General features: G+C 41.8%; 8 protein-coding genes and 1 long non-coding RNA gene across 31 annotated transcripts; 3 read left to right on the forward strand and 6 right to left on the reverse strand.

The window, feature by feature from the left end:
* Positions 1-3,738: 3,738 nt before the first annotated feature.
* On the reverse strand, positions 3,739-53,583 carry chd1l (chromodomain helicase DNA binding protein 1 like). Of its 5 annotated transcripts, XM_008103849.3 has the most exons (23): positions 53,406-53,583; positions 49,848-49,960; positions 48,269-48,372; positions 47,190-47,304; positions 46,727-46,758; positions 45,579-45,660; positions 43,992-44,154; positions 41,974-42,129; positions 36,916-37,008; positions 35,016-35,112; positions 31,617-31,690; positions 26,761-26,871; positions 25,098-25,212; positions 15,835-15,988; positions 14,866-15,031; positions 13,188-13,333; positions 12,151-12,311; positions 11,373-11,584; positions 9,713-9,811; positions 9,495-9,565; positions 8,960-9,074; positions 7,692-7,800; positions 5,807-6,854 (listed from the first exon to the last, which is right to left on the reverse strand). In XM_008103849.3, the coding sequence occupies exons 1-23, from the start codon at positions 53,500-53,502 to the stop codon at positions 6,785-6,787; spliced, it is 2,655 nt and encodes an 884-aa protein (XP_008102056.1). In that variant the 5' UTR covers positions 53,503-53,583; the 3' UTR covers positions 5,807-6,784. The 5 variants fall into 5 exon arrangements, with proteins under 5 accessions (XP_062827426.1, XP_008102056.1, XP_062827429.1 ...); XM_062971356.1 differs by lacking the exons at positions 5,807-6,854; positions 7,692-7,800 and adding an exon at positions 3,739-4,286; XM_062971359.1 differs by lacking the exons at positions 45,579-45,660; positions 48,269-48,372; positions 49,848-49,960; positions 53,406-53,583 and adding an exon at positions 45,347-45,527 and having other exon boundaries at positions 47,190-47,293.
* A 6,011-nt stretch (positions 53,584-59,594) lies between these two features.
* On the forward strand, positions 59,595-144,191 carry LOC103277749 (uncharacterized). 3 transcript variants are annotated; one of them, XM_062971368.1, is made up of 20 exons: positions 59,600-59,987; positions 71,102-71,158; positions 75,616-75,653; positions 79,022-79,162; positions 85,976-86,038; positions 103,123-103,243; positions 103,489-103,581; positions 103,778-103,938; positions 104,374-104,459; positions 104,630-104,713; positions 104,848-104,910; positions 105,598-105,675; positions 105,784-105,872; positions 106,134-106,170; positions 109,447-109,595; positions 121,771-121,833; positions 125,087-125,162; positions 138,382-138,466; positions 139,621-139,708; positions 143,127-144,191. In XM_062971368.1, the coding sequence occupies exons 1-20, from the start codon at positions 59,808-59,810 to the stop codon at positions 143,235-143,237; spliced, it is 1,863 nt and encodes a 620-aa protein (XP_062827438.1). In that variant the 5' UTR covers positions 59,600-59,807; the 3' UTR covers positions 143,238-144,191. The 3 variants fall into 3 exon arrangements, 2 of the variants coding, with proteins under 2 accessions (XP_062827438.1, XP_062827439.1); XM_062971369.1 differs by lacking the exon at positions 59,600-59,987 and adding an exon at positions 72,337-72,448; XR_010003157.1 differs by lacking the exons at positions 139,621-139,708; positions 143,127-144,191 and adding an exon at positions 110,452-110,497 and having other exon boundaries at positions 59,595-59,987; positions 138,382-138,443.
* Positions 113,825-119,144, reverse strand: LOC134296423 (uncharacterized). Its single transcript, XM_062971371.1, has 2 exons — positions 117,376-119,144; positions 113,825-114,147 (listed from the first exon to the last, which is right to left on the reverse strand). The coding sequence occupies exons 1-2, from the start codon at positions 118,921-118,923 to the stop codon at positions 114,106-114,108; spliced, it is 1,590 nt and encodes a 529-aa protein (XP_062827441.1). The 5' UTR covers positions 118,924-119,144; the 3' UTR covers positions 113,825-114,105.
* Positions 131,803-137,441, reverse strand: LOC134296422 (uncharacterized). The gene is made up of 2 exons (XM_062971370.1): positions 135,390-137,441; positions 131,803-132,174 (listed from the first exon to the last, which is right to left on the reverse strand). The coding sequence occupies exons 1-2, from the start codon at positions 137,016-137,018 to the stop codon at positions 132,067-132,069; spliced, it is 1,737 nt and encodes a 578-aa protein (XP_062827440.1). The 5' UTR covers positions 137,019-137,441; the 3' UTR covers positions 131,803-132,066.
* A 2,106-nt stretch (positions 144,192-146,297) lies between the features above and the next one.
* tmem39a (transmembrane protein 39A) lies at positions 146,298-190,560 on the reverse strand. Of its 2 annotated transcripts, none has more exons than XM_008103847.3 (9): positions 190,107-190,560; positions 166,073-166,266; positions 164,146-164,368; positions 162,772-162,855; positions 161,247-161,401; positions 159,721-160,069; positions 158,784-158,971; positions 150,225-150,345; positions 146,298-146,751 (listed from the first exon to the last, which is right to left on the reverse strand). In XM_008103847.3, exons 2-9 carry the CDS (start codon positions 166,183-166,185, stop codon positions 146,518-146,520), a joined length of 1,467 nt encoding a protein of 488 aa, XP_008102054.1. In that variant the 5' UTR covers positions 166,186-166,266; positions 190,107-190,560; the 3' UTR covers positions 146,298-146,517. The 2 variants fall into 2 exon arrangements, with proteins under 2 accessions (XP_008102054.1, XP_003216848.1); XM_003216800.4 differs by lacking the exon at positions 190,107-190,560 and adding an exon at positions 189,701-189,718.
* On the forward strand, positions 156,422-161,306 carry LOC134296424 (uncharacterized). 2 transcript variants are annotated; one of them, XR_010003159.1, is made up of 2 exons: positions 156,422-156,699; positions 161,225-161,306. It is a non-coding gene; the product is annotated as an uncharacterized LOC134296424 (long non-coding RNA). The 2 variants fall into 2 exon arrangements; XR_010003158.1 differs by lacking the exon at positions 156,422-156,699 and adding an exon at positions 158,966-159,306.
* Positions 190,561-195,823: 5,263 nt separating the features above from the next.
* Positions 195,824-215,374, reverse strand: alg5 (ALG5 dolichyl-phosphate beta-glucosyltransferase). 2 transcript variants are annotated; one of them, XM_003216852.4, is made up of 10 exons: positions 215,155-215,374; positions 213,956-214,127; positions 213,500-213,546; positions 213,135-213,203; positions 207,946-208,038; positions 204,749-204,862; positions 203,966-204,025; positions 202,349-202,500; positions 199,656-199,741; positions 195,824-196,783 (listed from the first exon to the last, which is right to left on the reverse strand). In XM_003216852.4, exons 1-10 carry the CDS (start codon positions 215,212-215,214, stop codon positions 196,671-196,673), a joined length of 966 nt encoding a protein of 321 aa, XP_003216900.1. In that variant the 5' UTR covers positions 215,215-215,374; the 3' UTR covers positions 195,824-196,670. The 2 variants fall into 2 exon arrangements, with proteins under 2 accessions (XP_003216900.1, XP_008102052.1); XM_008103845.3 differs by lacking the exon at positions 213,135-213,203.
* Positions 215,375-215,430: 56 nt separating this feature from the next.
* On the forward strand, positions 215,431-233,290 carry exosc8 (exosome component 8). Its single transcript, XM_003216799.4, has 11 exons — positions 215,431-215,591; positions 219,713-219,749; positions 222,391-222,454; positions 223,924-223,997; positions 225,596-225,641; positions 226,960-227,065; positions 227,147-227,192; positions 228,921-229,017; positions 230,884-231,001; positions 231,846-231,952; positions 232,593-233,290. Exons 1-11 carry the CDS (start codon positions 215,569-215,571, stop codon positions 232,706-232,708), a joined length of 834 nt encoding a protein of 277 aa, XP_003216847.1. The 5' UTR covers positions 215,431-215,568; the 3' UTR covers positions 232,709-233,290.
* supt20h (SPT20 homolog, SAGA complex component) lies at positions 232,971-285,324 on the reverse strand. 14 transcript variants are annotated; one of them, XM_016991177.2, is made up of 24 exons: positions 285,177-285,323; positions 274,505-274,590; positions 270,371-270,455; positions 269,380-269,415; positions 266,980-267,038; positions 266,774-266,840; positions 266,140-266,266; positions 265,502-265,605; positions 259,354-259,470; positions 259,195-259,248; positions 258,738-258,877; positions 258,338-258,494; positions 258,197-258,253; positions 256,321-256,392; positions 251,129-251,286; positions 250,301-250,333; positions 249,305-249,422; positions 246,168-246,273; positions 244,947-245,108; positions 242,085-242,400; positions 240,226-240,384; positions 239,033-239,091; positions 238,207-238,311; positions 232,971-233,171 (listed from the first exon to the last, which is right to left on the reverse strand). In XM_016991177.2, exons 3-24 carry the CDS (start codon positions 270,371-270,373, stop codon positions 233,074-233,076), a joined length of 2,307 nt encoding a protein of 768 aa, XP_016846666.2. In that variant the 5' UTR covers positions 270,374-270,455; positions 274,505-274,590; positions 285,177-285,323; the 3' UTR covers positions 232,971-233,073. The 14 variants fall into 14 exon arrangements, with proteins under 14 accessions (XP_016846666.2, XP_062827433.1, XP_016846668.2 ...); XM_062971363.1 differs by having other exon boundaries at positions 266,140-266,269; XM_016991179.2 differs by having other exon boundaries at positions 240,230-240,384; positions 285,177-285,322.
* Between the last annotated feature and the right edge of the window lie 3,034 nt (positions 285,325-288,358).

Below are 288,358 nucleotides of genomic sequence, written 5' to 3' on the forward strand. Positions count from 1 at the left end.
GCCCTGTCTCGGGCTCTTGGAAAGAGGCCCTGCCCCCACCCCACCCCCGCTCTTTAGTCCTAAAAGGCCTCTCAGGAGAAATATAGAGGCTCAGCCCTGTCTCATTTCCTTGCTTCGCCCTGTGTCCCAACAAGAGCCTCAGGCAAGGTATAGAAGATTCTCAGCCCTATCTTGGGCTCTTTTTATTTTAGTAAGAATGATACCCTGTGTTTTCAACACACAGAGAACTACATCTTATCTATAGGTAAAGGTTTTCCCCTGACGTTAAGTCCAGTCGTGACCGACTCTGGGGGTTGGTGCTCATCTCCATTTCTAAGCCGAACTTTAACGCACTGTGCCACCAGGCGCAGGATATAAATGTATTAAATATATAAAGAAATAATGGGTAATTGTGCAAAATGCATGAGGTTGTGAGTGAACTACAACTATCTATACCTGAACTTTAATAAGAAATGTACTTGTATGGTGAATTAATACAAGATGTTTATGAGTAAACAAGATACATTATTTTTCAAACAAGACTTTTTTTTAATCTCTGACTGCATATTTTAAACTAAGAAGTTTCAAGGGAGTGTGTATCTTTCAGGCAAGTGCAATTTCAACTTCAACAAACCAACCATCCTCTGCTAATCAAATCCTTGGCAGTTTAAAGACATCATTCTTCAGTTTAGCAGCTGAGATAACTGTCTGCCATTACATTAAATCTTGTGAATATCACTTATTCAAAGAGTTAACTTCTAAGAAAGTCAAATGGATGTGACATTTTTACCTTTACTCCCCTGGTGGTCTAGGGGATAAAAGCCTTGTGACTTGAAGGTTGGATTGCTGACCTGAAGGCTGCCAGGTTCGAATCCCACCCAGGGAGAGCGCGGATGAGCTCCCTCTATCAGCTCCAGCTCCATGCGGGGACATGAGAGAAGCCTCCCACAAGGATGTCCCCTGGGCAGCGTCCTTGCAGACGGCTAATTCTCTCACACCAGAAGTGACTTAGGTTGCTCCTGACACGAAAAAAAGGCTTTTCAATAAAGTTACAATTACCAAAGGGATATTTGCCCAGAGACTGGGTGCAGTAATTTACAACAGGTTATGGTATTTCCAATACGATTATAATCCCATCACTGGGGACCCTTCCTTTGTCTCCTGACATAGGGCGATGTCTGGGACAACAACTCCCATTGTGGACAGAGGCATCTACATAATCCTGTAAAATGGGCTCCCTTTGTCCATCACAGCCACTGGAGCTCCATCTCCCCCCGCCCCCCCCAACGCCTCTCCAAGACCATTGGGAACCTGGGGGCTTCCTTGTCCAGCAGGAGGGGGTCCCTGGCCGTGTCACCGGTGCTCCCAGCCAATCAGAGAAGTCAGATTGGTCCTGCCTCCCTGCCAATCCGAGACCAAGGGAGCATCTACCGGCTTAACAAAGCTGGCCAATCAGGGAAGAGGGAGGGAAATTTTGAAATTAGCCCATAGTAGTGAATGGAAATCTATAAAATGTCTGTACTTTGTACTTTGGAACATCCATGCTATACAAGTGTCCTTTTTGAGCAAATCAAATAAAGCCTCTGTCATTTGCCTTCTTCCTGGTGAGTCTCTCCATTCCTGATTTGCTCTCATCCAGTTAGCGAAGCTTGCCAGGCATCCCTCGCTTTCTACGAGTCACAGAAATCCTCTATATTTTGGTATCACCACTATCACCATTGTACAGGCTCCAATGCCACATAAGGTGAAGCCATGGAGTTCAATATACCCTGTTTCCCTGAAAATAAGACATCCCCGAAAAATAAGACCTAGCAGAAGTTTTGCTGAATTGCTAAATATAAGGCCTCCCCCGAAAGTAAGACCTAGCAAAGTTTTTGTTTGGAAGCATGCCCAGCGCCTGCCAAACAGAACACCAGAGCATGCAGGATTGGTAAATGTACATGGCAGTTGTACATGGAAATAATGGTAGTAACAAGAAATTCTTGATAGGATTCAGTTTGTCTGGTTATGCTGGTTTGTGATGACAACTACTGTACAGTATATAATAAATGTTAATTTTTTTGTTCAACAATAAATGTGAATTCTTCTTCATGGAAAAATAAGTCATCCCCTGAAAATAAGACCTAGCACAACTTTGGGAGCAAAAATTAATATAAGACACTGTCTTATTTTCGGGGAAACACGGTAGTTACAGCTCTAAGATAAAAGTGGTCTTTTAGTCTGTTTGTCCTTGCCTTTGTTACCCTGTACTGTCTACTAGATGGTAATTCAAAAAAAAGAATATCCAGGGTGAGATGGATCCCCAAGAATGCTCTGAGCTTTCATAACACTACGGAACCTAGAAAGTTCTGTCATGGTTTTCAAAGACACTGCTGTATGTGTTAACTGGAAAATGAAGTGCATGAAGCCGATTGGCTGAGCCTGCAAAGACCTGGGGATTTATTTGATACTGTTTCTGTTCTGCTGCTGAAGAACCAGTTTGGACACTTTTTTTCAGTACTGACTGAGTACTCCTGGTGAAGAGAGCAGTGTACTCAGAAAGGCCTTACTATTTTGAGGCCCGTTTGCTGCTGAGAAAAGAGGATTGACTGAGAAAGGACTGTTTATGATTGTGGACTTCTGTAAGCGATCAGAGGGACCACTGTAAATACAGTAGAGTCTCGGTTATCCGGGATAATGGGGAGGGCCCAATCTCGGATAACCAAACTCCTCGGATTGCCAGGCAGCCCTATTATCCCTTCCGGCAATCCGGTTTAGGGAAGCGCCCTAACAACACTCACGGGCGCTTCCCAAGAGGAAAGTGGTCGCCGAGGGACGGAGCTCCATCCCTACAAGCACTCAGCCCAGGGAAGCGCCCGTGAGCGCTGCTGCCTAGCAATGCTCAAGGGCGCTTCCCAAGCGGCGAGGGCTCGCCGTGGGACGTCTCCCTGTATCGCCCTTGGCCAGGCCCTTGCTGGAGGAAAGAGTCCTGGCCATGGAAAACCCGTGGCACGCTCCTCGTCTCTCAGAGGGACAGGCCTTTGCTGGAGCAAGGGCCTGTCCCTCCAAGAAAAGCTCAGGATCTCCTTCAGCCAGGCCCTTGCTGGAGGAAACTTTTTCCTCCAGCAAGGGCCTGGCCGAGGGAAATCCAGAAAGACGTCCCTACGATCGCATGGCGCTTCCTCCTCCCTCTCCTTCTCTCGAGCTCCCTTCACTCGAGAGAGGGAAGGGCGCCCCCAGCTGCGCCTCAGATGATATGGACACTCGGTTAACCGGGGCTCGGTTAACCGAGACTCTACTGTACTACTGGTTTTTTTAATCTCTTGGAATTAGTAATTTCTGTATTTTTGTTCTGCAAACTTGAGTGGCATATTATTGTTCTGTGGGTGACTCTGGATGGCGGGCACACGTAAGAACTTCCATTTATCATCAATCCGTACTAAGTTCTTCCAAAGAGGGAAGAGGGGAGAGGGCAGCCAATGATTCTATGCAGAAGTGGTGACCCTTTGGAGCGACTTCCTGTCTGCCACTGTGCAGTTACCAAACCACGCACAGGTGCAATAGGTTACGACACTACAGCACAGCAGTAGAAAATCACCAGCAGTTTTTCATTCAGGGTTGTTGTATGTTTTTCGGGTTGTATAGCCATGTTCCAGAAGTATTCTCTCCTGACGTTTCACCCACATGTATGGCAGGCATTCTCAGAGGTTGTGAGGTATGGAGAAAACTAAGCAAAGAGGTTAATATATCTGGAAATCTAGGGTGAGAGAGGTCAGTGTGAATGTTGTAGTTAATCACTTTAATTAGCATTGAAGAGCTTATCTGCTGTCTTCTTCTTGCCTCTGGGGCATCCTTTGATTAGAGTCATTAACTGCCCTTGGTTGATTCATGTCTGGAAATCCTGTTTTCAGAGTGTTGCTTTTTATTTACTGTTCTGATTTTTGAGCTTTTTAATACTGATAACCAGATTTTGTTCATTTTCATGGTTTCCTCCTTTCTGTTGAAGTTGTCCACATGCTTGTGAATTTCAATGGCTTCTCTATGTAGTTTGACATGATAGTTGTTGGACTGGTCAAGCATTTCTGTATTCTCAAATAATATACTGTGTCCAGGTTGGTTCATCAAGTGCTCTGCTATGGCTGATTTATCTGGCTGAGTACGCAGTGCCTTTCATGTTCTTTGACTCGTGTTTGGGCGCTGCGTTTGGGGGTCCCTATGTAGACTTGTCCACACCTGCATGGTATACGGTAGACTCCTGCAGAGAGAGGATGCCTTTTGTCTTTCGCTGACAGTAGCATTTGTTCGATTTTCCTTGTGGTTGTTGGTTCCTTAGAAGTATATATATAGAGATAAATGGATGGATAAACTCACACTTAAAAAAGTACCTGCTCCAACTTACATACAAACTAAACTCAGAAACTATCTTGTTTGTAACTTGGGAACTCCTGGTATATAAAATAGATATAAAACTCAAACCCTTACTGATAATAAATCAGTGTTTGCAAAGCTTCATAAACAAGCAGATTTTCCTTTTTTATGAAGTATAGCTGAAGCGCTTTCTGAAGAGTCCACTGCAAACACTGCATGCTAGTAATGGATTTATGTAATTGTCTAGGCAGCGTTCAGGGCTGAAGTCCCAAAAATAAACAAAAAGGTATGTCAGTGTGGAGCATTCAGATATAACCAGCAGAGGGCAGCATATAGATGCAAAGGCTCCCTCAGAAGGGGGGGGGGCTGTGCCCTCTACACCAGAGATTCTTAATTTTTCCCCACTTGCAATCCCTTTCCTCCTGAGAAATTTTTAAATAAGCTCAGATATATAGGTATAGCAAATAGGTATAGAAAGCAAACATTTACTGATAATAAATAAACATTTGCAAGGCTTGCTAAACAGGCTGGTTTTCCTTTTTATGAACTACAGCTGAAGCATCTTCTGCAGAGTCCATTGTGAACACTGAGCATTCTACAGTAGTGGGCTGCAGCCGCTACTGGAGTGCTTGCAGCATGAAGACAGGAAGACAGGCTACTCCCCGGAGCGGCGGAGTAGCCGCGGCAATGATGACAGGCCGGCCTATGATGCCTGCCTCTGGATCAGCAGGAGACTGAGCCCAAGGGATTGGAAGAACAAAGTCAGCAACACGGTGGATTCCTGCAGCAATAACGGCTGATTTAGGATCTCAGGCAGCTAGACATAGGTAAGAATGGTGCTGAAAGAGCCAGCTTTGCTGGTATTATGCATTGCTGGTTAATGGCGACATCCTTGCTCAGACTTGCAAGTTCCAACCCCTTTTCACAGCACTGTTCTACACTTTCTGTCTCTGAAGGATCCTTCACCCCTCCAGAGAATGGATAGTGCAAAAACCCGCTGGAGAGGGGGCTATAGAGCGGAGGATTACCTCAGATTTTAAGTTGACTCTCTCCAAGGTTAGCAGAGCCCTTCTTGTCTCTGCACCATCTTATTAGACCAACCCCTTATCTTTTACAAGAGCTTGGTTTTAATTTCTGGTTTGCCAGTAAAACCGAATTACTGTGTTGTAAAATGAATCATGTCTAAAAAGTGTGTCACTAACATGAAATGTTTGGAAAGCTCTGCTGGCTTGCTGGATTGTGAGAAAAGACAGGCCAGGCACTTCCTCTGATAAGTCTTTCCTCCGAACTACCAGGAATATAAATGGAGATTAGGGAAACAGGAAGAAATATTCGGGGATATGCCTTTCCTCAAGACAAGAATGTTAGTAAATTACTAGTTAAAACATTTCTAAGAAAAATAACTCTGATAAAGAGTAGACTTTGGCCATGAGGGGGTTATGGGGGAAATGTAAAGGAAGAACACCCAAAGACAGAAGGGTTTAATAATTCCTTAATAAGTAGATTTATTTTACTCAAAAGATGGATGCATCACTTGTAATATCTAAACGTGGTCTCTAGAAACATTGTGGACATAGAGGAGGACTGTATTGACATGGGATTAACATCATGGCCATTTGGTGTTTCTGGACTCGTTGTGGCCAGGCTGGTTCTTTGTACAGACAAACGGATGGGTTCAACCTTAAAGGTTACAAGTTACTAGTAATACAGTTTTGCCTGACTCCCTGAAGAATTTACACTCAACATGACAGTTAATGCTGAGACTCTTCACCAGGTCAATCAATAAGCCATTCTTCATCTCCTATGACATTCTGACTGGTCCTTAGGATAGTACTTTCAGCTAGGAAACACTGACAATCTTGTCTATCATAAACCCCATTCCAGATCTTTATTTTTGTAAAAGATGAGTTCTTGAAGCAAAATATCTTTATATAGATTTGATTCTATCGCTTTGAAAAGCAAGATCTGTCATTTTAGCATTCACACTACATTTCAACAAGAATGTAAAAATCCCATGTACCAGGACAAAATTAAATCAAGAAATAAAAAAAATCAATAGTTCTACAGGGTGAAGGAATAAAACCAGGAGATGAAGAACCAAGACACAGGTCTATCATGTTGCTCTTAATCTGCTTCTTTTTGGCTTCTTGACTTGAACTGTTCTCAGAGGCCAGCAGGTCATGTTCAGCACAACACTAAAGCCACTCATGGAAGGTTTGTGTATCACTGCCATATAATCCAGTTCGAAGCAGATAATCTGGATGTTATATGGCAGTGTAGATGGGCCTGTGAGCATGACCAAACACTTGATCCAGTCCTGATAAAGCACAGTCCTCCCCCTCATATAGAAACAGATTTACATGCATACAACAATATCTCAAACAATTGAAAAAGCGACATGAATGCTGACTGTCTGCAGATGAGTTGAAGGAAAGATCAGTGTGCACTGCAAACAGCTTTAAGACTGTGTAGTTGATGCTGATGTTGTGGAAACTTGCGACGGTACTTTAGCTCTAGGAAAGTAGTATCTAACAAGAATGGTTAAGAAGCTATCATGAACTTAAATCAGAAGTTAAAAAAAACCAGAGCTTGTAAAAGTTATTTTTAGACTACCCCAAGACAGATGCTCACAGATTGTGAAAGTAGTCAAAACGTTTTTCAGAGCTGTGGGTAAAATTAAATTTCCCACAGATAACAACATAGATTAAAATTGCTCCTTTACACAGTGTTTATTGGAAAGCTGCTTAAACAGGACTCAGATCTAATCTGGTACATAATTGGGAATAAATCCATGCTGAAATAACCAGTTTGCCTGGTTAAATATTAAAGAAGAGCAATACCCCCTTCCTCATCGTTACTACAGCTTTGGTCCTGAACAAAAATGACTCTTCAAGTTTTCAGCAGTGGGCCAAACCGGCCTTACTGATCACATAATACTTTTCCAGAGATAAGAGCAATAAACTAGTGACCCCTGATAGATTGTAATTGTATGAGTGTCCTTCCCCAACCTGAACTTCAGTTTCTCCACTTTTGAGTTCTCCTTCCTCTTCATAGAAATTAGGAATGTGCATGTGCTTTAAAAAAAAACCTGAAGAGGTATTTCGACAAGAAATAAAACACATGAAAGGGTATGTGTTAAGATATGAGAAAGAGCAGGAGAGGGGAAATTGTACTGTGCCACCTACAGGCATGGCCACCTAAATTGCTGAAAAAGTGGTTCAATGAAAAGAAAGTCAAAGCCCATTACTCAGCATGGAACTTATATGGAGGTTGAAAAATCCTGAGTCGCTGTGCCAAACAAATGCAACACATTCCCAATCTCTAATTTCTGACTTTTACAGATGTAAAGTCCTTCACAAGGATACAGAAATGTGGGAATTCCTCTTGTTGCCAGGTACTTGCGGATGAGACGCTCTGTTCCGTACCAATTAAAGCCCTTGGTTGAATGTCCAATACGAGGTAGGTGGACACTTGCTGAGGGGCCAAGGAAAAGGGGAAAAGTTGCCTGAATAAAAATTCAGATACTAAAAACAAGAGAGAAACATCCTGTACATAACTTCCTAGCTGTAGAAATTATATTCTAATCTAAAGGGACTTTCAAATCTACAAATTTTAGGGCAGGGGCCCTCACGTTCTTCAAATAGAGGGCCAGTTGGTGGGGGCTGGATTACAGTTTGAAAAAACATGAACAGTGCATATGTTTTTTGTAGTGCAAAAAAACTTATGAAAGAACAATACAATATTTTAAATTAAAAATCATTTTAACCAATATAAACTTATCAGTATTTCAATGGGAAGTGTGGGCCTGCTTTTTGGCTAATGAGATAGTCAAGTTAATTAGGATTGTTGTTGTTGCTGTGTGCCTTTGTTTCAGATTGAGGGTGACCATAAGCCTAAAGTTTGGACCACGGGATGGGTAAAGGACCTTGGCCCGCAGGCCATAGTTTGGGGACCCCTGCTTTAGGGTAAGGAAGACCAGGGAGAATTAAGCCCAAGGGCACTTTCCTTCACTAGCTGTTCATTCCAGTGTACAACCTGTTAGCAACCTTCTATTGCAGGCATGGGCAAACTTCGGACCTACAGATGTTTTGGACTTCAACCCCTAGAAACCCCAGTCAGCTTACTGGCTATTAGGAATTGTGGGAGTTCAAGTCCAAAACACCTGGAGGGCTGAAGTTTACCCATGCCTGTCTATCCCCTATTTTGACCTCAATAAAATATCAGCAGATTCAATTGGACAGTTCTTTCCTTTTTTAGTTTGATATGTGGCAAACCAAGATAGAGGCAAATTATGTTTTAGTAGTTTCCAGTATGCTCTTTCAGAATGAAGGGCAGCTCACAATTTTTAAGGTAACTCAACTCAGGTAGCAATACTTGTTAAAAACTCTGAACATAGAACCAGATTTTTGTCTGAGGAGAGGAAGCACAACAAAAGGTGCAGGAGGCATCCCTCTGAAATGTCTCCTTCAAAGCTGGGGCAGCTGCTGATACAGGAGTCTTCTCCACAATGTCAGAGACTCTAGGAGGAGGCTGGAATACCTCCACTGTGCCTCTCAACTTGCTTCAACAGGACCTTCAGAACTCTATATGTGAATTGAGGGGCATATTCTATTTCTCAAACAGGAATACTTACCATTCCTTTTCTTGGCTGCCAGATAGATTTTCTTTAATCCTTTTTCCAAAGCAGGGAGCTTAATTCCAGACAAGTTGTTGGAGCAGTCTCGGTGCTGCGCAACAATAAGGGCAAGCTGGGAAAGCGCGATAAATGCTTAGAGTAAATCAAGGAACAAGAGAAGTAATGGCAAGGCTTATTGTCAAGAAACATCTTCCTCACCAGGATGCAAGGACTATTGTGCCTCTGGATTAAGTCTAAAAGCATTCTGATAATTCCTCATTTCATTTTTATCAGTCTAAATAAGCATTTGAAAATTAAAACATATCTCAAAGTTTGTTCTTTTTTTTTTTTTAAAAAAAAGACTGACTACCTTGTGGAGATGTCTGATGCCAAAACACCTTCATGGATGTTTCTTAGTGAAATTCAAATTATATTTCCACTTAAGTGTTTTGTTGTTTTTTTCACCTACAGCTGCCTATTTTATATAGCTCCTCGATTAAGATTTTAAATGCTTCAATTAAAAGAAGGGGAAAGTATCTCCATGCATAGTTACCAAGTCCTGTCCTTTGTTTCTGGATTCCTTATCATCAATCGGGAATAAGAGAGTTCCTCCCAATTTCAGATCTACAAGAATAAAGCAAAGCAGCACTGAGACCTTATGATTGGGATAACACTTTAATGACTTGTTAATATCAGATGTTGGGAAGTCTTATCTAAAACAGTACAGTTAAAAGGGGAATAATTTCCATTTCCCCCCCATATCTGACTTACCTTTCATCTTTCCTGCCTGTTCATATATCTTCTTTGGCTGGTCAGAACGGTTCCCCAAAGCTGTAAATAAGCCTCCTCTCCCCCAGCGGCCTGAATCATCTGAACCAGAGAGTAACATGTAAGACTTTTACAGAGAAAGTTCGGGAAAATCAAGGAAGGATGTGTGGGTGTGTTTTTTTAAATGGAGCTTTCAAGGGCTGAAAGATAAACTCTTTCCTCATATCGTTCTCATGGAAAGTGCATCCACAGATAGAAAAGCCTTTGTCCTGTTGAGATCCACAAAGATTAAAAAACAAACAGCTATCTGCTGTACTGACAATGTGAATATTTTAGTGTGGCAGGATAGAGAAGAGGCCAAATCTCAAATGTAGATAGCAGTTATGCTTCAGGCAAATCCTGACCAAGCAGCTTCTGTGAGACACAGGTCACTAGCAGAAGAGAAGGTTGAGAGGAGACATGATAGACATGTACAAATATGTGAGGGGAAGTCATAGGGATGAGGGAGCAAGCTTGTTTTCTGGCTTCAAACTACAGGAAAGGAGATTCCACCTGAACATCAGGAAGAACTTCCTCACTGTGAGAGCTGTTTGACAGTGGAACTCTCTCCCCCGGATTTGTGGTGGAGGCTCCTTCTTTGGAGGCTTTTAAGCAGAGGCTGGATGGCCATCTGTCGGGGGTGCTTTGAATGCGATTTCCTGCTTCTTAGAGGGGGGTTGGACTGGATTGCCCATGAGGTCTCTTCCAACTCTACTATTCTATGATTCTATGCAGGGACACAATTTGATACCCTTGGCTTCTCGGTTCTTCCCATCACTCAAATTATTTCTGGGACTTTTCATTATGTAGTCTGATGATAACGGGAATCTTGAATGCCATCCAACATGCACACTAAACCGACAGAACATTTAAATATAAAAATACTTCTTCCAAAATGGCATAACAAGATATACAAATTCTATGCTGGAATCAGAGGCATCATATTCCACAGGTATTCATTTTAAATGATTTCAGATATTTTGTATGTAGTACAAAAAAAATCCACAACTGATTGGCAATTGGACAACTAAGGCTGAAATATTAGTAAGAGTTGGACTTTACAAAGACAGGATGGGTGCAGAAAGGTTTTGTGAAGCAAGATTACAAAAAGCTGGGCACGCTTCTTAATTTTTGTGAGACTGCGCAAAGCACTGATATCACTACTTAAACATGCAGTTTGCATTAGGATTTTAATAATCTGTTGAGATGTATTTATACAATTATTTTATTGTTGCTTGCAGCAATTGATTGTATTTTCCTGCATGGGAGAGGGTTGGACTGGATGGCCCTTGTGGTCTCTTCCACCTTTATGATTCTATGCAGAGCTAATCTATGAGTAAGTTACAGATACCAAGGAGGAAAATGACCTATTACACAGATTTCTGGAGTCAGTAATATTACTCTCTCGGTATATACAATTCACAGAATCAAGTCAATGAAGAAATTCTCATGGCTTCCCAGTTAACTAGAACCTGCTTATCATTAGAAAGGAAAAACACATTTCATCACAACCACATTTTCCTATTGAAAACCATGAACAGAAAGAAGTTCCACCCAAGCAAGACTTTGGGGAGGTTACAAGTTCACAAAACCTATGCCTGGTCTGGCAGTGTTTTTCACTTACCTACACAGTGCACAATGATGACATCCTCTTCCCCAGCTGAGGGATGAGTGACATCACCCATAATATAGTGGATGGAGGTCTGGTTTGTATCAGTGTAATCCAAATGGACATTCAACATGCCGCCTTCCTCCTCCTCCTCTTCCTCCTCCTCACTGCTCTCTTCTGACTCAAGGCAACAAGACCTGTAGTGATTAGCTTCCCACCAGGCCATCCTAGATTTAAAAAAAAAACCAGATAGTTTTCTCTCTTAAACAAGCACACTATCTACTGTAATAACAGCAACACAAATGTTGAGTGAATTAAAGCCTTTTGATTTGAGGTACAGCCTGTTATGATGCAAGGCCAGCCACCTTGCACTTCTGAGGATGGGGAAAGGCTAAAGAGCATGTTAAAGTCAGACATCATATCCACAAGCTTGTATCTAAATTCAAATCCTGTTCTCATTGTTAAACAGAACAAACTGCAGCCATCCAGATGTTGCTGTATTACAACTCCCATCAACTTTAATAATGATGTCTAATGATGAGGAATACAGGAGTTGTAGTTCAGCATTTGGAGGACCATATAAAATGACATGGTATACTGGATTTTGTCTGCAGGCCTTGAGTTTGACACATGCGTTCTACGGAGATTTCAGAAAGGATTATGAAGAAAACATGCAACCACTGTTTGTAAGAGGTAGTGCCAAATATACAGCCTTAACCTAGCAGCAGGAAGAATTATGAAGGGCTTTGTTTGCTTGTGCCGCTTTGAGTGCAGTGCCTGCAGGTAACCTTACTTTTTCTGGTCTTCGGCTTCTGCCTTTTTTTGTCTTTGTTCTTCCTTGATCCTGGCCCTTCTGGCTGCTGCTTCTTGTACCTTCCTACGCCTGGCTTCCAGCTCTTCAGGACTTAATTTCTGCCGTTTCTTACTGGGACCCATCTCGATGCTCACAAGGACCTGGAGGGAAAAAAAAGTGTTTATGAGTTACATTTCCCCACAGAAAGTTGCTTCCAGGTCATTCTTCATCCAGAGTAGCATAGCTCCCTCTGGTCTGCTTTTTAGCTGCTCTTTGAAATGCTGTGGGCTGGTTGACAAGCTCTCAAGGAACCGAAGTTTGGTCTTACTTATCCCCTCTGCAAGTCAGTGACTGCATGTTCCTGTGCAAAGCCTCTTCATATACACTACTGCATTCAGCCGAAACCCATCTCTTTGAATTCTACAGTGATCATGGACATCTTAACTTATTTTAAACTAATTGTGGTGGAGCCCCTGGTGGCGTAGTGGATTAAAGCCTTGTAACTTGAAGGTTGGGCTGCTGACCTGAAGGCTGCCAGGTTCGAATCCCACCCGGGGAGAGCACGGATGAGCTCCCTCTGTCAGCTCCAGCTCCATGCGGGGACATGAGAGAAGCCTCCCACAAGGATGGTTAAAACATCAAAACATCCAGGCATCCCCTGGGCAACATTCTTGCAGACGGCCAATTCTCTCACACCAGAAGCGACTTGCAGTTTCTCAAGTCGCTCCGGGCACGGAAAAAAAAAACCCTAATTGTGGTGAAAATCCAACTGCCAAAGCTAGTGGATCTTCAATTCTTAGTTTTATAATGGTGTTCAGGTTCATGATGGTACACAGAACATATTTTTGTGACCAAGTGTTTCTTTTCTATACCAGAAATCATGCAATTTCCTTATTCTATATAAAATATTCTGACTGGAGAAGATGCCCGACCTGACCTTTTTTTTTCAAATTGCAGAATGCAAACAAGCTAGTTATAAACTTTTACACTAAGCTACCACACAACGTGTCAAAATGCCACACTTTATTTTTACTCACATTTGCTTTATTTCGGAGAGCTCTTCCTTCTTGACTGACATCTTCAAGGAGAACTTTCTGAAGATCAAGCAGCTGATCAAAGGCTTTCTGGTCTTCTCTGGTAACTTCTTTGGAGTAGTCTTTGCCTTCATACAGGTACATGTGGCCTTAAAAACAAACAACCATCTCAAAATGAACAACCAATCATGCTTAAGAATTTGATTTAAAAGTAAGTCCAGTTCTATTTGGAGCAATAGGAAAAAATATGGATGAAAACTCTGTTCACAGTGTGATATGACCTGAAAGGAGAAAAAAATGTTAAATGATATATAAGTGCTATCTGACTCCAAAAAGACGTCCTAAGATGTATAAAAATACAGCTGGTAAATGCTGGAAATATGATTAGAAATTAAGGACATTTTATCATATGTGGTGGACATGGTCGATGATAAATCATATTGAACTGAGATGCATCTGATGATAGAGGACATTTTTTTAAAAAGTACAGTAGACTCTCACTTATCCAACATAAACGGGTCAGAAGAACAGCGAATATGTTGGATAATAAGGAGAGATTAAGAAAAAGCCTATTAAACATCAAAATAGGTTATTTTACAAATTATGCACCAAAACATCATGTTATACAACAAATTTGACAGAAAAAGTAGTTCATTACACCTTAATGCTATGTAGTAATTACGTATTTACAAATTTAGCACCAAAATATCACAATGCACTGAAAACATTGACTACAAAAATGCGTTGGATAATCCAGAACCTTGGATAAGTGAGTGTTGGATAAGTGAGACTCTACTGTATTACTAAAAGGACCAGAATTGTATTTGTTAGGAATGATGGAAGTACAAATGGGGAAAAATATGGAAAAACTCTTACAGTACTATGTCAGTAAGACAAGTGATTGGTAAAAATGTATGAACTACTTGAAACGGACAAATTGACAATATTCATCAAAGAGATGTCTTTGGTTAATTTTCAGAAGAAGGGAGATATGTCTTTTGTGAAGATAAGATGGAGGGCATATCACAACTTTGGCTTTTGATAGCCATGAGATGCAGTTATTAGAGCATTATAAAGATAATATATAATATAAATTTATATATATATATATATATATATATATATATATATATATTACCATAGTTGTAATATGTGATTGAGAGGAAATCATATTATCCCTCCTTGTAGTGTTCCACATAGTTTGTTTAGCGTACAGTGTTGCTTGTACTGTATAATATGTAAATCTTATGAATGTAAAATTCCCTTAAAGTTGTTTTATATAATTTTATTTGTCTTAATAAAAGTATTATTATATATATAAAAAGGAACCATCACAAGAACTACCCTCTATGACATTTCTCCCCAGAGAGCCATTTTAATCAGATGGAGTATTAGACTTACTACATTCAGATACTTCTGACACCAAACTATGTTCTGAACCATGAGCAAATCTCTGAGGGGTGCTTGTTTAATTCTGGTAGGAAAATAGCCTAGATTTTTGAAAAACAAGGATTGCATGAAATCTGCAAACAGAAGAAATATCTTTGCAAGGAGAGGCTGATTACAAGCAGATTAGACAGGTATCACAATTATACGAATGAGCAGCGTTAGAGTTCAGAAATTTATCTTAGCTTCAAACTGAGGTTAATTCTAATCCCAGTCTCATTTTAACTCAACATACTTTCTAGATTTTGCTCTTCGTTTCCATCTGTGGTGGATAGCACAGGATCCATCACCCATATTCCTTCTCTGGTCTCTCCGAGAATATTTCCCAAATCCACATCACAGATAGTACTCCCATCCAATGATAGCAATTTGTCCAAACCAAACTTCAGGATTTCACTCAGCTTTTTAAAAAACAAAAATGACAAAGGTTAAAAGTCTTCATAGTTGTTCATAGTCTTCATAGTCTTCTTGCAATGTTTCCAGATCACTGTTACTACAGATTCATTAAAAACCTAGTAATTTGTAGAGAAGCAAACACAAATGTTTATGTACTGCCCGCCTGTGAGGCAACACATTTAGTTATCAAAACTCAACTTGACAGTGTTAAAACAATTGCAGAAACTAGAACCGGAAGCATGGCTACTGTTATAAAACTGTAACAGTAGCTATCATTCTTATTTTATTATAGACAGCCCTGAGATCTTTAGATATATCTAACAAACTAGTAAAAAAAGGAGAGGGTGACAAATTGGGTTGAGACTAAGCAATGAATCATGGTCCATCACTTGCCTTTGTTCTGAGTTCAAAATCAAATTAGAGCAAAGTGCTTCCGGTATTATTTTCTAACCCTTTTAAAGAAAAAGGAATTAAAGCAGGCATAAAATTAAGGACATTTACAGTGGTTATATCACTTCCGGGAATATTACTTCTGAAAAAACAGGCTTTTTGTGGTTCAACAATAAGTTCAGCAAAATCTAAAACTTTTAACTGGTTGGTCTCAAAACTAGAGAAAATTTGTGATCTGATATAGTGGCTTTCGCAATCAAGCTGCTAATAGCCTGACAAGCTTATAGAAACCTTGTTGAAAATCCCAAAATCACTCAAATTCCCCAGTCCAGTGGAAATACAGCAAGATCTTATTGTCGCTTTCCACATATTTTTAATGAAAATGGATCTGGCTTTGAACATTTGCTTTCTCTTTTACCTGAATATTATCAGTTTCCTGTGATTTCTGGGTTCCAAGTGCAAACTGACCTCCTTCAATAATGGTATTAGTTAGCTGGAGCTTTGATGCTGCTCGTCGATAGATTATCTCTTCTATTGTGTCTCTCCCAATCAAACGAATAATTTTTACAGGCCTTAAAGAGCACAATAAAAACACATTTTAATTTAAAAGAGCTGCACTAGTCTAGAAGAGACTGGAGTCTATATAAATCTTACAGAGAATAAAAAAGCAAATGGCGTTTAGAGCAAAGATGGTTCACACTTCACTCACCCCAACCTATCAGCTTCCTAGAGAAAACTTGTCATTCAATCCTGTGTCAGACAAAACACTTTCACAAAGTAGCCCCACATCCAAAAATAGTTGGCCTGCATTTCTACCTGTCAGTCAGCAGTCCTGCTGGCACAAGGGTTTAACTCATTGTGCCACCGGGGGCTCCTCTGGAGCAAATGACAGGCCTACTCAAAAATATAGGATGAAAATATATTTTACCAGTCCAGAGGTTTTCTAAGCTTTCCACCACATGTTCCTCTTGATAAGTAAACCAAGCAATCAGATCAGCTATGGTCTATGTAGAGAAGCCTCTCCCTAAACAGAATCCTTTGGATGCTGTCCTGTCAGTTGAGGCTGATGGAAGTAGTACTAGGTCACTGGGTTGAAGAAAGCTTCTGTGGAGAGGATGCCTGCAGAATTAAGGGGTTGAAATGGAGTACCAGGGCATCCACTATGCCCGTTCCTCATCCAAATCACACTTAGGGAATGTGATTTCTTGAGAAACAGTTCTGCCATGCAAAATCCCAGAATGCATAAAGGAATTTCTGAAGATCAGATTACACTATGTAACACAGTTTTTGTTCCTGAGTTATAAATGTCATTTCCTAATTGGTTCTATTATAAAAACGTGGGAAACATTTATGAAACTGCAAAACTTTGTTTTTGCAAGACATCTGCAGCACATTTTGCTATAATTTTTCAATGAATATTTCATAGAACCTCAATCAATTCAACATAGTTTGTGGCAGCCACAAAAACAAAGTTTCACAATTATTTTCAAAGTAAGTACCACACAATTAAATTGGAAATAACACTTTCAAAACAGGAACATTTTTTTCAAACTTTGTTACATAGTATTACTACAATATACACCCCATCTTTTGGATAATGCCACTGAATGTGGCAAAGTATTAAACAAAAAGACAATAAAAATAATACAAATAGTGCACGAAAGAACATATATAAAACAAACTCGAAGACATTTTAAAACACATACACATCTAATGGTTTAAGCTAGGCCTGGGCTGTGGTGCAGGCTGGTGAGCAGCCAGCTGCAACAAATCACTCTGACCAAGAGGTCATGAGTTCGAGGCCAGCTCGGAGCCTGCGTTTGTCTCTGCCTTTGTTCTAATTTAAGGCATTGAATGTTTGCCTTATATGTGTAATGTCCCCTTCGGGGTGAGAAGGGGGGAATATAAATACTGTAAATAAATAAATAGGAGACAATTAAGATCTGAACAATTAAAATTTCATCAAAGCAAATGGGCCAGTTAGGTTGCCGGACCAAAAATTATTCAATATAAAAATGCATTTACTTTTGTTGTCTTATGAGTAAGAACATTTTTGATTTAATATAAAAATGTCTGGTCAACAATAATCAAACACCTATATGCCAACAGAAGGTCTTTTCAGTCATCACCATCAAGTTGGTTCTTAGTAGGGTTGTGCCCGAATCCATTAAAAACCCCCCGATCTTCTGCTTATTCGGATGCCTGTAATGGCAAGGGCTCTGCCGCCATTTTTTTTGTCCAAAATAGATTACTCGGCTGCCGATCAAGGCTACTTTCTGTTTCTATTCGGGAACACGCAGAGCATGGAGAGGCTGCCACATGCTCGCACAGGGTTTCCCTGTGAGCCGTGCCTGTTGAGCCAATCAGGCAAAAGAAAGCCGTGATGTGTCTTACCCAATATAAACGGGGTGAGTGCCTCCATTTCTCAGTTGCATCCTGGCTTTAGAGAGAGGTACCTCAATCCCATTGCCACTCGCAGCTTTAGCTTTTGGCTTGGCATCCAGTATTGAATCTAATTTTATGTTTTAATTTTCCTTTATTTTCTTTATTTTATTTAGTGGGACTGGGAGTTGGAAAGTGCAGATGGATGGGTGTGCATTTGGGGACTTGGGAGAAAGGGCATCTCTTGGGTGGGTAGGTATGCTTTTCTTTAAAATTATTAGGGTGGCGCTGAGCCTTGACTCACCCTCTTTAGCTTTTTCTTTCATATCCTTTTCTCCTTCCTCCCCTCTTTCAGAAGAGTTTTAAAAGGGGCTTACATGTCTGTACACTAATGCACAGAGCATGGGAAATAAGCAAGACGAACTCCCAACTTTTAGCACAACACCACATTTACAATGTCATAGGCATTGCTGAAACCTGGTGGGATGACTCCCATCACTGGAATGTAGCCATCGAGAACTATAACCTCTTTCACAGAAACAGAACAAAGGGGAGAGGAGTAGATTTATATGTCGAAAACAGTTACATTGCAGAAGAAATGCAAGACTGCAATCTGGGTAACCAGCTTGAAAGCATCTGGATAAGAATCAAGGGAACCGGGACTCAAAAAGATCTCATTATGGGTGTCTACTACAGACCTCCGAGACAGGATGAAGAACTCGACAAAGCCTTCTGTCAGCAGTTGACCAAACAGGCACAAGGAAGAGATACAGTAGTCATGGGCGATTTCAACTATCCTGATATCTGCTGGAAAACAAACTCGGCCAAGAGTACAAAGTCCAACAAATTCCTCGCTTGCCTTATAGACAATTTTATGGTCCAGAAGGTAGAAGAGGCAAGAAGGGGATCGGCTACTCTCGATCTCATCTTAACAAATGTGGAAGATCTGATCAATGCAGTTGAAGTGGTCGGATCCTTAGGGGCAAGGGACCATGTGCTCCTGCAGTTCGCCATACAAAGGATGGCTGAAACTAAGACTTTAAACTCTGGACTTTAAGAGAACTGATTTCCAAAAAATGAAGGAAATACTGAGCAGCATTCCATGGATGCCAATATTAAAAGGCAAGGGAGTTAAGGATGGATGAGAACTTTTTTAAAGTGAAATACTCAAGGCACAAATGCAAACAGTGCCAACAAAGAAAAAAAAATAAGGCAAATGCGAAGAAGCCAGAATGGATGTCCAAAGAACTTCTAACTGGGCTAAGACTCAAAAGAGACATGCACAAAAAGTGGAAAAGGGAGAAATCACCAAAGAAGAATTCAAACAAATAGCCTACTCCTGTAGGGAAAAGGTTCGCAAGGCTAAAGCGCAAAATGAGCTCAGGCTTGTCAGGGACATTAAAAACTACAAAAAAGGCTTCTTTGTTTACGTTGGTAACAAAAGGAAGAACAAGGAGGCGATAGGGCCTGTGCAAGGAAAAGATGGGGTGATGGTGACAGGGAATAGGGAAAAGGCAGAACTACTTATTGCCTTCTTTGCCTCAGTCTTCTCACAAAAAGAAAGCCATCCTCAACCTCAGAAACATGGAAGGGACGAAGGATTAGGGGAAATCCAACCCCAAATAGGGAAACAAGTCATTTCAGCAATACCTGGCCGCTCTAAACAAATTTATGTCCCCAGGCCCAGATCAACTACATCCAAGAGCATTGAAGGAACCATTGGCAATCATCTTTCAGAGTTCTTGGAGAATGGGAGAAGTCCCAGCAGATTGGGGGAGGGCAAATGGGTCCCTGTCTTCAAGAAGGGAAAAAGTGATGACCCAAACAATTACAGCCTCACGTCGATACCAGGCAAGATTCTGGAAAAGATCATTAAGGAAGTGGTCTACAAACACTTTGAAACTAATGTGCTCATTGCTAATAGTCAACACGGATTTATCAAAAACAAGTCATGCCAGACTAATCTGATCTTTTTTTTTTGATAGAGTTACAAGCTGGGTCTATGCAGTAAGGCCTTCAACAAGGTCTCCCTTGATATTTTAGCAAACTAATTAGTAAAATGTGGGCTAGGCAAAACTACAGTTAGGTGGATCTGTAATTGGCTAAGTGAACAAACCCAAAGGGTGCTCACCAATGCATCTTCTTCATCTTGGAAAGAAGTGACAAGTGGAGTGCCACAGGGTTCCATCCTGGGCCAGGTTCTGTTCAACATTAACGACTTAGACGAAGGTTTAGAAAGCATGATCATCAAGTTTGCAGACGATACCAAACTGGGAGGGATAGCTAACATTCCAGAAGACAAGAACAGAATTCAGAACGACCTTAACAGACTAGAGAGATGGGCTGAAACTAACAAAATGAAGTTCAACAGGGACAAATGCAAGATACTCCACTAAGGCAGAAAGAATTGAATGCAAATATACAGAACGGGGGATGCCTGGCTCAACAGCAGTACGTGTGAAAAAGGCCTTGGAGTCCTTGTGGACAAGTTAAACATGAACTAACAATATGATGTGGCAGCAAAAAAAAAAAAAAAAAAAAGCCAACAGGATGTTGGCCTGCATAAGTGTCTAGATCCAGGGAAGTCATGCTACCCCTCTCTTCTGCCTTGGTCAAACCACACCTAGAATACTGTGTCCAATTTTGGGCACCACAATTTAAAGGAGATGTTGACAAGCTGGAAAGTGTCCAGAGGAGGGCAACTAAAAATGATCAAGACGCTGGAGAACAAGCCTATGAGGAGCGGCTTAAAGAGCTGAGCATGTTTACCTTGCAGAAGAGAAGGCTGAGAGGAGACATGACAGCCATGTATAAATATGTGAGGGAAAATCATAGGGATGAGGGAGCAAGCTTGTTTTCTGCTGCCCTGGAGACTAGGACGTGGAACAATGGCTTTAAACTACAGGAAAGGAGATTTCACCTGAACATCAGGAAGAACTTCCTCACTGTGAGAGCTATTGGGCAGTGGAACTCTCTCCCCGGACTGTGGTGGAGGCTCCTTCTTTGGAGGCTTTTAAGCAGAGTCTGGATGGTTATCTTTCGGGAGTACTTTGAATGAGATTTCTTGTTTCTTGGCAGGGGGTTGGACTGGATGGTCCATGAGGTCTCTTCCATCTCTATTATTTTATATTATTGTTAAGAAAAATTGCAGCAAAAAGCAAAGCTTCAGTCTCAGAAAAACCACTTATTGCCAGTACCTATTTATCTACTAAGTACCCACCTACCAATACCAATATCTAATATCTAATATCTAATTTCTATTGTTTAATTTAATCAAAATATTTATCTTTGCTCTTCATTTCTTCTACATGCCATTTAATTTGGCTGGTACTTAAAAATAATATACATTAGGCTTGGCTTTTGTTGAAGCTTTGCACTTTAATTGTTATGGCAGATAAGCCGGCTTATCCACAAGTTCAACTGCATTTTAGGAATTTTAAACTCTTACAGTTTTATTAGTGGGATTTTTATGTGCTGTTGATAGTACTTGTCATTGTATTTATGTATTGTTGTTTATATGTGGCACTTGGAGATCTTATGTGAGCCGCCCCGAGTCCCTTCGGGAGATGATAGTGGGGTACAAATAAAGATTTATTATATTATACTAGCTGTGCCCGGCCACACATTGTTGTGGCATAGTCTGCTGGCTTTGAAAAAAGATGATGAGGAAGTGATGGTATTTAATATACGTTATATGATTTTATATATGTACAGTATGCATAATGTTGTGTGCGAACTGCAACTTGCATCATGCCTGGTTAATGCCCACAAACTACATCAGTACTTAAAATCTATTATGTTGGGCAAATTTGGTCTAGATGGAGTACTGCTGGGGTTCAGTGTGGTCTCTGGCTGTAGGGTAAACTTGAACTCCTACTATTTATTTCTATTTATTTATTTCCAGCATTTATATCCCGCCTTTCTCACCTAGAGGGACTCAGGGCGGCTTACACAATTAGCAACAATTTGATGCCAACAACAGTTAAAATCCTAACAATATATAAAATCCATTAAGAACAATTAAATACAATATAGAATATATTTATGGTGACTCAGTCATCTCAATCGCCTCCAGTAGCGTATTCCCCTGTTTTCAAAGTGTTGTTCTTTATTTACTGTCCTGATTTTAGAGTTTTTTAATGCTGGAAGCCAGGTTTTGTTCATTTGCAATGGATTTCCCTAGGTAGGAAGCAGCCAGGCGTGTGGTTTATATATCTGTGGAATGTCCAGGGTGGGAGAAAGAACTCTTGTCTGTGGGAGGCAAGACTGAATGCTGCAATTAGTCACCTTGATTAGCATTTAATGGTCTTTTAGCTTCAAAGTCTGGCTGATTCCTCCCTGGGGGAATCCTTTGTTGGGAGTGTTAGCTGGCCCTGATTGTTTCCTGTCTGGAATTCCTGTTTTCTGAGTGTTGTTCTTTATTCACTGCCCTGATTTTAGAGATTATATTGTTTTGTATTATTATACCACAGAAATTATTATGTATTTATAATCTTATATTATCTGCTTAGTACTGGATTATATGAGGCCCCTTCTACACAGCTGTATAAAATCCACACTGAACTGAATTATATAGCAGCGTTGACTCAAGATAATCCAGTTCAAAGCAGATACTGTGGATTATCTGCCTTGGCATTCTGGAAGGGCCTTGAGTCTACACTGCCATATAATCCAGTTCAAAACAGATAATCTGTATTTTATAGGCAATGTGGAAGAGGCCTATGTGAACCCTTCCCCCAGGTGCCATTGTGGTTGAAGGGGTTGCTATGACATGAAAGGTGTGGGACCTACTCTTCTGACTGGCAGTCAGGAGAAGAATGGCTCTTCCTCATCCTCCCTCCTCTCTTCCTCCCCCTGTGTGTTCCTGTGTGTGCAAGGAGGGAGGAAATCCCTCCAAGAACAGCACTGGCAGGTGGTTCTCTCTCTACCTGCTATTCTCCACTGCTGGGCTCACCTTGTCAGCTGTAAAAACAGTTGCCCCCCTCAAGGCAAGTGCGGACTGTTTTTTTTCTGTTAAGTTTCTTTTTAATAAAAATTATTGCAAATTATATACAAAGTCTATTTTTTTTCAATAATGGCTATATTTCGCACAATACATTTTTAATTTTTTTTCTCCAGCAGATCATATTGGAGTGTTTTTCTAGTAAGGGAACATGCTGCTTGCTTGCTTACAGATGGAGGCTGGCCTCTTCCAGTATGTTGTGAGAACAAGACATGCAAAAGCTTTGGAAGAAGTTTCTGTTGTTTTTTTATTAGTAAAGAAAGTGTAATAGTGGGCTGTGTTATGTGGAACGCTGCATCCTTGACAGTTTGGCATTTGGCATGAAGGAATGGTGCCATGCTGCTCCTTCTGGAGAAGTTACAGGGCAGGGCCAAAGAGGATACCGTTTTGGGTATTTTTTTAAAGATTTTATTTCTAGAAAGTTAAGAATTTCCTAAAAATCAGGGTATGATTCAAAGATGTATCCTCCAAGTATGGCTATTTTCATCCTGATAGCCTTAAAAATGATAAGAGGAGCCTTGGAAGCCCCCCATTGCCACCAATGGGCCGCATTTTCCCACATTTTTCGGTTGCAGACTCAAAAAGTTTTTGGCTGCTGGCTGTTTTTAGGAGGCTTGTGAAAACAGATCTGCGGGTCCACCAAAATTCAGATACCGAAAACAGATCACAGTTCAGCTGAATTGCACAACCCTAATTCTTAGGGTGAGAAGACTTTGAGAAATTTCATGTTACCAACTCTGCCAAGGTCAGTTTGCTTCCAGTTTTGTCTCATCTGCAAATCTGTGAAGGATTCCCTCCAACCTCTCATTTAATCTATATATATAATAAAAGTGAAATCGGAGTATGTATCAGCGTTTTGATTGGCCTGGCGGAATATGTGCTCGCGTTTTGATTGGCCGCCACTATCCCAGACCACTGAGACCAACAGGAATGACGGATCTGCACCAAACTTGGCACACTTCATCCCCACGATGCACTTTATGACCTGCTGCCATTTGGGGGAGGATGGACCACAGATGATGGGATTTGCAGTACTTTTAAACACTTCCCACAGACTACTGCAATGCCCACCAATGATAGAAATGGACCAAACTTGGCACACAGAACTCCTGTCGACCCCTTTACATCCTGATGTATATTGGGGCAGGATGGACCAAGGATGATGGAATTTGCAGTACCTTCCCTCACTTCTTGAGACCACAGCAACTGCCACAAATCACACAACTGAACCAAACCAGGCACACATATCCCAAATGACACACTTCACATGCTGCAGCAGTTTGACGGAGGGTGGACCAAGGATTATGGGATTTGCAGTACATTCATCCAATTCACCTCCCACAAACCACTGTGATGCCCATGAATGACAAAACTGTATCAAACTTGACACGCAGGTGCAGGGTAGCCCACTTTACATCCTGGTGCAGTTTGGGGGAAGAGGGACCGTGGATGAGGGGACTTACAATATCTTCATCTCTACATCTTGGTGAGATTTGAAAGAGCTTGGACCTTGGATGATGGGACTTGCAGTATATTCATTCACTTCCTGAGACCACTGTCACCCCCATCAATGTCTCATCAAGACCAAACTTCAAACAGAAAACACCCATGACTACACCCAGGTGCAGTTTGGAGGATGATGGACCATGCACGATGGGACTTCCAATACCCTCACTCACTTCCTGAGAGCACCACGACCCACACAAATGACTGATCAAGACCAAACATGGTACATGGAGCCCTCATGACCTATTCTACATACTGGCTCTGTTTGGAGGGGGATGGACACTGGACGATGGGACTTGCATATGGGGGTTGGAGCTCACCCGCACCCACTGAACCCAGCTGACATTGGATATAGGCTACACTTGGAACACAGGCAAACAATGCCTTTCTCAAATGACCCGGGCATCGCCGGGTCTCCAAGCTAGTATTTTATAAAAACGCTCAGCTGGAACTCTCTTTCCTGGTTGATCCTGTCATTAATAAGGCTCCATCTACCTGGCTTTCTGAGGAATCTAAATGCTACTGGGCAAGAAAAGAAAGCATTCTCAACTGGCTTCTGCAAGAGCTGGTTCAAGGCCCACCATAGCATATTCCAGATGATGCAGTGGGGTGGAGTAATCACAAGAACCATCTTAAAATCTGCAGTTTTTTATCAGTTGTGGCAAGTTGCATAACTGCTGTGCTTCATAATGTCTTGGATCCAAGATCTGAACATAAAGTACCAGATCTTGGCTAGAGAGAAAGAAAGCCATGTATTCATATACATATACACACACAATGTATATTCTCACTTATTCTGGCCAATCCGGTGAGCTCTTGCTATTGCTTGCAGGTCATTTTGTGGATTAAAATCATTGTCAACAAAAACAACTGTGTCTGCTGAAGTTAAATTCATCCCAACTCCACCTGGGAAATAAAGGAAGCTGCCATTAAAGTTCTCACAGTAAAAAAACCAAACTCACTCAGATGTTGTAACCCATTTGCAACCCTGGAACAAATAACATAAAATGTCCAGGCAATTGCATGAAAAGCACTGCATGGAATGATAGTTTACATCTTGTAGAAGCATGCCAAACCTAAGACCTGGGACTGGCAGAATTGTAAACCAATAAATATATTACATAAGATAATATTATATCATATTTTTAAAAAACCGAATGACCTTTTTAAATACCTCTCCCACCTCTCTGCAGGTAACTTACCCTGTTTGAAACTGTAGGGATCTCATTAACATATGCAACAGAAGTTCGCTCTAGCATTCCCAGGTGTAACTTGGAAACTTCCAGTTTTCGAAGACAGATTTCAAAAGGCATGCTGCAGCATACATGGAAAATACTTTGCTCCTGACATGACTAAAAATCCATTTCACTGGCATGTTCATTTAAAATTTTCCAAAGAGTGGTGGATAGCTTTTGTTCTAACCTACAAACTGCCTCCTACTTCAAACAGGTTTGGAATCATCCTGCAGCTGAGTTAGGATTTGAAACCATTTTCTGGTCTTAGTTCAGCACTCTTTCTGCTTCGCTACATAAGCTCCCACAATATTTATCATATGTCTCATCTTGCTAGTTTGGCTGAGATGCCTCATAGCCTTGAGTCATGCCTAGAAACTGATTGTGGGTTTAAAAAAAATGTTACTGTGTACCCTCAAGTCATTTCTGACCTATGCTAACTCTACCATACGCCAGAATTTGTTCAGAGGACAGAATTTGTTTCCCCTTGTCTTCTTCTGGGGCTGAGAGAAAGTGACTACCTCAAGGTCTCTTGTAAGTTTTCATACTTGTAGAAGGATTTGAGCTCTGTTCTCCCAGTATGTAGTTCCAACACTCCCACCATACCAAACTGGCTCACCTGTGAATAAATATCTAAATACTAAGGAAGCAAGGCCTCCTATGAAGAGATGCTCTGATTACAGGAGGGCATGGTAGAACATAGATTGTCCTTTTTTTTGGCAGAGAAAGCAATTGATAGGTTTTCTGCACTGCCATACAAGAACAAGATAGAGCATGAAGAGGACAGAAGCATCATTTGACTCAGGCTTTGGGTACACGTGGGATTTCTTTGCAAGGACAACATTTTTGGGATTTGTCTGTGTGTCATGATCACTCATGCCATGCAACTATCACCCCCCCCCCCCACCCCGTACTGTCAAGAGATAAAAGTGGATAATAGTGATAACAGCCAAGCCCCAAGGAATTAGAATGTTCAGCTATCTTTGTCTATTGGCTGCATCTGTTTGCATATACACCTATGTATACATACAGCATAAGTGTTCCACCACTTTTCAGATGTCAAAGAAAATTCTGGAAACAGTAATGTGGTTTATCTGAACTTGTGTTTAATACAAGTCTATTCAATGACTTCTAGACCAGGTGGATCATTCTGTGTGTACTACTCACAATGACAACAAAAAGACAGCCCAGGTCCCCTCCCCTCCTGTAAGCTTTGTCTCACCTGCTCTGGTGCTCAGGAGGAAGACAAAAATGGGCTGCTGACCAAAGTTTTTAATGGCAAGGTGTCTTTCTTCACCTCTGACAGATCCATCCAAGCGCTCATAGCTGTAACCTTTTCAAAATAAGAAAAGAGTGAATGGAATGATGCAAACCACTAGTGAAAAGACCAGTTCAAGCATATAAAACTACAGTCCTTCCAAAACATTTGCTGTTTGCCAACTCTGTGCACCTTTGCACAGAGTAATTATTGTTAGTTTTTCCTTTCTACATCACTCTCCTCAAAGCATTCTGCATCTTGCCTACATCAAGGCTTCTCAATAAAAAGGCCCTCAAACTTTGGTGCACTTCTCTTCCAGCCCTTGCCCAGCCCCATCTATGATATAACATTTTATGTGTGTTAATTGTGTACATAAACTACATAATTGCATGCAAAAAATGGGGAAGCTCCATTCTCTCTGCAAAAATAAAACCAGGAGCAGATTGTGCAACAGTCCATGAACTATAAAGAGTAACGCTCAAGAACACTAAACCAACTAGCATGCTGACATACAACATCAAAAACATCTCTGAAGAATTTAAACACATCAAAATAGATTTGCATTATTAAGCTTAATTGATCAAGGACCAGGTGAACTCTGGGCTGAAAGAAGGGATGTCATCAGGAAGGAATGCAGGGATAAACTATCTGCAGCCAAAAGGAAAGAGAAACTCAAATGGACGAGAGATAAAAATGCACTGACAGTCAAGGACAGAAGAGAAACAAAAATGAAAGTTGACAAAAATAGAACCAGAACTCAGAATGCAACTGTTCAATGACTTGTGCACAGAGATAATGAAAAAAGAAACTAAAGCTCATTATAGAAGGGTGTTGCAAACATACAATGGATAATGGAGTACAACAAAGAATTTTGAAGGAAAATGAGTCTGTGCTTTATAGACTGTAGCATACAGATCACATTAGCCTATAGATCACTGGGTTGTTGTATGTCTTTCGGGCTGTGTGGCCATGTTCCAGAAGCATTCTCTCCTGACGTTTCACCCACATCTATGGCAGGCATCCTCAGAGGTTGTGAGGTATGGAGAAAACTAAGCAAAGAGGTTAATATATATCTGTGGAAAGTCTAGGGTGAGAGAGGTCAGTATGAATGTAGTGTAGTTAATCACTTAAATTAGCATTGAAAAGCTTATCTGCTGTCTTCTTCCTGCCTCTGGGGCATCCTTTGTTTAGAGTCGTTAACTGCCCTTGGTTGATTCATGTCTGGAAACCCTCTGTTTTCAGAGTATTGCTTTTTATTTACTGTTCTGATTTTTGAGTTTTGTAATACTGGTAGCCAGATTTTGTTCATTTTCATGGTTTCTTCCTTTCTGTTGAAGTTGTCCACATGCTTGTGGATTTCAATGGCTTCTCTGTGTAGTCTGACATGATAGTTGTTAGAATGGTCCAGCATTTTTGTGTTCTCAAATAGTATTCTGTGTCCAGGCTGGTTCATCAAATGCTCTGCTATGGCTGATTTCTCTGGTTGAATTAGTCTGCAGTGCCTTTCATGTTCTTTGACTCTTGTTTGGGCGCTGCGTTTGGTGGTCCCTATGTAGACTTGTCCACAGCTGCATGGTATCCGGTAGCCATTTCTAGATGTTCTGGTCATCCGCAAACCCAATCAACAATTGGGCCACACAGTTTACAGAAAACCTACACACACAGATAGATACCTTCATAAAAACTCCAACCATCACCCAAGTCAAAAAAGGAGCACAATCAAAGCCCTGACAGACCGTGCACAAAGAATCTGCGAACCTCACCTCCTCCAAGGTGAACTCAACCACCTAAACTGGGCTCTACAGGCCAATGGATACTCCACCACAGACATCAGAAGAGCTGCAAGGCCAAGAACAAGCCATGAGAGTCAAGACAAAGATCCACCCAGAGGAAAGGTGTCCTTACCATACATCAAGGGAACTACTGACCGCATAGGGAAGCTGATGAAGAAGCACAACCTACAAACTATCTACAGACCCACAAAGAAAATCCAACAAATGCTACGGTCAGCGAAGGACAAGAGGGATCCTCTCTCTTCTGCAGGAGTCTACCGGATACCATGCAGCTGTGGACAAGTCTACATAGGGACCACCAAACGCAGCGCCCAAACAAGAGTCAAAGAACATGAAAGGCACTGCAGACTAATTCAACCAGAGAAATCAGCCATAGCAGAGCATTTGATGAACCAGCCTGGACACAGAATACTATTTGAGAACACAAAAATGCTGGACCATTCTAACAACTATCATGTCAGACTACACAGAGAAGCCATTGAAATCCACAAGCATGTGGACAACTTCAACAGAAAGGAAGAAACCATGAAAATGAACAAAATCTGGCTACCAGTATTACAAAACTCAAAAATCAGAACAGTAAATAAAAAGCAATACTCTGAAAACAGAGGGTTTCCAGACATGAATCAACCAAGGGCAGTTAACGACTCTAAACAAAGGATGCCCCAGAGGCAGGAAGAAGACAGCAGATAAGCTTTTCAATGCTAATTTAAGTGATTAACTACACTACATTCATACTGACCTCTCTCACCCTAGACTTTCCACAGATATATATTAACCTCTTTGCTTAGTTTTCTCCATACCTCACAACCTCTGAGGATGCCTGCCATAGATGTGGGCGAAACGTCAGGAGAGAATGCTTCTGGAACATGGCCACACAGCCCGAAAGACATACAACAACCCTGTGATCCCGGCCATGAAAGCCTTCGACAACACTATAGATCACTTTTAAAGATACCAGAGTGCCACAATATCTGACTGTTCTGTTTCATAACCTGTACTTGGGGGAAGAGGCAGAATATAAAGAAATGGAATAGTTTCCAATTGGCAAGGAGAACAGACAAAGCTGCATTTTATCACCCCATCTGTTCAACTTGTATGCCAAAAATATTGTATGTAAAGTGGGATTAGATTCAGAGGAAGGAGGCATGAAATTAGAAGAAGGAACATCAACCTTGTAAGATAAACAGATGACACCATATTAAAGCAGAAAACAACAGAAGACAAAAACAATTACACTGGCCAACACACCTTTTGGTGCCTTAATTGTTAGACTTGTTTCTGGGTATATTTGATCTGCTGATTCCCCAAAATGACACCAGTTTTCCACTATCAGCTCATTTTTGAGAAACAGAACATATGTCCTTTACCAGTTGCCCTGCTCACCCATAGACAACTATGATAGCTATGTCGAAACGAGGCCTATCCAATTTTCTGAATCAGCACTCAAATAATCCCAGTAACAGGCCTAAAAACCAAGACAGCAAGAATTTATTTTGGTTGGGCTGTTATTGAAGAAAGTCTACAGAGTAAATACAACAGCAAATTTACAGCTGAATATAAAAAAGTAAAATAGAAGTTACAGAAAAATTACATAATTTTAAGGACACTGAAATAGTTCCAGATTTTCTATATTTGGTTTAATCATTTATTGGAGTGGAGACTACAATAAAAAAATCAAATGATTACAGCTTGGAAGGGCAGCTATGAAGGAATTGAATTGATCCTGAAGTGTTAAGCGATAACACTAAATACTAACGTTAGACTGATCCATATCATCGAAATTCCTGTTTCTATATGTAGTTGTAAAACTAAACATTGAAGAAAGCTAGTAGGAAGAAAACCCACTCATCTGAGAGATGTAGTGCTGGAGAAGAATTCTTCAGATACAATGGACTGATAGGTTGTGACTTTGATGTGACTTTGCTTCAACATACATGGCAGTATCAACAAGTTTTGATGTACTCGTATATGGTGGGAATACCTAAAACTCTGAAGCTACTCTGGAGACTAGAGTTGAGGGCAGGAAAAAAACCCTAAAACTTAATATAGAAGAGTGTTCCAGTACAATTTCAGTATTGTCTTGTGCCGAGCAGTACTGGTCACAGCTTCCATGTCATGCGCTCCTTGTGAAAAGGGACTGAAAGGATTCTTTATCTAAATGTATATTCTAGTGGACTTATGTAATGGGTTTAGTTCTGTTTCTGCCATAGGGAGCCATCAAAGCAAGGCTTGACAATGAATCCAAACATATCAGAGTGATCACAGCTAACAAGCTCTAGAAGCCCTTTCATTGGACTTGCAGCCGTGTGCCCCAAACATTTAAACTGTATCAGCAATGGATCAGGCTTCGGAAAACCCCAAAATGCAGCACCATGATTCATATTCATATCAGTCTGCAATGTGATTTAGGAACAAACTTGGACCTTGACACACAGCGTTTTTAACCCTAGAAAGAGAATCATCTAGGCCTTTCTTTTACAGGGGCATCCAGTGTATGGTTTTGACTCATTATAACGTTTCAAAACACATCTCATCGACAAGGGTTGATCTTTGCTTTGTGATCAAGTGTTTTCCTTCTCAATAAGGAGAAAAATCTGCATATCTGTACAGGCAGAGCTGTTTCACTCTGTTCTTAAATGTCTGGATACATCTTCATATTTAATTTTCTGGATCAGTACCTCAAATAAACCCAGGAACAGGCATAAAAACCAAGATACTAAGATTTTTTCTTTCATTGAGCTGTTTAATTAATCTATCTACTAATGCACAGAATCAGCTACTTTTTATTTCTCTTTCATTATATATTCAGTACCATTATTCACTTGTATCCTGTTTAAAAGTCAAAACCAAAACCAGAATACAGATTGTGGACTGAAGCCCAGGGCTCAAAAGTAAGTATGAGAAGACAGAGGATGGTGGTAATCAAGATATGTGGTACAGGGCTCTTCTCTATAGAAAGGCTTAAATGTCTAAAAATTCTGCAGTCGAAACAGGACTCTTGGCAATAAAACCAGCTGCATTTACCTCTGTAATCCATATAGTCCTGCAGAATATCCAGCATGTTGGTCATCTGGGAAAACAGCAATACACGGTGACCACTAGAATGAAAAATAAATTAGAGCTCTTGATTTCAGTGTAAAATACAGCAAAGTCCATGCAACATCTGAATTAGGCTTTAACCGCATGCATTAATTTGAAGAAAATCCCATTGAACTTTGCAGTCATGGAATATGGTTGTTAAATACACACATTTAACAACCAATTCTCATTAAGCTCAATTACTCAGTATATAAACAGAGAAGTATCCATAAGAATAGGTTTTGAAACATGTAAAATAAATTAGAACTCTGATTAGAAGGGGAAAAAATCATTGCCTAGAAGTATTTTTTTTGTAAAAGCCAAACAAAAACACAAAAGAGAGTAAATATACTGTAGGTTTTAGTAATTATTAGATTGCTTGAATAACTAGAGCAGGAGACATTTACAAATTAGACCTGTATTTGAAAAAGTTTTCTATTATCATCACTAGAAAAGTTGGAAAGTCAAATGGATATATTTTCTTTTTATTCTCTTGGTGTTTATAATTTTTAATTAATTGTTTTTCTTTTTTGTAGTTTTAGTTAAGTATTTATATCTTTTTTGTTGTATATAATTTTTTCTTTAAATTCTTGTATGAAGACAGCCAGAATATTTGAGAAAAATGGTGGTGCCTAAGCATGAGGAGACAAGTTGTCTTTCTTGCTCCAGGCTCACCTCTATTGCTTTATCACAGTGGTTCTCAACCTGGGGGTCGTGACCCCTAGAGAGATCTATCAGCCGTCTGAGAGGAGGGGTTGTTCCGGTGTCTCCTCGTAATGGCTGCCGGCAAGCCAAACAGCTAGTCAGCACCCCTGCCCACATCGCTTCACCTCCTGGCTGGCTCCACGGAGTCGTAGGTACTGGGATTTACTGGGAGTTCACCTGCAATGAATGAGCACTCCAAACCCCACCGATGATGGACCAGGACCAAACTTGGCACACAGAGCCCCCATAACCAACAGAAGATATTGGACAAGTTTGGGGGAAAGGGAATTATAGTTCACTTGCATCCAGAGAAACAGTGACCCCCACCGACAATGGACTAAGACCAAACTTTTCACAGAGAAGCCTCATGACCAACTGAACATGCTGCAGGGGTTTGTGGGAATGAGCTGTGATTTTGGGACTTGTAGTTCACCTGCATCCAAAGAGCACTGAACCCAGCCAACGGCGGATCTGTACCAAACTGGCGGATCTGGCACACAGACTCAACATTCCCTGCCAGGACCGGCCCGAGGAAATTCGAAGGGGTACGCAAATTTTTTTTGCGCCCCCTCCCCTGCGCCGCAGGAGGCGTGGCCAGGACTAACCCCGCCTCCAACGCGGGCAGCCACGCCTCCCGTGGCGTGGGCGGCATGAGAGGCGGGGCCAGGGTGCGCGGCGCGGGAGGCGGGGCCAAATATGGCCCTGCCTCCTGCGGGGCGCGCCCTGGCGCAGCCAAGCTGCGGCAGGAGTTCTTCCAGGCCGCAGCCTGAAAGGACTCCTGCTGCAGTGGGCGCGCGCCGTGGGAGGCGTGGCTGGTCCTGCCTCCCGCGGGGTGCGCCCTGGCGCAGCCAAGCTGCAGCAGGATTTCTTCCAGGCCGCAGCCTGAAAGGACTCCCGCTGCAGCGGGCGCGCGCCATGGGAGGCGTGGCCGGTTCCGCCTCCCGCGGGGTGCGCCCTGGCCTGGCTGCGCCATGGCGCGCCCCGTGGGAGGCGGGGCCAGAGCTGGCCACGCCTCCACGTCACATGGCCCCGCCTCCGCCAGGTGTGGCCCCGCCTCCCAGGGGTTCAATAGTGCCCCTGGGAAGGTGGCGCCCAACGCGGGGGCGTGGCCAGCGTGCCGTGTTGGGCCGGGCCTGTTCCCTGCTGTGGATACTGACAGATGTTTTGAGACAATTGCCCCGGGAATCTGGGAGTTGTAGTAGTTCACCCCCATCCAGAGAGCACTGCAGCCAAGCGATGACCAATCAACGACAGATCTGGACCACACTTGGTACACAGATCCAAAATGGCCAACTTTGAATACTGGCAGGGTTTGGGGAGGATTGACCCACAATTCTGGGAACTGTAGTTCACCCACTCCAAACTGAGAATACCCAATAATCAAAGACAAATAATGCCTTTTTCAAATAACCCGCACCGCCATGTCCCCAAGCTAGTTCTTAATTAAAATCTTTTTAAAGTACTACTTTGATGAAAGAGAGGAGGGAGAAGAGATAAGAGAAGAAGCCGAAGGCTTTATTAGAGGCTAAAGGGTGACTCAAAACTCAGAGACACCCTAAAAGAAAAGCACACCCACAAACACCGTGTATCCACCCACATTTTCCAACTCCCAGTCCCACTAAACAAAGAATCCAGAAAGTAAAGGAAAATAAAGGAAAATCAAAAAGATTCAATGCTAGAGAAAGGCCAAGTCAACCCAAAAGCTAAAGCTGAGAGTGAGTGGCAGCAAGGAAATAGGACTGAAGCACCTCTCTCTAGAGCTAGGATACAACTGAGCAATGGGGGAGCTCGAACCATTAAATAGACACAGCTTGCGTAAGACATGTCACAGCTGTTTCTTCTACTCTAACTGGCCCAACAGGCAGGGCTCACAGGGAAACCCAGTGCGAGCATGCGGTAGTCTCTCTGCATGCCACGTGATCCCAAATCACGTGAGGAGGAATAGCAACCAGCAGCCATGTGGTCCGGCTCTGTTGAAAGCAACATGGCGGCAGAGCCCTTGCTATTATGGGCATCTGAAGAAGCCAAAGAACAACAGCCAAAACAAATCCATGCACAAGTCTAGCTGCTGTATCTCCAACTAGGGAAACATGCACAAACAATATGAGAACCATTAGGTAATTTCTCAACAGGGCAGGTAACAGCTGAGGGGTGGGATTTAGATTAGGAAAACACAATTGAAGATAAAGGTTGTAAGTCTCCAAGAGCACTGTAGTTGCAAACTATCTGTCTAATGAAGGCCAATCACTTCATGTCTCATGACTATCTTTCTTCAATCTGATGCCTGAATTCTACTACAGTCATTTGTAATTTGTGGAAACAGCTGGAAGGACTAAGTCTTACCAGGTTTATTACAGCTATTACAGGCACCATCCAGCTATAGAGAAAGCATTTCTTCAGCAAACTCACTTTCCAACGAAGATCTAGAAATGCTTAATGTCCTGCTGGATTTTTTTTTAAAAAAAATCTTCAGAAATCTCTCCCTGTCCTCCATACTATTTTTGTAGGACTGTTTCTACTGAAATGCTAGACCAAGCTTTTACTTCTACAAAGATATTCAAATTTTAAGGAAAGTAGGGATGTGTTGATTATTCACATTTTCTTCCTCAAGAATATAAAACCCAATAAGGCAAAACATACCCAGCGTACAGGAAAGCGAGAAGGTTATCCAACAAGTTCAGCTTTCCGCTGACTTCGATGAGGTGGTCTCCGATGACAAAGGGTTCTGGTTCAACACCTGGGATGGACAAAGGTTTTTACTAAGGCCTCTTCTACACTGCTATATAAAATCCAGATTATCTGCTTTAAATTTGAATTCTGTAGGGGATGCTTTGAATGCAATTTTCCTGTTTCTTGGCAGGGGGTTGGATGGATAGCCCATGATGCCTCTTCCAACTCTATGATTCTATATGGTAGTGTTGACTCATATAGTCCAGTTAGAAGCAGATCATGTGGATTTTCTGCTTTGATAACCTGGATTATATGGCAGTGTAGAAGGGGCCACTTGCCAATTGTAAGTACAAAGGCACTGCATCTTTGGTAAAAAGAGTTGTAGAGGCCATGAAGATGTTATAAGTTATAAGTATACAGATTAGAGATCAAATTCTGCTGTTCAAGCCTCCTTGTTTCTAGCCAAGACCGCTACACAAAGTTTTTCTCCTTTTCATTTCATTAGTACTTTCTCTGCCCAAGGATTTTTCCATGCTCCTCTTTCCCAGCAAAAGCTGAGATTATGCTAGTGGTATCCAGTTACTATTAAAATGGGTTGTAGCCCCCTTTCCACTGCCAGCTTACTTCTTCCCTCCAGAAAATTTATGTGAAAATGATTCCTTTCCCTCAATAGATATGAAAGCTTTGCTCTAGAACAGGGCTTCTTAAAGTATTCCATCCTGAATCCCTTTTGGCCCAAGATTTTTCTTTTGCGACCCTGGATATAAAGTTATATAAAATTTGTATAACAAAAAAATCATTTACTGATAACAAATTACCATTTTCAAGGCTTGCTAAACAGGCTGATTTTCCTTTTTATGAAGTACAGCTGAAGCATCTTCGACAGATCTTGCTGTAAACACTACACAAACAATTTGTGTAAATGTCTAAAACAGCCACTGGGTGACATTCAGAAATCTTTTATTGTTGCCAATATTTTCATGACCTCAACATTGAGTGAAGGGGACCCCACTGAGTGTCGGGACCCACAGTTTAAGAAGTCCTGATAAGCTGTATTCCAGTTACGTTCCTAAGAAAAGTCACCAATTGATTAAGAACCAGAAAGACTTTTCTTCCCAAACAACTGAAGTACATTGCTGAAGAAAATGCTTAAGTTAGTCTTACTATCTCTTCAGGCAGGCCTACCCAGAGAGTTTTAATGGTGAATTTTTAAATTTCTACTCTATGTCTAGCTTTTGTTTTGTATATTTTAATATGTATTTTATTGAAATAATTTTTAATATGTGTATTTTACAGAGTGTTTTTAAATTATTATGTTTATTTATTTATTTGCGATATTTATATATCACGCTTCTCAACCCCAAAGGGGGCTCAGGGCGGTTGGCAACAATTGGCAACAATTCAATGCTCTCAATAAAAAACAGTATAAAACATCAAAGTTGACTCTCCCCTAATAAAACATTAAACCATCACCGAGGAGGCTCTGTCCCTTGTCCCCACCAGCTGCACCTGTGAGGCCAGAGGGGCCAAGAGCAGGACTTCCCCGGAAGATCTTAATCCACAAATTGGTTCATGGAGGGAGATATATTCGGACAGGTAAGTTGGACCAGAGCCGTTAAGCCTTTATAGGCTAAAGCCAGAGCTTTGAATTGTGCTCGGTAGCTGTTTTGACTATGTGTTTTAGCAATACTGTAACCCGCCTCGAGCCTGAGGAGATAAAGTTCAAGAAACTGTAGTGTCCATCATCTCAATGCCTTCAAGATTATGCCATGTCAAGACCTGGATTGGTGCCATGGCATTTGTGCACCCAAACATAATACTGCTATGCTACAAGAGCCTTAACAATATTCCTGCCATTAATCATTCTTACCGTTGAACAAATATGGATGAGCAACACATTTCCGGAGTTGAATTAAAACATTTTGAAGTCTAGCTTTCTTCCCTGTTTCATTTTCAAAGGCATCTGAAAAGCAAATGAAAAAGAATATGGAGGAGAGGTGTGATCATACTCTACACCCAGTCATGAAGGTTTAATTGGGAAAATAGCTGGTGCAGAAATTACTGTTTACCGGTAATTAAAACCAGCAGTGTCAACTACAGGTTCAAAGTCAATGCAGTAATTACTAAGTTAACCAAGCCTCTGATAAAGATATTTCTTTCTACAGTCTTTTTTGCCCAACTGGACACCTGCATCCTCTGTCCAGCTGGAAAGTTTTGGCAGCACTGGAAGGATGGTGAAGGAGTGTTGGAGAGATAGACTTTCAGTGTCAGTTCACAGCATTACGTCTACAGTAAACAATTCAATAATACTAAATCTGGAAAAGACTAGGATTCTACTCTTTCTAGTCCTATTGTACAACATAAAAGATAAGCAGCACCTCCCCTCCAGAACCTATTACTATGCATATATAAATGGCAAAACAGAGAAAACAGGAAAGCACAAACATTATCCTGCCTTATCTGCTACTGCCAGCATGTTAAAAAAAAAAACATAGATGTATAAGTTTGGCCACAAAAATGAGGTTTTGTGAAACAAAAAATAGGCTCTAGATCAGGCCTGGGCCAATTTCGTCCCTCCAGATGTTTCGGTTTCAACTCCTACAATTCCTAACAGCTAGTAAGCTGGTTGGGATTTCTGCGAGTTGAAGTCCAAAACACCTGAAGGGCTGAGGTTTGCCCAGGCCTGCTTTAGGGGGTGTAGGTGACAATTTTTCCACGTTTAAACCCAGAGGAAACCTTTTTACAACTAGGACAGAAAATGGGAGCGATGTCAGGTTTATTTCGTACTTCAAAGAAAGATTTTTCTGAACTTAAAACAGCTGGGTGAGAGAATTTGGTGAAAACCTTCCCAAATCTTTAGATGGTGCAAGGCAACAATCTGTGCTTTTATAAAAATAGTTAAAAATAAAATGAAAGTGCAAGGCAGAAGGGGGAAGTATAAAGTCGCTGTTCCCCCAGTTGTCGCCTTCTCCTGCCTTGGACATTAAAATATATCTTTTAAAATGTAACTGCCATAAGACTACAATATGCCATGGAAGTTACCAACAATCTAAAAAAACTCTGGCACATTCAAGCCAGAATTCAGCCCCCTGCAGACCTTTTCCCCTACTTGGGTGCTGGATTGGCTTTAACTGTTTATTTTAATACTGTTAATATTTAATTCTATTTCAATGTTTGTATATTTTTAGGTTTCAAATTGTAGTGTATTGGTTTTACTGTAAGTACTTTTGAGAGTACCTTCTTAGAGAGAAAACGAGGGCATAAATAATAGTAACCACAACAACAACCAGACAGGCCCAGGGTGAGGAGTGTTCTGATCTTGCCTAAAATGGAATTGGACCCCTGGACCAAAAAGAAAAGTTCCCTATATGCTCTCAAGATATCCAAGTGATAACCTCAGCACAAAACAAGGATCAGAAAGCCATAGTGAATGTTTGGCAAGGTATTTGGATAGGCAGGCAGATGCCCAAGGTATTGTACATGTTTTGTATGTTAACCCCAGAGGACTTCCGGGTTATGATGATTTAGATCAGGGGTCCCCAAACTAAGGCCTGGGGGCCACAATGCGGCCCATCGAAGCCATTTATCCGGCCCCCACAGTGGTGGCTCCCTCCTCCTCCACATGCCTTTCCCACCTCCTCCCTCGCCTGGTGCGTGCCTTCCAAAACTTTGCTTGTTTATAATAGTATTTTAATTATTATTTAATTAATTATTAATTATTAAGGGGTGCTTTGCTAGTTCTTTTGGTGCAGAAAGGCAGAAGGGGGTTGGACTAAATGGCCCAAGGAGTCTCTTCCAACCCTCTTTATTATTATTATTATTATTATTATTATTATTATTATTGACAGAAGGACACAGTATAACACAGCAAATGAGATCTATATGCTGGATTTCGTATCACAAAATCACAAGTCAAACACTTCCCAAGCATTTAGGCCTGTGTGATTTATTATTATTATTATTATTATTGACACAACGACATAGTCTGACACAACAAACAAGATAGATATGCTGGATTTCGTATCACAAAATCACAAGTCGAACACTTCCCAAACGTTTAGGACTATGTGATGTATTTTCGGATGATAAACACTTGGGAAGTTATTACTACTACTACTACTACTACTACTACTACTACTATTATTAACAACATTGAGGATGGGTGGCCATCTGTCAGGGATGCTTTGCTTGTGCTCTTGATACACAAAGGTAGAAGGGGGTTGGACTAAATGGCCCAAGGGGTCTCTTCCAACTCTATTATTTTTATTATGATTATGATTAACATTGAGACTGTTTTTGTTCCCGTTTTGTTTTTTTACTTCAAAATAAGATATGTGCAGTGTGCATGGGAATTTGTTCATAGTTTTTAAAAAACTATAGTCCGGCTCTCCAACAGTCTGAGGGACCGTGAACTGGCCCTCTGTTTAAAAAGTTTGGGGACCCCTGATTTAGATAGTGTGCTGCATGCTAAATGGAAACATATAGAATGTATTCGAAAGTTGATAGGATCCGGGTATGGTTTTCTCTCTGGGAAGCAACTCCCTAGAAAGGGCCACAAAGAGCATATTGGGTGATAGCTTTGTTTTTTAGTTATAACGCAGAGCAAGGATGACAAATACCGTATATACTTGAGTATAAGCCGACCCGAATATAAACCGAGGCACCTAATTTTACCACAAAAAACTGAAAACTTATTGACTCAAGTATACGCCAAAGGTGGGAAATACAGCAGCTACTGATAATTTCAAAATAAAAATAAATACCAATAAAATTACATTAATTGAGGCATCAGACAGTTAAATGTTTTGGAATATTTACCATATTTCAAAGAAAAACAGTAAACTAGATCTGTAAGTGGAAATGTAGAATAAACAAAAACAAGATGGTATCAACAATAACTTTGTAATAATTACAATAATAATAATAAATAGAACTTCATTTGTACCCCCCCCATCTCCCCATGGCAACTCAGGCCGGCTTCCAACATAGTAACAGGCAAACATTCAATGCCTATATAAACAATGCAGAGATATAGATCTATAATCTATGGTGGATTGCGATTTCCCATGAAGGTGGGCTGTTGGCACTGTCTTTCCTGAGGGAATGATGGGCTATAACGTCTGCGGTAGTATTGAAATTGGTAACCCCAACACTGACGTTGTTGGTATGAGTAGGGATGGTAGGGCTGCTGACCATATTTGTTGATGGTCTGTTTCATTTTATGGGAGTGCTCGAGTTGCGAGTCCATCTCCGAGTTAAATAGGCTTCATCCATTGGTAGATCTTCAATAAGGAGTGGGCTGACAGGGATAGTGTGGCAGCCCTTAGCCAAGCGTGTCTACGTAAAGCAACAGCTCCTGCCAGGAACTTTCTGGAAGCATCGGAAGTGTTTTTAGCCAGGTCCTTTTGGAGGCTCGCGAGCAAAAGTGCTTCTTGTTTGAATGCCTTGGCCAGAGTTTGTTCATTGGGGGAAAGAGAGTCAAGGAAGGGCCCAATTTTGTTCCAAAGGTAGTTCTGGTAGACTACATATAAATACCGTAGTGGGCCATCCTAGCGAATAGACAAGCGGAGAAATAAAACTTTTTGGCCATAGCATCAAGTGTCTTCCCTTCCCTATCAGAGGCAGTAAGTTGTGCCTTCTGGGCTGGTTTTGGTTGCGCGTCCTTTACAACTGAGTTGGCGTTAGGCATCTTAGCGAGCCAGGAAGCCGTGGATGGATCAACTTTGTAAAGGTTTTCGGCCCTCTTGGGAGTAGCTGGAACCAGGGATGGTGCCATGCTGACTGTTTTGATGTAGCAGGTAGGGTAAGGTTGAGAATGCTGCAGACATCGCCGTTTGTTGCTCTGAGAAAGAAAAAACATGGATCTTCCACCACGTTAGTGGGTTTTGGTGTCTGTAGATTAAGGGCCCTTGAAAGCCTGATGAGGAGAGCAGCAAAATGAGCTCTTTGCACGGTGCGAGGCCGCTGCTCAGTACTGCAGCCTTGACACTCCCTCCTGCCGCTTGTAGAGAACAGCCTTGAGGCAGGCCTCTGTTGCGGCGTGCCTAGGGGGTAAAGTCCTGGCAAATTGGGCAAGTTTGGGGGACATGGCCCTCCCCTAGGCACAAAAGACACATGTTGTGCCCACCGGAATCAGGCAGTTTCACCCCACATGCCCCACATTTTTAAAATATAAAGTGGACATGGTCTGGCTTGAGTCATTGGAGCCAGTCAGGATTAGAGAGTGGTCAGTGAAGTCCAGGTCAACAAGGTTGATATCCAATAGAAGCCAAAACATAGTCAGAGACAGTCTGTGGTCAAAAGCCGTTAGGAATAGGTTAAACAGAGACACTAGAAAGTTCCTACTAAGAACTGAGGCGTAGCCCTGCCCACAGGCATATATATACTACATGGGGAGAGTGTGCAGGACTTCCACCAAAATGTTTCATTTAAAAGCTTCTAGAAGGGTCCAATGTCTGTGCAGGCACACTGGGAAACCCATATGTGTGCATTTCACAGACAATACGTAAAAGAAGCAATATTATTTTGGGCAAAATCACCGACTTCTAAGTTCCTGATTCCAAGACACATGTACATTTACGAAAATTGAGTGACTTAGGAATATGTATAATTTATTTTACCAATAACCTCAGTGGCCTGAGGTTAGGGAATTTTTAATTGTATTTGTTAATTTGCTGTATATTGTGTGTTCAAACTGGGTTATTTCATTAAATTGTCTTATGGTGTTTTAGTTGATTATGTATTTTATGTATTGATGTATATGTATTTGTGTTTTTTAAATCTTTGTAAGCCACTTTGAATGCCATTCATGGGAAAAAGCGGGATAAAAATGAATAAATAATAATTTAGAACTGTATAACAAGAAACCAATCAGTTTCAGTTCATGGTAAATTAAATTGCTTACTTTAAAAATAATCACTCTGCTTACCTAGGTCTTTCGTCAAAATAGCCTTATAAAATTTCCTTTGCAATGCTGACATTCCATGGTAGAGAATGATCTCCATCTTCTTTGGGAGCTCACTTGCAACTTCTGATTTCACTCTCCTGAGCAAGAAGGGCTTCAACAGACTGTGCAGTTCTTGTGCTGATTAAGGGGAGAGAAATTCTATTAAAGCCACTCTAAATCACAGTGCATGAAATACAGCATCTTTCAGACGTACCCGTTCATGCTGAAAAAGGACAATTAAAGTGAATGAGGCTTCAAAGATCCAAGAAATTGTAGCAGCAAGCATTATAGGCCCCTTCTACACTGCCATATAAAATCTGTATTATCTGATTTGAACTGGAATGTATGGCAGTGTAGACTCATATGTGGATTATCTGCTTTGATTATCTGGATTACTGTATATACTCGAAGATAAGCCGAGATTTTCAGCCCTTTTTATGAGCTGAAAAAGCCTCCCTTGGCTTATAATTGGGTCAAAGTCAAGCCAGGCAGCGGAGCCTGGAGGCTACTGCTTGCAATAGATGATATATTTCTCTCCTCCCTTATCAGTGTGTTTGTTTTTCCAAAGCCTCCCTCACTCTTAACCAAGGGAATGTTTCGAAAAGGAAAATAAGCCCTTGCAAGTCAGGAAGAAGAGATAGATAGATAGATAGATAGATAGATAGATAGATAGATAGATAGATAGATAGATAGATATAATATCCAACATATTCTGCCGGCCCGTTTATGTTGGATAAGTGAGACTCTACTGTGTGTGTGTGTGTGTATATAGAGTCTCACTTATCCAACATAAACGGGCCGGCAGAACGTTGGATAAGCGAATATGTTGGATAATAAGGAGAGATGAAGGAGAAGCCTATTAAACATCAAATTAGGTTAAGATTTTACAAATTAAGCACCAAAACATCATGTTATACAACAAATTTGACAGAAAAAGTAGTTCGATATGCAGTAATGCTACGTAGTAATTACTGTATTTATGAATTTAGCACCCAAAAATCCCGATATATTGAAAACATTGACTACAAAAATGCATTGGATAATCCAGAACGTTGGATAAGCGAATGTTGGATAAGTGAGACTCTACTGTGTGTGTATATATATATATATCCATTAATCTTATGAAAGCATTTTTCCCTGAAATATTTGTTAATCTCTGCTACAGATATGTAGGCACTTCCCCTTGCAAGCTTTTGCAATCCCTATGTACCTAAATATTTGTATCTCTCTCTATATATTAATTTTATATATGAATTTCCCCTCATATGTTTGCAAGTCTTTGCAAATCCTATATACATATAGATATCTAGAGATTTCCATATACCTGTATATCTGTATCCATGTGTATACATTATTTTTAAATATGAATTTTTGCTCACATGTTTGCAAGTCTTTGCAAATCCTATGCAGATATAATAATCTCTATATATAGAGATGTCTAGCTAGATATATATGAATACTGATATACAGGACTTGGAAATACTACAGGGGAAATGCACACACACACACACACACACACACACACATTTTAGATAGATGCAGGAGGGAAATGCACATATATAGAGGATTTGCAAATGTTTCAGGGAGAAATGCATATGTGAAATTAGTATATATAATTATGGATCTATATCTGCACTGTTTATATTGGCATTAAATGTTGCCTGTTACTATGTTGGAAGCTGTATATGGCCATGTAGAAATTTTTAAATTCTACAGGCTCCATTATTCCTGTCTTTTCTGTCTATCTGCAAAGATACCATGGAGGCCAAAAAAATTGCCTCCTTGCCCTTCTCCAAACATTATTAATTCCAGAATGAGTTGGAAGCCATGCTGCTTTTAAATGGTAAGGAAAAGTGCTTTCGACAGAATCCCTTGACCATTTGGGTAATAATACTTCTCCTTCACATGTGGTGTTAGACAAGACATTTTCCTTTAGAGAAACTTGGCAAGTTTTTTACTCCCACAAAAACTCTTAGGCCCGTCACAATATTTTTACTTGCCTGTTTTGCTTTCCTTTTTAACTTCATGGTAATAGTGAACAAATTTTTCCGCTAGGTCCTTGGGGAATATAACTGGTTCAATAAAAGTAAGCAGGGCATATAGCTCTTTGAGGCTATTCTGAATCGGAGTGCCAGTCAGCAGAAGGCAGAAATCTGTGGAAAACTGGAAAAGATGCAGAGGTTGAGCTACTGTTGAACTAGTCATTGCTGTGAATGTGGGAAAAAACATATGAGGCAGTATTATTTTGCATATATGAACCAGTCATAAATGTTATGTTGTGTATTGATTACCTTGTAAGATAGTCACATGGCTCTGAATAAATTATCTGGGCACAACAGACAAAGGAGATGTACTTCACATACTTGTAATTGAGAACTAATCCTCTCCTTCCCCTGAACACCAAACAAAGAGAAACAGGGGAAGAATTCTGACTGCTTGGCTTCTCCGTTATAGAAAGCTTTGAGAGTGAGGACTTTTTTTCTCTGGTTCTTTGTGCAATTTATAACCCCTTCCTGCCGCATGATCACATCTTGGCCTCCTCCAGGATTTGGAGTACATTACAGTAAGCATTTCAAGGGCATGTTCTCTAGGCACGGGAGTACTCCACAATAGATAGTGCTGAGCACTCTTTGCTATGAAACAACTTGTTGCAATTTACCAATACAAACCTTTTTATCAGTTTGCTAATTTTTATCCGTTTACATTTCTAGACAGGTCTGAGTGGATCCAGGCCCTTTCTACACTGCCATGTAATCCAGATTATGAGATCAGATAATCCACATTATCTGCTTGGAACTGGATCATATGAGTCTACACTGCAATTTAATCCAGTTCAAAGCTGAACCACTCTAGCAATCACCATGTCAAACTACATAGGGAAGCCATTGAAATCCACAAGCAAGTGGACAATTTCAACAGTAGGAGAAAACCATGAAAATGAACACAATCTGGATGCCAATATTTAAAAAACTCTAAAATCAGGACAGTAAATAAAGAACAACATTTAGAAAACAGGGGAATCCCAGACAGGAACGAACCAGGGCCAGCTAACACCTCCCAACAAAGGATTCCCCCAGGAAGGAAGCAGCCAGGCTTTGAAGCTGCAAGGCTATTCAATGCTAATCAAGCTGGCCAACTGCAACATTCACACTTGCCTCAAACAGACAAAAGTTCTTTCTCCTATACTGGGCATTCCACAGATATATAAAGCCTGCGTGCCTAGTTTCTAACAGACCTCACAACCATTAACGTGGGCGAATGCTTCTGGAACATGGCCAGACAGCCTGGAAAACTCATAGCAACCCAGATATACCTGGGACCGAAGACTGGAGACCTCGGTACACTCCTTCTATACCTGGGACGTCGTCCTCTTCCACCGAGCACGCAGCTTCGGGAGGGACGCACATGGAGTGGTGAGGGAGGAAGGGGACACCCGCCTAGCCAGCCAGATCAGCCGAATCAACCCTGGCGATCAATGGGGTGACAGATGTCGCAGCCAGATCGCCCTCACATCCAACCCAGATATATATTTGTTCCTATCATGAAGAAATTGAGAAAAGAAAAAAAATACTGCACTACACTTTTACCTCTGAGAGTGTTTTATGAAGTAATGAATCCTCATTCTTGAGCCTATGAGCTTCATCCACAACAAGGCATGCCCAGTTAAAACTAAACACAAAACACAAATAAAAAAAAATTAGGTGAAGTCCTGGGGTTCTTCTTCTTTCTACATAAATGAATGCAGCAGACCTTTGATGTTTGCTGGGGTTTGGTTCCAGGACAGCAAAACCCATGGATGCTCAAGTCTCATTGTATACATTGTATAGTAAAAAATTTTTTTATATAAAATGGGGAAATCAAGGTTTGCTTTTGGATATATATATATATAGATATATATATTACAGAATCCATGGATGTGAAGGCCAACTACACTATTACTAATCTTTGACATTTCTCTCCTTCGCGCTGAACTGTTGTTCTCACCATACCTCCAATGCTCTTCTTCCAGTTCAGGGCAAACTGCTATCTGATTTCCCTCTCTCAATTACTGATCTGGACAGATAATAATTCAACAAGTGGTACCCTTTTGAAGCACTAGTCTGAGACTACTTCATTTTATATTTCAGAATTAAATTAAACTGCCAAGTTGTACAATATGGATCCATAGGTTCTTCAATCAGATCATATTATTGTTGATTTGGAAAGAAAATATTTAATAGAGCACGATAATATTATCAGGATAACCCTGGTTAGCCCTACTTCTAGGTATGGTATATTTGCCATCCTGATTCCAAAAATCGCACCAGTTTTCCCCTACCCGCTCTAATTTTTGAGATACAGAACATTTGCCATTATGTGATTCTTCACTCTGTTTGCTCATTAAAAATCAGGATAATTTAATATTGTGTTAAATTAAGCATGAAGAAACATATTAAAAGTTAAAAGAAAAGTGTACTACATGAAAATCTACTTATCTACCAAAAGCAGAGATTTAGGATGCAAAATCATTCAATACGCTATAGCTAAGAAACTAGAGCTGATGCAGTCTATCCAAAGCAATCAGTGTCTTTCTGAATCATTGTTTGCCAAATAACCCCAGGAACAGACCTAAAAACCAAGACACCAATAAAAGCATTGTTGGGCTGTGTAATCAATGTTTTCTTTGAAAGAGGCACAGATAACCAACCTAAACATATATGTTACAAAAATTTAGGTGCAAATCTGATGTTCTCACCGTTTCAAAAATGAAGCATCTTTAAGGCATATCTGCAAAGCAAGTGGAAGAAAACTGTTATTCACATACTTCTGCATAAAAAAGTGGTCAGGGCTATTTTCCTTTCTGTTAAAAGGATCAGATAAAAAAAACTTAAAATCTGTTTGTGTATTTTTCAGTTTCAGAAACCAGATCCTTTGGTGCCATTCCCATCCTTTAAAGTAATTCCCACAAAGAACATGTATTGTCTTGAAATTTTTTTGAACATGACTGATTCTTCCAAAATGGTAGAGATAGCATCCCATCCAATTTTGTAGGTTTTGTTGTTGTGTCTTAATGCAACAAACTTCATTTAATAAAGTCAGACTTATCAATTGGTCTTTGGCAAATCAAGAATTGCACCACCACTGTTGAGAAGATATAAAACTAAGGGCAAGCATCTCACATATCCCAGTACATTACTACTGTTGACAAAGTCAAGTACCTCATATGTAGTTAGCAGAATGTGGAAATTATTATTTGAGAATATATCCTGTTGTAGCTCAGTCCTTTCTTCCTTGTCTCCCCAATATGTTATGAAGGAAAGCCGTGGAGCAAATCTATTTTTAAAATTAAATAACATTTAGCAGTACATTTGGTACATGAATATGATCAGAATGCATACTTTTCTTGTACTGGGTCAGATCATTAATTCACCTTGCCCACTACTACCTATTTTGATTTAGAATTGTTTTCACTGTTATGCAAGAGGCAGAACCTGGGATCTTTTGTAGATAATATATGAGCTCATGCTAGTGGCTTTTATCATACTCTACACAATATCTGAAAATGACATAAGTTGTAGACTTTGTAGAAGCACAATGAAAGGCAGAGGAGCCCAATGGTTGTTTAGGAGGGGAGAATCATTCTTCTTTTAATGTCTGTTACAGTTACGCTATGTTACTTCTCTGTTACTCTATTACTTCTCCATTACCCTATTACAGTAGAGTCTCACTTATCCAACATAAATGGGCCGGCAGAACGTTGGATAAGCAAATATGTTAGATAATAAGGAGAGATTAAGAAAAAGCCTATTAAACATCAAAATAGGTTATGATTTTACAAATTAAGCACCAATACATTATGATATACAACAAATTTGACAGAAAAAAATAGTTCATTATACATTAATGCTATATAGTAATTACTGTATTTACGAATTTAGCACCAAAATATCATGATATATTGAAAACATTGACTACAAAAATGCGTTGGATAATCCAGAACGTTGGATAATCCAGAACGTTGGATAAGTGAGTGTTGGATAAGTGAGACTCTACTGTACTTCTCAATTTGTGGGTGTTTGTCATTCTTTTTTATTATAGCAAGTTACTCTTAGACAAGGGCAAAGCCCCTCGAAACAAAACCTGGCAGGAAATTCTTGTGATAAATTTACTTTAGGGTTTCCATATGTCAAAATAACTAGATTTTTTAATATTAATATTGCTAGACAGTTTGAATGTTAAGACATATTTAAACTCTATAACATTTCTATATTGTATGCCTTTATGTTCATAGGGTTACCTGTTAAGTTCCTCCTTCCAGTTGTTTAACACAGACAGAGGGCAAAGGACCAAAAAAGGCCTTTTATTAAGCTTTCCACTTAGAACAAGAAGTAGAGAAATGGTCTGAAATATATGAAAAAATGCAGACATTTTGTGTCATAAAATGCAAAGTAATGTTGCTAGATCCAAATCAAGACTTTCAGCTATTACTGAAGCACAACACCAAATGTGGAACTTGTTTCCAAAAGGTACAAATCCCCCTATGTTGAAGAATGAGTTATATGTGGCAGCATATCACTTCCAACCACAGGGCTTGGGAAAACTGCCTTTTTATAGCAAGTTAATGCATATCCTTAGCATGTTTTTTTCCCATTTTTGTAAAAATTGTTCAGATGGGTTTGGTATCTCTTGGAAACAAACTCCACAAATGACAATCCTTAAGAGAAGGTATATAGTATTCAAAACCAGGAAAGTTATTATGCTAAACAAAGCATGACATCCCACCACCACCCCTATTCCCAGACAGTAGAAATACTTTCACAGCTGAGCTAATAATAATACAGTGTTCCCTCACTTATCGCGGGACCACCTGCAATAAGTGATAATCCGTGAAGTAGGGACGCTATATTTATTTTAATATTTATACATTATTTTAGTAGTTATACACTATTTTAAGTCTTTATCGACCAATCGTGTGTTAATAAATCGCCTTCTTCTCCTCCCGTTGCAGCTTGGGTTCCTTTTCTCTCCCTTTGGCTTCTCCTTCCTCCCTTCCTTAGGCTGCAAATTGTAATTTTTTATGATTTATAATAGTCTTTTAGAGATTATTGAAAAAGAGCAAAACAGCGAATCCGCAAAAAGTGAACTGCGAAGTAGTGAGGGAACACTGTATACAGTACTGCTTTTTTTGGCATCTAAAATCTGATGCTTGGATAACTGTCTCATTCTGCTTAAAGGCAAACCCAGCTCTACATGTATTCATGACAAAATATTACCCCTATCCAGCACAGCTAATAGCAAGAAACGTTGGGGCAGCAATCCAACAGTACCTAGGGCAACAATTCCCAAATCATTTAATTCTTCAGAAGACATTTATTTTATGCAGAAACCTAACTCGATCAGCAATTTGTTTAATCAAAGTATACCACATATCATGTTATGCTAATCAAAATACTTATCTCAATTTCCTATGTCTAGTTTTGAAGAAAATTTTACTCTTTGATATTTTATGAATAACATTCCAATATTCTATACGTCTTTCATCTCAAAAACTGTACCTGAAAGAAAAATTCAGAAAAGATATGTGGAATCAATGTGAAAAATCAGTTGCATGCGCATCACTCTTGTTTAAATGCGCACTACACTACAGGTAACAATAGCTGGAGCACAAAAAAAGCTATTACAGAGACTCTAAATTAAATAGTTAGCCTTGTGTGGTTTTATTTTAAAACCATTTTATATTTTAAAGATTTTTCACTGAACCCATACAATGCTTTTACGGAGCCTTTGGGTTTCATGGAACATGCTGATCTAGGGGATTGATCGACGACAATGAAAAAATACTAGGTTTTTCTACAGAAGGAGAGAGAGAGATACACCTGGCAAGTCTTCCCAAGGCCCATTTCGTCACCCAGGATGCAGCCATGCCATGTTCCATAGCAATGTGTCAACCAGTTCACACCTTCCAGCTGATACGGATGGAGATTGATGCCTTGAGTAAAGAAGAGAGAAAAAGAACCATATACATGGATAAGATGACCTGAAGGTTGGGTTGCTGACCTGAAGGTTGCATGTTTGAATGTGCGAAACAGAGTAAGCTCCCGTCTGTCAGCTCTAGCTTGCGGAGACATGAGAGAAGTCTCACAGCAGGATAGTAACATATCCAGGCATCCCCTGGGCAATGTTTCTGTTGAAGCAGAGGCTGAATGACCATCTGTCAGGGATACTTCAATTGTGCTTTTCCTGCATGGCAGGGGGTTGGACTAGATGGCCCCTGGGGTCTCTTCAGACTCGGTGATTCTATGATTCTAAGGGCCCTTCCACACAACCATATAACCCAGACTATCAAGGCAGAAAATCCCACAACATCTGCTTTGAACTGGGTTATCTGTGTCCACACTGCCATATAACCCAGTTCAAAGCAGAAAATGTGGGATTTTATTCAGCTGTGTGGAAGGGGCTTCGGTGTCCCTTATCTTTTCTCACATTTGGAGGCCTCAGGACGCCAAAAAAACTAGGATTAATGTATAAAAGCAGAGACAATAGATGTTGGCACTGTAGGGAACGAGTAGGATCATATTATCATATGTGGTGGAATTGTAAGATAATAAAAAAGTATTGGAAAACAATCCACAAAGAATGTAAAAAGATACTAAAACTGGAATTTGAGTGTAAACCGGAATATTATTTATTAGGTTTGTATAACTTTAAAGAGAGGGAGACAACAATTACAGAACAAGAGAAGAAGAACAAGGAGAGACTATTTACCTATATGGTAACGGCCGCCAGACTGGTGATAGCAAGAAACTGGAAGGAGGGGAAAAACCTCTCAAAAGATTTGTGGCTGGAGAAACTAATGGAAATTAAAAGCATGGACAGACTAACCTTTCTGATCAAAAAAACTACAGGAAGACCAATGAGAGAAACGAACTGGTCACCTCTGGAAGAATATCTTCAATGAATGATTAAATGAAGAAATTATATGCGTTCGAAGATGGAAGCTAGCTGATTGGAAGTCACATACCCAACCCTCCCCCCTATCCTACCCCCTAGGTTAGGGTCCTCCCCCCCTCCCATATTTACCCTTCACCTCCCCCTCTCCCCATCCACCTAGCCCCCCTCTCATATCCCCTTCCCATCCCCTCTGCCTCCCCCTCTCATCCCCGTATGCCCTCCCCCACTTACGTGAGTCTTACCCTTTCCCCCACATTCCCCTCCCCACAATTCACTGTAAAATACCAATAAAAAGTATTATAAAAAAAAGGATGCTCTGGGTAAATAAGACATATTAAAATTAGAGACAGGAAAGTTTGTAGCTGTCCCACATTCCCAAAATGCAGGAAAGAAGGCCATGCATAGCAAGGATGGGTGATCAGTCTCTGCAAATTCCCAAACTCAACTTCAGTAACATTCAGTTGGTTTTAGGATTTGTGCATCAGTAGATTTAAGGGGCTTTTAGGCAACCTGAGGGAAACGGATGTATCTTGCTTTTTAGCAGGTAATTTTAGGCAAGGGGCTTTTAGAATAGATAAGTCTTTAGGTAAAAGCATATAGGAACACAATAGGCAGGAAGGTGTTTGTCCTTTTGCTTCTAGAGTTAAGGGATGTGTGGACCATTACTCCAAATGTGCATCTACACCTTCAGGTCAGAAACCTGACCTTCAACTTATCAGTCCTGCCAGCACAAGGGTTTAACCTTTTAATAATCCAGATTATCAAAGCATAAAATCCAGATTATCTGCCTTGAACTGGATTATGAGTCTGCACTGCGATATAATCCAGATTATTTGTTTTGAATTGGGTTATATGGGTCTACACTGCTATATAATCTTGTTCAAAGCAGATAATCTGGATTTTATATAGCACTAGCTTGGAGACCCGGCGATGCCCGGGTCATTTGAGAAAGGCATTGTTTGCCTGTGTTCCAAGTGTAGCCTATATCCAATGTCAGCTGGGTTCAGTGGGTGCGGGTGAGCTCCAACTCCCATATGCAAGTCCCATCGTCCAGTGTCCATCCCCCTCCAAACAGAGCCAGTATGTAGAATAGGTCATGAGGGCTCCATGTACCATGTTTGGTCTTGATCAGTCATTTGTGTGGGTCGCGGTGCTCTCAGGAAGTGAGTGAAGGTATTGGAAGTCCCATCGTGCATGGTCCATCATCCTCCAAACTGCACCTGGGTGTAGAGTGAGTCATGGGTGTTTTCTGTTTGAAGTTTGGTCTTGATGAGACATTGATGGGGGTGACAGTGGTCTCAGGAAGTGAATGAATATACTGCAAGTCCCATCATCCAAGGTCCAAGCTCTTTCAAATCTCACCAAGATGTAGAGTGGGCCATGGTGGCTCTATGTGCCAAGTTTGGTCTTGATCAGTCATTGGTGAGGGTCACAGTAGTCCCAGGAAGTGACTGAAGATATTGTAAGTCCCCTCATCCACGGTCCCTCTTCCCCCAAACTGCACCAGGATGTAAAGTGGGCTACCCTGCACCTGCGTGTCAAGTTTGATACAGTTTTGTCATTCATGGGCATCACAGTGGTTTGTGGGAGGTGAATTGGATGAATGTACTGCAAATCCCATAATCCTTGGTCCACCCTCCGTCAAACTGCTGCAGCATGTGAAGTGTGTCATTTGGGATATGTGTGCCTGGTTTGGTTCAGTTATGTGATTTGTGGCAGTTGCTGTGGTCTCAAGAAGTGAGGGAAGGTACTGCAAATTCCATCATCCTTGGTCCATCCTGCCCCAATATACATCAGGATGTAAAGGGGTTGACAGGAGTTCTGTGTGCCAAGTTTGGTCCATTTCTATCATTGGTGGGCATTGCAGTAGTCTGTGGGAAGTGTTTGAAAGTACTGCAAATCCCATCATCTGTGGTCCATCCTCCCCCAAATGGCAGCAGGTCATAAAGTGCATCGTGGGGATGAAGTGTGCCAAGTTTGGTGCAGATCCGTCATTCCTGTTGGTCTCAGTGGCCTGGGATAGTGGCGGTCAATCAAAACGCGAGCACATATTCCACCAGGCCAATCAAAACGCTGATACATACTCCGATTTCACTTTTATGATATATATAGATAGATTGTAAATGGGGCCTGAGTCTACACTGTCCCATAATCCAGTTTAAAGCAAATAATATGGATTTTATATAGCAGTATAGAATGGGCCTTAGAATTAAGGCAATTTGACTCCACTTCAAGTGTCATGGCTGAATTCTATGCAACCATGTGAGTTATAGTTTGACAGGGTCTTTAGCTTCTCTGCCAATAAATGCTAGGGCTTCATCAAACTACAAATCCCAGGATTCCATAACATTCAGCCATGACATTGGAAATGGCATCAAATTCTACAACGTAGATGCAGCCATGGTCTATAAAATACCCGGCCTGATTTACTGGTGTAGTTGTTTATTTGCGTAATATCTGTTTTGAGACCCAGCCTCACTTACCGGTCAGACCCCATCGGTTTAAATGGGCTTCCTCAACCCCTGCTCCTGCCTCCCTGGATTTGCTTTTATCGGACACGGCCCGGAAGAAGAGGGACATCCCTTCCTGTGCATCGAGCGACCCTTAAGGCGACACCAGATCCAGCCCCGCTCGCTTCTACAAGGTCCCTCGATTCTCTAAAGCGGCTTCCGGGAGGAAAGAAATAGGGTCGCGCCCATTGGCTGATGGGCAGAAGCGCCTCTTTGTGATTGGCCAGGATTGCGACGGCCAGTTCCTGCCGCCGCGCTTTTCCCGCGTCTTTTCCTTTTGGGAATTGGGAGTTCGTAGGATTCCAGAGTATGGCGCTTCAGCAGCTGAAGGGCTCCGTGGTTTTCAGCCTTTGATCATTTTATGTCAGTATTCCTCTTAAATTGTGGTGTCCTGTGGACCAGGTAAAATGACATAGTGGGCTGGATTCATAGAGTTGGAAGAGACCATTTGGGCCATCCAGTCCCAACCACCAGCCATGCTGGAAAAGCACAATCAGTGTACTGACAGATGGCCATCCAGCCTGTTTTAAAGACTCCAAATAAGGATATGTTTCACATATACCTTATACCAGGGGTTCTCAATTTTCTTCAGCTGTGAAACCCTTTTTATATATTATACATTATATATCATGTAAATATATCAGGCACGGGCCAGGCGTGGCAGATCGATGGAGAGTGTTTGTGTGAACTAATTCACACTGGAAAAAAAGTAAAGAAAGAAAGAACAATACAATATTTAGAATTAAGAACAATTTTAACCAACATAAACTTAACTAACCTTCAGGGCCATTCAGTCCAAGTCCCTTCTGCCATGCAGGAAAAACACAACCAAAGCCCCTCAACAGATGGCCGCCCAGCTTTTGTAATAATAATAGCAGAAACCCCTGGGGCCATCCAGTCCTTACTTACTTACTTAGGCGATCTCTTGTAGTTCGGGGACAATTATCTTCCATTTCTGTTATCTTGGGGATGTCCGTAGGTGGCTGAAGAGACCTATTCTTGATCCGCATGTTCTACCACAGTGAGGACATCGGTTTCCAGGTGGAAGGCGGTCCCGGTCAGGGTTGGTATGACGGGCCTTCCTCTTGGCACGTTTCTTCCTTAAACCCTACATTCGTGTCTCTTCGAACTCCGCAGCACTGCTGGTCACAGCTGACCTCCAATTAGAGCGCTCAAGGGCCAGGGCTTCCCAGTTCTCAGTGTCTATGCCACAGTTTTTAAGGTTGGCTTTAAGCCCATCTTTAAATCTCTTTTCCTGCCCACCAACATTACGTTTCCCATTCTTGAGTTGGGAGTAGAGTCACTGCTTTGGGAGACAGTGATTGGGTATTCAGACAACGTGGCCAGTCCAGCGGAGTTGATGGCGTAGGAGCATCGCTTCAGTGCTGGTGGTCTTTGCTTCTTCCAGCACGCTGACATTTGTCCGCCTGTCTTCCCAAGAGATTTGCAGGATTTTTCTAAGGCAACGCTGATGGAAACGCTCTAGGAGTTGAGTATGACGTCTGTAGACCGTCCATGTTTCGCAGGCGTAGAGCAGGGTTGGGAGGACAATGGCTTTATAAACAAGCACCTTGGTATCTCTACGGATGTCCCGATCATCAAACACTCTCTGCTTCATTCAGGCAGTGTTGTATTTCAATGTGGATGTTGACTTTTGTGGAGAGGTGGCTGCTAAGGTAGTGCTAATGATCAACGTTTTCTAATGTTACACCATTAAGTTTATTCCTGGCTTTGCAGAGGGATTAGCTGGGGCCTGTTGGAAGAGCACTTTGGTTTTCTCAATGTTCAATGAGAGGCTTCTCGTATGCTTCTGCGAAGGTGTTTAGATTGGCTTGTAGGTCTTCTTCTGAGTGCGCACAGACTACGTTGTCATCGGCATATTGGAGTTCTATAACAGATGTTGTGGTGACCTTGGTTTTGGCTCTCAGTCGGCTGAGGTTAAATAGCTTGCCATCTGTCCGATACATGATTTCCACACCGGTGGGAAGCTTCCCATCAACAAGGTGAAGTATCATAGCGATGAAGATGGAAAATGAGGTAGGGGCAATAACACATCCTTGCTTGACACCTGATTTCACCTTAAATGGGTCACTTTGGGAGCCGTTGCTGTCCAAGGCTGTTGCCATCATGTCATCATGGAGGAGCCGCAGGATGTTCACAAATTTGTCAGGGCACCCGATTTTTTGGAGGATGGTTCAGAGAGCGCTGCAATTCACTGTGTCGAAGCCTTTGCAAGGTCAATGAATGCCATGTACAGAGGTTGGTTTTGTTCCCTGCATTTTTCTTGGAGCTGTCGTGCAGTGAAGATCATGTCCACTGTTCCTCTGGAGGGACTGAAGCCGTTCTGGGAGGGTGTCTTCTGAAACAGGGAGAAGGCGGTTTGCAAGGATTCTTGCGAGAATTTTCCCAGCGGTTAGAAGGGAGATATCGCGATAGTTCCCGCAGTCTGTAATGCCTCATGGGCCTTGTAGTCCTGCTCCCAGTGCCACCGTGGCTGATGAAGATGAAAACATGGGGGTTTCGCCGGCTCAGCAAGAGTCGGAATTTTTCCAGATGCCTGATGTTGATGTTTTTGCCCAAGAACCCATCAAAACAGACCTTGAGCAGCTCGCACCCCCTTTTGCTAGGAGACAGTCCTATGCTGCGGGCAGGGGGGAGAAGGAGCAGGTTCGGAGGAGTTTGAGACTTGCAGCTAAACAAGACACTAATTAGCCATGTTCCCCTGGGAAAATCTAGGGAGTCTCACATCTGGAGAGAGCTGTGTTTCGTTTCCTGTTTTCTAGGGAAAGAGAACGCTGGACACCTGCCTTGCAGGAAAACGAGACCCAGTTAAATGTGCCTGGCACGGTAGGTTCCGTGCGGAGTCAACAGAGCAGCTTCAGGAGTGATTTCGTGTTTCCAGCCTAGTGTGGACTTCGCAAAGTCCGCAACTCCAGTTCCTTGCCTTGCCTTGTCTAGCCAAGTATTCAAGAAAAATCTTGCCCTGTTTCCAGCCTTGGACCCTGCATCTAGCATCAAGCTTTGTTTCTACCCTTGCTGTGAACTTACTTTGAACCTTGAAAAGAATTTGGATGTTTCCCCACTCTATTGCTTGCAAATAGAGTGTATTTCGGTTTGGATCTACAACTTTGGACTCTAATATAAAATATTGGACAATATAATTTTGGACTATTTCTGAACTTTCCTGAAAGGTCTTTTATTGGACTATATTTCCTACTTGTTTTTATTATTCTTACATATTTCCTTAATAAAGATATTAGATAGTTATTGGCCTCTGTGTTCGGTTCTTAGTGCTCCGTTGCCCAGGGCGTGACACAGTCTGCTCTATCCCCTTTCTTGAAAAGGGTGATGATGGTGGCATCCTTGAAGTCTGCTGGGATTTTCTCAGTCACCCACACTTTTTCAATGAACTGGTGGAGTTGTTGTATCAGCTCAGGTCCACCCTCTTTGAAGATTTCAGCAGGAATCCCATCAAGTCCGCTGGCTTTCTTGTTTTTTTGTTGGCTGATGGCATTGCTGACTTCTTCCAAACTAGGCAGTGCTGCAAGCTCATCCCTGGTTTGTTGTTACAGGATTTGTGAGAGGGCCTCTTCGGCCACATTGGAGCTACGATTCAGCAGGTTCTGGTAGTGCTCTTTCCAACGTAGTGCAATTGATGTTTTGTCCTTCAGAAGTTTGGTTCCATCTGATGATGGCTGTAGGCCATGGTTTCTTGGTCCGTAGATTATCTTTGTGGCTTTGAAAAATCCCTGAGCATCATGGGTGTCTGCAAAGTGTTGGATTTCTTCAGCCTTCTTTGTCCACCAGATGTTCTTGAGTTCTCTGGTCCTTCGTTGGACCTCAGCGTTTGCACTGGCATAGAACTTTTTCTTGGCAGCACAGCTGGTGTCTCTCTGCCATGTTTGGAAGGCTTTCCTTTTGTTATCAATTAGCTGTTGGATCTCTTTGTCGTTATCGTCAAACCAGTCTTCATGTTTCTTAGTTTGGTATCCAATGGTTTCTTCGCAGGCTATGATGATGGAGGTCTTCAGTTTGTTCCAATGCTCCTCAACATTTTTGGGGTGTTCTGTGGGTAGATGATCCTTGAGTGTTGTTTGGAGAAGGGCTCGTTCGGAGGGCTCCTGAAGGGCTTGGGTGTTCATTTTGCGCCTTGTTTTTCTTCCTTGGAGTCTGCATTTGGGGACAATCTTGATAGCCATCATGGATCGGATTAACCTGTGGTCTGTCCAGCAGTCATCGGCATCTGTCATGGCTCTTGTGAGAAGCACACGTCTCTGGCACATGTAATAACATAGTCCAAGAGGTGCCAATGCTTTGACCGGGGGTGCTTCCATGATGTCTTGAGCTTGTTTTTCTGGTGGAAAAGTGTGTTGGTGATGACAAGGTTGTGCTCTCCACATTTGGTGAGAAGCAAGATGCCATTCGAGTTGCTGTTTCCAACCCCGTCTTTTCCTATGTTCACTGGCCACAGGTCGGAGTCCCGTCTGACTCTTGCATTAAAGTCCCCCAGGAGGATGATTTTGTCCTTCTTAGGTATCTCCGATAGGATGGTGTCCAGCTGACAATAAGAATTTTTCTTGATGTCTTTGTCAGCATCTAGAGTTGGTGCATAGGCACATATGATGGTTGCCTGTTGGTTTTTGGCAAGGTTAATTCGGAGGGTTGAGTCTCGTTCATTGATGCCAGTGGGTGCCTCAGTCAGGTGCTTCACCAGGTCATTTCTGATAGCAAAGCCAACTCCGTGTATTCTTCGCTCTTCTTCAGGCAGTTCCTTCCAGAAGAAGGTGCAGCCTCCTTTTTCTTCCTTCAGCTGTCCCTCTCCTGCTCTGCTATGTCGATGTTAAAGCGTCCCAGCTCCCTTGCAATGATAGCAGTCCTGCGTTTGGGGCGTTCGCTGTCAGTGTTATCCAACAGTGTCCGTATATTCCATGTTCCAAAGTTCATTTCTCTTTTTTGGCTGCAGAGTGGTGACCCCTCTGGATGTGGCAGTCCAGTCAGGGTAAGAGAGGCAGACTATGTTTAGGGCACCTTTTCTAGCCCCTTCCCCATGTGGGGTGATCAGAGCGGATCCTAAAAAGGGCTGCTCAGTCATGGATACAGCTGCCGGACTACTCAACTGCCTTGGTCCTTGAGGTACAGCGGCTGAGTCCATATTCACTGTCCAGGTGCCAGTCTGTGACTAGGGGCTTCCAGATTTCACAGTCCTGCCCCCGTTGCCACACACTGATCGCCATGGGACTTTTTTGATTTGTTTTTATTTTTCATGCCTGTGTGTGATTTTTTTTTTAATGTGTGGAGGTCGGTGCACGGCTGGTCAACACACAGTTTTCACAGAATGAGGTCCCAGCAGTGGTGTGGTTAACACAACGAGAGTGGCTTCTCAATCTGTTGCAGCCTTCTTCCGCCTTCACAGCCGTTGTAACATGTATCATGTTATCATCCGCCTGCTCCGCCATTGAGGTCTTTGGGTCTTTGGATTTTGCTTGGTCTGGAACCTCCCCTACGGCCACCTCTGGGAGTGCATGACTCCAGTGGTTGCGCCCACAGGTTCATCGGAACACGCAAGCCCCCTCACCACGGCAAGGTGACAATCCATCGAGGGGGATCCATCTGCATATTGAACTACCTTTTTTATATAATATGATGTTTTGGTGCTTAATTTGTAAAATCATAACCTAAATTGATGTTTAATAGGCTTTTCCTTAATCCCTCCTTATTATCCAAGCTATTCGCTTATCCAAGGTTCTGCCGGCCCATTTAGCTTGGGTAAGTGAGGCTCTACTGTATTTATTCGTTGGAGTAGGGCAGGCACGGGCAAACTTGGGTCCTCCAGGTGTTTTGGACTTCAACTCCCACAATTCCTAACAGGAGATAGAAGTCCAAAGCACCTGGAGGGACGAAGTTTGCCCATGCCTAGGTTAGGGGCATACAACCCCTGTGGAAAACGATATGTGTGTATGTGTGGGGGGCTGGCTGCACGCGCCCTCCCACACTGCCCCGTCTATAGAGAGGTGCCTGAGCGTTTTCATCAGCACCACAAAAGAAGGTTCCTTTAATTGGGAAGAAGGAGCGGGTAAGGAGGGGCCGGCTGGCTGCGCACCTGTAGCACGCGCGCGCTCTTCGGCACGCGCCGCCCCCGAGCGCCTCAGCGGCAGCCCCCCCCCCCCCCCCGCGCCTCATTGTGCGCCAGGGGGACAAACCAACGTAACGTCTCTTCCCCTCAGGAGCTGCCACCACTTCCTCCTCCTCCTCGCCTCGGCCGCTGTGAGGTCAGGCCAGAGCAGGCCCCGCCTCTGGAGGGCTAACACACGGCGAAGCGGGAGGCGCTAAGAGAGGCCCGGAGGCGCGCTTGGCGGTGTCCACTGCTCTGAGGCCATGATGGAAGCGGAGGAGGGGGGCTGCTGCCTGCTGCTCTGGACGGCGTGGGGAACGGCACTGGCGCTGGCCTTTTTCCTGGGCTTCGTGCGGAGGTCCACGGGGGCGTCGGGCAAAACTTTCCACCGGCGGGAGCCCGGCCAGACCCAGGCTGCCCAGAAGGGGCCGCCCGCCGACGCGGTAAAGAGGGGCCGGACGGGGACGGGGACGGGGACGGGGGCGGGCGGGCGGGCATTCGAGGCGCGCCTCAACTGAGCCGCGGATGTTGGGGGTGCAAGGGAGACGGGGCATTTCCAGGTTCCGTTTTAGTCAATTTCAATTTCGCTTTCACAGCGGAATGGTGGGCTGTGTCCTGTGGCTTGTTACGCTTGGTTTGAGGCGACCGAAACCAAAACGTATCTCCTTTATCTCAAAGCATTTGAGAATTATTGTGAATACTGTCGCCTCATTTTGTCTCCAGTCAAAAAAGTGCCCATTTGGCTATTACCTTGCAAACACAAAAGTTGAATCTGCACTCCAATATAATCTAGTTTCAGAATGCAGATTAACCGCAGTGAACTGGATATACTAGCTTGGGTACCCGGAGATGCCTGGGTTATTTGAAAAAGGCCTTGTTTGTTTTTGGATGTGAGGTAATTTATGTTATGCTATTTCTTAATAAAAAACGCAGTCTCTGCTTTTGTTTTTTTATAAATTAGGAAATGCATAAGGATGTGGGTGAATTACAATTCCCAAAAATCTTGACTCAACCCTCCCAAAACTCCACTAGTAGTCACAGTTGGCCATGTTGGGTCTGTGTGCCAAATTTGGTCCAGATCCGTCATTTGTTGGGTGCAGTATTCTCTGAATATGGGTGAACTATTAACTCCCAGATGCCAAGGTCAATCACCCCCAGACCCCATCAGTATGCAAATTTGGCCATGTTGGGTCTGTGGGCCAAGTTAGTTCCAGATCCACTGTTAATGGGGTTCAGAGTGCGCTAAGATTGTAGTGAACTATACATCCCAGTCCCTACAACTCCCATAAATCATGGTGAATTCTCCCCAAATCTCTCTAGAATGTTCAGTTGCTGATCAATTCCTCTGTTTGTTGTGTGCCATAGGAAAGAGTAGGAAAGGGTTAAGGGAGAGGTAGTGGGCGGGGTCATGCAAATGTAAAGAGAAAGGAACACTGGGATGTGCTCGCTGTAACCTGCTGTGTCCTGGGAGAGAGTGACTTGGTGGCTCCTCAGTACTGGGAACTATAGCCAGTTTGTGGAGGCCGGAACCCATGCCACATACAGACATACATATTTTCACTTTTATTATGTGTATTTTATTATTATTATTATTATTATTATTATTGTATGACACAGCAAACAAGATAGATATGCTGGATTTCGTATCATAAAATGACAAGTCGAACACTTCCCAATTGTTTAGGACTGTGTGATGTATTTTCGGATGATGTACGCAGATCCCAGAAGGGTGGCCTTTCGCAGTTGGCAGATCGTGATTTTGTTAATGTCTGTTGTTTCCAAATGCCAGCTGAGATCTTTTGGAACGCCGCTAATGTGCCAATCACCACCGGGACCACCTGCACTGGTTTCTGCCAGAGTCTTTGCAGTTCAATCTTGAGGTCCTGATAGCGGCTGAGTTTTTCCTGTTGTTTTTCCTCAATGCAACTGTCACCTGGGATGGCAACATCAATGATCCAAACCTTTTTCTTTTCCACAACTGTGATGTCTTGTGTGTTGTGTTCCAGAACTTTGTCAGTCTGGATTCCGAAGTCCCACAGTATCTTTGCATGCTCATTTTCCAATACTTTTTCAGGTTTGTGATCCCACCAGATCTTTGCTGCTGGGAGGTGGTACTTGAGGCATAAGTTCCAATGAATCATTTGGGCCACATAGTTGTGCCTCTGTTTGTAATCTGCCTGTGCGATTTTCTTACAGCAGCTGAGGATATGGTCAATGGTTTCCTTGGTTTCCTTGCACAGTCTGCATTTTGGGTCATCAGCTGATTTTTCAATCTTGGCTTTAATTGCATTTGTTCTGATGGCTTGCTCCTGGGCTGCAAGGATCAGGCCTTCTGTCTCCTTCTTCAGGGTCCCATTTGTGAGCCATAGCCAGGTCTTCTCCTTATTAGCTTTTCCTTCAATTTTGTCAAGGAACTTTCTATGCAATGTTTTGTTGTGCCAGCTGTCAGCTCTATTAATAATAATAATAATAATAATAATAATAATAATAATAATTGGTACTGTTCCATTATCCGGGCAGAGGCCACAAGGGGGCCTAGACAGAGAAGAAGAGACCATTTTATTGGGTGGGGGTGTGTGTTGAAGGAGTTAAACCCTTTCCCCCTGTGTTCCTGTTAATCCCCCCACCCCACCCATGTTGCTATCATCGAAACATTTATGACATAAGAAATGGGAAGGATAACCAGCAAAAACAGGGGAAATGGTTTTCCTCCTTCAACTTCCCCCCATGAACTATCCTTCTCTGTCTAGGCCCCCGTTTGGAGTCCACTCGGATTATGGAACAGTACCAGGAGACTCAAAGGCGGCTAACATTAAAAGCATTACAATACAATTTAAAATATCCAAATATACAAATATTAAAACAGTATATGATGCAGTTCATCTGCATTTTGAAAATGGATTATATGGTACTGCAGACCCTGCCTAAGAAGTAAATACCAGTTGCTGCTAGTTTGGCAAAGTGAGGTGGCCACCTGAGCGTTTGTAAGATCTAAGAGGGTTTGTTGCTAATTTGCTATATATTACACTATAATAAATAAATAAATAAATAACTTTATTTATATCCCGCCACCATCTCCCAAAGGGACTCGGGCCGGCATACAAAACAGCACATATTATTACTATAATACAAAATGCAAGTCAAATATATCAACACTATGTAACATGATTTTTGTTCCCGGGTTCTAAATGTCATTTCCTAATTGGCTCTATCCTAAAAACAAGGGGTACTGTTCCATGGTTGAGGCGCCAAACAGAGATGGATAGTCCATTTTATTGGGGGGATGAGGGGTTTGAAGGAGTAAATCCATTTTCCCTTTCTTTCCTGTTATTCCCCCAACCCATGTCACCATCGTGGACACAACCCTCGTTTATGAAATGGGAAGTTGGGAGGGGGAAGAACCGGCAAAAACGGGGAATATGGTTTTCCTCCTTTAACTTCCCCCAACTAATAAAATGGACTATCCTTCTCTGTCTCGGTTCCCTTTTGGAGTCTGCCCTGATAATGGAACAGTACCAAACAGTGAAGAAGTTGATTAAACTGTAAATACTTCATTTTTGTGGTACATCCTGCAGCACATTTTGTTATAGTTTTTCAATGAATATCTCATCGAGTTTCAACCAATTCAACATAGTTTGTGGCAGCCACAAAAACTAAGTTTCTGCAGTATAACAACTAATTTCAAAGTAATTATCAAACAATTAAACAGGAAATAACACTTTCAAACCAGGAACAGAAAATCTTTCAACTTTGTTACATATGGCAATGTTGTTGTTTATTCATTCAAGGTCAAGCTAGTCACTTCAAGGATAACATGGCAGTGTAGATCCAGCTTAAGAAATAAATGATGGTTGCTGCTGGTTTGGCAAAGGTGATCACTATATCATTTGTAAGATCAAAGAGGATTTATTCCTAATTTGCTATACATTAACAATGTAATTTGCATTGGTTTGAAGTGAAGATATTTCTCCAGAAATAGGTTTGCTGATGGCAGAGATGTGAAATTTTGGAAGAATGGCTTCAATTGCAAGCTGTTGAGGAACTAAATAAAAGTAGACAATTCAGAGGCAGAAGTTGATCCTTTGGTTTTGTAATAGAAAGGCAGGGGGAATAGTAAAACAAATAACTCCGCTTGTCAAAGGTATTTTGCCTGGACAAAGGCCATCTGTTTGTGCTATTATGAAGCTTGCTTTGTGATACTGAGCTTATATTGTCAGGAGTGCACAGAACAGGCTATGGTTGTGAGCTTAACAAAGTGATGATCACTTACCAGAGAAAGAAGCTGATAGAAAGGGCAATTTTAAATGCTGGGAAATTGGAATTTTTCCAGAAAGTTAATCCTTTTTGAGGGGAAAAAATAAAGCTGAAACTGTTAGGAACTAGACTTCTATTGAGCAAAGTCGGTGTGGGCTGAAGCTGACTCAAAAGCAAACAAAGCAGGCAGTTTCCAGTTATAAACTTTAAAAAGTTTACTAAGGGCCAGGCATGTAGGGGGGGGGGGGGCTTGAGGGGCTTCAGCCTCCCTCCCCCCAAATTCTGAAGGTGGTCCGCGAGAAGGCCTTACTGCTATTATTTAAACTGTTAAAGTAAAGGTAAAGGTTTCCCCTGACGTTAAGTCCAGTCATGTCTGACTCTGGGGGTTGGTGCTCATCTCCATTTCTAAGCCGGAGAGCCGGTGATGTCCGTAGACACCTCCAAGGTCATGTGGCTGGCATGACTGCATGGAGCGCTGTTACCTTTCCACCGGAGCGGTACCTATTGATCTACTCACATTGGCATGTTTTCGAACTGCTAGGTTGGCAGGAGCTGGAGCTAACAGTGGCCGCTCACGCCGCTCCCAGGGTTTGAACCTGGGAACTTTCGGTCTCCAGCTCAGTGCTTTAACACAGTTCGCCACCGGGGCTCCTTATTTAAACTGTTATGTTTATTCATATCATGATCTGATCACCATGCTCAATATATCCCATATGCATGGGGGTATTGGGATAATGATACAAAAGGTTTGCTAGGGTAGATCCTTTCTCACTCAGACTCAGCCCCCCCCCCCCCCCCCAATAAAAATCCTGGCTACAGGCCTGCTAAGGGCTGTATACACACACACACACACACACACACATATAGCGAGCTTGCATCCTGACTAATTAAGGAAAAGATTAGGTGAAAGGTAAGCACTTCAAGTCTACTATCTTTCAGTGGAGCACGAGGATGAGAGAGAAAAAGAATAGATCCAAAAACCGAGATAAGAGTCCTATCACAACAGCACTCACTCATTAGTGAAGGGGAAATCTTTACAGGACCAAGGGTCCTAGGAAGTTTTCTTTGTTCACATGGTCAGGAGAATGTAATTATGGGCATGCATTCCAGGAGATGGGAAGACCAATTTGGAAAGATTTAAATGAGGGGGGGGGGATGCAGATGAAAATCCTAACTAAAAGCTAAAACAGTGGTGGGAGCTGAAGCCCAAAACACCTGGAGCACCACTGTGTTAGGGCAATTGAGGTTTTAGTTAGGGTTGCCATCTGCCTTTACCCCCTCATTTAAATCTTTCCAAATTGATCTTCCTAACAGGGGTAAGCAGACAGGGTTTTCTGAAGTTACTGTTAGAGTTTAACAGCAAGGGGAAGGGGATGTCAGAATTTTCTAGGTCTACAACCTGACCCAAACATGAGATCTTGCACAACTGCTGTAGTTAACTGCAAAAGAAAGATAACAATCTAATTGTGCTGCTTTTATTATGACACCTTGTGTGCTGTTGTAATATGCGGCACCTTGAAGTATAAATAAGAAACGTTGCTTGCAGTTTGAAGTCTGCCTTGAGAAAAAGAGTTGCTCACCGCTTGGGTATCAGGTGCCTGCAGATGTCTTGCCCTGTATTGTAGGATGCATAACATGAAACTGCATCTGTGTGTTGGTATCTCAGCTGCCACTCAAATGAATCAGTTCAGAGGAATGCCTGAACCCTTCCCCTTCATCTCAGTTACTACATATCATTTTTAGATGGTAAATTGGTGCTAAGACACTGCTTTTCCTGCAACAACCAGGAAATAGGCTGGCTAACTGAACGGGAAAGTACAGTGTATTCAGGTGTGTTTTCATGTACACAGTACTGATGGGCTCAGGGCAGTGATAGAGCTTTTCTTTGGCAATGAAATAATGCACATGTTTGCTCCCCCCCCCCCCCCCAAAACTTAAACTGACTGTCCACCGGTATTCTGTATTCACTTTCACATATGGTTAGCTTTGAGTCATTCAGCGTCATAGCAAAGTAGGGATTTAAATTCAGTTTCTGTTTGCGTTCCAATATTTAAAGGCGGAGAAATGCATGCTTTTGCAAGCTGTTCTCATGCAAGTTAGTAAGTTAAAGTAAAACTTTATTTATATACTGCCCTATCTCCCTAAGAGAACTCAGGGCACTTTCCAACATAAGGCAAAACATTCAATTGGCAAAAAGGAGAACTATACAGCAAAATTGACCATCATTTTGGCGCAGCGGGTTAAACCACTGAGCTGAACTTGCTGACTGAAAGGTTGTCAGTTCAAATCCGGGGAGTGGGGTGAGCTCCCACTGTTAGCCCCAATTTCTGCCAAGCTAACATTTTGAAAACATGCAAATTTGAGTAGATCAATAGCAGGAAGGTAATGGCGCTCCGTGCAGTCATGCCGGCCACATGACCTTGGAGGTGTCTATGGATAACGCCGGCTCTTTGGCTTAGAAATCGAGATTAGCACCAACCCCCAGAGTTGGACTCGACTGAACTTAATGTCAGGGAAAACCTTTACCTTAACCTAAAATAAAAACATACAATCCTACTAAAATAACTACAAAGTTAAAATTCAGTTCAATTTACTCCATCAGACAGGCTCAAAATACCAATGACAACTTCTTATGTCTACCTTACTACTTGCGGGGACATGAGAGAAGTCTCCCACAAGGTTGGTAAAAACATCAAAACATCCGGGCTTCCCCTGGGCAACGTCCTTGCAGACGGCCAATTCTCGCACTCCAGAAGCGACTCAAGTTGCTCCTGACAAAAAAAAAAAAAACAAACAAACTTGGTAGCATATTTACTTATTTAGATTTATATAATTCTCCATATTGTAGGATCTCAGTTTAATAAAAAAAACAAACTAGGCTTTGACTAGGTCACTGGAAAGAAACCAAAGGCAGTGCCCTGGTCTCTCAGGGTAGGACATTTATCAAATGGTGCTACAGCAAAGGTCTTTTATTCTTCAGTATTTTGCTTCCACATCTGGGAGATAGGGAAGGACCTCTCAAGCAGAATTCTACCCGAAGGCAGAGATTAATATATTTTAACTGCTGAAGTGAGGATAATACTAGGTGAAATGTAGATTGGAGCATTTATTTCTGGGTTTGGGAGAACAATGCATCTCTAGCAATGGGATTTCTTTCAAAGGAAATATTAATTTACCCAGTGACTATCCTTAGAGTGTGGAAGGAGGGCAGACTTACATTTCTTGGATGTTAACATAATAAAATTTATGTAGGCTAGTATAATCCTCTCCCCAAAGTGTTTGTGATATTATATCAGTAATCTTTGCCAAAGCAATTAAAATTCTCCTCAATTGCAGCATGAGAGTTAAGCTTGAGGCCAAGCTTGTCTGTGACCTGCTCCTACAGTAACTGAACCATAAATTGTTTTAGGGGCTATCACTTCAGAAGTCATATCTTGTACTTCATCTCTACTTTTCTTCTTCTTCTATGCAATAGGGGCATTTAAGAAATCCCTGAAATTACAAGAGATAGACATATTAATCTGAATCAACTATGTCGGTCTGAGGGCAAAGTTTGTGGCAATTGAACTTATAGTGGTGTATATGTTCCCAAATAAGACAGAAGGCTCATGAAATACATGTACAGTGAATATTATTACTGTAGAATCATAGAATCATAGAGTTAGAAGAGACCTTGTGGGCCATCCAGTCTAACCCCCTGCCAAGAAGCAGGAAAATCACATTCAAAGCATCCCTAATAGATGGTCATCCAGCCTGTTTAAAAGCCTCCAAAGAAGGCGCCTCCACCATACTCTGGGGAAGAGAGTTCGACTGCTGAATAGCGGAAGACCTGATCAATGCAGGTCGGATCCTTAGGGGCAAGTGATCATGTGCTCCTGCAGTTTGCAATACAAAGGAAGGCCAAAACTAAGACAAGTCAAACCTGCATTTTGGACTTTAGGAGAGTTGATTTCCAAAAAAATGAAGGATATATTGAGTGGCATTCCATGGATGCCAATACTAAAAGACAAGGGAGTTAAGGATGGATGGGAGTTTTTCAAAAGTGAAATATTCAAGGCACAAATGCAAACAGTGACAACAAAGAAAAAAAAAAGACAACTGCTGCAAAGAAGCCAGAATAGATGTCCAAAGAATTTCTAACTGGGCTAAGACTCAAAAGAGACATGCACAAGAAGTGGAAAAGGGAGAAATCACCAAAGAAGAATTCAAACCAAGAACCAACTCCTGTAGGCAAAAGGTTCACAAGGCTAAAGCGCAAAATGAGCTCAGGCTTGCCAGAGACATTAAAAATAATAAAAAGGGCTTCTTTGCTTATGTCGGTAAGAAAAGGAAGAACAAGAAGGCGATAGGGCTTTTGCAAGGAGAAGATGGAGTGATGGTGACAGAGGATAGGGAAAAGGCAGAACTACTTAATGCCTTCTTTGCCCCAGTCTTCTCACAAAAAGAAAGCCAGCCTCAAACTCAGCAACATGGAGTGTGTGAAGGATTAGGGGAAATCCAGCCCCAAGTTGTCCATGAAAACCTGGCCGCTCTAAACAAATTCAAGTTCCCAGGGCCAGATCAACTACATCCAAGACTTATTGTCCAAGAGTATTGAAGGAACTAACGGAAGTTATTTCGGAACCACTGGCAATCATCTTTGAGAGTTCCTGGAGAACAGGAGAAGTCCCAGCAGATTGGAGGAGGACAAATGTGGTCCATATCTTTAAGATGCAGATGCAGACTGCAGCCAGGAAATCAGAAGGCCTCTACTTCTTGGGAGGAGAGCAATGGCCAACCTCGATAAAATAGTAAAAAGCAGAGACATTGCACTGTCAACGAAGGCCCGCATAGTTAAAGCAATGGTATTCCCTATAGTAATCTATGGTTGCGAGAGCTGGACTGTAAGGAAGGCTGAGCGAAGGAAGATAGATGCTTTTGAACTTTGATGCTGGAGGAAAATCCTGAGAGTGCCTTGTGCCGCGAGAAGATCCAGCCAGTCCATCCTCCAGGAAATAATGTCCGGCTGCTCACTGGAGGGAAGGATATTAGAGACAAAGATGAAGTATTTTGGCCACATCATGAGAATACAGGAAAGCTTGGAAAAGATCATGATGCTGGGGGAAATGGAAGGAAAAAGGAAGAGAGGTCGACCAAGGGCGGGATGGATGGACGATATCCTTGAAGTGACTGGCTTGACCTTGAAGGAACTGGGGGCGGCGTCGGCCGACAGGGAGCTCTGGTGTGGACTGGTCCATGAGGTCATGAAGAGTCGGAAACGACTGAGTTGAATGAAGAAGAAGATCTTCAAGAAGGGAAAAAAGGAAGACCCTAACAATTACTGTCTGGTCAGCCTCACATCAATATCAGGCAAGATTCATTAAGGAAGTGGTCTGCAAACACTTAGAAAGAAATGCTGTCATTGCTAATAGTCACCACAAATTTATTAAAAACAAATCATGCCAGACAAATTGGATCTCTTTTTTCAATAGAGTTACGAGTTAGGTAGATGCGGGGAACGCCATCGATGTAGTGTATCTGGATTTCAGTAAGGCCTTCGAGAAGGTCCCTCATGACCTTCTGGCAAATAAACTACAGTAGAGTCTCACTTATCCAACATTCACTTATCCAACGTTCTGGATTATCCAACACATTCTGCCTTTTAGTAGTCAATGTTTTTGTAGTCAATGTTTTCAATACATTGTGATGTTTTGGTGCTAAATTCATAAATACAGTAGTTACTACATAGCATTATTGCCTATTGGACTACTTTTTCTGTCAAATTTGTTGTAAAACATGATGTTTTAGTGCATAATTTGTAAAATCATAATCTAATTTGATGTTTAATAGGCTTTTCCTTAATTCCTCCATATTATCCAACATATTCGCTTATCCAACATTCTGCCGGCCTGTTTATATTGGATAAGTGAGAGTCTACTGTAGTAAAATGTGAGCTAGGCATAACTACGGTTAGGTGGATCTGTAATTGGCTAAGTGAATGAACCCAAGGAATGCTCACCAATGCGTCTTCTTCATCTTGGAAAGAAGTCACGAGTGGAGTGCCGCAGGGTTCTGTCCTGTGCTCAGTTCTGTTTAACATCTTTATTAATGACTTAGATGAAGGGCTAGAAGGCATGATCATCAAGTTTGCAGATGACACCAAACTGGGAGGGATAGCTAACACTCAAGAAGACAGGAGCAGAATCCAAAATGATCTTAACAGATTAGAGAGATGGGCTGAAACTAACAAAATGAAGTTCAACAGGGACAAATGCAAGATACTCCACTTAGGAAGAAAAAACAAAATGCAAAGATACAGAATGGGGGATGCCTGGCTCGACAGCAGTATGTGTGAAAAAGATCTTGGAGTCCTCATGGACAACAAGTTAAAGATGAGCCTACAATGTGATGCGGCGGCAAAAAAGCCAATGGGATTTTGGCCTGCATCAATAGGAGTACAGTGTCAAGATCCAGGGAAGTCATGCTACCGCTCTATTCTGCCTTGGTCAGACCACATCTGGAATACTGTGTCCAATTCTGGGCACCGAAAGGGAGTTGTTGACAAGCTGGAAATTGTCCAGAGGAGGGCGACTAAAATGATCAGGGGTCTGGAGAACAAGCCCTATGAGGAGTGGCTTAAAGAGCTGGGCATGCTTAGCCTGCAGAAGAGAAGGCTGAGAGGAAACATGATAGCTATGTATAAATATTTGAGGGGAAGTCATGAGGAGGAGGGAGAAAGCTTGTTTTCTGCTGCCCTGGAGACTAGGACGCGGAACAATGACTTCAAACTATAGGAGAGGAGATTCCACCTGAACATTAGGAAGAACTTCCTAACTGTGAGAGCTGTTCGGCATTGGAACTCTCTGCCCCAGACTTTGGTTGAGGCTCCTTCTTTGGAGGCTTTTAAGCAGAGGCTGGATGGCCATCTGTCAGGAGTGCTTTGAATGCGATTTCCTGCTTCTTGGCAGGCGGTTGGACTGGATGGCCCCGCGAGGTCTCTTCCAACTCTATGATTCTATGACTCTATGATTCTATGGTTCTTACAGTTAAGAAGGTCTTTCTAATGTTCAGGTAGAATTTTTCCTGAAATTTAAAGCCATTGTTCCACACCCAAAAATCCCACAATATCTGCTTTGAACTGGGTTATTAAAATCCATACTGTCATATATTGCAGTTAATGTGAGATTTTATTCAGCTGTGTGGAAGGGGTCTTGGTCCCCTCAAATGTTGTAATATTGTTCTCAGTTTTAATGTCATGGGAGTTCATTTGCAACTTTGTCCTCACACATTGGCTCACAAACACTTGTTTTCTCTTTATCTCCAGTGGAATCCACGACTCTCTGGCTTCACACTGCGACTTGCCGCGCACCTGGCCAACACTGTGAGTTTAATTTATTTAAATATTGTAGTCATAAAAGCACTTTTGTATGTTTATAATCCATCATTTTGTCCTCAGTGAAGTAATTTCCCTTTAGATAACCAACATGTTGTTTTTTGCACTTGAATAGTTTGAACATTAATATTTTAGAACCTGAGGATTTGAACTCGAGGATTTGGTTTCTTGGGAGTTTGTTAAATAATATTTATTACAGGAAGTGAAAGGAAACCAAGATCTGGTGATCCAACATAGAAGAAATGTCTTGTAGTTGTCATTCTAACAAAATAATCCATATTAAAACTACCTCAGAGTTAGAACAATGGGCAACCTTCTTTAGTTTGTACTCTAGTGTGAAAAACTGCATTGGAAAAACAATCCAGCAAAACACAGTTATAATTAAATTCTGCTGAAAATAACAGAATGAACAATAACATGTACCACTATGTCAGTCGAAAAGATTTTGACTACAAATCTACCCAAAAAAATCTAGGTCAGCTTATACATTTGTCCATGGAAGTACTCTCATTGCTGTAGTGCAGCTTCCAGCCTTTTTGAATTCCTTGGCACATCAGTATTACCGTTGTACCAAAATCCCTGTGCTGCACCAGAATCTGGACTGGTGAGAGTGGAGGTTTACAAATGAGTACTTAAGTGGAAGATCATTCCACTCCACACCTTTGCCCAGGCTGACTCTTGCTTTGTCTATTGCTGCTGTAGCTGCTACCACCATCCCCTGCTTGGCTGTTGATGCCTTGTATTTGTCCTCCTCTTCTGGCTTTGGAAGTGGTGGTGGTAGAGCTCTCCTCCACTTCCTGGGCTGTGAGTGATTCTGGAGGACTATTCTGGAGTGTTACCACTGTCACAAGACATGTTCCCACCAGCTTGCAGAGCCTCCTGTTGCCATCCTGCTGTCCAAGAGCTGAAGAAGAGGATTAAAACTATCACTAGAACTAAGGAAGGAGCCAGAACAGGAGTCAGAACTCAAGGGCGTTTCATGGAAACAGGAGGATATGGCGTTGCTGGGGTGCCTTGAGTGGGAGACTGTCTTCCCTCTCCTGTTTGCTGCTACTCCACTGAGTAACTTTGCTGCTGTTACTCTTCCCTTTTTGGAACGCTTGTTGCTGACTCATGGAGGGGGTCTGTTGTTATTTACTGTTTTGTATGCTGTGCCTCCTGCACAGGACTCACTGGCTGGCTGGAAATGGTAAAAGGCATTGGGTGACTGAAAAAAGATAGACATTCTCCTGCTACCAACGGAGGGGCTCCTTAGTTAGCACCATCAGACGATTTCCAGTAGGTGAATTTTAAGTGCTGTGTTTTCTCCTGTCCACTGTTTCCTACATGTCTCCTTAACAGGGCTTACCATCTACCTTTCCACATGCCTCAGTGCACCCTGCTTTCATTTTGCTGCCCCTCCTCAAATCCTGGCAATTTTCATAAAACACTCCAGAATCCAGGAAATAAGTTGTGGCTCATTTACCTCTAAGGGTCTTCTTTCTTTTTGTTTCATTTTTGCATCTCATTCCCCCTTCTCTTCTCTCACTCACTCCCTGCACTCTTCTCTATCTTTCCCTTTTCCATGTGCCGGATGCAGCACATATGATTGCTGCAAGTTGGAAACAACCTCAACTTTTTTTCCCTGCAATATATCTTTCTATCTAAACATATATATATATGAGAGTGAGTGAGTGTGTGTATTGTGTGCATGCATATGCGTCTTGTGTGGGTTTCTGTGGGAGAAAGAGTGTGTGTAGCGAAAAATCCTTAAGGTTGGAAAAAGAGAGATGGCAGTCTTGGGAGAGGGGCGGTATTTGCTGGTGTGGGTGACCCTTTGCTGGTGCTTTCCCATTTCAGTGGAAAAATCAACTTATCTGCAACTCATATCAAAATATGCTGTCAACTTATACATGAGGTCAACTTACACATTGTGTATATGGCACTGATTGCTACCCGACATCAGTTTCTGCTAGTTTAAATTAGTCTACACTAATAACAGGAAAAAAATGAAATGACTGGTTTTATGCTGTTCTCGATCATATCATGTGAAGTGAAACTATGATTCTCTGGTATATCTGGTTCTCTATAAACCAGGCATCCTTAAACTGCGGCATTCCAGCTGTTCGGGCCTCCAACTCCCAGAATTCCTGATCATTGAACAAGCTGGTGAGGCCTTCTTGGTGTTGGAGGCCAAAACAGCGAGAGGGCCACAGTTTGAGGGTTCCTGCCATAAATCATCTATGTTCACATCAAGCCTAGGCTTGGAGGAAGCTTACCATTGCTGAGGTGCCTTTTGGCTTTTCTGCACTTCACCTAAATATGTGAAAATATTATCTGAACATTTATTTGGATCTAAGGCACCAAATATAAACAAATGCTGTGGAAGTGGCTCTGAAGTGGTAGCAAATTTAGAAAATTTGGAGGTAATTTTCTTAAGAGTGTCTGATGAAACTCCTATCTCTGAAACTAGCAGGTCAGAACTGGGCAGTGCCTGGATGGGAGACCTCTTTGGAAATGGAGAGCTGGTGGAAAAGTTGAATTCAACAATAATGCCTAACTTTTTAGGCTGCCTCATCTAGAGCTGTGGTCTATAAAAGCTTATACTGTATATTCTTGAAGATAAGCCAAGTTTTTAAATATCTTTTTGGGGCCTGAAAAAGCCTCCCTCGGTTTATATTGGGGTCAAGGTCAAGCCAGGCAATGAAGCCTGGAGGTTACAGTATGTTTTCTTTTCCAAAACCTCCCTTCTCCGCTTCTCCTCCCAGCCAGGAGTTATCTTATTTTTTAAGAGAGAGAGGGACAAGGAGGGAATGTTTTTTAAAAGTGAAAGGAGAGTGAGTGACAGAACCTCTTACAAGCCAGGAAGAAGAAAAAGATTGCATAGTGGAAGGGGAAGAAAAAGAGGGATTCTTGCAAATTTGCAGGATTTAATATTATTACTATTACTATTACTGCAAGAAGGTTTGAGTCAAAAGGGAGGGAAGGAGGGAAAGGAGCAACAGAAGGTGTGTATTTCTTTTTATTCCTAAGGAAACAAAAAGGGCTGTTTTTGGGAGGGGGAGGGAAGTTTTAAAAAGCCTTTTCTGACTACTTTTAGAGTTTGAGAAAGGGAGAAATAAAAGAGGCAAGAAAGGGGAGGAGAAAAGAGGCCAAAGTTGTTTTTAGGGGGCTTTGCTTGCATTTCTTCTTGGGCAAATGCATGCCCCAAAGCTGGTAAACAATATATAGATTTCCCCTCTAAAAATACATTAATTTAATATATGAATTTTCCCCTTGTATGTTTGCAGGTCTTTGCAAATCCTATATACATATACATATCTAGAGATTTCAGTGTACCTATATGCATACATTAATTATATATATGAATTTTCCCCTCACATGTTTGCAAGTACAGTAGAGTCTCACTTATCCAACACTTGCTTATCCAACGTTCTGGATTATCCAACACATTTTTGTAGTCAATGTTTTCAGTACATCATGATATTTTGGTGCTAAATTCGTAAATACAGTAATTACTACATAGCATTACTGCGTATTGAACTACTTTTTCTGTCAAATTTGTTGTATAACATGATGTTTTGATGCTTAATTTGTAAAATCATAATTTGATGTTTAATAGGCTTTTCCTTAATCCCTCCTTATTATCCAAGATATTTGCTTATCCAACGTTCTGCCGGCCCATTTATGTTGGATAAGTGAGACTCTACTGTATCTACAAGTCCTATATAGATATAATTATATATAAATAGATAGATGTCTAGATAGATATATATTAATAGAGATATATAGGACTCGCAAATATGCACACACACACAGTGGAATACAATCTATGGCCCTCTATGTATTTGGACCTCAACACTCAGAAGCTTTGGCCAGTTTATCTAATTACAAGCAATTATAGTAGTTCAAAATTCCTGGAGGGGCAGTTTTTATGCCACTGCACTAATCAAAGATATAATGGGTTGACTGGAAAGGTATGTGTCAATAGCTGATTGGCTGAGCCAGCCAGGAGCCAGAATTCCAATTGGCTACTGTCTCTAGCTTGCTGCTGAGACAAACGGTTTTAACTGCCACTTTCACCTAGGAGAGTAAACAGAGCGCTGACTGGAAATAGGAAAGGAAGTGGCTGCCAACTCTCCAAAGCCTGATTATTTATAAGGCAAATGAGGCGTATTTAAAGACTGTTTAAAGGGACTATTTATTCCCTGTGTTCTTTGTGTGCATTCCGAGAGACTGCTGTATTTATTGTTTCCCTGTTTGATCTTTTGAACTGAAGTAAAGATACTAGTACTTGTTACACAAGCCTGAACGACACGTTATTATACTGCAGGATATATCTTGGTTCAGAAACTGTAGTAAAGCTTCTATTTATTTATATCTACAACCTATAACAATATTTACTTCAAACGAAGCCAATAGGAGCTCAAGTGGAATTGCAAAACTTTGTTTTTTTTTCTTTACAGGCCTTCGGACAACTTTTTTTAGTGCCCCTTATCATGCGGTAAGTGTTTGTTTTAGAATTTGAAGAGGCCCAGGCAGTGTGCGACCTCATCTACACTGCCATATAATGTAGCTTCAGAAAACAAATTAATTTCATTGGCAATATTGACTCATGTAATCCAGTTCAATGCAGTTCAATGCATTGTAGGAGTCTACACTGAACATTATAATGTAGTTCAAACTGAATTATATGGTAGTGTAGTTGTGGCCTGAGAAGTTTACTGCAGTGTTGTTGTAAGGTTGTAAGGCTCTACTTATCTGGGCATTTTCCTTTAGCCACATGCAAATGTAGCATGGCAAAACCTAAAGCATATTTTCACCGATCTCCTCTGATTGCCCCTTCTGCCAGCACTTTTAGTCATATTATAGAAGACATAATGCATATTAATTGAAATGTTACATTAATTATAAAGAAACAAACATTATTATCAAGTGCAATATTATTCAGAACTCATAACCAAGTGTCAGCATTCCACAAAATATTATTCAATATGCACAACAAATGAGATGTATCTTTTGGCCAGATTTTAGAGAAAATAAAATTAGAAACCTGGACTAGAGAAAGTAACATAAAATTGAAAAAACGTGGGCTAGAAAAACTGAAACAATGACAGGTTTACACAATTTTGTGCGAGCTGTTGTCTACTTGTTTCATTTTTAATAATAAAAACTAAAGAAGTGGCGAAAGGAAGAAAAAAACCTGCAATAATAAGTAACATCCAAACATTTGTTAAAAGTACAACTTGATTTGTAACAAAAAAACCACTTTATCTATGTTACATGCCTGAAACATTCCAAATTCCATCCTATCGTTAAAGTGCTAATAACATTACTTAACTTAATTTCTGAGAACCTAAATTTTATTATTGAGCAACAGACCCCAAATTTTCTTTTATCAACAGAATGTATCTATTTGTACTATATACAAGTCACATTATATCAGTTCATTTCTTTCTTCCCAATTCATCTTATACAGATGGGGTATCTTTTATCAGAGGAAAATGTGACCAGAAATGTTTTGGATTTTGTGTTACTGTGAGTTCTTTGGGCTGTATGACCCAAAAACCTCACACGTCTTCTACAACATGTTTTGGATTTTTTCGAGGGGGATGGGGTGGCTTTTGGAATACCTGAATTTTCATGCCTAAAAATAAGGAAATGAGATCCAAGTTTAACATAAAATTCATTTAAGTTCCATGTGCACTTATACATGTAGCTTGCAGATAAGTTTATACAATATTATAAAATAGTTTTGTGTGTGAAGCAAAATTGAACCATCAGAAATTAAAGGTGTCACTATCTCAGTCACTCACATGGTTCATTTCAGATTTTGGAGCATTTTGGATTTCAGAATTCCAGATAAGGGATGTTCAACCTGTATTATTAAGAGTAAAGCCATCTGTAATGAAGTGTGAATTTTTTTGTTTACAGATGTTACGTTTAATTGTGTGTTTGAGTTTTAAAAGGGTCAGTATTTCAGTTATTGCATCTCTGCACTCAGAAGTTGGTTGCCATGGAGAAGTAGGCGGAGCCAACTGCCGTTTTGTTGGAGAAGTGCAGATTTTTTTTAAAAAAAAGCAGTCTGTCTGTGCTCTGACAAGGCACAGGGAAGACTGATCCTAGGTTGAAGGAATCGGGGAGGCTCAATTGCTTATTTTGAGTCAGTTTAAAATAAGTTTGGTGACTTATTTAAGGTAGTCTGTGTCCTGATAAGGAACAGAGAATCTGTGATTGTATATCACAGAATGACTGCGGATTAATAGCAGTAGAGAGAGAAGTTTTAAATACTTTAAGTCAGGGGTCCTCAAACTTTTAAAGCAGAGGGCCGGTTCACAATCGTTCAGACTGTGGAGGGGCCGAATTATCATTTGGAGGGGAAAAATAGAACAAATTCCTATGCACACTGTACATGTCTTATTTGTAGTGCAAAACAACAACAACAATGAAAACTATTATAACCAACATAAACCTATCAGGATTTCAATGGGAAGTGTGGGCCTGCTTCTGGCCAATGAGATAGTCAAGTTAATTAGGATTGTTGTGCCTTCAAGTCATTTCAGACTTTGGGCGAGCCTAAGTCTAAAATTATTTATTTATTTATTCATTTACTACATTTATTTATTACATTTATATCCCACCCTTCTCACCCTGAAGGGGACTCAGAGCAGCTGTATGTACATACAATATATTATATTATTAATATAGCACAATATTAGCATTATATATTACTATATTGAACTATACCACTATACTGTAATATTATATGTAATATATATCATATAATTAATATTATTATATGGTATTATTAGTATTATATTGTATAACATTATAATATTATCAATATTATATGTATATACATTATATTATATTATTTAAAATGATATAAAAATATTATATTATAAAACTGAGGGCGGGGGCCAGGTAAATGACCTTGAAGGGCCGCATCCGGCCCCCGGGCCTTAGTTTGGGGACCCCTGCTTTAAGTAAACAATGTGACATTTTAGGAAGTTTGAATCACCTCATTCTAATACTGCAACTGTTAACTAAAGTGCCTCTAAGGAGAAACATTATTGTGTAACCATTAAGCTCTGTGCCTGAATAAACTTGTTATTTTTCCTCAAACATCTAAGCCTCTGTCACATGTATTATAATCTGAGTTGTGTTATCATCTAAGTGAATAAGAAGAAAGAAAAACAAAATTTAAAAGGTCCCCTCTCTAAGTCGTTGGTGCTGCATCTTCCCAAAGTGGTGTCAAGCATTAATAGCTCCTTTACAATTGGTGGCAACATTAATAATCCCCTTTACGTTTGGTGGCAGCGTTATAAAGACTTCACAATTGGTGGCAGCGTATATATATAAATCCTCCTTCACACCATCTAACTGGCAAAAGGAGATATAAGGGTCATTATTGGTCTCCATTTTGCCATCATGCAAATGTTCAGGGCAAAGGCTAGCTGCCCTTCTCCCTCCCATCTAATCTGCTCATTTCCCTCCCATAGTTTGGAGTTTGGCGTGAATGTGACCAAAATATTGGACATTTGGGGAGGTGATGAATTTACCATTCTCAGTAATTGTGGTCAAAGCAATCTCAACCCTTTGAGTTGTCTTTTTGTCTTGCTAGTGACATCGGGTTTATTTTGCTTCTTGACAAATTGGTACAATTCTTGACACAATGTGTAAATTTATCTTGTTCAAAAGCTTTGCTGTTCTGCAAGTGTGTCTTGATTAGGGGGATTCATAGGATTTGCCAACTAAGGCTGTCAGTAAGAGAGATAGCAGGTGCAATTCCGACTGTGTGCTGAGCATTCCTCTTGATGTGAATCCGTTTCTATTCAGACTCATTCAGTAGAATGCTCTTTCTTTTTGCAGGATCAACAACTTTACCATCCTGCGGTATCTTGATATTTCAGAAGATCCTACTTTTCTTCCAGTAGTTGCTGAAGAAGGAAAAAGTGACCTTTCAAAGTCCAGCAATGACTCAGAAATTCTGTGTAAGCTGCTTGATATGAGGTATGTAAATACAGATGTTAAGTAAGGTGAAATGGGGGTGAAATATGTAGATAGCTGATGTAGAAAGTTGTAGGAAGTAGTAACTGTATGAAAAGGAAATTGTCAATGGAAGGGAGTTCTACTAGTTCCTTTTCTGATTTGTAAACAATTCACAGTACTAGCTTAGCCTTTACAGCTACAAATAACTTGGGACCACCTTAACTGAAAGGATTCCACACACACACCTATCTGAAAAGAGGTGAGTAACTACCAGGAAAAAGTGGCATAATACATTTCTCATTATGTGGTCACTGTGGAATTCTCACCTGTGGTATCTCCTGCGTCCCTGCAGCTTTTTCGGGTGATCTCTTGCAAAGTTTTGCTCCATTGAGGAGTCCAGCCCCACCCCTCCCCATTAGTAATAAAGGCAGGCTGGTGGGCTTAAGGCCTTAGTTCCTTTCATCCGTGAAAGCAGCAACATAGGATTGTATCTCCTCCTTATGAACTTTGGCTTAGGACTCCTGGACTGCTCTTGGGACTTTGTGGACTTCTCTTATTGCTTAAGGCCAGTATGGCTGCCGGTGCAGCCCTCAAGTGCATGGGGTGTGGGGGGAAGCTGCCCCAGGGAGACCCCCATCCCCTGTGTGTTTTGTGTCGCCTAGGAGACCACTCGGCTACGTCGCGTGCTGCTGCTGCGCCTGTAGAGGCGCAGGCTTCCTTAAATACAGTCCTTGCGGCTGCAAACTTCCCTTCTCCCTCCTCAGCAGCTGCTCAGGCAGGAGAGAAGAAATCAACGAAAAGGCTCTCCATCCCTCCGGTGGATGCCCAGGAGGGGGCAGAGCCAGCCCCAGCCAAGTGCCATCAGAAGTCAAGCCGGCTTCCGGCGCCTCTGGGACGCAGGGCCTTGCAGCACAATGCTCCCTTCCCTTGGCAGCGGTGGCGCAGCCCTTAGAGCCCCCGATCCTCTCGTTGCCACATTTGCCTCAGCAGGCAGGGGGAGGGCCTCTCCCTATCATGCTCCTGCCTCCTCTAGAGGAGAGCAAACTTCTGGCTTGCCGGGGCACTGGGGCTCAGCCCCTAGAGGATGAACCCCTTGAGGGTACCTCTCATGACCCCCCCCCCCCCCCCCCCGTCTAGAGCGGCTCCTCATGGCCTGACCCTGCCGGTTTCATTTCAAACTAAAAGTATGTTTCCTTTTTCCCCTTCCTAAACTGTTTGGCTGGCCACTCAGCAAGGGGGCTGGTATTATTTGCCCCATCCTCCAGTTCCAAATTATTACCCTTATAATTTTGGAAGTGCCTTTGTACAACCTAACCAGCTTAGTAATTTTGCTGCCCCTTAGGCACAAAATGATGATTTTGATTCAGACTCTGATTCTTCCATTGATGATGAGGACACTTTAATGCAGTGTTGTACATCCTCATTTTCTACTGTAGAAGATGCATCTTCCTTTTCTTCACTAATTTTGCGTTTAGCTCATTCTCTCCAATTGCCGGCTGTTTTTGATAAGTTGATGACTTATTATTTTCTCTTGACCAACAAAAGGATCAAATGCCCAACACTGTACTTCCTGCACTTCATTACTTGTTAAAACTAGCAAAGACTCAATCTGGTCCCCCATCTTCTGTGCCCGCTGTGTCCAAACGGTTTGATTCTCTCTACCGTATAGATACTTCTTCAGCATAATGGTTAACGAGGCCTACAAAACCTAATTCAGTTGTAGTGAAGGTAAGAAATCTAAGAAACTACAATCTACTCCACCAGACAAAGAGGGGAAGAAGATGGATGGTTGTGGAAAAAAGGTGCACACTGCTGCCAGCTTAATTACACGAATGGGTCACTATCAGGCCTATATGGCAGCCTATCTGTCTTACTTATGGGACACGTTGACACCTTACCTAGACATGATTCTGCCAGAACATCAGCAACTACCAAAAAGCATGATAGGATCTTCTTTTATATAAGTACGGCAGCCAGAATAACATTAGCAAGAGTTTGGAAAGGAAAGGAAATGCCAACTATTGAAGACTGGATATTGAAAATATTGGACATAATACAAATGGACAATGTAACTCAAAAGATAAGAGACAGGAATAACAAGACGGACTGGACAAGTTTCATAGACTATGAAAAAGACAGATCTGTCTTATACTTAAAAACGGCTTTTACTTCTTGATATCTCTATCTTTTAAGGAAAATTAACTGGATTAATAAAATTCGATAAATGAACGAAAGAAGAAAACCCAAAGTGCAGATGGGAAGTCAACCCTCCTTTCATTTTATTTTTATTTATTTTACACTTTTTTCCTTTGATATACACACACACACACATTTTTTCCTCCTCCTCCCCTTCACCCCCACTCTTACACATTTTACTATTTTCAGTCTTTTTTCTATCTATAATTTATTTTTAATGTTCCCCCATTTTGTTGTACCTATAACTCACAAAAGAAATAAAAATTATATTTAAAAAAGAACTACCTAGGATTTTTCACCAAGAGGGAATCACCAGAGGTACTTAGCGAAACATGGGGCTGACACAGCAGGAAGGGTGTTTGTAGCCGCAACAGCTATTCGCCTCCCTGCCTAGCTAAATTCTTCTACGCTATCTGAGGAAGGCAGAGCCATGGTGGAGGAACTGCCAATGTTTGAAAACAATTTATTTCATCCTGACACAGATGTCGAGTTAAAGAGTACGCAAAAGATCCAGAAGGCAGTACAAAAGTTTGAATTTTCTCAACAATCTACCTATCAGCCTAGATTTTGGTGGCCAACCCCTTAACCACTTTACTGCCAGCCTTTATGGCCTGCTACCTTTAGGCCTTCTCAGGGCCAGAATCCTAGATTTTCAGTCCCCGGTAAGGAGCCTCCAGTGGCGTAGAGGGGTAAAGCCTTGTGACTTGAAGGTTGGGTTGCTGACCTGAAGGCTGCCAGGTTTGAATCCCACCTGGGGAGAGCGCGGGTGAGCTCCCTCTATCAGCTCCAGCTCCATGCGGAGACATGAGAGAAGCCTCCCATAAGGATGGTAAAAACATCAAAACATCCAGGCATCCCCCTGGGCAACGTCCTTGCAGATGGCCAATTCTCTCACACCAGAAGTGACTCAGGTTGCTCCTGACACAAAAAAAGTCCCAGTAGACATAATTCTTCAATCAGGGGACGTCAGTCCACTAAAGGAAAACAACAGGACCCGGGTCGGCGTCATTTTTGACAACCCTATGCCTTCTTCTGTTGGTGATGGGAATCTTCTTCCTTCACTGGGTAAACCCTGCACCTCTTCTGTTGTAACCTTCTCCCCTGTTTTTGGAGACCGGTTAGCTCCATTTATAGAAGCTTGGTGTGGTATTACGTCAGATGCTTGGGTGTTGCAAATTGTGGAACATGGCTAGGCTATTGAGTTTTTTGAACAATCCCCTGTGGGAACTGTTCGAGTTACCCCTCATTCTTCACTTTGGCAAGAAGTTCTTACTTTACTTGGGAAAGAGGCTATAGCACCTCTATGTTTCCCTTTTCTTTTTTCTCTAAATATTTTTTAGTTTCTAAAAAAGATGGAGGTCTCCGTCCTATTTTGGATCTTAGAGGGCTGAATGAATACATTATTTATCATTGTTTTCAGATGGTGACTTTATCCACCATCCTCCCCCTTTTGCCCAGCAATGCTTGGTTTGCAAGTATTGATCTTAAGAATGCTTATTTTCATGTTGCAATTAGACAACAAGACCATAGATTTTTGTCCTTTTTGACTAATGGCCAAACTTTTTGTTTTCGTGTACTTCCCCTTTGGCATCTCTACAGCTCCCATGGTGTTTACCAAGGTGATGGCGGTGGTGGCAGCTCACCTTAGAGAGCACAATGTAGTGGTCTGTCCCTACATCGATTACTGGTTATTGGTCACAAGAACGTGTGAGCAGTTACAAAACAATATTCAGTTTACTTTGTCATTACTACAGAAACGGGCTTATTATCAACGAGGACAAGTCTCATTTACAACCATGCCAGACTACGCAATTCATTGGTCCTGTTTTGGACTTCCGTCAGGCAAGGGCGTACTTCCCAGATGACAGATTCCAAAATCTATGTACGTTGGCTCTTCAAATAATAACAAAGACATCAGTTCGAGCCAGGGACATCCAGTGCCTGTTGGGCCATATGGCTTCCACTACAGGGGTGGCTCCATTTGCTCGGATAAATCTTCGGCCACTTCAAAGTTGGTTTATCCGGACATTTCATCCTTTACGCAACAGCCCCAACAAGCGTCTGCTAATCCCTGTGGCTATTCACCACTCTAGAATGGTAGACTCATTGATCCAACCTGTGCATTTGACTTCCATTTTGTCCCCCCAAGCCTTCGATGCTGCTAGCAACTGATGCTTCCCTAATGGGCTGGGGAGCTCATCTAGGCAGCCTTACAGATCATGGTGCCTGGACCATGGCAGAAGGAAACAAGCACACCAACTATTTAGAGCTGCTAGCAGTAGAAAAAGCACTCTACGCTTTCAGCCATCTAATTAAAGGGCATGTTCTGCAACTCACCACCGACAACACCACTGTTGTCTTTTATGTAAACAAGCAGGGAGGCATGCAATCTCGAGCTCTTGTGTCCCTTACTCTCAGAATCTGGAACTGGTGTATAGCCAGGGATGGAACCATCATAGCTGTCCATGTCCCAGGTGACAAAAATTCTCTAGCAGACGCTCTGAGTCAGAAAACCTATGCCGACCACGAGTGGTCCCTTCATCCTGCCCAGGCACAATCACTTTTCCATACATGGCACACCCCTTTAAGTGGACCTTTTTGCTTCTCTTTCCAACACAAAATGCCAGTTTTATGGGGCATGACTTCGCCGTCAGAAGCAGCCAGGGTATTTGGGGGATGCGTTTCTCTTGGACTGGATGATGGCGCCCTTGTATATCTTCCCACCACTTCCACTCTTGTCCAGAGTAATTTCTCGTCTGCAAGCAGAGCAGGTCAGCTGTATTCTGATAATGCCGTGGTGGCCCTGCCAACCATGGTTTGCCACGCTCCTCCAACTGGTAGGCAACGATTGTGTTCTGTTGCCACTCAGACCAGACTTACTGACTTTGGGATCTACCACAGTATCTTATTCCCAAATTATGCGCCTGCGGCTGACAGCATGGAGGATTCAACTTCATCTCTTGCTCAAGCAGTAAAGAGCATTTTGGATCTTGCCCTTTGGCCTACCACCAAGCATTCATATATCTGTAAATGGCATCGTTTCTGTAACTTTGCTCAACAACAGGGAGTTCAACCATTGTTGGGGCCTACTTCTGTTCTCCTCCAGTTTTTAATGTCTATCTGATTTTGGACTATTTTTATTGTTACTCAAAGTTTATTTGGTTGCCATAGCCTCATTCAAAAAGGAACATCATCTACCTTCTCCTTTTGCTGATCCACTGGTAAGAAGGTTCTTGCAGGGCTTCAGGAACTTTTGACCGCAAGTTCGCCCCGTCCCTCCCTCCTGGAAACTAGAAATTGTTCTTTGAACTTATGGCCACTGCAGAAATACATTACCTTTCCTGGAAAACGGCCTTTTTGGTGGCAATTACATCTGCTCATAGTGCTAGCAAGCTTCAGGATGACGATCCCTACCTTAAATTTCAAGATAAAGTTGTGCTTCAAACACATTTCTTTTTTGCCTAAGGCTGCATCTCAGTTTCACATGTCCCAAGACATTGTGCTTCCAGCATTATTTCCAAATCTATCTACACTTCTTAAGTGTTCATTACACCTCCTCAATGTGTGTAGAGCTCTATCTTTTTATGTGCATCGCACAGCTCCATTGTGAAAGTCATTAAGGCTGTTTGTTAAGTACTAGAATGACACCATCGGCCTTCCGGTTTCCACTCAAAGATTGGCAGCTTGGATAGTGTCAACTATCCGATTAGCTTATGAGATGGCAGGACTGGACTTACCTGTTCAGATCCATGCACATTCTACCCGAGCAATGGCTGTATCAACGGCATTCTTGCATGGAGTGCCATTAGATGATAATTGTCGTGCGGCTATTTGGTTGACACCACACACTTTTATTACTCATTATAAATTAGATTTTGCGGCCAAAAGGGATGCAACTTTCGGAAGGGCAATGCTTTTTTCCACAATTGCATGACGCCCGCTGTCCATCACTAAGCTTATTAATCTACCACAGGTGCGAATTCCACAGTGACCACGTAAGAAGAAGATATGGTTGCTTACCTGTAACCGTGTTTCTTCGAATGGTCACCTGTGGAATTTGCACAACCCACCCATCCTCCCCACATCTGTCATGCCTAGTGCGACTGCTTTGGAACTGCTATGGAACTAAGGCCTCAAGCCCCGCATCCTAGCTTTATTACTAAAGGGGAGGGGCAGGGCTGGAGTCCTCAATGGAGCAAAGCTTTGCAAGAGATCATCCAAAATAGCTGCAGGGATGCAGGAGATACCACAGGTGCAAATTCCACAGGTAACCACTTGAAGAAATGCGGTTACAGGTAAGCAACCACATCGAGCTGATGGTAAGTGTAAATGGTTGCTGAAACTCACTGACTTTTAGATCAGGTGCTCCAGGAGACTTTCTCTCAGTTCATTTCTTTTCTGACATGTTAATATAATCTTTCACAGTAATATGAAATTGATCACTATAAAGTGTAAATACCCTTTAATTAGTGGAAAGCGAAGAGCAATTAACTAAAGCAAGATATTGAAGTGGACATGGCAAGAAAAAGGATACTATGCACCTTATACTACAAATCAGTATCTTCTTATTTCTGGATAACTGCAACGCTTTCTATCTTTTCTTTTTTCTTTCCCCCCCCAATTTTTGGGGAAACACAGGTCACGTTCCACTAACCTTGCTTTCAACTTCAGAGGGATTCAAGATTATTTGAATTGTTACCGGTAAGTGAATGCTAGAGCAGTGATGTTTTCTCTCTTTTGATTGTCTTCCTTTTGTGTATAATAAGACAACAGTACTGTGCTGGAACTGTATACTGTAAGTCTCAGGGCCTTTTGTTAGGCTGATTCACCCACAGTTTGAGAGTAGCCATTTTTCCGTTAGTTTATGAAGGTGGAGTTTAAAAGAAAACCCTTCCTGGTTTGTATCAATAAGTTTGCCTGCCTCTTTGCCTGCGGAAAGGGAGCCATTTTAGATTAGAGTTATTACCACCAGGGAATCTTGGAAGCAAGATGTGTCTGTAGTTGGTCTCAGATCCAGGCTTGAACAGGCCATCTCAAGTCAATAACCACCACTTTTCTGGGAACTCATTTGATTATACTGATCTACCACTGGTCAGTGGCAGCCTGATCACCTTGGGCATTGGCTTCCTCAAAGGCCCCTTTACCAGAGAAACTGAGCAAGGGAAATTTTCATCTGTCCTTTGTCTACAGAATCATCCAGTAGCAGTGACTTCAGGAACAACCAGTTGCCTCCAAAGTTTAAGTACTGACTTTGTTGTGAGGAAATCAAGATAGTGCCTGGGTTGAAATAGGCCCAAGACCAATTAATAAATCGTTACCATTTTTTAAAGTAATAGAGTGGACATTGATTCTGTGGGGTTCCTTGCTCAAACAAGAAGGCATTCCCCAAGCTGATATAAAGTTAAGACATGTTAGCACCAAAGACATTTAAAGCAGCTTGAGTGCGACAGCACAAGCACATTTTGTACAGTAAACACAATTTCTCTTTAGCCCCATCGAGGGCCTTATTGCACTACTTGGTTTTGCAGCTTTATTCCATTTGAAATATGCTTGTGATGACAGCATATTGTTATTCTCAATGTCACTTTGCTCATTTATGAATGTTGTTTACACATGTTTTCTTTGAATTAATGGCAACTGTAAATGCTACAACATTATGATGGTAAAACAGTAAACAAGTAAATAGAAAGGGAGTTAAGGGTTTTCTGATACCAGAAGGTGTCTTTCCCACTGGAGCACTGGAAGTGGTCTAATGCTTCTGTGCCAGAGATGTCTTGGGGAATTCTAGAATTTTGTCATTACTCATCCACAGAGGCTCTGTAGGAATCAGCATTTCAACCACAAAATATTTTCCTTTTAATTATAGCAAGAAAAAAAGTCTAAGGGGATGCTTTGTGCATGCGGCTGGAGTGAGCAGTTGCACTCTATGTCAAAAGTCAGATGCCAATTAGAGAGCAAAATAGAGTTTATTAAAGCAATAGTCCAAAAAATAGCTCAACAAACTAAAAAGACTTAAACCACTTAACTTTCAGTGTTATTAAGTAGAACAAATGGGTAAAACCCCAAAAAACAAGAACTGGCAAATAATCCGGATTAGCCAGAGATATAATCCGGGTTAAATTTAAAGTTCTAGAACTTGACCCAAAAGTTCACAATGGGCTGAAAAATGGAGGCATGAACTAAAGCAAGCAGTATTGAAGCCCACAAACCTTTCCCAAAACTCAAAAGTACAAAAAGGAGTTCAAAACAAACAAACGCCCAAACTGAGCTAGGGAAGTCCCAGTTGAAAGCAACAAAGCCAGCGAAATAGCGAGATGCTGGCGAGCTCGCAGCAACCACTGCTGGAACATACACCAAACCAAGAGTTAAAGGAGCAGAGCGGGAAAGCGTTGTCAAGCCGGTCCGAAGTCGGGATAACCCAGCAGCGCCAAGCTGCTGCAGAAGCAAACGCCAAGCCAGGAGTTAAAGGAGCAGAGCGGGAGAACGTCGTCAAGCCGGTCCGAAGTCAGGATAAGCAGACAGCGTTGGTATCAGGAGTGAAGGTAGTAGTCAGCAATAGCAGACAGCCACGGAATAGAGAACGACGCCAAGCCATGGATTGAGAGCGAAGAGCAAAGCCGAGTTAAGTTCCAGTCCAAGGTCCGAGAGGTTGAAGTCATCCAAGAAGGTCACAACACGAAATGGCACAGAGAGCCAAAGCAACGACGGTGAACAGCAGCTAATACAAAATAGTAATAACAGTGCAGTCCAGGAAAACCCACACAATTCCAGCCCTCTGTTGCAGAATAATCCAGATTAAATTTACATCCATTGCAAAGTCCCAGTCCAGTCTTCAGTAACACACACAGGAAACCCAATGGCACCCAGCAACACTTTGCCACACGCAAGGTATAATGGCCAAACAACCCCAATATATCCAGGTCTCCCTGGGCGTCCAAACTATTCACGCCCAAAGAGCAGGTGTCTCAACTTCTTAATCTGAATCAGAACTCCACACAGCCAATGCCTTTGGGTCAGGTGTTCCGAATTCCTCATCAGTCCCAATCATCCTGCCCATGCCCAAGTCTATCCACACCTGTGGACCCCCTCTCACTCCTCCAAGCAGACCAAGTGGGATCTGCTTCTGAAGACACCCAAGCTTCCCCAGCATCAGCAGAATCTATGGGCATCTCCGGTGCCCGTGCCCAGTCCATTCCCAATTCCTCCGTTAACACCTGTTCCCCAGCATCCATTTCCACCTCAGGGATCCCCACATGAATCCTCCTCAGAAGACTCCCCATCAGTCTCCCTGACCCTTTTTCTAAACAAATCCTCCAACGAGCCCTCCTCGCGAGGGTTTTTCCTTCCTCTCCTGATCCCACCACTATCATTCACAGTCTCCGAAGGCACATTCACAACACTCTAATTTTGCTCCCCGAAGAAAATAAGTAATTAAGCCCTAAAAAGAAAATAAGGAGAGTTAACAAACTGAGGAGTGAAGATACTTCAAAAGTAAGTAAAGATAAGGCTCTCAAGAAAAACCTAAAGGAGAAAAACAGAGATAAACCTTTAAAAGGCTTATTAGCTAAAAAATAATGTCTCCGAAGGAACCTCCACTAACCTGGGCTGACTTGGAGGGGAATAAGAAACCTACTGAAGCAATGAGAAAAATGTTACACGACAATTTTAAAATAATCAATGAGACTTTGAGTAAAATGGAGGAGAGAATGTGTGTTATTGAAAATAAATTAACAGCTACAGAAACATAGTCAAAAGACAATATGAAAGAAATCCAGAAATTCAAAGGAAAACTTGCAGGCTTGGAAAATAGAAGCAGAAGAGCAAATCTGAGACTGGGAAACTGGCCAGAGAAAGAAAAACAAAAACCAGAAGATCTAAAAGAAGAGCTTGTAAAATTTGTAAAAATCAAATAGAAGTGTCATCAATGGATATAGATTACACCAGACTTAAAAAAGAGGCATGAGATCACCTGCAGCTGCAATGCCAAGGCAAGTGATTAAGTTTGCTCCTGAATACAAAAAGGAAGAGGTGTTTAGAGATTTAAAGAGGAAGAAACCTCTACAGTGTTCCCTCACTATTTCGTGGTTCACTTTTTGCAGACTCGCTGTTTCGCCTTTTTTTTAATAAACACTAAAAGAATAGTATAAATCATACATAAATTCTACTTCCTTCCTAAGGATAAGCTGAAGGAAGGAAGGAAGGAAGGAAGGAAGGAAGGAAGGAAGGAAGGAAGAAGACAAAGGGAGAGAGAAGGAGGCTGAAGCAGCTTTGTTTTCACCTTACAAAGCAGCAGCAGCAGGAGCGTGAGGAGGGGACAGAGACGCTACTTGCCAGTGAGATTGTAAACAACACAAATATAGCGACCCTACTTGGCAGATTTTCATTTTTGCGGATGGTCCTGGAACGTAACCCCCATGATAAATGAGGGAACACTATATAGAAACAAGCAGATTATAGTGCAACAAGATTAGTCTAAAGAAACTGAAAATTAAACAAGATTTACAACCCTATGTCGAATCGTTGTATTCAGGTGGAGTACAATTTACTTGAGGGTTCCCTTTGGCTCTTACACTTTAGAAAAGGGAAGAGAAACATTGCCAGAACAGCAGAACAAACAGATGAACTTTTGAAAATATGTGGAGTAAGGCAGAGACAAGAAGAAAGAAGATACAAAGGTTTCCCCAGAGAGTAAAGAGAATAAGGTTCTGGTAGAGGAGGACTAGAGGAGGAAGAGGAAGAGGAGGAAGAAGAGGAAGTTGAATAAATAAAATGGAACAATTCTAACTTATTTCAAAAGCAACTGTATTCTTTTCCTCTTCCTCTCTGGACGCACAAGGACCGTAATGGCTGAAATATCATTGGAGACTTTGTCAATTATTATTACTTATCCAACTTTACCCTAATTCAGGGCTGGACAGAAGTACAAAGTATGATGTATCTTATTTATGTTTTGTTAAACAAAATAAGCAGTACGATTTATGATTTGGTAAAACACAGTTTTTGGGCCCCTGGTGGTGGCGCAGTGTGTTAAAGCGCTGAGCTGCTGAACTTGCAGACCGAAAGGTCCCAGGTTCAAATCCCGGGAGCGGAATGAGCGCCCGCTGTTAGCCCCAGCTCCTGCCAACCTAGCAGTTTGAAAACGTGCAAATGTGAGTAGATCAATAGGTACCGCTCCGGCGGGAAGGTAACGGCGCTCCATGCAGTCATGCCAGCCACATGACCTTGGAGGTGTCTACAGACAACGCCGGCTCTTCGGCTTAGAGATGGAGATGAGCACCAACCCCCAGAGTCGGTCACGACTGGACTTAACGTCAGGGGAAAACCTTTACCTTTACCTAAAACATAGTAGCATAATTGGTTGCCAGGTATGACTAGTGAATATCTTGAGACCAGTTTAATTCGTACAGATTGGTAAGCCTCTTATTTATGCAGCTATAAGGGTAAAAGTTTAGAACTGGAGGCATAGTTGTTATCTGTCCTGTTTTGTCTTTCAAGAACAGCCTTAAAACACTGTGGTAAGTACAGTAGAGTCTCACTTATCCAAGCCTCGCTTATCTAAGCTTCTGGATAATCCATGCCATTTTTGTAGTCAATGTTTTCAATATATCATGATATTTTGGTGCTAAATTTGTAAATACAGTAATTACAACATAACATTACTGCGTATTGAACTACTTTTTCTGTCAAATTTATTGTATAACATGATGTTTAGGTGCTTAATTTGTAAAATCATAACCTAATTTGATGTTTAATAGGCTTTTCCTTAATCCCTCCTTATTATCCAAGATATTCGCTTATCCAAGCTTCTGCCGGCCCGTTTAGCTTGTATAAGTGAGACTCTACTGTAAATGAAAACTGCTTTACTTCAGCAAAACATAAAGTACAGCACACTCAGTGGAATAATGCAAAAGGAAGCAAGGAAGTCTTAGGATAAACACAGTTCTTAGTCTCTGTTAAATTCCAAAATCAAATAGCTATCTTACTTCAGACAAAGAAACAGCAATAAATCTTTAGGAGCAGTTTCCCAGATGCAGACTTGAAGCAGGCACAAGGGGAGTGAAGAGTCAGTTTGTTACCAGCAAGAGCTGGCTACACCTGCTTCTGCTTTATAGCCCTGAGTCCCCTCCCAGCTGCTAGGGCAGTTCCTAATTACTCAGCTGCATTTCTGGCAACTATTCTAACTGAACGATGTCTCTGCTCAGTTTCCTTTCGCCTCTCCTGAAATGTGGGTACTTGCAGATTCTCCTCCTCAGATTCCAACTCACCCTCAGATTCATGAACACTTTCCTGCTGTCCTTCCTCTTCTGAAGAGGAATCCCAAACATTAACATTGTGAAAGGGGACAATTAAAGAAAAAAATTAGAGGGCATACTAGTAAAGGTTATTAAACAGAGAAGGGAGAGAGTTATAGGGAACGCAGAGGATGAAAAAATGAATTTAATTCCTCATCCAGGCCACATTAGGGAGTTGACAAGGAACAACAAAAAAGAATGTTAAAAAGTAGCCTCGTATAAATACCAATGAAATAAAAATAATCCAATGAGTTTATCACTAAATGTGCTAGCTTGGACATCAATGGTTTAGCAACAAACTATAGGAAATCAAGGTTAAAAAGGTTTATTGAAACAAATAACTTTGTATTTATAATGTTGCAGGAAACACACAGATCAGCAAGGGACCCAGAAAAACTATTAGGTATCTCAGGCTGGCATATATTGGCAAAGGCAAAAGCAAATAACAAAACCAAGAGAGTTGTTATCTTCATAAAAAAATAATATAGAGGTAGTACAAACAGATCTAATGGCAGATACTAAAGGGAAATGGGTAATCTTTAAAGGAGAAATATGTGGGGTAAAAATGACAATCTTAAATATCCATGTGCCTAATAAAGGCCAGGAAAAATATATAGAAAAGATATTTAAGAAGCTAGAGGGCTTCTATGAAAGGGAGGTGCTTACAACAGGGGACTTCAATTTAGACATGTTAAAAATAAGTGCAGACTGTTGGACAAATGGAAACTGAAGGATTGCTTTCAAGAGATAAATACACAACCAAAACAACTTATTATTCTGGAAAACATAAAAAATGTACCCGCATAGACTATATACTAAAAAGAGACTCTAATCAATCTGAGATACTAAAAGCAGAAACTGGTCTGATAGAAATCTCAGACCATGCACCAGTACAAGTAACACTACAATTAACAGAGGAGAAACCTAACTATAGATGGAGATACAAGGAATTGCTATTGATGAAGGAAAAAGATAGGGAAGAATTGGGAAAATAAATTTAAAACTTCTTCCAAGTTAATAGAAATACAGCAAAAGAAGGGATTATTTGGGATGCAGCGAAAGCCTTTGTAAGAGGATTATTAACAAAGTATGAAATAGCCAAGAAGAAATCTAGGAAACAAGAGAGAAATACAATAATTAAGCAATTGGAAGATAAGTACAGGGATTTTCAGAACAGGTATATATAAAAAAGAAATAGGTAAGTTGAAAGGGGAGTTGGAGGTGATAGATAAATTTAATATATATGGGAAAAAAGAAATAATGGTGAAAACTGATTTCCAAAGGGCATGTTGTATATACTCAAAGATGAGCTGAGTTTTTCTCCTCTTTTTATGAGCTGAAAAAGCCTCCCTCGGCTTATAATGGGGTCAAGGTCAAGCCGAGCACCAGAGCCTGGAGGCCATTTCTTACAATATATGATATATTTCTCTCCTCCCTTATGTGTGTTTTATTTTCCAAAGCCTCCCTCACTCTTAAGCAAGGAAATGTTTTGAAAAGAGACAGAAGTCTTTGCAAGTCAGGAAGTATATATATATACCCATTAGTCTAATAAAAGCATTTTCCCATGAAATATTTGTTAATCTCTGCTACAGAGATCTCTGTATTTTCCCCTGCAAACCTTTGCAATCCCTATGTACCTAAATATTTCTATCTATATACATTAATTTTATATATGAATTTCCCCTCATATGTTTTCAAGTCTTTGCAAATCTTATATACACATAGATATCTAGAGATTTCCCTGTACCTGTATATCTGTATCTATATGTATACATTATTTTTATGTATGAATGATCACCTCATATGTTTGCAAGTCTTTGCAACTCCTATACAGATATAATTATCTATATATAGAGAAATATCTAGATAGATACATATGAATATAGATATATAGGGCTTGTACAATTGGAGGGGAAATGCACACAAGTGGATAAGAATAGAGAAGTAAATAAAATTCAAGGAGACTATGGAATATTTACAAAAAATCTAAAAGAGGGAATAGAAAAAAACAATAGGCCCAAGAAAAATAGCATTACAAATATGGGGGAAATGGAAAGAGAAATTGATGCCATATTTATCAAAAGAAGCCCCGATAGGTAGTTTAAGAAATAATGAGGACAAGAGTATTATAAAAAAAATTGAAACAGATTGGATATAGTAAAATTAAAGATTTATATAATGAAAATAAGGAATTAATAAAATGGAAACAATAGGAAAGATTAGGGGGTGGAATAAACTGGTTAACATTAAGAGGAATCTGGGAACAAATCAAAAAGGAAGATAGTAATGAGGGAGAAAATATAATAGACTAGATATTAAAAGAGACTTGGTGGTAAAAAGGATTAAATAAAATATATGGAAGAATGTTAGAAGATAAGGAATCTATGTATAGAACAATGGAAAGCAGATAGGAAAAGGAAGGGGGCTAGGAAAAGAAAAGATAGAAAAGATTATCAATGGTTTAAATAAAATAAAAATAGAAAAATATAAGGAATTAGATCTGAAAATAATTACAAAATGGTACAGAACTCTAATTGAGCTGGCACACATGATTCAGGGGCTAAATCCCAAATTTTGGCATTTTGGGGGCCGGGAGGCATGATACTCACATCTATGGTAGGATTGTGAAGAGATAAAAAAAAATGTAACCAAATCCTAACCCAGGTTGAATTACATAGTAAAACAATTTGATATAAACATGCAAATTTTGTTAATAGGGATATATGATAATAGAAGAATTGAGGACCAAGACCAAGAATTAATGACAATGTTTAGAGCAGTACATGCAGTAATAGTGTGGGGGTGGAAGAATAAAAAGAAATGGACACTTGAAAAATGGTATGAATATATGTGGGATCAAATCTATATATATACGTAAAAGAGTGATGGCATCACGGCGACTCACAGAACAACAAAAGTACAGGCCCCGCAACCTCGAAATTTGACAACACAACCCATCATCCATGCCTCCAGGTTGATACAGCAAAAAGAAAAGAAAAACAAAGTCCTAATTAGAGGGAGAGCAATAATTTTTTTTATCCAATTGCTGCCAGTTTAGAGGGCTAATCTCTGCCCACTTCGTCTCCTAGCAACCAGCCAAGGGACAGCCAGTTCTCAGTTAGGGGACAGGGAGATTTAGGCCTCACTTAGGTTTCTTCCACAGATTATCTAATTTGCATGGGATTATATGGCAGTGTAGACTCAAGGCCCTTCAACACAGCTATATAACCCATTTATAATCTTATATTATCTGCTTTGCATTGGATTATCTTGAGTCCACACTGCCATATAATCCACCTCAGTGTGCATTTTATACAGCTGTGAAGAAGGAGCCTCATATAATCCAGTTCTAAGCAGATAATATAAGATTATCAATAAACAGTAGACTCTCACTTGTACATAATAATTTATTTGTTTGACCAGTCATGTGACCAACACAAATAAAAACAAGGCAGAAAGGATGGGAGGACAGCAGCTGACCTGTTTGCTGTCAAATCTTATTTTCCTGATTCTTCTTTCAGGAAATGTGCTCTTTTCTTGATAGCTTTCAGGATAAAAAGGTTTACTCTGATTATGGTGGATCTTTCTCATCCTTGTAAAAGGAATGTCAAATATCATTTCTGTTGGGGGACCTAAAATTAGATAGTAATGGATGTAAATATCTGTGTCGGAGTTCAGTATATGCTGGGCAGTCTATCAAAAAATGTTCAATATCTTCCACTATTTGTTCTCCCCAGACACAAAATCTCTCATTTCTTGGGATGTTACAGTAGCGACCAGTTTGCATCATAATACCGAGTTGTTCAAACCTGGCCCTGGTATATATTCTTCTTAATGGTAACGGAACTGGAATAGTCAGATAGTGTTCTAAATGAATATTCATTTTGTGGGAAGCTAAAAACTTTGTGGCAGAAAACCTACCTATACTTGCTAGGTCCAATTGAGCATAGATATCATGAGTGCATTGCATGACGCCCTAGGTCCTAGATCATTCAGAAATTGTAGAGGAAGGCCAATTTTAGTCATCTCATTGTTTAAGGCCACTATCCATGATGACTTGTGGGCACGCTGGTCTTGATCCTTTAAACATAGGCGAGGAAGTCTACTGGAATTCATCTGATTCACCTTTGACCAATAATTGAATTGTCTCATTAAAATTTGAGCTTTTACTGGGAGCATTCCTAGCTCTGCCCTTACTGCAGCCATCAGCCTTGTTCTGGAAAGGCCCAGGAGGATGCGAAGCTGCTTAACTTTGAAGGCTTCGATCTTGGCCAAATTGGTATGCCCCCAAATTTCAGCCCCAAATATAAGTGTTGGCATTATTTTTTTCTTAAAGACTTCCAGGGTGGGTCTGATTGTGCCTGGGTATCTATGATGTTACAGCTTGTAAATGGAACCTGCTGCTTTCATTGCTCTTTGTATACTATGAGTAATATGGTTAGCCCAAGCACCAGATGATGAAAATATAATGCCTAGATATTTGTAGCTAGCTATTGGTTTGTTCCAAGTGTACACCATTCAGGGTCCAAGTGTACCGCTTCCTGTTTTTTTTTCCAAAGGCCATAATTTTGGATTTATCCTTGTTCATAATGAGGGAATTTAGCTCACAATACAAATTGAATTTTGCCAGAGATCTTCTCAGTCCCGCTGGAGACATTGCCAAACATTGAAAACAAGTTTCCCAATGAGATGCAGGAATTGGGGAGTCTATTGAGAATCTGACTTTTCTCAGTTTTGAAGAAACTAGCTGCCAGAAGACCACTGAGTTCTTTAAATGTAAGGCAGAGTCCAGTTCACTCCAGATTTTTATATTGTATAAGGACTTCTGGGAAATATTCTCAGGGATAGCATATTGTTGTGCAGATCTTGGTTAGGATAACGTATAGCTTTCCTCGTGCTCTTTCTTAGTGACTTCCTTGGTCTTTTGCAATCCTGGTCAAACCATGGGTTTGTTCTATCGATGTAATCTTTTCTTGAGTTGTGTGGTTGGTATGTAAACAGGCTTTTGAGATTAGAGCACAAAACGGAGAAAGTTTGGAGAACCTGGATAGGATTAGATGAAGATGCTTTTGTCACTTCACCATATGCGACAGCTTGCGGGTTACATAGATATTCTTCAATGGCTGTTAAATTGACTGCCTGCCATTTTAATCTCTTACATTGAAGTGTGGACATGGAGTGTATGAATTTTGCATCCAAGGGGTTTGTTGGACGTATATCAGAGTGACTGTAAATAGCTGCTGCCAGCGGTTGGTGGTCACTGTCTTCCCTTGGTTTGATTGTAACCTCGGAGAAGAACTCAATGAATTCCTTAGAGACGCATATATAGTCCAGAGTGCTACTGGCCCTCGCTGAATGATAAGTAAAAGGATCACAGTATTTCTTACTTTCCCCACTTAATATGTTAAGATTGAATTTGTATAGTACAGAAAGCAGCTCAATCCCTGCTTTATTTCTGACTGTGTCTCTGGAGATCCATTCAGCATTGAAGGGCAGGTCATCCTTGGGGATGCCAGATAGCTCTGTCAGTTTATTTGCTGAACCTCCCAGTCTCACATTGAAGTCTCCAAGTAAAATTATTAATGCTGTTGAAAGTTCAATAATAATTTCTTCTAGCACTCTCTCAAGAGATGTCCATGTAGAGCAGGGGTCCCCAAACTAAGTCCCGGGGGCCGGATGCGGCCCTCCAAGGTCATTTACCTGGCCCCCGCCCTCATTTATAATATAATATTTTATATCAGTTTTAATAATATAATATATTGTATATACATATGATATTGATAATAATATTATCATTTTATACAATATAATAATAATACCATATAATAATATTAATTATATGTTATATATTACATATAATATTACAGTATAGTGGTATAGTTCAATATAGTAATATATAATGCTAATATTGTGCTATGCTAATAATATAATATATTGTATGTACATACAGCTGCTCTGAGTTCACTTCAGAGTGAGAAGGGTGGGATATAAATGTAGTAAATAAATGTAGTAAATGAATAAATAAATAATTTTGGACTTAGGCTTGCCCAAAGTCTGAAATGACTTGAAGACACACAACAATAATCCTAATTAACCTGACTATCTCATTGGCCAGAAGCAGACCCACACTTCCTATTAAAATCCTGATAGGTTTATGTTGGTTAAAATTATTTTCATTTTTAAATATTGTATTGGTTTTTCATTGTTATTGTTGTTGTTTTGCACTACAAATAAGATATGTGCAGTGTGCATAGGAATTTTTTTAAATGATAATTTGGCCCCTCAACAGTCTGAAGGATGGTGGACCGGCCCTCTGCTTTAAAAGTTTGAGGACCCCTGATGTAGAGTATTGAGCAAATCTGGGCGTCATAGGAGGCATATATACGTTATGATGACCACTATAGGGGGAATGGTTTTACTCTTTTGTCATGGGCTCATGGTTGAAACTTTTACTGCAAGAATATTTGCCTGCTCCGGGAGATCTTTAAAAATAATTTCCTCTCCTGCCCAGCCTAGTTCGCCCTTCACCAGAAGTGCTAGGCCTCCAATTGGTCTACCATATTTAGCTATTTTAATTGCAGGCTTTCTCCATCCTACAAAACCAGGAATTTGGCTTGGTTGGTCTGAAGGAAGGAGCCAGGTTTTCTGCAGGGCCACAATTGAGTTCTTAGCCAAAAAGTCTTGCAGTTCTGGACAGATAGCTTTTCCTATCCACCCTGCTTAGTTCCATGTAAGCAAATTGGGGAATAGATTATTACATTTTAGTCAGTCTTCCAGTGTGGTGATTTTATCAGGTTCCCAGTGAATGTTGTCATTTTTATTATGCTTAAGGCTAGGTTTAATGTCAGATAACCATGTGGTAGTCTCCTTTTTGGCGTAGTTCATCAGATTCAAGATACAGGAAGTTCAAGTATTCTTGTCTGGACCAGTTTTTTGTTTTTAATTCTCTTCTTGTTGATTTTTTGTCTTCATTGTGGAATTGCATGCCAGGCTCATTTGGTTTATTGATGGTTTTTACCACCGTTCTTTGAGACGGTATTTGTGTGCTTGGAATTAATGTGTTTGGACTGCTGGAGCCAAGCTGCTTTCCTACATTGAGGAAAGAATCTATCTTCCTCTGCTGCTTCTTTTGAAATTTATGGCAGTTTTCACTAGGATCATTGGCAGATTTGGTTACGCTTAATTTTCCCTGTGTGTGTGTGTGTTGGGACTTGTAGTGCAGAAGCTGAGGGTGTTGGTAAATTCGAAGGACTGTTTAACATCTTAAGTAGGTCACCTTGACGTTCAGTTTGCTCTTCCTTATTTAGCTTTTGGAATGTTTTGAGAAGGGCTATTTCGTCTTCATCTCATATTGTTTTTACTCTGGTAGCAGGTGGTAAAGCTCTCTCAGAATTTGTTTCAAGTATTCCTGTTTTATTGTTGTAGTACTGTTTCTTCCAGTTATATTGTTCAGGAGTGTATGACTGATAAGTTTTCCTCGAAAACTTTATCTGAGGCTTAGAGGGGCAATTTGTGATGGTGGAAGCCATCTCACTTTTTGACGATTTCCAATGAGAGGCCTTATTCCAGTCTCCACGAACACTCCGTTTATGAAAATTCCATGTTTATGAAGCAAATATGAATGCCTAGAAAGTAGCAACTGTGGGATTAGAGGACTGGAAAAGGCTACTATGAGTCTTTTATGAAACTCTCTTTTTGGAAGCCAAAACAATGACTGTAAATTTATCTGACTTATTGGAGTATTTAACAAAAGACTTAGAGAGTGGAGTACATGACTTTTGTTACCCCATCTGTTCCAATTTAAAGTACTCAATGAAATACAAAGTTCCAATTGACAGGGATTCAATTTGAGATGTTTTGTTTCAGAGTGGTGAGGTTCTGTTATCCTTGTTTTAATTTTCTTGTTTGCAATTGAGTGTTGTCGAGATATTTGGTCTTGCCTAATTACAGACTGTGACTTATCTATTTCTTCTTGCTGCTCTTTTGGCATTATTCCAATTGTGGGATTCAGAAACTCAGCAGAATTAAAATTAATACATTCTAATTTCTTTTGGATAGACTCTAGCTTGGAACATACCAAATTTAGAGTATTCAGAGTTAAGAATATTTGTTTAGCAAACAGTTCATAAACAGATATAGACCCCTTGTGCTCCGTGGAGTAAAGCACACTGCTACTTTCAGCGTCTATTTTCCTCTTGTCTTTAGTTAACACCTCATAGCAGCTATCATCCGAGTTATCTTGAAGTAACTCATATTTATTGCTGCAAACAAGGTCAGATATAGAATTGTCCTTTGGAGAAACCTTTCCTATAGCAGTTTACTTGCTTTACCATTCTGTTTGCCTGGAGGAGGTCACTCTCTCTTCCTTTTTCCCATTGCAAGTTAAAAAGAGAAACTGTCAATATGTCTTGCCAGTGATTAAAAGAAATGACCAGAAAAAGAATAAAATATAAAAGAATAAAAACTCTTTGCCTCCATGTTTCTTGTAGATAAAGAGATAGAACCATCCGGTAAAGAAGGGAAAATGTCAAGAGTCAGACGCCAATTAAGAAACAAAACAGAGTTTATTCAAGAGATAGGCCAAAAAGTAAACGTCAACACAAAAGATGGCTTTAAACACTTAGCTATCAGCTATCAAACTATATCAAAAGGTATGTTTTAACAAGCCAACCGGGTTATTCACCCAGATAAAACTAAAAAGGTGCTTCACTTCAGCTCAAAATAGATTAAGTTGGCTTAGAAAAGTAGTCAAAACAAACAAAGACTTGGAACCTTCCAAAAACCTCCCAAGAACTACAATTAATAGTTTAAACACGGAGCTCCCAAACAGAAAACAAAGCTTGGAGCCGATGCAAAAAGAACTGTGGTTCCAAACCCTTTCTGTTGCAGGCAACCGGCTCTGGGGATTTAAAGGAACAGTTCACAAAGTTGTCACCAAACAGGTCCGGAGACAAATTGCCAGGAACAGAAGCAACCTGCTTCAAGGATGCAGATAATGCCAGAAGCTCCTAGGGTATGGCAAAGAGGCATTGTCAGGTTGATCCAGGGTTGGGACAGGAGACAGCAGCTGGGTCGAGAAGGCAGGCCAGAGGTCAAGAGCCGTGGGTAGACATCAATCAAAGGGCGAAAGCAGAAACAGGGTTTAATTCCAGTCCAGGGTCCAAAGGTTGCAGTCATCAAAAACAGGTCCACGAAATGGCACAAAGAGCCAAGGCAACGAAGGCAACAGCAGCTAGAATAGTAATCACAGTGCAATCCAGGGAAACTCACACAGTTCCAGCCCTCCGTTGCAGAGCAACCCAGATAACTTACATCAGAAGCAAAGTCCCAGTCCAGTCTTCTTGAACGAACAGAAATCCCAATGGCGCTTCAGCAACACCTTGCCACACGCAAAGTGAAGTGACCAAACATTCCCCATTTATTCCCATTCCTCTTGAGTGTCCAAACACCCACACCCAAACAGCAGGTGTTCCGAATCCTACTCAGAGTCAGAACTCCACACAGCTAGGGCTCGTGGATCAGGCGAGTCTAATTGCTCATCAGAGTTCCAATCATCCTGCCCACACCCAACCCCATGCACACTTGAAGATCCATCCTCCCTTCTCCAAGCATCCCAAGTGGGATCTGCTCCTGAAGATACCCAAGGTTCAGCAGTATCCATAGGCCCCAATTCCCCAGACATTTCCAGTGGCCGTGCCCATTCAGTGCCCACTTCCTCAGCCACCACCTGTTCACCAGCATCCATTTCTTCCACAAACTCCCCATCTGAATCTTCCTCAGAAGATTCCCCATAGAGATCCCTCATCCTTTTCCTGCGCAAATCCTCCAACGAACCCTCCTTGCAAGGGTTTTTCCTTCCTCTCCTGATCCCACCACCATCATCCACAGTCCCCGAAGGCGCAGTCACAACAGAAAAATCTTTACCTTGCCGCAGATATCCATAGGAGGATAACTCAAGGGAGATGTCGAGTCTTCTGATAAAAGAGTTCTTCAGAGTTTCAAATTAGCTTAGATCAATTGTCACTCCCTTTCATAAAAGTCAGAAAATTATCTTGTTAGCATGCCTCAGCCTTCTGACTGTTTAGGACTCTTAGTTTTTAGAAATTCTTAGTCAGTAACTCACAGAGCTACGTTATCAGGGTGTTATCAGTGCCATCTCATCTGGAAACCAAGATATCGTTACAAATGATGTGAAAAAACGTGGGATCAAATACAACTGGATATTATGGACATTATAAGAAGCAAAAAAAAATGGTCAGACAAACAAGAAAATTAAAGAAATATGGACTCCATTTAGCAGATGGCTACAGATTGATAAACCAGATGATGAAAGCTGGAAGAAAAATTGGATAGAATGGAAAGAAGGATCATGCAACAAGAAAAAAAAGGTTTAAGTTGTCAACAAGAAAGGGGGGTGGGTGTGGGAAGGGAGATGGGAATGGAAAAAGAAAAGTATTGTGGTCATGAAAGCCTTCGACAACATATTGTAATTATAATTATGTATATAAAATAGTAATAATTAATTAAAAATTACCTGGGGGGGGGGGGAGAAAAGAAAAAGAAAAAAAGCCTAAGAGTTGAAGTGACACCACAAGATAACTTCAATTAAAATTAAATTACACTATGGTGTAATTACACTTTCATTATTTGTAAATAGTTACTTCCAAGCTTTGAGTGATATAATCCATTACTATTCTAGTTGGAGGAAGTGCTTTGCCGCAATAAAATATGGACACAACGTTCACATTTTATAGCTCTGTAAGTGCCATTTTTATAAAATGCAGAATGTTGACATTTATAATGGTAGAATCTGGGAGAAGGATTCAATTTTAACAAAAAGTATTCTGCTATACCCTCTTTAATTCCACTCCATTAAAATAGCAGATGTCAAGGATTAGACAAAATGACTTTCAGAAACAAAAAATAGATGCCTCCATCTACTTAGAGCAGGGGTGTCAAACTCATTTTAATCGAGGGCCGCATCAGCCTTATGGTTGCCTTCAAAGGGCCATTGGATCTATGGGTGGAAAATTCATGAATACATAGGGCCAACTGTAATTTATTTTACATAATGGTTGGTGCTCTTTAATTTTTACCCAATTTGGGTCTCTAAATTAATTGAATGACAACTCCATCACTTGACTATCTGCCTGTAGACTGGGGATAATAAAAATTGCAACCCAACAGCAGTTGCGGCTCTGAGGTTGGGGAAAGGTTAAAGGCATTTTAAAGTCAGACATCATATCCCCAAGCCTTGTATCTAAATCCAAACCTCACTATTCTGACTAAACAGAACAATCAGCAGCTTTCCATATGTTACTTTATCACAACTTCCACCAACTCTAGTCATGATGGTTAATGATGGGGAATACAGAAGTTGTATATCGGATTTGGCTTGCAGGCCTCGAGTTTGACACATACTTTATAGTAATCAGATCTTGGGGACTAGAATGAAGGGTGGTATTCTCACTATGGTTGTTATTTGTTTTAAAGATCTGGAGAGGTGACACCCCTTCAAGTTGCCAAGAACATTCTTGCTGTTTTGGAAGATCCTGAGAGATCAAGTCTCCACCTGCGAGCAATTTCTCAGTGGGACCGGGAGGAGATAATCAAGGTTTATTGGAATTTCATCACCAATAGTTTTTTTTCTTAATATTTTTGGGTGTGTGTATGTGTGTGGGTTTTCCCACAAGTTAGGGAAGACTCTACTCTTTGGTATTGAAGTCCTTTGATCAAGATTTCATATTGGGGACGTGCTTGGACCAGCCTATTTATTCCAATGTTCCCTTATTCCTACCCTTCTCAGCACTTATATTGCTGAAAGCCCTATGACTGATCGTGTTATGCCTCTCCCTTCAGATGGCTGAGTGCTCCACTGCTCGCTATAGACACCAGAAGCCCCTCTCTTTCTTGGATGGAATTCCAGTGTGCTTGAAGGAGGAGATCAAAGTGGTATGCAATAGTTTACCTTTCCTGAATAAGATTGCCCTTAAGAAAGGGGGTGGGATTCTGCCTGAGTTGTTCCTTTTGCATGTGGATAGACTTAATAAACAGCCCTTTTGGACTACCATTGAGGGAATACAGGGATTGCTGGGCTGTGTTAATCTGACATCCATGCATAACACATGTCTGTATGTTGTGTTACAAGGCTCCCTATTATCACCGAAGTGGAACAGAATACCTGGGTACAAAGCCAGAAACCGAAGATGCCACTGTGACCAGGAAAATACGGACGGCTGGTGCCATTATTATTGGTGTCTCAAATATGCATGAATTGGGTACTGGGACCACAGGCTGTAACCCCAACAGGTTAGAGGCATTTACATTCATTAAAAAGAAGTTTTAATTTCAAAACCTGCTCCAGTGAATCACAGATTCCTTTAACTTAATGGCTGGTAATGGAGAGCAAAATATTGAGAAAGGTCTCAATCCTGTTAAGTAGTTCCAAATAGAGTGGCATCAGTTGATGAATGGTGAATCAAATTTTCCTGATTCAATAGCTCTGTTCTAGTTGGACAACTTATATTGTTCAGAACAAAGTTTACGGTTGTTTCAGAGATTAGCAAATATAACATGGCACAGATTACATGACTTCAACATTGACAGATTCCCCCGCCACTTGTTACTTTGAAACTACTGCTCTCAGCCATTTTCTCCTGGCAATGGCTATTTCTATTAACAGAGCTTGATTGGGTGGAATGACTTGAGCACTGAGGTAAGAACAATTTATTTTTCTACTTCCAGATATCACAATACAGCTAGAAACCCTTACAACCCCCAGCATTTCACAGGTGGCAGTTCCAGTGGGTCAGCAGCAGCTGTGGCTTCAGGTAAAAAAGATTAATATTTCATAGGACAGTATTGAGAGGAGTGTTGGGAAGTGGGTGGATTACAAAGGATTCCAAAGTAGACAACAAGTTCTTTGTGGTTGGGGGTGGTTGGGTGTGTGAGAGAAATAAAGGTCTATGTAATTTTCCCTCATAATGCTCTTTCTTTCTAGGTCTTTGCCCATTTGCTCTTGGTACAGATGGGGGAGGTTCTGTGAGAATCCCTGCTTCTTTCTGCGGCATTGTGGGACTGAAAGGTAAAGTCAGTTTACTTGGAATTTTGGATTTGCATGGAATGCATGGAGACGTTCAGGAAGAGGATGGTATGAAAACATCATTTTGGCCACTAGCAGTTTTGCATCTTAACTAACTGGCTATGTCTCATCTGAAGGTACATTTGGACGCATCAGTGCATATGGCTGCCATCCTCTCTCGTATTCTACTGTGAGTCTTGGTAAGAAGTGTTTCATTACATTTTGTGATTAGAAGTTGTCCGTTTGTACATGCACTGGTGTGTGATTTCCTGTGTTTTGGGAGAAAGGCCACTTTTCATGCCACTTTTTAAATTTTATAAGAGCATGCTCAGTATGGATGCATTTTTGATTAGCCTAAGAGTGGTTTTGACAAATGGTGGTGAGATGAGAAGGATGGAAAAGAGAGAGCATTTTAGGAATGAACATGATGAGGACCAGAGGAATTGTTGTGCCAGATTTCTTTGAAATTTAAAGATATTCCTTCCCATTTTCAAGCTGATGATTCAGCGACAAAAAAGGACAAAGTGGAATCTATTTCTAGTTATAGGTGCCTCTTGTAATTTTGGATGCTTGTCATCAGAGCTCCCTACAGGTTGAAAACTCATATTGCAGGATGGGAAGACTGAGACAGAATCTTTGTGTGTTATGATGATGATGATGATTTTCTTCCTAGGGGATGAGTTTGTTTACCACACATTTTTCTTTTTAGAAAAAGAAGATTCCTGCCTTCATGCAGGCTTATTTCTCCTTTCTCCTTCACTCTAAAGAGCTAGAAAGTTTGTTTAAATACTATAGCAGAAAAACATGAAAGTTTGTTTAAATACTAAAGCAGAAAAGCCACCAAAATGTGTTTATCTTCTCTCCCCCACCTTTTAAATTTTGACCAGGCCCTCTTTGTACATCAGTGGCAGATGCAGCGCTTGTATATTCTATCCTAGCTGGGCCAGATCCTCTCTATCAATATGGTGAGTGTTCTTCCCTGTTTCCTTGCAGTGCTAGAGAGCACATTGTGGTCTTTTTTATTCACATGTGAGACCCTGTGATTGTTTCCTGTTTTTAACAAATTGTTACAGGACTATGCCAGCCTAAACCATCCCTTTCTGAAATTATCACTCCTGATCTCAAGGGCTTGAAGATGGGAATTGATTGGACTTTCTTTAAGGTGCCTGTTTTTCTCCTTATTTCTGTTGTGTTCAACTATCCTATAATCGCATCTGTTGTTAGTGGAGGTTAGATGTGGGCATCTGGGCTCGTTGGGTATGATATCCCCTCTTCACCCTGGAAAAGGAAGTCATATTGTAGTTCCATAACAGAACTGAGAATATGATGAGCTCTGTAAACAGAGAGAGTGGAGGAAAGTATCTTAAAATGAGTCTGGAAATGTGAAAGCTGGGCAGTAACATCTTTGTTTATTCCTTGCCAGGCTTGCAATGATGAAATTCTAGTTAACTGCCAAAAAGGTAATGTGAAAGATATTACCAATAAATGTTCTCTACCTCCATCGCCGCTGCAAAAAATAGCCCATCTGAATTGTTCAGAGTGGTCAGTGGGTTTCTAAACCCTAAAGTCGAAGTCCACCTACCCCACACCGCAGACCAATGCGAGGACTTCGCTCGCCACTTTGCAAATAAGATCAGTCGGATTCAGGATGATTTGGACGACACTATTTTGGCAGCTCCCGTGGGTGTAGCCAACTTACTGTCTTGTCCAGTTTTAATTGATTCATTTCAATTGGTTTTGCCTGAGGATGCTGACAAAATCTGGGGAGAAGTGGGGGCTACCAACTGCAATTTGAACCCTTGCCATTTTGGCTGGTAAAACAGGCCAGGGGGAGTATGGCCTGGATAAGGGAACTGGTCAACATCTCATTAAATAAAGACAAGGTCCCCACGGACCTGAAAGAAGCCATGGTGAAACCGCTTTTGAAAAAAAATCCCTTAATCCCACAAATTTAGACAGCTATAGGCCAGTTTCCAATTTCCATTTCATTAGCAAGTTCTTGGAATGGATGGTGGCTAATCAACTCCAAAGATTCTTGGAGGAGGCTGAATTTCTTTATCCATTTCAATCCGGCTTCAGGCTGGGTCATCTTTGGTCACCTTGGTGGATCTTCAGGGGGAACTGGATAGAGACAGTGTGACCCTGTTGGTCCTCCTAAACCTCTCAGCAGCTTTCAGTACTATTGACCATGGTATTCTTCCGGCATGACTGGTGGGGATGGGACTCGGGGGCACTGTATTGCAGTGGTTCCAGTCCTTCCTCACGGGCCATCTCCAGAAGGTAGTGTTGGGGGAGTCCTGCTCAACCCCATGGACTGTGGGCTGTGGGGTTCCGCAGAGCTCATAATTATCCCCAATGTTGTTTAACATCTATCCTATCTGAAACCGCTGGGAGAGATCATCCGGAGTTCTGGAGTTCGGTATAATCTGTACGCAGATGATGCCCAACTCTACTATTCCTTTCCATCTGGTGCCAAAGAAGTAGGTCCGCACCAGAACCATTGCCTGAGGGCGATAATAGACTGGATGAAGGCAAACAAATTGAAGCTTAATCCAGATAAAACAGAAGTACTGCAGGTCTTGCGCAAGATCGATCCAGAGATAGGGTTACAACTTGAGCTAGATGGGGTTACATTCCTCCTGAAATCTCAGGTTTGCAGTTTGGGGGTGGTCCTGGACTCTGCCTTAAATCTGGAAGCCCAAGTAGCGGTGGTGACCAGGGCTGCCTTGCACAATTAAAACTTGTGTGCCAACTGCGCCCATTACCAGAGAAATCTGACTTGGACACGATAGTAGACACACTGGTTACATCCCGGTTGGACTACTGCAATGTGCTCTATGTGGGATTGTCTTGGAAAAGTGTCTGGAACCTGCAATTGGTCCAGCATACAGCAGACAGACTGCTCATTGGAGCTGACTCCAGGGAACACACCCCTGCTGAGACAGCTTCACTGGCTTCCCATTGCTTTCCAGGCCCACATGCTGGTTTTAACCTATAAAGCCCTACATGGTTTCGGTCCAGCATACTTGAGACATCATGTCCTACCATATAGGCTGGGTAGATTATTAAGGTCCTATTGACTCAGCTCAGGGACAGCAGTCATTTAAAATTGGCTAGAGATGGCACATTCTCAGGCACAGCACCAAAACTTTGAAACACTTTGCCAGAAACAATAAGTAGAGTCCCCACTATCTTGGCCTTTAGGAAAAACTTGAAATCTTTCCTATGTGGAATAGCTTTTAACTAAGGTGACAGAAGCTTAGGACCTGCACTTTATAATTATATTTTACCTTTCTGGGCATTTTAGAGTGCTTTTTATCATTTTTGATAATTTGTATGTCTGACAAGGACTGACTTGGGATTATTTTAATGGGTTATTTATACTGTTATGTTTTATCTATTGCCTTGAGTCCTTGGAGAAAGGCGATATAGAAATACCCAAATAAATTTAAAAAATACTCTTAAAACTACATCATGAATATCCTAACTTGAACAAGGAAAGGATTTCGGGAAAACCAATGTTATGCCCAAGACTATCTACTTCAGTGTGCAAGGTAGCCTGGTGGGGAGCTCTTGAACAAACAGTGATGATTTACTGCCTATCTACATGCTCATGTGGAAATGCTTCATAATTGGAGTTCTTCTCTTTTTATAGAACCTTTAAATGTGCCAAGTCTTTGACATAGGTTAGAGTGCTGATCTACTGAGAGTGAGGCAGAGATAAAAGAGAGGTGTACTGGAGGATATCAGTACAGGAAGGGTTTCAGGAAAGAGCAATAAAAGATAACTTTGGGAGAGATCTTTGATTGATGCTCCTGGTTCTTAAAAGAAACATACCGCATGAAGAGAAATGCAACTCCAGCATACATTTGAGGATTTTGGAAAGACAAATTTCACAAGGCATGCTTGAGCAAAACAAATTATTCATTCTTTGCAGGGCAACCACCAGCTTGGGCATGACCAGAATGGGGGACAATTTGCATCAAACCAAAGAGGCACTGGGAAGGATTCTCGCAGTGTCATTGACCCATGATTGCATTTTGGTTAAAAACAAAGTGGAACACTCGAAGAGCTAGTCATTACTCCCCTTTCTGTAAATAGAAGAACTTCCTGTTCTTTGTCAGAGCATGGCTTCAACTTTGTCTTCTTTGCTGACCAAATTTAACATGTTTCTCTAGAGAACATATCAGGATTTACTGTAGTCCAGTAGTTGGTATTGGGTAAAAATTCTGAGCAATCAGGGCTTGAATCCTTACTCAGACTTGGAAACCCACTGGATGACCTTGGACCAATCATCCCCTCGGCCTCAAGTCTCACCTACACGGCCATATAATGCAGCTTCAGAATGCAGTTTAACTGCATTGAATTTCATTATATGGCAGTGTAGATTCATATAATCCAGACCAATGCAGTTAAATTGCATTCTGAAACTGCATTTTATGGTTGTGTAGATGAGGCCTCAGAGGAAGGAAACCTCCTTGAACGAGTATTGCTTAGAAAAGCTGTTGACTGAATCATTATAAATGGGAGATGCCTTGAAGACAGAACTACAACAAAGTTGACCTTTGATCCCTGTTTCCTTGAGGGGCCTCCTATATGTCTTTCATATCTTGCAACACAGAAAATGTCATTTACCCTTTTATCTGCTTTATCTGTGTCCTGCTTGGGTATAACAAACTCTCTTCTCTACCCTCCCTCTTTCCCACCCGATCTACCTGCTGCTCCTGGTTGCTCAGCTGTGGAGTTCCTTAAGAGTTTTGGTGCTTCAGTAATCGAAGTGTCCCTTCCAGAGATAGAGGAGATACGGGTGGCTCATGTCATTTGCATCCTTAGTGAGATGAGGGATTTCCTGCAGCCTGATTTCAACAATCACTTTCATCAAATGGTAAGTGATGCATCAAGTGACCAGATAAATGACCAGCTACTTGACTTGAAATCATTAATATTCTGCACAAGCAGAGAAAAGGTGTTCTTCTAAAAAAATCCATGGCCATGCTGCTTGTTGTAGTTTCTGTGAGATAGTAGCTTCTTCAATAGTGACATTCTCCCACATAGGTTCCAGTCCTTCCTGCACCTGTGATGCTCAGACTGTGCAAAGCCTTAGAAGGCTGTTAGAGCACCCCTCCTCTTTCCTCCTCCTCTTAGGACTATGAAAGAATCACAGGAATATTTTTGCAAGCGACCTGTCTTGTAGTCTAACGTATGGCAGGCATATGAGGTGATGATGCTTTGCCTTATGAAGGATATGTTTAATCATAGAGAGTTGGAAGAGACCACAAGGGTCATCCAGCCCCACCCCCTGCCATACAGGAAAAAGAATAATCAAAGCATCCTTGACAGGTGGCCATCCAGCCTCTGCTTTTTAAAAAATATTTTTTATTAATGAATTTCTAATAAACTACAATTACAATTCTAAAGGAAAGGTGGGGGAAAGAAGGTATGAACGATGTGGGGGGAAATAGGGTTGGGACAGGGAAAAGGGTAGGTAACTAAGTGAAAAAAAAGTGGGGGCGGATGGGTAAAGTAACTGGGCTACATAGGGTAGGTTATGACCTAGACGGGGGGGGGGGGGGGGGGGTGAGGGGATGGGGAGGAAAGAAGTATGTTTGGAAATAGGGGGAGAGGATAGAGATTCTGGTTCCATGCCAGGGAAAAATGGCCTAAAATAAGGGGATGGGGTAACTTCCGTTCTTCTCTTCCATTTTGTCTCCCTTCTTTCTTCATTCATATTCTTTTTTTAGGTAATCTTCGAAAACTGTCCAGTCTGTTTCTATCGTGGCTCTGCCGGTACTTTTCTTAGTTTTAAAAACGTTAATTTGTCCATATCTTTAATTTCTATTATTTTGTTTATCCATAGTTCTTTGGTAGGTATTTCTTCCAATTTCCAAAATTTTGCTAATACAAGCCTAGCTTCCGTTATGAAAAAGGTGAAAAGTTTATCCTTATTTACATCAACATTATCCAGAGGTTCGTTTATTTATTTATTTATTTACAGCATTTTTACCACCCTGCCTTTCTCACCCAAGGGGACTCAAGGAGGCTTACAGAGGTCAGCAAAATTTTAAGCCCGAAACACAATAATTAAAATCAAAACAATGCATACAAATCAATTAATAACATTATTAAAACACATTATAAAATTTAAAAACATATATATAATTGAATCCATTCATCCATAACCTCGTGCGTAAATCTTGATTCAGACCATGTCGACTCAAATGTTTATTCATTAAATGCTTAGGCACACAACCATGTCTTTAAAGCTTTTCTAAAGCCCAGAAGAGTCGGGGCTTGTTGGATAATGCTAGGGAGGGTGTTCCACAGCCGGGGAGCCACCACCAAGAAGGGCTTGTCCCTTGTTCCCACCAGCCACGTTTGCGAGGCAGGTGGGACCGAGAGCAGGGCCTCTCCGGATGATCTTAGAGTTCTAGATGGCTCAGAAAAAGGAGATAGGTTTGGACAAGTAAATTGGGCCTAATATACCCCTAATAGGAGTTCCGGTTTCATTACCAATTCTAGTTTTAGGATCTTATTACATTCTACATGAATAACTTTCCAATATTTTTCAGTTTTTTTACAGCTCCACCACATGTGGAAGTAGGAACCCACTCGTTCTTTACATCTCTAACATCTATTATTTGTATTTTTGTACATTAGACCTAATTTTTTCAGGGTCAAGTACCATCTATGCAATAATTTAAGCCAATTTTCTTTAAGATCTGAAGCATATGTATATTTAATTTTCTTTGTCCAAATTGACTCCCATTCCTTCATTTCTATCGGTCTCCCTACGTTTTTTGCCCATTGTATCATTGAGTTTTTAATCTCTCCTTTTTCTCTTGCCCATTCTAATAGTTTCTTATATAAAATTGCTATATATTTTTTCTTTTATTGAAGTAAATTATCCCAAAATCTTTTCTCCAAGTTAAAACCCACTATTTTATCCTTTTTATAAAATTCTTTAATTTGCATATATTGGAACCACGAAACATTTTTTATAATACTTCTGTATTTCCTCTAAATCTCTTACTTGGGGTGAGCCTTCTTTTATATTTGATCTATTCAAAATTTCTTTGTACGTTGGCCAGTTTGTCCAGCCTAATAATCTTCTTTGATTTGCCTCTAAAGGTGATATCCATAGTGGGGGTTTTGTGTAGAAATAACTCTTACATTTGTCCCAAAATTTGAACAAAGCTGATCTAATATAGTGATTCCCAAAATTCTTTTTCACGTTAATCTTCTCATACCACATATAGCCATGCCACCCCCTTCTTAGATCGAATCCTTCCCAAGTAAGAATTTTAATTTTTTACAAATTTGCTCATTTATTAACTCATTCCAATGCACATGCCTCATAGTACAGTTAGAGATCTGGAAGATCGAATCCCCCTTGGTCTTTGGAGTAATCATTGTGGAATATTTAATTCTCGGTTTTTTGTTCTTCCATATGAACTTAGTTATTTCTCTATTCCAATCCTTAATTTTTTTGTGTTTCTTATTATTGGAATATTTTGAAAGAGGTAAAGTAGTTTGGGTAGGATATTCATTTTTATTGTTGCTACTCTTCCCAATAGAGACAAATTTAAGTTTTTCCAATTTTCCAAATCTTTTAAAATTTATTCCCATTTTGCCAAATAATTTAATTTAAGAAGCTGATTATTTTTTGCTGATAACCAAATCCCCAAATATTTGATTTTTGAAGATATTTCCATTCTCGATACTCTACTTAATTCTTCCTGGCTACTCTTTGCCATATTTTTGTTAATATCTTTGTTTTTTATTTATTTTAAGCCCTGCTACATGGCCAAATTCTTCAATATTAGTTAACCAATTGTTTAAATATTGTTTTGGGTCTTCAACTATGCAGATCACATCATCTGCAAAAACTCTAATTTTGATTTCTTATTTGTCCAATTTGATCCCCTGCAGATTTTTGTCCTTCCAGAGTAAAATTTCAAGAGCAAAAATAAATATTAGAGGGGAAAGAGGGCATCTTTGCCTTGTTCCCTTGTTTATAGTGAATTCTTCTGTTTCTTGTCCATTAATCTGAATGTTTGCTTTTTGGCATTCATAAAGAGCATTAATTCCGTTTTAAACCTGCCATCCCATATCTAATTCTTTAAATAGTAATTTGAAGAAATCCCAATTGAGGTTACGAATGCCTTCTCTGCATCTATCGATATTAAACCTACTTCTTTCTAGTGATTTGATTAGTAATATTCTGTTGTGTCTATTATTATTCTAACATTATCTTTAATACTTTGATTTGGCAAAAAACCCGTTTGGTCTTCCACAACCCATTCATTTAAAAAATCTTTAAATCTATTTGCCATTATTTTTGTAAAAATTGTATAATCTGTATTAAGTAGTGATATAAGTTGATAATTTCAGACTTCTTTCAGATTGGATCCCTCTTTATATAACATAATTATTTCAGCGCCTTTCTATGAGTTGGGAATCTTTTTTTGTTAAAGCCTGATTCATTATCTTTTTCAAGAATTGTATTACTTCCTCTTGTGTTATTTTATAGAATCCCATTGTAAAGCCGTTTGGACCCAGTGACTTATTTGCCTCTAAATTTTTTACCGCCTTTTTGATTTCTTCCTCCTTGATATCCCTATTTAATTTTTGTCTTTGTTCTTCTGTAATTTTTGAAGGCCTTGTTTGCCTGGATATTATACTATGTCCTCTTGGTTTATGGGATCTTTTGTATATAATTCCTTATAATACCTCTTAAATTCTTCTTTTATTTCCTCATCTTTATCCTGTAGCCTTATTTTTAAGATTTGTTGTCTCTGCTTTTTCTTCCTTATAAGCCTTGTTATCCACTTACCTGGTTTATTGGCATTTTCAAACGTATATTGCTTTGCCCATTTTAATTGTTTTGCTATTTTGTCCAATTCCCAAGTATTTTTTGCTTATTTAATATTTCTAATTTTCTCTTTATTTGGGGGGGGGGGTGGCTTTAATTCCTTTTCCGTTATCTCAAATTCTTTCTCTAACTTATTTATTTCCGAATTCCTTCTTCTATTCTTAATTGCACTTTGTTGAATGAAAAACCTCTCATTACTGCTTTATAGGTGTCCCAAATTACTTGTGGTTTAATCTCAAGTGTCAGCTCACCACAGCCACTCCTGAATGAACACACGAGACTCTCTGTGGTATCACCAGGAACTTTTACTGTAGGAAACATGAACATCAGAAAAGCCAAGAATGGGAGGCTCCGGCCAACCCTCCTTTATATACCCTCCCCCTCATTTGAACAGTCTCTTCCCGCTCAGTAAAACCCCGCGCAAATTCCCCGCCAAGTCCATCAGCCGTTTCTCCTCCGAGTCCTGGGACGCAGGTGTCTTATCAATGTCAGTGACCCTGAAACTCAGAGCCACATCCAGGCTCTAGTAGCAGGGTTCTGACATGGCGTCCTCCTCCCCTTCGTCCTGGAAGGAAAAGATTAAACACAACTATTGTTCTCCGCTGTCCAGAGTTCCTTTATACTTTTTTAACAGGCTGCAATGGAATACCGGGTGTACCTTTCCTAGGTCCTTTGGTAGCCTCAGCTCATAGGTCACTTCGTTTATTCTTTTTGCTACCCTGAATGGCCCTATATAGCGTGGAGCCAATTTCTTGGATGGGAACCCCAATTTCAGGTTTTTTGTGCTCAGCCAAACCAGATCTCCTTCGCCCAATTTGTCCCCCTCTCGGCGCCTACGATCCGCAAAGAGCTTGTACTTCTTTTGTGTTTCCCGCAATGCCTCTACCACGGTTTGCCACCCTTGCTTGATTTTGGCCGGCCATTCCTCGTCGGTCTGGCCCTCCCCTTCCTTCCACTCGGGTAGCCTGGGGAAAGGTGCCACCTCCTGTCCGTATACTATTTCGAATGGGGCACGACCTGTGGCCGAATGTACGGCCCCGTTAAAAGCCATCTCAGCAAACGGAAGAAGGTCCGCCCAATCATCCTGTCTATAATTGGTGTACATCCTTAAGAATTGGCACAGTGTCTGTTGGGTACGTTCGACCCCCCCGTTGGTCGCGGGATGAAAGGCCGAGCTCAGGTTCCTTTCTGCTCCTAACAGCTGTAAGAATTTTCCCCAAAATTTTGCAGTAAATTGGACTCCCCGGTCACTAATTATCTTGTCGGGACACCCATGTAGGCGATATACATGCTTCACATACAAATCAGCAAGTTTTTCAGCTGAAGGGAGTTTTGGCAGAGCCACAAAGTGTGCCTGTTTTGAGAATAGGTCCAATATTGTCCAAATGTATCTGTGGCCTCTGCTGGGGGGTAGTTCGCCTACAAAATCCATGGCTACGCATTCCCATGGCCTCATGGGCTCCACCACCTTCTGCAATAGCCCCTGGGGCTTCCCCGGTGGTGTTTTTCCCTCTGCACATAATTCACACTGCGTGACGTATCCCCTGGCGTCTTTCCTCATTCCGGGCCACCAGCATTGTTTGGCCAACAGTTTAATAGTCCTGGTGGGGCCTAGATGACCCGCACCCTTGTTATCATGGTACTTCCTTAACATTTCTCGTCTTAAACATTCAGGAATATACAATTTCTTATTTACAAACACCAAATCCCCACACAATTCTCCCTTTTCTTTGTTTGTTTGTAACCATTTGTCCATTCCATACGCTCGCTTCAACTCTTCCTCCCATATTTCTCCTCCCCCCGTGGAAATGGCAGTACGTTTGTTTTCTTTGGCCGCTTGTGCTCGAGTTAGTACTGCCAGGCCCCATTGCTTATCAAGAAAAATACTCCCTTCAGATTCCTGAATTCCTCCCCCGTGCTGAGGCATCCGAGAGAGAGCGTCAGCGAGTATATTATGTTTCCCCTGGAAGAATCTGAGTCTGAAATCAAAACGGCTGAAATATTGGGCCCATCTAATTTGCTTCGCTGATAGTTTACGAGGGGATCTTAGATACTGTAAATTTCTATGGTCAGTCCACACCTCAAACGGTGTTCCACTTCCTTCCAGAAAGTGTCTCCAGCACTCTAGTGCTTTTAGAATCGCTAAGGCTTCTCTCTCCCAAATCGGCCAGTTTTTTTCTGTATCGCTAAACTTTTTTGACAGATAGCCACATGGCTTCAGGTTCCCCCCCTCGTCTTTCTGTAGCAGAACTGCCCCATATGCCCGGTCTGACGCATCGCAATGTAATACAAAGGCTTTAGACATATCAGGGTGCTGTAGGACAGGCTCCTCAGTAAAACGCTTTTTAAGGGCTTCGAAAGCTTCCTGGCATTCTATTGTCCAGGTCAGTTTGGCCCCTGGGGCCTTCACTTTGGCTGTTTCTCCCCTACCTTTAGTCTTTAACAAATCCGTTAATGGCAAAGTGAGGCGCGCAAAGTCCTTGATAAATGTTCTATAGAAGTTTGCGAACCCTAGGAAGGATTGCAGCTGCTTCCGTGTTTTGGGGGCTTCCCACCCCCTCACGTCTTCTACCTTCGCAGGGTCCATCGCCACTCCCTGGGAGGAAATCCTATACCCCAGAAAGTCTATCTGGTCTTTATTGAACTCGCACTTGGCAAGCTTCGCATACAGTTTTGCTTCTCTCAACTTTTGCAGGACTTCCCTGACTAGTTCTATGTGTTGCTCCTTAGTCCGAGATACTAACAATATGTCATCTAAAAAAACAAAGACTCCCTTGTACAACAATGGATGCAACACTTCGTTGATTAATTGCATGAACGCGGCGCCTCCGCCGCACAAACCGAAAGGGAGCACACGATAATTGAATAATCCGAATGCACAGGAGAAGGCCGTCTTCCACCTGTCCTCTGGTTTAATCTGCAATTTATGGTACGCTTCAATTAAGTCCAATTTAGTGAATATCTGTCCCTCCGATAACTGGGCGATCAAGTCCTTCACTAAAGGTAGGGGGTATTTATTTCCAGAACTGATTGCATTCAGGCCCCTGTAGTCAATGCAGAGCCTCAGCGTTTGGTCCTTTTTGCGCCTGAACAACACAGGCGCCCCTAGAGGGGAATTTGAAGGCTCTATGAAACCCCTCGCTAGGTTTTTATCAATGTATTTTCTCAGTTCCTCCTTTTCCCTAGCCGACATTGGGTATATTTTTGCCTTAGGAAGCTCTGCTCCTGGGACTAGCTCTATCTTCACTTCAACTCTCCGCTTCGGTGGGAAACTGTCTGCTTCCTTCTCATCAAATACGTCCACAAAATCCCGATACTCTGGGGGTAATTTATCTGCCAGTTCTGCTATCCTGATAGAGTCTTCCTCCCCCCTTTTCCCCGGCTCCCTTTCCACTTCCTGGCTCCCTCCTTCCAACTTCATCCTGAAGATCATGCTCTTATCCTCCCAGTTGATTTGCGGGTTGGCCTGCCCCAGCCATGGCATGCCTAGTATAACATTATAGCTGGCTATTTGTGATATCACAAATGACACCTTTCCTTCCCAACTCCCTATCTTACACTTTACATCTTCGGCACTGTACTTAGCTAATGATCCCGATGCTGTGGATCCGTCCAACTGCGAAAAAGCTATTGGGGATTCTAGGTTCGTTCTTTCGCATCCCAATCCCTCGGCTAATTCAGGGGAGATGATGTTCCTGGAACATCCACAATCCACAAATGCTTTGCAGGTTGCTTGTTTGCTGCCACTTTCCAGCTGAATGGGGACCACTATCATGGCTTTGTCCTGACTTACCAACCCCCCCGAGTGGTGCCTCATCGGTGGTTCTTCCTCGGCGCGTTTCCCTGCCACGGCTCTTGGTTTGGGCGGGCCTCCGCCTTCCCCTTTTCTCTGCCAGCACTCGGCAGCCCTGTGGCCCAAACGGCCGCACACGAAGCAGCCCCTCCTGCTGGTGCTCACGTTCCCTGTCGGCTCCGTTCTCCTCCCGGCTGGGGTTGATCCCTCCTTCCGGCTCCCCTCTTTCATCTGCGGCCGCTGCTGTAGCCCTCCTCGGTGCCTCCTCGCCTGGGCCAGCGATGTCTCGATGCGCCCCGCCAGCTGAATCCATCCGCGCAGTGTGTCAGGCTCATCACGATGCACCGCCCAGGAGAGGATCTCCCGCCTGAGCCCCTCTTTGAAGAGTTCTATCTTTGTCACTGCAGACCATTCCGGCACCTTTTCAGCGAGGCATTGGAACTCCTCCGCATACTCAGATACCGACCTCTGCCCCTGGGAGACGGTCTTCAACTCCTCCCTCGCCCGGATCTGCTCCAGTGGATCTCGGAAACGGGTCTCCAGGGCCCCCATAAAGCGTCGGAGTGACCCCAGACATGGGTCGCGCCGCGCGTGTAGTTGAACGTACCAGCTGGCCGCTCCCCTCTTCAACACTGCACCAATGGCCCGTACCCGGCTGGATTCCGTTCTAAAAGTGTGGGCATTGTCCTCCATATAGCCCCTCACCGTGGTCAGGAAAAAATCCAGTGCAGAGGACTCTCCCCCAAACTCGATCCTTAGTTCCTCTCGTCTCGGTAGGGGTCCCTGTGGTGGCAATCCCCAATTCTCCGCCCGTCGCAAGCCCCCTTGCGGGCCAGTGGGCCCCGCTGCTGCTTCCCTTTGTCCTGTGCCACGCCCGGCATTCGCCAGGGGCACCAGGGTCTCAGTTGGGAGCGTAGCCGGGATTCTCGGAGGCTTTTCCCCTTCGTCGTCACTCTCCTCCACCCGCGTCAGGCTCGTTTGGATCTTGGGCCGGGCACCGGGCTCCTTTCGCATTTCCCTTCCCTTCGGTGCTGGGAGGTCTGCAAAGCCCTGGCTGCTTCCCATGCTCACGTCCCACATTGAGCTAGCCCGGAGTTCCCTTCCTCGCTCCGGCTCCGCCAAAACCGCCAGGCGCTCCATCGCCCTCGACATCACTGCCAGGGTGGTCTCCATCGCCGACATCCTCTCCTCCAGAAACACCATCTTTTGCGGGCCTGGGGAAGGTGAACCTTCCTCTCCTCCGGTGCTATCTCCCCGCACCACTCCGCGCCTCTGGGTTACCCCATTTGGCTGGGCATAAGCGGTGGATGACGCCAGGGCCGCCAGCTGGTGGAACTCAGCGTCCGTCTCGGGAGTGGCCCTTTCCGACCTTCCTCCTCCGGCGCCCAAGAGCTCTTCATCCTCCACTTGCATGTTACACCTCACCGCTACAGCGGGATGGTGTCCGTATTCTTGGCTTAGTGTCAGCTCACCACAGCCACTCCTGAATGAACACACGAGACTCTCTGTGGTATCACCAGGAACTTTTACTGTAGGAAACATGAACATCAGAAAAGCCAAGAATGGGAGGCTCCGGCCAACCCTCCTTTATATACCCTCCCCCTCATTTGAACAGTCTCTTCCCGCTCAGTAAAACCCCGCGCAAATTCCCCGCCAAGTCCATCAGCCGTTTCTCCTCCGAGTCCTGGGACGCAGGTGTCTTATCAATGTCAGTGACCCTGAAACTCAGAGCCACATCCAGGCTCTAGTAGCAGGGTTCTGACACTCAAGGGTATCTTTGCTTTTATTTTTTCTATATATATTTCTTTTTTTATCAGATTGTCATTCAACCTCCATTTCCTCATGTGTATTCTATGATTAATTTCCATGTTTATGGGGCAGTGGTCTGAGAGATCCCTTGGCAGGATCTTAATTTTATTTTAGTTGTTATTGTTTTTGAAGTCTAAATCATGTCGATCCTTGACCAAGTATGGTGTCTACTCAAAAAATGCATATAGTCCTTTTGGTTTGGCTTATATTCTCTCCATGCATCTTGCATGTCATATTCCTCTTTTAATGATAGGAAGGTCCTCAGTAGGGAACTAATTTCTTTTTTGCCTTTTTTGTTTAAGTTTTATCCATTTTATTGTCTAATACCCCATTAAAATCCCCAAACATAATAATATGGTTGAATTCCTTCTGATTTATATTTTCCTGTAAAAAAATTATGAATTTCGTTTTTATATTACATAGGAGTATTTTTTCGGGTACAATTTCTATTATCATCCCTATTAGTCTTCCTTCTTGGTCTTTAAATTGTTCCTCTGATTTAATCTTTTTGTCTATATATATATAGCACCACTCCTCTTTTTTAAAATGTCCGATGAATAGTATTCCTTCCTTTTTTAAAAAAAAAATAGTTTTTATTAGGAAGTTTTAAACATTGAAAGAGTGAGAACAGTCTATAGAAAAGAAAGTGCAAAGGGAAGGCGAGGTGGTTAAGAAAAAAGGGGGAAAGGGAAGAAGAAAGAGGAAAAAAAAGAGAAAATAAGAGAAGAAAAAATGTACAGTAGCGTCTCACTTATCCAACGTTCTGGATTATCCAACGCATTTTTGTAGTCAATGTTTTCAATACATCATGATATTTTGGTGCTTAATTCGTAAATACAGTAATTACTACATAGCATTACTACATATTGAACTACTTTTTCTGACAAATTTGTTGTTAAACATGATCTTTTGGTGCTTAATTTGTAAAATCATAACCTAATTTGATGTTTAATAGGCTTTTCCTTAATCCCTCCTTATTATCCAACATATTTGCTTATCCAATGTTCTGCCGGCCTGTTTATGTTGGATAAGTGAGACTCTACTGTATATGGGAATATAGGACAAAAAAGATAAAAATATAAAGAATGTAAAAATGGAAAAATTGAATTTTTTCTAAAAAAACTCCGCTTCTATTCTTCTTCCTTTCGGTTTTATTATCCACAATTTATCATTTTTCCTTTATTTTTAGTCCTTCTTTCCCTTTTTGTTTCTATTGTCATTGTTGATTTTCCATCCTCTATATTTGGTATGACGTTTTAATGTATTTTTCTAGAGATGACCAGTCTGTCATTTTTAGTCCTCTAATAGTACTCTTCTTTAATAAGTAAGTTAACCTATCCATGTCCTTTATGTCCATAACTTTGTTTAGCCGATTCTCTTTACTTGGTAACTCTTTTGTCTTCCATCTTTTCGCGAATACCATCCTGGCTGCTGTCGCCAGGTATGTAAGTAGTTTTTCTTTGTTAGAGTCTTTTGTAATTTCCTTTTCGTATATTCCCAGTAGATATTCCTCCAGTCTCATTGTGAAGCTGATTTCCAATTTTTTTGACATTCTTTGTGTATTATCTTCCAGAATTCCGTTGTTTTGTCACAAGACCACCATAAGTGGTAGTATGTTCCTTTTTTTTTTTTTTTACATTTCCAACATCTATTAATCCTAATTAATTCCAACATCTACATTAATCCTAATTTTTTAGGGGTTAAGTACCACCTGTGAAGCATTTTGAGCCAATTTTCTTTTAAGTCCATAGCATAATTAAATTTTAATTTTCTTTGCCAAATTTCTTCCCATTCTTTAATCATTATTGGTCTACCAATATTTCTTGCCCATTTCATCATTGAATTCTTTATTGCTTCCAATTCAGTAGCCCATTCCAGCAATTTATTGTAAAATTTTGTCATTAACTTTTTTTTCTGTATGGAATATGTTGTTCCAGAAATCTTCCTTTTCATTAAATCCAGTTTTTTTGTCTATGTTATAATATTCTTCAATTTGTAAATATTGGAGCCATGTAATCTGTTTATAATTTCTTTTTATATCTTCATGTTGTCTTAAGTTCCAGGACTTACCCTCCTTTATCAGCAGTTCTTTATAGGTTGGCCACTTCGTCCAGCCCAACAATCTTCTTTGATTTGCTTCTAGCGGTGCCACCCAAAATGGAGTCTTTTCATAAAAATAAGGTTTATATCTTTCCCATACCCGTAGAAAGGATGATCTCACAAAATGGTTACCAAAATTCTTCTCTTTTGTGGACTCCCCATACCATAGGTACAAGTGCCATCGTTTCCTCAGATCAAATCCTTCCAGTGTCAATAATTTAGGTTTCGTCAGGGCCGGCCCTGGCAACATGTGCTATAAACTCAGATATAAAATAGGCGTTAGATAGGAATAGAAATCAGGAGGAATGCTTCTTTATCAGCTCGTCTCACATCTATGTGTTTATTATTATTTTTTGCTTCTGTAGGATCTAATTTCAGTATACTCTAGTATCCTGCTATACAACCTTCTAGGTATAAACTAGATTGTGGTTCTGTTTTATGTTCCACCCTGCAGAAGAAACTTACCCTGGTATTTTTATTTTCCAGAATTTGGAGACGCGTTTGAATCTTGCAATTGCTTCCCAGTTCACAGCTCTGGACTACATTAAGGTGAAAATGAGCAGAATAAATTCAGGATAAATGAGAGCTGGGATAAGAATATTATGGAGCACTCAATTCTTACTCTAGTTGTTACTGTTAGAGCAGTATATTTGAATAGTAACACAAAATACTTATTTAAAAGGAATTCTTTTCAGACATATCTATTTTATATCAAGAGATTATGAGTAGCCCCCTCTATTTAAACAAAACTGCACTTACATTACTCTTTCAGTTAACATGTTTCAGCCATCATCCCTTTCCTCTGCTTGATGTAAGGGTTTTGTGATAGACATATCTGCAGAGTTTCAAAACAAGTTTTGAAACTGTTTGTATTGACTTGGTTGAAATTAACACTAAAACTCAGGCATAGATGTGCTCCTTATCTTTTTTATTCATCTCCTCTCCATACATATATGCATGTATACATGATAATATGCATGTCTGTACAGTGTTCCCTCACTTATTGCTGGGGTTAGGTTCCAGGACCACCCGCAATAAGTGAAAAACCGTGAAGTAGGGACGCTATATTTATTTTAATATTTATACATTATTTTAGTAGTTATACACTATTTTAAGTCTTTATCAACCAATCGTGTGTTGATAAATCGCCTCCTTCTCCGCTTGGGCTCCTTTTCTCTCCCTTTGGCTTCTCCTTCTTCCCTTCCTTAGGCTGTAAATTGTAATTTTTTATGATTTATAATAGTCTTTTAGAGTTTAGTGAAAAACCACGAAACAGCGAATCCGCGAAAAGTGAGCAGCGAAATAGTGAGGGAACACTGTACGTAGGTTTCTCCTTCCCTCCTATATTTTGTAAAAGAGGGGACTGGAATGAAATGATTTCTGCTTTGGGAAAATTGGGGGAAGTTTCTTACTGCATTCAAATAGGGAAAACCATGCTTAAAATGTAGTTTGTGGAAAGAAGTCAGAATCCTGCTATTGAGGTTTGTTTTAAAATCCCATTTTAGATGAGAATATGCTCATTAAAGCAAGAAGAATAGATTTGGAAAAGACTAGAGAAAATTTATTTGAATAACTGTTATATTCTTTTTATGCTGTCAAGCTCATGGTGCTGCTTTCTCGGATTGCTGGTCAAGTTCTGTTGTTCATACCTTTCTGAAGCAATGCTTTTAGGTTTCTAAAGCTCAAATTCTTGACAGACTATATCGAGGAAGGCTATGAGAAAGGTTGCATTACAGGAACAGTTTTTGTGGACCTTATGGCAGCCTATGATATGGTGCAACATAGAAAATTGCTTTATAAAGTCTACCATATCACCCGGGACTACGATTTTACAAAAACCATCCAGACCCTCCTAGAAAGCCGCAGCTTCTATGTGTAGTTTCAGAGCAGGAAAAGTAGATGAAGGAGGCAAAAAAATGGTCTACCTCAAGGCAGCGTTCTTGCACCGACCTTGTTTAACATCTTTATTAACGATCAGCCACAACCACCACCGCATACATATATGTTGATGACTTTGGCCTAACAACATAAGCAAAAGACTTTGAAACTGTTAAAAACCAACATGAAAGATCTCTCCAGCTATACAAAGATAACCACCTGAAGCCTAACCCTGCCAAGACACAAGTGTGTGCTTTCTATCTACGCAACAGTGAAGCTAACAGGAAACTGAAGGTTACCTGAGAAGGCCAAAAGCTTGAACACTATTCCAACCCTGAATATCTCGGCGTCACTTTAGACCAAATGCTAACATTTAGAAAACATTGTGTAAACACTAAGCACAAAGTAACTGCACACAGTAACATCCTGTGGAAACTTACTAATAGCGCATGGGACGCAGACCCAAAATTAATAAAAACATCATCCCTGGCCTTGTCTTACTCAGCTGCTGAGTATGCCTGCCCCATCTGGCATAAATCTGCCCATGCAAAGCAGGTGAATATAGCACTGAATGAGATATGTAGAATAGTCACAAGATGTCTTAAACCTACACCTATTGATACTCTATAAGCTAGCTGGCATTGCTTCCCCCCCTCAGATGTGTGACGGGAAGTTGCTGCTAATTGCGAGAGAAATAAAGTTGAACACTGAAAGCCACCCACTGTGTGGCTATCAGCCTCCTTCCAGGGAGCCCCCGGTGGCGCAGTGGGTTAAACCCTTGTGCTGGCAGGACTGCTGACTTGAAGATTGGGTTGCTGACCTGAAGGTTACCAGTTTGAATCGAGGGAGAGTGCAGATGTGCTCCCTCTGTCAGCTCCAGCTCCCCATGCGGGGACATGAGAGAAGCCGTCCACAGGACAGTAAAACATCAAACATCCAGGCATCCTCTGGGCAACGTCCTTGCAGACTGCCAATTTTCTCACACCAGAAACAATTTGCAATTTCTTAAGTTGTTTCTGACACAATAAAAGGCCTCCTCCCAATAGACTTAAATCAAGGAAAAGTTATATGAGGAACATCATAAACTCTAAGTGTTCCTCCAGCAACAGCAAGAATATGCCTGTGGGCAGCAAAATCAGGCAATTTCAACTGGAGGGTTTTCCTCCAGGGGCAAACCAAGAATGGGCAACTTGGAAGTCTCTGAAGAGACTCAGAAGCGGAGTTGGCAGATCAAAAGACAACCTGGCAAAATGGCACTACCTAGAAGAATCCTCCACCTTGTGCAACTGTGTAGCAGAACAAACTCAGCATCTGTATGTTTGTTTACAATATTCTGCTTCATGGACAGAGGAAGAACTGTTTAAAGCTAGAGGCAATGCAGTCGCTGTTGCTTGTTTTTGGTCTAAAACTATTTAGCAGCTTGTGATTCCTTTATTTTATCAAATTTAAACTTATCTATCTGTGCAATGCTTTTGACACGAAATAAATACCTTTCTAAAATAAATAATTCAGAAACCCATTGTTATTGGAATTGGGTGCATTTGTTGACCTAAATGTATGTCGATTTCTCCTTCCGTTTTAAATTCAAGGATTATTCCCTTTTTTTCACCCTGAATCATACATTCCCTCTATTTAGATGTTCTTTTCCCATGATGTGCATGGGGAGAATGATTGTTGTGTTTGACCTTTTGATTTGTACCATTTTGTTTACAGCCATACATCTCCGATTCCTATTCTTTAACGTAACGGTCCACACCCAGTTGCTAGTCCCAATTAAAGTAATTAGAACGTTGTTACATCAACATTTAATGTACATTTCACTAATTGAGTGGGTCTGTTTTAGTTGGAATGAACAACTGGATTTAGACCAGCCTTTTAATGGTCTTAGCTACTTTACAAACTTGGCTTTGTCTTTTGTTTGCAGGCAAACCGTCAGCGAACCCGCACAATGGCCGTTCTGCAGGAGACTTTTGCAAATGTAAATTGTCTCATCACTCCAGGTGTCTGATTTTATCTTGGTTTAACAATTTGCTTGGCATGACGGTTGGTTTTAAGGATTTTTTTTCTTCACCCCTGTGCAGTGGAGAGCTGACATTGTTCAAACATGTAACAATGTTGGAAAGCGTATGAAGGAAACACTGTAGAATAAGAGTGGACAAAATGCAAGCTGTGGACTGCTCTCAGGGGATAATTTTTAAACAATGTTTCTTCATCGGGGTGTCTGTGAAATCGCACATATGGTATCTGCTGTGCCTGCGCAGTCAGTTTGAAATCTTCTAGAGCTCTAGGCTACATTTTGGTGGCACTTCCCAAAATGATGGCACTCCCCACTGGCTATATACTCCCCAAAGAGTATATAGCCAGTGGGATGGGCTACTTCCTCAGTTCCTTTAGTCCGACGCTCTTGCAGCAGCTAGGGAATCTTGCTAGTTCATTAGTTTGGTACTGCTGTCTTTTATGTTCTACTTGGTTTTGACTCGACTGTTACCTGGACTGTTTGACCTATCCATTCCTGACCCGGAATGATCTCTCGTTATGTGACTTCTTCACTCTTCACCTGGTTTGTGAGGCCTGTTTTTGTCAATATGTTGTCCACCGCCTGTTTTAAGAGGTGCATGTCATGTGGAGGCAAGCTGCCTAACACGGATGGGCATGCGATGTGCCTCCTGTGCCTTAGGGAAGGCCACGCAGTAAAGTCCTGCCCTATCTCCTTCACCCTCCAAGCAAGAAGGAATCGCGAGTCGTGCCTCAAAGAGCTTCTCTATGAACAGGCCCTTCTCCCATCTGCGGGCCCTGAACAACGGGCAGCCTCTGGGACTCTCACAGAGGCATCCTTACCTGTTATGGCACCTCCTCTGATGCCACTGTGAACAAGCTCCAAACCAAAGACCAAAAAAATTAAGCTTCTCGCACTGTCTGCAGCCTAAGCCATTGGAAAGGGTGGTGAGAGGGAAGATGAGTATCCCTCCTGTTGCCTTGGAACAGCTTGCCTCAGTACTTCACATAATAGTGGCTGCTGTGTCAGCACATGCCGATCAACCCTCCCTGATTGAGAGGTGCATGCGCAGCTGCCTTTAGAGCAGCATCCTCAAGAGGCTACAGTGCCACCATTGCCAGGTTCGGTAGGGCCCCAGGAGCCTTCCCAGGCCCCAGCTGGCACTTTGTTGGCAGCTCCTACCATGCCAGCCCTGGATGGTCCAGAGGGCTTGATATTGAGTCACCAGGGATCACTACTGGGTCCACTTCTCCCATTGGGACCATTCCCATCAGCCCCGAGGAAGAATTGGAGCCCAATTCATTGGCGCTGAGAGCACTCCCCATTGCACCATTCCCACGTTGGGTTCAAGGCCTTCCACGTTGGATTCGAGGAGCTTCTTGGAACGGTCAGGCTTGTGCTCCTCCAGTCAATCCTGGGTCACTTCGCACAGGAGATTGTTGGGCTGGAGGGGAAGCAACAGGCATCAGTCCTGCTCTACCTCCTTCCGCGGAGGAGTTTTTCCAGCAGACCTCCAGTTTCCTCAAGGGGGTCTATGACATTTGTTCCCCCAGAGACACTATTATTTAGGACCTCCATGATCCCTTGTTCCTTATGTGGTACAGCCTCAGACCGTCTGCCCTATAGCTCCCTTCATTCCAGCCTTCCAGTATTGCAGGTTACACTTCCTGCAGCAGAAGCGCCGGCCCCAGCATCTTATCTATTGCTTCCTTTGGAGATCCGGCACACTCTTCTCTGATGGACCAAGAGACAGAATGTCTGTGCAGGGTTACCCTTCAAACCATCCAACCCCATCAGAATCTTGACTACAGATTCTTCCCTGCAAGGCTGGGGTTCCCATACCAAAGATCTAACTGTCCAAGGGATCTGGTCAAGGGAGGAGTCTACCAATCATATAAATTACCTGGAACTCCTCACGGTCGAGAAGGCCCTAAGAGCCTTCAAACCCACACTATAAGGACACATAGTACAAATCAACACAGACAATACATCTAAAAGTTTTATGTCAACAAGCAAGGAGGAACACACTCTGCCCCACTTCTGTCACTCATGGTCCACTTGTGGGGCTGGTTCATCAGCAAGCAAATACACCTAACAGCAATTCACCTTCCTGGGAAATAAAGCACTCTAGCAGACCGTTTGAGTGGAACATAACTTGCTCATCACAAGTAGTCGCTCCACAATGACGTGTATTCTCACCTATTCAGTTGTTGGAGTACCCCAGAAGTAGATCTGTTTACAATAGCAAAAAACACCAAGTGCACATCAGCGCAAGAACAGAGCTTGGGATGTCTCGGGGATGCATTCTTTCTAGTGTGGGACCACCACTTTCTGTTTGTGTTTCCCCCCATTCCCCTATTCATGCGAGTAGTGTTGAAACTGCAAATGGACAGTGGGAACTGCATCCTAATTTCCCCATGGTGGCTTTGCCCGCCGTTGTTCTCCCCCCTTCTTGAAATGTCCAGTGGCAAGTTCCTGCATCACCCAAATCTTGTAGATTTTCTGTCGGCCCAAGGCGGTCAGATCCTTCACCCCAATATTCACTGCCTCAGACTAATGGCATGGCGCATCAATCCCAACCAGTGACATCTCTCCTTTTGCAAGCTGTGTGAGCAATTATAGACGCTGCTCAGATGGCACCCACCAAATGCTCGTATATGTACAAATGGAGTTGATAGAGTATTCTGTCATTAGTTCTTAAGTCTGTGTTGATTGATTGATTTGTATGTCTTGTGTAGCTATGTTTATTATTGTATTATGTGTAGTTGTTGTATGGTTTTAAGTTGTTTTATGGATTTCTGTTATGTTGGAAACCACCCCGAGTCCCTTGAGGAGATAGGGTGGTATATAAATAAAGTTTATTATTATTATTATTATTATTATTATTATTATTATTGTATGACACAGCAAACAAGATAGATATGCTGGATTTCGTATCACAAAATCACAAGTCGAACACTTCCCAAGTGTCTAAGACTGTGTGATGTATTTTCGGATGATGCGTGCAGATCCCAGTAGGGTGGCCTTTTGCAGTTGGCAGATCGTAATTTTGTCAATGTCTATTCTTTCTAAATGCCGGCTGAGATCTTTTGGCACAGCATCCAATGTGCCGATCACCACCGGGACCACCTGCACTGGTTTCTGCCAAAGTCTTTGAAATTCAATCTTGAGGTCCTGATAGCGGCTGAGTTTTTCCTGTTGTTTTTCGTCAATGCGACTGTCACCTGGGATGGCAACATCAATGATCCAAACCTTTTTCTTTTCCACAACTGTGATGTCTGGTGTGTTGTGTTGCAGAACTTTGTCAGTCTGGTACCCCCCCCCCCCCCCCGGGTAGGTGCCACCTTGCCGTGGTGGGGGGGCTTAACTACTCCAGTGATGACTGAGAGCTGTGCTGGCAGTAGTTTAACTACCGGCAGGTCCAACCAAGCCAGAGAGGTCTCAGCTGAGGAGTAGAACTAAGAGCACCTAACCCATTAGCATTATGGAGAATCAAACCAAAACGAAGTCTATACTGGCTTGGTCATTGCCCAGGATAAAAAGGACCGCGGTGGATGCTGCTGATTCTGGACATCCATCGACAAGTGGGCTACGGAATCAAAATACAAATGAACAGTCACAGAAGAGGCAAAAATATACAATGCCAGAAAACCTCACTATTATTATTATTGTTATTATTATTATTATTAAATGGTCCCGAGCCTCAAGCCGTGGATGGGCCGGAGGTGAACCCACGGAGTGTGCTGGCTTCTGCACTTGAGAGGGAACTGTCTCCCATGAGCTGCAAAGCTAATGCCGATCTTTTGGCAGCTTAGATGCCCCTAACCTCCACCCCAGTGCCTTCGGATAAGGGGGTGACAGTACGATGGAAGACACCCCCCCCCCGATGGGTGGAGTGGAAGCTGTGGGAGAGGCCCCCTCGGAAACCAAAAAGTTGGAGGTCGATATAATGAAACAAATGCTGTAGACCTTTTCCTTCCAGCTAAGTGAGATTAGAAAAGAGGTAACGGCGTCCTGGATGGTTGTTGCAGAGCAGAGAGATGAAAGATGGGCCTGCTCCCAGGGAGAAGCAGCATCCAGGCCATCAGGTCGAGTGATGTTTGCAGACACTGGAAGGCGCAGAGCAGCAAGGCGCTTCAGCTTACCAAACAGGTCTGTCGGGGAGATGCCAGTTGCAAGCGACCTCTGACAGGAGAGAGCTACAGGTAAAGTTTAACAGGGATCCAACGCAGATCTTACAGACGGTGTCTGAATATGTTTTGGATTTTAAAGTGATCGCCGGGAAGATTCGGGATTGGTCAGAGACTACCAAGCTGGAATATTTCCGGTTCTGGACTGAGAGCGGATCTACAGGAGTAGACCCTGTACCATGGCAATACCCAAGACAAGTGGATCATGCTAGCTGGGAGAGTGGAGTGTGACAAGTAGCAGATGCCACGCCGACCCATAGAAGGAGGCCGAGCACAGCACCTAGCAGTAGTTCACTCCGGAGGAATGCATCATTCCCCTCCCTGACGCAGGTAAACCAGTAGAAAGAGGAACGGGAGGTACGAAGCATGCTTTACATGTTGCCATGAGGGTCACAGAGCAGCTGATTGCCCAAAGGGAATGAGTCAGCAAAAAGGAGACAAGCCCCCTCCTCAGAAGGCTCCTCTCCCTCCAAAGATGGTCAAGGGGAAGGCATCCATGGCGACTGAGATGGCGCTGCCCCCCCCGGCCAACTCCCTGCCAGACGAGTGGAGTCAGAGGTGGAAGGAGATGTTGAATGGATGCTGGGAAACAATTACGATTTTCTTTAGACACCTGACAAAGCAGAGATGCATTGGTAAGTTTCAATTGTGAAATTGTGAGGGTTAGGGTAGAGTTGCTGAACCCTGAGACAGGTCTGCGGATGGAAGCAAACGTGATGCTAGATTGTGAATATACCAGGTGTCTGATCACTCCAGCACTAGCTAATCAGCTGGGTGTAAAAGCCCAACTTCTAAAAACACCTGTAGTTTTCTTACAGTTAGATGGATCCACAGCCAACGGGACCCCAATAAGAGAAAAGACAATTTTTTTTAGAAATGAGAGCAGGATCCCACCGGGAAACCTTACAATGTTTGATATCCTCTATGGCCCACCAGCCAATCATACTGGGAGTCCCCTGGCTGAGGTGGCAAAACGCCCAGATTGTTTGGAAGGGTGAAACTTTTACCTTACATGATGGAAGCTGCAGCTTCAAGAACATCTCACAGCTAACCCGCATAGTGAAGGAAGCCACATGTGGTTGCAGCCACATCACGAGATGTCCCGTTAGACTGCATACCCAGTGTCTACCATGATTTTGCGGATGTGTTCAGTGAAAAAGAAAGTGACCAATTGCCCCCCCCCCAAACAGAAAAACAGATTGTGCCATTGAAATCGAGCCCAACGCCAAACTGCCAAGCTCCAAACTATACGCCATAGCTGAACCAGAAAAAAGAGCTCTGAGAGAGTTCATTGACAAAAACCTAGCCAGGGGCTTTATTGAACCAGCAAATTCGTCCTGCTTTGTTCCATCCAAAGGCGAATGAGTCTCTAAGACTGTGTGTTGATTACCGGGATCTGAACGCAATCTACACCTCCAACAATTATCCCCTTCCATTGATATCTGACATGTTGGCCCAATTGGGGGAGGCCCAGATATTCACCAAATTGGACCTTGGGGAAGTGTTTTTTAGAATAAGGGTTTGGCCAGAGGATTGCTGGAAAAGAGCTTTCAATTGGCATCTAGGAAGTTTTTCCTTCAACGTCATGTCATTTGGACTAAAAGGCAGTCCCTGGGTTTTCATGCAATTTGTAAACGAGATCTTTCATGATTGGGTGTATAAAGGAGTTATAATTTATCTGGATGACATCCTTGTTTAGTCAAAATATATGGACAAGCATATAAAAATAACCAGGTGGTTCCTACAGATATTGCAGGAAAATGAGCTGTACGCCAAGCTCTCAAAGTGCAAATTTCATAAGATTGAACTGGACTGCTTAGGTGTCCGCATATCCCCTGGAGGCCTGCACATGGACCCAGCCAAAGTACAGGACGTGTTGGCTTGGGATCCACCGCAAACTAGGAAGCAACTCCAAGGGTTCTTGCTAATTTCTATGGACAATTTATCTGTAACTTAGTAGAAATTGTACTCCCCTTAACGGATTTGTTAAAGACCATGAGGAAGAGAGAGAGAAAAAGGACCGAGTCCCTGGGGGCGAGGTTAGCATGGACATCAGAATGCCAAAAAGTGCAAGTTTACCTCCCAGCCCATTTTGATCCATGCTCAGTTGGATAAACCTTTTGTTGTCCATTGTGATGCCTCAGAAGCAGCGTATGCAACCAGATGACAATGGACAGTTAAGGCCTGGGGACATACTTGTTTAAGGAGTTCTCAGACACTGAGAAATGGTGGCACATGTGGGAGAAAGAATCATTTGCACTGTTGCATTGACAACACTTCTTGGAAGGGATGACGATCCCCTTTGAAGTGTGGACTGACAATAAAAATCTACAAACCTTGCAGACCCCCCAAAGACTGAATGCCAAGCAGAACTACTTGGCGGACGCTCTCTCCTGCATGCCAGCATGTCAGGCTTACTTCAAAGGACCAGTCTGAACGCAGATCAAAGACAGCTGCTCTCAAACACAATCTTTATTGAAGAATACATGACTTTGGAAAAGTCGAGAATGACCTAATGTTTACATACATCTAATTTTATCACTTCTGATGCAACGTAATATCACACGCAAATATCATCATCAAACCCCACCTTCTGGATCACATTTCCACCAAGGTTTCTATCCCCCCCACACTACAGCAATTATAATTGTTTATACTTTCACCCCTGAGTTCCCAGGCTCATTTTATCTTCTCCCGCCAGGTGCTCGCATGTTTATGTTATGAAGTCAGATTCAGGGCTTGGAAATTCAGCCCTGGGATCTGGCTGCATGACATGGCGCCCCCGTTTTCTTCGTCCTCCTCTTCGGTTCTTCTTTCACCATAGTCCTGAAACAAATCAAACAATAACTCTATGGGTCCATTTTGTCTAAAGTCCCCATATATTTTTTCAGCAAGCTGCGATGGAAGACTGGGTGTATTTTCCCTAAACTTTTTGGCAATGCCAATTGGAAAGTCACTTCATTGATAACACCCTGTATTCTGAATGGCCCAATATATTTGGGGCCCAGTTTTCTTGAAGGTAACCCCAATTTGATGTTTTGGGTACTTAACCACACTAGATCTCCTTTATCTAATTTATCGCCTTCCACCCTCTTTCTGTCTGCGAACGTTTTATACTTTTTGTGTGCTTCTTTTAACGATGCAGTCACTTGATTCCAACATTCCATCATTTGCGTTTTCCATTTCCCTGCCTCTGTCCCTTCATTTTCTGTCCACCTCGGCAATTGGGGTAAAGGTTGTATTTCATACCCGTAAACTACTTCAAAGGGGGTTTTATTTGTTGCTGAATGTATAGTTGAATTAAAGGCTAGTTCCGCAAACGCCAACCACCTAGACCAGTCATTTTGTCTCATGTTAGAGTACATTCGAAGGAACTGCCCAAGCGTTTGCTGAGTACGTTCTACCGCCCCGTTTGTCATGGGGTGAAAAGCAGAACTTAAACTCCTTTCTGCTCCTAGCATTTCCAAGAATTTTTCCCAAAATTTTGCTGTGAATTGTACTCCTCTGTCACTGACTACTCTACTTGGACATCCATGTAATTTGTAAATATGGTTTATGTACAATTCAGCTAGTTTCTCAGCCGATGGTAGCTTCGTCAGTGCTATAAAGTGGGCCTGTTTAGAAAACAGGTCTAATACTGTCCAAATATAACGATGTCCTTTGCTGACTGGCAGTTCTCCCACAAAGTCCATAGCTACACATTCCCAAGGCCTGGTAGGTTCCGCTACTGTCTGTAACAATCCCATAGGCTTCCCTCCTCCCGATTTATTTCTGGCACAATCATCACATTGGACAACATGATTCTTTATGTCCTTCCTCATTCCTGGCCACCAACAATGTTTTGCTATTGCCTTTGTTGTTTTGGTAATTCCTGTATGACCAGCGCTCTGGTTGTTGTGAAAACGATGCAGAATCTTAATCCTTAATATTGCTGGGATATACAGTTTCTTGTTTACAAACCAAAATCCCCCCTTCTGGTCCCCCTTTTCTGCGTTGGACGCGATCCATTGATCTCCTTTATAAGACTGTTTTAGTTCATTTCCCCAGTTATCTTCCCCGCCGAGTTCGACAAAAGCCGTGTCCTCCTTTTGGGTTTGTGCTCTTGTCCTGACAGCTAAGCCCCATTGTTTGTCAGAGAATATTGTCCCCTCCTTTGCTGTGGTTAGGCCTTCGTGTTGAGGCATGCGTGAAAGAGCATCTGCCAAGACATTCTGTTTCCCTTGAAAAAACTTTAATTGGAAATCGAATCTGCTGAAGTATTGCGCCCATCTGATTTGTTTGGGGGACAATTTTCTAGGAGACTTTAAATACTGGAGATTCTTATGGTCAGACCAAATTTCGAATGGGATTCCGCTTCCTTCGAGGAAGTGTCGCCAGCATTCTAAGGCTTTTAATATGGCTAATGCCTCTTTTTCCCATATTGGCCAACTTTTTTCAGTTTCGCTGAACTTCCGTGACAAATATCCACAGGGTTTTAAGTTCCCATTTTGATCCTTTTGCAATAGCACTGCCCCGTACGCACAGTCTGAGGCATCGCAATGGATTATGAAAGGGCTCCTGATATCAGGGTGTTTTAGGATGGGTCCTTCAGTGAAGCATTCTTTTAAGGTCTCGAATGCCTTTTGGCATTCTGGCGTCCAACTCAGTTTGGCGCCGGGAGCTTTCACTTTTGCTGTCTCCCCTTTCCCTTTTGTTTTTAAAAGTTCTGTAAGGGGTGCGGTTATTTGTGCAAAGCCTTTTATGAAGGGTCTGTAAAAATTTGCAAACCCCAGAAATGATTGTAATTGCCTCCTTGTTTGAGGCACTCCCCATTCTTTCACATCTGCTACTTTAGCTGGATCCATAGCTAACCCTTCTGGAGACATCCGATATCCCAGAAAGTCAATTTGAGTTTTATTAAATTCACATTTGGACAGTTTTGCGTACAGCTTTGCTTCTCTTAGTCTCTGCAAAACTTCCCGGACCAATTTTACGTGCTTTTCCTTATCTTCAGAAATGATCAAGATATCATCAAGGAATATGAACACCCCTCTGTACAATAACGGGTGTAGTATTTCATTTATAAGCTGCATAAAGCAGCCGCTTCCATTTTTTAACCCGAAAGGCAAAATTTCGTATTCAAAATGGCCGAATGCGCAGGAAAATGCGGTTTTCCAAGTATCCTCCGGTTTGATCCTTAATTTATGATACGCTTCAATTAAATCCAGTTTAGTAAATATGCTCCCTTTCTTCAATACGGTAATTAAATCCTTGACTAAGGGCATAGGGTATTTATTGTCCTTGGTAATTGCGTTTAAATTTCGATAATCAATGCACAATCTTAGGGAATTGTCTTTCTTTCTCCTAAATAACACTGGAGCCCCGAGAGGAGAATTAGATGGCTTAATGAAGCCTCGAGCCAGGTTTTTATCAATGTATTTTCTCAATTCCTCCTTCTCTTGCACAGACATGGGATACACTTTTGGTTTTGGTAAGTCTGCTCCTGGGGTTATTTCAATCCCTACTTCTATATTTCTTTTGGGAGGCAATTTACTGGCCTCTTTCTGATTGAAAACATCCGCAAAGTCTCTGTATTCAGGTGGCAATAGCTGTGGGTCTATTTCCCCTGCTTCGTCTTCCTCGTCCTCCTCTTCTGCAATTTTGCTTATCTCCCATTGCATCTGCTGTTCTTTAAATGCTAAGCTTTTTCCTCTCCAATCTACTTCAGGATTTGCTTGTTCGAGCCATGGTATCCCCAATATTACATGGTATGTGGCAATAGGGGCTATCACAAAGGATATTCTTCCTCCCCATTTGCCTATTTTGCATGGAACTCCCCGTAATTCCTTTGTAGATACTTCCCCAGCAGCGACTGATCCATCTAGCTGCGAAAATGCAATTGGGGAGTCAAGTGCCATCTGCTGGCATTTCAGCGCTCCTGCTAATTCTGGGGTTATAATGTTCCTAGAACACCCGCAGTCTACAAACGCCTTGCAGGTGGCCCGATTTTCTAGCCCCGAGAGGCAAATTGGTACTACTATCATGCGTTTGTCCCGACTCACCAATCTTTCCGAAGATTCTGGGGCCTGCACCTCCTCCTCCGCACGCCTCCCGGTTGCTGGCTTGGGTTTTGGGGCTTTTGGCGGCTCCCCCTTCCGGGCCCAGCATTCCGCTGCTCGGTGGCCCGTCTTCCCACATACAAAGCATCCCGGTTTAGGTTTGTTGTCGTCTCCTCTGGAGGGAATCCCCGGCCTCCCTCCGGGTCTTTCTTGCTTCCTCGTTTCTCCTCGACCTCTCGCCACCGGTCTTTGCTGGCCGCTGCTGCTCCTGAAGCGCTTTACTTGGGCCAGGGTAGATTCGACGCGCCCCGCTAGTTGAATCCATCCCTGGAGCGTCTCGGGGTCGTCTCTGTGCGCTGCCCAGCTGAAAATCTCGGGGCGTAGTCCCTCTTTAAATAGTTCCACTTTGGTTACTTCAGACCACTCCGGTACCCTTTCCGCGAGGTGGAGGAATTCCTCTGCGTACTCGGGCACCGTTTTGTCCCTCTGTTTTATTCCTTTCAGCTGGTCTCGAGCCCTCAATTGCTCTAGCCGGTCTCTGAACCGGTTCTCCAGTGCGGCGAGGAAGCGGGGCACTGACCTCAGGCATGGGTCGCGTCTGGCATGCAATTGCACATACCAGCTGGCCGCTCCTCGCTTTAGTGTGTTGCCGATGGCTCGAACCCTGCTTGCTTCGGAGGGAAAGGTGTGTGCGTTGTCTTCCATGTATCCTCTAATGCTAATTAGAAAAAAGTTCAGTTCATCTGATTCCCCTCCGTATTCCAGCTTGAGATCTTCCCTTCTAGGCATCCATTCTGCAGCCCTTTGATGTTGTCTGGGCGGCATGGGGAAGGGTTGCATCAGGTTTCCTCGGGCGGCTCCTTGGAACACGCCGCGCCCCACTCCGGTGGTCATTCTGCGCGGCTCCTGGAAGTCTGCCGCCGCTGTCGGCTCTTCCGCCCATCCGCGTACTGGCCTAGCTGTAGCCCCCTCATCTCGCCTTTCCTCGTCGTACGGCACATCCTCCTCCTCTTCCTGGACCCCCCGCTCCTCTCCGCCTTCGTCTGCGAATCCACTGGACCCGATCCCTGGCCCCAGTGGCCTTTCCACCCCGACGCCCATTCGGGGGGTTAGGAGCTCTGTTGGAGACGGCGGCCTCAGGGTCCCCAGGGCTCGCTGACGCTCCACTTCTCGCGCCATGCTGTCCCGGAACTGCAGCTCCTGCCAGTATTCCTCATCTCCCTCGTCCCTTGCCGCCACGGGGCTCTGCGTTGACGCCCGCTGGCCCCTCTGGCTCCAATCTCCTTCTTTGCTTGGTTCTCTCTCGGCGCCATATCGGCTGGCCTCCTTCTGGAGATTCTCTTCCAATAATGGCACCAATCTCCCCACGGTTTCCGACAGCCTGGATAAATTAGTTTCCAGGATGGATAACCGCAGGGCCACGGTCTCCGGCATACTTCCTCCAGATCCCCAACTGGTTTCTGCAGCCGCAGAGACGCCTCTTCCGAGCCTGGGAATTCTCTGGGTCACGCCGTTCGGCTTGGGGTACCCCGTAGAGGAAGCTATGGCTTGCAGCGTCTCTTCTCTCTTCGGCCGGGCCCCTTGCAAAGGCCTCTCTGCCTCATTTGGGCTTTGATCTTCTTCCTCGCTCATTATCACTTCACTGCGAATTCCGCAGGAGGGTGAGAAATGGGATTCTCGACTTTACTGTCAGGCTTACTTCAAAGGACCAGTCTGAACGCAGATCAAAGACAGCTGCTCTCAAACACAATCTTTATTGAAGAATACATGACTTTGGAAAAGTCGAGAATGACCTAATGTTTACATACATCTAATTTTATCACTTCTGATGCAACGTAATATCACACGCAAATATCATCATCAAACCCCACCTTCTGGATCACATTTCCACCAAGGTTTCTATCCCCCCCACACTACAGCAATTATAATTGTTTATACTTTCACCCCTGAGTTCCCAGGCTCATTTTATCTTCTCCCGCCAGGTGCTCGCATGTTTATGTTATGAAGTCAGATTCAGGGCTTGGAAATTCAGCCCTGGGATCTGGCTGCATGACACCAGCAGCTGATTATTCTGCCCCAGGGGAGTTGTGGACTGTGTTCTTTTGGCAGCAGTTGGGCCTGATTGTACAGATCTGCTCCCAACAACGGGATAAAGCTCCCCCTGCTAGCCACCTGGCCGGACTTGCAGATGAGCTGAAGGAGGTGGCGCAGGGGGACGACTGGCTTCAGTCTCATAAAGGGGAGCTAACTCAACAGGAGGTCTTGTGGACTTATGGATCAAAGTATTATGTGCCCTTAGCTCTCTGAGGGAAAATCTTGGCCCAGTCCCATGATGCAAAGGTCTCTGAATATTTTTGATTTACAAAAACCCTAAGGCTACTTTCTTGCCAGTTCTGGCCTACCATGTGCAAGGATGTCAAGGACTATGTACATGAGTGTTCCATGTGCGCCAAGGCCAAGCAGAAGCTGGGCAAGCCTATGGGGTTGTTGCAGCTGGTGGCAAGCCCAACCCAGCCATTGCTATATTGCTATGGATTTCATCATTGAACTGCCTGACAGTCACGGATATAACACCAAATGGACTATAATTGACTTTATTTTCTAAGCAGGCACATTTTGTGCCCCTCAAGAGACTTCCTTCTGTGCTGGAGCTGGCTAAGTTGTCTTTGCATCACATTTTTAGACTGCATAAGTGCCCAGAATGCATCATATCAGATCAAGGCCCCCAATTCACATCCAAGTTTTGGAAATCCTTTGTCAAACTGAGTGGGCACTTAGCACAGTGTTCCATTTATCCCGGTAATTCTCTGCATCTAAACAATTAGTTGTCAATATTCTGTTAAATCATACTTACTGAAATTTAAGTATCTTATTACTTGAATGTATTTTATCCCATTTTAGTTTTCAGAAAGTTCTGAAGTCAGTTTAGATTATTATTATTATTATTAATGCTTGTGACTTTTGACATTACAATATGCTTTTTCTCTTGTGCAAGGAACTGCATGTTGTGCCCCAGAAATCCAGAGCTCTGATCTCCTATCAGGATGTAGCGATGTTCAAACAACTCTCCAGACCATGAGGTAAGAAGACCGTGTGCTGTTCAAAGTAAAGTCGGGAGAATAGGTATAAAGCAGCAGCGCTGAGGCTAAGCTTTCAGTATAATTGTTTCCAAATCTGAATCTGCTAAATTCAGTAGTGGCTGCTAGATACTTGGGACATTTATGAACTTGTGTTGGTTTGGTCTAGCTCCCTTTTAAGTTTGAAGTACAGTAGAGTCTCACTTATCCAACACTCACTTATCCAACGTTCTGGATTATCCAACGCATTTTTGTAGTCAATGTTTTCAATATATCGTGATATTTTGGTGCTAAATTCGTAAATACAGTAATTACTACATAGCATTACTGCATATTGAACTACTTTTTCTGTCAAATTTGTTGTATAACATGACGTTTTGGTGCTTAATTTGTAAAATTATAACCTAATTTGATGTTTAATAGGCTTCTCCATAATCTCTCCTTATTATCCAACATATTCGCTTATCCAACGTTCTGCCGGCCCGTTTATGTTGGATAAGTGAGACTCTACTGTAATTATTTCTGTATCAATTTGTTGAATCATGAGTTCATAACAGGAGCTTAAGTCCTGCCATGTTTTCTTGAGCATAATGTTGTATCTCTCTGTCAGTTATTTGTGTATCTGCTTATAAAGCTATGCATCTATACACTGAATGATGGGTGTTTTCATGTTTTTAAGCATGTTGATATTATTTGCTTTAGTGAAGGCTTCGTGAGAAAATTGTCATTAGCAAAGAATTATCTATGGCACTCTCAAAGATTGCTCTTATGGGAGAAAATATTTATCGGTAACTATGTCAGTGTGAGGGAAAGTCTGTGCAAGAGGTATGGTAGCTGCTTGTCGACAAATAGGGTAGAAGCCCATATATTACTTGAATTGTGCTACCTTTAAATATTAGATTTGCAAATGTCCATGATAGAACATGCTACTTTGTTCCCTTAAATAAAGTTTCTAATATTTTTGCAAACTTTTTTTCCTAGAGTAAACCTGTATCTGACAGTTACTGACAACTGAACCTCATTGTATTACAGCATTTAAAATCTTTCCTCGTGTAAATAAAAAATTTCTGTGCTCATAGTCTGCAGGGAGTCACAGCATCTTCTCTAGAATTTTCCAGGCAGTGGGGAACAAGTAACTTCTTCTTTGAACATTGCAGGTACATGCAGCTGGCCAACTTGACAGGCATTCCAGCACTAGTAGTGCCAATTGGATATACTGTTTCAGGCCTTCCCATCAGCCTTCAGGTAACTATTACTTTTTTCACTGATCCTCAGCAGTTGGCACTTGCTTTCTTATTCACATGGTCTATTCTGTGCTAAAAGAAAGAGTGCTTTGCTAAAGCGGACAGATAGCCAAAGTATACAGGCAGTCCCCGAGTTATGAACAAGATAGATTTTATAGGTTGGTTCTTAAGTTGATTTGAAGTTGGAACAGGTGCCTTTTTAAGTGCAACTCCAGAGATAGATAAATACTAGTTTTGGATAGCATAGGGAAGATGTTTGTCTTGCTGTTTGTGCCCCTGTTCTCATAATATATATGACTTTATTTATATTCCGCCCTATTTCCCAGAGACTTCACAAGAGTTCACCTCAATTCTCCCTTGTGAACTGTGAAATCGCACATATGGTATTTCCTGTGCTTGTGCCTACAGCTTTGGAATCTTCTAGAGATCTTTTTGACATTTTTAGGCGATAGCCCCACCCATTCTCCCCATAAAGAGTATATATAGCCAGTGGGAGGGGCTACTCCCCCAGTTCCTTTCATTCATTGCTGTGTCAGCTGCTAAGGAATCTTGGCTCTAACTAGCTCTGTTCTTTTGGACTGCCCTTACTGTCAGTGACTTGGACTGACTCTAATCTGCCTTCTTGTATGTTTTGACCTGGACTGTTTCTCTGATTACCTTGTCTCTCCATTCCTGACTTTGAACTGTCTCTGGATAAGTAGTTTACTCTATTGCCCTTGTAAAATGTCAGCTACTACTTTATAAAGAGGTGTACCTCTTGCTCCAGCAAGATCCCGGATAACGATAGGCACCACACTTGCCTGTTATGCTTGGGAGAAGGGCATTGTTCCATCTATAGTAGAGTCTCACTTATCCAACCTTCGCTTATCCAGCCTTCTGTATCATCCAATGCAGTTTGCCTCCCGCCTGGATCCAGAGCGGGTCAACACGCCCAACAACAACACAAGTGCAGCCACACTCCCAAACAAGTGGTAGACTTGTTGTAAAACATGATGTTTTGGTGCTTAATTTGAAAAATCATAACGCAATTTGACGTTTAATAGGCTTTTCTCAATTCCTCCTTATTATCCAACATTTTCGCCTATCCAACGTTCTGCCGGCCTGTTTATGTTGGATAAGTGAGACTTTACTTCATATGGGATTTACTCCTCAATCGAGGAAGAACTGGGAATCAAGACTTAAAGCTGCCCTGTTATGAGCAGGCTCTCCTGCCCTCACTCACCCCAGTGAGGCCTCCCACCCTTCCAGCCACAGAGGCATTGGAAATGGGAGAGAACTCCTTACCTCTGGCTGTCTCCTCTCTGAATCCGGTGACCAGTAAAAAGAAATCTAAAAAGGACAGGCCTCGGGAGCCTGCTTTTGGGTGCGAAACCCCGTTGGAGAAGCTTAAACTGCCCAAATGGCAGCAATAAGCACTTCTGTTATTATACTGTCAGGCAAGCAGTACATGGAAAGCGCTGCACCGCCCCTAGTGGCAGCTACTGTTTGTACCTTGGGGGATCAGGCACCCCTCCCTCCTGTTGGTGAGGCACAGCCACAGCCCTTTGTAGGGATGCAGCAAGCAGAAGGTAGTGCTCCAATCCCTGCCTCAGCTACGTTGTCTGCGCTCCCTCTACAGACTGCCCGGGATCTGTAGGGCTCGCCTCCAATGCCGGCCCTCCACACCTGAGGCCCCAGAACCAAATATCAATCTTTTTTGTGTGTGAAGATTGCACATTACCTAGACCGTCTGCTCCAAGAGGACCAGCGTTTGCCCAAAGCTTTCCAGGCAGAGGCCATCTCTCTAGCCAAGCTTCAAAAAGATTTCGCAAAGCACCTGGCAGTCTGCTGGGAAACTATTTGCTACAGCCACCTCCATTCGCTGCTGTGCCTAGCTTCTGTCATCAACCTTATCTGAGGAAGGCTGTGATTTGGCTGAAGATCTGCCCATGCATGATGATGGCCTTTTTAACTCAGAGACTGATGATAAACATGGACAGGAGATATGTCAGGCTGCACATAAGTACGGTTGTGCAGCACAGCCTCACAGCCAGCAGAAAATGCGTTGGCAACCAACTGTTCCATACTACCATAGGAACTTTGGTAATAATTATAATATGGTAGCTAGGCCATGCAATCCTACAAATACTAGATTCCAGGCCAGGTGGAAGCAGCCTTAAGGGGTTAAGAACTGACCTCAGGGCTACCAGGGTAAGCCAAAGTAACTAGGGGGAGCCAAGCAGCGTCTTTGATGTCGCACTTTCATCCCAGAGCCTGGATCCCAGCCTTCTTTTTTCCACGGACACTCTGGCCACATTTTCTGCCTCGCTGGACTCCTTAACCACCACTGCAGTTTTTTCTCGTTAAACAAATTTTTGATGCTGTACAGCATGTTCGGGCCCTCCTTTGTTTAGATCCCAGTTGGCGGCATTCGCTAATGTCTGGGTCCAACAGACATTTTTGCTTATCCAACATTCTGACGGGCCGTTTATGTTGGATAAGTGAGACTCTACTGTATCTTACTTTCTAGATCTTGAACTGACTGCAGGTAATACCATATGTGCAATTTCAGAGACCACAAAGAAATGAGTTTGACATCCCTACAGTCTGCATCCAGTTCTTTCAAGCAATCATTAGTTGCTCAGTCTTCCTGCAGTCCTTCCACACATTTATTTATACCCCACCTTACTCCCAGACTGCAGGAATAATAGATTACCATAAGGCAGCATATACAACGAAACATACATGTTGAGTCTCTCTTATCCAGAAATCTGAGATACTCCACTTACACACATCTTTTTTCCTGCCAGTTGCTCATTTCCACCTTTGGGGAAAGGGGGCTAGTCACATATTCAGTGTCCATTGATTTTGTCCTCAAGGAGTAAGAAAGCGCAAAAGTGAAGGGGACACTTCTGTGCACACCTTCCACTGGCCAATAGTAGTTTGTAGTGGGGTGAGCATTCCTGGAAGCAACCCAGAGGATCATTGCAGATTGATTCTGTTGACTGCTGCATGTATCCATCCTCAAGAGAATTTTTAAAAACCTCCCTTTCTGGCTACTTTGCTCAGAGTGTGGAAAATGCTGACAGTTGGGGAAATGCCTGGGAATCTGCTCTTCATAGTGTTCTTGTGTGATTCCTACTTCCCTTTTCCCTGTCCAGTTTCTGTCAGTAGCGGAGAGGCTCCTTGGTGGATGTGTGACTCACCTCCTTTCTCCCAATTACTCATTCACTATGTATATGCGAATATAGGTATTCCAAACTTTGAAAAATATCTGGTCCAAAGCATTTTAGATAGAAATTCAACCTGTAGTTGAAACATACAAACATTAAGAGTAAAAACTATCCTCATTTCTTTCCAGCCAGAGTGCAAATGATCTGACCATGTCTTAATTATTTCTCTCTGCATTCTTTCTCATGCTGTATATCTTTTGTTTTCAGATTATGGCAAAGTGGTGGGATGAAGCATTGCTGTTTCGGATTGGCTTGAAGCTGGAGAAATTTCATGACACAATAGCAAAACCAGCTATTTATTATGACATTCTTGGGTAACAGGACTAGCTACAGGATTGAAAGCTTGATGCAGACCAAAAAGAGATTATTCTTACAGTCTGAGTGACTTACGACAGGAGATTTTATAAAAAGCATATATGAAACAGTAACTTATTAAGGAAAGTAAAACCTTTATTTTGGCTGGTTACAGATCTTATGCCAATCATGTCTGGCATAAATACTACTGGATCTTGCACAGGCTCATAGGTAGCAAAGAGTTTGTCCACTTTCATTATTTCTGGAAGATAGTTTTGAAAACTTGTCTCTTGTATTCAACAACTAATCCTGTCTGCCCCATAGTGCTGTCAATACATGATTTCTTGTGTAGAACAGAAAGGATTTTATTTCAAGGGCTGACAATTTAAAGAAAACACTGGGAAAACTGTAGAGCTTTGAGTACCTAGAGTTGTCCTTCTGTTCCAAATGAATCAACCAAATTGCCATAAAATCAACGACCCTATGCCAATGAAGAAAAATGAGTAGTATCAGATCCCAACACAGAATTTTTTTTTCTTTTCAACGAAGAATACTTGTCTTTTCTCAAGATACCAGATTACAGCTTGCCTTTGAAGAATTTTTTTCCTAAAGTATATTGGACTGTGCGTATAAAGGTTAACTTTACTTACACTGATGGGAAGAAATGGAAAATGTGCATTTGTAATACTCACCCCTTTTAGGGCATGGTCAATGTACTCAGAATTCAAGATTCTGGCTGAACTATTTCCAAATATATTTTTGCTTTAGTTTTCAGAGGTGCAGGGGTTAATTTGTATTTTCACCCATTTTAAAACCTTGGGCTTTCAGAAATGTCTCTTGATCAGTGAAGTAATAAAGCACTAGCTTTATGTTGGATGTGCCTCTAAACTAGGGGGGGGGGCTGTGGACACTAAAGAGACCAGTTTTCACATGCATTGAAACATTAAATTGGATGAAGATCCTAACTTCAACTTCTAATTGTGGTTTGTGTCTTTCTAAACTGCAACTCTGGCAAATTTCAGATTTTGGAGGGGGGCTTATGCAGTCACAAAAAGCAACACTGTCCATGCCTGTTTTAAAGGTTTTACACACTTATATACACTTAATTAAAGGAATAAAAGGTAGAGCCAGCCATGTAAATATTGTACTCAAATTAGTCTGAGCAAGAAAATGTAATCGGGAACAATTAAGGCTTGGAAGTATTTCTTAGAAATCATGTTTGAGCAATTATGGATATTCATCAGGTTCACTTTCCCCACCAAATGTTGCCCTCTTTGTTTGCAGTCGTCATAATATTGTGATAACAGGGCAGGGCAATGCAAGGCGTAACCTTCCATGTCAAATAAGGTCTACTAGGCACTTGAGACATGCTTATGCTGGGCTTTAGAAACTAACACTACTCGATCCACTGGTAGTCCAATAGCCCCAGAATTGAGAGAAGTTTCATCTTGACATTTACAGTCTAGTTTCTTTGTCCTATCATATAAACACCTGATGTATTCAGCTATGAAAGTGTGGACGTCAGAGCCTGCTGACCAGTAAAACCCTTCTTGTTTTGGACACCTGTGTGCAGCATGATCCTATAGTCAAACAAATTCACAGGATCTCTGCATGTCTGAATATACAAAACTGTTCAGTATATGATTAATTAAAAGAGTTGTTCCTACATCTAGGTCAATGCAAGACTGACTCAGAAACAATGCTTGAACACCTTCTCTACAGTTGAATGCTTGAGACTATTTACTTAGTTTACAAAGATCCAGCTCTTCTTGATTTTTTTAAAGAGACAATTTTTAAACGTGTACATAGCTTTTGATTAAGCTGCCATCTCAGGTATGATTGGATTTCTGTACGCTTTTTACAATGTCTAGATGAGAACTGTTTTCAACTACAGTACTTGACATTTTACTATGCTCTATTGGAAGAAACACAACCAGGAGTTGGGTTGGGTATTAAACAGAAGGAATACATTAGCACCTATGAGAAGGGTAAGGCTTAATCACACTCCTTAGCCCTTATAGTGGGGGCAAAATGTGGTGGATGTCCTTACAGCAATTTAGATCTAAAAAGCAATCTGCTGCTCTTTCACCTAAAAATGTACCATGTGTTTGTAAATTAGATACAGTCATAGTCCTTTCTACTACTTTCCTGCCTTTTAGTTATGTGCAAACTGAACATCCTACCATGTTTTCCTGAAAATAAGACATCCCCTGAAAATAAGAACTAGTAGAAGTTTTTGGAGAATTGCCAAATACAAGACATCCCCCCAAAAGTAAGACTTAGAGGAGGGAACCGCCGCCGCCAAGGAAGACTCATGTGGCGCGAAGGAGGGGGGAAAGGCATGTGCCTTTCCCTCCTTCGCCTTCCACGGCAGCAGCTCCACCAAGGAAGGTTTGCAGTGGCGACCTCTGCTGAGGAAGGTGATGGAGGAAGGAAAGGTGCACACCTTTTCCTCCTCCTTCACCTTCCTCGGTGGCTGCAGCGGCTCCCTCCTCTGCCGAGGAAGGCATGTGTGGTGTGAAGGAGGGAAAGGCACACACTTTTCCCTCTTTTGTGCCGCACACGCCTTCCTCGATGGTGGCAGAGCAAAATAAGAAATCCCCTGAAAAATAAGACCTAGCGCGTCTTTAAGAGCAAAACTTAATATAAGACACTCATTTTCGGGAAAACATGGTAGGCACCTTGCGACAACGATAGTGTGTGATGGGTTCTCGGTATCCAGTTCTGGAACCTCCTGTGGATACCAAAATCCATGGATGCTGAAGTCCCATTATTTGCAAGGGTATAAAATGACATCTCTTATATAAAATGGTGAACAACTCAAATGAGTGCCAGAGAGAACCTAAGGATCTGTGAAATGATCCAGCAAGGTATGCCTACACATCAAAATCAACAGTTGCTTTTTGGAATTTTTTCTCCAAATATTTTGGTTCAATCTGCGGTTATGGAATATGGAGGACTGATTGTATATTTCTTGTTCTGGAATATGTCTTCATGTAAAGCCATGAACAAAAAAGGGATTGTGTTTATATAAAACTGATAGTAAACTCTGTAATAGATGGAGTGACCACACATACAGTCCTCTTGCTTCACATAGATATATTGATATACAGTATATACACAATGATTTTCATATATAAAATAACACCTTGTTTATAAAGCGACATTTAATTGCCACTTGGCCCTTCCCCTCCCCACAAAAACAGTAGTATACAAAATATAAAATATTTTTAAATATTTATAAACAGCTGCAAGAAAAAAATAGAACTGTATGAAAATATCCTTCCCTTCCTCAGAGAATGAGCTAGTGGGCTTTCAACCCATAGCTACTGAGAGGATAAGAGTATGCTCTGCCTAATACTATCCGGTCCCGCAGGAGTTTAAATAAGACATAGTAGTTGCAGAACAGTATCAGGGCCATGGAGAGCGTGTGGTTCCACTTCTCTGAGCGAAGCAGAGAGTAGAGCTGATAGCAGACTACACTGCCTTCAATGAGAATCAGCAGGTTGAGGAGCCGTAATGGATGGTGAAAGAGGAACTGCAAGAGGGAAGGAAACAAGCAATTAGATCACCAATCTGTTTCAGTGGACAACAAACTCACCAACACAAGTGGAAAAGCAAAATGTTACACTCCTGCAGCCTCAGCTAAACTAGGGTACATTTAACTCCTGGTTCTAAATGACAGTGGCTCTGGGGTTTTGCAATGGAAGACATGTACAAGAAAAAATAGCTCTTTATATTTCAGAATAAGCTTGTGCTGGTTGCTCTGAATGGCTACAAACTTACCCACACTTCAGGATAAAGCCAACTGAAATAGTTTGCTTCTGAACATACATGCTGGGGATTGGATTATTAATATTTTCAGTGATTTGGTGAAGTTAATAAAGTGCCCAAATATTCATTGAGAAGATGAAGCAAGCTTTTTGCTCCTCCAAGAGATAGGACACAAACCACTGGGTACAGATCCCAGTCAAGGAGATTGCGATTCAGCATCACGAAGACCTTGGTTGTAAGAACAGTACTTGGCCATAAAAACTACTGCCTGGAAGGTGGTGGACTCACTTTCAGCAGAATTTTTTTTACCTGGAGGGGATCACATTCCCCTGGAATTTCCACAAAAATCTGCAAGCAACAATTTGTCCTTATTTCCAGTCATCTCAACCATTTGGGTAAATATTTTCAACAGTAACCTGGAAATCAATTTGCTAATTGAAAAAAAAGCCCCCTCTGAACCTAAAAAATGGCAAAATTGTTTTCAGTGTCCTTTACAGCAAGTTGGTTTCAGAGTGTGTGTGTAAAACAAACCATGGGCAGGCCACACTTTCCCCACACTTTGACTAATCCTTGAAATCACTTCAACCATAACATTGTTTAAGACTTGCATGTTCTTTGAAGCACTGTACAGATATATAGTTCATGATAGTAAGAGAAATAAAACATGGAAGGCTTGTAAAGATAGGTGTTTTTGATCAGTGTCAAAAGTCAGCACCTCGACAGTAAACACCTTTCTTTGAACAACTGCAGTGGCTTTGGAAATCTGTAGCACCACCGAGAGCGCCTGACCAGGTGGCCCTGTGGACTCAAAGGAACTGGGATCAGGTTGCCAGTGATTAGTTACTGAAAGTTTTAAAAATTGAAAAATAAAAGCTTTCACAGAAGTTTGCTTTGCTGGTAGTTCATGCTACCGAGAGGCCTAACTAAAATGCTTGAGTCTTGCAGCAGAAGATCAGTCAGTGAGCTCTGCCTTCTTGGCTTTTGTAACAACACGTCTTTATACCCACTTCTTTATTTCCCAGGATTGGGAAATATTTGGCTCATCAGATGATAGTGAATAGCAACCCAGCCTCCCGTATCACTGGCTAAGGATGATGAGACAAACATCTGGAGGGAGACATGTCTCCCATTTCTATTATAGCCTTAAGAAAACATTCCACACAAAACCAAATGTGGATTCTGCAGCATTGAGGGTAAAAGGAGATAGCGCTGCTAGAACAAATCCTCCATCTGCCCAGGGCATCACAGCCAATGATGCGAGTTGGGCACTGCAAGCAACAACATTTAGAGATCTACATGCTCCCCCTGCCCTGGCTTAAAAGTATAAGAAAACATGCTTAATTTCCTCCCACAATCCCAATTATTCATGCATAGAACAGTGAATTCCCACTCCATCCAGATCCTCCTCAACCAACTTTAGACATGGTTTGGAGATTATGGCAATCTTGCATGTTCCTTTACACATCCCTTAAAAATGAAGCCTGAGGGGAAAATGAAACTTGTGTGGTACAATGGTAGGAGAAGGACACTGGTGGTTTAAGTTTTAAGTTTTAAACACCACTGTATCTTAACTCGGCTAACCTAGACTTTTGCAAGACTTTTTTTGATACTGGACCAGTGCTTGGCCGCTGTGATGAGCTGGATGAGGGTGAACAAGCTGAGACTTAATCCCGACAAGACAGAGGTCCTCCAGGTCAGTCATGTCCGATTGGGGTATTGGGTGGCAACCTGTGCTGGACGGGGTCGCACTCCCCCTGAAGACAGATCCGCAGCATGAAGGTCCTCCTGGACTCAGCGCTGACACTTGATGCCCAGGTGTCTGCGCGGTGGCTGGGAGGGCCTTTGCACAATTAAAACTTGTGCGCCAGCTGTGACCTTACCTCGTGAAGTCTGATTTGGCCATGGTGGTCCATGCCTTAGTTACCACTAGGCTGGATTATTGCAAGGCGCTCTACGTGGGGCTGCCCTTGAAGATGGCCCGGAAACTCCAATTAGTCCAACGCTCGGCAGTCAGGTTTCTAACTGGAGCAAATTACAGGGAGCGGTCTACCCCCGTTTAAGGAACTCCATTGGCTGCCGTTCATCTTCCGGACCCAATTCAAGGTGCAGGTGATCACCTACAAAGCCCTGAACGGTTTGGGACCCACCTACCTTCGTGACCGCATTTCCCCCTACGAACCTGCACAATCTTTGTTCGTCGGGGGAGGCCCTCCTCTCACTCCCACCTCCGTCACAAGCGCGGTCGGTGGGGAGAGGGCCTTCTCCATGGTGGCCCCTGGCTCTGGAACTCACTCCCCAGGGAAATTAGGCAAGCTACCACCTTGGCTGCATTTAGGAAAAGACTTAAAACCTGGCTCTTCACACAGGCCTTTGGATAAGAACTGCCCATCTACATGATAAACTTTTGTTTCAGTGTCTACTTTCTGATTGGTTGCCCTTTTGCTTTGTTAATTTTCTGATATAACCACAGGGTCCACCCCACTCCAAATCTCCCATGATTTTGTAGCACTTTATCTGTTAAAAAACTCACTTAGCGCACTTTTGCCCAGTTCGTTTCTATGATTCTATTGCTGTATTTTAATTTATGTTTTTTACCAATGTTTTTGCTATTTTATTTGTTATGTTTATGCTTATTCTCATTCGTGCGTGATTTTTATTATTTGATGTGTTTTATGTTTCTTTGTGTATTTGCCTGGGCTTTCGCCCCATGTAAGCCGCCCCGACTCCCTTCGGGGAGATGGAGGCGGGGTATAAGAATAAAGATTATTATTATTATTATTATTTATTAAGCACCTTTCTATTATCTACAAATCCATATTTTAATAGAACCGACTAAGGTTGTTTTTTTTTAAATGGAAATTTTCAAGAGGCAGATGTATTTGGATAAGAGAGACTTCTATACAATGACTGAGTACATGGGGCCTAGGATGTAAACAAAATGGCCCTCAGCTGTTTTAAGGTATTTTAAAACAAGTCCGTACATGTTCAGAACTAAGGCAAGTCTCTGTATTTATATGTTCAGCTGAAGCTGATGGAAAGAGATATTTGGCCAGCAGGAAATAAACAGGAAAGAGTGTGAAGTAAATTCCATCTTCTAAAGAGCACAAACAGGCACATATTTTAAGATAGGAGGACTACAGTATTTCCCTCAAAGTAGCAGATGGGTCAGGACCCTCCATACAGAAGTTCTGGGTCCCTAGGTGCTCCTCACTCTCACAGTCCACACACGATACTTACATAGAAACGGGCATGGGAGACATCTGAAGGCACTGCTACATTATAAGGCCCCACTGCTTTGTATAGGCATCGACTATGCCGCACAAGCACCCCCTGTGGCCATATTGTGTTCTCAGACCAGCTGTGGAAAAGAAAGACTATTAGTGAACATCCAGAGGACAGCTAGTGATACCACCTATTTGAAAAAACAATTGTCAATGTTTCTGCCTCATATATTCACATGAGGAATTTTCTAAGAATTATCTGAATGCAACAGCTGAAGATGAACTAAAGCAGGGTATTTAAACCAAGTTTTGAATCCTACATTGGAAAGATCAGCAAAAAAGATAAATCCATGAAACCCACAGCTGAAGCGTTGTCAACTAAAGAAGAGGTAGGCGGCCTCTTTTAGACACAAATCAGCAGGAAATCATTTGCTGAATTTGTTTCAGCACTTGTAGAAACAGAATTGTCAGGGAAGGATAGGTGGCTAGATAAAAGTGAATAAAAATCAAGCAGGAAGATGGACCTTCATTGTAAGGATAATACTACTACTACTAACAACAACAACAACAACAACAGCAACAGCAACAACAACAACTTTATTTTTGTATCCCGGAAGGGACTCGGGGCGGCTAACATGGGGCCAAGCCCAAACAATTACAATAAAATAAATTAAAATACATACAAGACACACAACAACATCCAATAAAAATGCTTATACAATAACATAGTTAAACAAAATATAATGACAATAGTGTAATAAACAGTATAAAACTACAGAGTTTTAACGAAGGCAAGCTGGGCCAAAGTGCGATGTGTGGAAATTGTAAAACTGGTGGATGAGGTAGATAGATAAAGTGCTGCATGTAGTGGAAAATTGAGGTGGGATAAACAATGAGATCATTCTCAACTGAGGGATGAGACAAAGTGCATCAGGAAAACATTGGGATGAAACCTGATATAGGGATTAGTTATTCCGTTTTCAAAAGCACACTGAAAAAGTGAAGTTGTTAAACTTTCTGAAGGCTGAGTGGGTGCTTGCCTTATCTCCCTGGGGAGCGAGTTCCAGAGCTGGGGGCCACCATGGAGAAGGCCTTCTCCCTCATCCCCACAAGCCGTGTTTGTGATGGAAGCGGGAGCGAGAGGAGGGCCTCCCCTGAAGATTGAAGGGATCGCGCAGTTTCGTGGGGGAAATGCGATTACGAAGGTAGGCGGGTCCCAAACTGTTCAGGTCTTTGTAGGTGATAGCCTGCACCTTGAACTGGGACCGGAAAATGAATGGCAGCCAATGGAGTTCCTTAAACAGGGGGGTTGACCGCTCCTTGTAATTCGCTCCAGTTAGCAATCTGGCTGCCGTTCACTGGACCAATTGGAGTTTCTGGGCCATCTTCAAGGGCAGCCCCACGTAGAGTACATTGCAATAGTCCAATCTAGAGGTAACTAAGGCATGGACCACTGTGGTCAGGTCAGACTTCATGAGGTACAGTCGCAGCTGGTGCACAAGTTTTAGTTGTGCAAAGGCCCTCCCGGCCACCGTCAACACGTGAGCATCAAGTGTCAGCACTGAATCCAGGAGGACCTCCAGACTGCGGACCTGTCTCTTCAGGGGGAGTGCGACCCTACTGAGCACAGGTTGCCACCCTATATCCCGATCCGATGTGCAACTGACCTGGAGGACCTCTGTCTTGTCAGGATTAAGCTTCAGCTTGTTCGTCCTCATCCAGCCCATCACAGCGGCCAGACACTGGTCCAGTATCCGAGGGGCTTCCTTGGATTTTGGTGGAAAATAGTAGAGTTGGGTGTCATCTGCGTAGAGATGGCACCGAACTCCAAAACTCTGGGACCTCTCCCAGCAGTTTCATGTAGATGTTAAAAAGCACGGGGGACAGAATGGAACCTCGCAGGACCCCACAGGTCAACGGCCAGGGGTCCGAGCAGATGTCCCCCAGCTTTACCAACTGGGAACGGCCCTCCGGGAAGGACTGGAGCCATAGCAAAGCCGTGCCCCCAAGACCCATACCAGAGAGCCGACCCAAAAGGATAACATGATCGATGGTATTGAAAGCTGCTGAGATGTCAAAGAGAACCAGCAGGATCACACTCCCCCTGTCTAGTTCCCTGCGGAGGTCATCCACCAAGGCAACTAAAGCTCAGTAATGTGCCCAGGTCTGAAACCAAACTGCGATTGGTCTAGAAACATCGGTGTCATCTAGGAATCCCTGGAGCTGAGAGACAACCACCCGCTCTAGCACCTTGCCTAAAAAAAGGGAGGTTAGAGATTGGTCTGTAGTTGTTTAAAACAGTAGAGTCAAGGAAGGTCTTTTTCAATACTGGTCTTACTATCGCCTGTTTAAGGCATGATGGCAATTTCCCTTTAACCAGTGAAGCGTTTATTAGTCACAAACCAATCTACTAGCCCACCTCTGGCCAGTTTGACTAGCCAGGAAGGGCAAGGGTCCAGAGCACAACTGGTCGCTCTCCCAGCTCCAAGAATCCCGCCTACGTCATCAGGTTAAACAAGCTGAAACAAATACCACAAAATCAGACAGACAGGTGCCTTAGTTACCTCATTTGGCATTGCATTAAGACTGGTATCCAAGTCAGAGCGTATCTGAGCGACTTTTTCTGCAAAATGGTGCACAAACTCACTGCACTGAGTTGCCGAGTTCTCAGGTCTCCCCCACCTCGGGAGGGTGGAGGAGCTCCCCAACAACCCAAAACAACTGTGATGATCTATTAGTTGCAGATGTTATGCGGCCAGAAAAAGCATTCCTGGCTACCCGCAAGGCCGCGGAGCAAGCCTTAATTGCAGCTCTAGCCCGTGCTCAGTGGGAGACGCCACAAGTTTTCCTCCAGAGGCACTCTAGTCTCCTCCTCGCACGCTTCATCACTGCCAACTCCTCAGAAAACCAAGGAGCCAGAGTAACTCTACGTAACAAGAGGGGATGTTCGGGGCGATAGACACAATTGCCCTGGTCATCTCGCTATGGCAGGAAGATCCCTAAGAGACCTCAGTAGTCCATCTAGATCCATAAGGTTCCTGGGGTGGACCATCTTAATTGGTCCACCACCCCTGCAGAGGTTTGAGGTCACAGTAAGTTTTAAGCTGATCAGATGGTGGTCTGACCATGACAATGGAAGAATATTTTGCTCTTCCACTCCAACCGCTCCACTGTCCGCAACAAAAACTAGGTTGAGTGTATGTCCTGCATGGTGGGTGGGTCCAGATATTACTTGGGACAGCCCCATGGTCGTCGTGGCAATCATGAAATCTTGAGCTGCACCTGTTAAAGTGACCTCTGCATGGATGTTAAAGTCTCCCAGCACTTCCAGTCGCTGGAAGACCAACACCAGGCTACAGACCACTTCTGCTAACTCGGGCAGGGAGACTGCTGTATCATGGAGTGGATGGTACACCAGCAGAATCCCCAAGCTGTCCTGGGTTCCCACCTACAGGTGGACACACTCAAAACCAGAAGATTGCAGAATGGTGCATGTGACCAGGGAGATGGACTGCCGAAAGACCACCGTAACCCCTCCTCCCCACCCCCGGGCCTGGCCTGCTGGTGCACTCCAAAACCTGGTTGGCACAGTTGGGCGAGATTTAGCCCGCCCAGCTCATCCAACCAGGTCTCGGTGATGCAAGCCAGATCCGCCCCCTCATCTTGGACCAAGTCCTGAATGACATGTTTTGCCATTGACGGATCTGGTATCTAACAGCAGAACCTTCAGTCCAGAGGGTTTGTCATGAAGGCTACCATGCCCATCCTTCTCCAGGGTCACAAGGACTTTACTGCACTTCTCCCTGGGATGATAGTGACCACCATTCTTCCTCCCCCACACAAATTTTCAATGTGTCCCCCCCCCCCCCCCCGGGAGATAGTCCAGATAAAACTAGCATTTCGGGGCACTAGTCAGCTCTCCAGAAACGGAGAGCCGCCTAGGATTCTGTCTTGGCTGGTAGCTGAAGAGGTTTCTTGTGATATTGAGAGAAGGGATAGGTGACCGCCGTTCTGTGGGGGTACTAGGAGGGCTAAACAAGGAGAGTGTCCGTGGGTGAGATTGAAAAATAGATTGGGCAGGGACTGAAGTTAATAAAGGGGTCTAGAAACAAAATTCTGGGAAAAGGTGGACCCTGTCTGAAGAGCTGTCTGCACTATTCTTATTGGATCCACTAACAATAAGGGGGGGGGGGGGACCAAGAGATCCACAAATACCCTTCTAATGTTAATGCCCCATGATTTTAGCCAGGGTCTAAGTGCCAACAGCTCTTTGACCAATGAGCTGTCTTCAAGTGTAGTGAGAAGACATGTGGAGCGGTCCCGCGATTGATAATCTCTATGTAGCCAATTGATGGTCTCAATCTTGACTACTCTTGGTCTCTTGAGAAGTATTTGAGCCAGAGATTTCTGGACCGCTCTCCTTGAAGTCCATCTACCTCTATTTAACAATGGGTCTGTGACTTCAAGCACCAGTTTTTTCATTTATAGAAGATGTTGAAGTTGGCGTGAAGTATCCAGAGACTGAATCTAAGAATTGGTGTTCCATCGCTAATTGTCCTTTGTAGGTTCAGAACTGTTTCCCAATGCTCAGCCCTCTCCTGTCCCTTTTGATTACAAGAAAGCCCTCCCTCGCTCTCACAGTCCTCAATTCCTATAATTTCTTCCACCTTATGTTCATTCTTGCCTTCCCCTCTCCTGCCTCTCCAAGACCAGTAGACAATTGTCTTCAGTTAGATTAATAGGTACAAAGTCCTCTTTCTTCAGGAGATCATATTTTATAGGATTTTTCATGATGAGGGAAATCCCTTTGAAAAGATGGTCTATTTTTTTGTTCAATGTCTCGAGTTTAGAACGAGACTGAACGATTTCCCCATGAGGTTACATAGATGAGAAAGTTCACTGTTCATATGGGTTTCCAACAAATTCATTTTCCTACAACTTCCAAAAACCTTCGTATTGTAACCACTCTAGTTCTTCCAGTACTTTCCTACACTTTCTTCCTAAATTCCTTTCCTACCTAACTTTCCTAAGATCTCTCATAGACTTCTTCCCCAGAAATCCTTAACTCTACTGTTCAGAACCTTCAACGGACGTTCTTACTTGCACTTACCGTTATTCACATTCCAAAACTCAACTAAACCACTCAGATTAACTCATAGGAAAACTCTCATGGAGACTCATTCCCCTCCCCCCCTCCCCCCCCCTCCCCCGGAATTCTATCTCACCTCTGCTCCTAAGTAAAGTAATCTTACTTTATCCCCTCCCCGCCCAAATATATAGTAGCAGCAATATTGGTTAGAATTAACTAGCCCTCTTCTCACCTCCCCAGCAAAACCTAGGATACTAAAACAATGCTGGCCCAGCCATAAAATAGTAACATAAAAAATAAAAATAAAAAGACAATCAAAGTAACACGGAATTAAAAACAAAGTTAAAATGAGTTATTAAAAATGCACTCATTTGAACCTAGTTTGAGTTTACAGTTGTTCTTAAGAGCTAAGAGACCTCACTGAATATTAACTTGCCATATGATTTAATGAGGATTTTAAAAAAAACCAAAAAAAAAACAATTTAAGCTGTTTCCACAAATTGCTTGCATACATAAGCCTTTGCCATTTCAAAAAGCAGCCAAGAAACCAAAGTGAGGGATGTCTACTCAGAAGCAAAAGCCACACACTTAAGTGGAACTTGGTGTCTGGTAAATATGCCTCTGCCTCTTGCACACTTGCACATAAGAGTCCTCTGAAAAATGCCGATGGGAGTCAAAATAGAAAGTACGAGACAATGCAATCTTTTTTCAAGGATTACGTACTTGAGAGTTTTATCCGTGTGGCTGAGAATTAAAAACGCAATTTATCACGTTATAATATATAACTAGAACAATGATTTTTTAAAAAGTAATAAAAATTATATATAAAAAAACAAGTGTCTTGAGTTTCTACTGAAATTCTTCAATATTTTTGGTATCCATGGAATTGATCCTGTTATAACTTTGGCAGTGCCTTTGACTTTGATTTCTAGTTTTTTTTCAGCCACCCATCTCAGAAATATGTATAACTAGCATATATACCTGGCATTACTCGCCGGGTGTTGTTGAGATCACTGCCTGCCTACTTTTCCTTTTCTCCAGCTCTGAGAAGGCCTATCTCACCACAGTTACATGGTGGCTCTCTTTGTGAATTTCCTTCCTTTTTTCCTTCCCTCATACACGTCACCTTCCTTTCCAAGTGACATGACAGAGAGTCAAACTGCCATGCAACAACCAATCCAGTGACATCACAAAGGGCCATCAAAGACAAAACCTTGACTTTTATATATAGAAAAGATCCTTCCCAACCTTCATGTTTTTCTGCAGCTTTTCGCTAGTCCTGTTTAACCAACACAATTTCAACAAGCTGCCCACCAGCTTGGAGATGATGAGGGACTGGAGGCATCTTACTCAACTTCTTTGAGCTCAAAAGACTTTGTCAATTTCTCCGACTCCAGTTCAGGTTGGTTATTTGCTGTGTACTGTTCAAATGTCCTCCCCCCCCCCCCCCCCCCCGCTCTAATAAGGAAGGTTGGCACTGGCAACAAAGATGCTTTGAGTCATCTCAATAACAATAACTAACTCAATAACAATAGCTGCCTACAATAACAAGAAGCCCCATATCCTTCACCAAGTTTGATGCTGGCAGGGCCCCTGCAGGTGACCTTGGTTCTAACTTTCACTCTACTGGCAGAGGAGAAGTGGGGATTGTTCATAAATTCATACAGAAGTGCAGTGCAAGGACAGGAACAGAAGCTCAAACCTATGCATGCCTAGTCAGAAATAGTAGTTTATTAATGCATAGACCATTAATAGCTTAGGCCATTTGCATACAAAATGTTAAGTACAATATGAAAGTGCATCAATATAAAATTACTATATAACAGAAATGACATCATATAGGTGTTCTTATCTAATCTAATTATACTGTTTCTATTTATATTTCATGTGTTTAGTTGTACTGAATTCTTTTAACATCCAAGATTTATATGGCATTTATTTGATGTACCACATTTATTCAGATCTAATGCTCACAATTTGTGGCTAAATTCTATTTCCAAAACTGAAGTGTGCATTAGATTCAATTATGCATTAGAATCACACACACACACACACACCTGTGTGAAAAGGCTCAGAGGAACCCAGGTCTCTATAGTGCCCAGACGAGAGGCAGGGTGTGTGGAGAAGCTGTTCCTAATGGTGGCAGCAGTCTGAGGGCTTTGTGTTGCCTGATAGATGAGCAACAGCACTTGGCTGATGATCCAGTTGTTCCTTTCACTTAGCCATGAATCCTGCCTCTCGAGTGGCCCTCAAAGTCTCTCTCCTGACCCCAGGCTCAGTCCCATGCTATTCCCATCTGGCCTCATTCACAACTGGCATTCAAAACCTTCCCCTCAGTTTGGAAGGCCTTGTGAATAAGGCCAGGTGAGAATTGTTCGAGGCTGGTGAGTGTCCCAGCCTCAGTCTGATGGAGGGGTGTGACTTCCCAAATGGACCCATTCATGCTGCTTGCGTGCTATGATGTGTTATGCCTGTGCTGTTATGAACATTATATTTGAGGACAAACCCATTTTTTGTAATATGCATATTCAAAATTGAGGTGCGCTCTTTAGGCAACTCTTAGTTGCCTAAGAGTTAAAGATGTACCGGGCCTGGTATTCAGCAGTTTTGGGCTGATTATTTAAGCATGCCAAGACCTGTGGGTATTTTTTTCTGGCTACCTAGGAAATCTCCAAAGCACCGTATATACTCAAGTATAATGCCGACTCGAATATAAGCCGAGGCATCCAATTTTACCACCAAAAACTGGGAAAACATTGATTCAAGTATAAGCCGAGAGAGGTAAATTTCAGAAATAAAAATAGATACTAATAAAATTACATTAATGGAGGCATCAGGTTAAATATTTTGAATATTTACATAAAACTGTAACTTAAGATACGACTGTCCAACTCTGATTAAATTATTATTCTCATCTTCAATGTAAATGTGCTTATGTATCCTTTTAATAGAGTAAAATAATAAATGTAATAATACTAATAAATACAGTAAAATAATAAACATAATAAATTGAGTAAAATAATAAATGTAACAATAATCATATCAGACTGAAATAATAAATGTAATAATACCAATAATTAAAGAGAAAAATAATAAAGGCCATATATACTCAAGTATAAGCCAACCCGAATATAAGCCAACCAGGACCCTCACCTGAGTATAAGCCGAGGGGGGCTTTATCAGTCCTAAAAAAGGGCTGAAAAACTCGGCTTATACTCAAGTATATAGGGTACTTGATTGACTACCTTATTTGTGCTGATCCTATTTTTCTGCCCAAAATGTTCGCACCAGACTGCGTCAAATCAGATTGGAATACGTAATTATTTGAAAACAGAAACACAAGGTCGCAACATAAAAAATATCTTGTTCAAGATACCCAGTATAAGGAAATCATATAAATATTTCAGAGGACCTGTTTTATTCCACTGATATCGATATTAATAAAAATAAATAAGAAGAAAATAAGTGTTTTGAGTTCACACTTACATATGCTGAGGGGCATTACTGTACGAACCATGTTCCAGCTTCTGCCATTTGCCCAAGTGGGCAGCTGATCTGTGTAGCAAGTCACAATACTTGGGAGGAAGCAGCTGTGTGGTGAGCATGACAAAAGCATTGATCCACACCATTATGAGGTGTTCACAAGACCAGCGCATATCGTAGTACTGGGTGCTCTGTAAGAAACCAGAAAGGAGGTTAATGGCAGCATCCCAGAGAGCAAGGAAAGAAAGAGGGTGCGCTACAGCCACAGCTCTAAGCAGCTGCCTACGAATTGCACGGCCAGTGAAAGAGGGGATGCTTTCTCCTTGCCATGAGTGAAATGTCTGCACATTACTTTGTGCAAGCGATGCCCAAGTCATTGAATTCTCTAGAATAGGTGCACACTGACATGATCGTAACAAGTACAAGCAATCTTGTTATTAGAGAACAAAGAGAACCTGAATTGCCTCTGGAAGTTCCAGACTTCTGTGACCAGGCACCACTTCAGTGATCTGGATCTTCTTTTCTCGTGAGTTTAGATTTTACAACCGCCCCCATTTTCCAATCACACTAACTCAGATACCCCAAACACTGTCCTCTCAGGATCTGAACTTGGCTTCAAGTACTCAGTTATAGCACAAAAATATAATTGTGTTATAGCTGTCTGAGAAAAAGGACAGGGTTAGTAGAGGGGGTGGAGAAAAAGGAGTAGGGAAACCACAGGGGCACTACATGTATGGCAATACCTATCCGCCAACCAGGAGCGATACTAGTGCACTCCAGATGCAGTTACGCTCCTCCATCCAGGCTGCCAAAGGGGAGACAGAGAAAAGGGGAATTAACCAGAAATCCATTGTGCCAATAATCCACAGGCATGATTTAGGAGGAGGCGGCGGCGGCAGCAGCAGTAATAGCAGTGGAGGAGGAGTCAGACAACAGCTACCTTCACAAAGCACAGCGGCAGGAATGCCACGTAGTAGGCACTGAAGAGGGAATTGAATAGAACCTCCTTAATTCGGCGATTGAAGTCTGCTTTCAGGCACTCCACCTCGTTGCGAATGAGGTCGGGGGACAAAGGGCAACTGTGTGTGGGGATGGGCACAGAGTTGTTGAATTGTTCTTTCAGGGACTCTCTGAGCAGAGAGAGGAAGTCTTTGGGCTTGACAAGGTTGCCGACCCCTGTGGAATTAGCATCCACCAGCTGATCTTGCATTAAGTAACTGCAGTCTGAGGGGAGAGATTGTGTCCTGCTATCTTGGTGGAAACAGCAAAGTGGGACATAGACACCAAACCTGCAAAAACAGAAGAGGCACTAAAGTGAGATTATAGGCTCAAATAACTATGCCCAACAGGAGTGTCCCAACAGGCTTGTATTCTCTACTCATCCCTCCAACTTTCTTTCCCTCCGGATCATTCTCATTGTGCCACTTTTTCCTGAAAATACCTTTTTAGTTACAGGGCTAAACATCAAGACCAGAAGTAGAGAAACCTACTTTTTGAAAGTTTTGAAACTTCAATGTTCTCTCTTCCTCAACCAACATTGACACTTACTCTTTCTCATAGTTCATCTCTATTTTGTACCAAAGTCATTTATTTATTTATTTTACTGTTAGCTTGTTTATTAATGCCTAGACCAGAGGCATCAAGTTTGGGTCCCTCCAGATGTTTGGGCCTCAAACTCCTAGAAGTCCAAAATACCTGGAGAGTCTCAAATTTGACACCACTAGCCAAGACCATAGGTCATTTTGCATTCACACAAATACAATACGTAAAAAGGCAACAATATCAAACAACATAAAAGGGAAAGCAATATAAAATATTATAAAGGTACTGCATGAAACAATTAATAGGCATTGCCTATTAAAATTCAATACCATTAAGATACAATATAACAATAAAGTTAAAATTCTTTAGTTTTTTTATCGCATCAGAAGCAACTTGAGAACATACTGCAAGTTGCTTCTGGCCGTCTACAGAGACATTGCCCATGGGATGCCCAAATGTGTTACCATCCTGCTAGAAGGCTTCTCTCATAGAGCTGATAGACGGGAGCTTACCCCATCTTGCGGATTCGAACTGGCAACCTTCAGGTCAGCAACCCAACCTCCAGGTCAGCAGTTCAGCTGGAACACGAGTTTAACCCATTGCGCCACTGTGGCTCATTCTTTAGCTAAGATCACCCCCATAACAGTCAACTGCAATGCTGGCAATACGTTTAGCCCACATTTTCATTGTTGCCCAGGTGAAAAGAGAAACCTTGTGAGTTACCATAGAATTGGTATCAAAAGGAGAGTTTATATAAAGCAGGCATCATTCTCATGCAACATCCATTTGGAAAGCAGCTTTGAAACCTGTAGGCCCTTTTCAATTTTCTATTCATCAATATGGTCGCCTTTTGTATGTCTTGTATTATTTCTTACTCTTTGACAAGTCTTTGTTATATTCAGAATGAAAGCGAATCATACTCACGGGTATCCAAGAAAGAGGAGATTGAGAACAGAATGGCTACGGAAGAGATTGACCAGAGTCCAGCAGAGCACCCATCCGCACAGGGTGAGCAGCACCAGGCGTGCCAGGATCAGTGCCATATAGTGAATCGCCGAGGTAGTGCCCACCTGAGAAGCCTGGAAAATCAAACACAAAGAAATATCAGAGCCATATTTGTTCCCTGCATATTCCACAACATGTCCATTTCCCACGCCTGCCATAAACCAGTGCTGGAAAAAATGACAAAAGTCCAACTTTTCAACTGTTGTTGTTGTTATTAATGTTTATTAATACCCTGCTTTTTCTATCCACAAAGGAGACTCGTGTTACATTAAAAGCTAATCAGTACAATTTAAAATCTACACATATACAAATATTAAAATTAAATATAATTGGGATTAAAAAGTTCAGTTTAAATCCATAAAAATGGATTAAAAACATATTCAAAGCTAAAACCACAGCACCCCCTGACTCGATCTTAAAAACCTTCTTCTTTAAAAGCCTGCCTCAATAAAAAGGTTTTAGCCTGCTGCTAGGAGGGGGCCATTTTGGATTCTCTGGGGAGTTCCAGTCAAGGGGCAGCCACCAAAAAGGAAGGACCGCTTTCTTGTTCCCATCAACCAAGCTTAAAATGGAGGTGGGACCGAGAGAAGGGCCTCTCCTGAAGATCTCAGGGCCTGGGCAAGTTTGTACAAGAAGATGCGGTCTGCCAAATAACCTAGATCTGAGTCATATTTTATTTCTCTTTTCAATGTAATATTGAAAATTGAAGCAAAGTCAGTTCCATGGCACTGTGTCAGTTGTTACATTTATTTCAGTTTCCGGTTTGAACATAACATTTCTCCTGATTAGACTTCTGGTCTTTGCATAGTCTATTTTTGGTTTTGGAGTTAAATTTTCTAAAATCACCCAGATTTCCTCCAATTTTGCACTTTGCTGGCACTATCAGAATTGATATTTTGTTAAACTTGACTCAAATAAAGTGTTGCTTACTGAATTGTTGCCTGTTGTACTGCTGCAAGCACAGGGTGTTTGAGGCCTCTGCCCCTTGGTCGCAGCCCTGGGGCAATTACTTGTTGCTTGTTTTGGCTGCCTCACCCAACAGATCTCACTTCCTTCCAGCTTCTGTTACAGCTGGTCTGGCAGCTATAACCCTCACTCCATCAAAACTTGCAAGGTGGGTGGACAAAAACAGGACATGTTTACGTGCATGTGTATGCACACATAAAATTCAAAATGAATTTATTAATTTGGGTGGAACACAGCTGGAACACAATTTGTCGGTTTGACTTTTGCAGATATTATTCATGGATTTAATTAATACATTTCCTCTAGGAATCTTGAGGTACCCCTCAGTGCAAAGTTGGCTATAAAGTTGTGCTGAAGGGCTTAAGAGATTCCTCAAGAGGTGTTCCTTCAAGTAAAAAGTGGGTTTTCTTATTTTGGGGCTCCTGTACCCCTAACACCAGCGGATGTGAAGGAGCCACTATATTTACAAAATTCTTACCTCAGAGATGAGGGCCCATACCAGCCTCCGTGCCAGCATCACTGTGATAAATGCAGCTAGATGGTAATCAATGAGGTGAAAATTCTAAAAGGGAAAAGAAGAAGGGAGGAACTTCTGAGCTGTCATTGCAGAAACATAGGGGTCCCTATTGGGAAGAACTAGGATACACTCCCTACCTGCCATGTAACTAGGGGAGAGATTACATGCTCTGCTCCAGAAACGTATTTACAATTTACATATTTATGTGTGATTTTCTATCTCTCAGAGGAAGGAGAACATGTTACAGAGGTGGAAAGCCCCACCTCAAAGGGCAGAGGATCAAGTTGCAATCAGCTCATCTGGAGGAAGGGGATCACTCCCTTCTTGACATTGCAGCAAAAATTCCTTAAGAGTTGAGTAAACTAAAAACCCAAAGCACAGGCTGAACTTCTGCAGTCTGAATAAAGCTTGAAACAAAGGGAACCACCTTGCTTTTCTTGAGGAAAATACATCGTGGCACATGGGGCTCATGGCAAGGAGACAATGACCAGATCACCATGGTCCATGAAAAAGGATGTGCTTCAGGCAAAACTTTCTTAAACGTTTCCACTCATGACCCCTTTCAGTCCAAGAAATTTTTATGTGACCCCGGGTATACAGGTATAAAACTCAAAGGCTATTGCAAGGCTAATTTTCCTTTTTATGAAGTACAGCCGAAGCATCTTTTGCAGAGTGCACTGCAAACACTACACAACAGATATGTGTAAATGTCTAAAACTGCTGCTTAAGAAATGTTCAGGATTTTTTTACTGTTGCCAAAACTTTAGGGACCCAACACTGAGCTAAGGAGACCTGATTTGGGGTTAGGACCCACAGTTTAAGAAGTAGTGGCATCATTCTTCACTGTTAGCTGAGATGTAATTACTCAAGAAAGAGGTGAATCTAGGAGGTTAGATTATGTTGCCCTCTTTTGCTGGAAAAGATCAGAAATTCATAGCTAAATTTCTTTTGGGGATGTGGAAAAGCAGCACAGATCAGGACAAAAACATTACAGACAACAACTCCAAGAATATCCCCTTCCCCCCGCCCCCCAAAAGAAACCTTATAGGTGTAGGACCATTTTAAAAACATCCAAAGGTTACCTTTAGGTAGAAAATATGGCATAGACACTTATCTTTCTTTCAAAATCAATGGAATAAAGGTATAAATCAATAGAGACTACTACAGGATGGGGTTGCAAATCACTCAGCTCTAATGCTCTTCCTTAGGTAACTGTGGGAACTATTCAGTGACTGCTGGTGATATGGCTCAGTTTCTTCATGTACAATGTAAAACTGTAACATCCTGGACTAAATGAACTGTGAGAAGGGCAGATAACTACTAAGAGAGACTCACCAGTGAGGTGCAGGAGGCAGGATGGTTATATGGGTACCACCAGACAGTCTTGTAGATATTAATATACTGGATAAAAAGGGCCACCAGCAGGTAAATGAAAAAGAGGAACTCAAAGAGAAGGTTTCCGTCTACAGGAAGCTCTGGGATTCGGCAGTGGCGTACAGGCTCAGGGGTAATCAAGGCTGTGATAGGAGGAGCTGAAAGGCTGACAGCACTACCATTCCTGAAACAGAGGAAAACCTTATCAGTAACTCTTGCCAGTGTTTTCTAATGGTGCTATAGAGTGAATAAAATAATATAGGTTAAGTATCTCTTATCTGAAATACTTGAGGTCAGATATGGTCCATATCTTGCAAGTTTTTTGGATTTTGGAGTACTTGCATATACATAATGAGCTATCTTGAAGATGGGACCCAAGTCTAAACACTAAATTCATTTATGTTTCATATACACCTGATACGCATAGCCTGAGGGTACTTGCAAATAGAATGTTTTGTGCATGAAAAAATGTGTATATGGAGCCATTAGAAAGCAAAGGTGACACTATCGCAGCCACTCGTGGTATATTTTGGAGTATTTTGGATTTCGAGATAAGAGATATTCAACTTATACTTTCATTTACTTTGTGCTTGAATTCTTTTACATACATTAATTATCCAGGGAGAAACTTACTTTCTAAGACTCTAAGGCAGATTTGCATAACCTGTGGCCCTCCAGGTGTTTGGGACTTCAGCTCCCAGGATTCCTGACTATTGGGCAAACAGGCTAGAGCTTCTGGGAGTTGGAGTTCCAAGCACATGGAGGGCCACAGGTTGTGCAGGTCTGCTCTAAAGTCATCTTCTCTATACTGCAGATAAGGCACTGAGAGAGGATAATTTGATTTAAATCAGTTAATGAAAAGGGAGGGGATTTTTTTTATTTCACAGTGCAGCTAGTGTGCTACACTTTTTCTCACCTCTGGTGTATCAAACTCATTTTCACCAAGGGCCACATTAGACCTATAGTTGCCTTGAAATTGATATTTTTAATTGTAAGACTGTTAAATAACCTAAGATACCATATGGCCAGTACAGTTATGTTATGTGCCTACAAGTTATTTCTGACTTATGACAATTCTTAAGGTGAAATCAAAGACAAATCCCCACCTCCAAGGCATTCCCCACTATTGTGCCCCTCAAATGAAGACAACCTCCTTCCTCGTCCCTGTCCCCGCTCTTCCCATTGTAATGTTTGACTGGCTCAAGGGCAGATGCTGCTCAACATTCATTCTGGTCTGCTATTGGATAGTTTAGGGCCAGTGCTTGGCAAAAGGGGCAGTGCCAGCTCAGGGAGCAGCTCCAAGTTCTGAACTGGGCCCGGATCTTGGGGGCCACATAAAATGACATTGCAGGCTGGATTTGGGCTGTGGGCCTTCAATATGACACATATGCTCATGAGTGTTCAGTAAAATGCTATGAATCTACAACTATGCCAAAAGCATGAGACAAAGTATGTTAATCCCTGCACAGTCAATACTCTGGTTCTGAGAACAAGTTGCTTTAACACAGAGAGGTGTTATGACATTTTCCAAAGATCACACAGGAAGAAGATGGCACAACTGGAAATACTCCCTACCTCCCAAGGAGGGCAAAAGAAATTCTAAGTATTAACGTGGTATCATTCTCATTAGTTTCTTTCTTGTAGCCATAATGCTATCCTTGGGAAAAATACACAAATAATGTAATATTAAAACAGGAATGCTACATGAGTGAAAAGCATATCTGGGAAAGTGTCCTCCCATAATAATCATGATCACCTTGCTTTTTCTCTCTAAAGCAGCTTTTAAAAAAACCTCAAAGAATGAAGTATCAATAGTCAAATGTGTGATGCCAATTTTAAAATCCCTGGCTCCCAAGTACAAGCCTACAACACTACATTTCAATGTTACCTGTTTCTCAGACCAGTGCCATTGCCACAGTTCCCACCAACCAATGTCTGGAGTGAAGGCAAAGCTGAACGGCTTAGCTGCTGCCGGCTGGGTCCCCTCCGTCCACCTGGCATGACCAGGAGCCAACCCACCACTTCCACCTCTGGCAGCCTTTGCCCTGAAATCCTGGTGGCAAACTACTAGACTCCCCAGCTCTGCAAGTGAGAAGAAAATAAATGAAATTAGTAACCAGTTATTCTTTTGGCACACAGAAACAAAGCAAAATTCAGATACTTCTTGAGGCCAAGGAGACATATTCAAAGAGATACCATATCTACCAACACACAGAAACCATATTAGTGAAAGTCAGGGGCCCTATTACTTTCTGTCCCGGCTCATCTGAACAAATGAGAAATATTTACTGAAGGCAAGAATTTAGATAATATTTTAAAGAACACCAACACCAAAAATCCATTTTATTAGGTGTTATTAAGACGTTATTCTCTAAAATCTTCACTAGTGATGTCCTCCTGGGGAAGAGATTATATTGTTGTTAGAAATTGTTATTAAAAACAATGAGGAAACAGCTGTTATTCCTGGTGTGCATTATGTAACACGATAGAAAAAAAAATTGCAGGAAGCAAAATTGATGATTTTTTTAAACATTTGTATCTAATCTCTGGAGCACTGGTGGCAAAGTGTGTTAAAGCACTGAGCTGTTGAACTTGCAGACCGAAAGGTCCCAGGAGTGGAGTGAGCTCCCGCTGTTGCTCCAGCTTCTGCCAACCTAGCAATTTGAAAACATGCCAATGTGAGTAGATCAATAGGTACCGCTCTGGCGGGAAGGTAATGGCACTCCATGCAGTCATGCCAGCCACATGACCTTGGAGGTGTCTACGGACAACGCTGGCTCTTCAGCTTAGAAATGGAGATGAGCACCAAACCCCAGAGTCAGACATGACTGGACTTAACGTCAGGGGAAACCTTTACCTTTACCTATCTAATCTCTAGTAAGGTCTAAGCAGCTTACAATAAATAAATAACTTAAAAAATCCTTCTTTAGTGCAACTCCAAGATTAATAGTAGGAAAAAATGTTACTTTAAAAAACACAGTAATGTACAAGCAGCTTTAGTTTACTAAAGATGTAATCTAGAATTGTATTCTGAAGTTGACACTGGTCAGCCATTAACTGGCCTGTTACAGACAGAGGTGTGTTTGAGGCCTATTTTAATTGACTTGAATTTAAAATTCTATTTTAAATATTTGTATGCTATGAATTTTAAACTATATTATCTTTTAATATTGTGAGCCTCTCTGTGTCGCTATCAGGAGAACAAAGCAGGATACAAATAATTATAAATATAATAATTTTAGAAATGACTATGAACACTGAAAGCTGAAATTGACAGAAATAATAACTCGCCTAGTCTTCCCCATCAAGTATATCACTGTTTTAAACCATTTGTACTTTCCTACTTTAGGTTCATGCATTTGTATAGAATAAATTGGAAATGCTCAGCAGGCTAGAAAACATGCATTGGCATTTGGCATAGCTTGAAGGCAACTAAAGAGTTGCTTATATTTTTCTAACATAAGACATCATTTATAAAGTTGTAGTGGTACAGGCCCATCCTAACAATTTCATTTTTGAGTACTGAGGGTTACTGAAGATAAGTACTCACTGCCTAAAAGATCAGCAAAATAAACAGGATGTCTGTGGCCCCTTCCACATAGCTGAATAAAATCCCACATCATCTGCTTTGAACTGGCAGTTATTTTAAAAAACATTATCTACTTTGAAATGGCAATGTGGATTCAGATAACCCAATTCAAAGCTGATGTTGTGGATTATCTGCCTTGATAGTCTGGGTTCTACGGCTGTGTGGTAAGTTATTATAAGTTTATATTGATGCTGTTTTATTTATTGTGCAGATTGATTTGTTGTTTGTCTGCTTTATTATGGCCTTGAATGTTTGCCACTTTTGTTGGAAACTGCCCTGAGTCCCCTCGGATTACAAATAAAGTCTTGGAAGCTATACACCCTTATCAATAATGTCTGATTCTAAATGAACGACTGAACTTCACAATACTGAGAAGCCCACAACATCTATATAATACCACAGGTGATAATGGTGTTTACACTTGACAAACTATGATGGATGGGAGCAAGGCTTTGTCTTTGCCTTCTTCATAAGCTGAGGGAGTGCAACATCCCCAAGTGCGTTTCCATAACTAAGCAGTGCTTTAAACCCCAGATACCTTTGGTTCAATACTCAAATCACTACTATACCCTGCTGGTTCTCACCAAGTTAGTAAGGGGTAAAAAGCTCATAATTAATGCAAACAACCCAGCCTTATATCATGCTATCATTGTTTGCACTGCTAACTCTTTATTAAGTGACTTGTTTAAGGCAGTCCAATAGTCTTACCACAGTCCACTACTACTTCAAGTTAACCTACCACAGGAGGCCTTTCTGGAGGCTGTAAACAGCTTACAAGATGTAAACAGTCAAAAGGCCCCACTCTAAAGCAACAAAAATAGGATTGTAGAAGCATCAAGTGTATCATTTTCCAGAATAGATTGGTATGTTATTTCTTTCAAAAAGAAAGGTTAAATAGCTAGTATGTGTGAGATGATTTAAAGGACCTCTCATGAGAATGATTTTTAGCAGAATTCTTTCTAATTCAAATAAATTGTCAGACACACAATCATTTAAAAAACAAACAAAACCTCCTTCTCTGTATTCAATTATGAAAATTCACCTGACAACAGAGATCATCTTCTTCAATGGTTCTCAACCCACAGGTGTTTTGGCCTACAACTCTCAGAAGTCCCAGCCAGTTTACCAGTTGTTAGGATTTCTGGGAGTTAAGACCAAAACATCTGGCGACCCACAGGTTGAGAACCACTGATCTACTTAGAGACTGTGAAACTACAAAGATCAGTTTACAGTGATGGAAAAAATCAAACTATTAAACTCTAATAAGTACAGGGTTATCAAAGAAAACTCTCACTAGCTATACGTTCTTGCAGTCTGAACAGGTGTGTTACCATCCTAGAAAGACTTCTTGAAAACATGGCAGATAGCTCAATGAAAACATTCAGTGAGCAAACAGCAATGGTAGAGAGAGACTTTATGTTCAGAATGATTTAAAAAGAAACAAAGTAAGATGTTCAATATTATAATGATTTTATATATTAAATTTAATGGGGGTTGTTCAGAAGTCTAGAATAGATTAATAACATTTCAAAGGGAAAATTCATTTTGAGATAACAGCATTTTGAGTAAAGAGTTCAGTCACGGAACAAATTAAACTCTTAAGACAGGGGTCCCCAAACTAAGGCCCGGGAGCCAGATGCGGCCCATCGAAGCTATTTATCCGGCCCCCACAGCACAAGGGCAGAAGGGGGTTGGGCTAAATGACCCAAGGGGTCTCTTCTTCTCTTACAACCTTGTTATTATTATTATTATTATTATTATTATTAACATTGAGGCTGGATGGCCATTTGTCAGGGATGCTTTGCTTGTGCTTTTGGTGCGCAGAGGCAGAAGGGGGTCGAACTAAGGGTCTCTCCCAACCCTCTTTTTATTATAAGTATGACACAGCAAACAAGATAGATCTGCTGGATTTCATTTCACAAAATCACAAGTCGAACACTTCCCAAGTGTCTAGAACTGTGTGACGTATTTTCGGATGATGCGCGTAGATCCCAGTAGGGTGGCCTTCTGCAGTTGGCAGATCGTAATTTTGTCAATGTCTATTGTTTCCAAATGCCGGCCGAGATCTTTTGGCATGGCACATTTTATATTATTATTATTGTTGTTATTGTTATTATTATTATTAACATTGAGGCTGGGTGGCCATCTGTCAGGGATGCTTTGCTTGTGCTTTCAGTGCACAAAGGCAGAAGGGGATTGGACTCAATGGCCCAAAGGGTCTCTTCCAACACTCTTTATTATTATTATTATTATTATTATTATTATTGCTCAGTGGCCAACTATAGTCCGGCCCACCAACAGTCCGAAGGAACGTGAACTGGCCCCCTGTTTAAAAGGTTTGGGGACCCCTGTCTTAAGACATCACTGTATCTAAAAATTGGTTGGATGCCTTGGGTCAAGATAGCAAGAAAGGGACAATTAACTCTTCCCATGCATTTCTTTTATATTAAAATCATTTCACTGACTGCCAATTAGTTTCCAAGCAAAGTGCAAGGTGTTAATTGTGACCTTTTAAGCTCTAGGTGTTTTTTGTCCATGTTACCTATGGGGTTGGCTTCTCCTGTATAATTTGGTCTTCTAGAGCACTGCTTCTTAAACTGTGAGCCCAGACCCCAAAATAGGACGATTCTCTTATCTCAGTGTTGGGATGCCCCAAAAATTTGGCAACAGTAAAAGTTTTCTGAACACCATCTAGTAGCTGTTTAAAAATTTATTTAAATCTGCATTGTGGACTCTGCAGAAAATACTTCATTAAAATAACCTGTTTAGTAAGATTTGCAAATGTTTTGTTCTCAGTAAATGTTTGATTTTATACCTATTTTATTATATACCTATATGCCTGGGATCACATAAACATTTCTCGGGCCAAAGAGGATTGCGAGTGAAAATGCTTCAGAAGCCTTGCTCTTGGGGACATTGACTTCAGTCAACCAACACTAGACTGGCAATTGATGGTTCTTGACACATGGACTGAACATGGTACAATTAAAAATTAACAGCAGCAAGATAATGGACATTAGAGATTAAATGACATGCACATTATAGATTAAAATTGGCTAAAATATAGATGATTCTCATTAAATTCATGCAGAAGTAACTGGAGGGAATATATAACATATCCATGTGATGACCAGCACCAAAAAGTGAGCAAGGGCAGGGGATACAAACAGGGAGCCTAAACAATAAAGTTGGAAAAGGATCCCAGTTATGCCACCACTATATTAAAGGGCTTTCCTTCTTGCTTAATTGCCAGATCTCCCAAGATGGCACTGCCAGGAAGATCTAGGACATTAATCTTCATTCCAAGATAGAGAAGGAAGATCCCTTAGGCAACCTGGCTCCAAAACCAGGCATGGAAAATCTTTGGCTCATAATTTAATCAGGCCCCCATCAGCTTGGCAGAAGCTCCAGGTAAATTTTCTCTCCCAAGTGTTCACTCCTAAACAAATGGAGTGTGAAGCATGCTGCACTGAGCCAGTGCTTCCAAATAATTCCCAATGACAAGATTTAACTTTACCTTGAAAATCCAAAAACTGAGTTATGCTCAGTCCTTTTCCATGGGAAGTGGTAAAACCGCTCAGCCAAGAAAGTCTGGCTCATGGGAGGAACCCTAACCCTTGCCCCCTAACATTTCCAGCTTATATCCTAAGTGATAAAAGGTATTAATGGGAAGCATCAGAACTTAAAACTGTGGACAGAGAAACAAGAGGAACCATTAGAACTAATATCACTGATATTTTGGTGTCACTGTGATGTAATTGCCTTAGAGGCAACTATACTGCCCATCTCACTGTGACAGCCTGTTCAGTGGGGTTGAACTCAAATTCAGCTGTGCTGGAAAGCCTCTTTAACCTTTGTCACCCTGTCGCGATCTCAGCAGTAACTACTGAACTCCAAGAGGTCCTGACCATCCTTGGGTGTTGTTGCTGATATTTGGAAGGGTGCTCACATGACTGGGAGGGAAAGAGGGGAAGGAAGGGGACACTCCCACACTCTCTGAGGTGCACGGACATCCTTGCAAATTTCCGCAATGGAGCCCAGGGATGGCCAGGTGCTCTTTGGAGCTCTATGGTTGCCATTACAAGGGAAACAGGACTACAGAGGTATGTGCCTTCCTCGATCACACACTTCAGAGCCTGGGAAAAGCAGCATGGCTGTGTGATTCAGAACTGGCTCAACTATTTACACCACTCTGAAGTGTCAGAGCATTCCCTAACATGGGGCAAAACTGTGCTAAGGGTAGGTTTCTTGCGTTAAGGGTGATAAGGCAGGTGCCCTCTCTAACCTGCCCAAGGTTAAACTACATCAGTAGATGTGCCCTAATATGTCTGATTCTAAATCCATGTTCTCTGATGAGCGCATGCAGCTATCATACTACAAATCCAACAAAAACCACTGTGAGCAACTGCTCTATGCTGTATACTCAACAATAGTGCCACTTTTAAGCTACAGAATGCATATGCTGCTGCAAGACCATCTACAAAGAGATTGAGCCCCTTTACCCAGACAACCAGTGCTCTGGTCTGGATTTAAATTTTACTATGTCACCCCCCAGCCACACCTCAACTGGCTCCAGAAGCTAGTTTATCGTTACCATTTGCTTCACTGACAATGGAAAGAGAAGGCAACCCTGTTTCATCTGTATACTGGTAATATTTCAGTACATACCTTCTAATGACCTAGCCCAATGGTTTTGAGTAAACATGAAGCATAAGACACACAAAAGGAACCTTGTGGTAGACAATGGGAAGGCATCGCATTTTGTGCATTATCTGCTCAATCTGTCTTTCCAGACAGGAATGGAGATGTTTCATGTCCAGGTTGAACAACCTCAATAATATCCAGAATCCACCATGGCAACAAAAATTGTTTGCCTTATGATTTAGGAGAGGTAGCATCCACCACCCATTGGGTATTTTACCGATTCTTCAATAAACTGCATAAAGTGAAACATCTGCAAAGTTTGAATTCAGTTACAGTATTTGTTTAGACCAGTAGTTCCCAACCTTTAGTTCTCCAGTTGTTTTGGACTTCAGCTCCCAGAAATTCCAGCCAGCTTACCAGCTGTTAGGAAGTGTGGGAGCTGAAGTCCAAAACACCTGGAGGACCAAAGGTTGAGAACCACTGGTTTAGAGATGGCAAGGATGTCCAAGAACTTTATAGAACTCTATAAAGTGGTTGTTTATTATACATACTATAATATTTGTCTAATATATTCTACAGTAGTGTTATATAACACGTACTGTATTACATAACAAACATTATGCACACACACACAATATACACACACAGTACTTTATTAGACCTGAAAGGATCTATACCCATTCCTACAATAAGTTTTCCACTAAGAATAAGACTTTGTCTATAGATTCTGCATCCTTCTGTTGCCCGGGTCATTTTCTTCTGGGATTTTCGGTAACCTTCCTCAAGATGTTACAAGTACAGTATAGTCTCACTTATCCAACATTCGCTTATCCAACATTCTAGATTATTCAATGCAGTTTGCCTTTTAGTAGTAAATATTTTTGTAGTCAATGTTCTCAATACATTGTGATGTTTTGTTGCTTAATTTGTAAAATCATAATGTAATTTGATGTTTAATAGGCTTTTCCTTAATCCCTCCTTACTATCCCAACATTATCGCTTATCCAACGTTCTACCTGCCCATTTATGTCGGATAAGTGAGACTCTACTGTAGTAGCAGACAAAAAATAGTCTACAATTGCATCTTGCAAAGTATTTACCCTGTTGGTTGTCTAGTCACATTAAAAACATTAACCTCTGTTTGTTCGCCTCCCACTGAATCTGAGAAAACGTACCATTTTAAGATGCAGAATTTATCAAATGTTTAAGATTAGATGGTTTCATTTCATGAGTTTAGAGAGAGAAACGAGAAGCCATAACATCTCATGGCATTATCAGTTTCCTTGTTTTCGTAAAACACTCCTGTTCAACAGAAATCACTGGAACCTGGTATGTTTATACAAAAAGATTGGACCCTTCTATTTTACCATTATGCTCAGTCTTAAAATACTCTTAAGTTCAAACAAGAAGATAAATATAAACAATTTTAGAAAAAACGTAGAAGTATAAAAATATACTTGTCAGATAAAAAAAACGATTACACTAAAACAAATAGAAAACTAGGGAATAGTAACACAAAATACCTGGAAAAAATTCCAAATTCTGACATTTGCCTATTTTAAAAATAAAATATGGGAACCCACAAATAAATTAATAATTTTCAACAGTATTGTGCTGAACAGACAAATCAGACAAGAACATATCAGATAGACAAAAAAATTAGAACATATGTTTGGAAACTGAATTAGCTCTAAATTCATTGGGGATTTGAACATATCCACTCCACTATCCTAAAATACACAGAGAGAGTTATGAATCAAAATAAAGAGAACTATATATATACAGTATATAGAGATGTACTAAGATGCAGTTTTGAAAAATAAGCTGGGAAAATATTTTTCCTCCCTTTTTCTACAGAAGGTCCATTTAAGAAAATGTTTGCTGGGGGGGGAGGCTTTAAACAACAGGAACTAGCAGAAGGTAGGAAAAGATTTCCTAAAAAATAGATAATAGCATATTTTCTAGTGGTGAAGTCGGGGCCTGAAAAAAGGCATGGAGGACAATGTCCTGGCTGATACTGAAGATGGACACCACCTTTTGGAGGTGATGTTGGTGCTGGAGATGGCTCGATCTCGATGGAAGAGAGGGTAGGGCTCATTGATCCAGAGTGTCGCCTGTTCCAAGCTGCAGCATGCAGAGGTGACGGTGACAAGTAAGACCACCTTCCATAAGAGGTGGTGGAGGTCTGCCATAGCAAGGGGTTTAAAGGACAGGCCACAGAGCTGCGAGAGGACGAGTTCAAGGCACCAGCCTGAGATCGGTGGACAGAGTTTGTGTATCCTCTTAATGAGGTGGTTTGAGAATGATGGCTGGCCCTGCTGTTGCATCGACCATGAGATCACTGCAAGGTAAGATTTGATGGTGAGGGCAAGATTCTACTCTATCAAGGTAAGTACGAAGTCAAGGACAAGGAGCAGCTTGGTGGGCAGTTTGCTCGGAACAAAAGGAAGGCTTGAAACCGGGCTAGCGTGTAAGCATAAGCCCTCCTCATTGATGATTTGCATGCCCCCTTTAGGATGGATTGGAGGGTGGGCAGGAGGTGGCTCATGCTGTAAGGTGGAGAGATTGGACATTGGGATGAAGAATAATCCCTGGTTAGCAGGTGGGGCAGCGCTGGGAGAATACGGTGCTTGCCTTGAGATATGTTGAGAAGGGCTGGATACCATAATTGTCTCAGCCTGACAGGTGCTATGAGGATGAAGTCTGGACTGGAGGCCCATATCTTCTCCAGCACCCTGAGGATCAGCGGGATCAGTGGAAAGCGGTAGAGGTACAATGTTGACCACTTCATCAGGAAGGCATTTCCGAGGCAGGCACGGGGTGCATTCGGAGGCAGGCAGGTTTTGTATCAGGTGAGTTGGCCATTCTCTGGAGATGCAAACAAGTTCATTTCCAGCCAATCCTACTTGCTGAATATGGCATGGACTTGTGCCAGGTTGAGTCTCCACTCGTGTGACATAGTTGTTCTGCTGAGGGTGTTGGTGAGGTTGTTCTGCTCTCCCAGCAGGTGGAGTGCAGTAATCATCACCAAGTGGGTGATGCTCCATTCCCACAGTCATAGCAAGAGCTGTAGGAGTTTTCTCGATCCTGTACTGCCCTGTTTGTTTATGTAGTACATTGCCACTGTATTACCCATGAGAATCTGAACAGTCCTGTGGCATATGAGGCAAGCAAAAACTCAAAGGGCTTTGAAGACTGCCAGGAGTTCCAAGTAGTTTATATGGTGAGTTACTTTGTCTCTGGTCCAGGATGATCAGGCTGTTGGTGTGATCTCCCTATGCGAAGGTGGATGCGTTGGTCATTCTCGTGACTGACGAGTGCTGGGGCTGGAACAGGGATACCCTTGCAGATATTGTGTTGAGCGGTCCAACAGGTAAGAATTCTCAGTACTGGTTTCGAGTTCATGAGGAATCTTGAGTTGTGATGTTGAGATGAGTTGAGGTGGTCATTGAACCATCTCTGTAATGGACAGCCGGAGTCTGGTGAAGGTCGTGATGAGACCGTTGAGGCCATGTGGCCGAGGAAGACTTGGATTGATCCGGCCTGGATTTGGCGGTGGGTAACGCATCTCTCTCTGAAGGGCTGCAAACTGCTCCCTGGGTAAGGAGACTGTTTAGGACATAGAACTATAGAGTGCCCCAATTAACTTGATGTTAGTTGTCAGAGCAAGGTGTGACTACTTGGTGTCAAGTTGTAGACCAAGGGAGTCAAGGAGATGAAAGGTGTGGCTCACATGGGATTCGAGAGTCTCTGGTGAGCATGCTATTATTAGCTAGTTGTCCAGATATGGGAAGAGGACAATGTGGTGTTTTCTGGGGTGTGCTGCGACCACTGCTATGCATTTGGTGAAGACTCTCAGAACGGTGACGAGGCCAAAGTGAAGCACTTTGAACTGGTAGGTTTGGTGAATAACTTTGAAGGAGAGAAGATGTCTGTGAGAGATCTGGATCGCTATATGAAAATATGTGTCTCGTAGGTCGATGGACGCAAACCAGTCCCCTTGGTGCAGGAGCAGCAGGATTGACAACACCGTGCCCATCCTGAACTTTGTCGACCAAATATATGAATTCAGGTCCCTGAGATCGAGGATGGGGCGGAGGCCTCAGTCCTGTTTGGGAATAGTAAAATACCTGGAGAAAAAAGCATTTGTGTCCATTTGTGATGGGGTGGGGTTGTATGGGTCCTTTTGTGAGCAAAGGGTGAACTTCCTTGAGGATTTCCTGAGAGGGTTGAGTGTCAAGTACATATCCCATCAGTGGTAAGTCCTCAAACTCTAAGGCGTAGCCCTTTGGCACAGTCATTAACACCCATGCATCTGCGGTGATACCTTCCCATGTGTGCAGGGAGCATGATATGCTGTCACCAAATGGAGTGTCGGTGACATGGAGGAAGGGCTGGGGTTTGTGGCTGGGTGGTCAACCTGGTGTGAAGGTGGCAGTGGTAGTTAAGGTGGATTCTGTATTGTTCATCATACTTTCAAACTTGACATCTTGTAAAGTTATTGGTGTTGCCGGGGTTGGTCACGGTGCTTTTGGGTTTCCTGCGGCCAGCATGGTTGCCATGCAGGGGTGGTGGAAGCGGGTTTGTAGTTTTGGCAGTAGCCTCGCTGACTGTAGGATTGTCGGCCGTATCAACTAAAGTGATGCTGGTCAGTGCCCACATTGAACAGGATCAAGGCGTCCTCGATCACTTGCCTCGATGAAGTGGAGAGGCCAGAGCCAGGCGTGTTGGCAGATAGCTATGGTGTGGGCAATCATCTTACCGGCGGTATCTCCTGTGCGTTTGGCCATCTGAATTTGATGGTGTGCCAGGAAGTTTGCCTCTTGTTGGAGCATGGCCAGGACTGCTCAATCCTCATCTAACAGTTTGGCATGAAATGGCTGGGCTTTCCCCCCAAAGTACTCCACAGTTGCCGATTCTCAAAGGAGGGAAGCTCCTGAGTACAGTTTGCAGCCAACTGTGTCAAAGCGCTTCCTTTCTCTGTCGAAGGGGGTGTTCACTTGCTTGCCCGAAGATTGGACTGCCTTTACCACCACAGAATTCGGGTCAGGGTGGTGCTTCATCATTGGTGCAGTACCATGCCTCGATATATTTAGAGGTGGGTGTCATCAAGGATGGAGTCTTCCAAGAAGCTTATATGTCGAGAAGATATGGTAGGAATGGTAAGAGGGCCGCTGGTGGAGCGTCAGCCTGCACTCTTTTAAAGACTGGATCGGTCACGACTTTGTTTTCTTGATTTCAAGACCAAGGTATTTGCCATGTGGACCATCTGGTTTAGAGAAGGCTCTAACATTGTCTGTCAGAGATGGAGGGTCGACCTTGTAGGCGTCTAGATTCATTGAAAGGTCGAGGCCTAGAGACAGTACCGATTCTGAATCTACTGAATCCGGTATGTCATTTTCTTGCTCATCCTCCTCGATCCTCTGTGGGGATTGGAGGGGCAACTCGACCAGAGGTGCCGCCGGGAGCTGAGGAGGCCTTGGTGGAGACTTCAGACTCAGGGCTGTTTTGATGCCGATGCTTCAGTTGCTCTGGCCAGGCATGTAGTTTGTCTATCTTTCTCTGGCGTGGATGTAGCTGGGGGAAAGAGTTCTTGCCGGGCTTGGGTTTGCTCAGGAGGTGGAGGTTGGACTGGCACCCTGATGACTGTATGTTGAGTGGGATAGGGAGTCCTGGATTTCTCTATCCAAGAGTTGATGGGCTGGTGACTTTGGAGACATTCTGGCCTGCTGGTCTGGCTGGAGGGAGTGCGATGAGCGACGTGAAGTGGCTGAGCAAAATGGCTTGCCCCTCCTTGATGAAGATGGACAGGACTGCTGGGCTGCCCGTCTTTTAGCTGGAGACTGCAGCTTCTCCTTGTAGAGTGCATCCATCGATTTTCCTGGTGTCGGCAGGACCGGCACCAGAGTAGCCACATGCGATTGCACTCACCTCAACTCCTTGTGAACCCATTTAAACGCTATCTGCGTTGAAAATGTGGATGGTGGAGTAGCCGTATTTGACCAGGTTGATCTCACCGAGGCCAGAGAGCTCGAAGTAGGGGTCTGGTCGGCCGAGATCAGATAGGCAGGGTCATCGTGGTAACAGTACACGCCACCTTTGATACCCAGGAAGACTTTGAGCCTTTGGAGGCAGCTAAGGCTGTAGATCGAGCCACAGGCGGTGCTAGAACCAGAAGAGCTGACCAAGTCGAAGGCACTAAGGACTGCGGATGTAGCAGAGCCTTGAGGTGCACCGCCCTGTTTTTTTCTTGCCTGAGCTGTGAAAGCCTGGCAATGGCAGCAAGGCTCGACAACATGGCCTTCTCCCAAGCAGAGGAGATGCTTCACGTGGCCATCCGAGTCTGGAATCTTAGAGGCACACCGGGTGCAGTATTTGAGTGCATTCTCAACAAAGTTCTGAAGAGAGCTGTGCAGTAGAAAAAAGGAACTGGGGAGCATGCAACCAGGGTGCCCTTTTATGCCCTGTAAGGAGTGGGCAGGGTTACTGCCAAAAATGGAAAAGATTCAACTTGGGAAGCTTTCCGTCAAAGCCTGCGCAGGTGCAGAAACTTCATATGTGTCCATTCACAGACATCATGAAGAAAAAATAGGATGTTATAGCATCTGACTACCCTGATAAGTAATCCTTTATCCGTTCAAGCAACAACTGTCATAGGCAAGAGAGTCAGACAGGCTATGTTTTATCACTATATTTAATTTACAGTGTTCCCTCATTACTTCGCAGTTCACTTCGCGGATTCACTGTTTTACGGTTTTTCAATAAACTCTAAAAGACTATTATAAATTATAAAAATTTACAATTTACAGCCTAAGGAAGGGAGGAAGGAGAAACCAAAGGGAGAGAAAAGGAGCCCAAGTGGCAACGGGAGAAGGAGGTGATTTATCAACACACAATTTGTTAATAAAGACTTAAAATAGTGTATAACTACTAAAATAATGTATAAATATTAAAATAAATATAGTGTCCCTACTTCGTGGATTTTCACTTATTGCAGGTGGTCCTGGAACTACAGTGAAGGAACACTGTATTTCTATAATGTATCATATATAAAGCAAATTTAGATGCGGAGGAAGGTGTGTAAATTGGAAGTGAGAACATCTATAATTTAAAATATGTAGATGCTATAACATTACTAGCACAAAAGAACTTAAGCAATGCAAAAGTAGCTTTACAGTTGAATAGTAAGTAAATAAAAATAATGACCATAATTCGTCTTCATAATTTTGCAGTGAGTAATAAAGACATCAAAATATTAAAAGGTACACTTCTACCTTGGCTCAGTAATTAATCAAATGGAGATTGTAATCAAGAAATCAGAAGACAAAGGCTCAAAACGACAGATGTGATGGAACTAAATAAGATCCTCAAATGTAAAGATATATACTTAAATTCCAGAATTAAAACCATCCAGGTTGTAGTAATTTCAGTTTCTATGTATGGTTGGAAAAGCTGGTCAGTAAAGAAAACTGACAGGAGAAAAACCAACTCATTTGAAAGGTGGTCTGAAGAAGAGTTTTATAGATAACATGGATTACTAAAAAGACACATGACTGAGACCTAGACCAAATAAAGCCTGAAAGTTTACCAGAAGCACAATTGACAAAACTGAGATAGCTGTACTTTTGGACATAAGAGAATATGAAAATATGAATCCCTGGAAAAAAAGATGACCAAATAATATGGACAGCAGTAAGGAAAGAAGGAAACTGCTAAAGATGGACTGGTCCACTAAAGGAAGCCATGACTGAGTATGCAAAACTGAACTTGGTATTCATATCTAAACTGAGGATCTTTGATATCTTATTTAAAAGATTGCCATAAATTGAAATAGATTTGACAGCAAATCACAATATGATCTCCAATAGTGAGCTTGGGGTTCTAGTTAAAAATATAAAATCCAAGCATAGTAAATTCCACATGACTGAATTTGGCCTCCTCGACTTTAGAAGATGGAGATGAATGATCACTTTATAGCACATTGGGGGACTTCGACATCTTTTCAAGGAAACATTTGCCTTACTAAGAATGCTATAAGCAACCAAGAGGCTTGAATTAAACAAATGCTACAGGTAAAAAAACAACACAAGAGCATCAAACAGCTATTAATATACATGAAAATATAGCTGGAAGCTCAAGTCATGATTTCAGTTTATATGCACTGCTTTTACAAACTGTGACTTGCCATGACAGTGATCTTTCATTTTCAAAAATTTCTGAATGCATGTTAAGATAGGTTTACTCAAGATTTATACTTTATACAACTTTCCATAATCGTGACTGCAGTTTTCAAACAAGGGCCTCCTTGCTTATTGTGGTTATTTCTCCATACCAAATTCCTCTGTTATTTTAAACATAAGCACTATTTATTTATTTATTTACAACATTTATACCCCGCCCTTCTCACCTGAGGGGACTCAGGGCAGCTTACAAAAATTGGCAAAATTTAATGCCCAAAATGCAATCCTAAAAACAAAACAAACACTATATCTTTGTCAGTCATTCCCCTTTCCTTGTAGTAACTGGTTCCTTCCATTTCCAAGCATAAACAATTATCACTGCAGTTACCATACATTGTAATAATATTCAAAATTTTCAGCATTCCCAACAGATAAAACTCTGGTCCCATCATGAATTTAGTCTTAACCAATGTCTTCCAGCACTGTATGATTCCAATATTTCTGGGCCTTCAGCAAGTCCACCACTAGAATACAGAGAAAAATCTTACTTGAAGTAACAAAGTTACTCATCACTAAGGGAAATACATATGTACATTAATACACCTAAATCAAGGCAAGTCTATTACCATCCAATATTCATGTGCAGCTTTCTTCATTATACTAAGACCACAAAGTAGCTGAAATACAGCTTCCTGTAACAGACACTGTCATTTAAACTAGCTTAAATAAAAATGTGTTTCACTTTCATGTTAAGCCACTGGTCCTTAACATGAGAGCCTGGAACTATTTTATTCTATATGCATACAAACTTCAGCCAACTGGAATTTATTTACCAAAAACAATCACTGTACTAATTCTAGATGGCAGGACTATGATAGTAATGTCCTAGTTGATTACAACTTGTAGGAAAACACATGCAGTTATTCTAAACTAGCATTTTAAGACACTAATGAGCATTCCTGCTAGGTGGTTTCTAAGTTCTGATGGGGTTCTGAAAAATAAGCATCAAATTCCTGCAAACTTTGGAAATACTTATTGAAAGCAGAATACATTCTTGCCATCAAAGCAGACACACTAATGTAGTCAAAGTGCACACCATTTTATGTCCAAAGTACAGTGACAGAAATACTTCAATCAAATCTCGGGGGCTACGATAGGCCTATTTTCTAACCTCCTTTACCTAGAGGTCCATAAGTGGACCTCTCACGTCCGAGTAGAGAGTAACAATTTCCAATACTTGCCATCCATGGAGGATGATCCCAGAGATATACAAAACTGTGCATAATAGCAAACCCTATTGAACTGAAGAACCTTTAGCCTAAGAATTCCACTGAGTAATGCTGGAGGACCTAGAAAATTCCTGAAGGGGACATATTTTGTAAGATGTGGAGAAATAAAACTGTGGATACTGGCTCTGCAAATACGGGGCCATAATACATGTCTACTCAGAAGCAAGGAAATACCCCACAAGAAAGGAGCCTAGGCAGAAACATTCACTGTCTGTGAACCTGACAGCCACCCCTTTAGCCCTACCGCAATGGATCTCAGCCTGTGGATCCCCAGGAGTTTTGGCCTAAAACTCCCAGAAATCCCAGCTAGTTTACCAGCTGTTAGAATTTCTGGGAGTCGAAGGCCAAAACATCTGGGGCCCCACAGGTTGAGAATCACTGCCCTACTGAGTGACTTTCTTTTCAGGCAGACTCTTAAGGGAAGAAAGATTTTAAGTTCGAGCCAGTAATTTAACAGATTATTTAAATGAGTTCATTGCTTTTAACTGTGTAGTTTTTTTTTAAAGCCCCGTCTTCAATTCTATTTTAATGTTTGTATCCTTTGGGTTTTAATCTATGTATGGCATGGTTTTTGGTGCTAGCTGCTTTGAGTATCCTTTGGGAGAGGCGAAGCAGGACATAAATACATGCAGTCCCCAAGTTACGAAAAAGATAGGTTCTTTAGGTTTGTTCTTAAGTTGACCCAGTGCATTTTAAGTGTAACTCTAGCCATATATATATAATGCTTAGACCATGAGCCTTTCACATATAGAACAAGTAGATATAAACCCAATTATAAATTTCCAAACAATGCAACATTACATAAACTACATAAACTAGCTCTTGCATAGTTAGAGGCAAAGTACAATTCAATATTACTGAAAAAGAGAACTTGTATATTTATTTATTTACATCATTTTTACCCCGCCCTTCTCACCCAGAAGGACTTTTGTCAAGGACAGAACGCCACAAGATTCAAAGTAACAGAGTTTATTAGATTACAGAACTCAAAAATGCCCGTAAAACACAAGGGCCAGGCAGTTTTTGCCTTTAGGAGCAAAAAGGGGCAAAAGTAAATGTTCAAAAGATAAACCGGATTAAACCGGAGTTTAATCCGGGTAAAAACAAACTGCTTGCTTCAGCCTGGGTATAAACGAAACGAAAGCCAAGGAACAAAAGATACAAAGAATGCAACTAATTGGCAGCAGATTCCTCTCTGCTGCCAACACTGTGCTTAGAGTAACTTGCGTCGCTCCCCCACACACACAGCAGACAGGATCTCCAACACGAGTAAATCAGCCAAGGATTGTAGCAGTTGAGTAGACCAGTTCCGTTCCGTAGATCAAAGCCAGAAGCAGACGTTTGTAGTTTTTCCAAGTCCAAGAAGGGGGGAAGACAAGCCGTGGTCAGTTCAGTCCGAGTTCTCAAAGCAGGAGATGGCGTCCGTCAAGAAGACGACGGAAGGTCAAGCTAATAAGAGTAAGCACAGGTTTGCACAAACAAATGCCCACACAATCCCTCCCGCCGTCTGACCCTGGATTCCAATCAACTTACGTCACAGCACAGGAAAGCACACAAGTCTTCAGGGAAGCGTCCCACACACACACGGATCCCAAGCGTTTGCCCAGATTACCTTGCCCAACGCAATTTGCAATTGCTCTCAAGCCCCATTTTATGCCAGTTACAAATCTTCATCACTGTCAGCTGTCCTCCTTAACCCGGGCGTTTCCTCATCACTTTCCTCGTCAGAGCTGGAACACCTCTGACTACGCCCAACAGCATCTCCAGCTGTGGATCCCGTCCCATCCCTCCAGCTAAACCATGGGTCTAATCCTGAAGGTCCCCATTCATCTTCTGTCCCATCATGGCCAGTGGCACCCACTTCCTCCCTTACCCGAGTCCAATCCATCTCATCCTCCTCTGAGCTAACCAGCCCCTCCTCCATTCTCTCCGTAAACCCTTCGAAAGACTCCTCGTCAGATGGTGCTGCAAATATGTCTCGCAGTCTTTTTCTCTCTCGCTCCTCGAGAGTATCTGACTCTCGAGGAGTCTTACGCCCACGTCTGTCAGTAACAGAGCCATGAGGCTCAATCATAACACTATCCCCTCTCACAAAGGCCTCCTCCCCCGATGGCGGAGAAGTGGCAGTGATACCCTCCGCTATAGCACCACGACGACTAGAGGTATCAAGTTTCAACAGCGAACGATGAAAGACTGGATGGACCTTTAAACTAGACGGTAAACGCAAACGAAACGCAACAGAAGAAATCTTTTTAACGATAGGAAAGGGACCCAAATACCGAGGCGCAAACTTTCCCCCAGCCTGTTTAATATGTTTGGAAGATAACCACACCAAATCCCCTTCTTCCAACTCCTCCCCTGCCTGCCTGTGGCGGTCAGCCTGAGTCTTCTGCGTTGCCTTAGCTTCCAACAGTAAGCGACGGGCAACATCATGCAATGCAGCCATTTCCGAAGAGCGGTACACAGGGTCCGAAGAGACCACATTGGTCGACGGCGCCACACCTCCCCGTGGGTGAAAACCATAAGTTAGCTCAAATGGCGTATGCTGACTAGACGTGTGCACCGCATTGTTGTAAGCAAATTCCGCCACCGGTAACCACTTTACCCAAGCCGTGGGTTGATCTAAACAAAAACAACGCAGATACTGCTCTAAGAGCCCATTAACCCGTTCCGACTGTCCATCCGTTTGCGGATGGAAAGCTGAAGACACGTTTAACTTAGTCCCCAAACACTCATGGAAGTGTTTCCAAAAGCGTGACACAAATTGCGGAGCCCTATCTGAAATAATCACCTCGGGTGCTCCGTGCAAACGATAGATGTGCTTTGTAAATAGTAAGGCCAACGTAGGGGCCGCCGGAATGGTTGAACAAGGAATAAAATGAGCCAGTTTACTAAATAAATCCACCACCACCCAAATACAAGTATAACCCCCAGACTTAGGCAAATCTGAAATAAAATCCATGGAAATGATTTGCCATGGCCTCTCCGGAACAGGTAAAGACGATAACAACCCTCTAGGGCGCCCAACAGGCGTCTTACTCTGCTGACAAACGGCGCAGCTGTCACAAAAGCGCAGAATGTCTTGCCGCATCTTTGGCCACCAGTAGCTCCTGGTGATAAGCTGTACGGTCTTGAACCTGCCAAAGTGCCCAGCCATGGGTTCGTCATGGTGGGCTCTAATCACCTCCAACCTGAGGGTCCCTACTGGTACGTAAACCTGCCCCCTACGCACCAATACCCCGTCTTGATCCTGGAGATGCGGCAGTATGGTACGGTTACCTGCAGAGAGCAGCATCAGTTGCTCCTGAGTCCACACATCATCCTTCTGAGCCTCAAGGATCTGGTCATGTAACCCAAGCTCATTATCTACAACACACAGAGAGGCAGTAGGCAAGATGGTCTGACATACTACCTGCTCATTGGTCTTAAATTCCGGCTTGCGGGATAAAGCATCGGCCCGCAAGTTTGCCTTCCCCTCCACGAACTGCACCTTGAAGTTAAACCTGGAGAAAAACAAAGCCCAGCGGATTTGACGCTGGTTTAACTTCTTTGCTGTTTGCAAGTGCTCTAAGTTCTTGTGATCAGATCTGACCACGATCTGGTGCCGTGCCCCTTCAAGCCAGTGCCGCCACACCTCAAACGCCACCTTAATCGCCAACAACTCCTTCTCCCATATGGTATAGTTCTGCTCGAAGGGTGTTAGTTGCCGCGAGTAAAATCCACAGGGACGCAAGGTCCCTGAGGAATCCTTCTGAGACAATACAGCCCCCAACGCGTAGCTAGAAGCGTCCGCTTCTACCACGAACGGTCTGTCAACATCAGGATGGGTTAGTATGTTGTCCGATTGAAAACTAGACTTTAGTTGTAGAAACGCCTCGTGAGCTTCCCGCCCCCACACAAATGGCTGTTTCTTGCGCAGAAGCTGCGTCAAAGGTACCGTGAGCTTTGCAAAATTCGGAATAAACTCCCGGTAGTAATTAGCGAAACCCAAGAACCTTTGTACATCCTTCTTAGTCTTCAGCTCCTGCCATGAGTTGACGGCGTCAACCTTATGTGGGTCCATTTTAAGTTCCCTACCTGACACTACATGACCTAGGAACTCCACTTCAGGCACATGAAAGACGCACTTGGAAGCCTTGGCGAAAAGCCCATTAGCCCGCAGTCGGTGCAGAACCTGCTTGACATGTTGACGATGTTCTTTCTCGTCCTTAGAAAAAATCAAGATATCATCCAAATAAATCACTAAAAATTGGTCAATTAGGTCCCTGAACACATCGTTCATGAACCTCTGGAATACCGCAGGAGCATTACAAAGCCCAAAAGGCATGACTCGGAACTCGTGGCATCCGAAACACGTGTTAAATGCCGTCTTCCATTCATCCCCTTCCCGTATACGGATTAAGTTATAGGCCCCCCGCAGGTCAAGCTTGGTAAAGACCTTAGCCCCTTGCACCCTTGATAACAGTTCCGAGATTAAAGGCAGCGGGTACCTATCCCGAATGGTGTATTTGTTTAGGATCCGATAATCGCAGACCAACCTAAGTTCCCCAGTCTTTTTGGCTACAAAGAATACCGGTGCCGCAGTTGGAGAACTAGATGGGCGAATAAACCCCTTGGCTAAATTTTCATCTAGAAACTCCCGCAAAGCTTGCCTTTCCGGTACAGTCAAGGCATACAGCCTCCCTGCTGGCAGTTTCGCACCTTCTGCCAACTTGATGGCGCAATCATATGGCCTGTGCGGTGGTAATTTGTCCGCTTCTCTTTTACAAAATACATCAGAGAACTCCCCATACTCAGCAGGCACTCCCTCCATATCAGAATGAGTAACATTTAGAGTGCAACAATCCTGCCTCTTTAAGATCACTTTACGTGTTGCCCAATCTACATGTGGGTTTACTACAGCTAGCCAATCCATCCCCAGGATCACATCATATCTAGGCAAGCTCGTAATATCCCACACAAACGTTCCCGTTACTCCCTGCACCTCCCACGTTACTGCTGAGGTTTCATGGTTAACCACCCCAGTCTCCAGCAGTCTCCCATCTGCTCCTTCCACCCACACGTCGCATGCCTTGCGCACTCTAGGAATGCCATGCTTCTTAGCAAACTCAATATCTACATAGGAGACCGTAGCCCCTGAGTCCAGCAGTGCCAAAGTAGAAACAAGTTCCCTTCCCCCAACAGATAATGTAATGGGTACGAAAACATGCTTCCTCCCCTCAGTTGACTGCTTGAGGAGCCCTAGTGCGTTGGACTCACGTCGCACTAGGGCTGGCCTTTTCCCGAAAGCTGGGAAGGTTTCACATTACAATTTTTGGCAAAATGCCCAGCATTCCCACAGTACAAACACAAGCCCAGCTGCCTCCTACGGCTCTTTTCCTCTGTAGACAGCTTTTTAAAGACCCCAAGCTCCATGGGCTCTTCCCCCATCACCACAGGTGCCCTGGTTACATGCATGGGTGGCGCACACATTGCTTTTGAGTGTTTACGAGCCTCGAACCTTGCGTCTAAACGCAGCACCTTAGCTACTAAGGCGTCCCAGCTTTCAGCCGGCTCCAAGCGTGCTAATTCATCCTGGAGCATATCACTTAACCCGGCAGTAAATAAAAGCATGAATGCATTTTCCCCCCAATCCAGCTGGTGGCGATACAGGTTAAACTTATTTAAGTAATCCAAAACAGTCCCCTTTCCCTGTTTCAACCGATACAGAGCCCACCCAGCGTTCTCCGTGCGGAGAGGATCCCCAAAAGTATCAGTTAACAACTTTTTGAAATTATTCAAATTGTCCTTGACTGGGTCATTTCCCAAAATTAAATTAGTGGCCCATTGTCCTGCGGGACCGGTCAACAAACTCAAAATAAATGCCACCTTGCTAGTGTCTGTAGGAAAAGCATGAGCACTGAGCTGAGAAAAATAAAGCTCCACTTGTGCCAAAAAGGTTGGCAACTTGCACCTGGTTCCGTCAAAGCGTTCAGGAGTCAAAACATGTCCTTTCACAGCCTGAGCTGTTTGGATAACGGTAAAAGCCGTTTGCAATTGGTCTACTTTGGCCCTTAACTCATCCATCGTCTTCCTGACGGGTTTATTGCTGCAATAAACTTTTTATGGGCGTTGGGCAATCTGTCAAGGACAGAACGCCACAAGATTCAAAGTAACAGAGTTTATTAGATTACAGAACTCAAAAATGCCCGTAAAACACAAGGGCCAGGCAGTTTTTGCCTTTAGGAGCAAAAAGGGGCAAAAGTAAATGTTCAAAAGATAAACCGGATTAAACCGGAGTTTAATCCGGGTAAAAACAAACTGCTTGCTTCAGCCTGGGTATAAACGAAACGAAAGCCAAGGAACAAAAGATACAAAGAATGCAACTAATTGGCAGCAGATTCCTCTCTGCTGCCAACACTGTGCTTAGAGTAACTTGCGTCGCTCCCCCACACACACAGCAGACAGGATCTCCAACACGAGTAAATCAGCCAAGGATTGTAGCAGTTGAGTAGACCAGTTCCGTTCCGTAGATCAAAGCCAGAAGCAGACGTTTGTAGTTTTTCCAAGTCCAAGAAGGGGGGAAGACAAGCCGTGGTCAGTTCAGTCCGAGTTCTCAAAGCAGGAGATGGCGTCCGTCAAGAAGACGACGGAAGGTCAAGCTAATAAGAGTAAGCACAGGTTTGCACAAACAAATGCCCACACAATCCCTCCCGCCGTCTGACCCTGGATTCCAATCAACTTACGTCACAGCACAGGAAAGCACACAAGTCTTCAGGGAAGCGTCCCACACACACACGGATCCCAAGCGTTTGCCCAGATTACCTTGCCCAACGCAATTTGCAATTGCTCTCAAGCCCCATTTTATGCCAGTTACAAATCTTCATCACTGTCAGCTGTCCTCCTTAACCCGGGCGTTTCCTCATCACTTTCCTCGTCAGAGCTGGAACACCTCTGACTACGCCCAACAGCATCTCCAGCTGTGGATCCCGTCCCATCCCTCCAGCTAAACCATGGGTCTAATCCTGAAGGTCCCCATTCATCTTCTGTCCCATCATGGCCAGTGGCACCCACTTCCTCCCTTACCCGAGTCCAATCCATCTCATCCTCCTCTGAGCTAACCAGCCCCTCCTCCATTCTCTCCGTAAACCCTTCGAAAGACTCCTCGTCAGATGGTGCTGCAAATATGTCTCGCAGTCTTTTTCTCTCTCGCTCCTCGAGAGTATCTGACTCTCGAGGAGTCTTACGCCCACGTCTGTCAGTAACAGAGCCATGAGGCTCAATCATAACAACTTTTGAGTATAAGCAACCACACAATAGTTAGGTGAAGCTTTGGATAGCATAGGAAAGGGTTAAGACGCTTGTGGTGTCTGTTTTACTGTCTTTGCCCCTGTTCATAAGATTTCCTCTCACTTTCTTTACAAATTGGATTTTGAAAAATTTGGCTGGTTGTGGAAACATGGATGGGTGATAAAGCTTCAGTAGAGAAACCTGTTCCCCATGATACCTCTTTCAGGAGTGAATTTCCCTTTCGAATGGTAGATTTGCTATCACTTCCTATTGTCTCACCCCCGTACTCTTGCAAGTCGTTTGCAAGTCGTGTGTTTGTAACTCGGCGACTACCCATACACAAACCCGTACTTCTTTGATTGTAAGACGCCACTAGATTGTCCTAATTTTAGTACAGCAACCACCAGAAATGCACCAGAGACAACTGGGATTGGAAGACGCATCCCGTTTTAGAGATGTTGACGATATAGACACAAAGTCAGTCTTAGGATTGAAGTGATAAAGAACAATAATAGTGCTGAAAGTTTGAGACACAGGAAACTCACGGAGAGGCTGGATTTCAGGCATGGAGCCAAATGTGGCAGGTTTGGGCTTCTGGAGAAAGGAAAGAAAGGAGTTTGCAGGAATCTCCCTTGCTCTGAAGAAAAGCCAGCCAAAACCCACCTTAGGCCTCCTTACTCCGAGAGGAAAAAGGGACGGAGGGAGGGTTTCTCTGCAGGAGGCACACCTCCTCAGGAAGAAAAGGTTGAGTTAAGGGCTGAAGGAGATAAAGGAAGGGGGGGGCGAGGAAGGGCGAAAATGGCCCCGAGGAGTTGGGAGGACATGAGGGAGGCCGCGGACGGAGCCCCATGGCGCGGAGGTCCCGCAACCACACAAAAGGGCGCTTCCTGGGCCTTCTGCGAGGGAAGCAAGGCGCAAGGGAAGGCAGGCAGGAAGGTAGGGCCCACTCACAGTCTCCTCAGCAGAACCATGAGCGGGGGCTGCTCTTCCCGCCGCTCTTGACGCCGGAGCCCCTTCCAGGCTGGGGAGGGGGCGCGGCCGGCCCTCCCCACTTCTTCGCTGCTGCTACTGCAGCTGCCCCTCCTCCCGCTGCTGCTGCTGCCTCTCGTTGTGGCCGCGACGGCTGCCCTGAAGAGACGTGGCAATGAGGCCTGATGCGGTCATCACTGCGCGACGGCAGAGCGAGGGTGGGGAGGGGAAAGGAGGAGGGGAAGCCACAGGGACCAACCCGCGGAGGGAAGGGTGGCCGACGCCATCTTGCGGAGGGTGAGGGGAGAAGGAGAACTGCGCATGTCTCCCGAGCACGTTTCAAGACCTTCGAGGGAGGAGAGCCTAACAAAACGCAGTCAGGAACATTCAGAATTCAGGACAAGCGACCATTGAGCGTTCCACCTGAACAGCAAATCCAAAGTATGGCTTCCTGTTAACCGAGCCAGGTGTTTTTAGCGAACAGTTTTAAAAGGTGGTTCGCGTTCGTAAATGACACGACGCACACGTGTTTTAGCTCTAGAAAGGGACCACACCTCCAAATATAGTCTTTAGTTTTGACATTTCGTTTCTATAAAAGGAGAAGCGTTCCAAACAGGACCGCTTTGACCATGAGGGCGTGCCTGTGCCTCCACACACATGTTGATTCGTGATGCTTTTGATAAGGGTTTTTTTCTTGGCTTGGACAAAGAAGACTCCAGTCTAGACAGGTAGTTTTCCAGTGCCTTCCTCTGAAATGCGGCCTGAAGCACTTGGACCAGCTCTTTTGGTGTCCCAATCAAGACTCACTAGGGCTGATCCTGTTTAGCTTCCAGGATTAGACAGGATCTCATGGCTCTAGGGTAGAGCTTTTAAAAAATTGTATTATAGCACATTACTGTGTCCGCTGCAGGGTGTAGGTTTGTCACGTGAGCCACTGCTGAGGCCCCATCTATACTGCCATTATTACTTAACTTATTTAGGCAATTGTTGTCCCAGTATGAATGGCCTTCCAAGTGTATTTAGGTTTATGTGCAACTGAATTTAGGTTTATGTGCAATGGTTCCGTGGAAAAGTGGTGTTAAGTAACTATGTTTTAGCTGACTAATGTATTTTATGTGTTGTGTTTTATGAATAGTTGTTAATGGTTTTAAATGTGTTGCCGTTTTATTGATCTGTATGGCATTGAATTTTGCCAGTTGTTGTAAGCCGCCCTGAGTGCCCTCGGGTGAGAAGGGCGGGGTAGAAATGTTGTAAATAAATAAATAATAAATAGTGTCATGGCGGTGAGTAGCTAGGTGACTGTGGAGTCCTATTCTTGACCTGCATGTTCTTCCAGTGAGGACATTGGTTTCTAGGTCAGTATTGGCTTGACATGCCTTCCTCTTGGCACGTTTCTCCCTTTTACCCTCCATTCACGCCTCTTCAAATTCTGCAGCACTGCTGGTCACAGCTGACCTCCAATTAGAGCGCTCAAGGGTCAGGGCTTCCCAGTTCTTAGTGTCTATGCCAGTTTTTGAAGTTAACTTTAAGCCCATCTTTAAATCTCTTTTCCTGTCCACCAACATTATAATGCAGATTGAATTGCATTATATGAGTCTACACCAGGCATGGGCAAATTTAAGCTCTCCAGGTGTTTTGGACTTCAACTCCCACAATTCCTAACAGCCAGATATATATACATACATACATATAATGAAAGCTTTTCATGAGTTATGTTGTGTCCCCATTTTGGTATTACAGTATATGTTTATGTCCGTCAGTCTTATAGGGAGTTGGTTTAATCTCGTTTGAACTGCTGTGTCACAAAATGATGCATACCCCCCCTCCCCCCCAAAAAATGTGTCATCAACATGAAATGTCTGGAAAGCTTTGCTTTAGGATATTTAGGTGATATCTCTTGGCCCTACGAAACGTAACCCTTAGTTGCAGTTCAGAGTAATAGGACATAATACCTAAATGCACGACTCATGAAAGAATTGACACTCAAGCACGCTTACCTTTCTAATTTAGATAAAATCAAGAGAGGATCCCTATATGGCTGAGAGCATCAGATTCCCAGCTATGCAAATGCATAGACATCAGGCATATGTGGCTCACCAAGGGGAATGAAGTGTTCACAGCCCACTTTCTGATATCTTAGTATTTTGTGTTTAGGCGACTTTTTGTATGAAAAGTTGTGCCTCAGTGGGAAGCAGGCCTTCCTGGCCTCCTTTCTCCCAGGTCTAACTACTCTTTCAGAAACTTTCAGAACAGGAAAAACTAATTTAGAAAAATAGTAAATTACCAAGGAGTGGTGTTACAGAGAAGAGGAACTTCAAATGGTCAGAGATTCTATGCAGGGCCTATTAATCACTTAAGCAATAACTGAAACTAACAAGTGAGGTTCATAATAGGATTCCACTATACAGAAAAACCAAACTGGGGGAACAACATACACACACACACACACACTTTTTCTGTGGGCCAAAGAGTTTTCCTACCTTCAGCATCTAAGACCCTACCTGCCTATAACTTTATCTTTTGTCCTTCCTTTGCATCAGTCTCAAGTGACACCATCAGTTTGCTTGCTGATAGGCAGGGGGCTGGAGATTACACTATACAACACAATCTAGGTTTCTGACTTATAAATGACATTTCCTAATTGATTCTATCATAAAACATGGAAAAAAATCAAATGGCAAAAACTTTGTTTTTGCTGGATATCCTGCTCCACATTTTGCTAGTTTTTCAATGATTATCTCATGGAGTCTCAACCAATTCAACATAGTTTGTGGCAGTCACAAAAATGAAGTTTCTGGAGTATAGCAACTTTCAAAGCAAGTACCACGCGATTAAACAGGAATAACACTTTCAAACCAGGAACAGTTTCTTTTTCTAATTTTGTTACATAGTGCTATCTCTGCAGCTGTGTTTGGGTGGTAGCTGGACTGGGAGAAAATGAGGGCAGGAAGGCCAGTCTTCAGCTCAATCAAGTAAAGGGAGGGAATTGAGTGTATGCCACAATTCAGTGTGCTTGCAGTCCCTCTGCTCTTGTTTCAATACAAGTGAGAATAGAGTCAACAGAACCACTTGTTTGCCTAAATTTTCACCCCAAAACCCAGGCTATGGTTGTTCTTGTTGATGTTCCATACCAGAAGCAAGTATACATTCTGAACAGAATTGAAAGGCCATTTGCACTGATATCCTGCCTATTGTTATCTTCTAACTACAGTATATATTTTTCCCAAAAACAATTTTAACTTGAACAATTTAATTTACAATCAAAGTAATATTCATTAAAAATAAAGAAACAGAAGAAAAGAAAAAGAAAAAGGGAGATGGTAAAATGGCTAATACCCAGTAGGAATTAGAGACCCAATCCTGACTTAGAATCATAGAATCATAGAATCGTAGAGTTGGAAGAGACCTCATGGGCCATCCAGTCCAACCCCCTGCTAAGAAGCAGGAAATCGCATTCAAAGCACCCCCGACAGATGGCCATCCAGCCTCTGTTTAAAAGCCTCCAAAGAAGGAGCCTCTACCACGGCCCGGGGGAGAGAGTTCCACTGTGGAACAGCTATCACAGTGAGGAAGTTCTTCCTGATGTTCAGGTGGAATCTCCTTTCCTGTAGTTTGAAGCCATTGTTCCGTGTCCTAGTCTGCAGGGCCGCAGAAAACAAGCTTGCTCCCTCCTCCCTATGACTTTCCTTCACGTATTTGTACATGGCTATCATGTCTCCTCTCAGCCTTCTCTTCTGCAGGCCAAATATGCCCAGCTTTTTAAGCCGCTCCTCATAGGGTTTGTTCTCCAGACCCTTAATCATTTTAGTCGCCCTCCTCTGGACGCTTTCCAGCTTGTCAACATCTCCCTTCAATTGCGGTGCCCAAAATTGGACACAGTATTCCAGGTGTGGTCTGACCAAGGCAGAATAGAGGGGGAGCATGACTTCCCTGGATCTAGACGCTATACCCTATTGATGCAGGCCAGTTTTTAGAAATGCCAATACAGATCCAAATTACTAACCCTAATAAAATTGCTAATAATCAGAATTGTAGATTATTACATCATTAGATTTCTTATTACTCAGAAAAATCAATAAACGGTTCTAAAAAAATTAGTTGGTTTTTCTGAAATTAGTCCAGGAATGCTCATCTTCTTACAGGTTTGCCACATATGGAAAAGCAGCCCTCTTTGTCTTGATATTTCCAACATTGGTTCAAAAGTTTCTGGGACATTTATGACAGCTTATTGTGAGTTACCATCTATGCATAATATCCAAGTTCTCTTTTAATAACACAAAGCAGATTCATTATCTTTGGACCGTATTTCTCCCCAAACATCAATATTTCATTATTGCCAAAACATTTGGCTCTTCTAATTATGTTGTTGATGTCTGATAGCAAAGCGCTTCTGTTACTTTTGCCCTTTTGTATTGCTTTGTAGCATTACAGGCCTTATACATCTGTAATGTTGCGAGCCAGATCTTATGGCAGCATAACCGAAAAAATAGGAAGTGAAAGCATTTCTGTCTGCCCAAAGTAAATAAGATGAGTTAACCACTGGAGTGCTATGCATACCTCTTAAAGAGGAGGGAACGCTCAACAGCAATTGCTTGGTGGACATTCAGTAGCAGCCTTCTTCAGGCGATCATTCATAATGTCCTTTTCTCCAGACAAATATAATTTTGTAGAGTGTGGCAAAAGATAATTTTCAGAGAAAATTCTAATAGGACACATGTCTAAATGTTTATTTTTATAGGTTTTTAAAACTATTGCTGGAAAAAGGAAGTGAAAAGGAGCACATAATCATCATCATCATCATCATCATCATCTTTATTTGTATACCACTCTATCTCCCTGAGGGGACTTAGGGCGGTTTCCACCATAGGTAAATCACTCAATTACCAGAACAAGAAACATACAACATTCTGAGGTCTAAGGAACAGCAAATTCCAAGTAAGGGCTGATTGAGATGTACATCTCTCCAAAAGATGAGACAGCTGTCTTTTTAGAAGTTGTATTATGGATACTTCAATTCACCTCTTTAGGGGGGAAAAGTTGGATCTTTTCTACTATGCCATTTGATAAGATCTCTGAGCAAATGCACATGCCCAGAACTAAGGTTGAAATTATGTGCACACTTACTCAGGAATAAGTTGGATTCAACAGGATTTTCTTTTATGTGGATATATTGAGGAGGGGGGGATGCAGTGGAAGATTACCCCTTTGCTATAATTTATAAATCAATCAGTTTTGAAGTGCTGCTTGCTAACTCAATACATTTTCTAGATTAGTTCACTCAACATACTGAATGGGGGTTTTTGTGCAGAAATTTAAGGACCGGGCTGGGGCGCAGGCTGGTTATAAGCCAGCTGCAACAAATCATTCTGACCAAGAGGTCATGAGTTCGAGGCCCGTCCGTGCCTGTGTCTGTCTCTGTTCTATGTTATGGCATTGAAAGTTTGCCTTATATGTGCAATGTGATCTGCCCTGAGTCCCCTTCGGGGTGAGAAGGGCGGAATATAAATACTGTAAATAAATAAACTGATAGAAATGCTTCTATAGAAGTAAAAGGCCACCAAAAAGATCATCATTATAAATCTTTTTGTAGAATTGGATATGCATGTGAAAATTTGGTCAGCAGTTTGTAAACTTTAACAATCTGCGACCCTGACTAAGTTAAGAAAATGGTTTAAGAGTCATCAGTGATGTTCACACTGTTTCACAACACCATTTAAATTTTATTCTTCCACAATATAAAAATATGACAATAAACCTGGAATTGCAAAGTCTGTTCAAAGTTTAACAATTAATTGCAATAAAGAAAACTGATCCCAGTACATTATTACACAACCATTTCCTTGTGTTCTGAACTTCTCTTTTTGAGAGTATTGGAAATACCATCTTCTCTCAAAAAGATATACACCTTATTCAGTAGATAGTCTTACTCCATGTTGAATTCAATGAGTGAGTACAATTGTATGCTGCTATTTCCTAGTGAAATCAACATAACCTTAAATGTGTCCAGTTTGTCTGCATTGTCCATGACAGCCATATTGCCTTAGAAAACTGATGTTTTTGTTTTAAAATCATAAGTGACCAGTTTAAGTACACCGAGAAATATTTAAATTCAGTGATTTCTTCAGGATGCCTGAGCTACCCTAGGCAAAAGGAATTTCCATTTACTTCAATGAAGGTCACATCTTGTGCTTTCTAAGAGATATTCGTCTGTAAATCAATACACAAACTGATTTAGCAAAGAGAAAACAACAATCCATGGGCTTTTAGCATGTATTAAGTCCTCTTTTATATTTTGTTGGTTTTACAGGAATGTGTTGTGCAAAATGAAAACAATTTACAATTGGTGCTGTAAAGATTAAAAGGCTGATACTCAATTGTATTTTTTTTAAAAAAAACCCATCAATATCCTTGACTGTTTTCAAATGAGTTCACAAGTGAAATACATAATAGTAATGAAGAGTAATCTCAGCGTTATCCTTTTTTCATAGTTGTTGGAAAACCGCACCATAATGATCTAAACAATTCATTTGGCCCACTATTAATAACCTAATTTTCTTTTCTTCTTCCAAGCTGCCAGGCCCTAGTGAAATATCTCAGTCGTATAAAGAGAAGGTCCCTCCCCATTTGTAGCCAACTCCAGAAGGGAACCAATTTGGAACCTATTAAAAACAAGGGGGAAGTGTTATTATTTGTACATATCATCTGATTATGAGACATTTTGAAATACATTCAGAAGTACTTACTACATTATAGCTAAATAATGAAATACTGTATAGCACTCTCAAAGATGGCATAGTCAGTCATATTATGCATTTTTACTGATTAAAACTATGGTGCCCACTCATTTATTATAGAAGGGAAGGAGTTTTGTGGATGAACCAGGTACCAACTTCTTCCTCTTAAGTTCACCATATGGTCATACAGAGAAGACATATTATATAATCTCTTCTGAGAGCTTGGTCATGTGGAGAACACTATTAAAGAATGGCTGTGGTATTGCCTCCTCTCCCAAGGTTCAATTGTCATGGTCCTATGCCTTTTCAAAAAGTGTGTAGGCATGTAATACAATAGTAGGCCTGTTCTTGGGGTTATTTGGGGCGCTGATTTAGAAAATTGCTTTGGATAGATTGCATCAGCTCCAGTTACCCAGATATTTTATTTGTTAATTTATTTCTTTGTCGCCTTTCTCCAAATGGACCCAAGGCAGCTCACAACATCTGGTTATCATGATTTGTTATGGGTGAGCAGATGAAGACTGGTAGATGTCATATGTTCAGTACCTCCAAAGCTAGAGCTGATAGGAGAAAACTGGTGCCATTATTGGAATCAGTGAATTGAATATGCTCTGAAACAGTGCTAACATATGAGGCACAAAAAAGTGTGTTGGCGAATGTTATTTGAAAGAGCACATATGTCAAAATGCCACAATGTTTGAGTTATCTGTATCCAACAAAATTACCATGGGACTTTGATAAAAGTGGGACTAGTTTATTTGCTCTCATCCTACATTGACTTAAACTTTATCTCTGTTGTTCTACTCCTGTTCATTCAATGCTTTTGGCATATATGTAGAGTTGGGCTAGATAACTTATTTTGTGCCCGTTGCATACAATCCAAATTAGTTCTCTGCATATCCTATTCCTAATTTCTTTTCTTATTTGCTGACTGGTTGAATTTGACTTACGGTGCTCCTAGAAATAAAAAGCCTCTAAAAACACTGCTCCTCCAGATGTTTTGGACTTCAGCTCCCATAATTCCTAACAGCTGATAAGATGGATGAGATTTCTGGGAACTGAAGTCCAAAACACCTGGAGGAGCAAATCTGAAAAACACTGCCCTAAAGTATGGGCATTGAAAGCCCTGGTAAAATCCTGAAAACTCTGGCTTCCTTGAATCAAATTTACCTTTTTTCTTTGCAGTATCCTACGCTTCGTAAATAAATAAACCTCCTTACAGTTTTTTTAAACAGAAAGATCTGATTCCAAATTCAGCACCCAACTTATCATTATTATTTATTTATATCCCGCTTTATCTCTCCCAAAGGAGACTCAAAGTGACTTAACATAAAAGCATTAGCATACAATTTAAAATATACAAATATGCAAACATTAAAACAGAATTAAATATAACCAGTATTTAAAAATTCAGTTAAAAGCCATTAAAACATATTCAAGGTTAAAAACCACAGCACTCCTTCAATTGATCTTTAAAACCTTCTTTAAAAGCCTGCCTGAATAAAAAGGTTTTAGCCCGCCACCGGAAGGGCAGTAGAGAGGCGGCCGTTCTGGCTTCACTTGGAAGAAGGGAGTCCCAGAGTCAAGGGGCAACCACTGAAAAGGAAGGTCCGCTATCTCATTCACACCAACCAAGCTTGCAATGGAGGTAGGACCAAGAGAAGGGCTTCTGAAGATCTCAGGGCACGGGCAGGTTCATACAGCCAAACAAATTTATCAGATTGATAAAAATTTCTCATTAGTTTTTGACCTGGGATACAATGAAAAGAGTGTGGAGGGTTTTCCTCTCATTGTCTTGGAGCTCCAAGATGATCTGCAATATGTTGGCATCATCAGCTCCAGACTAAGCTGTATAGAAATAATCTCTCTGTCAAATGTGTTATGAAATTGTTGTAGTCTGGCAAGCATCAGAGGATTTTTCTGACTGTTCAGGGAATGAATCGACTGGAGATGATGAGTTTCAAAGTGAAGAGTATGTGAGTGATTGGCGGGAACAGCAGGCAGATGAGACTGATGTTTTGGATTCTTCAGCTCATTCTCGGGAAAAGGGGAAATGAAAGTACCAGTTCCCTGGAGAAACAGCTTTGGGCTGATGGGAAGTCTTCAAGGGAATTTAGATTAGCCCTGAGAATGCAGAGAGTTAAAAGCTGACAAACAAGATTTTCTAAGAGGCACAGAGATAAGGCTGAGAGGAGATCCACATGCATGTTTGGAGAGCTTAAATTGGTGGGTTGTTTTCAGGCCTTTCAGAGACAATGTTGCTATAGGAGATTGTTCTCTGGTTTCTGCTCTCAAATTCTTGGTTCAAGTATTTTCAAGTTTCCTGCTCTTGTGTATGCCTGTGTTTCCTTGAAGAGTTTACCAGGGAAAAGTTCCTGTTTTCATGTTGATGGATTTATATTTGGAGTACTGCTGTGGATTTTGGTTTCCTTGGCTTTTTTGGATCACTGCTATTTTGTATTTTCTATTCTATTGACTCTTTTGGAATGGTCTTTTCCCCACTTTTTAGCTAGTTTCTTTAATAAACATTTTAGATTGAATTACTGGACTCTAGTGTGGTGCTGGGTGAAAGGATGTTTCAGAGCTAGAGTACAACAGAAATCCTGGTTCTTTCAGCTGCACCGCAGCTGCATCTCATACTAGGAAGCAGAGAGGCAGGAGAGAATATGCAAAAAGGAGAGTGACCTTCATGGTTGGGAGAGGCTGCACTAGAATAGGAATATTGAGCTTTCTTATTCAGGGAGGAAAAAAAGATGAACACAAAGAACTCAGTGAAAGGTTTTCTAGATTAACTGACCTTCGATTTCTGTCCAGTTGACAGCAACTTCTGCTATTGGTATTTTAAGGCACTGAGCAATATAGAGTAGTTCCACATCAAATGCCCTGCAACACAACACAAACACTCAGTACCGCCTTGAAATCATGACTGGTCTTTTCATGTACTTGTAACGCTCAAAAGCTTATTTTGAACACAAAGGAATAGACATGATAAAGGTATATATATGCCAAATCACTATTTTCTGGCCAATAACGTAAAAGACAAAAATAATTTTGGCATGCCTGTTCTTCTTTTTCTATTACAGAAAGCAGCAATTTCGATATATGGTGAAGAAGTACAATTCCTAAAGTTGGGTCACCTTTCCCCCTACTGCTCTATTGTGCTTTCATAAACTCTTATTTAGCAACAGCTCTCTCTTTGAAGTGTATTTTTCTATTATGCTTCTTACTTAAGCTGTCACTTCTTATCCCTAATTGAAGACAAAGTTCGCAACAATGTGATCTCACTTTCGTCCCTTGCTACCCTTCGTTATCTCCCCTGCCTCAACAGCAATGCGGACCACTGCAGCACTGGATGACTTCTTGAAATCTGCTTTTAAAAAAAATATTCTTTATTTTAATTTAAAACAATTCAATACATTTGTTATACAGCAGACATGTAATATCCAATGCATCTCATAAATCTTTTTATATCGACTGTAACTTTCACTCTTGTACATATACTTCTATCATTCCCCACCATGTTCCCCTCCCCCTTTTTATATTTTCTGTCCAAAACTTCATTTCCTCTTGTGGAGGTAACTTTCCACCCTTCTTTTTCAATCCTCTTTCAATACATTTTCCACAGACATAATCAAAATCACTTTTTTATATACCTCTTTTAACTTTTGGAGTCCTCGTGGACAGCAAGTTAAACATGAGCCAACAATGTGGTGCGGCAGGTAAAAAAGCCAATGGGATTTTGGCCTACATAAATAGGGGTATAGCATCTAGATCCAGGGAAGTCATGCTACCCCTCTATTCTTGGTCAGACCACACCTGGAATACTGTGTCCAATTCTGGGCACCGCAGGTAAAGGAAGATGTTGACAAGCTGGAATGTGTCCAGAGGAGGGCAACTAAAATGATCAAGGGTCTGGAGAACAAGCCCTATGAGGAGTGGCTTAAAGAGCTGGGTATGTTTAGCCTGCAGAAGAAAAGGCTGAGAGGAGACATGATAGCCATGTATAAAAATGTGAGAGGAAGTCATAGGGAGGAGGGAGCAAGCTTGATTTCTGCTGCCCTAGAGAGTAGGGCACGGAACAATGGCTTTAAACAACAGGAAAGGAGATTCCACCTGAACATCAGGAAGAACTTCCTCACTGTGAGAGCTGTTCAGCAGTGGAACTCTCTTCCCCAGACTGTGGTGGAGGATCCTTCTTTGGAGGCTTTTAAGTAGAGGCTGGATGGCCATCTGTCGGGGTGCTTTGAATGATTTTCCTGCTTCTTGGTAGGGGGTTGGACTGGATGGCCCATGAGGTTTCTTCCAACTCTATTATTCTATGATTCTATGTCAACTTATCATTTATTGCCATTTCGCAGAATTCCTTGTATATTCCTTCAATTTGTATTTTTGTTTTCCAATTCCTTGCTATAAGCAGTCTTGCTACTGTTAATAGGTTAGATATTGTATCTTTTTCTTCTTTTTTAGCTGTTTATTATTATATAATGATAATAAGGCTATACTAGAACTTTTCTATTTTTATGTTTATTATATCCTCAATCTCTCTACATACCTTTCTCCAAAAATACCTATGTATTTACAATGCCACCACATATGTACAGTAGAGTCTCACTTATCCAAGCTAAACGGGCCAGCAGAAGCTTGGATAAGCGAATATCTTGGATAATAAGGAGAAATTAAGGAAAAGCCTATTAAACATCACATTAGGTTATGATTTTATAAATTAAGCACCAAAACGTCATGTTATACAACAAATTGGACAGAAAAAGTAGTTCATTAGGCAGTAATGTTATGTTGTAATTACTGTATTTACGAATTTAGCACCAAAATATCACGATATATGGAAAACCTTGACTACAAAAATGGCTTGGATTATCCAGAGGCTTGGATAAGTGAGACTCTACTGTATATATGTTCCTGCTTCTTGGCATCCTCTCCAGCATTTTCTTTAGTAATTTTATTTATATTTGCTATTTTTATTGGTGTTAGATACCATTTCCATATCAATTTATAGTTTTCTTTAACTCGTATTGATAAGTTTTTCAAATGTCTTTGTTCCCATAATTGTGACCACTCCATTTCCTTTATTTTCATCCCTAAATCTTCTTCCCAGACATCCTTGAGAATGTTATTCTTTATTTCAAGTATCTTTTATATTTTACTAGTTATTCCTTTCAATTTTTATGTTCATCTATATCTCTTCCATTTTGTATTATTTGTTCAAATTGATTAAGTTTACTTCCATTTTTATTATTTTTTATCCAATTCTTGAATAATTGTTCTAGTTGTATGCAATGGAACCATGACAATTTTATTTCCCCTAATTCTTCCATAATCATTTCCTTCTTCATACTAAACTTTATCTACTCCCCTAATTTATCTAAGCTTTTCCCCTTAGTTTTTTATCCATTATATTTTGAAATCTGCCTTTCTTATTAGTTTCAAATCTGCTTCCAAGGGATCAAAATTACTGAGGAACATAATACCTACCAACGCTCTATATGGAGTACTGAAAAAGTTTGAGCAGCAGCCTCACGGGTTAATAGTTTAAAACCACATTGGGTGTCTTTGATTTCCTTCACACAAAGAAACCATACTAAAAAATGGAATCCATACATGAGAAGTGTTCGGAAGTATGACCTCTGCAAACAAAAGGCAAAATGTTAATTGTCTCTATTCACAAACAGGTAAATTCTACCATAGCAACATGTATAAACATGTCAAATTTAAAAAAGACAAATGATAGCATGGCATTTTATAGCAATCATTATTTGTATCTAGGACTAGAAATAAGCAAAATGGAGATGTTATACAGATTTAATTTGATGTAATAAAGATATAATAAAGGAGTACTTTTGGATATATCAAAGCCTTACTTTTAAAATGCCACGTTGGATCATACTTTGAAAGTCACAATATCAATTCAATAATAATTATAATAATAAAATGTTTATTTCTCAAAACCAAGAGAAAGAACAATAACTCTGAATTCAAACTGATAAAACTGAATCAATATTATAATCAGCAGGATGGGTGGTATATTTCTGCAATATCAATCCACCAGCTTTCAAAGATGTCAGATTATGCCACATTCCTATTTATCAAGTTCATCCTGTTCACCATTTCCCATCTATATTAATATCTGGAACCTAGAAGATATGGATGTTGATCTTTCTCAATTTCTCAGCTGCATTTACCAGCAGTTCACTGCTGTTGTTTTTTGCTATTCATTTTAAGTCCTTCTGATTAGAATTTTAAGACTTCTGATCAGATCATTCTTCCTTGCCTTGCATTCATTATACAGAAGGCCTTTACACTTTTATTGTAAGTCCATGACAGAAGACACTAAGTCTTTCCCAATGATATTATCTGTGCATGAGCTATGAACTTCAAATATCCCTTTTCTCTACTAGTGCTTAGGAAGCAGTAATGAAAATTGCATTTGTAGTCTTTCATTTGCAGTATGAAGTTTCATTGTTTTGGAGATCTATTCAACATTTTCTCTGATTCTAATATTTTCCTACATTGATAGTAGGAGAGAATAACAACCAGATGGTCTGATGAACCTGATAGCCACCCATGCTCCAGGAAGGCAGTATGTCACTCTTTTTGTGACATGCTACATCTATCTATGCCTCCTTAATTTATAAGTCCTGCTTATCTATGTCATCCTGTGTGTCTTTCTCAATGTTCCATGGAGCAAAGAGTTGTTTACCACCTTTCCATGCTTGAGTGAGATATGCAGTTCCACTGGAAGAAAATGAGTTCCGATTTTCATGTATATCTAGCTATTCTATTAAACTGAGTTTTTGTTTATTCCCTGTGCTTTTTCAACCAATTCCCCTTCCCTTCATTTAAAAACCTTTCACTCGTCCTCACAAACTTCTGTACAGAAGTGTTCATCAAAGCCCTTCATGTTTTCTTCAAACTGAACTAGTAGCTAGCATTTACTGTTAAGAGTACTTCCTATTGACTTCAGGTGGGAAGACAAATATGGTGCAGATATCTTGCAGGTCATTGGGACTGGTCTCTAAATGCTGTTCATTATTTTTTATTTCAAGAAACCTGATGTACCTGTAGAATAAAAAGTAGAAAAGCCAACCTTACCTGTGCTATTGAATCTTTCTCCAAGTGAGCTCGAGAGCCACAGGCGATGGCCATCTGGTCCTAGAGAGAACACATTAACAACTGTTTGTAAAAATTTAACAAATCAATGTTAGGAAGAGATGGCGTTTCCAAGCAAAATTCATACATGCAATTCATATCCAGATTAAGGATGCTACAGCAAAAAGTTCATTAACACAATGGAATGAGTACCACAGTGATAATTTATGGCCAGTGCTAAAAAGTTAAAGGTCAGAACCTATTCTGCATTAAACTAAAACTGCAAATATTTACACAGAATACTCAATATTTTTCTGCCACAAATCCACTCCTGAGAAACAATACAATGTTAGATCTGATTGATTTTTGGTAGGAGAAAGACCAATCATCATCATCATCTTTATTTCTAGACTGCCCTCTCTCCCCAGAGGGATTCAGGGTAGTTAACATACATATAAAATGGCAAACATTCAATGCCACAACTACATCACTTAATATCAAAGAGTATAATTTAAAGATAACATACTTATTATGGTAAAAAATCCAAATTATAAAAAACAATAAATTTAAACATAATAGTCAGTAAAAACATTACTTCTTCTGAACAACTTCTGAATCATGATTTGATAGGGATCTCTACAAATGGTGGTATTTGGAAGTCAAATAAAATATATCTCAATAAATAGATATGCAAATATACAAACCAGGATTTATTTATTGATTGAAAGAGAATATCAATATAGTCAACGACCATAATGGAAATAAGTGAACAAACAAAAAACTCACAGGCCAAGGCTGAAGACTTTCGAGACCTTTTTCTACTTTTTCAATATCTTCAAACTTTGTGGCACCATCAGCATCTGCCATGAGGATTTTTTTCCCTCGTGAAATGAAAACACCCTGCGTGTAAGAATAAGCCAAGATTTTGTATTAGTACTGATTTTAATTCAAGGAAGGCATGTTTCACTTGATACAACTACTTCAAAAATGTTCATGCAATTCACTAGGTTCTCTTTGGCTACTGAATGTAAATGCCTGGACACAGTGTACTTAATCACCCGAACAATCAACAGTCTCATGGACACTATGCCAGAGGTGCATCAAGCCAGCCCCAAGGAGTCAAAAACACAGTAAAAATTTGCGCAGGCAGATTTTGTTACTGAATGGTTATAACATAAATAAGGAATAAAACTATGAAGATTCATAGGACAATGCATCTCATGTCAGATGGAGAACACAAATGCATGGGTAAATAAAATAAAATCAAGAATTATTCAAATAAACAATCTATACACGTGTGTGTGTGTGTGTGTGTGTGTGTGTGTGTGTGTAATGTGCGTTTTTCGCATGGAGTAAACAACAAAACCACTGAACCAAATCACGCCAAATTTGGCCTCAAAAGACATAGTCATCCAATCTATGTCTTTCAATAAAAAACTAGAAAAATAAAGACCAAATTGCAGAGCCGTTCTTCTCCTGGCTGCTAGTTAGAATAACCCTTTAGGCTTCACTCACTTCATGTCCTAGCAACCCACAGAGCCACAATGGTGCCTGGGGGACAGGATTCCCTTAGGCCTCTTCCATACTGCCTATAAAATACAGATTATCTAATTTGAACTGGATTATATGGCAGTGTAGACTCAAGGCCCTTTCACACAGCTATAATCTCTAAAATAAGGACAGTAAATAAAAAGCAACACTCTGAAAATGGAAATCCCAGACAGGAAACAACTAGGGCCAGCTAACACCTCCCAACAAAGAATTCCCCCAGGCAGGAAGCAGCCAAGCTTTGAAGCTGCAAGGCTAATACATGCTAATCAAGGTGGCTAATTGCAGCATTTATACCTGCCGCACCGAAACTATTAAACCTAGCCAACCAAAGATTTCGCAAGGTAGAAAGCGGCCAGGCTTGCAAGTAGCAAGGCTATTCAACCTGGCCAACCAAGACTTCCCCTAGATAGAAAACCCCCAGGCTTTGAAGCCACAAGGCTACTCCATCCCATTCAACCTGGCCTAACAAGGATGCCCTATGTAGAAAGCGGCCAGGCTTTTAAGCTGCAAGACTATCCAGTGCAATTCAAGCTGGCCAAACGATGATTCCCCTACAAAGGAAGTAGCCAGGCTTCAAAGCACCTCTTTGATTGAGAGTGCTACTCCAGCTCGCCAAACAAGGATTCCTTTAGGAAATAACATATACTTTTTTCGTGTCAGGAGCAACCGGAGTTGCTTCTGGAGTGAGAGAATTGGCCGTCTGCAAGGACGTTGCCCAGGGGACGCCCGGATGTTTTGATGTTTTTACCATCCTTGTGGGAGGCTTCTCTCATGTCCCCGCATGGAGCTGGAGCTGTTAGAGGGAGCTCATCTGCACTCTCCCCGGGTGGGATTCGAACCTGGCAGCCTTCAGGTCAGCAACCCAACCTTCAAATCACAAGGCTTTTATCCCCTAGGCCACCGGAGGCTCCATAACATATACTAACTACCACCAATTCCTCAATACTTTATTTCCCATACCACCACACGTTGCCACAGCAACACGTGGCTGAAAATCTGTATGTGTGTATGTGGCATGGGTGCCTGCTCACACAGACAGCCTCCAACCTCCACAAACAGGCTATAGTTCCCAGTGCTGAGGAGCAACCAATTCACTCCCTCCCAGGACATTGCAGGTTACAGCGAGCATATCCCAGTGTTCCTTTCTCTCTCAATTTTCCTGACCCCACCCGCTGCCTCTCCCCTAACCCTTTCCCTACCCTTTCCTATAGCATGCAGCAAACAGAGTAATTGATCAGAAACTGAACGTACTAGAGATCTGGGGGAATTCACCTTGATTTATAGGAGTTGTAGGGACTGGGACCTGAGAGCACTCTGAACTCCATCAACGAGTGACCTGGAACTCACTTGACACTCAGACCCAACACGGACAACTTTGCATACTGGCTGGGTTTGGAGGTGACTGACTTGACATCCAGGAGTTATAGTTCACCCATATCCAGAGAACACTGAACTCAGCAGATGAGGGATCTGGACCAAACTTGGCACACAAATTCAACATGGCCAACTGGGAATACTGGTGGACTCTGCGGGTGATTTAACTCTGGGATTTATACTTCACCTGTGTTCCGTGAACCCTCTGAAACCCACCAATGATGGCTTTGGACCAAACTTGCCACACAGACCAAAAGCTGCTAGCTTTGCATACTGGTAGACTTTGGGGTGACTGACCTTGGCATCATAAGAGTTATAGCTCACCCATATTCAGAGAACACTGAACCCAGCAAGTGACAGCTCTGAACCAAACTTGGCACACAAATTCAACATAGCCAACTGAGAACACTGGTGGCCCTGGATGATTGACCTTTATGTCTGGGAGTTATAGTTCACCTGTATTTCGTGAGCTTTCTGAAACCCACCAATGATGGATCTGGACCAAACTTGGAAAAAGACCCAACACTGCCAACTTTACATAGTGGACTTAGGGATGATTGACCTTGGCATCAGACAGTTATAGTTCACCCGTATTCAGAGAACACTGAACCCAGCAAGTGACAGATCTGGACCAAACTTGGCACACAGACCCAACATGGCCAACTGTGAATACTGGTGAGATTTGGGGAGGACTGACCCAAGATTTTTGGGAATTGTAGTTCACCCACATCCTTATGCATTTCCTAATAGGAGCATTCATAAAAAACAAAAGCAAATATCAAGTTCTTTTCCAAAGCATAGCGTAACATATGACCAAACTGATATGACCTAACACCCAAAAACAAATAAGGCCCTTTTCAAATAACCCAGGCATCACCGAGTCCCCAAGCTAGTTTCATATAAATTAGAGTTGCTCATTTTCCAATGACACAGTGATGCAATGTACTCGGGTGTCTTCGGTCATTAAAAAATGATTATGTGCACTAATTTAAAAAACCCTCAATGTTTCTTTGCTACAGAAACAATATAGTTACAGAAAGGAAAAGTTAGTCTATTACCATTTTGACAGCTCCTCCTTTTCCACGATTCTTCACCAGAGTGAGAACTCTCACTTTGTCACTGCCGTATTTTTTAGTATACTTCAGTGCAACCTATTGGGTGAATGTAAATTAGAGACACAGGAATTAACAAAAATGTTTATGACATTACATAAAACCTGCATTAAATATTAACACTTCACGCGACGTATGAAACTTTCTGTACTTCCCTACAATAAACTACTGCCTTTCTAATTTTTATTTATGTAAATATTTTTAAATTAATCATAATTCTGAAAGATGCAAGACCAGTTCTGAAGCAAAAACACCAAATACATCATTATAATAAAGCAAAACAGCTGCAAATAAAATTAAACAGAAACACCAAAAAGATTGAGCTAGAGCCATTTCCAGATGTTCCCTTACTCAGCTTTTCTTTCTATGCTTTAAGTATACTAACCATGTAGTGGTTTGTTTTGCTAGGCTTCAAGGTAATTTTTAATGATTTTCATTATATACTGTCAGACCTTGGAAGACCTCAGACAAAAAGCAGGCTCAAAAAGATAATTCCTTGTAAATAACTTTATTGATCCTTCTTGCCAAGTTGAAAAAGAAGCTATTTCTGACTAAATACCAAAGCACTACTATATCAAACATCCAAACCCACCAGCCACCCTTCTGTTGTAAACAAATGTATCACAAGTAAGAATCAGTTTTCTTTTTCCTAGCAAATAAGAAATTAGTCTCTTCTAGTTTGGGATCTACCAGAGCCTCTCTGATTAGGGCAGAGTGCTGGTGCACTCATAACCTAGGCTTGAACCACCTGTTGATTTTGATGAGCACCCTGAGCACCAACAATACACTGAACAGGTAATTATACTTCTCATGAAGGAATTGGCAATATGCTTTGTTGGAATGACAACCTTCATCAAGACTTCTCTAGCAATCTGTTTATGATCTTGTTGCTTACTGTTTCTTATATGTATGTTCTAGTATGCAGCTTCCTTTACTCTATAGTTTCTGAGAAATTATAGCTCTCCTTTTGACTATATGACCTGTTGATAGCTGTTTTGTGACAAGAGAAATGCTCTGGCCAGCTGGCACAAGGAACTATCTCAAAGATATCTGAAACTAGACTAATAAGTTTTTTGTACCTGTGTATGCTGAACACACGAATGTTGTGAGTGATCCAAATATATTATTTCAACCAAAGTCTACTTTATTTTGTCCCCTTTGTGAGAATGGCACCTCCTCTACCACCCAGTTTAAAGTAGGTGACCGATGGCTTCCAGTAGCAGCTGGTGCTGCTCTAGGTTTATGGACCTGAGAGATGTGATGCAGGTCTCACAAGGATTGTATGAGTACTCTATATGTGAACCATATCTGAATAGGTCAATATCAATTGATATGTGGTGGACTCCACCCATATGTCCATAAACTCCCACAGATTGTTTCCTATTGGTGAGGTGGCACAGGACTACTGGCTCTTTTCCTGGTCCCTATTGTTGTTGGGTTAAGCGAAGTCCACTATAATAGAGGGCTAGTGTCTGGGCTGGAATCTTTGCTTTTCACCCTGTAGTCTGAAGCCTTTGGAGTCCCTTGGCTAAGAGGATGAAATGGAACCTGGGAGCATGAAAGGCTCTTACAGCTTCTGTTTTTTTGTAATTCCTACTCTTCCTTGGAACTAGTGCCTTCTTTTTCTCTTTATTTTCCACAAGGGTAAGCTCCAAGGACCCCTCCAAAAAGTCTGGTTTCCCCAAAAGGGGGTTAACACCAGGTTCTGTTTAGAACATGCAACCACATTCCAGCTCTTAAGCCAGAGCTGGTCCTAACTGCCAATGACGCTGCTGATATGAACTGCACCAGAGTGACATATCCTGAGATGGAGCCACGTTCATTAGCTCATTTAATCCCCGACTGACCTTATTCTAACCCTGGGGGAATTTCCTTGAAGAATTTCCTGAACAGAGGGGCCCTGCCATCATGGAGACAGAGGGAGCTGCTCTGATACCTAAGCAGGCAGCCCCATGTGCTGCTTGAGGGCTGCCTCTGCCTTCCTCTGAGATCTCTGGAGTGTGCTCTCCATCTTTACAAAAAATAGCAGAGAACATGAGGCAAATATGGGGGTATCAACTAAAGGAGTTTAAGCATAGTCATTACATTCTTAGGTAGGCTATATAGTTTGTTAGCAGCACTTGGGTTGGGTCTATAGAAGGCTGACTTGCTCTAGTCCTTCCTTACCATTTGCATGAGGTTAGCCAGAAGTGCACTTCCAAGGAGATAGGGACTGCCATGGGGAAAAGCTCTCTATTCCTCTGAGAGAGATCCAGGGTCCTAATCTCTTTCCTTAAAAGTACTGAATCCTTCATCTCTGACACTATGATATAGTCCTTATCTCAATAACAACAACTTTATATCTTGCACCTATCTCCCCAAGGGTGGTTTCCAACAAAGAATGGCAAACATTCAGTGCTGTAATAAACCAACATAAACAAATAAGCAACCCAACCAAATCCCAGAAATTCATATAACACAAAAGTATAACACATAATCAAAAATTAAATAACATAACCAATCAACTTCAGATCTATCGTTAAAACACAACACAAATCTAGCCAAATCTAAAAATGCATTTTACATTATTAAAAATTTATGCAGCTAACAAAGCCAAGGTGAAATACCATTTCGGTGGTAATTATACATAATATTCTAAACCTCCCCTCTATATCCTATGGTAAATAAATGCATTAAGCTGTTTTTTAAAAGGAAGTAAGGAGAGTGTCCTTAATATTTCTTTAGGGAGAGAGTTCCAGAGACGGGGAGCAATACTCCTCTTCCTCAGAGGATACAGCAGTGCCCAAATTTTCTCTGATAACCAGTAGCTGAGAACTCCCCATTGTCTTGGCCATATGGCCAAGATAGTGGCCATCCAAACCAAAAGGGGAAGTGTACTGCTACAAGTCTCCTAGGCTGTGAAAAGGCCTGCCCCACCCATTGCCATTCCAGATGCTACTGGGGAGCGGGGGGAAGGTATGAAATGACCATCTGCCCCCTGTTCACTCACCTAGTAGTTCTCTTGTGTCAAGTGCAATGTAATATGCCTGCAGTCACAATACTGACAGCCTTCTGGATGAAGATGTGGATGTAGCCTACCTGGATTTCAGTAAGGCCTTCGACAAAGTCCCCCACGACCTTCTGGCAAATAAACTAGTAAAATGTGGGCTAGACAAAACTACGGTTAGGTGGATCTGCAATTGGCTAAGCGAACGAACCCAAAGGGTGCTCACCAATGCGTCATCTTCATCATGGAAAGAAGTGACAAGTGGAGTGCCGCAGGGCTCCGTCCTGGGCCCGGTTCTGTTCAACATCTTTATTAACGACTTAGACGAAGGGTTAGAAGGCACGATCATCAAGTTTGCAGACGACACAAAACTGGGAGGGATAGCTAACACTCCAGAAGACAGGAGCAGAATTCAAAACGATCTTGACAGACTAGAGAGATGGGCCGAAACTAACAAAATGAAGTTCAACAGGGACAAATGCAAGATACTTCATTTTGGCAGAAAAAAATGGAAATCAAAGATACAGAATGGGGGACGCCTGGCTTGACAGCAGTGTGTGCGAAAAAGACCTTGGAGTCCTCGTGGACAGCAAGTTAAACATGAGCCAACAATGTGATGCAGCAGCTAAAAAAGCCAACGGGATTCTGGCCTGCATCAATAGGGGTATAGCATCTAGATCCAGGGAAGTCATGCTCCCCCTCTATTCTGCCTTGGTCAGACCACACCTGGAATACTGTGTCCAATTTTGGGCACCGCAGTTGAAGGGAGATGTTGACAAGCTGGAAAGCGTCCAGAGGAGGGCAACTAAAATGATTAAGGGTCTGGAGAACAAGCCCTATGAGGAGCGGCTTAAAGAGCTTGGCATGTTTAGCCTGCAGAAGAGAAGGCTGAGAGGAGACATGATAGCCATGTACAAATATGTGAAGGGAAGTCATAGGGAGGAGGGAACAAGCTTGTTTTCTGCTGCCCTGCAGACTAGGACACGGAACAATGGCTTCAAACTACAGGAAAGGAGATTCCACCTGAACATCAGGAAGAACTTCCTCACTGTGAGAGCTGTTCGACAGTGGAACTCTCTCCCCCGGGCTGTGGTGGAGGCTCCTTCCTTGGAGGCTTTTAAGCAGAGGCTGGATGGCCATCTGTCGGGGGTGCTCTGAATGCGATTTCCTGCTTCTTGGTAGGGGGTTGGACTGGATGGCCCATTAGGTCTCTTCCAGCTCTACTATTCTATGATTCTATGAAGAGCATCCAGATCCAGATCAACAGATCCTATGGGAGTTCACTCTTAGCTTGAGGGTGGGGAGTACTCACCCCATTCTCTCAGTTGATGGTCTAGCTTGGTAAATCAAGGTAAATCAAAGCAAAGATTGGTGCTGCTATGAGTCAAAGCTATGACGAATAGATCATATTGGAGTTTTTTCTTTGTGTCAGGAGCAACCTGAGAAACTGCAAGTCGCTTCTGGTGTGAGAGAATTGGCCGTCTGCAAGGACGTTGCCAAGGGGGCGCCCGGATGTTTTGATGTTTTACCATCCTTGTGGGAAGTTTCTCTCATGTCTCAGCATGCAGCTGGAGCTGATAGGGGGAGCTCATCCACTCTCTTTTTGGATTCGAACCGGCAACCTTCAGGCCAGCAACCCAACCTTGAAGTCATCAGTCCTGCCAGCACAAAGATTTAACCACTGCGCCACTGGGGCCCTACTATTCCTATTGTATAGTAGGCAGCAAAAAAGACCAGTCTTCCACAGATTGTTCCTCATGTGGGAAAATGAGGTCTTTTTCCTTTTCCTATCTATCTGAAGAGAGGGAAGAAACAAGGCTTTTTTCCCTATGCAGAAAGTACAAAAGAGGAAGATGATATAAAAATGTTATTTTCTTCTTATTTTATGTTATCAGCAACATGCTTCAGAACATGAATTAGCTGGACATGAACATGAATGAGGAACAATCTGTGGAAGACTAGTCTTTTTTGCTGCCTACTATTCCAATAGGAGTATCCCTCAATCAGCTCCACGTGGAGACATGAGAGAAACCTTTCACAAGGATGGTAAAAACATCAAAACATGAACATGAATTGCTTTTTCCTAAAAGAAACAGAAATATCACTGTCAATGTGCACAGAATCTGTATAATGCAAAAATATTCAATACCTTTGTGGTGTGATCTCTGCTGCCATCATCAACCACAATGATCTCATATGTAAATGTAGGATCTTCTTTCTATAAAAATAAGAAGAAGAGTAGTTTGAGAACCAGTGTGATGAAGAAGTTAAAGTGTTGGATTGCAGTTTGGAAAATCCAGGTTTAGAACTAAGTAAGCAATGAAAGTTTATCTCAGCCTTACCTATCTCATAAGTAAAGGGGAAGTGAGCTGTGCTGTTTTGAGTACATTACAAAAGGCGGGCAATTATTATTATTATTATTTGCTCTTTTATTATAGTAACCAGAACACAAAAAACCTGTTAAGGATGTTATTAGATACTGAAAAAATAGTCTCAAAGCACTACTTTAAATACCTGTCTCTTTTCCAGATAGTTTAAAGCTTCATCCATCATTGATGGCACTGTAAGAAAAAATGGAGAGGAGAGAAGGAATAATCTAGTTTAAGTAAAACTACATTGGTGGGATGGGGGAGACAAATATAAAGCACTTTTTTTGTGTCAAGAGTGACTTGAGAAACTGCAAATTGTTTCTGGTGTGAGAGAATTGGCTGCGTTGCTCAGGAGATGCCCAGATATTTTGATGTTTTTCCCATCCTTGTGGGAGGCTTCTCTCATATACCTGCATGGAGCTGGAGCTGACATAGGGAGCTTATCCACACTCTTCCAGGGTTGGATTCGAACCGGCAACCTTCAGGTCAGCAACCCAACCTTCAAGTCATCAGTCCTGCCAGCACAAGGATTTAGCCCAATGCGCCACCAGGGGCTCTTAAACACTTTGTTAACATAAGGAAAACCAGAACTTTATCTTACACCGCTCTTCCTCATTATATGAAGGCACAACTATGGAAAGTTCATGTGTTGGAAGATCATGGAGGTTTGGCACAGGTTCCTTCTTATCTTCAGCATTCAGAAAAAACCTTTCATCCTCATGTCTGTGAAGGTTTGGCAACTTTGACGCAGTTATGTGTGCAACAAAAGCTGTCTGGAGAGAAGGAAAAGTAAATTTGAAGCTACAGTAGAGTCTCGCTTATCCAACATAAATGGGCCGGCAGAACCTTGGATAAGTGAATATGTTGGATAATATGGAGGGATTAAGGAAAAGCCTATTAAACATCAAATTAGGTTATGATTTTACAAATTAAACACCAAAACATCATGTTATACAACAAATTTGACAGAAAAAGTAGTTCAATACACAGTAATGCTATGTAGTAATTACTGTATTTACGAATTTAGCACCAAAATATCACGATGTATTGAATACATTGACTACAAAACATTGACTACTAAAAGGCAAACTACGTTGGATAATCATCTCCATTTCTAAGCCGAAGAGCCGGCGTTGTCCATAGACATCCCCAGGTCATGTGGCCGGCATGACTGCATGGAGCACTGTTACCTTCCCACCGGAGCGGTACCTATTGATCTACTCACATTTGCATGTTTTCGAACTGCTAGGTTGGGAGGAGCTGGGGCTAACAGCGGGTGCTCATTCTGCTCCCGGGATTTGAACCTGGGACCTTTTGGTTCGCAAGTTCATCAGTTCAGCTCCTTAACACACTGTGCCACCAGGGGTCCCCTCATGGAACAATATTCACAGAGAGAGAGAAACCCACTCTTGTTTTAAAATTAAAAAGGCAGAATCTACGCTAACCAAAAACAAGTTCTTGTAATGTCAAGCATACGAACAAAACAATTAAAATTTATCTAGTGTCTCATGACATTGGATAACGCAGGCACGGGCAAACTTGGGCTCTCCCGGTGTTTTGAACTTCAACTCCCACAATTCTTAACAGTCTCAGGCCCCTTCCTTTCCCCCTCAACCGCCTAGCGGAAGGGACCTGAGTCTGTTAGGAATTGTGGGAGTTGAAGTCCAAAACACCTGGAGGGCCCAAGTTTGTCCATGCCTGGGATAATGCCAACAATGGAGAGATAATATGAGGCCCCAAGGACGGAGAAAAGTGCCCTAAAACTTCACAATGAGGCCCGCAGCGGCTTGCCGCGCTCACCAGGACCAAACCAAGCGCCGCCAACGCCGCCAGCCCTTCCGCCAGCCACAATAGCTCCATCGCGCCCCTCACACGGCAGGAACACCCAGCCTGCAGGAAAAGACACGGAGGCGGAAGCGGGGCTGAGCCACGAGGCGAAGCAAAGGCCCGCCACAGCCTAATCTTCCGGAGAAAGGGAGCACCGCCACTGGCTGGCCCAAGACGCGCTCTCCTGGCGCTTTGAAGGCAGAAACACCATGGCCTCGGAGGGCGGAAGTGTGCCTTTGGGCTGCTGGATTGGTGGACCGTGACGGGGATTTCGGCTGCGACCGGTCCTTCTGAAAAAGGAGCACTTCCGGCGCCGCGCTCGCTTCCTTCCGCTCAGAGCCAGCTTGGTCGGGGTTGGGAGGCTTAGCGTGTCCTCAGTGGGGCAGTATGGCGGCGGCCAGTGGGTTCAGGTGAGTGGCGGCGCCCAGTGCCTAGTTGAGGACGAAAGAGGCCCTGGGCTGAGGCCTCTGACTTGGGCCCTAAGGCAGGGAGGCCGGGTGGGCCGACACTGCCTGCTTTGTGGGCCACGCCCATAGACTACAGCAGTGGTTCCCGGAGCCGTCGGTGGGGTAGTAGATTAAAGCCTTGTGACTTGAAGGTTGGGTTGCTGACCTGAAGGCTGCCAGGTTCGAATCCCACCCGGGGAAAGCGCAGATGAGCTCCCTCTATCAGCTCCAGCTCCATGCGGGAACATGAAAGGAGCCTCCCACAAAGATGGTAAAAACATCAAAAAACATCCGGGCGTCCCCTAGGCAACGTCCTTGCAGACGGCCAATTCTCTCACACCAGAAACGACTGAGGTTGCTCCTGACACGAAAAAAAAAGTAGTGTATCCCAGCCTTTTTTGACCAGGGCCCCAGGGTTACATTTCTCTTTTTAAAAAAAGGAAGGGAAGGGAAGAAAGGAACCCGCTTGTCAAATATAAAGGGGCTTTTCATACTTCAGAGAAGGAAGGGGAGGAAGAGGGGGAGGAAGAAGGAAAGGACAAGGATGAAGAGAAGGAGCAAAAGAGAGGAGGGAGGTAAAAGAAGAAGAAAAAGGAGGAAGGAGAAAAAGTAAAAAGGAGAAAAGTAGGAGGAAAAGGAGTGGGAGAAAAAGAAGGAAAAAAGTAGAAGAGAAAGAGGAGGAGAAAAAGTAAAAGCAAGAGAAGGGGAAAGAGAAAAAGGAGCAGGAAGAGGAGAAAAAGGAGTAGGAGGAGCGAGAGAAATAGAAAAGGGAGAAGGACCAAGAGGAGAAGATGCCACCCTTTCCCAAGGAGACCCAGGCCCCTCCTTTGGGCCTTGGGCAGAGAGGGCATGAGTGAGGAGCCCTTCTGCCTGCCTTGCTACCTGCCTGCCTGGGCTTATCTCCATCAGCAGCATCTCCGAAGGGAGGGAAGGAGGGCAGCCCAGTTGCACTCAGGCTCTGCCCTTGCATTCCCTGCCCTTGGCCACCAGCAACAGAGCTTCTGGGAGTTGGAGCTCCCAAACACCTGAGGTCCCCCAAGCTGGCCTTTGTTTTTGGGGCAGATAGAATCATAGAATAGTAGAGTTGGAAGAGACCTCATGGGCCATCCAGTCCAACCCCCTGCCAAGAAGCAGGAAATCGCATTCAAAGCACCCCCGACAGATGGCCATCCAGCCTCTGTTTAAAAGCCTCCAAAGAAGGAGCCTCCACCACACTCCAGGGAAGAGAGTTCCACTGCTGAACAGCCCTTACTGTGAGGAAATTCTTCCTAATGTTCAGGTGGAATCTCCTTTGCTGTAGTTTGAAGCCATTGTTCCGTGTCCTAGTCTGCAGGGCAGCAGAAAACAAGCTTGTTCCCTCATCCCTATGACTTCCCCTCACATATTTGTACATGGCTATCATGTCTCCTCTCAGCCTAGCAGTATAATTGAGGTATAACTGATTTACACACACACACACAAAATGTTAAATATATATTGGAATTTTAAATGTTTCACGGACCAAATTTGAGTTCTTGCGGACCACTGGTTGGGAACCACTGGACTACAGGGTTCAATTTTATTGTTCAAATTGTTTTACTGCTATAGTGTAAAAGTTCAAGGCAGAACCAGTCAATGAATACTCTGCCATTCAGGTTTGATTACACTATGTAACAAAATATGAAAAAAAATATGTTCCTGGTTTGAAGGTATTATTTCCAGTGTAATTGTGTGGTACTTACTTTAAAAGTAGTTGTTATACTCCAGAAACTTATTTTTGCTCACTAGCTTATAAAGAGGAGGATGAGTAGTTTACCACTGATTCCATCTTAGTGGACGAAGCTGACAACTACTATTTTAATTTACCAAAGAGCTATATTTTTACATCCTTGTACAAATTTTAACTGCTGAATTGTAATATCTATGATGCCACACTGATTGATGAATATATATTTTAGCCAAGGCTGTTTAATTTATTTTAACTGTTTTAAATGTTTGCATTTTATTACTGTATACGGCATTGAATGTTTGCCAGTTTTGTTTATGGAAGCCGCACTGAGTCTTCAGGGAAAGAGGGCGGGTTATCAATAAAGTTGTTGTTGTTGTTATTTTATTGTATAGCACAGCAAACAAGATAGATATGCTGGATTTCGTATCATAAAATGACAAGTCAAACACTTCCCAAGTGTCTATTAATGTGTGATGTATTTTTCGGATGATGCGTGCAGATCCCAGCAGGGTGGCCTTTTGCAGTTGGCAGATCATTATTTTGTCAATGTCTATTATTTCCAAATGCCAGCTGAGATCTTTTGGCACAGCACCCAATCTGCCGATCACCACCGGGACCACCTGTACTGGTTTCTGCCAGAGTCTTTGAAGTTCAATCTTGAGATCCTGATAGCGACTGAGTTTTTCCTGTTGTTTTTCGTCAATGCGACTGTCACCTGGGATGGTAACATCAATGATCCAAACCTTTTTCTTTTCCACAACTGTGTTGTCTGGTGTGTTGTGTTCCAGAACTTTGTCAGTCTGGATTCGGAAGTCCCACAGTATCTTTGCATATTCATTTTCCAATACTTTTGCGGGTTTGTGATCCCACCAGTTCTGCAGAGAGGTGGTACTTGAGGCATAAGTTCCAATGAATCATTTGGGCCACATAATTGTGCATCTGTAGTCTATCTGTGCGATTTTCTTACCGCAGCTGAGGATATGATCAATGGTTTCGTCGGTTTCCTTGCACAGTCTGCATTTTGGGTCATCAGCTGATTTTTCAATCTTGGCCTTAATTGCATTTGTTCTGATGGCTTGCTCCTGGTCTGCAAGGATCAGGCCTTCTGTCTCCTTCTTCAGTGTCCCATTTGTGAGCCATAGCCAGGTCTTCTCCTTGTCAGCTTTTCCTTCAATTTTGTCAAGGAACTTTCCATGCAATGTTTTGTTGTGCCAGCTGTCAGCTCTAGTTTGTAGTGTGGTTTTCTTGTACTGGTTTTTTGTCTGCTGTGCTTTGAGGAGTTCCTGATTTTTTACTTCAATCAAGGCGGGTTCTTCACTTTCCTTTACATATTCTGCCAGGGCATGTTCTTCTTCTGCTTGTTTTGCTAGTAAGAGTCCTCTGCCACCAGATCTTCTGGGCAGATATAGCCAGTCAACATCACTGCGAGGATGAACTGAATGATGAATGGTCATGAGTTTTCTTGTCCAAATTGTCCAATTCCGCCTGTGTCCAGTTTATGATGCCCGCAGTATATCTTATGACAGGTATGGCCCAGGTGTTTATGGCCTTGATGGTGTTGCCTCCATTGAGCTTGCTTTTGAGAATTTTTCTGACCCTTTGTGTGTATTCTTTGGGGACCACAGTTTTCACATGTTCATGCTTGATGTTGTCCAGCTGTAATATGCCCAGATATTTATAGGCCTCTGGCTGGTGACACTTGATCATTTGGCCATAGTTATGCCCTCACTTTCAATTTTTCCCTTCTTCAGTGCCACTGTCGAACATTTGTCCAAACCAAACTCCTTGCTGATATCAATGCTAAATTTTGGACAGTATAAGTCAGAGATACACTATACTATTACATTATACTATTGCACTATACTATTAAAACATTACTAATTACTTTAAATCCTATGGCCATGTCCTCCCAAATCCTAGAATTTTCAGTTTAAGGAGGGACCTTTAACATTCTCAGCCAGAGAGGTCATGGGCCTCCCTGACCTCCCAATCCCAGAAATCCACAAGAGTCAGCCATATGATTTAAAGTGGGATAGCAGTGTTTTTACGTATAGTGTTCTTCTCAAGTCTTCTTGGGCTCATAAATTCTCCCATCAGTTTCAATCATGTGACCTGATTGCACAGTTTTCATGCTAGAGCAGAAAAACCCCAGTTCCACGGAAATATGTGCTCTGGTTCTGAAAGTGTCTTGAAAATTTCCTTTTTAAAAAATGTGAAGAGATGGTATGACACAGGACTCACCCCTCCAATCATAATTCTGAGAAAACAAGTATTTCACATCCCTGGCAACTGCACAAAACGGTTTTTAAGGTAGCTGTGCTAAACATGTGTGGTGTAGTTAGAAAACATCTTGTCTTTTGTGTGTTGTTTGTTACAGAACTGTGGAACCTGTGGAGTATTACAGAAGATTCTTAGTGAGTACAATGTGACTGTATATATGCATAAATATTCCTCATATAAGATTTTCCATACATAACAGGATTTGGTTATTAACCTATTAAGACTACCCCCCCCCCCCCCTCATGAGGCTGTTGGACCCTTGGTAAATAAACAGTAGAGGAAGTGGGGGAAAGGGAGAACTTTAAAGAGCACAGGGCTCAGCCTTTTCCCCACTTCACTACCACTCACCACAAACCAAAACACAGACACGTTGCTCATTCTCCTGTCCATAAACCATGCTTATCTTTATCCTGGGTGCAGTTCTGGCCCCCTCCAGAGAGAGCAGGGTGATGACAAGAAATACAGATATCACTTAGAATTTCATCTTGGTGTTGCTTCTTTTCCTTCCTGAGTAAAGTTTGTAAACCACAGAGCTAAAAAAAATACAAACAGTAGGAGAAAAGGGTTATCATTCACATTGTAAAAGCACAAGCAATGGAGAAGCTTCAATTTCGGATTAAGCCAGGCATGGGCAAACTTCAGCCTTCCAGGTATTTTGGACTTACTAAGCTGTTAGGAATGGTGGGAGCTGAAGTCCAAAACACTTGGAGGACCAAAAGTCACAAAACATTGTGTAGTTTGCTGCCTAGTGCCTGTTTTAGGCATTCACATGAACGTAGGAAGAAAAAAAGACACCAACAATGTATATTCTGTCACTTGAGCTGTAAACCAAGGATGCCAGCATGGCATGAAAAATGTTGAAGATGTTCAACATCCTGCGGAACTAAGTATTCAGCCAAGATGTGATTCTTTATGTAAAAAGAATGCACACCCATTTTGTTAGTATGAAAATTTGCTTTCCTCTTTAATAAATTATGCCAAAGAATGGTTTTAAAATAAAATTATTTACCATTTATTATCAGTAAATGTTTGATTTGTTATATCTGTTTTATATACCTACGGTATATATCCAGGGTCATGTGAAAATTTATCAGGCAAAAACTAGTCTTGAGTGTTAAGAAGCCCTGTTTCAGAAAACCAAGAAAAAGAAAAAAAATATGCATGAAGATGCATATAGATGCACAGCAGGCTGCCATTTGCATGTTGGTTTCATCTAGTTGCTAGTTACACACAAAAAGCATAAGACATGCTGCCTCTTTGATATTTCTAAAATTTTAGTATGCAGGTGACTCAAAGTAGTAAGTGGGTAGAGGTTGTCAGTACATGCAACAGGTAAAAAGCAGTAAATATTCCTTTCAAAAGAAACGCAGTTCAAAATGAGCACATGTGGTTTCTAAATCTCAACAATAACTCATATCTTATTCCTGTTGATAGCTAGGCATAACTTCTGGGTGGGAGACAGGAGAAGCTAAGAGATCTGATCTTGGCTTTTGTGGTGAGAATTTTGCATCAGATTTTTTGTTGGACTCAAAGCTGTCTGCATTACTCAGTTTTATAACTGCTGAGTTTACATAAGGGATGCCATAAGATTTGGTTTATATTTCAACAGTAACTCCTGTGGAATGGAGTACACTTTCAAAAACATGCTCCTTCCATCTTCCCCTAATGTCGTCCTAATGATTCTTATTACAGACTGGGACTCATGATGACCTGCCCTTATTTCAGATTTCTTGGTTCCAAGGAGGAAGGAAACCTAACTAAATAATTGGAAATGAGGGATTCCTTTTGAGACATGGACCTTTCCTCACTGTTCATGGTTGCTTTGATGGATCCTTTCAAAATCTGTCAGGTTCATGAAGGCTGGGTTACAAGGCAAGACCAAATGCTTTGTACCAGTGTTACAGCTTCTCAACTATTTCTATATTCCTCCTCCTTTTTTGAGGGGGAAACTGGTGTTAGGTGCCTTTAAGACACAGCTCCTTGTGAATGCAGCTGCAGTGTATTTATACTAGAGGCAGTGTTTGAATAGCAGGCTTCTCAGAGAAGGTTTCTAGCTGCTAACTGCTGCTTGAAAATAAACCATACAAGATACTGGACTCTGTTGGGTTGTGAGTTTTTCCATCTGGCGGTCCAGCAACACACATTACAGAAACAGAAGTTCAATTCCCTTTTCTGTGTTTCTGCACTTTGTCAGTAAAATAGCATTTAGAATGGGACATGCTTGCTTTTGTGTCAAATATCTTGATGCCATGAAGTGTGTTGCTTCATTCCAGCTGTTAACTGACATTTAGTGACAGTGCAATTTTGTTAGTACAGTACACCAAAATTCTGTTATTTGTCAGGTGTCATCATGATACATATGCAAATTTCTTATACTTTAAATGAGCTAAAAGAAATTTGCATATGTATCATGATGACACCTGACAAATAACAGAATTTTGGTGTACTGTACTAACAATTTAAAGTATAACAAAAAATAAGTATAGCTTTTGAGTTACAGTTGGCATTTCCTCTCTAGAGGGAAAACTTTCCTAGCCAAAGATTTTGGCATTAGGAAATGTATGAATGTTTGGAGATTAGACTTTTGTTTGCTGTAGTTTCCATAAGTTTGAATGCGAAGTAATCATTTGAGAAAACATCTTGTTTTTGTTAATGAAGTAGGAATGTATCTGCACATTTCTATGCTGGTCTTTTTGACCTTAGTTTAGTTTGATTTCTAGCTAATTAGATGAGTTTTGCAATTCTGACTTGGTCATTGATTTATGGTGTTTTTAGAAAGAAAATTGTCGGCCTGATGGAAGGGACCTTGGTGAATTTAGAACCACAACCATCAATATAGGTAAGTATTCTAGTGCAGAGCAATGATGCTTGCTCTTCAAGATTTTTTTACTGAGCCTGTGGGAGTCATTCTGGTTTTTAGCATATAGTTGAAAGGTTGGATGTAGAAATTAATGAGGATTAGGTTAGTGAAGATTCCTCTTGATTTCTATGGCTCTCTTCTGATTATCTGCTGCCAAATATTTCCTGTAAGAATTCATTGCCACATTCTAGTTTAATTAAGAATATGAAAGGAGGTGACACTAGTAATGGCCAACACCATATTCTGTCATTGAAAAACAGGATAGCATCGTTACAAGTGCATAAACACACAAATTTGACATTAAAATGATAACGCCCAAAAACCACCTGCAAAGCATTTCATCAAGTTTCTCACTTGCAAGCCGTTGTGCTTTAATAAAAGAGTTTTAAAGAAACCTGGGAAAAAGAAACAGATGAATTGGTATGTATCTGCAAATTCCAATCCATTAGCAAAGGTATAAAGAGAGATAATGGCTTATTTGAACATTACATATATTAATTATTGGTGTTGCACAGCTACTCGTACAATAAAGATTTATTGCTTTTACACCTAGACTAACAAACAAGTTACTTGAAAGACCTATATCTTCTTACATAACTGTTTGGAATCCATGGCCAAGAACAACATTTATATCATTCTGAGATACCAAACCTGCAGCTTTGCAGTTGCTTAATAGGTTTGCAGTTTGAATACTGTATTCCATCACTGCCTCTGCAGAATTGTGCAAAGAGATCTTGTAGTACCTTGGATACTAACTAAGAGAATGAAAGGCTTTGTAGACTTAAGTTCTCTCAGTGAGTCTACAAGGTGCTCCGAGATCCCTTTGCCTACTGATATTCCAGACTAATACGACTATATGGGTGCACTGCATTGTAGAATTAATACAGTCTGATACCAGTTTAACTATCATGGTTCAATGCTATGGAATCATGGAAGTTGTAATATTAAGCCTTCTCTGCCAAAGAGTGCTGGTGCCTCAGCAAACTACAAATCCCAGAGTCCCATAACGTTCAGCCATGGTGGTGAAAATTGCATCCAACTGCATCAATTCTACAGTATAGATGCACCCAAAGTCTTTGAATTCCACCTTTCTAAGAATTGGATTGAGATCCACTTAAGGCTCATACAGTGATGAAGAAATATAAATGAAATAAACTGAAAATGTGTCTTCTTTCTTACTAAATGCTAGTGGCTCTGCAGCAAATTCAAAATAAAGATTTAGTTGTTTTTCGTCATCTTGCTCATAACAGATTCTCAGTGGCAGAATCTGCAGGAATAAATGAGAGTAAGTAAGTGCACATGGGAAAGGGAAGAGGCCAGCACTTTAGAAATTTGGAAATAAACATTTTTCATGTAGCTACATCTGGGGTCTGCCATGGCTCTGCTAATCTGATCTGCCAAGGAACAAAGCTTACATGCTATCTGAAGTGTTTTGGCTTTCTCTACAGGTTCAATTACCACAGCAGATGGTTCTGCCCTTGTGAAGCTAGGTAACACGACTGTAGTGTGTGGCATAAAGGCGGTAGGTTCTTGAAAAGAGGTTTTTCAAAATGCAGCTTCAGGTTTTGATGAAGCCAATTGGACATCAGAATGCTTTAGCATTTCTCCCATAACAATGGCTGCTTCTATCGCTAGAAGAGTAGACTGACTGAGATGCAGTTTTCCTGATGTGAATGAAAAAGAGAAACCATGCTGTCCTCATACAGCCCTGCAGTCCCTGTTCATACAACAGAAATCATAATAGACCAGTTTTCAGTTCTGTCTTCCTATAGAAAGCTGTTTCCCACAGTTGGGAAGGCTATGATATGTGGGCTAATTTGTTCAGACAACAGGTCTGAAGAAAATACACATTCCCATATCCTTACATAAATGTGATTTATTCTAAATAACTTTACGTTTCCCTGACATGCTTTGCAATGCTGAGATGGGAATGGAGTACCCACATGTGCAATGCAGCTTGTGCTGAAACCAACTACTGTACCATATTTCTTCAATTCTAAGACACCATTAATTGTAAGATACACCCTAATTTCAGTACTACCACCAACAAAAATGCATTATACATCTGTGACGCACCCCATTTTTAGAGATGTTTATATAGTGGAAAATGCATCTTAGAATTGAAAAAATGTAGTAATTGCAAAATAGATTTAAAATATTGGCTAGGGCAGCTGTCACTTTGTTTGCAAAGCTGCATCCAGCATAAGAGTGACCAGTAAACATGGCCGGCTTCCATGTTAATCATAAAGACAGAATTTGTTAGGTTTTAGATTTCGACTCAGGATGTTAGATAACTCACTATTTTTATAAGTGCATTTGCTTGGATGTGGTTCAGTAACTTTTAGTATTTAATGGAGAGATGCATTTCGGATATTACATGGCACATGTGTCAAACTCAAGGCCTGTGGGCCAAATCTGACCTGCTATGTAATTTTATGTGGCCTTCCAGATGCTGGATCATAACTCCTGTATTCCTCATCATTAGAGCTGATGGGAATTGTTATATAGTGCCCCCTGGAAGGATGCAGCATGTTCTGTTTAGTCAGTGGGGTTTGAAGTTAGATACAGTTGGGGATAGGATGTCTGACTGTAAATGCCCTTTAACTTTTCCCCAACCTTAGAGTCACAAGTGCTGTTGGGTTGCATGACAAATTAAAAAAAAAAACAATGGGTGCTGTCATTCATTAACATCTGGGGACCCAAACTGGGTACAAATATATTTTAACAAAAAGCTGTGTTTGGTTTTATACCACGAAGCAAAGGCATTGGTATGTGTACAAGAGTGATGGGGAAAGAAGGATGCATACAACACAACAACAAAAGTAATTTGTTAACTGCCTCTCTTCATGGCTCAAGGCAGGGCACAACACAATTAAAATACATCAACTTAAAATATATAGTGTGCCCGCAACTGATCACAGACCCATCAAGTTTGCTACTATCCATTTGATATTAGTGAACAATATTTTTAAGTAAACCATAAACTATCAAATATGTGAAAAAAGGGGAGAATGTGTCTTGATTTTCTCAAATGTGTGTAAGTTTGTAATAGTGCAACTCAAAATTACTTTTCTTTTGTATGCCCCACTCCTTCCGCTATGTTGGATATACTGACTATAGGAATTTGCAGCGCCTCTTGCTGATTCCAGTAACAAAGGATATATTGGTAAGGTTTCTGTTTTTCCTGAAATGACTGATCTATTACAGTTTGTTGCTTGATTCTTTAGCATTATCAGAATGAATGGAATTTCAGAGATTGGATAATTCTATCTGAATTTATGCTGCTCCTGACATTTTAATTTAATGCACTTGTTCAGAAAGTCTTGTTTCAGTTTAGGTAGCATGCTGATTAAGATTCTTGCATGTTTTTTAATCTCTACAAGAGCCATCATAATAATTTGCATGCCTATTCAGAAGTATGTCCCTCAGATTTCAATGATAGAACCCTAGTCTTTTACAGTTAAAATATCTTTCAGATGTACTGTCTGAAATACTGCTATATAATGTTTTACATATATGTTCATATGGAGAAATCCTTGGGGCTCTGACACTTCAAATGACATTTGCTAGACCAGTGATGGCGAACCTATGACACGCATATCAGCACTGACACGTCTAGCCATTTTTGCTGACATTTTTGCATGCCAAGAAGGACGTTTCATCCTTGGCTCCTGCATGGCCAGGTGCAGTAGCCGAGGATGAAACATTTGCTGTAGTGTGGAGGCCGCTGCTAGTGTGGCAAAAGGGGCTCCATCAGGCCGGGGAGTGGCCAAATCCCCAGACGAGGGAGTGGAAAAGGAGGGGGAGCGTCGTCCAGGCATGGCGAGAGAAGGGAAGGCGAGCTGAGGAAAGGGAGATCCTGTTATCCTTAAAGCAGATGGTATGTTGGCATGTGTTTCTTAAATATACTACAGTAGAGTCTCACTTATCCAAGCCTCGCTTATCCAAGCCTCTGGATTATCCAAGCCATTTTTGTAGCCCATGTTTTCAATATATCATGATATTTTGGTGCTAAATTCGTAAATACAGTAATTACAACATTACTGTGTATTGAACTACTTTTTCTGTCAAATTTGTTGTATAACATGTTTTGGTGCTTAATTTATAAAATCATAACCTCATTTGATGTTTAATAGGCTTTTGCTTAATCCCTCCTTATTATCCAAGATCTTCGCTTATCCAAGCTTCTGCTGGCCAGTTTAGCTTGGATAAGTGAGAGACTACTGTATATGCAAATAGAATTCAGAGCCACAGCCATGTTAGTGTGGGATGTCTACAAAGTCTGAAGAAGTAGACTTACATCTGTGAAAGCTTATTCTAGCAATATCATTCACTAAGTGCTACAGATCCCTTTATACACTTTCAGTAATGGTTGCTTTCTTTTAACAAGAGCACATTTGGAATATGAAATATTGAATGTGTATTGTTTCACTTAAGGGCCTTCCGTGAGATATTTTGCTTCATACCGATTTTTCCTCCCATAGTTCCTAACGTGGATCTTCCTCCACTCTGTTCATCAAGGTTTCGACCTGGACCACCTGGGGAAGAGGCTCAGGCTGCTAGTCAGTTTGTTGCAGATGTGATTGAAAAGTAAGAAATACTGTGTTTAAATTCTTCAATGTGAATTGCAAGAAAAATTGGATTTTCTTCTTCACTGTGTCACTCTCTTAGTTCACAGGTAGTAATGAAAGAGGATCTCTGCATTGTAGATGGGAAGGTAAGTAGGATGTCAAGCTTTACATTACATATTGATTGGGCAATATTTCGACACTCAGGACTAGCCAGTTCTAATTTATATAGAAAACTATGGATATTCCCACATGTGCTGTGGATATATAGAGAAGATGGTGAATTATGCTTATGTTTTATTCTGCTCACTATATTAGATGAGACAGCCAACAAACTACATTGAAAAATGCGATATTTGAGGATGTTGGATGGCAATGGTGGAAGCATTGTGTATGTCCTTATGGCCCCCTCGATAGATTGTCACCTTGACGTGGTGAGGGGGCTTGCGTGTTCCAATGAACCTACGGGCACAACCACAGGAGTCACACACTCCCAGGAGTGGCCACAGGAGAGGATCCAGACCAAGAACAATCCGAAGACCCAAAGACCTCAACGGTGGAGCAGGCGGAGGATAACATGGTACATGTTACAACGGCTGTGAAGGTGGAAGAAGGCTGCAACAGACTGAGAAGCCACTCTCGTTGTGTTAATCACACCACTGCTGGGACCTCAATCTGTGAAGACTGTGTGTTGACCAGCCGTGCACCAACCTCTACACATTAAAAAAAATCACGCACCGGCTCTTCCAAGAAATGGAGGACCATCATCCTCGAACTACAAGGGATTGCCTAAGTAAGTCCTTATGGAATCACAATCTCCACTAATACTAAGCCCAGCAAAAGCTCTGGTTCATATATCTATGACAGGCCAGACTTTTGTCACATTTAATACAGAGGGACAGGTCTTTAACCTGCACTGAAGAAGTCTTTTAATGCTTGCATCATTTTCATGTGTGTATGCATTTTCAGTTTTGAGTGTTTTTAGGAGTAATTATGGCTATTGTTGGTGCCTGAAGTAGCTTCCAACTGAGAGCATTAATACCTATCCAAGGGCAGGTTTGCCTGTTGGTGGCAAGTTTTCTGGGGAGAGGGGTCAGAACCATGCACTCTACCATCTAGGATTTTTGTCTCCTCCTTAATCCTGGACTACATCTGTATTCCTTATCATTAGGCACTGTGATTATTGCTGATGGGAGTTGTGATATAGTATTGTCTGGAAGGCTGTACTTCGTTCTGTTCAGTCAGGAGAGTGGGGTTTGGATTGAGATACAAGGCTTGTGGATATGATGTCTGGCTTTAACATGTCCTTTAACATTTCCCCAACCTCAGTACTACAACATCTGTTGAGTTGCAATTCACATTATCTCCAGTCTGCATGGATGGTGAGGAGAGTTATCGCAACTGACTAAATTAAAAGTCTTATGCTTTGACTGGCCTTTAGTCTGTTGCACTGGGGCACATGGGGGCCTGCTTGCATAAGGAGACGCTGGCTGCCTCCTTGAAAAGTGTATAACAAGTACAACTGCTGATTGTACTTGTTGTACCCCATTGGCTTTCATCTTTACTGATCATTCCATTACTTAAGTGAAATTAAGAATAGACATGTTCTTTTACATGCTTCCTGCTCCAGGCAACCATATCCAGAAGGAATGCTGGGAACTGCAGCCCAGGATTTGGAGGTTTGCATTTTGCTACCCGAATTGAACACTACTCTCCAGATGTTGGGATTGCAATTCTAAACATTTCTTGCCATTTGGGGAGGGGTAGTAACCAAAGGGTGTACTTTATGCACCCAACTTTATTTCAGAATTAATCTGTACATTGCACTGACTCATATAAATATGAGAGCATTCTCATCATGAAATGTCTTTCCTTAGATCGCTTGGGTTCTGTATTGTGATATTATATGCCTAGACTATGATGGAAACCTTCTGGATGCCTGCATGTGTGCTTTCTTAGCAGCTTTAAGAAATGGTAAGTTGCTTTCCAGGATTTACAAATTAATTAATAAATGCAGATTGACCATGGAATTTCGGTGCCATAGTTTGCTAAAACGAATGAAATAGCTTCCCTATGAAGGTGGAAGAGTATTAAGGGAGACGTGAAGTAATGGTTGCTTATCTGTAACCGTATTTGAGTTGTCATCTATGAAATTAGCATATGGTATTGTCTGCACCTTCTCAGTCAGAGACGGAATCTTCTAGGAGAGTATAGCTGATGGGAGGGGGCTACTGCCTCAATTCCTTTTGTCCACTGCTTCTGCAGCAGCTATGGAATCTCTCTGATCTTTTGACTAGTTTTTATCTATTAAACTATTCTTACTGGATTGATTTTGGTTTTGACCTGGACTGTTGACTACGCTATATATCAGGCTGGTAACAGTGTCAGCCACCTTTTTCAGGATTGCACTGCCTGTGGGTGGGTGTGGGAAGAGTTGCCTGACACTGATTATGAAGAATCGGGGTTTTGAGCCAGCAAACCATATCCTTGGATAGTGGTAATAAATCAGATGTTTTAGAGCTGCATTTTTGCTCTTACTAGCCCATTCATCCAGAATAAATACACAATACGCACCTATCAACATAGTAGTGGTGGAGATAGTGTAATCAATGGTCTATCAACCTTGCTTTTCAGAACTCTTCTCTTCTCCATAAAGGCTAATATTCTGATGGTGGGTGGGTATAGAAAGTGCAATAACAAATTCCTATCTCAGTAAATGTAACAGGGAAGAACCTTTTAAAAACTTGGTGCGGAAGTATTGCCTGCCATTTTTTCTTGGTAACCCTTGAATCGCAGTTTCCATTGGTTGCTTTTTCTACATCTTCTGTGAATTTGTATTCTTGATGTTAAAACAGTGTTCTATTCTAAATACAACTAATACTTATCTAATGGATTCTTCTCAAAACCTAGGAGATATATCATTGTATTGAGCATGGCGTAACTCAACTTTTCCTGAATTCCTGCCTGTTTTTTTCAAGATTAATTTTGTTATTATCTGCATCTTCGTGGTAAAACTGATCTTACAGGGTACTGATAAGAATTGTTTACCCTGGTGGTGTTATCTCATGCTACAGCAATCAACAGCTTTTAAAAATCATTCACAAAGGAGATATCTATCAATAACTTGGATCTGGATGTCAAGTGATAAGCTTTTATGTTCCCACCCCCAGGCTTTACTGAAGCCTCTCCTTGGCCACTGTTTAAGAAACAGAATGGGTTTTAACAAATATTTTGATGCCTCAAATATTAGCCCTGTTCTTGGGCATATTTCACCTGCTGATTCCAAAAATGGCACTGGCTTTCCCCTATCCACTTTAGTTTTTAAGATACAGAACAAATGCCATTTGCTCACCCATTCAAAATCATAATCATATCTAAAAAACTAGAGCAGATGTGCTCCATCCAATGTAATTTTCTGAATCAGTGCCCCAAATAACCCCAGTAACAGGCCTGAAAACCAAGACACCAATAATTTTCTTTGGTTGGGCTATTATTATTTTCTTTTTTAAAAAATAAGAAGCAATAACCTTTAGGGCTGTGCAAAATTTTGTTTGAGCCTCGTTTGTCATATCTATTTCATTAGAGTTATACATACGGCTTGATATTAAGAAACACGAGGAGTTGGCCACACAAAAGACTTAAGATTCAAAACATTGACCTATGACTTTCAGAATAGTTACGTACTGTAAGTCTTGTAAATGGCTCCAGGTCTCTGTCGCAGGCACTGCTTCTGCCCCAAAAGGACTGGATTTGGTTCCTCTAAAAGGCCCTGAGGAGGATGCTGAGGCCGGAGTGGAGGAAGAACTTTCATTGTATAATATCTAATCTTTGTAATCTTAGTGCAGTTACCTGCTGTTACTATAAACGAAGAAACTGGATTAGCAGAAGTCAACCTGAAAGAGAAGATTCCTTTGACAATTAGAAAGGAACCAGTGGCTACATCCTTTATCCTCTTTGAGTAAGTGGCTGCCGACAGAGTTTCCTAATAGTTTTTGCCATTGGTGGGTGGTGGTGATGGGTATGCCATAACAATACTGTAAAAGGAACAACTAATGCAAAGACAGATGTTGTAGAATACAATCAGCCCTCCTCTTTTGTGGCTTTGATTAAATTCTGGCTTCTCCAGTGCGATTCTGTGATCAATTTTGACCACAGAATTGTGCTGGAAGACCCAGAGAAATATTCTCTCATGTAAAACAAAAGACCTATTTTTCAATTTGTGGCTTTTCAGTTTTGGGGGGGGGGTCCTGTGCCCCTAACCCCAGATAATGTGGAGGGGTGGCTGCAGTGGCTGTAAGAGGGTTGTCATTGCAGCCTCCTCCAACTGTATTGGTCCTGTTTCTTTACCAAAGGGCATCACCTTAATACTCCTTGAATGGAAGAATCTTTCTGTTAGAGAAACAATATGGCTTTGGTGTTCTAATTCATATTGTCGTTTATACAAAGTTGGGATTTATTCCACAAGAAATCTATGATGTGATCCTTTATAATATCATAATAACACTTTATTTATATTCCGCCCTATCTTCCCAAGGGGACTCAGGGAGGATCACAGTACACATACACGGCAAACATTCAATGCCGTTTGGACAGACAGGACAGAACAGACAGATAAGAGGAAATCCATTTTCTCTATGATGTTAAAAGAGTAGTTTTGATGTCCCTGTTTGTCTTCTAATCTAGTGCATTCTTGAAAATAGCTGTGTTATGTTGGTTCAGGTCCTTTACCTTGAAAATACATGAACATACCTTTATGAAACATCATTCTACAACATAATTTTTCAATGTATTTTCTCAAAAAGCACAGTAATGATTGTTGACCCAACTGCAGAAGAGGAAGACTTGGCAACAGGCATGTTAACTATCGTCACTGATGAAGAAGGCAAACTATGTTCTGTTCATAAACCAGGTACTGTGCCAAATTATGAGTTGCCACAGTATTTACTTCATCCATATAATTACATTCAGTAGACTCTCAGGGGCATGGAAGTGAATCATAGAAATGCATAGATAAGAGTGATATTAACAGTAGATATAATGAGATTGGGTGTCTTGGATATTATATGTCTGCTGTATTATAAATATATTGTTTATTTTATGAAAAAAATTTTTTGTTAAAAGTAGACTTTCAGTTAATCCATGGGGATTGGTAGATAACACATAAATGTAGTCTCTGGCTGTTTGAAAGTTACTATTAAAGTTGGACCTCATACAATACCATACCAGAAACTTTGTATTGACTTGATAATAATATTGAATTACATGAATTAAAGATAAATGTAATGTAATGTAACATAATTTTCCTGTATGATAAAACAGCTTTTAAAAAGTTCAATTTTTTACCAGTTTGCTTAGAGTTCTGGTTGCTGACACTCTACTTGTGTCAAACAGCAGTTCAAGGAAGTAATGTGGGTGATGCTTAAAAAGCTGTCACTTGAGTCTGTGGTGTAGGAATTTACTCCAGAAAGAAAGAGAAATCATCAATTTGTTTAGAAGCCACCTGAGAGTAATTGACCAGTATTAGATTGAATGTGTTCTTTCTTTCAAAGGAGGAAGTGCCCTCACAGGAGCAAAACTTCAAGACTGCATCAGCCGAGCAACAGCACGATATAAAGAAGTTAAAAAATTAATTGACAAAGTTATAAAAAGTGTAAAGCCAACATAAAACGGCCTCTCTGTAAAGTTGATGTGTACAAAGTATCTGTGATAAGGTTGATCCATTGTTTGACACAATTAGAACATTTATAAACTCCAGTTTATGAACCCGCTTGAAAAATAATAAATACAATGGTTCCAGGTTGGTAAATTGCTTTTTAAACTACAAAGGTGTGGTTATCCTATTTATTTGATTTACATTACAAAAGAACTTGATGTATAAAACTGGTTAGTTGCATTAAAAAGATTGCAAGCATAAACGTAACATCGAGTTCAATTTTATCAGAAAACTTTATTCAGTGTAATTAAAAAACCTATAAATATACATATCCAACAAATACTTTACAAATTAAGTGGACGTGAGGTACTTCTTTTTCACTTTTTGATTGGCTGCCTGAATGTGGCAGTGCAGCTGCTTGTGCTGTTGCCACCTCTGCTGTCGTAACCATTTGATGGTAGAAGAGCTGTCACTACTGCCAAGAGAGGAGAAGAAGAACAGAATCTGAATAGGTGTTATTCTGAAGAGGGAAGCTTTATTTTTCAGAACATTTCAAGCTAATCAGGTACCTAATAAACAACTTTCATTAGCAAAGTCTGTGGCATTAGACATTTTTTAAATGATGGTTTCACTTATCTGACAAATTATGAAAGTGATTATATAAAAAATGAATTCATGATTCTGAAAAATCATGAACTGAGATACTTTTTATAGCTGCTGCACAAAAGCTACCTTTTCTAGTTGAAATACAGGTTGAGTATCCTTTATCCAAACTGTTTGGGACAAGGAGAATTTTGGGTTTTGGAATGGTTGAATTTTCATGTGTACATAATTAAATTTTAGAGAAGGGACCCAATTTCCATTAAATTCACTTACATTTCCTCTAAACCTTTTATACATTAAAAAATTCAAAGTACATTGTCAGAATGTAATAAAACCTGCTATATTTGCCTGATATTTTTTGTAAAATTGATTAGAGCTACTCTACTTCTCCCACTTTCCAAAGGATAAGTATTCTTGTTGAAGGATCCACTTGAATCTAATAACGGATGGAACTGCTATCCTGTATATTTGGACATGAGTCAAATTCCCCAGCTAAAACCTATCATCCCTCAAATTAGAATAGCATGTGGCTACATTTATTGTATATACTCAAGTATGAGTCAACACAAATATTAGAGGCACCTAATTAAACTAAACTAGTTCTGTAAGTGGAAAAGGAGGGTCAACAAAAACGATATGGTATCAACAATAACTTTATAATAATATGTGTTGTCAAAGGCTTTCATGGCCAGGATCATAGGGTTGTATGTTTTCCAGGCTGTATGGCCATGTTCCAGAAGTATTCTCTCCTGACATTTCGCCCGCATCTATGGCAGGCATCCTCTGAATACTTCTGGAACATGGCCATACAGCCCGGAAAATATAGTACAACCCTATAATAATTTATTTGTACCCTGCCTTATCTCCCCATGGGGACTCAGGGCGGCTTCTAACAGGCAAACATTCAATGCCTATATAAACAAAAAGCCATAAAAATTTTAAACAAAAGACAGTACTAAATATTATACAATAAATTTAAAGATAGTTGCATTAAATAATTATCATTAAAAGCAATTAAAAAACCAGTCAAGGTAAAGTGTCATCAGTTCCCTTCCTCCTTCTCTCAGGCTTCTCATTGATGCAGCCTAGAATGACATTGGCCTTTTCAGCTGCAGCATCACACTGTTGGCTTGTGTTCAGCTCATGGTCAACCAAGACTCCTTTCATAGAATCCTAGAGTCTGACCTCTAAAGGCCATCTAGTCCAACCCATTCATTCTGCCTTCATACAGGGAAAGCACAATCAAAGCACTACGATAGATGTCCATCCAGCCTCAATATTGATGATAATGATGATACAAGTTGGAAGAGACCCTTGGACCATCTAGTCCAACCCCCTTCTGCCTTCGTGCAGCAAAAGCACAATCAAAGCACCCCTGAAAGCCATCCAGGCTCAATATTAATGATGAAGATGATGATAAAGAGTTGGAAGAGACCCCTTGGGCCATCTAGTCCAATCCCCTTCCGCCGTTCCCTTCTGGCGACAGAAGAAAGAGGCGTACAAGGGGCAAGACAAGCAGGGAGGGTGGGACGCACTTCAGTTTCTCCTCCAGCTGCGCAAGCGGCAAAAGGAGAAATGGAGGTATGTGTGCACTGCATTTCTCCTTTTTGCAGCAGCCTCACAGCAGACCCAGCAGAGGTGAAGACAAGGTCAGTTGGCAGAAAACTGGGTAACAGCAGTGGCGATAGCGGAGCTCACCCCTACTTCACTCGAATATAAGCCGAGGAGGGCTTTTTCAACCCCCGTATATATTCGAGTATATACGGTAAATTATCCAATGCCATTTCCAGTTGGTCTGAAGTTTTAATTAAGGGAAAAACAATAGCTTCAACTAAAATGTAAATCTATGTGAGGACCTGTATAGATGGGAGATTCTGACTCCAGACATTAGATTACATGGAGGAAAAAAAATCTGAATAAGTGGGCACTCAGGAATTCTAGGTGAACTCAATCCTCTACCTATCCAGTTCTCCTGGGCCAGAAGATGAGGTATCTGAAGAGTTTGCTGTGACTGAAAAACAGAATTATAATGTAACTCCATAAGGATGCTCTCTGAAGAAACGTACCTAGTGCCTGAGGCTACATAAAATTTCCTATTCCAGTCAGGTCAACAACAGAAGTTTGCTGAGTAGATAATGCCTGGTCTGGCATTGTGGGGATTTGTTCCATGGCCATACAGCCCGGAAAACATACGACAACCCTGTAATCCCAGCCATGAAAGCCTTCGACAACACAACAAAATGAAAGACTAAGGGGCTAAGAACCTCTGCTCCTTCTCTCTCCCTCTTCCGCTCCCGCAGCCCATCCCAGTGTGGTCTGCCAGGATTTGCCTCCCCTCCGCGACAGAGTAGATCCAGTAGCCTGGTGCCCTGGCAGGGTGGTTCCAACGGCCTGGGCCGCCTGCCCCAGAAGGACTATGTCCATCGGTCACCTGGAGGCCGGGCCTATGTGTTTGGGCCTGTTCTGGTGCCAGAGCACCATGATGCTCTTCGCCTTTCCTCACAGTGCCAACCCTGACGCCTTGGGAGCTCCGGGGGCCACATTTGAGGCAGACGCCCAGCCCCTCTGTCAGGATTCCAGTCCTTTTGCTCACTGGGGGACCAGGAGTTGGTGGCATGGCCTGAGCTGCACTCCTGTCCCGGTTGACCAGGGCACTAAATATGCCGGTGGCAGCGCCACAGGAGCCTGTGGATGACTTTTGTTTTCTTCAGACCAGCAGCAACAGGCACCTTTGCCAGCGTAGTGCTGCCAGCGATTCCATACATTTTGAAACTAAGACCCCCAATGTGGCACCTCCTACGGTGGCCCGCATGTCAAGGAGAAATGACCTCCTCTACATGGCTGATCTCTCAATGGCACCCTGGTTCGCTAGGCTGCCAAAACCGAATGCCATTGTGGCCGATATAACCCGCAGGAAGGGGTCAAGGTCCCAAAGTATGCCCGCCAATAAGGAAGGCAAGATGTTGGAGGACCTGGGCAAGAAGGTGCACACTAGTGCGTCCTTCCTTACCCAGTTGGCTCACTATGGGGCCTACTCCGCATATCAGGAGTATCTCTGGAAGTGGATGGGGTCCTTTCTTGCTAGTATTCCTCAGGAAGATCGTGCCTTTGCATCGGCAGTACATAGGAAGGCCCTGTTGCTGTCATGGGCTCAGAAAGATATGGCCAAGCATGATGCAGGGAAGAGCCTTGGCCGAGAACTTATCAGCACGATACCGGCCTTTTCAATCCAGACACAGGCTGTCCACTCAACAGTCATACAGCCACAAGTGGGCCAAGTTTACAGACTTCGCACGGACTGACCCACTGACAACACCCACGTCGCTTCTTCTGGACTTCCTCGTCTTTCTGTTGCAGAGGGGCATGGCGCTGTCATCACTTAAGTGCTACTTGGCAGCGATTTCAGACTATAGGAAGTGCCAGGGCCTCTCTTCCTGTTTCCAGGACCCTGTGGTCCAGATATTCCTGCTGGACTAACTTGCCCGCCTCATGCTCCCCCCCCCCCCCCCCCCCGCGCATGGCAACTCCGCTTGGTGCTACTGGCCCTTGCAAAGATGCCATTTGAACCTCTCTTCTCAGCCGATCTCTCCCATCTATCGTGGGAAACTGTGTTTCTTGTCGCCATCACGACGGCACGGCATGCCAGCAAGCTCTGTGCCCTCCAGGTGAACAAGCCCTAAATGAGGTTTCATAAGGATAAGGTGGTCATAAGGATGGATATTGCCTTCCTTCTAAAAGTCGCCTCTCTCTTTCACATTGCGCAAGACATCGTGCTTCCGGCCACTGACCACTCCGCTTGGGCAGGCCCTGCACTCTCTGGATGTCCACAGGGCACTTGCCTACTATGTGGACCACACCAAGGACTTCAGGAAGTCCCAAGCAGCTTTTCTTGCAGTACCGCTCGGACAGCAGAGGACCTCCGGTGACCCCGCAGAGATTTTCGGCATGAGTGGTTGCAGCAATCAGACTCGCCTATCAGCTGGTGGGGCAGGAGCCGCTGCCTGGCCTTAAGGGCCACTCGACGCAAGCTGTCACAGCTTCTACGGATTTCTGCTAGGGTGTACCCTTGGAGGACATCTGCAAGGCGGCTACCTGGGCTACGCTGCTAACCTTTGTGATGCACTACAAGGTGGATCTATTGTCCAAGTTTTAGGCAGCCTTCAGGAGAGCGGTACTGTTTTCAGCGGTGGAATGACACCCACCATCCACAGTAAGTGGCTTGCTGGTCTACCATATGTGTGCATCCCACAGACACCATGAGGAAGAAAGTATGGTTGCTTACCTGTAACCGTGTTTCTTCGAATGGTGATCTGTGGAATCCACACATCACCGCCCATCCTCCCCGCTACGTCATGCTTTCCTCAACTGCTGCTACGGCAGTGGGGAACTAAGGCTATAACCCCACCTGGGGCTATATACCTTCAGGGGAAAATGGGTGGGGCTATAGCCAAACGGTTTACAGCTGTTCAGCATTCTGGAAATGCTGCACAGGTGCATCAAACTACCATATGTGTGTTTTATAAATGCTGTAAATAAATAAATAAATTCCACAGATCACCATTCGAAGAAACATGGTTACAGGTAAGCAATCTTACTTTCTCTAGGGTCACTGTACAGAGGACAATTTAACATGTAATGCATGTTTTCCACCTGACACTGGATACAGATGCATACTTTTCCAATGCCCTATTATTACAATAATCTATATCATTAAACAATACTGTTTAAATTTCCATTCTTTCTTCTTTTTTCTGTCACTTCCTATTGTCTCACACCTCTTTGTAGTTACAAATAGTGAGACAATAGGAAGTGACAGAAAAGAGTGGAAAGAATGGAAATCATATGTATGTCGGATGTTTGTAACTCTGAAATATATTTTGGATATTATTTTAGATAAATATGCCTACTTGATCTCCCTGTTGCTGAGAACTTGAAATTGGAGGTGGTTGGGATGAGAACTGGGAGAGTTGCTGCTGCTGCAAAGGGTTGAAAATCAGTGAGCCATCTGGAAGCTGTTCAGATTTAAAGATGGGACAGAGATCAGGTTGTATTCTCATACGACAAGCACAAAGAGAGAGACAGTCATAAACTAGTGCCTCCCCAATAAAAAAACTAAAAATCTGTGCCTGTTTGCCCAGTTACTTCACCAGACATCAAATCATTCTAAATCCAATCTCATTAGAAGTATATGTTCAGCACAAAACTTCAGCCTATGTGGAACATATCACAAAGTAAGAGTAGGGAAAGAGCAAACCAAAACATGTTGTACCATAGTATTCAATTGAGAACGTGTGTATTTCTCCTACAAGCCCCTCTGTTCGCCCTACATTTTCTTTCAAAATAGCAAACAGATGTCCACAACTCTAACTGTGGGAAGAGGGACAGAATGAAAAGGTGTCCAGAAGTATGAATATGAAGAAGCCCACTGCAAATCCCCAAAGTTTTGTAGATTTTTAGTGCCCAGGCATAGTTCTCCAATGGTCCGTCCTCCATGTCCTCTTTGCAATGTTTTTTTTACTTTGAAAAATTCCCATCCTGTTTTAACATTGTGTTTCCCTTCCTATAATAAAGGAGGCAAACATCCTTCCATCTATAGGAAGATATTTGAAAGGAAATCTTTTCAATTGAATCGATCTTTTAATCACTAGTCTGAACATATGGGCTTATTTCCTCGACATCTATGCTTACACAAAGTACAAAACTTGGTTCAAAGTATCTCACTCCTCAATTTACCTGCAAAAGATTCAGAGAATGAAGACCTGGACCATTTGTTAAACTCAAAGGGCCACATGCTGAAATTAGACAAAATAAAACTGCAATTACTTTTCAGAACAGTATTGCTGAATGTTCATAATGATATTATAATGCATTTGAAGGCTATTTCAACCATTTCAAACAAAGGTTTTCTTTAAAATGTAATTCTGTGTCAGCTTAAACTTAGATACAGTGAAGAGAAACATTCTTGAGTTTACAATAACTTTTTCTAGTCAACTAATAAAGTCTAACGGAAAGGTGGAACACATCTACAGGGAATCAGCTAAAGTGATAGCCTTTGCCCATTCCCTCTCTGGTGTGAAGTCTGAGGGGAAAAGTGGTGTAAAAGTGGTATAAAAATGCATTATATATTTATGTATTATATTTATATCGATTCCATCAAAATGTTCAAGGAGAGATAGAAAATCATTACAAAATACATGTCAGTGGAGAGATAGAAAGAACAAAAATGGAAAATGTAGTAGCAGATTAAGTTCTATAAATGCCATTACATCAATGGAAAATGCCTAGGTAAGAAGAGTTATTTTGTTGGGTATTAAAAACTCCTGAAGTGGTCAGCAAGCTCAAAGACCCAAGCAAGACTTTCTAAAAATGGTGCATCAACACAAAAAAACAACAATTTGCGGACTTAAGTCACATTATCTGCATAGTGTTCCTGCTATTTATTATGAGCTGAAAGGGGTAGGGGAATTGGGAAATGAAAATTAATTTTTATTAATTTTTCAATTAATTTTTTTCTTCCTCAGCTGTTTCAATGGATCTAAATTGCACCACACTTTCAACCTCTGCTCCACTCTTTTGACCCATCAAATCAAGCATGCCAAGTTGGTGCCAACAAGTGTTCAGTCTTGCATATGTAAGCAAAAAACAAACCAAAAAAACCCATGGTTTCACTTTTCAACCACTTCCATTTTTTGACAATGCCCCAGTCCCTAACCTGTCAAATAAGCAAGGAATATGTATACATTAATTTATTCAGTAATGGAGTTAGGATGTTATATGTGCAGAATTTTATCAAAACCTTAGTGATCATCAATGTAGATTCTGTTAATTTTAATGCAAATTAGAAATCCAAAGTTCTATAATGGACTATTATGCAATTTTACCATCAATCAATCTATCATTTTGTTCACTGCGACTGGCTTACATACCGACCTGGCTGAGAGGTGGGCTGCATTGCTGCAGGCAACGTGCTTGGCACTAGACCTCCTGGTGGCAAAATGCTGCTTAGGTTTATGCCTGCAGGGCTTATTGCACCAGTACTACACCCCAACATGGAGTTTGAGCCACTCATCAATGTTTGCGCACCACTGTACAAATGTAATGAGTACAAATTAGACCTAGACTAACAGGACATAATCAGATCACAAAGTGCTGGGTATTGGACAATTTTCCTGTCCAACTCCCAGCAAAGATATTTGTTTCATAAGTCTTGAGGTTACATAGTTCAGTCTCCAACTGATTTGTGAAGCCTTATTAAATTAATCAATAGATATGTAAACAACAGCAATTTTATTCGGTTAAAATGGACAAGGACAAAATGGGCCTATTTTTCTGTACAACATGTATCAGTTGGCATCTTAGATATGTTGGAAGAACAAAGATTGTTAGGACCAGAGCTTTCCAAATTGTATTGCAAGTGTGTCACATGAATCTAATGAGATACCTCCGAGTCTATGTGAAATAAGTAAGAAGTCATATACAGTAGTCTCGCTTATCCAACCTTCATTTAGCCAACGTTCTGCATTATCCAACGCAGTCTGCCTTTTAGTAGTCAATGTTCTCAATACATTGCGATGCTTAGTGCTAAATTCGTAAATACTGTAATTACTACATAACATTACTGTGTATTGAACTGCCTTTTCTGTCAATTTGTTGCAAAACATGATGTTTTGGTGATTAATTTATAAAATCATAATGTAATTTGACATTTAATAGGCTTTTCCTTAATCCCTCATTATCCAACATTTTTGCTTATCTGACATTCTGCCTGCCCATTTATGTTGGATAAGTGAGACTACAGTATTTGTAATATTTACAAAAATATAAATGAAAGCTTTTCGTAAAATATGTGATTACAATTTATGTAATAAGCATGCATTTTAAATTCATGTTGTGTTTGAATCTGTGTATTTTAATATGTATTTTATAGAAATACATTTTAATATGTATATTTGTGGAATTTTTATGATGTTTACGTGTGTTTTAATTATTCTGTAACCTGCCAAGCCATGAGGAGAGGTGGGTAAGAAATAAAATTATTATTATTATTAGTGACACAAAACATAGTATGACACAGCAAACGAGATCTATATCACAAAATGTATCACAAAATCACAAGTCGAACACTTCCCAAGTGTTTAGGACTGTGTGATGTATATTATTATTATCTCTTACAAGGGGAGGATTTGATAGTAAAACTGAATTACCATGTCGCAAAATGATACCTATATGAAAATTGTGCCACTGACATGAAATGTTTGGAAAGCTCTGGCTGAAGCACAGTGCCACATTTTGCCCTTATTTTTTAAACACAACTCCAAAGTCAGAAAAAATACAATACAGAAAATGACTTTAAGCTCTCAAACCAAAGAAAAATACAAAGCTGATGCTTTCTTATTATATGTCTTCAATTCTAAGACTCACTTTCCCCCCCCCCCCCCCTTGGTAAACAGCTCTAAAATGTATCTCAGAATCACAGGTGTATCTTACATATTTTTGGTGGTGGTGGCAGTACTGAAATCAGGGTGCATCTTACAATCAATGGCGTCTTACAATTGAAGAAATGGGGTATTTTTTTCTATTCCAAATCCACATATGAATGCTTAAGAAAGGGAAGCACAGCTTCTCACTTATAGCAAGCATTGATGCTTGATACTGGGGATTTAACTGGTAGTTTTTGGTATAACTAGGTATTTCATCATATTGCTATCTGACTCGAAGCATAGGTAATGACAAGATTACTATTAAAAAGTCAAAACAAGGAAGCAACATAGTGAAATCAGCTTACCACACAGAGCCCACTACATTGATGAAGTTAAGTCCTGCAGTGTTGGCCATGACCTGGTCGGAGGAGGTTCCTGTAGTAGTGGATGTTACCACGGTGGAAATAGGAATGGTCACTACAGGCAGTGCCTGGCTCAGAGACATTTGCTGCTGAGCAAACGGGGTGAGCAAGGTGGGTGGAGGGGCGAAGCCTGAATCTTGGGGAGTAGGGGTGGCAGAAAGGGCAGTCAGAGTGGAGCTCTGAGCATCAGGAGGAGGGTGTGGGGTCGATGAAGGGGTGCTGGTTGGAGGAGGAGCAGATGGCTTAGGAGTTCCAGACCCTGCTCATTGAGAAAAATAAAAAAGCACTAGTTTGTTATAAAAGTCCCTCTGGAAAATAAGGTTCATGGACAGAGTGGAAAACAAAGAAGCACCAAAGGTTAGGTACGGCGGCTCCTAACAGATGCAGCACCTCAAGAGCCACTCAACCTAAGCTGCAAAATGACCCTTCCAGTCTCCCCCTATTCCTGTAAGTCATCTTAGCACTGGTAAAACATTTATGCCATGAACAACGTCACGTCCTTTTAACGTCCTTCAATAAAGCCTGTATAAAACACGTATAAAAATCATCTGCACAGTACCATAGTACAACAGAAAGAAAAAAAAACAGATTGAACAAAAACGCAGACTATGACCAAATTGAGGAAAACAGTTCAAAGAGTTCTCCGTAAATCGTTTGCTTAAGCTGGGCTTAATCACAAAGGAAGGGAAGGAGCCATGGTTGTGGCAGAAAGGAAAAACTGTGCTTTAATAGAGAGCATAAATTTGGCATGAAGACACTGTATCAATGAAATGGGAACAAACAAACAAAAAAACCCAAAAGCTCTTGAGGTGTTTTCGTTTTATGATATTTTTTTTAGCTTTCATGTCCTGCAGAAAGAAAGGAAAGAAATGTGAATGTCTAGAAGCTGTGAGTAAAGTCTTTTTACAGCAACAAATGTGTGTAACATATTCATACAATTCATACTGGCAACACAACCGGTGGAAGGAAGGGGAGAGATTTGTGGGAATGAGACTAATCAAAGATTCCTTATAGGTGTCTTTATGCAAAACAGGAAGGCAGAGAAGACACTCTTGGAGCCATCCAAACAATTTCTGGACAGGACTACACTATGCAGCAAGATGAAAAACTAAGTAAGTATCTGTCTATTTTTTGGGTTCCCTGCCACTTTCCTTTTGTAAATTGTTTAGAGCAGGCATGGGCAAACTTGCTAACTTGGGGGCTGCATGACAGTCCAGAGCAGAGTGGGCAAGTCGGGAGGAGGAGGTACTTCCCCAAGTCCCTTCCCTGCCCTTTCTTCCCCTTCCCCTTCTTTCTCTTTTGGAGGAAGAAAGTGAAGGACAGGAAACATTTGTATCCCAAAAGGGTTGGCCTTGGTCAGGATGAGATGGTGGACGGGAGAGGAAAAGAGAGCCCGTATTGCCTACTCCTGATATAGAATCCTAGAGTTGGAAGAGAGCCCAAGGGTCATCTAGTCCAGCCCCCTTGACATGCAAAAAGGCACAATGAAAGCACTCCCAATAGGCTGCCTCTGCGGAAAAGCCTCCAGAGAAAGAGACTCCACCACATGCCCAGGCAGCCTATGCCACTCTCCAGAAAATTCTTTTCAGTCAAATCTCTTTCCCTGCCATTTGAAACCATAGCTCCCTTGTGCCCTGGTCTGTAGAGCAGCATAAAATCCGTTTTTCCCCTCCCCCGCAATGGGACACCCTTTAAATCTTGAAACATGATTCTCATGTTCCCTCTCTGCTATAATAATAATAATAATAATAATAATAATAATAATAATAATAATAATAATAATAATAATAAAATTTATAACCCGCCATATCTCCCGAGGGGACTCTACCTTCTCTTCTCCCAGCTAAACATCCCCCAGGAGGAAAGGAGGAAGGAAAAAGAGAAAGAAGGATGGATGGATGGAAGGAAGGAAGGAAGGAAGGAAGGAAGGAAGGAAGGAAGGAAGGAAGGAAGGAAGGGAGGGAGGGAGGAAGAGAAGGATGGAAGGAAGGAAGCGTGGAAGGGAAGGAAGGATGGAAGGAAAAAGAGGGAAAGAAGAATGGAAGGGAGGGAGGGAAGGAGGAAGGTAAGAGAGAAGGAAGGACGGACAGGATGGTGGGAGAGAGAAGGGCCTGAGAAAAGAGTCCAAGGGGCCGCATCTGGCCCCTGGGCCTGGGTTTGCCCATACCTGGTTTAGAGGTTGGTAAACATCCACAGTTGTCATTTTTTATTTTAGAAATTTGCAGCACTGATATTACCCCACAAATCCAAACTCAGCTCATTAAACATTTATAACTTGACTGCTAGACTGAGATGATTCTCATTTTGTCTTCAACAATGATTTGTAAAACAGTTAGCAGAGTTTTAAAAAGTCAATTTATAGTTTATTGTATTGCAACCTCTGGACTCATTATGTTATATATATACACAGATATACAACTACACCATATCTGATGATATATATGAAGTTTTGGCTCCTTAAAATATGCAAAGAACAATTGGTCATAGCAAGCTGTTGTTAATATACTGCATTTTAGAAATGTCTACGGTCATATTAATTGTGATGCTGAATTAAAGAGAGAATGTTGGTTGCATAAAATGGATTACAACGTATACACAAAGGGTGCATACATATAAGTATATTTATACAGAGAAACAAATACAGTTACAGCAAACGAAGTACATATAGTCAACAAGAGGTCTGCCTGAGGTGCTGCAGAAGTGTATATTCAATCTGGTGTGAGATGGACATTTAGGTTCTCCAATTAAGAAGTTTCCCACAAAAAGCCTATGAAGACTTAAGGGAGAATTTAGGGCGGGACTCACTTTGTGAAGAGCTTGCTGGAGACATAGCTGCTGGAGAAAGCAAGCTCAGCTGATTCAGGTCCAGAGACTGCTTCCGAGACACTGAGGGAGGCTTTGGGGCAGGAGGTGGAGGAGTCGGGGCTTTCAGGTGGCCACTTGACTGCTGTTGACTAAAAATACTACCTGAAAAACAAAATTAAGCTATTGGCGAAAGCTTTCATGGCCAGAATCACAGGGTGTTGTATGGTTTCTGGGTTGTATGGCCGTGTTCTAGAAGCATTTTCTCCTGACGTTTTGCCTGCATCTGTGGCTGGCATCTTCAGAGGATCCTCTGAAGATGCCAGTCAGAGATGCAGGCGAAACATCAGGAAAAAATGTTGCTAGAACATGGCCATACAGATCAGAAACCACAAAACACCCCAAAATTAAGCTAAATTTATGTTTCAGATGGAACACCAAAAATATTATAATTCACTACATATGGTAGATTATACACGAGTATGTCATTATAAGAAGGGCAAGTGAAGAGGTGAATTTGTTGCCAGCGGCAATGGCTAATCTTCATTTCTCTACAAGGAACACTGATATAATCCTCTTCACTTCCTGCTCTGCCAGAGAGTTGAGGGAAGTGAAGACCTGGCTTTGGAAATAGGCCTTTGAAAAATAACGCAATGCAATCATTTTAACTGTTAATTGTACAATTGATATGGAACATCTTGGACCTTGTTTTTGGATGATGTGTCTTATCATTGGAATGTATTTTAACTATCTTTTATGTATGTATCAATTTAAATCCAATTTTATCTCAAGCTTTTGTTTTTATGTTCAAGGTACTGTACAAGTGCCATTTGTAAGCCACCCTGAGTCCCCCTCGGGGTAGAGAAAGGCGGGATATAAATAAGGGAAATAAATAAATAAATAAGTGTGCCATGCCACCCCGTTTCCTGCTGCTAATCTATGGTTAGGAGACTGTTCCTAGTTAAAAAGCCTTGTCAAGAGACAGCCCGCCAGCCACTGAAGGTAGGGGAGTCTCATTATGGAAATTAATCACAATACCCCTCTCCTGCATGAGACAACGCCACAAAGTATAACTGAGACAAAACCCTGAATGTATGTGCACGCTGTTTTTAAAGTTGTATCCTTTTGAAAACTTAATAAAACATTCTTTTTAAATCTATAAAACTATATTTCTCCCAAAGTTATTTATAAGCTAAACAAAGGACAATGGTAAAAAACATTTACCTGACGAGCTGCCTCCTGAATTTGAAGGCATTTTGATGGGAGGTGGCCGGTATTTCACACTTTTCCCCAATAATGATGGCTGAACATATCCTGATATATTCTCAGGCTGCTAAAAAGATATGCAGAAACAAAAGTCACATAAAGACTGCAAAGAAGTGAAAATCTTATGTTCTGCAGGAAACTTATTGAGGACAAAATAATGCTCCAGGTATAACGTGATAGAAAATACCGTATACTGTATACTTGAATATAAGCTGAGTTTTCAGCCCTTTCTGGGGGCTGAAAAAGCCCCTCATGGCTTATATTCGAGTGAAGGTATAAGCCGGGGGGCTCTGCTGCCTCCACCGCTGCTACCAGGTCTTCTGAGTCCCCGGCCTTGCCTTCGCCTCTGCAGTCTCCTCTCGCTGCGAGGGACCTGCGCTCACTGTAAGGGGCCTGCATTCACTGTGAGAAGCCCTTTGCAGCGAGTGGAGACCTCGCAGCGAGTGGAGGATGCAGTGGACTCAGCCGAGACCTCTTGCCGCAAGTGAAGGCAGAAGGGGATTGGACTAGATGGCCCAAGGGGCCTCTTCCAACTCTATTATTATTAGTACTATTACAGTAGAGTCTCAGATAAGCAAAAATGTTGGATAATAAGGAGGGATTACGGAAACGCCTATTAAACGTCAAATTACGTTATGATTTTACAAATTAAGCAAGCACCAAAACATCATATTTACAACAAATTGACAGAAAAAGCAGTTCAGTACACAGTAACATTATGTAGTAATTGCTATATTTATGAATTTAGCACCAAAACATCGCAATGTATTGAAAATATTGACTACAAAAACATTGACTACTAAAAGGCAGACTGTGTTGGATAATATAGAACGTTGGATAAGTGAAGGTTGGATAAGTGAGACTACTGTATTATTATTATCATGAGTATTACTGGACCTGTCAGGCATGCTTTGATTGTGCTTTTGCTACATGAAGACAGAAGGGGGTTGGACTAGATGGCCCAAGGGGTCTCTTTCAACTCGATGATGATGATGATTATGATGGCTGGATGGACATCTATCACGGGTGCTTTGATTGTGCTTTTGCTGCATGAAGGCAGAAGGGGGTTGGACGAGATGGCCCAAGGGGTCAGCCCCCAAGGGGACTGATATGACACTTTACCTCGACTGGTTTTTAAATTGCTTTTAATGATAATTATTTAATGCAACTATTTATTTAAACTTATTGTACAATGTTTAGTATTGTCTTTTGTTTAAAATTGTATGGTTTTTTGTTTATATATGCATTGAATGTTTGCCTGTTACTATGTTGGAAGCCTCCCTGAGTCCCCATGGGGAGAGAGGGTGGGGTACAAATAAATTATTATTACTATAAAGTTATTATTGATACCATAGTGTTTTAGTTAACCCTCCGATTCCACTTACAGAGCTAGTTTACTGTTTGAAATATGGTAAATATCCAAAAACATTTAACCTACTGATGCCTCAATTAATGGAATTTTATTGATATCTATTTTTATTTTGAAATTTACCAGTAGCTGCTGCATTTCCCACTCTCAGCTTATATTTGAGTCAATAAGTTTTCCCAATTTTTTGTGGTGAAATTAGGTGCCTCAACTTATATTCGGGTCACCTTATACTCGAGGATATACGGTACTGAAAAACAGATCAGGGAACTAAAATGGCAGACTATATAACAGCTTAAATTCCCTTCTACCTACCTCTCTTCTTCAGGGTTGGGATTCAGGCACACTTCAGTAACAGAAAGACTATTCCACAAGTATATATTTATTTTGAAGGGAACACTATGTTACAAGAAGACTAACAAATGATTCTAGAATCAGAGTTAAAATTTAAAATGTTTCCTGGGAAAATTAAAATTATTTGAAATCTATAATAATTAACACTTATATGTGCGGCTACTACTACTACTACTACAACTGCTGCTGCTGCTGCTCTAGCTCTGCTCAATGATTGTAGGCCTGCGTTTAAGGCACGTGGGGAGTTCTTACTGAATGGAGGCATCGTCTAAGCCAAATTTTTATTTGAGTTCAAACATAAACCAAAGTAAATGCATCGAAATAAGAGTGCAAGGCCTATGGAGAAAACGTTGGTTTTCAATGAGGTCGCCAGGGCAAAGAAAATCCCCACATTTAACATTATATAACACGATTTTTGTCCCTGGGTTGTAAATGTCATTTCCTAATTGGTTCTATCACTAAAAAAACAAGGAAAAAGTTTATTAAACTGCACACTTTGTCTTTGTGGGAGGGACATCCTGCAACCTGTTTTGCGACAGCTTTTCAGTGAATGTCATCAAGTTACAACCAATTCAACACAGTTTGTGGCAGCCGCATACATGAAGTTTCTTTAGTAGAACAACTGCTTTCAAAGTAAGTACCATAGAATCATAGAATGATAGAGTTGGAAGAGACCTCATGGGCCATCCAGTCCATCCCCCTGCCAAGCAGCAGGATATCGCATTCAAAGCACCCCCGACAGATGGCCATCCAGCCTCTGCTTAAAAGCCTCCAAAGAAGGAGTCTTCACTAATATGCTTTCAAAATTTTGAAACTATTGAAAGAAAACACTTTTCTTTGACATACAGTTTGAACTGAAAAACCTCTGCTCTTCTTTCATCCTGTTTTCTAACCTGAAGGATTTCCAAACATAAAGTAAATACAGGACTGCTTTGGCAGGGTGGACATCTCTACTAAATCAATTCGCCTCTCCTGCGTTTCATCTAATGCTAACCTTATGGTGTCTGCAAATGTGCCTTGACTGTCTTCCACTGTATTTAATATTTCCCATTCATCTATAAGAGGAAAATTAAAGTTCTACACTTGGACAGTAGATTAACAAGTTGACTAAGGATGATTTAAATACTTTGAAACATCCACAAAAAGATGCCTCTGTTAAGACACTGGTTTCAGCTCTGTAGCACTTGAAAAGGGTGTTTGCATTGCCCCTATGACTACCACACAGTTAAAAAAGGCTTAACACTAAAGCCAGTATTGCTACACTTATTCTATGGTTTGAGTTGGCTTAGGGGTATGCCTGTCTGACTAATCTTAAATTGCTGCAATTTTTAATGGTCACTGAATGTCCTGTAATATATATGAAGGAGCAACATACTTCCATTTCCTTCCCAGGAGAAAGTTCACTTAAATAGACTGCTCCATTGGTGTTATGAAACATCTTCACTGTGCATTTAGCTTCATTTTGAACAAGTTCCTGGTATTGATTGACCACTCTGCAAAATGATATTAAACAGAAGTCTTTCATTAAGTCATATAAATATTAAGGACAGATGTAGCAACTCAATCACAAAACTAAATAAGCATTTTTGTGTTCTTTGTGCTTATCTACTACTTCTAGTTGTTCAATTAACTCAAGGAACTGTAATCCGTGTGTAACATGTTTTCCTCTAATTATACAAAGCTTTGTATTTATAAATATGTTTTCCTCCATTTCTTATTTGAGTTTCTTCCAGGATTTGATTGTCATGAGAAACATAAGAATGTAGGAAATAAAGCAACTAATGGCAGACAGGAAAAACTATATGCAGAACATGCAAACTTACATACGATTTTGTGCCCATTGTTTGCAAAAAGATTTAACATGTTATTATACAGCTTGGGCTGTGGCGCAGGGGGCTTGGGCTGTGGCGCAGGCTGGAGAGCAGCTGCAATGAATCACTGCAATGAATCACTCTGACCAGGAGGTCATGAGTTCGAGGCCCGCTCGGAGCCTATGTTTGTCTGTCTTTGTTCTATGTTAAAAGGCACTGAATGTTTGCCTATATGTGTAATGTGATCCACCCTGAGTCCCCTTCGGGGTGAGAAGGGCAGAATATAAATGCTGTAAATAAATAAATAAATAAATAAATAAATAAATAAAATGTCAGCCTTAACCAGAATCCTAAAGCCAGAAGTAATTATTCAAGGAAACTAAAGGATCAAAGAGAGATCCTGCTGGGAAGGGAAAAGGGAAGAATTTGCACACCATACAGGTTTCAGGCACTAAGTCAGATTACAAAATAGAGGGAAGAAAAAAAAATAAGGGCACATCTCAGGCAAAAGCAACAACCAGTTAGCAATGTAATTACGGAAATCCTGATTAAATACTTACCTTACAGCTTCTGACTTTGAGCCAATAAGAAACCTGCAAACAACACATATTTAACAAATTAGAAAGTAAAAAATATAAGCTGAATATGCTCCTGTTAGAAATGGGGCATATAAGAGTAGGAGAAGGAGGAGGAGGAGGGCTGTGGGCTGCATGCACGCTGAAATTTTTGGACCAACTTCAACTTTCCAAATCGTCAAGAAACAAAACCACCAAACCACAAACAACAATATGGAACACGATTTTTGACCCTTTAATTTCCTAATTCATTCTATCATTTAAAAACATGGAAAAAGTTTATTAAACCGCAAAAACATTGTTTTTGTAGGACATTCTGCAGCACATTTTGCTACAGTTTTTCAATGAATATCTCACCGAATCTCAACCAATTCAGCGTAGTTTGCGGCAGCCATAAAACCAAGTTTCTGGAGTAGAACAACTACTTTTAAAGTATGTACCACACAATTAAACAGGAATACTTTCAAACCAAGAACAGAAAATGTTCCAAATTTCGTTACATATTGTAATTGTGAAAACAAACATACCACCAAATTTTCAAGAAACTTCTCTCCTGTGGGATTTGTTGACAGATTTAGGTGGCATACCGTCTACTAGCAGTTTGCCCTATAGAGTTATGGTTACAATGAAGCAGTGAAATAGACTCTTACTCCCAAGTTACAATCCTCTCTGTTTCTGTTGTTCAGGGACCCTAATTCCTGTTGAAGATCAGGCTGAAAACAAACATTTCAGTTTCCAGAACGCAGAAAACGTTTCCTCAAAGCTACTATGCACAGCACCTTTCCTCCAAAATCTAACACTAGCACTGCTTACTGTGACGGAACAGTTGGGATCTCATTTTCTTCTTCGCTTTGAATCATCTGTATTTTGCCATAGTATAACGGATTCCCTAAAGACTGGAAAATTGTCAGTTTTGTTTTCTGCAGTTGACTTCCAACTTCGCATTCAAAGACATAATCTTCTTTTACCTCCTGTTGAAAAAAAAAGGTATGTATATGAGCAATTCATCCCCCAAAACTTCCTTTTAGCACAGATAAAAATAAGCTGAAGAGCTTTGGAGGAACAAAAAAAGGGTGAGGCTCACAACGCCCTTGAAGTTGCAGTGCAGAAGGGAGCCTTGTCTTTCTTACATTATTTTCCCAGGGATTTATTTACTTTTATTTGTCATTACAATTAATTTACATCTTTCCCTCTATCAGAAATGTCACTGAAGAACCAGAAATGGTTCAAGTTTCCTGAAGATTCATGGCCCTTGTGATGCACATCTATACTCGCCCATTTTTGGGATCTGCCCCTGAAGAAGAAAGGGGCCCTCGCACTGTGCTTCAAGGGGGGATGCAATCGATCTTATCCTGCCCCTTATCCTGCTCTCTGAGAGGCCTCAAATGTAACACTTAATATTATTATTTATATCAGGTCTTCTTAAACTGTTTCCAATGAGGACCCCTTTTTGCCAGAGAAATTTTTACACGACCTGAGGGATTAAGGTATACAAAAGAGGTATAAAAATCAAATATTTATTTATATATATATATATATATACCACTCTTCTTCCCCAGGGAGAAGTTTGATAAACAAGCTAATTTCCCTTTTTGTGGAGTGCAGCTGAAGCATTTTCTGCAAAGTCCATTATGAACACTCTAGGTAAAGGTATTCTCCTGGCATTAAGTCTAATCATGTCCAACTCTGGGGGTTGGTGCTCATCTCCATTTCTAAGCCGAAGAGCTGGCGTTGTCCGTAGACACCTCCAAGGTCATTTGGCCAGCATGACTGCACAGAGCGCCATTACCTTCCCGCCAGAGCAGTACCTATTGATCTACTCACATTTGCATGTTTTCAAACTACTAGGTTGGCAGAAGCTGGGGCTAACAGTGGGGGCTCACTCTGCTCCCAGATTCGAACCACCAACCTTTTGATTAGCATGTTCAGCAGCTCAGGAGTCTAATCCTCTGCACCACCGGGGGCTCATACAAACATTCTACTTTGTTGCTAACAGGTTTGTGTAAGTGGGTGGCATTCAGAGACCTTTTAGTGTTAACCAAGGGGACTCTATCTGGGGTTGGGACCCACTGTCAGGATACCCATAACAGCCTTGAGAAGTGGCTGCTCCGTTCACCCTGCCATGTTGGCAAAGGGGGGAGGTTGCGAAGAAGATGGAGAATGTAAAATAAATAAGAGCATCTGGCAGTGTTTTGGAAATCAAAACTGTAGCTTGTGCTTTGGGAATTGAAAGTAGAAACTGTGAGAATATCTTCTGACCAGAAGACGGTGGGGAATAATATCATGATACAGTATATAATGTCTTGAGATACACCAAGGAGTGGGAGGGGAAAGTTAGAGCTGACTTTCTTGGAGTCTGGCAAGAAAGGAAAATAAAGGCTTTGTTTCCAGTGAACTTCATTGTGAGCTTGTCTTAATTCCACAGAGCTTCCAGGTTCTGGCATTAAGTCAGTTCTCACTTCTCATTGATCTTCCTGTGACTAAGCGGTGAGATAAACCATTTATACTACGGAGGAAGAAGATCAGCTGAGTCTCAGGGCAGTTGGTCCTGTGGAACTCACCACCACAGAAGTGTTGGCAGCTGCTCTCAAGATGGATCTCTTGGGTCTGGGAAGCGAGAGTGAGGAACAAATAACTACTGGACTATCTTTAAGTTCAACTCAAGTCCCGGCAAAGAAAGGTGTAACTGTGAGCTTCAAGTGAAACTGGAGAGGCAGTTGGAGAATCTTTTTCTGGAACCAGCATGGATGCCATGGAAAGGATGCTACAAGCTTTCTCATTACAGCTGGGGGAGATGAGAAGAGAAGTGGCAGCGACCTGGAGAGCAACTGTCAAAAGGGGACCAGGCATGGGCAGAAGCAGCAGCCTCACGGCCCTCTAGCCGCATGATGTTTGCAGAGGAGGGAGTAGATGGATGCTCAGGGAGCTGCAACATTCCAATCGGGGATGCTCGGAAGAAACCAACTATCAGTGTCTGCTGGAAAATGTGGGTTCAGGGTAAAAATTACTGGAGATCCAAGCCAGCTTTCGTATTTCATCACAAATGTAAGAGACTACATGGAAGATTATGGGGCTTTTTTCCCATCGGAGGGAGCAAAGGTCCACTGATGGGGGCAAATGTAAAGAGGCCTGCTGCAGACTGGCTAATGCAAACGTATGATACTAGAACCCCTGAGTTGAGACGGCTACAAGATTTCTTGGAAGCCTTAAGGAGCTGGTTCCAAGATCTGCTAGTAGAAATGAAAGCCAAGGCGCAGCTCAGGAAGCTGTATCAAGGGTCCTGACTCATCTCCGAATACATGCTCGAGTTCAAAGCAATTGCGGGGGAAATTCAAGATTGATCAGAAGCTACTAAATTGGAATATTTCTGAATGGGCTTACACTCTGATGTGTTGGAATGGGTGCTACATGGAGATAACCCAGAAACTTTGGAAGACTGGATAATCCTTGCAGGGAAAGTGGAATGCAACCAGGAGCAAGTGAAGAGGAGATCCAGAGATGGTGGACAAGAAAGGGTGATAGCAGCAGCAGTGGCACCCCCAATGCGAGCCCGATCAAGTAGCCGAGAAAGAAAGGGGAAGCAAGGAGCATGCTTCACTTGTAGAAAGGAAGGTAAAAGAGTGCCCGAATGTTGGAAGCGGGCTGCACAAGCAAAGGGAAATAAGCCTCCTCCATGGAAGACTCCTCCTCCACCCAAAGTGGCAAAGGAGAAAGTATTGGCAGCAATGGAGACAAAACCCAGGGTCCAGAGCAAATGCCAGCTGAAGGAGGAGAGTGGGATGAAGAATCTAGATGGCTGCAGGGAAATGACAACGATCTGCTGTAGACACCCACTGACAGATTTGACTCCCTCAGAGCACAGACACTTTGGCGAGTCTAAACTTAAAAGCTGTTCAAATAAAGGTGGAATTACAAAACCTGGAGATGGGGATAAGGGTAACAATGAAGGGTCTATTAGACTGTGACTACATAAGATGTTTGATTACCTCAGCCCTAGCAGAGCAATTGGGAATAAAACCCCAGCCAGTAAAGACACCAGTGGTTTTTGCCCAGTTATATGGATCCACAGCAAATGGGCCCCTGGTGACAGAAAAGACTAATTTTTTGAAAATGACCATGTTATCCTATCAAGAGACATTACAGTTTTTAATCTCACCCATGGCACACCAGCCGGTCCAAGGCAGGGTATAGGGCCATTCTTTTACAAGCTGCTGATGGAAGAAAGCTGAGAGCCTGTGCCTATCTCTCCAAGAAGTTCTCGGACACAGAGAAAAGATGGCATGTGTGGGAGAAAGAATATTTTGCAGTCAGAGCTGCTTTGTTAAATTGGTGACATTTTTTAGAATGGGTCTCGGTCCCCTTTGAGGTTTGGACTAATCATAAAAACATGCAAGCATTGCAAACTCCCCAGAAGCTGAATGATATGTAGCTTTGGTGAAATAGTTTTTTAGCTGCTTTAACTTCATGCTACACTTCTTCCCCGGCTATCAGACCTATTTAGCAGATGCACTGTCTAGGATGCCGATGGTTGACTATTCCTTCTCCCCAGGAGGGGGGGGGGGGTAGGCACCATTTTCTCCCAAAAACAGTTGGAGCTGGCTGTTCAGACCTGCTCCCAGTTCATGGCAAGAAACACGTTGGTGGCTGACCAAGCAATACCGCTCATAGAATGGACCTTCCTTCAATTATGAGGTAATTTCAAACGAACAGCCACAGGGTTTATAATCTGTGATATCGGAAAGGGTCCAACAAACTAAGGAGTTAACTTATGAGAGAGCTGCATGATCTTTAAATACTTTGTGGACAGGTAAACCAAGTCCCCCACATCGAAATCTGTTGTGCAACCCTCTTTTTGTCAGCAAACTTTTTGTAATCCAGTTTGACCAATGACAAAGTTTGTTGTATCAGAGGCCACACTGCTGCAATCTTTCCCCCTGCGCTCCCCAGACGACACAAGTCCCGAATCATGACTATCTATCTCAGGGAAGGGGGGAAAGCCTTTTCCATAAACAGTCTAAAACAGAGAAACCCCAGTGGAAGAGTGCCGAGCGTTATTATAGGAAATCCTGGTGATATGTGCTATAACGCCTCAGGAATTGTTGCAATGTCTTTTGAACTCGCACAGTAGCGCCATCAGTTTCAGGATGAAACACAGAGCTGAGTGCTCTTCCTGTGCCCATGAGTATTTAAAACCTCTTCCAAAAATTTATTGTAAATTGAGGGCCTCTGTCAGATATAATGCACTCCAGGCACCCATGTAGCGTGAAGACATAGCGCACAAACAACTTAGCTAATTCTGGAGCAAAAGGAATCCTTTGGACGGGCACAAAATTTGCCTGCTTGGAAAACAGGTCGGTTATAATCCTTTACTGAAAGTTACTATAGAATTCCCCTTGAGGATCTAGAAAATTCTTAAGAGTTATTCTCTCTAGGCATTCACTATGTACTTTAACATGACCAATCCATATGCCAATTTCTGGCAGAATCATACCACAGTAACACTTGGATGATCCAGAAAATTGCAGGCAATTGCTGAGTTACTCACATCCAAATTACATCTGACTCCTAGTTACAAATGGGGGTGGGGAGATAACAGGAAATGAGAGGAAATCTATTCCAAGGAGGGAAGATTTACTCCTGGAAAAGTCATCATAGGAAAAAGGAGTCTCCACTGAAGCTTTATCACCAATCCTTGTTTCCATAACAACCCACAATGTTCAAAATTCAATAGTTACAGAGACAGAAAGTGAGGTGAAATCTTCTGAACATGGGAGCAGACAGAAAAATGCATACTACATGGGTGTTGATGCTTCCCTATGCTTTCTAAAACTTTAAAAAATGGCAAACCTACAGAACCTATCTAGTCCATAACCTGGGGACTGCCTATAATAGTCAGATATGGAAAGGTGAAACTGCAGGTTTGGGGGTCCTATTATACTGTCATTTTTAGGATTAAAAAACTGTTAACCTGTAGGGAGAGTAGTCTAAAGGTTATAGTTACTTACATGTGCTGGCCAAACACTTGGCTGCGAGTCATCAGTCTTGATAGATTTTTCCACTTTGGCATATTTTTCCACCTTTAGAAACATTAAGAGAAAAGTGCATTGAAATTAAAGCTGGCAACAAAAATTAATTGACTGGTCTAACACTTTTGATCAGAAAAATACAGAACTAGATTTAGATATAACTGCCATGAATTTAATATTTCTACAAATTTCTACAATATAAGACATGAACGTGGTATTTTGGAATTACTGACAGTCCCTGAGTTACAAACATCTGACAGACAAATAGCTCATAGTGAAGAATGAGGGTGAGAACTCTACCCCTCAGAAGGGAAATCCGCTCATGGGGGAAAGGTGTCTCCACTGAAGCTTTATCACCAATACTTGTTTACACAAGTCAAATATTTCAAAATCCAATTATTACAGGTGAGATGAAATCTTCTGAATAAGGGCGCAGACAGAAAGATAAACACCACAGGGGTGTTAACCCTTCCCTATGCTATTCAAAGCTTATAGGAATTATACACACACACACACACACACACACACACACGGGAGTGAAGTTACACAAATTCAAATTAAGAACAAACCTAAAGGACTTATTTGCCTGTACTGTTATGTTTCAACATAATGTCTCATCCAGGCTTTCCACTTTTACATAAATACAATTGTAATAATATAGCCCATAGAAAAAATAACAGTTCAAATTATCCAGATTAGTCCTCCTTCAAATTGCACTTATTTTTACCATTCTGCCTTAACATTAATCTGAACAATAGTGTCTGTGTTTACATCAGTAACATGCTGAACAAATGGTTAACAACTTAAATGAAATGTTTGTTGTCCCCCCTTCCATAGAATGGGTTTTAGTATCTGCTGGGATTTGATTCACCAACCTTCATGGATACCAAAATCCATGGATGAAAACCCCATAATGCACAGTAATACCTTGACTTAAGAGTTTAATTCATTCCACGACTTAATTAAAATGCTCTTAAGTTGGGATGCTCTTAAGTAGAGGTACCACTGTATATGTCTCTGATATAAAATGACAAAATCAAGGTTTATTTTATGAAATTTGTTTTTATGAATATTCCTAAGTCATAGATGGTGGAATCTGTAGAAGCAGAATCCGTGAATACAGAGGACCAATTACACACATTATTATTATTTATTAACTGCATTTATATCCCACCCTTCTCGCCCCAAAGGGGATTCGGGGCAGTTCACAACAAAGGCACAATTTGATGCTTTGAATACATAAAAGAAATAAAACAACATACACTTTAAAATCGCATAATTAAAATATATCAAACTTACAACAATTATTCAAAATCACACAGTCCAAAAGTGTATTCCAGGGGCCATTCCGATTGTCACTTGCACTATTCATTATTGCACTGAAAGATCATTATTGCACTGGGAATCATTGTCCAAAAGCTTGGTCCCACAGCCATGTCTTCACTTTCTTCCTGGAGGTCAGGAGGGAGGGGGCTGATCTACTTTATCGGGGGAGGGAGTACCATAGCCCAAGGGCCATCACCAAGAACGCCCATTAGCAAATTATGGACACAAAACATTCCATAATAACAGCATTATTTTATAGAAAATAAATAATTGTGACTCTGTTTCCACCACAGAGCTATTACCAATTGAGCTATCACAATGAGACCTCAAGCATGGCTGAGGAACTTCCACAAATATGCCACTACTTGGCATTGAATGTTTGCCAATTTTTGTGTAAGCCACACTGAGTTCGCCCAGGGAGATAGGCCTGAATAAAAATAAAGCATTATTATTATTATTATTATTATTATTATTATTATTATTATTATTATTATTATTAATAGTGGGCTGCCCTTGAACCACAACTTACATCTACTTCCGATGGCACACTCAAATAGCAAGGAGCCTGTTTCCACATATCCACGCACTAAAAGGAAAAATAAAACAAAGTTAGGAAAATTGACCACCAAGATTATTCATCCAATTTGCTTTCCTCTAAAAATATACATACATTTCCAGCTTTTGAAATTTTGAGGTCATGCTGCGGGGCTGCTTTTCTCTCCCTTCTTCTCTGCACATAATCTAACAATTTAAGCTGTGGTGGTGTTGTGCAATGATTCACTTCCTGCTGTCTATTCAGCGATGACCTGGAGTATCTCTTGAAACACCTACAAAACATTGAAACAACTAAAAGAAGGAAATTTACGTCAGTCTTACATAACAGTATTCATCAAAAGGGGGACCCCAAAACTCAGGCCTGAACGAGTTGAGCATACATTTTTAAAGTTTTTTTTTCCTAAGGGGCTTTTGTTCTGATGGAAACTTGGTAGCTAATATCTACATTATTACACAGTAATTTAAAATAAAATATTTAAAGCAATCTATTCCCATAGATTCCCATGTTCCAATACCGTTTCATCGGGCGGGTATTCATTTTCTGCTTGTTGTAGAGAACTCTGTTTGTTGTACATGTTACAGCAATTGAGGGATCTAGACAGAGGGGTTCAGCTGTAGCTAGTACGAGCTGGCTTTCTAGTAGGAGTTTGTCTTCCTAAAACATGAACACAAACATTTCAATAATTTCATCAATAATAATAATTAATAATAATGATAATATATAAAAACCCTCTACTGAGCATCTGCAAAAATAAATACCCCAAGATAACTTATTTTTATGCGACTGGCTGCATCTCAGGAACACTTAGATAGCATTTTTATCCGCTAACCTATCTGATTGTACAGTTGCCATGTTATTGTAATAGCTAGGTGACACAAAATAAGAAAACAATTGCCACGAATTGGCTTCTTTCTCTTACAGATAAATCACTGAATTACAGAACTGATAAACTCTATAACTGTAATATCTACCTGTGTCCATTTGTGGTTGTCACTTGTAATGGAATGAACATCACAAACCAATGTCTGAAAAAAATATAAAACACTTATTATTCATAATTGAGAGACTGAATGTCTATGTTTTTTAAAAAAAATCTGAGCAATGAAAATCTTAAAACATGAAGAACATACTTGCATTGTTGGACGTAAAAGAATGTGCCTGCTTTGATATGTTGGGGACTTCAGATTACCAGACTGTCTATAATCACGTATTTCTGTTATGACACATCCACAATGAAAAATGTTGATCTGTTTAAAAGAGAATCATATATGAACATACCCTCTATATGCATTAAGAATTATATCTGTAAACACCGTTTATATTTTTATTCTTTTAATAAATGTCCTGAGCAATGTAAATGGGAAGGGTCAACAAAACTGAGGATCCTATTTTTCAAGTACAACACATTATTTTTTTAAAAAACCAATACATATGGAGGCACCAAAACTCAATTCAGATGTTGGGCTAAACTCTAATTTGGGTTAAACTCTGATTTAAAATTCCAGGGACATAAATGAAACAATATGATCTTTTGAATATAATGGGGTTTAGGCCTTGTCCATACTAGCAAAATAATTCAGTTCAGTTTTGACTCCTGTTAGGAAGACATGCACCCATTATAATCTTGATAGTCACACAGTACCTTCAACAGAAATCATATGAGGACAAAAGGGATAACAATGACTTCATTTCTTTATCTCTAACATGCATGTCTTCTTGTTTTCTTATCAATTTTACAATCTACCATACACTCTCACTGGATGCCTCCCCTATCCAATCCGCTTCCCCTTTGGATCCCAGTGAGTGATCATGAGTGACTGTTAAATGTCTCTCAAAACATGTGCACACAGGATGTAGGGCAGGCATAATGAGGGGAGAGTCCAGGTAGAAGGTGGGGATGATGGTGGCTTTTGCAGATCCACTGGTGTCAATATGAGATTGATTGGGTTGCATACTAAGCAGCTTCTCTCACCTTATGAAACATTTTAGACTGGTTCCTCTGCAAATGAATTAAAATTTCATCTCTGGTCCAAAACAAATAATTTACTCCTCACATTTGTGTCTGCGCGGTTCCTTCCAACGAATTCATGGTGGTGTACAAAGCTTTCTTGTCCTCGGGGAAGGAGGAGGAATAAAAAGGTAAAACAGCTTCCACCTTCCCTTGCTTCAATGTGGTGCTGACCTGGGCATGCCTAGTGGAGTCAACTTAGCACAGCTGTCTCTTTGCTAGGATTCACCACAGTTAGCATCATGGGGCACTGAAGGCAGGAAGAAGACTAAAGAGCCTAGCTGCTAGAGGTACCTCAGCTAAACAGTTCCATCCTCCAGGTTCAAAGAAATAACATGGTGCTATGGTGGCTGTTGTTGACTCCTTGGCAAAACACAGGGTGATCCTCTGGTTGCACTGGCTCTGTTATTTTCCCTTATATAGTAGAAAAACATGAGGGTTTCAATGCAGCAATTGTGCAAATCTCCTCTCCTCTTATACAATTCCTGAAGAAGACATTTATTTGGGACTGAATCATAGAACAGAGTTAGAAGAGATCACATGGGCCACTCAGTCCAATCCCCTGCCAAGCAGGAAAAGCACAATCAAAGCATCCCTGACAGATGGTCATCCAGCCTGTTTAAAAGCCTTTAACAGAGCTTTCACCGCACTCCGAAGCAGAGAGTTCCACTGTTGAACAGCTCTTAAGGTCAGCAAGTTCTTCCTAATGTTTAGGTGAAATCTCCCTTCCTATCATTTGAACTCATTGCTCTGAATCCTAGTCTCCAGCGCAGCAGAAAACAAGCCTGCTCCCTCTTCCTTAGGACATCCTTTCAAACATTTAAATCATAACACCACTCTTCAGAATAGTGCTAATGTACAATGAATGTTAAAAATAAAACAGCAACAGTATTCTTGCTAGAGAGAGGACATCACCCACCAGTCTGTCCTGCCTACATAACTGGACCCCAGTCCTGAGTAGCATACTAGTCCAGCCCCTCTCGATGGATTGTCATCTTGTTATAGTGAGGGGGCTTGCGTGTTCTGATGAACCTGCGGGCACAACCACTGGAGTCATGCACTCCCAGAAGTGGCCGCAGGGGAGGTTCTAGACCAAGCACAATCCGAAGACCCAAAGACCTCAACAGCGGAGCAGGCAGAGGATAACATGGTACATGTTACAATGGCTGTGAAGGCGGAAGAAGGCTGCAACAGACTGAGAATCCACTCTCGCTGTGGTAACCACACCACTGCTGGAACCTCACTCTGTAAAGACTGTGTGTTGACCGGCCGTGCACTGACCTCCACACATTAAAAAAAATCACTAACAAAAATAAAAACAAACCTACAAAAGTCCCATGGCGATTAGCGAGTGGCGACAGGGGCAGGACTGTGAATTCTGGAAGCCCCAAGTCACAGACTGGCACATGGGCTCAGTCGTTCTACCCCAAGGTCCGAGGCAGTTGAATAGTTCAGCAGCTGTATCCATGACTGAGCAGCCCTTTTTAGGATCCGCTTTGCTCACCCCACATGGGGAAGGGGCTAGAAAAGGTGCCCTAAACATAGTCTGCCTCTCTTACCCTGACTGGACTGCCGCGTCCTGAGGGGTCACCACTCTGCGGCCAAAAAAGAGAAATGAACTTTGGAACATGGAACGAACGGACACTGTTGGATAACACTGACAGCGAAGGCCCCGAACGCAGGACTGCTATCATTGCAAGGGAGCTGGGACGCTTTAACATCGACATAGCAGCCCTTCAGGAGACCCGGAGAGCAGGAGAGGGACAGCTGAAGGAAGAAAAAGAAGGCTACACCTTCTTCTGGAAGGGACTGCCTGAAGAAGAGCGAAGAATATACTGAGTTGGCTTTGTTATCAGTAATGACCTGGTGAAGCACCTGACTGAGGCACCCACTGGCATCAATGAACGACTCTCAACCCTCCGAATTAACCTTGCCAAAAACCAACAGGCAACCATCATATGTGCCTATACACCAACTCTAGATGCTGACGAAGACATCAAGGAAAATTTTTATTGTCAGCTGGACACCATCCCATCGGAGATACTTAAGAAGGACAAAATCATCCTCCTAGGGGACTTTAATGCCAGACTTGGACGGGAATCCGACCTGTGGCCAGGGATCATAGGAAAAGATGGGGTCGGAAAAAGCAACTCGAATGGCATCTTGCTTCTCACCAAATGTGGAGAGCACAATCTTGTCATCACCAACATGCTCTTCCACCAGAAAAACAAGCTCAAGACATCATGGAAGCACCCCCAATCAAAGCATTGGCACCTCTTGGACTACGTAATTACACATGCCAGAAACCGCCACGATGTGCTTCTCATGACAGGTGCTGATGACTGCTGGACGGACCACAGGTTAATCCGATCCACGATGGCTATCAAGATCGTCCCCAAACGCAGACTCCAAGGAAGAAAAACAAGGCGTAAAATGAACACCCAAGCCCTTCAGGAGTCCTCCAAACGAGCCCTTCTCCAAACAACACTCAAAGATCATCTGCCCACAGAACACCCCAAAAATGTTGAGGAACATTGGAACAAACTGAAGACCTCCATCATCACAGCCTGCAAAGAAACCATTGGATACCAAACTAAGAAACATCAAGACGATAACAACAAAGAGATCCAACAGCTAATTGATAACAAAAGGAAAGCCTTCCAAACATGGCAGAGAGACACCAACTGTGCTGCCAAGAAAAACATCTATGCCAGTGCAAAAGCTGAAGTCCAAAGAAGGACCAGAGAACTCAAGAACATCTGGTGGACAAAGAAGGCTGAAGAAATCCAACACTTTGCAGATACCCATGATGCTCAGGGATTTTTCAAAGCCATAAAGATCATTTACGGACCAAGAAACCATGGCATACAGCCTCTACGCTCGTCAGATGGAACCAAAGTTCTGAAGGACAAAACATCAATTGCACTACGTTGAAAAGAGCACTACCAGAACCTGCTGAATCGCAGCTCCAATGTGGCCGAAGAGACCCTCTCACAAATTCCACAACAACAAATCAGGGATGAGCTTGCAGCACTGCCTAGTTTGGAAGAAGTTAGCAATGCCATCAGCCAACAAAAAAACAACAAAGCCAGCGGACCTGATGGGGTCCCTGCTGAAATCTTCAAAACGGGTGGACCTGAGCTGATACAACAACTCCACCAGCTCATTGAAAAGGTGTGGGTGACCAAGAAAATCCCAGCAGACTTCAAGGATGCCACCATCATCACCCTTTTCACAAAAGGGGATAGAACAGACTGCAGAAACGATTGCGGTATCTTCCTTCTAACCTCCGCTGGGAAAATCTTCACAAGAATCCTTGCAAACTGCCTTCTCCCTGTCTCAGAAGACACCCTCCCAGAATCCCAGAATGGCTTCCGTCCCTCCAGAAGAACAGTGGACATGATCAGCTCCAAGAAAAATGCAGGGAACAAAACCAACCTCTGTACATGGCATTCATTGACCTTGCAAAGGCATTCGACACAGTGAATCGCAGCGCTCTCTGGACCATTCTCCAAAAAATCGGGTGCCCTGACAAATTTGTGAACATCCCGCAGCTCCTCCATGATGCCATGATGGAAACAGTCTTGGACAGCAATGGTTCCCAAAGTGACTCATTTAAGGTGGAATCAAGTGTCAAGCAGGGATGTGTTATTGCCCCAACCTTATTTTCCATCTTCATCGCTATTATACTTCACCTTGTTGATGGGAAGCTTCCCACCGGTGTGGAAATCATCTATCGGACAGATGGCAAGCTATTTAACCTCAGCGGGCTAAGAGCCAAAACCAAGGTCACCACAATATCTGTTATAGAATTCCAATATGCCGATGACAAGGTAGTCTGTGCGCATTCCGGAGAAGACCTACAAGCCACTCTAAACACCTTCGCAGAAGCATACGAGAAGCTCGGCCTCTCACTGAACATCGAGAAAACCAAAGTGCTCTTCCAACAGGCACCAGCTAACCCCTCTGCAATGCCAGGAATACAGCTTAATGGTGTAACATTAGAAAACATTGACCATTTCCGCTACCTTGGCAGCCACCTCTCCACAAAAGTCAACATCCACATTGAAATACAACACTGCCTGAGCTCTGCGAGCGCAGCATTTTTCAGAATGAAGCAGAGAGTGTTTGATGACCGGGACATCCGTAGAGATACCAAGGTGCTTGTTTATAAAGCCATTGTCCTCCCAACCCTGCTCTACGCCTACGAAACATGGACGGTCTACAGATGTCACACTCAACTCTTGGAGCGTTTCCATCAGCGTTGCCTCAGAAAAATCCTGCAAATCTCTTGGGAAGACAGGTGGGCAAATGTCAGCGTGCTGGAAGAAGCAAAGACCACCAGCATTGAAGCGATGCTCCTATGCCATCAACTCCGCTGGACTGGCCACGTTGTCCGAATGCCTGATCACCGTCTCCCAAAGCAGTTGCTCTACTCCGAACTCAAGAATGGGAAACATAATGTTGGTGGGCAGGAAAAGAGATTTGAAGATGGGCTTAAAGCCAACCTTAAAAACTGTCGCATAGACACTGAGAACTGGGAAGCCCTGGCCCTTGAGCGCTCTAATTGGAGGTCAGCTGTGACCAGCAGTGCTGTGGAGTTCGAAGAGGCACAAATGGAGGGCTTAAGGGAGAAACGTGCCAAAAGTGCCAACCCTGACAGGGACCGCCTTCCACCTGGAAACCGATGTCCTCACTGCGGGAGAACATGCAGATCAAGAATAGGTCTCTTCAGCCATCTATGGACACACCCCCAGGGTGGAAGACAATCATCCTCGAACTACGAGGGATCGCCTAACGTAACTAGTCCAGCAAGACACACATTGTAAATAAACCTCCATGCCCCTCCCAAAATGTTTTTCCAAATCACATTAAAACTGTGAAAACAGTTGTACGATTTTGTGCACTCCAACAGCAATGGAACTGAGGTGGGTAAGGAATTTTTTGCTAGTTTGAATAAGGTCTTAGTTTGCAATAAAAATGACCAGACAACTGGGTAGGAAAGTGCAGCTATAGAGCTACCCCCCCCCCCTTTTGTTTTCTGCCCTCTCACTACTTAATTTATGAATCCATTTCTATCAGTATACCACAAGGAAACTAAATACAAACACAAAACAAAATATTATTTTCAGTTCTATACATTGGCTTCTAGGGTGGCTGAATAGCCACTCAGTACAGACAGCCGCACAGTAATTAGAACTGCTACTACTATGTAATGTGGAATGCAAAACCAAATCAAAAATCAAGGACATCCTTGCAATCTTTCAAACCTGAGATTTTTCCAGCAGGTCAACTAAAATAGGGGGAAGTTCTTCAGAATCCAAATATTCGAGTAATTCTCCTTCTTCATAGGGAAGCCGAATTGTTTCTGAATCTGCATTAAAATGAAAAATACCCTTCAGCAGGAATTTACTGAGTTTCTTCAACTGTAAGATGCCATTGATTATAAATCACACCTTGATTTCAGTACCACCACCGCCAAAAATACAAAATATACACCTGAGATTCTACTTTCAGAGATGTTTATCTAGGGAAAAAGTATTAGAACTAAAGAAATACAGTATTAATTCATTATTCTTGTTTGCAAGTGTCTGTTTTGCTTAAAATTGTGAACTCAATATGCTACAAGCCACTGTACATTAAAGAGAACATGCAAATGAATTATCTAGAACAAGACAAAGCTCACCCTTCTTTTAATTATGGAAAGAATAACCTACTGGAAGAAAATCTGTAGCACACAAAATATATAGAAAGCCAAAATATGTTTTGCAAGTTGTATATTACATTGTTTACAATATAATTATTTCAGTTGTTTTTTTCTTAGCTAAAGACAATACCAAATATTGTTTTCAAGGCCACAGATTGCAGTGCGAACAAGAATTCAAGAACTAGCCACTGCAAAGATTACCTGAGCCATTCTTTCCTCTGAGCATCAGCGAATAACCTTCATTTCCTGGATACAAATTCACGACCAGGCACGACAGTGTTTCTTGCATAACAAGTTTTTCCAATAAGTTCACATTTCGTCTCAGCTTCTGCTTTAAAATGGGAACCACTCATGAAGACAGAAAATATTGAAGCTTACACCATTATAAGAAATTTCTCATAATTTTCATGCAAAAAATCTACTTTTGTCTATCTATGTTTTTATTTCAACAGGATAACATATATTTATTTCATTATTTAGGCATTCTCTGGATTTACACTGCATCTTTCTCCCAAATTAAAAGTGAATAGAAATACACAACTAAAAATCAAAATAAGTTACTTGGAAAACCAAGTGAGGAATTTGGATTTAGTTAGCAGGCAACTGTGACTGCTGTTCAAATCATTTCCATGTCCTAGAGGTCAACTGTAAGAAAAATTCAAACAATTCACAAAACAGTATATTCACTTTGGGAAAATGTATTCTAAAGACAAGCAATATTTCAAGCAATATTTAATGCCACATTACCCTCAGACTGGGGGACTGATCACTTCATGACAAAACATTTACTATTACACAGAAGGTCTGGAGTGAGTGTTCGACAAATTCTGCTTACCTTTATTTCAGGTTCTTTATCACATTCTTCTAGATAAAGTTCATACAATTTTTGAAATACTGATTTCCTAAAATTAAAAAAAACGAGTCTTTTGAGTATCAGGTTCAATGAAATAAACCACAACCCACAAAAGCTTGTGACCAAGTACACATCTTAAGTCTTAGATTGTCCAGAATCCTGCTGTTTAGATATTAAAACCTTCTCACCTTCCACTAGATGAATATTTTCTTTTGGGGGGCCTCTGACGTGCACTCTCAATGATATACTGAAAAAATGACAAAAAAACTTAAGCGATGCACTAGTACGCAAGACAATTTCAAAGCCTTATCCTTAAAATGATGCAAGTAGTTTTAATTAAAGCGTGAGTGACTTCCAAAGCTACTAAAAACTTTATTTTATTACAGCAGTTATTTGCCTTGAACTTTTTTTCCTATATATCATACTTCAACTGTAAGATGCCACTTATTGTAAAATGCACCCTAATCTCAGTAACATTACCAACAACAAAAATACATAAGCTACACCTGAGATTCTAAGATGCACTCCATTTTTAGAGATGTTTATCTAGAAAGAAAGTGCATCTTAAAATTGAAGAAATATAAGAATTCCTTTTTAAATGCTGAAACAATTCTTATAACCAATCCACTTGGTGATCAAGTCAACAAATCACAACACTGGAAGAAAATCCTTTAAAAATATCAATGTTGTTCATAATAAAAGCATGTAAAATAAACTAGTACTTAATAAGAAAAAATATTTAAAATAACTAAAGTAAAATCTGTACAACAATTAAACAAAGTAATTGTAAGAATTTAAGCTTCATAAAGTGAAATAGGAAATGATTGGGTAAACAAAGACATATCCAGGTGATGGCATTGGAGGCCTGCTCAATTTCAATGGAAAACCATTCCACAAGGTGGGAGCCACAACAGAGAAGGCCTTCCTCAACACCAGTCAAATAAGCCAACCTATTTATTTATTTCATCATTTCTACCCTGCCCTTCTCACCCCTCAGGGGACTCAGGGCGGCTTACAACATGAACATATATATCAATTTATATCATGTTTAAAAATCCATTTAAATTAAAAACTTACATTAAAATTGAGAGCTTACATTAAAAAACGTACATAGTTATACATATAAATATACATTCAGGCGCGTTTCAAATCCAAGTGGGGCAATCAGTGAGTAACCTAGACTGTGGGACAATAAACAGAGCCGCTTCCTCAGAATGCATGGAGAAGGCAGTCGCTCAGACAACCTGTTCATGGGTTGCAAAGGGCCTTATAAACAAAAAGCTTGGTATCTAACTCACAACCAATGCAAATCTTTATGCATACATGTTATATGTACAAGAAAAGAGGCAAATGCTAAGCAGCCCGGCTGATGTACTCTTCATTTGTTGCAACCTGTAAACCAAGTACAAGGGTAGACCAACACAGAGCCCATTACAGCAGACAATTGTGAAGTTTTGGAAGAGTGGATGATTGTAGGCAGACTTCGCCTGTTCCAGGCTGGCAGTATACCAGAAGCTAATAGCAAGTGGGCTTTGCCACTCAGGTCATCTGAGGATCCAAATGATGTAGATAAATACAAGAACACCCCTGGGTTATATACCTATCCCTGCAAGTGAAATAACTTCCAGCTTCTCAACCCAGGAACCACCTGTACAAAGGAACTCTTTCCAGGATTCAGTTTTAGCTGGTGATAACAAATAAATAAATAAATAAATAAATAAACTTTATTTATACCCTGCCCTCTCTCTCCAGCCCTTATTCAGCCAATTAACTGCTACAGAGACTAGTTCAGACAGTATATAGTTCCACCTAACTCAGTTGTAACAAAGATGTAGAACTGAGTGTTATCTGTTTATGGATGCACAAGCCCTAGCTCTCTGGCTAACATTCTCATGTAGATGTTAACATACAGACAGGACAGGAGTAGGTTTGTGGCATCCCATAGGTTATATACATTATATATTTCTTTTTATAAGCATCAAAACTGAGCAAGAAATTCTTAAGAGCAAAGATAGCAGCTTTTAAAATAAGGGTTCCATTATCAGTTAGTTCCGAAAAATGTTTGGAGACATTTCTAACTGGTGGATGAAAAAGCAATTTAAACTGAAAAATCTTGGCATAAGTCATTGTTTCATTTTATGAGGGGGTATTAATAATTTCATTCCAAGTCAAGGATATGATAGACTGTGAATACTTCTTTGCAGCTATACTCTTTTACTGTAAAAGCTGTCACTTTTAATTTTATCCCAGGTGCTTTATTTTATAGATTTTGGGGGTACATTTACTAACAATTACTTTCGTTTATTAACAAAGTTGAGTGTTTCAATGTTAACAGTAAACTGTCATTATATGAAAACAGAAGTAAAAGTTTCCAAACCCCTCTTCTCAGCCCTTCTAGAAGAAGCAAGGACTGAGGGAAACATTTGGATCAGAATTTGTTCACATCATAAAATTAGTGGTCTGCCCAAATGTGAGCTATACATTCGTGTTTCTAAAACAAATGTTATTGTATGCAGAACAGCAACAGCACCATCCAATGTTAGTATTTTAATCTCAAAGTATATGCATAATTCAAACAATCTACTTACCTCAGCACGATCCAGAGCACATTCTAAAGCTTGTTGCTACAAAAAAGATAAAAGCTTTCTCAAATTAATATTACTAGGTAGATTTCTTTAAATATCGTATTATACGTGTTATTTCTTTTATAAATGAAATGATCACATCTATCAAACTAATTTTTATATAACATATAAAGACTGAAATTCTTAGAAGAGTCACCTGAAATTATTTAGACTGCCATGACAGTTGTTTAAGAAATCTATTATCAGCCATAATGCTATTACAGGCAATCCAGAAAATACTGGTACAAGTTGAGTATCCCTTATCCAAAATGCTTGGAACCTGAAGTGTTTTGAATTTCAGCATTTTTTTAGGATTGTGGAAAACCTACATTTGCATTTAGCTACATAGTGAGATAACTTCAAGATGGGACCCACATCTAAACATTAAATACATATATGTTTCACGTACACCTTACACACATAGGCTGAAGGCAGTTTTATACAACACTTTTTTCAAAAGTATGCATGAAACCAAGTTTGTGTAAACTGAACTATCAGAAAGCAAAAGTGTAATTATGTCAACCATCCATGTGGACAATTTTGGAATATTTCAGAATTCCAGAAAAGGGATATTTCACCAGTACAGGGGTTTATATAAAATGTTTTGTGGGAACATGAGCTTTGCTGAAACAGAATAGAAAATAAAATGTATAACTAGCATTAAATATGCAATATGGTCTGATGCACACATGTGGGGGAGAAATCCTGCAAAGGCTGTAGGATTACATTGCTTCCAACTGCCCACCAGACCAAAATCTCCTGTCCTTTTTTAGCAGTTATGCATCAGGACAGCAGTCTTAGTTATATATAAGGATTATCCGGACACCAGTTTAATCATATCCTTAAATGAGCAAACTGTAGTTTGAAAATACATTTTGTATCACAGTTGACAAATACATTCTTTTCTAGTCACATATTTCCAAAACAACTTAAAAGTAGAACAAGGAAATATTACCATTCTGGCTGAGGTTCTGGGACAAGAAGAACCAAAGAAATATTTAGATTCTGAGAGAGGAAACCATGTTCAAGGTACCCTAAAGCTGATGAAAGACAAAACATTTATCACACAAGAATGAAGGCATTCTACTAAAACTTAACTTTCAATGATTGGCACTAGATATTTTGAAGAGCAGACTTTATATGTCCATTTACTAGGATGAGACACTGGCCAATAAAATTAAATCATGTTGGAATAACTATTTTCCTCATCTAGTCAGGTTAAAGGTAACGGTTTTCCCCTGACGTTAAGTCCAGTCATGTCTGACTCTGGGAGTTGGTGCTAATCTCCATTTCTAAGCCGAAGAGCCGGCATTGTCCATAGACACCTCCAAGGTCATGTGGCTGGCATGACTGCATGGAGCGCCGTTACCTTCCTGTCGAAGCGTACCTATTGATCTACTCACAATGGCATGTTTTCGAACTGCTAGGTTGGCAGAAGCTGTAGCTAATATCGGGCGCTCATTCCGCTCCTGGGATTTGAACATGAGATCTTTTGGTTCGCAAGTTCAACAGCTCAACTCAGTGAATAGCCTTGCAGCCTCAAAGCCTGGCAGTTTTCTTCTTATGGGAATCCTTGTTTGGTGAGCTGGAATACAATGGAATAGGCTTGCTGCTTGGACGCTTGGGTACTTGCATTCTAGGGGGATGGTTTTTTGGGCTGCTAGAATTGCAATGAATAGCCTCGCTGCTTCAAAGTCTGGCTGCTTGCTACCTAGGGGAATCTTTGGTTGGTCAGCTTCAATAGTACAGAGTAGTATCACTGCTTCAAAGCCTGGCTGCCTTCTACCAAGTTTAATCCTTTGTTGGTCTGGTTGAATTGCACTGAATACCCTTTGCAGCTTCAATGCCTGGCTGTGTTATACCTCGGGGAGTCCTTGTTTGGCGAACTGGAGCAGCACCCTCAATCAAAGAGCCACTTTGAAGCCTGGCTCCTTCCTTTGTAGGGGAATCATTGTTTGGTCAGCTTGAATTGAGCTAAATAGTCTTGCAGCTTAAAAGCCTGGCTGCTTCCTGCCTGGGGGAATCCTTTGCTGGGAGGTGTTCGCTTGCCCTGGTTGTTTCCTGTTTGGAATTTCCCTGTTTTCAGGGTGTTAGTCTTTATTTACTGTGCTGATTTTAGAGATTAGATTGTTCTGTATTATTATACCACAGTAATGATTATATATTATAGTTATAATCTTATTTCATCTGCTTAGAACTGAATTATATGAGGCCCTTTCTACACAGCTGTATAAAATCCACACTGAACTGGATTATATGGCAGTGTGGACTCAAGATAATCTAGTTCAAAGCAGATACTGTAGATTATCTGCCTTGGTATTCTGGGTTATATAGCTGTGTGGCCTTGAGTCTACACTGCCATATAATCAAGTTCTAATCAAATAATTTGTATTTCATAGGCAGTGTGGAAGAGGCCTAACTGAACCCTGAATATCCCCTGGTGCCATTGTGGCCGAGGGGGTTGCTAGGAGAGAAAGGGGGCAGGGCCTACCCTTTTGCAGCAGGGCTGAAAACGGCTCTTTCTCATCCTCTAATTTGCATTTTATTTTTCTAGGTTTATTTTTTGTTTGAAAGACGTAGATTGGATGATTATGTCTTTTGTGGCCAAATTTGGTGTGATTTGGTTCAGTGGTTTTGTTGTTTACTCGGTCCTACAAATGTACATTGCATTTTTATATATACAGATTAGTCCACTTAGTGAGTAGAGGGGGACTATAGGAAATGATCTTTGCCAGTTAAAACATAAAGTGAAGCATCTTCACTGCTGCAGAGCAAACACAGGAAGAAGTAGAGAATCACATTTAGTGCTTTTGAGTTCTACTGAAGAGAAGGATTTGCCAGGCCCCTTCTACACTTCCATATAAAATCCAAATTATCTGCTTTCAACCGGATTATATGGCAGTGTACTGTCAAATAATTCAGATCAAATCAGATAATGTGGATTATCTGCTTAATAATCTGGATTATATGGCAGTGTAGATCCAGCCTAACTTGACAGCAAGCAGCCAGGGGAAGGAATGATGCTTATTTCACAGCTGCTTGTCTTTGCTTTGAAAAATGACACCATTATGTGATATGAAAAAGTATGATACTATCTGTATGCAGTGGCAGCTATGGGTTATTTGACTGCCTTCAATCATTAGGCTAGACATCTTCAAACTGTGGCCCTCCATCCGAACAGGGCTTCTGGGAGTTGGAGGCCCAAACACCTGGAAGGCCACAGTTTGAGGATGCCAGTATTATTATTTATTTACAACATTTACCCTGTTTTTTCAAAAATAAGACAGTGTCTTATATTAATTTTTGCTCCCAAAAATGTGCTAGGTCTTATTTTTAGAGGATTTCTTATTTTTCCATGAAGAACAATTCACATTTATTGTTGAACAAAAAAAAATGAACATTGCACTTAAAAAACCAGAAATTGCCTTTAGCTGGTATCTTCCAATCCTCAAAGGTGCTGGTTAATGGAGAGTATTGTATTTTAAAAATATTTTTGTTTTTAATCTGAAATGTTTTTAATACTAATGATGTTTAATACTGTTTTAATATCTGTATATTTTAAATTGCATTGTAATGCTTTTAATGTTAACAGCTTTGTGTCTCCCTATGGAGAGAAAAAGCAGTATATAGAACCCTTCCACACAGCCATGTAACTGCTTTGAACTGGAGTATATGGAAGTGTGGACTCAGATAACCCAGTTCAAAGCAGATATTGTGGATTATCCGCCTTGACATTCTGGGCTAGATGGCTGTATGGAAGGGTCCTGAGTCCACAATGCCATATATTCCAAAGCAAAGCAGATAATGATTTTATTCAGCTGTGTGGAAGGGGCCCAAGACCCTTGGGAGTTTGTATCCAAGTTTGAAGAAGGAGAAGGCAAACAGAGGCAGGACTGGGGCAGTTTGGGGGGCGGAACCTTTCTCCGCGGCTCCCGCAGACATGGCAGCGGTAATAGGCATCCTGAGGGCTGCTCAGCGAGTAAGCCCGCCTGGGGAGTGAGGCGAAAAAGAAAATAAGGAGAAGGGATGCTGGAGGTGCTGTAAATAGCTCTGGGCAGAAATGTGACCCCTCACCACCCAGTTCCCAGTTCCTTCACTCCTTTTCTACATCCCAACATGGGGAAAAAGAGATACTGGATGAGGTTATCTCCTTCTGGGAATCTCAAAAACTTTGCTAGGTCTTACTTTCGGGGGAGATCTTATATTTAGCAATTCAGCAAAATCTCTACTAGAACTTATTTTCAAGGGATGTTTTATTTTCAGGGAAACATGGAATATATCACATTAAGCCATCAACCAACAGTTCTGACATTTACTGGCATGCCATGCTGGAAATTTTCAGATTTAAGATCTGAGGGATTTCTATTCAAGTCACAGGGAGAAATTAACCTTTGGGAAAAAAACTTTCATTTGAAAATGTGAAGATGTGAACTAAGCTTTTACTATGAGGAATTTCTTTAGGGTGGCAAGTAACACTCATATTATTATTTTTTTGAAAAAAAAACCCCCTTAAAATGGTGGTTAGTGTGGTTATTAGAGAATCTCAGAGTTGGAAGAGACCCCCAGGCCAATTGAAAACCTATATCTTCCTGGTCAATTTCAATCTGCATTTCATCTGTGGATTTCAACCTGCATTCTAACTCTGTGTATCTCATTGTATGTCTTTTAATAACACTATGTAACAAAATCTGAAAAAATATCTGTTTGAAAGTATCATTTCCTGTTTAATTGTGTGGTACTTACTTTGAAAGTACTTGTTACATGCCAGAAACTTCATTTTAGAGGCTGCCACAAACTATGTTGAACTGTTTGTGGCCTGATGCGATATTTATTGAAAAACTATACCAAAATGTTCTCCAAGGTGTCCAACAAAAACAAGATTTCTGGCAGGCCTACCCAGTCAATTTTAAGTTGTGACTTTTAATCTGCATTTCATCAATTGATTTTAACTCCTATTTTAGCTCTTCGTATCTTGTTGTATGTCTTTCAATAGTGTTTATCTCAAAGTATTAGGCCTATTCAATAAACTCAAAGAGAGAAAATATGAGGAATGTATATGCAAAGACAGCAAGCTGGAAAGTATACTCACAAAAGGACAGAACTTGCTGACTGAAAGGTCAGTGGTTCGAATCCGGGGAGCAGAGTAAGCTGCTGTCAGTTCCAGCTTCTGCCAACCTAGCAGTTGGAAAACACGCAAATATGAGATCAATAGGTCGGGAAGGTAACGACGTTCCATGCAGCCATGCTGGCTACATGACCTTGCAGGTGTCTACAGACAACGTAGGCTCTTTGCCTTATTTATTTATTTGCAACATTTATACCCCGCCCTTCTCACCCAAGGGGACTTAGAAATGGAGATAAGCACCAACCCCCAGAGTTGGACACGGCTAGACTTAATGTTAGGGGAAAATGAAATCTTTACCTTTACCTACAAAATAAATGGCAAAAGGTCCCCTCACAAAATAAACTATAGAGGAAATAAAGAAGGCAGTTAAGAACATTAAATTGGAAAAATATAGAGTTAGAAAGAAATTTTATTTGGAAATAGTACAGGACACCAGCCCAATTATCAAAGAAGGGAATTGGATTAAGCCCAATATGTTGGCACTGTAAAGCAGATAAAGGTTGGTACACCCACATATGGTGGGAATGCCTAAACGCAACAACTTTTTGTGAAAATATAATAAAGAAAATTGAGAAATTATTCAACATACCAGTTCAGGTAAACATGGAATTTATGTTAATGGCAATAACAGAGAACAATATTAGTGTAAAAATCAAGACTTATTCAAAGCAATGATCCTAGCAAGAAAGGCAGTAATAAGTAATAACCTGTGGGTGGAATCTGGAAAATTGAAACAACTACCCATTTGATCAAGCCTAATTGGAAGTTATAGCATGTATAGCCCAAGAAGGTACACAGGATGGTAAAACTGAAGAAATTAAAGAGAAATGGCAAATGTATATGGAATGGATAGAAAGTAGTGAAACCAATATAGATATTGGACAAAGATTAAGAAAATTCTATACATGTTTAAAGATACTGTAAAGATATAAGGGGGAATGTGGTGGAGGGATGGTGAAGGGAGAGTGGAGGTGTTATGATTGAGCCTCATGGCTCTGTTACTGACAGACGTGGGCGTAAGACTCCTCGAGAGTCAGATACTCTCGAGGAGCGAGAGAGAAAAAGACTGCGAGACATATTTGCAGCACCATCTGACGAGGAGTCTTTCGAAGGGTTTACGGAGAGAATGGAGGAGGGGCTGGTTAGCTCAGAGGAGGATGAGATGGATTGGACTCGGGTAAGGGAGGAAGTGGGTGCCACTGGCCATGATGGGACAGAAGATGAATGGGGACCTTCAGGATTAGACCCATGGTTTAGCTGGAGGGATGGGACGGGATCCACAGCTGGAGATGCTGTTGGGCGTAGTCAGAGGTGTTCCAGCTCTGACGAGGAAAGTGATGAGGAAACGCCCGGGTTAAGGAGGACAGCTGACAGTGATGAAGATTTGTAACTGGCATAAAATGGGGCTTGAGAGCAATTGCAAATTGCGTTGGGCAAGGTAATCTGGGCAAACGCTTGGGATCCGTGTGTGTGTGGGACGCTTCCCTGAAGACTTGTGTGCTTTCCTGTGCTGTGACGTAAGTTGATTGGAATCCAGGGTCAGACGGCGGGAGGGATTGTGTGGGCATTTGTTTGTGCAAACCTGTGCTTACTCTTATTAGCTTGACCTTCCGTCGTCTTCTTGACGGACGCCATCTCCTGCTTTGAGAACTCGGACTGAACTGACCACGGCTTGTCTTCCCCCCCTTCTTGGACTTGGAAAAACTACAAACGTCTGCTTCTGGCTTTGATCTACGGAACGGAACTGGTCTACTCAACTGCTACAATCCTTGGCTGATTTACTCGTGTTGGAGATCCTGTCTGCTGTGTGTGTGGGGGAGCGACGCAAGTTACTCTAAGCACAGTGTTGGCAGCAGAGAGGAATCTGCTGCCAATTAGTTGCATTCTTTGTATCTTTTGTTCCTTGGCTTTCGTTTCGTTTATACCCAGGCTGAGCAAGCAGTTTGTTTTTACCCGGATTAAACTCCGGTTTAATCCGGTTTATCTTTTGAACATTTACTTTTGCCCCTTTTTGCTCCTAAAGGCAAAAAACTGCCTGGCCCTTGTGTTTTACGGGCATTTTTGAGTTCTGTAATCTAATAAACTCTGTTACTTTGAATCTTGTGGCGTTCTGTCCTTGACAGATTGCCCAACGCCCATAAAAAGTTTATTGCAGCAATAAACCCGTCAGGAAGACGATGGATGAGTTAAGGGCCAAAGTAGACCAATTGCAAACGGCTTTTACCGTTAGCCAAACAGCTCAGGCTGTGAAAGGACATGTTTTGACTCCTGAACGCTTTGACGGAACCAGGTGCAAGTTGCCAACCTTTTTGGCACAAGTGGAGCTTTATTTTTCTCAGCTCAGTGCTCATGCTTTTCCTACAGACACTAGCAAGGTGGCCTTTATTTTGAGTTTGTTGACCGGTCCCGCAGGACAATGGGCCACTAATTTAATTTTGGGAAATGACCCAGTCAAGGACAATTTGAATAATTTCAAAAAGTTGTTAACTGATACTTTTGGGGATCCTCTCCGCACGGAGAACGCTGGGTGGGCTCTGTATCGGTTGAAACAGGGAAAGGGGACTGTTTTGGATTACTTAAATAAGTTTAACCTGTATCGCCACCAGCTGGATTGGGGAGAAAATGCATTCATGCTTTTATTTACTGCCGGGTTAAGTGATATGCTCCAGGATGAATTAGCACGCTTGGAGCCGGCTGAAAGCTGGGACGCCTTAGTAGCTAAGGTGCTGCGTTTAGACGCAAGGTTCGAGGCTCGTAAACACTCAAAAGCAATGTGTGCGCCACCCATGCATGTAACCAGGGCACCTGTGGTGATGGGGGAAGAGCCCATGGAGCTTGGGGTCTTTAAAAAGCTGTCTACAGAGGAAAAGAGCCGTAGGAGGCAGCTGGGCTTGTGTTTGTACTGTGGGAATGCTGGGCATTTTGCCAAAAATTGTAATGTGAAACCTTCCCAGCTTTCGGGAAAAGGCCAGCCCTAGTGCGACGTGAGTCCAACGCACTAGGGCTCCTCAAGCAGTCAACTGAGGGGAGGAAGCATGTTTTCGTACCCATTACATTATCTGTTGGGGGAAGGGAACTTGTTTCTACTTTGGCACTGCTGGACTCAGGGGCTACGGTCTCCTATGTAGATATTGAGTTTGCTAAGAAGCATGGCATTCCTAGAGTGCGCAAGGCATGCGACGTGTGGGTGGAAGGAGCAGATGGGAGACTGCTGGAGACTGGGGTGGTTAACCATGAAACCTCAGCAGTAACGTGGGAGGTGCAGGGAGTAACGGGAACGTTTGTGTGGGATATTACGAGCTTGCCTAGATATGATGTGATCCTGGGGATGGATTGGCTAGCTGTAGTAAACCCACAAGTAGATTGGGCAACACGTAAAGTGATCTTAAAGAGGCAGGACTGTTGCACTCTAAATGTTACTCATTCTGATATGGAGGGAGTGCCTGCTGAGTATGGGGAGTTCTCTGATGTATTTTGTAAAAGAGAAGCGGACAAATTACCACCGCACAGGCCATATGATTGCGCCATCAAGTTGGCAGAAGGTGCGAAACTGCCAGCAGGGAGGCTGTATGCCTTGACTGTACCGGAAAGGCAAGCTTTGCGGGAGTTTCTAGATGAAAATTTAGCCAAGGGGTTTATTCGCCCATCTAGTTCTCCAACTGCGGCACCAGTATTCTTTGTAGCCAAAAAGACTGGGGAACTTAGGCTGGTCTGTGACTATCGGATCCTAAACAAATACACCATTCGGGATAGGTACCCGCTCCCTTTAATCTCGGAACTGTTATCAAGGGTGCAAGGGGCTAAGGTCTTTACCAAGCTTGACCTGCGGGGGGCCTATAATTTAATCCGTATACGGGAAGGGGATGAATGGAAGACGGCATTTAACACGTGTTTCGGATGCCACGAGTTCCGAGTCATGCCTTTTGGGCTTTGTAATGCTCCTGCGGTATTCCAGAGGTTCATGAACGATGTGTTCAGGGACCTAATTGACCAATTTTTAGTGATTTATTTGGATGATATCTTGATTTTTTCTAAGGACGAGAAAGAACATCGTCAACATGTCAAGCAGGTTCTGCACCGACTGCGGGCTAATGGGCTTTTCGCCAAGGCTTCCAAGTGCGTCTTTCATGTGCCTGAAGTGGAGTTCCTAGGTCATGTAGTGTCAGGTAGGGAACTTAAAATGGACCCACATAAGGTTGACGCCGTCAACTCATGGCAGGAGCTGAAGACTAAGAAGGATGTACAAAGGTTCTTGGGTTTCGCTAATTACTACCGGGAGTTTATTCCGAATTTTGCAAAGCTCACGGTACCTTTGACGCAGCTTCTGCGCAAGAAACAGCCATTTGTGTGGGGGCGGGAAGCTCACGAGGCGTTTCTACAACTAAAGTCTAGTTTTCAATCGGACAACATACTAACCCATCCTGATGTTGACAGACCGTTCGTGGTAGAAGCGGACGCTTCTAGCTACGCGTTGGGGGCTGTATTGTCTCAGAAGGATTCCTCAGGGACCTTGCGTCCTTGTGGATTTTACTCGCGGCAACTAACACCCTTCGAGCAGAACTATACCATATGGGAGAAGGAGTTGTTGGCGATTAAGGTGGCGTTTGAGGTGTGGCGGCACTGGCTTGAAGGGGCACGGCACCAGATCGTGGTCAGATCTGATCACAAGAACTTAGAGCACTTGCAAACAGCAAAGAGGTTAAACCAGCGTCAAATCCGCTGGGCTTTGTTTTTCTCCAGGTTTAACTTCAAGGTGCAGTTCGTGGAGGGGAAGGCAAACTTGCGGGCCGATGCTTTATCCCGCAAGCCGGAATTTAAGACCAATGAGCAGGTAGTATGTCAGACCATCTTGCCTACTGCCTCTCTGTGTGTTGTAGATAATGAGCTTGGGTTACATGACCAGATCCTTGAGGCTCAGAAGGATGATGTGTGGACTCAGGAGCAACTGATGCTGCTCTCTGCAGGTAACCGTACCATACTGCCGCATCTCCAGGATCAAGACGGGGTATTGGTGCGTAGGGGGCAGGTTTACGTACCAGTGGGGACCCTCAGGCTGGAGGTGATTAGAGCCCACCATGACGAACCCATGGCTGGGCACTTTGGCAGGTTCAAGACCGTACAGCTTATCACCAGGAGCTACTGGTGGCCAAAGATGCGGCAAGACATTCTGCGCTTTTGTGACAGCTGCGCCGTTTGTCAGCAGAGTAAGACGCCTGTTGGGCGCCCTAGAGGGTTGTTATCGTCTTTACCTGTTCCGGAGAGGCCATGGCAAATCATTTCCATGGATTTTATTTCAGATTTGCCTAAGTCTGGGGGTTATACTTGTATTTGGGTGGTGGTGGATTTATTTAGTAAACTGGCTCATTTTATTCCTTGTTCAACCATTCCGGCGGCCCCTACGTTGGCCTTACTATTTACAAAGCACATCTATCGTTTGCACGGAGCACCCGAGGTGATTATTTCAGATAGGGCTCCGCAATTTGTGTCACGCTTTTGGAAACACTTCCATGAGTGTTTGGGGACTAAGTTAAACGTGTCTTCAGCTTTCCATCCGCAAACGGATGGACAGTCGGAACGGGTTAATGGGCTCTTAGAGCAGTATCTGCGTTGTTTTTGTTTAGATCAACCCACGGCTTGGGTAAAGTGGTTACCGGTGGCGGAATTTGCTTACAACAATGCGGTGCACACGTCTAGTCAGCATACGCCATTTGAGCTAACTTATGGTTTTCACCCACGGGGAGGTGTGGCGCCGTCGACCAATGTGGTCTCTTCGGACCCTGTGTACCGCTCTTCGGAAATGGCTGCATTGCATGATGTTGCCCGTCGCTTACTGTTGGAAGCTAAGGCAACGCAAAAGACTCAGGCTGACCGCCACAGGCAGGCAGGGGAGGAGTTGGAAGAAGGGGATTTGGTGTGGTTATCTTCCAAACATATTAAACAGGCTGGGGGAAAGTTTGCGCCTCGGTATTTGGGTCCCTTTCCTATCGTTAAAAAGATTTCTTCTGTTGCGTTTCGTTTGCGTTTACCGTCTAGTTTAAAGGTCCATCCAGTCTTTCATCGTTCGCTGTTGAAACTTGATACCTCTAGTCGTCGTGGTGCTATAGCGGAAGGTATCACTGCCACTTCTCCGCCATCGGGGGAGGAGGCCTTTGTGAGAGGGGATAGTGTTATGATTGAGCCTCATGGCTCTGTTACTGACAGACGTGGGCGTAAGACTCCTCGAGAGTCAGATACTCTCGAGGAGCGAGAGAGAAAAAGACTGCGAGACATATTTGCAGCACCATCTGACGAGGAGTCTTTCGAAGGGTTTACGGAGAGAATGGAGGAGGGGCTGGTTAGCTCAGAGGAGGATGAGATGGATTGGACTCGGGTAAGGGAGGAAGTGGGTGCCACTGGCCATGATGGGACAGAAGATGAATGGGGACCTTCAGGATTAGACCCATGGTTTAGCTGGAGGGATGGGACGGGATCCACAGCTGGAGATGCTGTTGGGCGTAGTCAGAGGTGTTCCAGCTCTGACGAGGAAAGTGATGAGGAAACGCCCGGGTTAAGGAGGACAGCTGACAGTGATGAAGATTTGTAACTGGCATAAAATGGGGCTTGAGAGCAATTGCAAATTGCGTTGGGCAAGGTAATCTGGGCAAACGCTTGGGATCCGTGTGTGTGTGGGACGCTTCCCTGAAGACTTGTGTGCTTTCCTGTGCTGTGACGTAAGTTGATTGGAATCCAGGGTCAGACGGCGGGAGGGATTGTGTGGGCATTTGTTTGTGCAAACCTGTGCTTACTCTTATTAGCTTGACCTTCCGTCGTCTTCTTGACGGACGCCATCTCCTGCTTTGAGAACTCGGACTGAACTGACCACGGCTTGTCTTCCCCCCCTTCTTGGACTTGGAAAAACTACAAACGTCTGCTTCTGGCTTTGATCTACGGAACGGAACTGGTCTACTCAACTGCTACAATCCTTGGCTGATTTACTCGTGTTGGAGATCCTGTCTGCTGTGTGTGTGGGGGAGCGACGCAAGTTACTCTAAGCACAGTGTTGGCAGCAGAGAGGAATCTGCTGCCAATTAGTTGCATTCTTTGTATCTTTTGTTCCTTGGCTTTCGTTTCGTTTATACCCAGGCTGAGCAAGCAGTTTGTTTTTACCCGGATTAAACTCCGGTTTAATCCGGTTTATCTTTTGAACATTTACTTTTGCCCCTTTTTGCTCCTAAAGGCAAAAAACTGCCTGGCCCTTGTGTTTTACGGGCATTTTTGAGTTCTGTAATCTAATAAACTCTGTTACTTTGAATCTTGTGGCGTTCTGTCCTTGACAGGAGGAGAGAAAATAAAAAATGTAAAATGAATTAATTTTGTAAAATAGGTGAATAGATAATACAGAAATACTTCAATATTTACAATGTATACACACAATAAATGTTTATTACCTATTCACAGATCGTGCTATTATGTACTCAATAAAAATTATTAAAAATAAAAATAGTGTTTTATCTCTGGTTTTCATGATGTTGTGATCTACAGATGGAACAAATTAAAAATTTTGGCCCAAGAGCAAGTGCTGGTTGCTGAAGCTGATGAACAACTACACTGTATCCTGTCAGATCCCTAAAATCTGGAGGAAAGCAAGAGTTGTCTCCATTTTGAAACCAGGCAAAGACTGTAATGATCCAAAAAGCTATAGACCAGGGGTCCCCAAACTAAGGCCTGTGGGCCGGATGTGGCCCTCCAAGGTTATTTACCTGGCCCCTGCCCTCAGTTTTAGACTTAGGCTCACCCAAAGTCTGAAATTACTTGAATGCACACAACAACAACAACAACAACCACCTTAATTAACTTGAGTATCTCATTGGCCAGAAGCGGACCCACACTTCCAATTGAAATCCTGATAGGTTTATGTTGGTTAACATTGTTCTTATTTTTAAATATTGTATTGTTCTTTCATTGTAGTTGTTGTTGTTGTTGTTTTGCACTAAAAATAAGAAATGTGCAGCTTGCATAGGAATTTGTATTTTTTTCAAATGATAATCTGGCCCCTCAACAGTATGTAGGATTGTGGACCAGCCCTCTGCTTAAAAAGTTTGAGGACCCCTGCTATAGACGAATCTCCTTGTTGTGCCATCTTTATAAAGTTCTAGAGACAATCTGTACAGAACTATGGAAAAAATAGACCCATTCCTGATCCCACAGAAACCTGGTTTCAGGAAAGGGAAAGGCTGAACATCACAAGTGCTGAACTTGACTCAGCACAGAGAAGATGGTTTTGAAAGACAGATTACAGGAGCTGCCTTCATAGACCTGTCATCAACTTATGATATACTGTAGTAGATCATCGCCTCCTCCTGAAAAAAATGTATAATATCACAAAGGATTACCATCTCACCCGCTTCATAGGAAATCTGCTACAAAAAAGGAGCATTTTTGTTGAGTTCCAGGGCCAGAGAAACATGATGAAAACAAAAGAATGGCCTGCCACAGGCGAGTGTGCTTGCTAAATCTATGTTTAACATTTACACAAATGATCAGCACTAGGAGCTCCTAGTGGTGCAATGAGTTAAACCTTTGTACCGGCAGGACTGGTGACAACAGGTCAGCAGTATGAATCCGGGGAGAGTGGGTGAGCTCCCTATGTCAGCTCCAGCTCCCCATGCGGGGACATAAGGATGGTAAAACATCAAACATCCAGCGTCCCCTGGGCAACGTTCTTGAAGACAGCCAATTCTCTCACACCAGAAGTGATCTGCCATTTCTCAAGTCGCTCCTGACACACAAAAAATCAGCCACTGCCAAAAGGGACAGAGAGCTTCATCTATGTTGACGATCATGCCATCACCATTCAAGCAGGGTGCTTTGAAATGGCTTTGAAATGGCTGAATAGGATGTCTTCGAAGCTTTAGATGCTCTCACTGCCTATTACAGGGGAAACCAGCTCATTCCTAATCCATCTAAAACACAGACGTGTGCTTTTAATCTTAAGAACAGACAAGCATCTTGAGCTCTGAGGATTACTTGGGGAGGAAACCCACTGGAGTACTGCAGCACACCAAAATACCTGGGAGTTACTCTTGACTGTGCTCTGATTTATAAGAAGCACTGCTTGAATATGAAGCAAAAGGTGGGTGCTAGAAATAATATCATACGAAAGCTGACTGGCACAACCTGAGGATCATAACCAGACACAGTGCTGCTGAATATGCATGCCCAGTGTGGAATACATTAAAACAGTGGATATGGCTTTTAATGAGACATGCCGCATTATCATAGGATGTTTACAACCTACACCACTGAAGAAATTACATTGCTTAGCCGGTATCACACCACCTGACATCCATCGGGAACTAGCAGCCAGTAATGAAAGGAACAAGGCATTGACATCTCCAGCCTATCCTCTGTCCAGATATCAGCCAGCACACCAACATTTTAAATCAAGAAATTGCTTCCTAAGATCTACAGAGATACTCGCAGGGACATCTCAGCAAGCAAGAGTCCAAATGTAGCAGGCTAAAACCCAGAACCTCAATCAGTGGCTAATGTCAGATGAGAAAATCCTTACTGGGCACACAGAAGGCTTGATGACTTGGAAGATGCTGAACAAGCTATGTTCTGGCACCATGAGATGCAGAGCCAATCTTAAGAAATGGGGCTACAAAGTGGAGTCCACGACATGTGTATGTGGAAAAGAACAAACCAAAGACCACTTTCTACAATGTGCACAATGGAGGATCTTCTCACAGCGACACCAGAGCCACTCCTTCTGGTCAAAGGAAATCTAGTATAATGCCATGTTTTAAACTTTGTTTGTGGTTTTTTATACATTACAACTGTATTCTAAATTTGCTTCTGACACAATAAATAAATAAAATGATGTTGTACACAATAAATAAATAAAATTATGTTGTATCCCACTTCCAACCGCAGGAAAAGGTAGGTAATAAATTCATCATCATCATCTAGTCCAACCCCTCTTCTGCCTTGCAGGAACACCCCATGCAAGCACCCCCGGCAGATGGCCATCCAGCCCCTGCTTAAAGACTTCCAGTGAAGGAAACTCCATTCCAAGGTAGCAGTACATTCCATTGCTGAACAGCTTACGAAGTTCTTCCCAATGTTCAGGTGGCATCTCTTTCCCTGAAGTTTATGTGCCTCCGTGTCCTTTCCGACCCATGGCGACCCTTTGACGGGGTTTTCTGAGGAAGAGAGGGTGCGGCTCGCCCGTGTCTCCAGAGCAGGCATGGGAAAACTTGGGTCCTCCAGGTGTTTTGGAATTCAACTCCCATAATTCCCAACAACCAACTGGTTGTTGAGAATTATGGGAGTTGAAGTTCAAAACACCTGGAGGGCCCAAGTTTGCCCATGCCTGCTCTAGAGCCATAATCCGGCGCTCAAGCCACGACTACCGGCCTCCTCTAGCTGCGTGGGCCTCAAACTCCCAGAAGTCCTCGCCAGCTTGCTCAATGGTCAGGAATTCTGGGAGTTGGAGGGCCGCAGTTTGAGGCCAAGATTAAGTGCAAGAGAACAGACAAGGGCAGCCCCTCAATACACGACAGCTTGCCACCTGTGAAGCCCCGCTTACTCTGACACTTCGACTTAACTACATGGCAACATCGCGAAGGGCCCCAACAACCGCGGCACCGCTCACCACAGCCGACGGCTATACCTCCCCTTTCTCCGCCTCCGGCAGCATCCCTTGGAACACCAGCTTCCGTCCCGAAGGAAGAGCCGCGCGACTGAACTCACATCTCGCGATGCTGTTAGAGCCGGAATGGCTCGCTTCTCGAGGCCACCCTGAGATCTCGCCTGCGGCCCACTTCCCGCGAGAGTTGCGGCCACTACTACTGCTGCTCTAGCTGTGCTCAATGATTGTAGGCCTGCGTTTAAGGGACGTGGGGCGTTCTTACTGAATGGAGGTGCCAAATTTTTATTTGAGTTCAAACATAAACCAAAGTAAGTACATCGAAATAAGAGTGCAAGGCCTATGGAGAAAACGTTGGTTTTCAACGAGGTCGCCAGGGCAAAGAAAATCCCCACATCTATATATATAAAAGAGTGATGGCATCAGGGCAGCGGACAAAACAACAAAACTACAGGCCCCCCAACCTTGAAATTTGACAACACAACCCATCATCCACGGCTCTAGGTTGATACCACAAAAAGAAAAGAAAAATAAAGTCCTAATTAGGGGGAGAGCAATAATTGATTTTTATCCAATTGCTGCCAGATAGAAGGCTAAGCTCCACCCACTTGGTCTACTAGCAACTGACTCACCCCAGGGGACAGGCAGACTTAGGCTTCACTTAGGCCTCTTCCACAGATTATCTAATTAATATCGCAAAGAACACTACTCTGAAAACAAGGGAATTCCAGACAGGAAACAATCCGGGCCAGCTAACACCTCCCAACAAAAAATTCACTCAGGAAGGAAACAGCTAGGCTTTAAAGATGCAAGGCCATTACATCCTAATCATTTCCCCTAATTGCAGCATTCATACTTGCCTCCAACAGACAAAAAAAAACAATCAGAAATATTGTATATTCACAACCTTTACAAAATAATATCCCCTGATGGCGCAGCGTGTTAAAGCGCTGAGCTGCTGAACTTCTGGACCGAAAGGCCACAGGTTTGAATTGGGGGAGCGGAGAGAGCCCCCACTGTTAGCCCCAGCTTCTGCCAACCCAGAAGTTCGAAAACATGCAAATGAGAGTAGATGAATAGGTACTGCTCCAGCGGGAAGATGACGGCGCTCCATGTAGTTATCCCACATGACCTTGGAGGAGTCTACGGACAACGCTGGCTCTTTGGCTTAGAAATGGAGATGAGCACCAACCTCCAGAGTCAGACATGACTGGACTTAACGTCAGGGGAAAACCTTTACCCTTGACCTTAACTACCACCAATTCCTCAATACTTTATTTCCCATACCACCAGACTTCGCCACAGCAACGCGTGGCCGGGCACAGCTAGTATAACATATAACACGATTTTTGTCCCTGGGTTGTAAATGTCATTTCCTAATTGGTTCTATCATTTAAAAACATGGGGAAAGTTTATTAAACTGCACACTTTGTCTTTGTGGGAGGGATATCCTGCAGCCCGTTTTGCGATAGTTTTTCAATGAAACTCTCATCAAGTCACAAACAATTCAACATACCCTGTTACCCTGAAAATAAGACAGTGTCTTAAATTAATTTTTGCTCCCAAAGATGCACTAGGTCTTATTTTGAAGGGATGTCTTATTTTTCCATGAAGAAGAATTAACATTTATTGTTGAACAAAAAATGATTATTTATTATATACTGTACAGTAATTGTCACCACAAACCAGCATAACCAGACAAACTGTGAATCCTATCATGATTTTCTTGTTACTACCATTATTTTAATGTACAACAGTCTATGGTACGTACATTTACCAATTCTGCATGCTCTGGTGTTCTTTTTGGCAGGCGTGCTTCCAAACAAAAACTTTGCTAGGTCTTACTTTCGGGGGAGGCCTTATATTTAGCAATTCAGCAAAACCTCTACTAGGTCTTTTTTGGGGGGGATGTCTTATTTTCGGGGAAACAGGGTAGTTTGTGGCAGCCACATACATGAAGTTTCTTGAGTAGAACAACTGCTTTCAAAGTAAGTACCATAGAATCATAGAATAATAGAATTGGAAGAGACCTCGTGGGCCATCCAGTCCAACCCCCTGCCAAGAAGCAGGAAATCGCATTCAAAGCACTCCCGACAGATGGCCATCCAGCCTCTGCTTAAAAGCTTCCAAAGAAGGAGCCTCCACTAATATGCTTTCAGAATTTTGAAACTATTGAAAGAAAACACTTTTCTTTGACATACAGTTTGAACTGAAAAACCTCTGCTCTTCTTTCATCCTGTTTTCTAACCTGAAGGATTTCCAAACATAAAGTAAATAAAGGACTGCTTTGGCAGGGTGGACATCTCTACTAAAGCAATTCTCCTCTCTGGCGTTTCATCTAATGCTAATCTTATGGTGCCTGCAAATGTGCCTTGACTGTCTTCCACTGTATTTAATACTTCCCATTCATCTATAAGAGGAAAATTAAAGTTCTGCATTTGGACAGTAGATTAACAAGTTGACTAAGGATGATTTAAATACTTTGAAACATCCACAAAAAGATGTCTCTGTTAAGACACTGGTTTCAGCTCTGTAGCACTTGTAAAGGGTGTTTGCATTGCCCCTATGACTACCACGCAGTTAAAAAAGGCTTAACACTAAAGCCAGTATTGCTACACTTATTCTATGGTTTGAGTTGGCTTTCAAAGTGAGTATCGCACACAATTTTATGATCAAGTGAAAGAAGAAAGTGCAAAAACTGGGTTGCAGTTAAACATCAAGAAAACCAAGACTATGGCAACAAAACTGATTGATAACTGACAAATTGAGAAAATGTGTAGGTGGTGACAGACTGTATTTCTAGGCGCAAAGATTACTGCAAATTGAGACTGCAGCCAGGAAATCAGAAGACGTTTGCTTCTTGGGAGGAGAGCAATGACCAATCTCGATAACATAGTGAAGAGGAGAATCATCAAACTGGCAATAAATGTCCACATAGTTAAAGCAATGGTATTCCCCATAGTAACCTATGGATGTGAGAGCTGGACCATAAGGAAGGCTGAGCGAAGGACAATAAACGCTTTTGAACTGTGGTGTTGAAGGAAAATTCTGAGAGTGCCTTGGACTGCAAGAAGATCCAACCAGTCCATACTGCAGGAAATAATGCCCGACTGCTCACTGGAGGGAAGGATATTAGAGGCAAAGGTGAAGTACTTTGGCCACATAATGAGAAGACAGGAAAGCTTGGA

Source organism: Anolis carolinensis, chromosome 2 (genome assembly GCF_035594765.1).
Source record: "Anolis carolinensis isolate JA03-04 chromosome 2, rAnoCar3.1.pri, whole genome shotgun sequence".
Lineage (NCBI taxonomy): Eukaryota > Metazoa > Chordata > Lepidosauria > Squamata > Dactyloidae > Anolis > Anolis carolinensis.

What these genes read in the sequence shown, in the direction of transcription:
- chd1l (XM_008103849.3), bottom strand. Translation starts at nt 53,502, where the DNA reads ATGTCCCTCTTCTTCCGGGCCGTGTCCGATAAAAGCAAATCCAGGGAG. An exon ending in GCCTTGGGAAGACTTGCCAG is followed by an intron (nt 48,373 to 49,847) that starts GTGTATCTCTCT and finishes CATATATTTCAG; the next exon opens with ACCATTTCTCTACTTCTTGT. An exon ending in TTCTGCTAACTACATATGAG is followed by an intron (nt 46,759 to 47,189) that starts GTACTTGACTTT and finishes CTTGCTTTGCAG; the next exon opens with ATATGCCTTAAAGATGCTTC.
- LOC103277749 (XM_062971368.1), top strand. Translation starts at nt 59,808, where the DNA reads ATGATGGAAGCGGAGGAGGGGGGCTGCTGCCTGCTGCTCTGGACGGCG. An exon ending in GATTATTTGAATTGTTACCG is followed by an intron (nt 86,039 to 103,122) that starts GTAAGTGAATGC and finishes TTTGTTTTAAAG; the next exon opens with ATCTGGAGAGGTGACACCCC. An exon ending in GCCTTCCCATCAGCCTTCAG is followed by an intron (nt 139,709 to 143,126) that starts GTAACTATTACT and finishes TTTTGTTTTCAG; the next exon opens with ATTATGGCAAAGTGGTGGGA.
- LOC134296423 (XM_062971371.1), bottom strand. Translation starts at nt 118,923, where the DNA reads ATGTTCATGTTTCCTACAGTAAAAGTTCCTGGTGATACCACAGAGAGT. An exon ending in GGCACCACTCGGGGGGGTTG is followed by an intron (nt 114,148 to 117,375) that starts GTAAGTCAGGAC and finishes TTTTCCTTCCAG; the next exon opens with GACGAAGGGGAGGAGGACGC.
- LOC134296422 (XM_062971370.1), bottom strand. Translation starts at nt 137,018, where the DNA reads ATGAGCGAGGAAGAAGATCAAAGCCCAAATGAGGCAGAGAGGCCTTTG. An exon ending in CAGAATCTTCGGAAAGATTG is followed by an intron (nt 132,175 to 135,389) that starts GTGAGTCGGGAC and finishes GATTTGTTTCAG; the next exon opens with GACTATGGTGAAAGAAGAAC.
- tmem39a (XM_008103847.3), bottom strand. Translation starts at nt 166,185, where the DNA reads ATGCCAGGTGGACGGAGGGGACCCAGCCGGCAGCAGCTAAGCCGTTCA. An exon ending in CTGCCTCCTGCACCTCACTG is followed by an intron (nt 162,856 to 164,145) that starts GTGAGTCTCTCT and finishes TTTCCCTTTTAG; the next exon opens with AATTTTCACCTCATTGATTA. An exon ending in TATGGGCCCTCATCTCTGAG is followed by an intron (nt 161,402 to 162,771) that starts GTAAGAATTTTG and finishes TTGATTTTCCAG; the next exon opens with GCTTCTCAGGTGGGCACTAC.
- alg5 (XM_003216852.4), bottom strand. Translation starts at nt 215,214, where the DNA reads ATGGAGCTATTGTGGCTGGCGGAAGGGCTGGCGGCGTTGGCGGCGCTT. An exon ending in CGGCGCTTGGTTTGGTCCTG is followed by an intron (nt 214,128 to 215,154) that starts GTGAGCGCGGCA and finishes CCTTCTCTCCAG; the next exon opens with ACAGCTTTTGTTGCACACAT. An exon ending in AGAAAGATTCAATAGCACAG is followed by an intron (nt 202,501 to 203,965) that starts GTAAGGTTGGCT and finishes TTTTGTTTGCAG; the next exon opens with AGGTCATACTTCCGAACACT.
- exosc8 (XM_003216799.4), top strand. Translation starts at nt 215,569, where the DNA reads ATGGCGGCGGCCAGTGGGTTCAG. An exon ending in TAGTGTGTGGCATAAAGGCG is followed by an intron (nt 223,998 to 225,595) that starts GTAGGTTCTTGA and finishes TACTGACTATAG; the next exon opens with GAATTTGCAGCGCCTCTTGC. An exon ending in GTTGCAGATGTGATTGAAAA is followed by an intron (nt 227,066 to 227,146) that starts GTAAGAAATACT and finishes TCACTCTCTTAG; the next exon opens with TTCACAGGTAGTAATGAAAG.
- supt20h (XM_016991170.2), bottom strand. An exon ending in AAATATTCATCTAGTGGAAG is followed by an intron (nt 266,841 to 266,979) that starts GTGAGAAGGTTT and finishes TTTTAATTTTAG; the next exon opens with GAAATCAGTATTTCAAAAAT. An exon ending in TCAAAGTCAGAAGCTGTAAG is followed by an intron (nt 249,423 to 250,300) that starts GTAAGTATTTAA and finishes ATCATTTTGCAG; the next exon opens with AGTGGTCAATCAATACCAGG.